The sequence below is a fragment of the Hyperolius riggenbachi genome, chromosome 3, assembly GCF_040937935.1.
Source record: "Hyperolius riggenbachi isolate aHypRig1 chromosome 3, aHypRig1.pri, whole genome shotgun sequence".
In the NCBI taxonomy this organism is placed as follows: domain Eukaryota; kingdom Metazoa; phylum Chordata; class Amphibia; order Anura; family Hyperoliidae; genus Hyperolius; species Hyperolius riggenbachi.
In genome coordinates this window covers 193837284-194125641 of record NC_090648.1, presented here as the reverse complement: position 1 = coordinate 194125641, position 288358 = coordinate 193837284, and the positions used below count along the sequence as shown (strand labels likewise).

General features: G+C 44.9%; 6 protein-coding genes and 2 long non-coding RNA genes across 11 annotated transcripts in view; 5 read left to right on the top strand and 3 right to left on the bottom strand.

Annotated features, from left to right (window-relative positions):
* Positions 1 to 129, top strand: part of PYGO1 (pygopus family PHD finger 1) — an 18470-nt gene extending 18341 nt beyond the window's left edge. The window contains exon 3 of the mRNA XM_068275493.1: positions 1 to 129. This exon is cut by the window's left edge and continues 1745 nt beyond it. The gene's annotated coding sequence lies outside the window, so the exon portion shown is untranslated.
* LOC137563263 (uncharacterized) overlaps positions 1 to 40741 on the bottom strand; it is a 42001-nt gene extending 1260 nt beyond the window's left edge. The window contains exons 1-3 of the long non-coding RNA XR_011030304.1: positions 40612 to 40741; positions 22255 to 22373; positions 5311 to 5524 (exon numbers count right to left, since the gene is read on the bottom strand). This is a non-coding gene — a long non-coding RNA (uncharacterized lncRNA). The remainder of the gene's footprint in view (positions 1 to 5310; positions 5525 to 22254; positions 22374 to 40611) is intronic.
* On the bottom strand, positions 19949 to 20834 carry LOC137563264 (uncharacterized). The gene is made up of 2 exons (XR_011030305.1): positions 20630 to 20834; positions 19949 to 20270 (listed from the first exon to the last, which is right to left on the bottom strand). It is a non-coding gene; the product is annotated as an uncharacterized lncRNA (long non-coding RNA).
* On the top strand, positions 40715 to 95955 carry DNAAF4 (dynein axonemal assembly factor 4). The gene is made up of 9 exons (XM_068275492.1): positions 40715 to 40902; positions 50806 to 50953; positions 52867 to 53000; positions 54647 to 54857; positions 59040 to 59167; positions 62642 to 62751; positions 80044 to 80197; positions 81379 to 81484; positions 95779 to 95955. The coding sequence occupies exons 1-9, from the start codon at positions 40780 to 40782 to the stop codon at positions 95889 to 95891; spliced, it is 1227 nt and encodes a 408-aa protein (XP_068131593.1). The 5' UTR covers positions 40715 to 40779; the 3' UTR covers positions 95892 to 95955.
* Positions 95956 to 121177: 25222 nt separating this feature from the next.
* CCPG1 (cell cycle progression 1) lies at positions 121178 to 181487 on the top strand. The gene is made up of 10 exons (XM_068275488.1): positions 121178 to 121352; positions 140104 to 140168; positions 141356 to 141467; positions 141553 to 141632; positions 149249 to 149507; positions 156215 to 156463; positions 160550 to 160671; positions 164687 to 164812; positions 169309 to 170684; positions 180665 to 181487. The coding sequence occupies exons 2-10, from the start codon at positions 140109 to 140111 to the stop codon at positions 180825 to 180827; spliced, it is 2547 nt and encodes an 848-aa protein (XP_068131589.1). The 5' UTR covers positions 121178 to 121352; positions 140104 to 140108; the 3' UTR covers positions 180828 to 181487.
* Positions 181459 to 231310, bottom strand: PIGB (phosphatidylinositol glycan anchor biosynthesis class B). 2 transcript variants are annotated; one of them, XM_068275489.1, is made up of 13 exons: positions 230687 to 231310; positions 229744 to 229873; positions 226766 to 226898; positions 220561 to 220681; positions 219521 to 219625; positions 216451 to 216581; positions 216225 to 216365; positions 211122 to 211173; positions 208168 to 208379; positions 204985 to 205049; positions 202878 to 203079; positions 185176 to 185356; positions 181459 to 181752 (listed from the first exon to the last, which is right to left on the bottom strand). In XM_068275489.1, exons 1-13 carry the CDS (start codon positions 230792 to 230794, stop codon positions 181633 to 181635), a joined length of 1701 nt encoding a protein of 566 aa, XP_068131590.1. In that variant the 5' UTR covers positions 230795 to 231310; the 3' UTR covers positions 181459 to 181632. The 2 variants fall into 2 exon arrangements, with proteins under 2 accessions (XP_068131590.1, XP_068131591.1); XM_068275490.1 differs by lacking the exon at positions 229744 to 229873 and having other exon boundaries at positions 231032 to 231307.
* Positions 230718 to 238406, top strand: PIGBOS1 (PIGB opposite strand 1). Its single transcript, XM_068275491.1, has 2 exons — positions 230718 to 231260; positions 238162 to 238406. The coding sequence occupies exons 1-2, from the start codon at positions 231143 to 231145 to the stop codon at positions 238338 to 238340; spliced, it is 297 nt and encodes a 98-aa protein (XP_068131592.1). The 5' UTR covers positions 230718 to 231142; the 3' UTR covers positions 238341 to 238406.
* Positions 238407 to 272832: 34426 nt separating this feature from the next.
* Positions 272833 to 288358, top strand: part of RAB27A (RAB27A, member RAS oncogene family) — a 138498-nt gene continuing 122972 nt past the window's right edge. For all 3 annotated transcript variants that reach the window (XM_068275482.1, XM_068275487.1, XM_068275481.1), the window contains exon 1: positions 272833 to 272956. The gene's annotated coding sequence lies outside the window, so the exon portion shown is untranslated. The remainder of the gene's footprint in view (positions 272957 to 288358) is intronic.

Here is a 288358-nt window from a genome sequence, read left to right as displayed (position 1 = left end):
ATCACTAATATTCACAGTAAGTGCCTTTCCAAGATGTACTGTAACAAACTTCACAAACATTACACATATTGATGGATCACATGTGTAATTGAGATGGAACCATATGCAATAAAATCAAATGTCTAGAAACTTGGTTTCCATGATGTATCGTACATAACAAAGATCAACCAAAAAGGTTGCCTTCATAAACCTTGTCTCTTGTTATTCAAACTCAAAGGAAATGTATAGTGTGTTTTTATTTATTTTTAATATTAATTGTGGGCTTGCCATTATCACCAGGATCATCCAGACAGATGCTAGGTACACACCATACAATTTTGTGTTAGATAGATGGTTCGATAGATAATTTCCGACATGTCTGATCTTATTTTCGATTGTTTTTCTGCCATATTTATTTCCTTTTAAACAATACCAGTTGCCTGGCAGCCTTGCTGATCTATTTGGCTTCAGTAGTGTCCAAGTAGCACCAGAAACAAACATGCCGCTAATCTTGTCAGAACTGACAATGTCATAAACGCCTAATCTGCATATGCTTGTTCAGGGGCTATGGCTAAAAGGATTAGAGGCAGGGGCTCAGCAGGGCTGCCAGGAAACTAGTATTGCTTAAAAGGAAATAAATATTGCAGACTCCCATATCCCTCTCGCTTCAGTTGTCCTTTAACTTACCCTAGAAGAATACGTTGCGTGGCAGATAAAAGCAAACGGCTGTTACTTTCTGGATGACCCTCGTTCATAGTAGTAGAACACCCAATGCTTTTACACATACCTTAGCTTTTATAAATTTCTAATTCATTAAAACCTAGCAATAAACTGAGTAAAACTAGATTAAAAATGAAATCACTCCAGGGACAAATGTAACGCCTTGCCAACTCTTAGGAGCACAACCTTGGGGACTAATACAGATGTTGCTATTTTTCAGCGTTTAGATTTAACCACTGAGACTTTTTAACAACTGTGTGTCTGTGAATGTAGACATTTGCTTTTTTGGAGAGGGTAAATTAGCCTGTCTTTTGGGTGAGCATCTTAGTAATTCAGGGAAAACTTGCAAATTAGAAATCTAGAAATTCTCCAATATAATGTTGTAAACAATATTATATGTAACTTTTATAATTTATAAATAGTAAGTTTAAACCTATTCACCATGTTCTCTTGATTTCTGAGGTACTAGACGGGGGTGATCCGCATGATCTGATTTGTTAAAAGTGGCCACTGAAGGTCCAATTTCTAGCAAAATCGTTTGGGCAATCAGAAATTCTGATCAGATTGGTTGTAAATAATCTCTGTTGATGGGCACAATTGATTACGAATGATTATAAAAACAATCGTCCGATTGAATTTTCATCTAACCAAAATTTCAATTTTCTTGTTGGTTGTGATAGATCGGAAGCAAAGATTGATTCGTTGATGGTATAGTGAATGACTTCACATGCGATCAAAATTTGAGCGCTCAAACGATTTTTTGCTAGAAAATGGATTGTTAGTGGCCACCTTAACTGTATGGCCTATAAGCGCATGTAATTCTGGTTTCATGGAAAAATTGGGATGTCTTGTATTGTAAATAAGGCACTAAATATACTGTCAAATGTACCGGTATTTACAATTGTATATTAGAAATAAGTGCAAAAGCTTAAAGTGGATCCGAGGTGAACTTTTACACATTGCATAATTGTGTTTTTCCTATTGTTTATAGGGCATTCCTCAAGCCAAATACTTTTTTGTTTTTGTTTTAATACTCTAATTCCCTATAAACTAAATAAGCCAAACCCACAGGCTCAGAGAGCCTTGGCAGTAGCAAGGGCTCATGGGAGCTCAGTCTGGGCAGGAGGAGGGGGAGGTGCTACTAGCCATTGATTTCAGAAGCAGAGGGGAGGAGGATAGGGGATAAAGGTCCGTACACACGCCGGACTTTAGGCAACGACGGGTCCGTCGTTGCCTCCCGCTGGGTGGGCGTGCCAGCGACAGTCCGGCGTGTGTACGCTCTGTCGTCAGACTGATACGGCTGTTTCTGAGCGATCCGCCCGGCGGATCGCTCAGAAACAGCCGTATCAGTCTGACGACACAGCGTACACACGCCGGACTGTCGCTGGCACGCCCACCCAGCGGGAGGCAACGACGGACCCGTCGTTGCCTAAAGTCCGGCGTGTGTACGGACCTTTAGGCTGATGGCTCAAGATACAGATAAGCCTGCCTCTATGTGATGCTGGATACACACCATGCGCTTCCGCGTTCGATGCGGCCGTCGATACGCGTCGATTCGATTATTTCCGACATGTCCGATTGAAGCTTCGATGGATCGTTAGGTCGATTTGCCATACTTTACATGGCATTCGACCTAAAAATCATCGAAATTCGTTCGGAAATAATCGAATCGACGCGTATCGACGGCCGCGTGCGACGCGGAAACTCATGGTGTGTATCCAGCATAATGTTTACAAACAACATGTCTGCTGTCGTATTACAGGAATAATCATATTCTATTAAAACTGTTTGCAGTTAGCTTTGCTGTGTTAACCATCTAAACTTTGCATAAGATATGTAGACAAGTTACTTGTTATAGTTAGTTTTTCATCTCGGATCCGCTTTAAGGGAGGTATTAGATAAATGCACTTTAATCAGTATCAGAAGTGTACAAAAGTTGAAGAAAACTCACCTAAAAACACTTAAAAATGCTGCAGAGCGCTCCTCGTGCATAGCCCATCACACAAACCCCTATTTCATTCACTCTGGTACCACCACACACCGATATTCTTCAGAGTAGGGGACAGAGATGTCAGGGATGCCAATATAAATTCAGTCATATAATCACTAGAGTAGGCACATGAACTTCAAACAGCAATACGGCTCTGATAATGACAGCAGACTCTTGTTGATTTCTCACCAATCCTGCGTCTGGCCGGACCGCAGCTCAATTTATTTCACAAAGGTCCCATATGCTGCTAGTAACGGCTTCACTTACTTCGCTCTACCCAGCCAAGTCATAGCAGGGAGCCAGTAGCAATAGTCCGTACAGAGGTTTCCGTGCAAACTTTTCCAGTGTCCGTATTGGCTAGCGGAAGCGCTCATCATGCAGTGCAGTATGTGACCCCACCCACCACCACTGTAAATGTATGTACAATGCCATCAACCTAGAAACCTTTTATCTACATGGAGATTTCATTTGCCATGTTTTCACTTTGCTTGTTTCTTTAGATCTTTTTAATTTTTTGTTTTAAAATATCAATTCACAAGATCTTGCTCTGCTGTAGCAAAAAGTTAGGGTCCTTTCACATTTTGCACCTTGTGTTGCAATACCGCTGAAAGGTCACACTGCACGTTAAGTCGTGGGGTACGACAATACAGTTACAATACAAGTGAAAGTGCTTTACTGGCACTGTATAAATGCAAGTTGTCTGGGAAATGCAGAGCATACTGTTTGGTGTAGAATGGCGATTCAGGCATCAAATGAGAGGATAGCACAAGCTACAGAGAGGTATGCATCTTTAAGTACTTTGCAGTACTGGTCGGAGTCTAAAGCGCCATCTACACAATACGATTCTTTGTGCGATTCGATTACGATTCTATTTACGATCTGATTAAATCCAACATGTCCGGTCAGGATTCGATTCAATTCGATTTGCCATTGTTTTGCAATGGTAAATCGAATTGAATCAAATCGAATCCCGATCGGACATGTTGGATTTAATCGGATCGTAAATAGAATCGTAATCTAATCGCACAAAGAATCGTATCGTGTAGATTGGGCTTTAAAGGCATGCCCATGAAAGGTGCTTGGAGTCCCTTTAGGCTACTTACACACTAAGACGTTGCGTTTTAGGGGACGTTATGGTCGCATAACATGCCCCTAACGCAACGCCTGGTGCTCCTGGATGTGGACGTCCGAGTGAGCTGCGTTGTGCAGCTCACTCTTGCATCTGTGATGCGTACTCTTGGACGCATGTGGCATCACGTGGTCCCGCCGGCCATTCACCGCACAAAGCGGAGCTCCAGAAAGTAAAGCCTGCACGTTACACCGTGCAGTGAATGTTAATTAGCCATGTGCCTGGCCGAGGGGGAGGAGGGAAGACCTCCTCCAACACTACTGAGCATGTGCGCAGTGTCTAACGTGGCTTAGCCGCGCATAACGCACAGCATGCAGCACTCTCAACGGACGTGCTGCGTTACAATGTAACGCAACGTGGGTACTGTGAACAGCCCATTGAATTTTCATTACTGTGCGGTGGGCTGCGTTACAGGCTGCACTAACGTGCGCCTGTAACGTCTTAATGTGAAAGCAGCCCAAAGGACACCTGAAGTAAGAGGGATATAGAGGCTTCCATATTTACTGTATATTCCTGCGTATAAGACTACTTTTTAACCATTGAAAATCTTCTGAAAAGTTGGGGGTCGTCTTATACGCCGAGTATCATTGATGCTGGGTGATACCCCCTATCCTGTTACCGTCTCTCAGATCTTGCTGCTGAGGACTGTAGTGAAGCGGCGCAGGTGCACATATGTATGAGTTCTGAGAGGCAGAGAGGGAGGTAAATAGGATACAAGGGTGGGCCAGAGGGGTGAAAGAGGCGTATTTTATGGGCACAGTGCTATCTATTCTTCCATATCGCTCTGATAAACAGGGAGACAGGGAGAGCTGACCAATCCACTTAGGGAGAGGGAGAGTTCACCAATACAACCAGTCAATTGACTATATACTGTTATATACTGGGTACCACATACAGTACAGCACCAGTATATGATTTTTTTTAAAATTTAGTGTACGTTGGAAGAGGGGTAGTCTTATACGGTGAGTATATCACAAACTCTATATTTTAACTGAAAAAGTTGGGGGGTCGTCTTATACACCCAGTCGTCTTATACGCCGGAATATACGGTATTTAATGTTAAACAATACCAGTTGCCTGGTAGTTCTGTAGATCTCTTTGGCTGCAGCAGTATCTGAATCACACATCTGAAACAAGCATGGGGCTAATACAGTCAGACTTCAGTCAGAAACCTCTGATCTGCATGCTTGTTCAGGGTCTATGACTAAACGTATTAGAGGCAGAAAATCGGCAGGACAGCCAGGCAATCTGCTTTGTTTAGAAGGAAATAAAATATGTCAGCCTCCCTATCTCTCTCACTTCAGGTCAGATGCACTTTGACAATCTCATGTTTACAGCCACAAGTTTGTTAGTAAATCAGACTACTTCACTTGTGAGAGTTTTTAAATTGCTTGCTCTTCAAATGGACATCCTGGAAAGTCTATATACACTAATTAGAGGAACAGTTTTCCCCCAACATTTAAAGAAAAAAATTGATACATTTATGCATTACCTGTGGCCATGTCCAGGGCTTGTATACCTGAATGCCAAGTTACAGGAAGCTCTCTCCTCCCTCATAGAGACACGGAAATGGACTCAAAATGTGTAGCTCCCCACTGGTCTCATACCACTTTAAGTCACAGTGACGTCAGCTGTATTGGGCCACTGGAACGCTGTTTGGGTCCATTTACGAATAAGGCATCAGCCGTTGTCGCAGCAACTCTTCTCTACAAAGGAAAAGGGAAAACTAGGTTAGCGGCCGATCGACCATCTGATTGACGTATTCTATCAATGCTGCCCAAGCGCATGACCGACAATGCAACCAATTTGGGGACGATATTGTTTGCATATCAAACATGATGGAAGATGTCAGGTTGCCGTGGTCGATTGGGTGCGCGGTGGTAACTGCGAGTGCTATCGGGCTGAACATGACGAAACCCCTGGCGCTGTACCCCTAATGTATAAATATGTGTGCATTATACATTGTCTGCCCATCTTCCGTATCTGCCACTCTTCCATTAGCCCCATACGCGCCACCGTCGCACAGCACACTGGCATGTATGCGGCTGTGGCAGAGTGGGGGATTCAGAAGTTGGATGGGCACTGCGGCACAGGACAGTAATCTATAAATGCACACACTTATTTATACATTAGGGGTACAGTGGTGATGGGGTGGGCTTAGCAGATTCCGAGAGATTTCATGCTGAAATTGATGCGGTGTATAGGCACACTCTCTCTCTCTCTCTCTCTGATCAGAGAGAGCTTTGTCTCTTGGTCGAATCTGCCCATCATTGTTAGGTCTATAGCGACTTTCAAGGTGCCAATTAATGATAATCTTGCTTGAACAATCTTATCACTTCTGTTACATGACTACTGAAAAGATCCATTCAAAATACATCGCATATTCATGGTTTACCTATCTATTACATAGATTTAAGATTGCACAATCAAGATTGTATCTTTGAATATACAGTACACTTTGGATGGATACTGCAGTATTCCCCCATATTACATAAAAGTATTAAGCAGCCCATACACTCAGCCGATTTTCTGGCCGACCGATCGATCCCGATCGATCAATCGATTGCAAATCGGTTGACCGATCGACGGCCGATTTCGATCGATTTCGATGGATTTCCATCGAACTTGCAGGGTGGAAAATTTAGGTCGATCTGATGAGATTGCTTATCAGTTTGCATTGGCCTTAATGGAAATCTGATGGCAAAAAAATGCCATCAGATCGAATTTCAATAGATTTCAAACTGAAATCTATTGGAATTCTATCCTGGTAAAAAATGTTCTAAAAACGCATCAGATAGATCATCAGATGCATTTCTTATCTATCTGCTGCCAATCTGACGAGTGTATGGGCACCTTTAATCTTGTACAGTCAAAATTGTATCATCAATGGGGTATCTTAAGTTGAAAGCCAACCAATCCCAATATATATTTTCACCTTTTTTTTGTGGAATGCCTACACCGCAAACTGGATAGATGGCACCTATAAACTACAGGTCCTAGCCACCCTCCTTTATAAGTTTATGGGAGCAACACCTGGTATAGTAAACTCTTATAATAAAACTCTGTTATAGTAAACATTTTTTCGGCCCCTACGTGATGCTGACTCTGGCTATAGTAAACAGTGGGCGGCGCATGCGTCACATGTCACTGTGGAACCCATGGTCAGCTGCTCTCTTCAGGCTGGTTGCAGTGAGTTGATGCCTGATAATATTTGTAAACAACAAGAATGGCACCGGTGCAGGATATACAGGTCCTTCTAAAAAAATTAGCATATTGTGATAAAGTTCATTATTTTCTGTAATGTACTGATAAACATATTTTAGATTCATTACACACAACTGAAGTAGTTCAAGCCTTTTATTGTTTTAATATTGATGATTTTGGCATACAGCTCATGAAAACCCAAAATTCCTATCTCAAAAAATTAGCATATTTCATCTGACCAATAAAAGAAAAGTGTTTTTAAAACAAAAAAAGTCAACCTTCAAATAATTATGTTCATTTATGCACTCAATAATTGGTAGGGAATCCTTTTGCAGAAATGACTGCTTCAATACGGCGTGGCATGGAGGCAATCAGCCTGTGGCACTGCTCAGGTGTTATGGAGGCCCAGGATGCTTCGATAGCGGCCTTAAGCTCATCCAGAGTGTTGGGTCTTGCGTCTCTCAACTTTCTCTTCACAATATCCCACAGATTCTCTATGGGGTTCAGGTCAGGAGAGTTGGCAGGCCAATTGAGCACAGTAATACCATGGTCAGTAAACCATTTATCAGTGGTTTTGGCACTTTGAGCAGGTGTCAGGTCGTGCTGAAAAATGAAATCATCATCTCCATAAAGCTTTTCAGCAGATGGAAGCATGAAGTGCTCCAAAATCTCCTGATAGCTAGCTGCATTGACCCTGCCCTTGATAAAACACAGTGGACCAACACCAGCAGCTGACATGGCACCCCAGACCATCACTGACTGTGGGTACTTGACACTGGACTTCAGGCATTTTGGCATTTCCCTCTCCCCAGTCTTCTTCCAGACTCTGGCACCTTGATTTCTGAATGACGTGCAAAAGTTGCTTTCATCCGAAAAAAGTACTTTGGACCACTGAGCAACAGTGCAGTGCTGCTTATCTGTAGCTCAGGACAGGTGCTTCTGCCACTGTTTCTGGTTCAAAAGTGGCTTGACCTGGGGAATGCGTCACCTGTAGCCCATTTCCTGTACACGGTGGCTCTGGATGTGTCTACTCCAGACTCAGTCCACTGCTTCCGCAGGTCCCCCAAGGTCTGGAATCGGTCCTTCTCCACAATATTTCTCAGGGTCCAGGCACCTATTCTCGTTGTGCAGCGTTTTCTGCCACACTTTTTCCTTCCCACAGACTTCCCACTGAGGTGCCTTGATACAGCACTCTGGGAACAGCCTATTTGTTCAGAAATTTCTTTCTGTGTCTTGCCTGAGGGTGTCAATGATGGCCTTCTGGGTAGCAGTCAGGTCGGCAGTCTTACCCATGATTGTGGTTTTGAGTAATGAACCAGGCTGGGAGTTTTTAAAAGCCTCAGGAATCTTTTGCAGGTGTTTAGAGTTAATTAGTTGATTCAGATGATTAGGTTAATAGTTCATTTAGAGAACCTTTTAATGATATGCTAATTTTTTGAAATAGGAATTTTGGGTTTTCATGAACTGTATGCAAAAATCATCAAAATTAAAACAATAAAAGGCTTTAACTACTTCAGTTGTGTGTAATGAATCTAAAATATATGAAAGTCTAATGTTTATCAGTACATTACAGAAAATAATGAACTTTATCACAATATGCTAATTTTTTGAGAAGGACCTGTAGACTACTGTACTAATAAGCAGCCTGAAGAAAATGAGGAATAATGTGAATGTAAAAAATTACCACTATCACTTTGCTATCACCGATAAAAGTATTGTTACAGTCCTCCCATGGGATTGTACGCACTCCCGGGTATCTCTTCCCTTAGGCCTTGTTTCCACTTAGTGCGCTTCTATCCGCTTCTGTCCGCTTTTTATCAGCACATCAATGTTACAGATTGATACATGTTGCTGAAAAGCGGACAGAAGCGCATAGATGGAAACGAGGCCTAAGTAGAGATGATGGTGCTGGTAACGTGCTTTGTGCAGTACAGGCTGCTTTCACTTGTAGTGTGGATCGGAGTGGGCCATCTCACTTCAAAACTGAGAGTGGAGAGGAGAGTGCAAAGTTCCTCTGCAGAGGTATCGGAGCCACTCACAGGAAGCGAGTGGCTGCCTCTGTTTAGTGACGGCTGCAAGTTTTAAGGAGCCCTGGATACTGTACCAGCAATTTGTCTAGCCTTGTATTCCACCAAATATGCAAGTGCTTGTACTGTACCTCCAATGGGAGGGTCCTTTGCTGCGGCAGAAAATGAACACAAGGCATGTTGGGCCATTTCTAGGACAATTTCTGATAAAGTAAACTTCTGATGTAGTAAACCACTTTTCCCAGTCCCTTGGAATTTACTACGGGATTCTACTGTATATTTCAATATACCTCTTTAGCAATACAGAGTTGTTGTTTTTTATCTATACTTTTAATAAATATATCTAAAAAAGTGCCAGGCTGCTGGCTCTGCTAGCTTAATTTCCTGTTGACACAACAGTGCAATTTTGTTGATGAGAGAGCTTCTTAAGCCTGGTACACACTTTCAATTATTATTGGACAATCGGTGACCAATTTTACTATCTCTATGAAGTATGAGGGCCAACAGATATGGAATACCGTGAGCAGATTGTGTAGGTAAACCCTCATACTACACGAAGGTGGTAAGACTGGTCAGTGATTGGCCAATCATAATTGAAAGTGTGTACTAGACTTTAGTCCTAACCCATCAACATTCAGATGAGAAAGTCAAGAAAGAGATGGGAAGGGGAAGTAGCTAGTTTTTCCGTGTGCACAGAACTAATGAGCCTACAAATCTCTCCCTCTTGAGTGTTTAACTCTGTGGTCATGTTATGACTGAGAAGGGAAATAGTATTTAACGCCGCCCGAAAATTCAGCGGCAGCAGGGTGAGCCATCATTCGGCTCACCCTGTGCCCAACTGACCGAGCAATGAACTAATATGAGTTGGAGTGTAAAGAGGTTTTTTACCCTTCCCATACCCTGCCCAGTGAGAAATAGTTTATTACAGACAGGGCAGGTTGCTAGGGCGTACACATGGGTTAGTAAACACAGGAAAGAGGGTGTGGAAAGGGTTAAATGCTCTGTTACACACTGGGCAAGCAGGAATTGTAGCTGCAGTCCTGGCAACAAAAAGATAATCTCTCATAGCAGTGGGAGGAGGTGGGTGAGATGAATGAAATCTGATCAATGTTTGGTATACAACTCCCACTCCAGTGGCAACCAAGAGCTAGAACACCAAGGTATGAGGTAACAAACCTTGTATTTTCAATATTTATTGTGTGAAGAACAGAGATTCAGTGCACAAACCTTTATAATCCTACACATTCACATATGGAATGCTGAACTAGGGCTTTAACTAGGTAGGTATAGTGTGGGTTGGTTCTCAAATGGACATTTATTTTAGCAATTTGACAATATTTCTCTCTGCTGAGATGCTATCAGCGATTGCTGTGGTTTCTCTTTGAACCTTTCCTTCATATTATTGATTTAGCAGCTGAAACCATTTTCCAATGTTTCTCTTTGTTTTTTTAACTACAGTTCACAGCAGCGCCAATATAATACAGAGCACTTCAGAATACTGTATTGTACAAACCTGGCTTCAAGCCATCTCGCCTAGATAAATGCTCCTGGGCTACAAGAAAAATACCTAGGCTTTATCCAAACAGGCAGCACCCCTGTAGCTTCTGTGGCTGCATGGTGCCACTTGCATATGTATACAGCACTTCACTCATGGCTGCCTGTTCCTCTATAATTATTAATTTATTGGATTTATATAGTGCCAACATATTATGCAGCCCTTTATAATAAGTTTACAGGCAATGATAATAGGGTTGATGGCAAACACAATACAGGTACTGTAATAAGTGATAAGATACACAATACCAGATCATACACTGGAATAGTAGTCCCAATAATACAAGTTCATGTTATTCTGTGGGTAAAGTGCACACCTATGATACTCGAGGAGGGAGGGCCCTGCCAAAGCTTACAATCTAAAGGTAGGGGTTGGTGATATGATAGGAGGGGGGCTGCATCGAAATTTCAGCAGAGAGAGTTAGGACATTGGTGGGGTGGGGTAGGGTAGGGTAGGCCTTTTTGAAGAGGTAAGTTTTGAGGGATTGTTTGAAGGAGGGGGCAAACCTGATGGGCAGTGGGACAGTTCTAAAATCGCAATTGCAGGACATGCAGCATTATGGGAGCGTTTGCGCCATTATGCTTACGCATGTGCGGTTCGATGAGATCCGTGCATGCGCTGGACTCTTCACGCCCACTGGTGTGATGACGCGTATAGGCAAAGTGGAAAGCAGCCATGACAACTTCAGGCCGAAGTTGTACAATAACGGATCTGTCAGGCGGAAGAGGAGCCAGGAGAACGCCGGGGGACCTTGCGGCCTACGGTGGGCTGGAGGAAGCTCCAGGTAAGTCACAATTTCATTTTTAATGACTGCTCAGGTCCCTTTAAAGGGACACTTAAGTCAAACAAAAAAAATGAGTTTTACTCACCTATGGCTTCCAATAGCCCCCTGCAGCTGTCCGGTGCCCTCGCTGTCTCCCTCCGATCCTCCTGGCCCCGCCAGCAGCCACTTCCTGTTTCGGTGACAGGAGCTGACAGGCTGGGGACGCGAGTGATTCTTCGCATTCCCAGACACATTAGCACCCTCTATGGTGCTATATGGTATATGATATATGCTATAGCAGCATAGATGGCGCTATTGTGGCCAGGAACGCGAAGAATCACTTGCATCCCCAGCCTGTCAGCTCCTGTCACCGAAACAGGAAGTGGCTGCCGGTGGGGCCAGGAGGATCGGAAGGAGATGGTGAGGGCACCGGACAGCTGCAGCGGGCTATTGGAAGCCCCAGGTGAGTAAAACTCATTTTTTTTGTGTGACTTAAGTGTCCCTTTAAGGGAGGGAATTGTACAATATACAGACACATGTTCTACAGCAAACACCTGCTAGCTGCATGCTGACCAATGTAAATGTTGTTTCTTGAGGAAAAAGCTATGCAGATAAGTGGTTGATGAATTTGCCTTGCAGCTCACTTTCTACCAGGGATACTAGCTCAATAGGAGTTTGCATGCTCTCCTTGTAATTTATAGCTTTCCTCCTAAGATATATTCTCATAGATGTCGGATGCAACTTCACATCCAGAGTGAGGGCTCAAACCCACTAGCAGCTTTTTCTAACGAACGCTGTAATTACGGCGCAGGAGATTTGGGCGCAGCCGGAGGCCACCATAGATCGTAATAGTAATTATGGCTATAGCTTTGCTCAGTGAGTAACTTTGGCGCCGTCAGAGGATGAAGTTGGAGTTGCTTTTAAACCAGGGGGACTGGGGGCGCAGCCGCACTGCGCATGCGTCAACTGGTCCAGATTGGCCGAACTTATGGGGCTTCTACTGGGACAAGGAGAAGGCGGAGGAAGACTGCATGGGAGCGATTGGTGCGGAGGGGGCTGGAAGAAGCCCCCGGTATGTATAAATCTTTTATCATTAATCGTCTTTGGTACATTAAAATGGGAAATTTCCAGACTATACACTACAGGAATACTGACACGTGTAGCCCAATCAGTATCATACGTATTCCTGAGACAGAAGATTCTAAGCTATACTGTGGGTGTAACTTATTTATGGTTCATTATTCACAGTGAAGTGCCATGGAATATGTCATCAGGCTGGATAAATTATTCATAATGCATTTCACATTACAGGAAGCATCCATGAACATACATTAAACTTTAGAGCTGAAAACCTTGACTTTCATTAACTTCAAGATCCACTGCTGATTTAATGGGTATTTTAATGACTCCCAACGTTATTACTGCTTTGTTCCAGCGCCTTCATTTATGTAAATAGGGCACACTTGAGCAGCCTTACCAGTCATTTGCATAGAATTTAACAGCCACCCTTGACACTGAACTCCTTGCCAACAGCAGCTTGTTGCCATGCAACATAATAGGACAAGATATTAAGTGCATTATCTTTAGAGTATGCTGCACTCAGAGGAATACATTGTTTATCTGATACATAAACATCCAGGTAATTGGAAAATAAGTAACATCCAGTTACAGTGTGCATCAATCACAGCAGGGGTAGATAAAGAATCAGAACCAGGCTGAAGTCCCTTACGTTGTTACCTTCTTCCAAAACAGAAAGTAATAGGCGCCATTTATTCCTGCAGGGTGATGCTCTGAGTAAAAACTTTCTCATGAAATATATGTGTTACGATGTTTCGTAACATTATCGCTTCTCATCAGCTGGCTCCCAGCAGGGCTCATGCAAACACATGAGCCTCCCCAAGGTACTATTAAAGGATAACTCAAGTCAAGTGCATAAAAACAACACACTTTAATTTGCTTCAGTATTCCTCAAAATTTCATTACCTCATTGGCGTCAATTCACCAGAGAGGATTTACTAAGAGAAAAAAGGTAGGTAGTTTATCTCATGAGGTATTTTAACACTCTGGAGTCAATTCACCAGTGTGAGAGGACAGAGAGAAAAGTGTTCGATAGCAGGTGATAATGGAGAGATATGCACGAGGAAAGTGTGAGAAAGCAGAGAGTTAGGTAATCGGTATTAATGATTTACATGGGATACTTTTCCTCTCTGTAAGCTTGAAAGTGAAGCATTGTGGGTAGGAGGCGGAGTTTTACCACTACCTGACCAGAGTATTCCCGCCTTTTACTGCCGGATCATATCATAAATCATATCACGAGTGAGTCTGAACTTCTTCACCACCTCTGTCTCAGTAAAATTATCAAGAACTGTTCTCTCACGAAAAATACGAGGGGCGATTAAACAGACCCTCCTCCTGCGCCTTCGTCTCCTCATAATAGAAGCAAGCTCTAAGGCCTAGTGCACACCAGAGCGGTTTGGCTGCGTTTTGCGATCCGCTTGTGGCTGCGGATACGCTTGGGTAATGTATTTCAATGGGCTGGTGCACACCAGAGCGGGAGGCGTTTTGCAGAAACGCATACTCCCGGGCTGCTGCAGATTTTGGATTGCGGAGGCGTTTCTGCCTCAATGTTAAGTATAGGAAAAACGCAAACCGCTCTGAAAAACGGCACTTCAGAGCGGTTTGCCAGGCGGTTTTTGTAACAGTAGCTGTTCAGTAACAGCTTTACTGTAACAATACATGAAATCTACTACACCAAAAACGCTTCACAAAACCGCAAAATGCTAGCTGAAACGCTACAGAAAAATAAGAAAAAGCGTTTCAAAATCTGCTAGCATTTTGCGGATTTGCTAGCGGTTTTTGGTGTGCACCAGGCCTAACAGAGTAAGCTCAAAAGGCTCCATCTTCCACAGCAGCAGCTGCTGTGTGAAAACCACGATATCTCCAGGTTCATTCAGGGGATAAAGAGATGAAAAAATAACGAATGGCCACACCCCCTTTCTTCCCTGGTGAATTGTGATTTGGAGAAAAACTAACTACTAACTATCACTTATTTATCTCATACTTCTCTCACATTTATCTCTTGCATTTCTCTCTGTCGATATTTTCCCCTATACTTCTGGAGAATTGCTATTTGGAGATATCACAGGAGGTAAATTACCTCCCAAGAGATAAATGGGTTGGTAACCTCTGGTGAATTGACGCCATTATCACTAATCAATTGAGATGGCGTCATGCCCTTCAGGTAACCAGTCAGGACAGGAATGTAAAGATTCAGCACAGTAGGTTTTGGCACCAGATCCTGATTAGTAGAGTACCAGTGGCGTAGCAAAGAAGCTATGGGCCCCGGTACAAGTTTTACATGGGGCCCCCAAGCACTCCATACGTAGCAATTGATACGGCGCACCAAAACCTGCCAAGGATAACACTGTGTCAGAGGTGCAAGAAGGGGATGGGAAACAGCTTGTTGATGATTATTATCATTCAAATAATTTATAGAAGTGATCATTACAAGCACAGGACCAATAAAGAGCTAATACTGCAGTTGAGGGAGGGCCCCTCTAGCCCAAGGGCCCCGGTGCGGTCGAGACCTCTGCAACCCCTATTGTTACTCCACTGTACCAATACTTAGTTGATTTGTTTTTTTCTTTTTGTCATTGGTATTTTTGTCAGTGTTTTGACCCATCTCCTCTGTAGAGATGGCTCGAACCTTCGATTTTCGGTTCGCGAACCTCCGCAAAAAGTTTGGTTCGCGCAAATTTTTCGAACCGCAATAGACTACAATGGGGAGGCGAACTTCGAAAACTAGAAACATTTATGCTGGCCACAAAAGTGATGGAAAAGATGTTTCAAGGAGTTTAACATCTGAGTTTTTGCATGGGGAGTGGGATACACGCCAAAAGTCCCGGGGAAAAATCTGGGTTTGATGCACAGCAGCGTTTTAAGGGCAGAATTTACATTGCATGCTAAATTGGAGGCCTAAAGTGCTTTAAAACATCTTGCATGTGTATACATCAATCAGGTATCAGGTATTGTAATTAGTGTACTGGTTCACACTGACAGACCAAACTCACTGTGTAACGCACTGCAAACAGCTGTTTGTGTAGTGACGGCCGTGCTGGACTGGTGCGCACCATGATGAGAGTGCAGGTGATGGCTGCTTTCCAGCCCATATGGTCGTCCTGGCTGAGGTAGCTCAATGACAGAACAGTGGCTGTCCAACTGATCGAATTTGGTCTGTCCACAATGTAGCAACGACCTTATTATCCCCCCCCCCCCCCCCGAGACACTCATATAGCCGTCGGTCATTGCTTCATTGTGATACACAAGCTCCTTCACCGCGGCAAGGTAACGATCATGAAGGGAAATTGACACAGGTACATGCCTTTTGTTTTGCAGCCAGAAAAATTAGGCAGGCATGTACACGCACCAGAAAAATTATTATAGCGGCCACTGCTAGCAGCGGCCTTCAAAATTCAGGAGTCCGCCTGGAGTCCTGGACCCTGTTGGTGATGGTGGAGAAGGCAGTCAAGCGGCCTGCAGGCAGAGATGCTAGGTGGGAGTGACTTGAGCTACGTACACACATGTGACAACGATCGTTCGTTGTCAACGACGAACGAACTTTTAATTGATGAAAGAACGACCTAAGTAAAGTTAGTTTTAAAAGGTGTGTAACGATCTGATCGTTAGAAGGAACGTTACATCACGTAAAAGTAACTATTGCGCCTGCGCATAAAAATGAAAAGTTTCATGGAGAAATAGTGAAATGCGCATGTCAAGCCTAGTACGAGCGATCGTTTCCAACGATGTACTACTTTTGCAAACTATTGTCGTTTCCGCCAAGCTAGATCATTCGTTTTGAACGATCTAGCTCATCCTTCGTTAGACTTAATGGTCGTTGGCTGCTTTTTTTCAAACGATCGTCGTTTGAAAGGATCGGGGAACGATCGTTTCAAACGACTATAGTCGCATGTGTATACGCACCTTTAGTCTTGGTGCAGGCAGTCACACGGCGTACAGGCAGAGATGCTGTGTGTGAGGACTGACTTAGTCTTCTGGCAGGCCTGACTGTGCTTTGCAGACCACGTAGTCAGATGGACCCTTGACCCAACGCTGTGTGCCAGAGATTACACCACTTGCCTTTCAACAACATTGTAATGATCCGCTCAGCTGCCTGCACAGGCAGGCAGCTTTTTGACCACTGTTCAGGTATGCATTCTGCAGGTCTCTGGAAAAGAGACCTTTTGTCAGTTTTGCAGCTTGCTGCTGCTGCTGAGGAATTTGCATACGTTTGTCTTGCAAATTGCCTAGCCACATCCTTTGTAGGCTGGCTCTATATATACTATGTGATTCCACAGTACTTCGCTGGTCATAAGGGTTTGTCCTGTGAAACACTCCTGGAGTGTCAGCCATGCTTATTGTTTGAAGATTAGCTTAGAGTAATTCCTGGGACTGCGTTAGGCATCCTTGCTGGAGCAGTCAGGATTGTATTATTTGTATTGCCTGTTCTGTCTGTCTGTCGTGCTTGGATCACACTAGCCTCTAGCAGTAGCGGCTGTGGATCCTTCTGATCTACTACTCTCTTGCTGTACTTGGATCGCACTTGCTCTGACGGAAAGAGCAATGGATCCTGCTAAGCTCTCTTGCTATACTGGGATCGCACTTGCTCTGGCGGAAAGAGCAGTGGATCGTATCTCTCACTTATTCCTGTTTTCGTGTATCTGTCTTGTCTGATACGAACGCTTGCTGGAGGCTCGGTGAGGTAACCGTTAAGCAAGCGCTCGCGTCCTCTGTTTCATGTTTGTCTGTCGGTGGTTAGTTAGGCGTGCTTGTCTCTGTTGTGCTTAACACGTGGAGACCGCGCAGTAAACGCATTCGCTGTTGCGAATGAGTGCGGTGTTTGCGTTTAGTTAGCGTTTGTTATTTTCCTTATCTTCTCATTGTATGATTGCTGTGCCTGTGCTACTCTCATGCCCTGTCTTGCTTAAGCCTTGTGTCACCTCTGGCAATCGCCTCTCTCGCGATTGCGTTCCTACTTCGTTTCTGCTGTTGTGTGTGCACTGTCGCGGGTTGGCGACTAGATTAGGGCACATACATACATTCTATCCCTGTGCTTATTCTCTTTCACAATCGCTTCTCTTGCGATTGCGTTCTCACTTGGTTTCCTCTGTTGTGTGTCCGCCGTCGCAGGTTGGCGGCTAGATTGGTGGACATACATACATTCCTCATCTGTGCTTATTCGGTCTTGTGTCGCTGTTAGCAATCGCCATCTCTGGCGATTGCCTTCTCACCTGATCTTCATGGTTGTGTGTTCATTGTCGCAGGGTGGCGACTAGATTGGTGGACACACATACCCTCTGTCGCTTTGATCTCTCTCTTTCAGGGCTATCTTGCCCTGCGTTTCTTCCCTTCGTGCAATTGCTGTCTGGCGTCTGTGGCAGGGCAGAGGAGCTGTTCCTCTGCACTCCACAGCTCCACCTGCCGACAGGAATTTCCCTCTACAGGTGCGTTGCACCTTTTGCTGGGTTCCCTCAAATTATACGCTCGTGGAGGATTTCCGCAGTGTCAGCGCATGTCCTGTGCGCTGATCACGGAGAGAATTCCACGATCGTTACAATCATGGTACAGTTTGGGTATCACCTTTTTTGAGAAATAATTGCGGCCTGGTATCTTCCACTGCGGTGTGTAGCTTTGCTTTTGTGTGCTGCTTTTCCTCAGGTGGTCATCCCATTGCAGATTGTGCTTTGTCATCATGTACCTTTGTAAGGAAGTTGTCCCTACACGGGTCTTGGTCTTTCCACGGCTCAATTTTTGGTGGCAGAGAGTACAGATGGCATTGCTCTCATCTGAGGAAGACAGACACAAAATTGTCCACACTGCTGAGCCCTGGGGTGATGGCATTTGGTGGTGGCGGCCGACTGAGTGTTAAGTGGGGTGCCAGAATCAGAACAGGAGGAGGAAGATATGTCACGGTTCTGTGCGGAAGATGAGGAAGATGAGGTGTTCTGTGTTAAATAGCCAACTACGTCCTGACAATCTTGGGGGTTGATGTCACACGCCTTCTGAACACTGTACTTTGGTCCAGGGCCACACGAAATCATGACAGCAAGACCTCAAACAGACCTGCCGGGTGGCCTGCCTCTGCCTGTTTTTCCCATGTTGGGGGGATGAAGTGAAAGGTATGCACTGACTTGACTAATACAATGTGCAGTCACACAGGTGTAGTGAACAGGTATGCAGTGACTGGTATCAATACAATGTGCAGCTGTCAAACACACAGGTACCGTGAACAGGTGCAGCGACTGACTGGTATATAACACTGCGTGTGCTCAGGTAGGTAGGTGCACTGAACAGGTGGGTATGCAGTGACTGATGCCTGACCTCCTCCTTATTAACACCTTTTCTGACCCCTAACCTCCCCTTTTATTAACCCATTACTGAAGCGTATCCCTAGCCTACTACCTTTGACCGTTAGAAGAAACCTCTATTTATGCCTGTAATGCCTATGGCTAACCGATGCTTACTTTCCATCATTTTCACAGTGGTAGGCAAAAGTTTCAGAGGCAGCAGAGCCCAAAGTAACCTGGTCCAAACCGAGCCTAAAGCCAGATTCAGCCATGTTGCTGCAGCAGCATCTGATTGGCTTATCTTTAAGTTGTGTAAATTTGCAGAACAGTCAGCATAGAATATATATCACTATGTACTTATGGAAAAGAGTACGACTTAAGTATGAGTAGCAGTCGGATCCAGTACAATATATAGAGCTATTTTCATCTTGCTTGCACGCCCATTGCTGTCAGCGTTCTGCACATGTGCGGTTCATTCTTTCGAGAACCACGCTTAAGTAGAATGCTCACAGCGGCAAGCGCATGAGTGAGACTGGTACACGGATGAGCTGTGCATGTGCAGCTGCGCATGACTCCTGGCCTAGTTGCGCAGCTAATGGAGCCACCAGTGGGAGAATAGGAGCCCCCAGAGGATGCACTGCAATGTTAAGTGTATACGACGTTCACACTGCGATGTTGGCGTTGTGGTGTAATGTGTTGCATTATGGTAATGCACATGTTAACAGTTACAGGGAAGCATACTTTTGTTTGTATGCTGCACTGTACTTCACTGCATGCAATGTAACGTGTTAAACAGGGAACACAACATAATGTCCCATGCTGAACCTAGACTAAAGGTGATCAGTAATGATACAATCTTGATTGTACAATCTTACCAAATCTGTGTAATGGAACGGTAAACTGAGGGAATTTACTTTGAATAGATATTTTCCATAGTCCCTCATATTACATAGATTGTATTATTAATGGGCATCTTAAGAAAAGACCTTTTTCAGTATGACAGATTACTTATTCCTATAATTTACTGACTTCCAGACTTGCATTCTCATTGGCAAATTTGACCAGATCACATTACAGAACCTGGGTGTAGTGACAATGTTGGTAGTAGAGGACATGTGACGTAACACCAGCAGTAGACTTTGTCTTGTCTTCTTTTGAAAGCTGAGTGCTGTGTACTATAAGCAGGCAGAAATAGTTCCTTTAACAGAATTCCGTACATTATTAGACCCATAATCTGGTAACTAATTATGAACAGATGTTTTATTTTCGCTTTCCTAATATTCACAGTATGAATTCCCATGTATGGATTGGCTGTCCCATCTTCTAAGTCTGGAAATAGCAGTTCATGAGGTAGTAGAAGCCAACGGACTCATTTCTTCTCGCTCACTGTAAGATGTTCTTTGGTTTAGTTGCGCTTTCCCTCTCGCCAATCCATCTGTTGATGTCCATCAGGTTCCACCATATATCTTTCTATTTGCTCTTTTATTCTTGGCAGACAAAACATGTTATGTCTTCACTAGCATACACTCTCACTGCCCTATAAATCTTCTGACTGATCTCCTGGTGACAAGATAACTGCTATTAGTTTTCACTTGGGTAAACAAACATGATTGAATAATATAGTCTAGTGATCCTTTAATAAACATTTCACTTCCCTGAGTTTGTCCGGAGTTAATTTGGTCTGTCTTTGGGCCTGGAACAGACCACTGTCATCTTTCTGTATGCTAGCTTAAAAGGATTTTAACAGTGCAATACAAACTTATAAAATCGAGGCACACCACACTGATCATTGCTAATAATTGTTTAATAGAGATGCTTAAAGGACTTCCGAGGCAAGGGGGCTTAAAGAGAACCAGAAACGAAGCACCCTCATGTATTTTATTACATTTATCAGTGGGAACATGACAGTAAACACTTACCCTGCTTTTAAGGGACCCCATACACTGGTTGATTTTAGCCATCAAAAAAACTATCAATTACGATATCTTAGCGAGCTCCACACCTAAAATAGCCTATCGTTCACTGTGGGTATGCTGCAGAAAGTCAAAATGTTACACCAACATATATACCATACATTGGCCTCAATTCACTAAGGTTAACTCCTGTCTTGAATAACTCTTCTGAGCTGTTTTACAGTTATCACAATTATATCACCATGGTGATAACTGTAAAACAGCTCAGAAGAGTTATTAAAGACAGGAGTTAACCTTAGTGAATTGAGGCCAATAAAAGTTATAAACGTTGCACTGCCTCACAGTCCACTTAAAAGTAGAGTCCCTGGCCGCACAGCCACTGGGGTTTGGTTCCACTTCAGTTTTCACAATCAATAAACTCAAAAAAGAAGAAAAAAATCCTCATCGCATAAACCATCAGTTCCAAGTTAAATCTTCCACCACATATGGCCTGTGCAGTATTTTATATGGTGACACCGTCTCCTTGTGCTCCACCACCCACAGTGACCACTCTCACCTTGGGCTATGGCTGCCTAGTGTAACGATCTGCTAGTGTGTGTGGGCACTAGCAGGCAGACAACAAATCCCTGAAAGGGTAAAGTCTACATACAGTGACAGTAGAAGACAGTAAAACAGATCTATATAGAATGGTCAGGCAAATCGAGTCGGCAACAGATCAGACTGGTAAGGTACAAAATCGGCAGGCAATAACAAAGTGAGTAATCAGGCCGAAGTCGGCAACTGGTCTGATAGGCAGAGGTACAGAATCGACAGGCTAAATCTAAGTGAGTAAACAGGCAGAGGTCGGCAACAGATCAGATTGGCAAGGTACAAAATCGGCAGGCAGAGAGTAGTCAGGAAAACAGGCAGAAGTCAAAACACAGGTAATACAATATATAATAGCTGAGCTAGTATGGAATTCCCGGGGTCCTGCCGGTTCAAGCCACACACGGAACTGACTAAGGTCTGAAGCCTTCACTGCGAAGTGTTAGCTAGAGCAGACAGTGAGCAAGTGTCAGAACAGAGCTTAAATAGCCCGGGTAAGCAGGAGAACACACCCTCCAGTCGCTTAGCCAATCAGGAACCGGAGGTGGGGTCCTGCGTGTCAGCTGCCAGCAGATCAGCTGACACGCTTCCTTAGGGCATAAGAGGAGCGACGTTGCCAGCGTATGCGTCCGCCCTCATTTACAGTCTGAGTATCATGCGGCCGGATCCCTGCAGGAACGTTGCTGACACTATCCCTGCTACTGCGGGCAGCCGCATCGAAAGTTCCAGATGCGCTGCCAGTGGTGGCAGCCGCAACTGAGTTGGTAAGCACAGGATTTCTTACACCTAGACGCCACAGACAGCTTACACAGCATAAAGGTTCCAAATAATCGATATTCCGCTTTCTTGTCCTTTCCACAGGTACTCACAGGCAATTGAAAAAATATGATAAAAATAAAGAATAGAAAATCATTGCATAGGCTGCTTTGTACTATGAAGGGAGACCACTGCCAGATACAGTATAGTATGAGACACCGTGCATAATTGTATGGGGACCACCGCTTAACACATACTGTGACCCCAGCACTTACAGGGACCGTGCTTACCTTATATATTGGCTGCCCCAATCACAGACAGCTTCTCAGCATACAGTATGTGTGCACGATCCTAGGTGATCCTCAGCACTGCCTCTCTTGATCCTCATAGCCCAAGGTGAGAGCGGTCCCTGTGGGTGGTGGAGCACAAGGAGACGGTGTCACCATTTAAATTACTGCATGGGCCATATCTGGTGGAAGATTTAACTGATGGTCTATGTGATGAGGATTTTTTTCTTCTTTTTTGAGGTTATTGGTTGTGAAAACTGAAGTGGAACCAAACCCCAGTGGCTGTGCGGCCAGGGACTCTACTTTTAACTGGACTGTGAGGCAGCGCAACGTTTATAACTTTTAATTGATTTTAGCCATCGATCGATCTATCAAACTCCCCATTCGATTGATTTGTGGCCGATTTTGATCGATTTGATCTCTCTGACAGGATGGAAGATCTAGGTCGATCTGCTGCTGGCAGCAGATCGATGGCCCATAGAGTTGCATTAGATCTAATGGTCCAATAATGCAGTTAGATCGATTTTCAATAGATTTCATTCTGAAATCTATTGGAAATCTGTTCCTAGTGTGTGGCACACATCAGATAGATTCCTGTCAGATTCTACTTGACAGGCATCTGACAGAAATCTATCTGATGGTCGAATCTGCTGTAAATCTACAAGTGTATGGCCACCTTTAGTTTCATTCTTCTCTGCTAAATCTGCCTGTTATCAGCTCTGATAAGAATCCCCAACTGAGCATCTAGTCTAGGTTTGACCTGGAATCATTATAGCTGAGTCAGTCTTCTGTGAGGTCTTTTCAAGCCCGCCCCCTCCTGGCTCAGCTTTCCTGCTTTGCATACTCAGAGCTCTGATGACTGCGAGGAGCTACTCCTGCTGAGAAAGAAGCTCTGAAACAACAGACAAGTGTGGCTGTGTGATCTGTGTGCACTGACTGTGCAGTCATCATTATCTATGCAGTTTCATTCCTATGAGAAACACTTCCTACAGACAGCCACACGGCATACCAGAATAATAAAGTTGAAAGCACACAGATGAAAGGCTGCAGCAGCAGCCCTGCTTGTCTATAGTCTCATAGAGCCTAGACAGCACATCCAGAACAGCTCATAACCCGGAATCAGAATGGGTATGAGCCGGCGTCCATTTTGGACTTTTCCTAGGGCAATAATGGATAAAAAACACTCAAAAAGGCACACTAGAGCGGCAAAATTATCAGGTAGAGCATTTATTCTTTACAAGCTATTGACTGATATGTTTATTTTAAGTGAAACGTTCATCTCTGGTTCTCTTTAAAGGACCACTATCAGGAAAAGTATAACATTTTAAATACATGTAAACACATACAGATAAGAAGTACATTTTTTCCAGAGTAAAATGAGCCATACATTACTTTTCTCCTATATTGCTGTCACTTTCAGTAGGTAGTAGAAACTTGACAGAACAGACAGGTTATGGGCAAGCCCATCTCCTCATGGGGGACTCTCAGGGTTTTCTTTATTTTCAAAAGCACTTAGTGAATGGCAATTGCTCCGTCAAACTGCTAAAACAGTGTGCAGCCATCAGGGAGGCTGGCCAGCATCTTTATATAAATCTTTTTCAAGGGGTGTCTTTATAAAAAGTAAAGGCCATGCTGAGAATCCTCCATGAAGAGATGGACTAGATCAAAACCTGTCGGTTCTGTCAGATTTCTACTACCTACTACAGTGTAAGTGACAGCAAGATGGGAGAAAATAAATGTATGGCTCATTTTAACCACTTGCCGACCGCCCACAGCCCATGGGCGGCGGCAAAGTGGATGCCTTAAGGACCGCAATACGCCTGACGGCGGCGGGTCCTTAAGGCGTGTACGGGGAGCGATCGCGTCATCTATGACGCGCTCTCCCCGCGGCAATAGGCCCCGCCCACCTTGCCAGATACCCCGCTGGCCAATTAGCAGCGCCGGCGGGGTTTAAATTTACGATCTGGCCAATAGAAATGTATAATACACTTTGTTTACATGACAAAGTGTATTATACAGGCTGCCTCCTCCTCCTCTGCACGCAGCTTCGCAAGGATCGTCCGAGGAGGAGGCAGCCCTGTAGTGAGAGCAGCAAACAGGTTTTTTGCACCCACAGACCCCCCCGATCACCCACCCCAGCCCTCAGGACCCCCCCTGACCACCCCAGCACGCCCCTGTGTACACCCAAGCACCCCCTAATAAACCCATCAATCACCCCCTGCCACTATCTGCCGACGCTGATCTGTAGATTAGGTCCCTAACTGCCCCCTAGGGTCCCTTGATCACCCCCCCCTACCCTCAGATCCCCCCAGACCCCCCCCCCCCAGCCCCCCACCCCTGTATACTGTATAAATCTGCCTCACCCACTGACCACCTGTCTATCACCTGTTTGTCACTTTTCTATCACCCCTTGTCACCACCACCCATCAGAGCAGACCCTAAACTGTCCCTTGGGGGCACCTGATCACCCACCCAGACCCCCAGATTGTCCTCAGACCCCCCCCTGATAACCTCCCCAGTGCATTGTTTACATCTATTCTCCCCTGTAATCACTCACTGACCTCCCATCGGTCACCCCCTGTGTCTGCCACCCATCAGATCAGGACCCAATCTGCCCCGTGCGGGCACCTAATCAACCCCCCTCACCCTCAGATCGCCCTCAGACCCCCCCCCCCCCCCCCAATCACCTTCCCAGTGCATTGTATTTGATTGTGCTGTCATTGTATTTCATTGTGCTGTCATTGTATTTGATTGTCCCGTGATTGGCCTGTGATTGGCCCGTGATTGGCCTGTGATTGTCCCGTGATTGGCCTGTGATTGTCCCGTGATTGGCCTGTGATTGTCCCGTGATTGCCCTGTGATTGCCCAGTGATTGGCTGTGATTGGCTTTGATTGTCCCGTGATTTGCTTTGATTGTCCTGTGATTGTCCCGTGATTGTCCTGTGATTGTCCCGTGATTGGCCTGTGATTGTCCCGTGATTGGCCTGTGATTGCTTCTGATTCCCCACTCGCCACCACCCCCTGTCACTATCCTAGTGATCTAAAAACAGTGATCAGTGGAAACTGTCACTTTTTTAGTATCACTAGTGTTAGCAGTTAGGCCAGTTAGCTAGGCCCCTTTGTTAGTGTCAGTTAGTGCTCAGCCCACTGCACCACAGTCACTAATTAGCGTCATCACTGTCGCTAATCAACATTGTTACTATATAGTATCTGTAAGTGATCATTACTGATCGCAGTCAGATCTATTAGGGTCACTAGGATCCACTAAAAAACGCAGTGTTTGCCCGATCAGGTCTGATCGTTCGCCTGCACTTGCGTTCAGCCCACCCCACCGCAGTGACAGAATTTTTTTTTCTGATCACTGCAAAAACCACTGTACACTAGCTGTGCACTGTAAACATCAGTTTTGATTTTTTTTTAATCAAAACTCAGTGATCACAGCTTTCTACCGCTCAAATACTCCCTTTCGCTAAGTAGGTGCTCTTTTTTCTGGGTAGTCTCAGAGGAATACCCCCTAAATTTAGCATTCCACCATGGCAAGAAAGGGGTATTCCGATGATGAGGTTCTCAGGTACATGGCCCATTCGGATGAGGACGATTGGGACGAACCATTCGACGAATCATCTGGGTCAGAGTTTGTACCTGAATTGAGCAGTGGCTCACTGACCGATAGTGATGACGAGGTTGAGGTCCCGGCTAGAGCCAGGCGTACCACACCCCATGTCGTTGGACTGCAGGTGGCGCAGGATCAGCCTCAAGGGCAGCAGAGTGGTGCTCGTGCTGGTCTGAGATTTCATGGTGGGGCAGGCAGAACAGCATCTCCTGGACCTAGAACCAGTACTTCCGTACACCCTGGTGAAGTGGCGAGCACCAGCGTGGAAGTTGAAACTGGTTCGGTGGCACGTGTAGTAACACCCCAGTCGCAGCCATCAAGTACACGGGCCCGTACTACCCCTAGTTTACCAGAGGTGCTGGCAAATCCAAATTGGCAATCCCCTGATACCGCCGCACCCGTACTGCCCCCTTTCACCGCCCAGTCTGGAGTCCAGGTGATGACAGATAATCTAGGATCGCCCCTAGACTTTTTTTATCTGTTCATCACCCAGGATCTCTTAGACCTAGTCGTGGCAGAGACCAACCGTAAAGCCACACAATTTCTAACCGCCAATCCGAATGTCTTCCTTGCCCAGCCATTTCGGTGGAAACCAGTCCAAGTTTCCGAACTTAAAATTTTTTTGGGCCTTCTCTTAAACATGGGACAAATCAAACAAAATGTGTTGCGGTCTTATTGGTCTACAGACCCATCACAACATGTTCCCTTGTACTCTGCTGCCATGTCCAGGACACGATTTGAGAACATCCTGCGCTTCCTGCACTTCAATGATGATGAAACCTGTCATGAAAGTGACCACCCTGCTTTTGACCGGCTCCACAAAATTCGGCCCCTCATAGACCACCTGTCATCAAAATTTGCAGATGCTTATACCCCTGAACAGCAAATCTGTGTAGATGAGTCCCTCATACGTTTTACCGGGCGCCTTGGCATCAAACAGTACATCCCAAGCAAGCGCGCCCGGTATGGGGTGAAACTGTATAAGCTCTGTGAAAGAGCCACAGGCTATACATCTTATTTTAGGGTCTATGAGGGAAAAGACTCCAAATTGGAGCCAGTCGGATGCCCTGACTACCTGGGGAGCAGTGGAAAGGTTGTGTGGGACTTGGCGTCACCCTTGTTCCAGAAGGGGTACCATCTTTATGTGGACAATTACTACTCAAGTGTGGCCCTCTATCAGCACTTAAAGTTAGAAGGAATCCGATGCTGTGGCACCGTGCGGCATAGTCGCCGGAGCTTCCCCCAACGGCTCATTACCACCAAACTTCAACGGGGGCAGAGGGCCGCATTGAGTGCTGACGACCTGCTCGCGGTGAAATGGAAGGACAAGAGGGACGTTTACTTTCTGTCCACCATTCACGCAGACACGACAGTCCAAATTCAACGGCGAACTGAGGTCATTGAAAAACCCCTTGTCGTCCACGAGTATAATACCAACATGGGAGGGGTGGACTTCAATGACCAGAGGTTAGCGCCCTATTTACTTTCCCGCAAAACAAGGCGCTGGTATAAAAAAGTGTCCTTTTATTTAATTCAATTGGCAGTTTACAACAGCTTTGTTCTCTACAGTAAGGCTGGGAGAACTGGGATCGTTTCTACAATTTCAGAGACAGATCACTATGGAACTCCTGTATCCAGGAGGTGCCCGGGCCCAACCCCAAGATGCAACTAGCAGGCTGCATGGAAGGCATGGAAGGCATTACGCCTATCCGATTCCGAGTACCCCAGGTCACCGAATCCGAAGAAAACGTTGTCGTGTCTGCAGCAGGGCTGGAACAAGGCGTGACACCACTGTTTATTGTCCCCTCTGCCCTGACCAGCCTGGACTATGCCTAGGGGAGTGTTTTGAGAGGTACCATGAGCAGGTACACTATTAGAGAGTAGGGAACTACAGAAACAGCGGTAGGCACACAAGTGTCTCTCAGTGCTATTTCACACTGCTGCGATGCGTCACACTTTGCGGTCCCCCCCTACGCCGGAAGTGCTTGACTTAACGCTAGTGCATGCCTACGTTACTGCGTGGCTTCTGTGGCAATTTCGATCGGCCCGGAAGTCATGTTAGTCTATGGCGACGCAGTCCATTACTAGGCCGAATGCTACTCTTGTGGTATTCCCTGAAGGTCTGTTTTGGACGATACGGTGCGGCGGGCTCAACCCACCGGATATGTCAATATGCAGTGTGAAACCAAACATCTGGTTTTGAGAGAGCGTAATACACAGGGCTGCCAGAAACCTCTCCTTTCACTTGGGACAAAATGCGTAATGTACTTCGCCACAACTCTGTGCGATTTGCACTTCGCACATTGTCCCATGGGGGAGGAGAGGTTTGTCCTCGGGAGGTAAGTTAAAAAAAACAAAAAACAGGTAAGCAAAGAAGCTAATGTTTAGTTTGCAATGTTAAGGTTTTTATTAAAAAAGTTCAGTTTTATTAATGTTAATGAAGTAATTGCTTTGCTGCTTGCCTGTTTTTTGTTTTTTTGTGTGTTTTTTTTCCTTTTTCCATCCAATAACCTTCCAGGTGGACCGAGCGAACGACTAACCAGCTGCAGCACTGATGGTGCATCCTGACAGAACATTGCGCGTCTGTCAGCTTACACATAAGTCGGTGCATGCAGCGCTGCAGGACGAGATTTATCCTCCGCAGTCAAAAAGATACGTTTGCCGAGGCATATGGGCCGAGGAGTGGTGTTGGGGATTCATATGCTTTGGCAAACACTTTGTATCAAAAAAGAACTCTGGCAATGATTTGTTCATCCACATCGATCGGTGTGAATGGATAAATCAGGTTTGCCAGGGCATACGAGCTGGTGGGTTTGGATTTTTGGGGCGGCAGCTCCTATGTCCTGGCAGAAGCCTTCCTCTCCTTTTTGTATTGTTTTGTCTTTTTTCTTCTCTCTTTTTTCTATCCAGACCGACCAATCAGCTGCAGCACTGATGGTGCATCCTGACAGAACATTGCGCGTCTGTCAGCTTACACACAAGTCGGTGCATGCAGCGCTGCAGGACGAGATTTCTCCTCCGCAGTCAAAAAGATACGTTTGCCGAGGCATATGGGCCGAGGAGTGGTGTTGGGGATTCATATGCTTTGGCAAACACTTTGTATCAAAAAAGAACTCTGGCAATGATTTGTTCATCCACATCGATCGGTGTGAATGGATAAATCAGGTTTGCCAGGGCATACGAGCTGGTGGGTTTGGATTTTTGGGGCGGCAGCTCCTATGTCCTGGCAGACGCCTTCCTCCTCTTTTTTTTTTTTTTCCAAATTTTTTTGGCAGATATTTTTTCATCCACATTGATTGATTGTTTGACGTTCATTTTTCCTTTCAGCCCACAGTGCATTACCCTTATGCCCAATATAAGGAGTATAGCAGAAACTCCTAATACTGGCCATACATGTAATGATTGCAGAGACCCTAAAATGCCAGGACAGACCCCACGAATGATGCCATTTTGGAAAGAGGACACCCAAAAGTATTCCGTGAGGTGCATGGTGAGTTCATAGAATGTTTTATTTTTTGTCACAAGTTAGCAGAAATTGTGGTTTTGTGTTTTTTGTTTTTTTTTCACAAAATGTCATTTTCCGCTAACTTGTGACAAAAAATAAAATTTTCTATGAACTCACCATGGCCCTCATGAAATACCTTAGCGTGTATTCTTTCCAAAATGGGGTCATTTGTGGGGTTTGTTAACTGTCCTGGCAAGTGGGCGGGGTGCTAAATTTTGAGCACCCCTGTAAAGCCTAAAGGTACTCATTGGACTCTGGGCCCCTTAGCGCAGTTAGGGTGCAAAAAAGTGCCACACATGTGGTATCGCCGTACTCGGGAGAAGTAGTACAATGTGTTTTGGGGTGTATTTTTACACATACCCATGCTGGGTGGGAGAAATACCTCTGTAAATGACAATCTTTTTATTTTTTTACACACAATTGTCCATTTACAGAGTTATTTCTCCCACCCAGCATGGGTATGTGTAAAAATACACCCCAAAACACATTGTACTACTTCTCCCGAGTACGGTGATACCACATGTGTGGCACTTTTTTGCACCCTAACTGTGCTAAAGGGCCCAAAGTCCAATGAGTACCTTTAGGATTTCACAGGTCATTTTGCGGAATTTGATTTCCGGACTACTCCTCACGGTTTAGGGCCCCTAAAATGCCAGGGCAGTATAGGAACCCCACAAATGACCCCATTTTAGAAAGAAGACACCCCAAGGTATTCCGTTAGGAGTATGGTAAGTTCGTAGAAGATTTTATTTTTTGTCAAAAGTTAGTGGAAAATTGATTTTTATTGTTTTTTTCACAAAGTGTCATTTTCCACTAACTTGTGACAAAAAATAAAATCTTCTATGAACTCACCATACTCCTAACGAAATACCTTGGGGTGTCTTCTTTCTAAAATGGGGTCATTTGTGGGGTTCCTATACTGCCCTGGCATTTTAGGGGCCCTAAACCGTGAGGAGTAGTCTGGAAATCAAATTCCGCAAAATGACCTGTGAAATCCTAAAGGTACTCATTGGACTTTGGGACCTTTAGCGCAGTTAGGGTGCAAAAAAGTGCCACACATGTGGTATCGCCGTACTCGGGAGAAGTAGTATAATGTGTTTTGTGGTGTATTTTTACACATACCCATGCTGGGTGGGAGAAATACCTCTGTAAATGACAATCTTTTGATTTTTTTACACACAATTGTCCATTTACAGAGTTATTTCTCCCACCCAGCATGGGTATGTGTAAAAATACACCCCAAAACACATTGTACTACTTCTCCCGAGTACGGCGATACCACATGTGTGGCACTTTTTTGCACCCTAACTGTGCTAAAGGGCCCAAAGTCCAATGAGTACCTTTAGGATTTCACAGGTCATTTTGCGGAATTTGATTTCCGGACTACTCCTCACGATTTAGGGCCCCTAAAATGCCAGGGCAGTATAGGAACCCCACAAATGACCCCATTTTAGAAAGAAGACACCCCAAGGTATTCCGTTAGGAGTATGGTAAGTTCGTAGAAGATTTTATTTTTTGTCAAAAGTTAGCGGAAAATTGATTTTTATTGTTTTTTTCACAAAGTGTCATTTTCCACTAACTTGTGACAAAAAATAAAATCTTCTATGAACTCACCATACTCCTAACGGAATACCTTGGGGTGTCTTCTTTCTAAAATGGGGTCATTTGTGGGGTTCCTATACTGCCCTGGCATTTTAGGGGCCCTAAACCGTGAGGAGTAGTCTGGAAATCAAATTCCGCAAAATGACCTGTGAAATCCTAAAGGTACTCATTGGACTTTGGGCCCTTTAGCGCAGTTAAGGTGCAAAAAAGTGCCACACATGTGGTATCGCCGTACTCGGGAGAAGTAGTATAATGTGTTTTGTGGTGTATTTTTACACATACCCATGCTGGGTGGGAGAAATACCTCTGTAAATGACAATCTTTTGATTTTTTTACACACAATTGTCCATTTACAGAGTTATTTCTCCCACCCAGCATGGGTATGAGTAAAAATACACCCCAAAACACATTGTACTACTTCTCCCGAGTACGGCGATACCACATGTGTGGCACTTTTTTGCACCCTAACTGTGCTAAAGGGCCCAAAGTCCAATGAGTACCTTTAGGATTTCACAGGTCATTTTGCGGAATTTGATTTCCAGACTACTCCTCACGGTTTAGGGCCCCTAAAATGCCAGGGCAGTATAGGAACCCCACAAATGACCCCATTTTAGAAAGAAGACACCCCAAGGTATTCCGTTAGGAGTATGGTAAGTTCATAGAAGATTTTATTTTTTGTCAAAAGTTAGCGGAAAATTGATTTTTATTGTTTTTTTCACAAAGTGTCATTTTCCACTAACTTGTGACAAAAAATAAAATCTTCTATGAACTCACCATACTCCTAACGGAATACCTTGGGGTGTCTTCTTTCTAAAATGGGGTCATTTGTGGGGTTCCTATACTGCCCTGGCATTTTAGGGGCCCTAAACCGTGAGGAGTAGTCTGGAAATCAAATTCCGCAAAATGACCTGTGAAATCCTAAAGGTACTCATTGGACTTTGGGACCTTTAGCGCAGTTAGGGTGCAAAAAAGTGCCACACATGTGGTATCGCCGTACTCGGGAGAAGTAGTATAATGTGTTTTGTGGTGTATTTTTACACATACCCATGCTGGGTGGGAGAAATAACTCTGTAAATGGACAATTGTGTGTAAAAAAAAATGAAAACATTGTCATTTACAGAGATATTTCTCCCACCCAGCATGGGTATGTGTAAAAATACACCCCAAAACACATTATAGTACTTCTACTGAGTATGGCAATACCACATGTGTGGCACTTTTTTGCAGCCTAACTGCGCTAAGGGGTCCAAAGTCCAATGAGCACCTTTAGGCTTTACAGGGGTGCTTACAATTTAGCACCCCCCAAAATGTTAGGACAGTAAACACACCCCACAAATGACCCCATTTTGGAAAGTAGACACTTCAAGGTATTCAGAGAGGGGCATGGTGAGTCCGTGGCAGATTTCATTTTTTTTTTGTCGCAAGTTAGCAGAAATGGAAACTTTTTTTTTTTTTTTTTTTTGTCACAAAGAGTCATTTTCCGCTTACTTGTGACAAAAAATAATATCTTCTATGAACTCACTATGCCTCTCAGTGAATACTTTGGGATGTCTTCTTTCCAAAATGGGGTCATTTGGGGGGTATTTATACTATCCTGGAATTCTAGCCCCTCATGAAACATGACAGGGGGTCAGAAAAGTCATAGATGCTTGAAAATGGGAAAATTCACTTTTTGCACCATAGTTTGTAAACGCTATAACTTTTACCCAAACCAATAAATATACACTGAATGGGTTTTTTTTAATCAAAAACATGTTTGTCCACATTTTTCGCGCTGCATGTATACAGAAATTTTACTTTATTTGAAAAATGTCAGCACAGAAAGTTAAAAAAATCATTTTTTTGCCAAAATTCATGTCTTTTTTGATGAATATAATAAAAAGTAAAAATCGCAGGAGCAATCAAATAGCACCAAAAGAAAGCTTTATTAGTGACAAGAAAAGGAGCCAAAATTCATTTAGGTGGTAGGTTGTATGAGCGAGCAATAAACCGTGAAAGCTGCAGTGGTCTGAATGGAAAAAAAGTGCCTGGTCCTTAAGGTGTAGAAAGACTGTGGTCCTCAAGTGGTTAATGTGGAAGAAACTTACTTCTTATTTGTATGTGTTTACATGAATTTTAAATTTTACAATTTTTTTGCGATATTGGTCCTTTAACCTCCTGGGCATTACGAACGAGCTCAGCTCGTCCAGTAACGCCGCAGGGCACTGTTCAGGCCCTGGTGGGCCAATATTAATAATTATTTATTTTTGAAACACGCAGCTAGCACTTTGCTAGCTGCGTGTTTCTCCGCTCGCCGCTGCGCTGCTACCCGCCGCGTAACAGGCTTCCTCCCAAGACTCTGTGCGCAGCCTGGCCAATCAGTGCCAGGCAGCGCTGAGGGGTGGATCGGGACTTCCTCTGACGTCACAACGTCGATGATGTCATTCCGTTCGCCATCATGGCGACGGGGGAAGCCCTGAAGGAAATCCCGTTCAGAATGGGATTTCCTGATGGGCATGATCGCCGGCGGCGATTGGAAGGGTGGGAGGGAGAAAGCAGAGAGGGGGGGGGAATCTTGGAAGGAGTTAACTTGGTCACATTACTGAAGAGTTGGCAGCCTTCCAGACACAGCCGACAAATCCGACAGGGGAAAGATAAGTTGATTTATTACAGAGATGGTGCAAGTAGAAAGTGCTGCAGTAAGCCAGAGCACAATGGAACAGCCTTAGGAACTTGTAGGATAGGAGAAATACTGCTAAAATTTTTGTTACAGAGTCTCTTTAAGCCCACTCGCCTCGGAAGTCCTTTAAGGTGCCCACACATCAGTTGATGTATGGGCAGATCAACCAAGACACAGATCTCTGAATGAATGAATCTGATCAGAGAGAGACAGAGGTGTAGCTATGGGTGGGCAAGTGGGGAAGCACATGTCCCCAGGCACAGCACTGTGAGGGCGCTCAGCACAGCTGCTGCACCTCTACGCTCATGAGAGGCAGCTTGCTGGCTGTCCGAAGTGCCCCTACTTCTCTCCCTCCCTCTGCAGAAGAATGCAGAAACATTACAGCAGCAGAAAAAATGGGCACATCTGTCTATATAAACAGGAGGAAGGGGAGCAAATCTGGCTCTATAAACAGGAGGAGGGGGCACATTTGTCTAGCTAAAGGGGGGCACATCTGGCTATTTAAAGGGGGCACATCTGGCTATCTAAATGGGGAAAGGGGGGGGGGGGCACATGTGGCTATCTAAACATCTTTTGTCCATCTATCGCCACCCATGACCACATCCACATTCTGATGTGTGTCCACGCCCATTTTGTTCATGAGGGGGAGGGGGCGCAAAAATTGACTGTCCCCGGGAGCTGAAAACCATAGCTACGCCTCTGGAGAGAGATCTGTTGCCTGCCCATACACTGCAGGCCGACTCCCGATTAATCTGCTGCATAACCGCTGTTCCCGCAGTGTATAAATGTGCATGTATGTGTGCATTTATACATTACCTGTCCTGTGTCACGGTGTCTCATCCGTTTTCCGAATCTTCCACTCTTCCATTAGCCCCACACACTGCCAGCGTGCTATGAACACATACATGCACATTTATACAGTGCGGGAACAGTGCCGTGGCGTTCATTGCTTGTCCCAATATTGCTTGCGGCCGCCTGAGATATGTAGAGAGCGCACTTCTCTTGCGCAGACTGGCTGCGACTGAAGTAGAGTGACCAGACCACCCGGATTGCCCGGGACGCGTCCCGGATTCGGGGTCCGCTGTCCCAGGCTTAATGAGGTCCCGGGAAACGTCCCGCTTTCAGCAGCGGGACGTCCCGGCCTCGGGACTCTGGCCACTCTCTCCTCAATGAACTGGCAGCGGCGTCTATAGACGCCGTGCCAGTTCATTGCCTGCAGCCCCGCTCCAGCCTCCTCTTCCGGTGTCTGTTTCCGACACCGGCAGGCGAGCAGGGCTACGGCAAGATGGCTGCCGAAGCCCTGTACTGGAGACCTATTTGTGTCTCTAGTACAGGGCTTCGGGCGCCATCTTGCCGTAGCCCTGCTCTGCCAGGCTGTCAGCGCGGGAGACTGCAGGAGAAGTAAGACGGTCCCAGGAGCAGCGCGCCAGAGGCCGGAGACTTCTGCCAGGTGAGTAAATGCTTTCTTTTCCAGGTGAAATGTTTGCCCGCATAAGGTTTCTTTTCTGGTGAAATGTTTGCCTGCATTGTTTCTTTTCTGGTGAAATGTTTGCCCGCATTGTTTCTTTTCTGGTGAAATGTTTGCCCGCATTGTTTCTTTTCTAGCGAAATGTTTGCCCGCAGTGCGTTTCTTTTCTGGTGAAATGTTTGCCCGCATTGTTTCTTTTCTAGCGAAATGTTTGCCCGCAGTGCGTTTCTTTTCTGGTGAAATGTTTGCCCGCAGTGCGTTTCTTTTCTGGTGAAATGTTTGCCCGCATTGTTTCTTTTCTGGTGAAATGTTTGCCCGCATTGTTTCTTTTCTGGTGAAATGTTTGCCCGCATTGTTTCTTTTCTAGCGAAATGTTTGCCCGCAGTGCGTTTCTTTTCTGGTGCAATGTTTGCCCGCAGTGCGTTTCTTTTCTGGTGAAATGTTTGCCCGCATTGTTTATTTTCTGGTGAAATGTTTGCCCGCATTGTTTCTTTTCTAGCGAAATGTTTGCCCGCAGTGCGTTTCTTTTCTGGTGAAATGTTTGCCCGCATTGCGTTTTTCTTTTCTGGTGAAATGTTTGCCCGCATTGCGTTTATTTTGTACCGACATGTTGCCCGCATTGCGTTTATTTTGTACTGACATGTTTGCCCGCATTGCATTTATTTTATACTGACATGTTGCCCGCATTGCGGTTATTTTGTGCTGACATGTTGCCTATTGCGTTTATTTTCTGGTGTCCGGGGTAACTGTTACTGCATTTATTATTTAATGGTCATAGATGGCTATGTTTGCTGCTTTGTGGTTACAGTATACTATTAGCATCACACAGTTTCTGCACACCCATGATGCAAAGTCTCGTTTGTCCACATCATGGCGTAAACACTGCTTTCTTATACCTCGCTGTTACATCATTACGTTAGCTCCGCCCATACAATGTCATGGCCACGCCCATTTTTTCAGCCCCCCCCCCAGTCTTCGCTGCTGCGCGCTCCTCAGTCCTCCCCACTTTTCGCCGCGGCGCGATGCTCACGCCGCCCCCCCCTCCCCGTCCCAGGTTGGATCCACAAAAATCTGGTCACTCTAACTGAAGGAAATTGCAGGACCCGGTATCGGAGCTGCAGGCAGCCGGAGGACGGCGGCTAAGGAGCAATCCATGCGCATGGGGCTGGAGGAAACCCCAGGTATGTATAACACTTAAGGGCCCGTTTCCACTATAGCGTTGCGGAATCGCCGGCGAATCACCGCAGGCAAATCGCATGCGGGTGCGATTCCGCATGCGTTTTTTTGCCGCGATTTCGCATGCGATTTCGCATAGGTAAGGCTGTATGCGAATTTAACCATGTCACTGCCTGTGTAAATTAACATTAATACCTATGCGAAATCGCGGCAAAAAACGCATGGGGAAAACGCATGCGATTTCCCTATTAAATACATTGCGTGCGATTCGCCTGCATTCCACACGCAGGCGAATTCTGAGGGCCCTACCCTGCAGATTTTTTCTGCACAGAAAAACGTGCGGGGAAACGCACAAGTGGAAACAGTCCCATCCACTTGTACTGACTGTGCGAATCCGCATGCGGGCAACGCATGCGGATTCGCGATAGTGGAAACGGGCCCTTAAAGGCAGAGACTAACCAGCAAGCTCATGGTGACCCAGAACTCATTGGAGTGTGTAAGGGACTACAATGGTCCTAAAAGCCCCCTTACTAAGATGTTAAGAAAAACAAAAGTTTGCTTTCCTAAAACAGAAAGAATTGGCGATAATTCAGGTTGGAGTGAGCTTGAGATGTCTCCCAGAGCAACACTGCTGAATATATGCAAATTAACCATTGTACCCTTAGAAGCTAAACACACCTCCAGAACCGCTGGAATGCAATGATGTGTTAGCTTGTTAATTTGTACAGAGCCATAATAATCCAACATGCATACAGACTGTTTCGGATTGTTTGATCCTCATCAGTGCATGGCATGGATTAATTTGGCTCTATGGAGTAGGGCTTGTGAATCCGAGAGGCACAGACTAACCAGCAAGCTCATGGTGACCCAGAACTCATTGGAGTGTGTAAGGGACTACAATGGTCCTAAAAGCCCCCTTACTAAGATGTTAACCACCTCGGCGTTCTGATTCCCAAGGATTTCTGTGCAAAAAGCGGTACATTTAATTTTCAGCACCTTTTTTCCTGTAACTTACCAAAATGAGCCAAGCAAGAGTTTAGTATACATTCTGAGTATAATAAAAGTGTCAAACACTAATTCTTGTCAAAAATAAAATAAAATTTATGAATAACTAACTGAAATACCTTGCATTTTTCCTCAATGCAGAAATATAAAGAAAATGCAGAAATAAATAAATCAATGCAGAAATAAATAAATGAAGGCAGAAACAAAATTATACAGGCTACAAGTGTACCTTAGAACACTTCTTTAGTGTGGTAGATCTTGAAGCATGGTAATGCGCAAAGTGGCACGTCACAATCTGGGCAGTAAGTGCGGGTCTCCTTCCGCATCTTTTTGCCATCCTTGTCCTTCTTATTGCAGCAAACAACGCACCTTCTTGTAGGGTTTGCTTTCTGTGGGGTCGGTGGCAAGTACTCCACAAAGTGTCTCCCTGAAAGCCGTGCCGGATTCACGACATATGATGCCCTGCGCCCCGGTCTAGATGTTGACTCTGGTGCGGGGTACTTCGTGCAGATTGCTTCCGTCAGCTGCCAGACAAAGTCATGGTGGGGTACAGGCCTTACACAGCTTTTCTTGTAGAGCACATAGCCATTCCACAAGCACTGCTCAAGTAAGTGGCGGAAATTTTTTTTATAATATTTCCGCTGCTGCTTGCGGACAGCCGGATAGAAAGTCATGGCTCCATCAGCCCTGTCCACACCCCCCATAGTGTTGTTATAATCCAGTATGGCTTTGGGTTTATCCACCTCCTGTTTACTCCTGTTGGTGGTGCGGACAGTCTCGGCATTATGAATAGTGCTGAGGACACAGACATCACGTTTGTCCTTCCACCTTAGAGCCATCATTTTGCCTTTCTGCCAGGCAACGACCTCCCCCTTTTTCAGCTTCCTGGCAGAAAAGGCCGGCGGCAGATTCCGACGGTTAGCCCTCAAGGTACCATAGGCATCGGTTTTATGCTGGACCAGGTAATCAAAAAGTTCAGGGGAGCTGTAGAAATTGTCTGTCGTCAGGCAGTACCCCTGATCCAGCAATGGCTCAATTAGGGTTAGGACAGAGGAGGTGGCACACCCAAACTGGCTGAACTGAGGGGCAAATTTGGTGCCTTTGCCCGTGTAAATTACAGAGTTCCAGATGTACCCGGAGTTGGCCTCACAGAGCATATACGACTTCACCCCAAAGCGTGCCCTTTTTGAGGCAATAAATTGCACCCAGCTCAGTCTCCCCTTATATGCCATGAGGCTTTCGTCAACCGTGATGTCGCGATCTGGAACATACACAGCCTTGAAGTTCGCAACAATCATCTGGTATATGTCCCAAATTTTTTTCAGCTTGGGTGCGGGATGGGTGGCCTCATCAAACTCCTCGTTGTTTCCGAAGTGCAAATACTTCATGATGAGGGTATACCGTGGCTCGGACATAACAGATCCAAAGAAGGGCGTACTGAGGATCTTATTAGTGGTCCAGTACCACTTCTGCAGCGGCTTACCAACAACTCCCTGGAGGATGACGAGCCCCAGGAACACCCAGATGTCGTTGCTGGTCACAGGTTCCCACTTCCTGCTCCGCGAGAACCTGGGTAGAGAAGATCCCTGCTGATGTTGCGCTGCATAGCGATTCGTCTCCTCAACAATCTTGCGGATGACGTCATCAGTCAGGAAGAGCTCCAGAAAGGACAGCGGACTCTCGTCGCACGCGATCTTCTGCCCGGGTGCCCCTGTGAAGGGGAACCTGGGTGGCGGAGCTTGAGTGGGGCTCCCCAGCTCACACCAGGTGCGTGCGACCGTCACTGGCTCCTCGGCTTCCTCATCACTGGTCTCCGTCTCCGAAGACAGGTTACCGGGAACATCGCTGTCTGTCGATTCCTCTAGGAGCTCGTCTTCGCTGTCGCTTGCCTCGAGGACATCCAACAACTCCTCGTCACGCACACGCCTCCGGGAGGACGAGGCCATGACCCCAAGCAGGGTACGGGGTCACGAGCAGCGACAAAAAAAAAAAACAAAAAAAACCAGCAAAAGCAAACGCACAGGGATCACAGCGTCTTGAAAAAGACGGAAAGCAATACGCAATCTGACAGTAATATGAACGAAGCTAAGGCTGGAAAAAAGCAGTAATCGCACAGAAATCGCACAGAAATCACAGATGATAGCTGTAAACAGACTAACACTGGACGCTGAGGACTCTGAAAGAGGGAGAGCCAGTAACTGTTCAGGGCTTTTATTGAGAGCTGACAGGTGTTTGTGTTTGTGCAAACAACTTTTTGAATTACTGTAGCATGATTGGATTACATAGAGTTTGTTTCCCTATGTAATCCAATGATGCAGTCGCCGCGACGGACACTAGGGGGCGCAGGAGCCGGCGTCAGAGGAAGTGGCTGGGCTACGCCATCTTCCCTGACTGCCGGATCTCCGTAGGCTTGCGGAGAGGAGGGGAGCAGGGACCGGAGGATCGGGGGAGCCTGGGGAGCGGGGACCGGAGGATCGGAGGAGCCTGGGGAGCCTGGCGCCGGCGATCAGAGCCAGCAGGAGGGAGAGGGAGCCCCGCAGCAGCCGCAGCAGCACAGAGGAGGCGGCGGAGATCACGCTGTGCACGCTGGTGAGTGGGGACAGCGCTGGACGAGCTGAGCTCGTCCTAAACACTAACAGCAACTTTTTCTTGGACGAGCTCAGCTCGTCCAGAACGCTAGGGTGGTTAAGAAAAACAAAAGTTTGCTTTCCTAAAACAGAAAGAATTTGCGATAATTCAGGTTGGAGTGAGCTTGAGATGTCTCCCAGAGCAACACTGCTGAATATATGCAAATTAACCATTGTACCCTTAGAAGCTAAACACACCTCCAGAACCGCTGGAATGCAATGATGTGTTAGCTTGTTAATTTGTACAGAGCCATAATAATCCAACATGCATACAGACTGTTTCGGATTGTTTGATCCTCATCAGTGCATGGCATGGATTAATTTGGCTCTATGGAGTAGGGCTTGTGAATCCGAGAGGCACAGACTAACCAGCAAGCTCATGGTGACCCAAAACTCATTGGAGTGTGTAAGGGACTACAATGGTCCTAAAAGCCCCCTTACTAAGATGTTAAGAAAAACAAAAGTTTGCTTTCCTAAAACAGACAGGCGTCCTGTCTGTCAATATGCCATTAAAGGCAGGATTATGATCAGTCCTGTACATATGTGAAATTCCCCTTTCAATACAGAATCTGAAATACAAATGCATTGTTTAATGTGACCCAACGGATGTATTCATTCCTTTAGTCACATTCACAGCACATTTTAGTGCATCTAAGTTCAGCAATCCCATATAGATGACAACGCTGAATCGAGCACACCACTTGCCTCAACCTCAGTACGTCCGGACTCCGCAGGCGCACGTAGCGAGCTCTAACTTCTTCCGCCAATCAGGACGGCGATTTACAAACCCGGAAGTTGCTAATACAGAATGCCTAGCAGGCAGGAAGTTGTCGGTTGCTCCTGGCAACAAGTGGAGGCGTCCTGTCTGTCAATATGCCAATAACGGTGAAGGATTTCACGTGGCAGCAGAGCGAGAAGGAGCTTTATATATCGGTTCCGCTGAAGGGAGCGAAGGCTGACTGGAGCAATGTGCTATGCGCTGAGGAGTACGTGAAGGTGAGATTGCTGCTCTGTGTACAGCTCTGCCCATAACTCTGCCCCTCAGCAGCCAGGATGTGCCCTGCTACAGTGTAATGAGATGATCTCTGCAGCACCAGATAATAAAAGTGAACATACTGTTGAGGAATGGACAGTTAGTTTTTCCCCTTTTTTAAGTCTTATGTTGCTCACTACCGATTCACAGAAATAAATGAAGCTCCACTTTTATATATTATTCATATAACTATACATAGGTGCTGTGCAAGGTTTTTGGCGCGAATCTAGATGAGGGGACCCATGGCTGCTTCCTGCTCACAGCAATCTGGGCTCGACCAATAGTTTGTAAGAAATAAGGGATCCAGATGGAAAAACTACACACACACACACCACCAACCAAATAGTTTAGTATGGTACCTGAAGGCAACAGATGGGGGTCCTGATGTGCAAATTTAGTTTAAGGGCCCTTTTCCACTAGCAAGCGTGATCGCAAGCGCAGTTGCCCGTGCTTGCGATCGCGCAAGCTGCTTTTTCCATTACCTGCGATTGTGCCGTATTGCCATCAGAAAACCGAGCACAATCGCAATGATTGAAAATTGCGCAGTTTGGCAATTGCGTTGAGGGGTGAAAAAAGTCACGTACTAGTGGGAAATGAGCACCGCAATTTACATGTAAATCGCAGCGCTCTAGTGATTGGCAAAATGGCTGCAATCCGCGTTTTGAAGTGGATCACAGCTAGTGGGAATGGGCCCTTAGAAATGTTGATGGGTGCTGCACAAGCCTTTTTTTTTAATTTTTTTTTTAGTTTAACATGATTACCGATTACATTTCCCTATCAGCCGGCAGTTAGCTTATAGTTCATTTCACATTATGCAAATTGCATTGTGGTGAGATGCTAGCCGAAAAGTCGCATCGTGCAGTAGCGTTGTACAATGAAATTCTACCTCTTTTCCACAGTAAATGGCGTGCACACTGCATCTGTGTGTTATCCCAACAAAACCTGCCGTACTGCAGTCAATATGATAGCCCCATAGGAATATCATTTCATCATGTTGTGATGCGATTATGTTGTTCTTTGTGACACAACGGACACACTGTGAAAGGAGTTTGAAGCAATAAGCAGACTGGGCCGAGACTGGGATATATACCAAGGGACATAGAGGAGGAACAGAGGGACCCAAGGGAAGGGCGAAGGAGCAAACCCCAGGTAAGTATAAAAGCTGCTTATTTAAACATCTATGGCACACTTTAATAATTTCCAAAACTGGCCGTAAGCTCAAAACACTTTTTTGCAGCCTTAGATTCCTTTCATACTGAATCCATTGCATTCCATCGCAACAGACATATCCCAACGCAATGCAATGATGTTTGTATGGTACGTTCCCATAAGGAGCGGTGCAGCAGGTCACATCGGAGTAATGCACAGCATGCTTTGTTTTTACTGGACAACATGCCTGTTTACGGTGGCAGTGAGGCATACTTTCATTGTAATGTATGCTTCACTGCATATCTAACTCGTGGTGCGACTTTGTGACACTGTTGCAATGGTATCGTAACACAATGTGCAGTGTGGAAGAACCCTTAGAAAAGTATCCTGTGTGCTCTGTTAGGAGTACTGTTGCCCCATGAATGTCAGAATCTCTCATCCCTTACCTGCCTATTTTTATTGACAGGACAGAAATATCGGTCATCTCTACGCATTTGAAATAATCCATTGACTGTCAGGAAGCAGTGTCCTTCTCCCATGCAATATTACATCAGATCTTAGCAAGATCTGATCTGATTTCATGCTATGGGGAAAGCTAACAGCTTTGTAATGTGTGATGCAGCACAGAGCTAATGCAACACAGCATTTGTTTTTCTTTGACCCCCAAACTCCCAGCACATCAATCTCCCAAAACAGCCTCTCCGGATTAATGTTTTTTTCTGTTTCAAAATTTTTATTAAAGATTTTCAAGTTATAACAGACTGAGCACTTTTTGTGCGTTAAAAAGAAAATGAAAGACATGCGTACTTCACAGATAGTCTCATATTAGAGCCTGGTGATACTATGCCAGAGGCTTTTCACACCAAGATAATGTAGTTGTATTCTAACAGGCTTCACTATCTTCATGCACAAGTCATTACATATATGTTCAGTAGGTCTAGGCCTAAAAAGTCTTACCGTAAGTATGATTGCCTGTTGACCCTAGAAATGGGTCATTACCAGAGAAAAATGCAACATGAATAGATGCAGGCAAAGAATAGAAGAACAAGAAAAGAAAGAAAGAAGAGATTGAAAAAGGAAAAGAGCTGTAGGAAAGAAGAGAAGAGTAAGAGAGAAAGAAAGAAGATCCCCAAAGGCCGCGCATTATAAATTCCGAGTCACTTCCTTATTGTTGACCAATGAAAGATACCCAAGGGTCCCATATTTTGTGGAACCTAGCATCTCTATCTTCGAGTATGTTTGCCATTTGTTCTTGTACCATAAAAGCCGGGACCCTCCGCTTCACCTCCTCAAAAGATACAAATTGTGCTTTCCAGGTTTTTGCTATTGTTTGATTTGCCGCAATAAAAATATAGTGGACAAGGGAGTTTTGAGATTTGGTGAGAGACAAAAGTTTAAAGTGAAGTAGAGCCGACCAAGGGTCCCTGGCAACTCTCTTGCCTGTTAATGAGTGAATCAGCCTATAAACTCTATTCCAAAATCTGGAGAGCATCGGACATGTCCAGAAGGTATGGAGCATGTCTCCTTTAGAGTCACAACCGCGAAAACATAGTCCTGCATTTGCCCCTGGTAAGTGGGATAGCCTGGCTGGAACCCAGTACCACCTCATTAGAACTTTATAGGCCGATTCAATCAGCGCCAAATTCAGGGAGATTTTGGGTATTACACCCCATGTCTCTTCCCAATCTTCCTGCGATTTGCTGCATTTCAGGTCCAACTCCCATCTGGCTCTATATCCATGATGAAATGACAGAGGCGGGTCATTTAGAAGTGCATACAGTTCAGAGGTAATGCCCCTAGCAAAGGGTTCATTAGAGCAGTAGCGTTCAAATCGTGTTAGAACCACAGGAAATTGTGTATTCGTGGGAATCAAAGAGATCAACCAGTGTCTAATTTGTAGGTAGCGAAATGTTTCTGTTAATGGGATCTGGTACTTTTCCTGTAGTTCAGGATTAATGTTTTTTCAATAAGATAATTGAATATTGTATGAAGGGTTTCGGGACCGTTTCAAGCTGCAATGGGACTCCAGGGCAAAGGTAACATTTGGCTCCCTTCCCCCAAAACAAAGAAAAACAGCGCCAGAGATTTCAGCGCAGACGGTGCCACCATAGGCCATAATAGGAATTACGGCTGAAGCGGCAGTCAGACAGTAATTTGTGTACCGTCAAAAGACGGAGCCCAAATTACTTTAACCACTTAAGTACCAGCGGTCTCTGCCCCCTTAAGGACCAGAGACTGCTGGTAGAATAACGACGGAACCCAGACGAATCGCCGCGCATACCCACCGCAATCGCCATCACCACCGCACGTCGGTATCCTCCTGACATCCACTCTGCCGTCTCTATGATATGACAGTCATGTGAGCCGGTCAGGAGCTGCTTTCATTGGCTCCTGACCATGTCTAGCAATGTAAGCCAATGGGTGCGGCTTACATTGATAGAGACCGCCAGGAGCCAATGAAATCTGCTCCTGACCGTCTGACATGCCTCTGCCGTTATAGAGACAGGCAGGGCCAGTGAGCTGCGACGAGCGGCGTTGGGTTTGAGCGGCGCGATTGGCGGGGAGCGATGGAAACGGTGGATGCGCGCTGTGGCGGTGATTGAAATCTACACCCTGCCAGCCAGGAGCCCACCAAAACAGAGAGTAGATTTCAATCACTGCGTTCCTTAAGTAGTTAAAAACAGCATAATTTGCGAATTACATCTTACCTCCTGAGTCCATGGCGGCCTGGAGGGGGAATAGTAATTAACGCCGCTGGGACTTTTGAAGGAGCAGGGTGAGCCATTTTTCGTCTTCACCCTGCTCCCAAATTTTCCAGCGGCTTAATTGAATTTGATGCCCTACCCCCCTCCCCAAATTTGTGCCCCTATGCTGCAAGGCACCCCCCTCCCCCAGTTCTCTCCAACTGCTCCCCGGGCCCCTGCACGATTTGTGTAAGGAATACAACTCGCCTGTCCCGGCACTGCTCCATCCATGATCTGTCTTCATCTCACTGCCTACCTCATCTCAGTGAGGTAGCAGTCATGTATTACACAAACATGCGAGGGGTTTGAAGAAGATGCAGACAGCAGGGATGAAGACGTGAAGTACGGATGGAGCAGCGCCGAGAAAGGGGAAGTTTAATAATACTAATGCAGGGGCCCGGGGGGAGGGGTCGGCAGTGTAAGGGGCCCAGCAGCACTCGGCGGCTCAGGCACAGTTGCCTGACAGGTAGCGCTGGCTCTGACGGGTTTTAATTGTTGAAAGATTTTTGTTGGATCTATTGTACATTTTTCAAATTGAACATATATTCTGGTAAAAATATTGTATAGAGCAGGCTTTCTCAACCAGGGTTCCTTGAGGACTCTGCAGGGGTTCCTTGGCATTTTACCCCATCGTGGGGGAAGTATAATAGAGCACACCATAATAGGTGGTACTGTAACAAGAAGCACTAAATTGGAGGGTCAGGAGACAGTATAATGAGTGGCAGTGTAATAAGGGGAAGTGAAATTAGCAGCCTAACCTACTTAACCACCCTGGCGTTCTGATTAAATCGCCAGGGTGGCTGCGGGAGGGTTTTTTTTAAATAAAAAAAAAACTATTTCATGCAGCCAACTGAAAGTTGGCTGCATGAAAGCCCACTAGAGGGCGCTCCGGAGGCGATCTTCCGATCGCCTCCGGCGCCCAGAATAAACAAGGAAGGCCGCAATGAGCGGCCTTCCTTGTTTTGCTTATATCGTCGCCATAGCGACGAGCGGAGTGACGTCATCGACGTCAGCCGACGTCCTGACGTCAGCCGCCTCCGATCCAGCCCTTAGCGCTGGCCGGAACTTTTTGTTCCGGCTGCGCAGGGCTCGGGCGGCTGGGGGGACCCTCTTTCGCCGCTGCTCGCGGCGGATCGCCGCAGAGCGGCGGCGATCAGGCAGCACACGCGGCTGGCAAAGTGCCGGCTGCGTGTGCTGCTTTTTATTTGATGTAAATCGGCCCAGCAGGGCCTGAGCGGCAGCCTCCGGCGGTGTTGGACGAGCTGAGCTCGTCCAGACCGCTCAGGTGGTTAAAGACCATGCCTCCTGAAAAATAAATGTAGGGGTTCCTCGAGACCAAAAATTGTTTGCAGGGGTTCCTTGAGATCCAAAAGTTATTTACAGGGTTACTCCAGGGTAAAAAAGGTTGAGAAAGGCTGGTACAGAGTGTACCTGCCATGTATATATACATCCAAACTATTGTGTGTTGTGCACAGCATTTATATTGCAGCGTGGATAACATTAATTTGATGAATAGTAATGTATCCACTGGGCCTTATTCACAAAGCGGTGATAACTCAGTTATCACGCCTAAAAGACTTTAGGCGTGATAACCTTTGCACCGCTTAGTTAGCACCGCTTTGTGCTCTTTATCACTTTGCGCGCGCAATCGCGCAATTCCGCACGCAGCGCCAATAGGGTTTAATGGGCGCATCGCGCGCACTGCACCGTGCGGCGCGTGATTGCAAAACTTTGTGCGAGGGAATTTCGCGCGAGTTTCATCTTATCACGCCTAAACTGAGTTTAGGCGTGATAAAGGGCTTTTCACAGGCGTGCAAACACTTTGCACCGCTTTGTGAATCAGGCCCACTGTCTGCTAAAAAACCCATACAATGTTATGTTATGCTCTGACACTAAGGAAGTGAGATGGCCTCATTTATAGCAATGTGTCCACTCTGCACTTTCTGCTGGTTTTTTTTTTTTTTTTTTTTGCTTATTAATGCGACACACAGTTCTGGTATGGATACAATGTGAACAAAGCCTAGAGGCAGAATGTTTTGAATCGCACTGAGGCCTAATCGCTAGCTATTTGTGGTAGCGCTTTGCAAGCAATTTTGGGAGTGCTTTCCCTGCTCCTATACCATTCATTAGAATGTAAACGCTTCCTGAATGCTGCATGTCCTCCAATTGCAATTTGCCTAATCGCAATCGCCCTACTGGACTCTGCCACATCCATTTACAGTGGCGGAGTGTTAAGGGAAATTGCTAGCGAATGAAAGCGCTCCCTAAACGCTCTAGTGTGTCCCAGGCCTCATACCATTTTGTGGCCAACTCCAAAGATTAAAAGAGAAACCTTTTAATCTAAGCTCTGCTTTAGACTCCTATTTTGTGTATTTCCTGGTCCAATAAAGCACATCCTGTATGTGTTAAGGTGGCCACTAACGGTCCAATTTCTAGTGAAAAATCGTTCGAGCGATCAGAATTTCTGATCGGACGAAAAATCGTTCACTACACCATCAACTAACCAATCTTTGCTTCCTGTCTATCACGACCACCAAGAAAATCCAAATTTTCGTTTGACGAAAATTCATTCGGGCGACATTTTTTTCACTCGTTCATAATCGATTGTGTTCACCAATGGAGATTATTTACAACCAATCCGATCAGAATTTCTGATCGCTCGAACGATTTTTCGCTAGAAATTGGACCGTTAGTGGCCAGCTTTAGAGTCAGAGTATGAATGCCTCAATCATGTACTTTGCCCAGGCATTCTATACCTGAGACAAAAAATTGTAATATTTAAAATACATGAAAACATAAAGAAAAAGTAAATTTTTTTCACAGAGTAAAATATGGTATAAATTACTTTTCTCCATGTTGTTGTCACGGACAGTAGGTAGTAAAAATTTGACAGAAATTACAGGTTTTGAACTTGCCCAACTCCTCATGGGTAATTCACAGGAGTTTCTTAGTGAACGGCAGTTGCTCAGTTTAACTGCCAGAATACTATGCAAACAGATGGGGGTGGGGGTCTGCATCCTTATATAGATTCTTTCCAGGGAGTGCATTTGTAAAGAATAAATGAAATAACGAAAATCCCCCATGAGGAGATGAGCTAGTCCAAAACCTGTCAGATTTCTACTACCTACTGTAAGGGCTGGTTCACACAGCAAGAGCTTTTTGTAAGCACTTGTGATTTTAAAAGCTCTTGCTAATGTAATGCTTTGAGTTTATTCTCACTTGAGCAACATGATTTTATGAAAATCACACACCGCATTGCTTTAGCAAGAGCTTTTCAAATCACTAGCGTTAAAAAATTGCTCTTGCAATGTGAACCATGCCTAAGTGACAGCAACATAGGAGAAAAGTCATTTGTAGCTCATTTTACTCTGGAAGAAACAAACTTCTTATTCGCCAGTAAAAATCGCAACTCAATTGTGTTTTGTGATCCGAGTGTGTCTGGTGTGACTTGTGACACCACAAGTTGGACATCAGTTTCAAGTGTCTAGTCTAAAATGTAAATGAAGAAAAATTGACTTTTGGCTAGTTCAGTGCTCAGTTGCATTACACAATAATTCTGCATGCCAGCTCACTACCCATTTAATTATGTGGGCCTGTCAGTGCAGTTTCTAGGCTAAAATGCACCCAGGGAGAGGGTGTAAAAATTGCCCCAGTATAGGTTAGATTAGGTAGCTGCCCCCCAGAATAGGTTAGATAGGTAGGTGCCCCCCAGGATAGGTTAGATAGGTAGGTGCCCCCCAGGATAGGTTAGATAGGTAGGTGCCCCCCATGGTGGAGGGGGGAGCCGCGGGGAGGGCAGCCCGACCTCTCCCTCCCTTCCTCTCCCCGGCCGCCCTCTGTGCTTCCCCCCTCGGTGTGCAGACAGCAATGGGCAGGGAAGCGCTATGCAAAACTACTCACCTCCCTGGTTCCAATCGCTGCTCTCTCGCCGCCAGTCTCCTCTCTCCATAGACGCTGATACACACGCTGCTTCCTGTTTAACAGGAAGCAGCGTGTGTGTGTATCATACCAGTATTCCTTTAAGATGGATAACCAATAGCCTGGGAATACACTGTTTGAATTACTAAAATGCCTCTTAAATTACTGTGGCCCAAGCTGATTTTTACTAAACCTGGTGACAGTCTGATGTCAGACGTCCCCTGCTTACTAAGCATTTAAGTCCACATTGATGTACCTTACACTTGGAGGGCACATTACCCAACATTAAAACAAAAAACTCTATTCTGTCCTCTGTCGTGGGTGGTACAGTGGCGTAGTGGATAGCAGGCCTTTTAGAACCTGTGTCTGTCTGGGTTTTCTTTAGTCACTCTTTTTCTCCCTCTTCCCAAAAACGTATAGGTAAGGTAATTGACACCCCCCTCCCAATTGGCCTTAGATTATGATGGACATCTGACTCATGGTTTAGCTTTCTTTATTTGACATAACTCATGGTTTAGCTCTCCTTATTTGACATAACTCGTGGTTTAGCTCTCCTTATCTATTTATCTCATGAATTGCCTCTCCTTATTTGTTTATCTCCTGCATTAGCACTCCTTACAGTTAAGGTGAAAAATAAGTAACCATTGTGAATCGACCCCCAATGACTCTATAATTCAGCAGTAGAGTATTGTACCATCTTTAGATTTAGGAAACACGAATTCATAAAACAGGTCCTTCGAGTCCTGCAAGCATTATCTACAACCAAGTTTTGTGCCCTTGTTTGCAGTACTAGCTACCAGCTCCAAAATGCCTCTGGATCAGCATGTGCAAATCCAAATATCTGCTGGAGTGGTGTAAAGCTGTCTGCTATGTGACTCTATATCAGTGGAAATGTGATGAACCACACGTCACCATCTGGCAATTGGCAATCTGACAAATGGATCTCAGTTTGCCAGATTCAGGAGAACTACCTACCAACACACATTGTGCCAACTGTAGTCTGCTGTTGGATGAATAATGTTTGGTGGCTGTCTATAATGGTTTAGGCTAAGCATCTTAATTCCACTGGGAAATTGTGACTCTATGACATGCAATGAGAATGGTGTGCTTCTGACCTGTGGCAACATTTCATGCAGGATACGTTTCTGTTTTAGCATGACAGTGCCTGGTGTACAAGGTGAAATCCATAAATGTTTGAGGGCCCTTTTCCACTTTGTGAGTTTTGATCAGAAAATCAGATCACTTGCGCTTTGAGTAATGCTACAGCACCGTAATTAACATGTAAATCGTGGTGCTGTTTTTTTCACTAGTGTGATTTTTTTTTTTTTCTCCCCCTGAAAAAGTGAGGCAAAATCGTAGTTCTGAAATTAGAAGGAAACACAATTGCGCATGTCATCGTGTTTGCTTGTGGAAAAGGGCCCTGAGTGAGCCTGCTGCTGAAGAACGTGTCTGGCTTGTACAGAGCCGAGAATCTGTACTTGTTGAGTCCTTTACGATAAATTGCAGTGCTAAGTGTAAGCTAGTCTTCATCTCAGTGCTGTGTAATATGTTGGTGCTTTATAAATACAATAAATAATCTTGCAACGCCTGAATGTTACAGTTCTCTGGTGTCTGAATGGGAACACATTCCTTTATGCACATTCCAAAATTTGGCAGCAAGCAGTTCCAAAATAATGAAGATGAAGTAGCAAATTAGCGACCGACTCCACATAAATTTTTTTTTTTTTTTTTTTTTAATTAATTCTTGAACCGGAAGTATGCAGCACTCCTAGTCAGGCTGCAAATGAAATGAAACCAACAGAGGTGTGCAATTCTTGAACAAGTATATATGTGTGTGGTGTTCATATGTTCAAATACCTTAGGCCACATAGTGTACCTACTGTAACATAAACTGTAACTTCACTTAGATACGGTGAATGACACATGTTTTTTCATATAATATGTACGGTATTTATTGCTGGTTTGTATTTTAAATGTGTTTGTGTGGTCTTCAGTTGATGTCCCTTCGATGTACATATATCAAATGCGTTGATCTTCTTGTTCTTTCAAAAACAGGTGAATTTCCCTCCATTCCTGTTTGAGGTATTTCTTTTTGCACCTATCGATGTAGACAAGAGTAGTGCTAAGATTGGCAATGGGGTTATCCTCTTACATCTTCATAAGCAGGAACCATGTCATTGGGATGCCCTTTCTACTGCCAATTGTAAGTATTTTTCATATAAATGCCAAGGTATTTTGCTGATCATTCATCGGTAAAGATATATTTATGCATTTCTAGAAGTCTATTCTCAAACTGAGATTGTGTTGGATTGTCAGGGAGGCAGAAGGTTGTTGGAGACAGTTGATGAGAAAGCTGCCTTTGCTGAATGCTTATTGCCTGGCTGTTGTGCTGATCCTTTGGAGTCAGTATACTTTGAGTCACACCAGCGCTCGGGTGGGCAGAAAATCAGCAGAAATATCAAACATGTATAAATATGTGTTTTTTATTATTATTTAAAAAAAAAAAATCTCAACAAGGCCTCAAGGCACATTGTAGGTTCCTTTCACTACACTTTTTTTTAAATGGTCTATCTACTTAAAAAGTTCTAGCATAGCATTTTATAAGTACTGTTTAAATCCCTGCCCGGTGCTTTGCCAAATAAAGGAAGGGATTTTCTACTGTAGTTCCTCATAAAATTGAGCCGTGATTGGGATCGGCAACATTCTGAAATAATATATTTTTAGAAGACAGGTCATTGTAAAAGCCCAGTCAGAAGAACTTACTAGGAGACCATGCACTGAGGGAAGCATGTGAGATTTTCACTGGAAAGTCATATTAAAGAAGGCATAGGTTTAATCTCTAAATATTCTTAAAGGACCTTCTTGAAGGACTTTTTAATTTGAGATAGTAAATCCTGGTGTAGGGTCATATGCAGCGATATTGTTCAAGCTTTTTCATAAGCTTTGTATTCAAATAATTTTTATTGGGTTTTTTCAATAAAGAAAATTAACAATGGTCGTTTTATGCATTAAATGATCATATACATTTAGATTATGTTTTCCAAAATATTGGACCAAGAGTGCATATACATATGATGTTTGACAGACTTTTATAAGAAATTGAACTTTCACATGTATATATTAATCATGGTAGCGTACTGAATAAAATATGCATATAGTTTGATGTTAACTAGGAGCAGGTCCTCTGGAGTCTGGGGCTTAGGAGTCACCCTACTAAAGCTCCAAAGTCGCATCCTATAATGATTTGAGTTTCATAAGCTTTGGAAAAAGTCTTTAAGATATTAAAGAGATCTGATAGGAAATTGAGGGGCTGGGATCCATTCTCCCAGCCCCACCCTCACCCTCCCTGTAACCACTTGTGTCCACCATATTACTTCAGAGAGTACTGTGGAGTTTTTTCAAGAAAAAAACTGCTTGCAATAGAGCACTGTTGCCAGCCAGTGGATTGTTCCCACTTTGTTCTTTTTGGTGTGTGACTGAGGCTTGGGCATCGACTCAGTCTAGGGAAAGGTTACCCTGAATTACTATATCTGTGGAACATATTTGTATTTGCTTTGGAGTGTCTTCACCATGCTACTGATGAGGACCACAGCGGTGGCAGGAGTGAAGGGGGAAATAATATGTCTGTGGAAGTGACTCTGGTGGAGTAAGACACCCACACTTTTCATTTATTGTGACCGTTTCTGTATACAAATTCTTATCAGTTTTATGAAAGTGCATCCAGTTCGTTTTGGTGGTACAGTTCCTATGTACGGCTGCCTCAGCCAAAAACCATCTAGCATGTGTCTAGGGTCACTTAAAACTCAAAACTAATCAGTATGTGTTCAGAATATGTGTGGAAACTGGAGTACCCAGATAAAACCCTTGTAAATGCAAGGATAACATACAAAAGCCACACATATTGAGTCTAGGCTGGGAAATAAACCTGGGACTTCAGTTCAGTGAGATGAGAGTGCGAGCCACTGCACTATATCCAGTCCAGTTTTTTGGATGACTTGGGAAATTCTTACTGTAGTACTTTAGCTGCTTAGAAAACGTTGGTGATACCTTATAACATCAGGACCATTGTTGTTACATATTGTTTATTTGCAAATGTTTTTTGTTTTTTTGCATAAGTGGAAAAGGAGACAATGCAGAGAATTCGAGAGGATGCTGTTATTAGAACACAGGAGAAAGCTAAAGAAGAAACACAGGCTAAAGCTTTGAAGAAAAGAGAGGAACAGAAGTACGCTCTGGAGGTCATGATGAAGGTAAGTATCATCTAAGTGAGTTAGTAACATAGTTGAGAATAGAGCATGCTACTGGGAAAAAGTCCAAGTAGTCTTGCGTATCTATTGAGCCTGTGTATATAGAGGAGAATAATTTACTATCATGTACAGGACAGAGCTAGTGATAGTGCTTACTGTACAGAGTTTATTGATTCTGCATATTTCAGGTCACCACATATTCAAATAATATATACAGAGTCTGAACATGCTCTAAGTTAGTGCATTCTCATTAAACATGACTTCTCATTAGACATATGATTTTATATTTTGACCAGCATCAACCAGGCTGAACTGAGTTGTGGGTTACAAGGAACATTCCTAATCACAAGGAGGGCTTAGGCATACTATTGTGTTGCTCTATAATTCAGATGGCCGTGTGTTTTATACAAATACATGGTACCTCTATTGCAGAGTTGACCCCATCCAACTATAATAAACAGGACAGCTCCGTGTTGTCAGAACACACTGCTGCATAGTGCGTAAGTGTTCCCACCAGACAATGCAGTCTGTGCACTCTCTGATGTCACTGCACCAAGGGTGTAGCAATAGCCATAGCCAAGGCTGCCTTCAGGGCATCACAGGGAGACTGCTGTATGGGGCCCGAATGAATCTGGCCCGAGTGAATTTGGGGCCCGGTGAACAGTGCCACACACAAGACCCAGCTGTAGTCTTTGTCTCCTTCTGACTGCCCGTTAATGTAAGAGGTGCCAGGAGGCTTAAATTTAAGGCTGATTAAAGTAAACCTGAGACAAATGGAAGAAAAGGATTTTTACCTGGGGCTCTTTCCAAAGCCCTGTAAACCGTCAGCTCCCATGATACCCTTCCGGTCCAATCCGTTGAGCTCCTGTGAAGTTTGCACAATCCATCTGGGTTGCAGGGCACTGCACATGCATTGTTCTGGGCTGCGTGCCTCCATCATGCTCCCATATCTGGGAGCGTTCTGCACAAGCGCAGTTACAGTCTTAATGAATTGAACATATGCAGAACACTCCCAGCCATGGGAGTGTGTGACAAGCAGACACACGGACGTTAGTGTGTTCAGGCCTCCAAAGATTGTGATGTGGGGGAAGAGGGGAGTGAGCGGGGCCCATTTGGTATGCCCAGTATGGGGAAAAAAACTTTCTGATGGCGGCCCTGGCCATAGCAGTCATAGCAACTGCTATGGGTCCCTGGAGAGGAGGGGGCCCAGATGGTACTTGATGTGTTCACTTTGTTTCTTCACCCTCTGACTTTGTCTCAGTGCCCAGTACATTATATGGAAATGGAAATTGCTCAGTCAACATATCCATAGGGTAGGGACAGGTGGCATTGCTCAAAAGCACCCAGATGTGATGGCTACATAACAAAATTTGCTATGGGGCCCCGTATTTTTTTCTGCCCAAGACACAAAGGGTAAAAAAAATTTTTTTTTGTTATTTTCAAATAATTATTACACCCATTTATTTAAAGTCCTAGTGTAGGATTTTTATTCTTCATGCATATTGTGTGGACTTTATCATGATTTGTGATGTAAAGTTCTGTGCAGTGCTCATAAAGAGCTTTTGCATTATCCAGCAAGCAAGCTAATACAATTGAAGGGGTAGCAGCATTACAAGTATTTACTGTTAAAGAACACTTTCTGATGTTAGATTGATGAGGAAGAAAGAAAACGAATAGAGAGGATTAAAGAAGAGGAAAGACTCAAAGCGGATGAAGAGCTGGAGAGGTTCAAAGACCAGCAGAGCATAAAAGAAGAACAGAGGAAAATCCAGAGGGAGCATCAGATACATGAAGAAGAGAAGAGGAGAAATGCCACAAACAACTCGAGAGCCAGTAAAACATCACAACTTCAAACTCAAGGTAAAGTACCGTATTTCGCGCCGTATAAGACGCTCCGGAATATAAGACGCACCCAGGTTTAGAGGGCAAAAACCAGGGAAAAAAATATATACTAATCCTGGTGTGTCCATATTCTAGGAGCGTCTTATAATGGTGTCCCCTTCTGCCCCAGGTGTCCCCTGTGTATCCCCAGGTGTCTTCTTCTGTCGCTGGGTGTCCCCCTTCCCCTTCTGCCCACTGTGTGGCTGCTCTGTCCAGCTTCTGTCCCCAGGTGTCCCCTGTTGTGTTTTCTTCTGTGACTGCCCCCCTCCTGACCCCTGTGTAGCCTCTGTCCAGCCCCCTTGTCTGTATCTCCCTGCGTATTACATGTCCCCCTTCCTCTCCTCCCTGTGTGGTCTCTCTGTCTCCACTCGTGTATTAATGTCCCCCCTTCTGTTACCTGTGTGGCCGCTCTGATAAACCCCGTATTATGTGTCTCGGCTCATATGTATAAAGTCTTTCCTAGCATCCCGCGTGGCCGCTTTGTCCCACCCCCAACACCCCCCAAGCCCCCCCCCCCGGTCGGTGTCTCCCCGTGCCTGTTAAAAGTAGTGCCAGACAGCGTATCTTACTGCATCCACGCTGCCCAGGGATCGCAGATGTTCTCACTTCTCGCTCTAGTGACCGGCGCTTGTGGAGATGACAAGACTTGTCAGAGCGGCCACACAGGTAACAAAGGGGGGACACGGCACACCAGAGTGACAGACATGCGGCTAGGATTATGCAGGGAATCCCCGATGATGCGGCGGGTCGGCTGTTTGTAGCGGCGGACGATCGTAACTCAGGGATTCCCTGCCTTTTCCGTATAAGACGCAGTGACTTTTTCTCCCCATCTTTGGGGGAGAAAAAATGCGTCTTATACAGCGGAAAATACGGTAACTTTCATTGCTGAGAACATCAGTACGCATAATGTCCTAAAAACAAGCTTTCTTGCTCATCCTCAGTAAATCCAACAATCCATGGACAGCCATATAAACTAAGAGAATATAGTATATTTAGGAATGTTCAACCATGAGTGTACTTCCTCAGGACCAACAACACTTCTAATCAGTGGCGTAGCTAAGGGGTTGCAGTGATCTTGACCGCACTGGGGCCCTTGGGCCAGAGGGGCCCCTAAGACCCTCCCTCAAGGGCAGTATTAGCTCTTTATTGGACCTGTGGTGGTAATAATCACTTCTATAGATGCTTTAAAGTATAATAATCATGTACAAGCTGTTTCCTATCCCCTTCTTTCACCTTTGACACTGATTGTTCTTGGAAAGATTTAGCGCACCATATCAATTGTTGTGTATAGTGCTGGAAGGGGGGGGGGGGGGGGGGTAAATTCGCACCAGGGCCCATAGCTCCTTAGCTACGCCACTGCTTTTAATTTTTGATCTGTATGTAAGAATTCCAGAAGTCTTTTTTTTTTCTGGCCAAGTGAGAAATTTGTTTTAGCAGTTGCTCGATGAACACAGACAATATAACTATCAAAACTGATATTATAGCAGTGATTAACAATAACCGGTATACCACATCACCAAAACCACCTGATTTGGTCCTGGTCTAAGATTTCCAGAGGAGCATGTAATACAGTATATGATTATGTAAAAAGGAAATGCATCACTTTAGCCACTGGGACCTGGGAATCTCTTTCAGTAGGATAGAGGAGAATTATAAAGTAGTCTATTTGCTCTGTGGTATACTGCACCTTGTTTCAGTAATTGCTGAAGTACTGTTACTGCTGTAGGGATTTTCTAGTTTGGGGAAAGAAAACTATTTTTGTTGCTGAAAGGTTTCATTTTATCCATTTGGTATGTCTCTCCTGAAGGTAGAAGCTGGAAAATGGAGAGGGCAAGGTGGCAATAATTTTTCTTTCTCTCTGTTGCACATGTTGTTGTAGAAGCCCATTAGAGACAGCGTGCTGTTGCCAATTGTTCTAACAGCTGATCGGGTGATATGATACGTGTCTTATCCTGTACTGTGTATGTACCAAAATCATTGAGTATGTGAGAACTGATTCAGTGATGGTAGGTACACACCATATACATTTTTTTCTGGCAGATTTACTGCCAGATCGACTATTTCCAACAGGTCCGATCTGATTTCCGATCGATTTTCCGTTCACTTCTATGGAAAATCGATCAGAAAATTGATCGGAAATCAGATTGGACCTTTTGGAAATAGTCGATCTGGCAGTAAATCTGCCAGAAAATTGTATCGTGTGTACCAGGCATTACGTGGGAGAGCAAAACTATTGTCTTCACTAGAAAGCTCAGCAGGGGTTCACACAGTTCATCCTGTGATGGGCTTCATTGGTACATCCCCTGCTGGACTCTCCTAAAAATGATATTAGCATTGTTCTCCCCATTTTAAATAGGGAAGTTATGGATCCAAATTGGGTGGAGGGCTTTCTTTCATATTCAGTAGGATGGTTATGAGGGAAGGTGAGAATAAATAGAAATTGTAGAGTTAGTCTCTAAAAAGACAAGAGTCAGGGAGGATATGATGTCAGCATTAGCTTGGCAAAATGGCCACTGCCTAGAATAAGATTTTCTGTTTTTCCTTTATAAAATTCACAGGAATCATTACGTGGATAGCTCAATACATCTGTTATGTAAGTAGAAGTAGTATTTATCTACTTATATATGTTTTTTTTATTAATAGGTTAGCATGGGTGTCGCTTGCTCTTTAAAAGGAAATAAATATGGCCGCCCCCATATCGCTCTAATTTCAGTTGTCCTTTAAGGGGCCAGAGCCTTTGGGTACTAAAGTGGTTAAAGAACTTAAAAACATTAGGAGCAGAATAAAAAAAGTGGGTTAGAAAGAAAACTTAGAAAATATATTATACAGGCTCAGTATATCTCTGACCACAGAATAAATATAGAGAGCACAGGCACATGATCATTCGGACCACTCAGGGTACTCTAATAGCGGAGTGCTGTGACTCATGACAACACTATAAGACTGTTAATACTCGATCCCAGCTTCAGCAGTGGGCTGGAGAGCAGCAACATTGGAAGGTCACATGTGGTGTATGCCTAAGGTTACTATGACACTGTTAATATGACTTTATGCCTGTGGGTCATTAATGGATTAAAATAGATTAATCTCCAGAACACTGTTTCTAACAATGCAGCATGTGTTATATTTTTTTTCCTATTAAAAAAACTAAAGTTCAGATTTCATGCTCTCTCTGAGGTATATGCAGATGACTAATTGTATTATTATATTTTATGTATAACCAATAATAATAATTCATGTTGACCATAAATATCTATTCAGTGACGAGTTGAAGCCAGAGTGCTGCAGTTAAAAGCAGCTGCACTGGTTAGCACAGTCTCTTATATGTTATAGCACTAAACAAATATGTTTGACAAACAATAAAAAGAACTGTTAATTACATTTTGTATTCATTCAGTATTCTGCATTGTTGATTTTCTTGATTTGCTTAAAAATCAACTTAAACCAATAGAAATTTATTCCAATCAGTAGCTGATAGCCCCTTTCCCATGAGAAATCTTTATCCCTCCCACAGTGTGATGTCATGACCATGGTCCTGACATTTTGCTGTCTGTGAACCTCGTTGCATTGTGGGAAATAACAGCTTTTTCCAACTACCAAGCAAGCAATATCTCCCTCTGTGCATAGAACTCTCAGTAAGGAACATTCCGTACAGATCACCTGACAGCACTAATGATGTCACCACCAGTGATAAATGTCATAATGTAAATCAGGGAGAGGAAAGATTTTACAATGGCCAAACACTGACTAATGCTGGGCATAGACGGTTCGTTTTATATTATCAATCGAGCCACTGATAGCTCGATTGATAACATTCAACCTGTTGATACCACGCTCGATCCCCGCGGGCGGACAATGTTAGAAACGAAACGCTGATAAGGAAGTGCCCGCGGGGACAAGCGGGGATCGATCCGCGCGGATGAGCGGTGACGCTCCGGCATCAAGCCGCTGGCTCGATACCGGCTCATAAACGAACCGTCTATGCCCAGCATTAGTCATTTATAAATAATTATTGTGAACAATAAGCAATTTTATTTGTTAGGTTATTTTTACTACAGTTCCTTTTTACTTCTGGGAAATGGCGATTCTGCTAAATATTTCTGATTGGAAGTAAGTCTATACCACAAAGTAATTTAAAAAAAATGTGTTTTATTTAAACAGAAGCTGAGAAACCTAGCAGAGAAAATGTTTTGCCTCCCGCCAGGAAATCGGGCAGTATTAAAATTCAGTTTACTCCACGTGTTTTTCCCACGGCTCTCAGAGAATCTCGCCTGGCAGAGGAGGAAGAAGTAAGTACACTAAATTCTTAAAACTACTGGTAATGTTCTCTGGTAATAATCTTTTAAAGGACAACTGAAGTGAGAAGCCTATGGAGGCTGCCATGTTTATTTCCTTTTAAACAATACCAGTTCCCTGGCAGCCCTGCTGGTCTGTTTGGCTGCAGAAGTGTCTGACCAGATAAAAGCATGCAGCTAATCTGTCAGATTTGACAATAATGTCAGAAACTCCTGATCTGCTGCATGCTTGTTCAGGGGCTGTGGCTGAAAGTATTAGAGGCAGAGGGTCAGCAGGGCTGCTAGGCAACTGGTATTGCTTAACCTCCCTGGCGGTACTTTTTTTAAAATTAAAAGTGTTTTTTTTTTTTATGTTAGCTAGCACTAGGCTAGCTAACTATGTGGCCCAAGTCCCCCGGCACCTCCCTGACAAACCCCTCACCGATCGCCGCCGGCTATATTTACCCCCTCCGCGATCCCGCGAGAGCCGCAGCTTCCCAAGTAGCTTCACTCGTCGCTATGGCGATGATCGGTCATGACGACATGCGCAGTTCCGATCCTCCCCATAACGAAGCCGGGTGCTGATTGGGAGGCTGCGCCATCGCGGGATCTCTGGGGGGTACGTATACCGGAGGGGACCGGAGGGACTTGGGCCACATAGTTACCTAGCCTAGTGCTAGCTTAACAATAGGCAACAGATTTTATTTTAAAAATATCCTCCCGGGGCGATGTGATCCCCTGCGGCGGCTAAAGAAATAAACATGGCAGCCTCCATATACCTCTCTCTTCAGTTGTCCTTTAAATTCTTGCTCTGCATCACCTCTATCATCTTAATTCTCCTTGCCCCACTGCACATGGTGTTGAAATGCAGTCCATGAGGGCCGTATCCATGCCAGTGGTTAGGATGGACTGAGAAATGGAAAAATGTGCTGTACTTGAGGATCCACATCTTTCCTGATTCAGTACCATCAATTCATTTGAGCTGTTCTAAAACTGGGAGGACCTCGGCCCTTGAGGACTGGTGTTCAATATCCCTGATCTACTGGCGGCAAGCAACCAAAGAAACTCAGCCCTGCTACCAACCCTGCTCCTCTTGGGTTAGGTAAAATTCATACTAACTTTTAAACTTGGCATATCCATGTCATTCCTATCGGCAGGAAGGTAACCATGTAATGGGAATTTCACACTGATGCTTTGATGGAGTCTTTCTGTAGCATTTTTTGTCGTTTTATTGACACCCCATGATGATTTCCCCACGTGAAATGATAATACATATTGATCGCCACACTGCTGACACAGAAATGTCAGGGTCCAACTTACAGCAATGACAGTATGACATCTGTTCCCAGTGTTTGCAAATGGTAGTATTGTATTGGTTCCAAACTGTCAGCAATGAAATAGACTGCAGTATACACAACTTGCAGCTGCTTTAGAAGTATTTCATACACATTTTATGAATATATGCTGGGCCAATCAAATGTATTCTGTACTGATTTTGGCCTATTGTCAGCTGCATACAGTTTGCATTAAATTTGCATGCCACTGATATTTGGGGCTAGCAATGCCCCTGGTTGATAGTAGTTTTGTGAATCCTGCTAGCACTAATTTGTCTGCATCCAGGCTTTAGCTTTTGCTCTGCCTGTGTGAGCACCACAATTCCTGAGTCGGCACTTACAGCTCTTTAAACTCTTAATTCTGCAATTCGTTGGCACCAGCAGCCTTGTCATATGTCAGTAGCTGGCTTACTCCTCTGTAACACAGAGGGTTCAATGCCTCATACTGGTATTTGTGACATTTAGGCTGTTTCCATCTGTGTGATTCCTGTCTGTGGCCCTGCACGTAAATTCAGATGTGGATTTTCAGCCCACTGAAATCAATAGGCTGCTTCCAAAATCACATGTGAGAAATTTAATCTGAGCGCCTGCTGCATTTTTTTCCAGACATCTCCTCCAAATCCCCATAGCCATGCATTGGCACAGCTATTGGATTCAGATGCAATTTCACCCATGCCGTAGCTATGGAGCTATGGGCCCCGGTGTGAGTTTTACATTGGGCCCCCCCAAGCACTCTATATGTAACACTTGATACAGCGCAACAAAACCTGCCAAGGTCATCTACTGTATTAGAGATGCAAGAAGGGGACGGGAAACAGTTTAATGATTACTACTATTCAAAGCATGTATATAAGTGATAATTACTGGCACAGGACCAATAAACAGCTAATATTTTGGTTGAAGAAGGGCCCCTCTGGCCCAAGAGCCCCGATGCGGTCGCTACCTCTACAACCCCTATTGCTACGCCACTGGATTTCACCTCAGCACAGGTGCCGCATCCTATTTGGAAAAGGAAGCAGCACCCTATTGGAAACTTGGCCTCAGTATTTATACGGTGCTCCAGTTTACCCTTATCATTGCTATATTGCACTCTGAAATGCGCTGTGTTCCTAGAACAGCTTCTTCCTACTTGTAGAGTGAAATCTGCCCACTTCAACCTTTTGCAGCCAGACACTGCTTTATGTAATGCTTGCGAATAGAGAAACAGTAATGGTGCACATCCGGCTAAAACGTCATTTTATTGCTTCAATTTAAAATCAAATAGCAAAAGAATACACAGACCAGCATCTTGGAGAGAGGTACAGGCAGTAAAGGGTCTACAGCCGTTTCGCGCCTTAACACATGTGGCGCATCATCTGCTTTATGCAATGAATATCTAAGGGGAAGCTCACCATCCACCTTTGGGCAGATCACTTAAAGAGACACTGTAACAATTTTTTCAGCCTTATTTCTTCTATCCTATACGTTCCTATGCCTGTTCTAATGTGCTCTGGCTTACTGCAGTCTTTCCTAGTTACACAGTGGCTGTGTTATCTCAGGTTGGAATGTGCTGGTCTGCTTGTAATAGGATAGAAGTTATACACACCCTCTCCATGCTCCCTCCAAGCTCTGTATGACTCACACACTGAGCTACTCTCAGCCTATCACATGCTGTTAGCAGCCATTTCTTTTGTTTGTAAACACTGCCTAAAACTGGCAATTACAAGCCAGGATTGCAGCAGGGAGTGGCAGAAACAGCACAGAGAGGCACAGAGGAACATAAGGAATAGAATGGTATGCTTTTTGTTGTAAGAATTTTAGAGTACAGATTCTCTTTAAGCTTCATTTGAACTTCAAGCAAAATACAATCCGCCAGTTCTGTAATGCTGTGATAGAAAGTGCACACACACCTGAATTCACATTAATATGCACACTTAGATTATCCAAGGATTGCTATATATTTGCTGGAACTGGTAATCCTTTGATGTCAGTTTTGCTTTCACAAAAATAGCATAAAATATCAGCAGTGATAATGTACCCATTTCTGTCAGCACCAGAATGCTCTTAAAATATGAATTTTTCCAGCCGAGAATGTGAATCTTATGAAAGTTGCAAGGAGGAATAAAGTGTTGGCTTTGAAGAATCAAGTCTTGGTATTTTTCCTATTTTATTGCAGTGGTTGCAGAAGCAAGCAGAAGCCCGCAGAGCTATTAATACAGATAACCTTGAGTTTCAAGACTTGAAAGAAGAGGAAAAGAACCCTGAATGGTTGAAGGACAAAGCAAAGTAAGTTTATTATAAAGCGTTCTAAAGACTTCTTCAAAGAAAATATTCCTGTATGGATTGCCTTGTACACAGTACATTAACATAAATGTCCTCTTTCTGGGAAGTGATTCATAGAAAGTAACAATCTCTGATCAAAGAAGGAAGCATTTTTATGTATTTTATTTTAGACACACGGGCCCATATGCAATTAACCTTTTCCTCCTGAGTTTTCTCCTAGGTGATATTTTTTAAACTTGTCAATACAATCATTTTTAAGCCACCAGAAAGCAAGAAAATACTCAAAATAATTTTGACAGTACCTTTTTACCTACTTTTCCATACTTTTTCATTTGAAAAGTGCCAAAAGGTTAATCGAAATAGAAGATGAAACATCACCAAGGAGAAAACTCAGGAGAAAAAGTTAATTGCATATGGGCCACAGGCCTTTATTCAATTCACTTTTTTTCTTAAGTTTTCACCAAGTAGATAATTTTTCATTGTAATGATTGGTGTCAGCACACAGAGAGAATCTGATTATTGGTGATCTGCAGTATCACCAGCAATACAGATATATACCCGATTATTGATGATCTGCAGAATCACCAATAATACAAGTATGACTAACCTCTGGACACCTGATAAAGACAAGAGGGTGGGGGGAGATAGAGAGCGCTCCAATTAACCTAGATGTGTAATAGTCACGCACATTAAAAGTTACACTTACACTTGTGATGATTGTGCTGCGCTTTGCTTTCAATCCTCCAGTGGGTTACCTCAGCCTAGCCTGATAAAGTGTAAGTGATTTGGTGCAACAGTAGGCTGTGTCCCGCGGGGCGGGAGACGCAGATAACAATGAGCATGGACCACCTGAGGAGCAGGTGGCCCTTGGCTGTGTGTGAACTATCTCCTAGGAAAGGGGATAGAGATAACCTGCGAGCCAGTGATTCCCTGCAATACTGGGAATCAGACTATACTGCAGCCAAAGGACTCCTAAGGGATAGAGCCCCTGACTGGAATGCCGAGAGGCCTCTCTGAGGAACAGGAGGTCTCTGCAGCTACCTGACACTTGGCGGGGTAGTGTCACAGGTAGTACAGACAGACTGAACACTCAAGGTATGAGTGACAGCCAGAAGGGTCGGCCAGGTCAGCAACACACAAGCAGATAAGGTACAGAGACAGAAGGCTGATTCGGTAACCAGGTACAGGCAGGGTTTGGCAACAGGTAGGCAGATATGCATAGGTACCGAATCAGAAAGCAGGAGAGAGGTCGAGAGAGCAATTGGTCATAACAGATAAAGCAGAGGCCTAGTCTAGAGTGTGAGGTCCGTGGTCTCAACACCCAGGAACTGGTCCCAAGTATAACACAGCAATGACACAGTATTCCTAAGCTTGGGTGGGAGGTCCTTGGTCACAACACCCTGGAACTGGTCTAAATTATAACACAGTAATGACACAAGAGTAATCTGGCTAAGTGTGAATTCCCAGGTCCACCTGGTTCTAACACACTGTGGGATCTGACTATGGTCTGAGTGCTCACACGTATGTATTCGCAACGGCAGACAACCTGAGACTGACCAGCGAGATCTATATATAGTGCAGCGCTCCTCAGCGCCACCCAGCGCTACTCAGCCAATGACAGTCTGCGCTGAGATCAGCTGACCAACCTGATCAGCTGATCCCTCTCCTCCTGGCATAAAGGTCCTGCCTCCCAGCGCGCACGCGCGTAGCTCTCCATCTGTGTGCACTAGAAGGCTCAGACAAACCAGGCGCATGCTGTTGTGCGAAAACCGCCGGTCTGAACGCGGAGACAGCCGCCCCGCCGCCAGACTGTGCGGCGGCATATCCGCAATCCTTTACAGTACCCCCCCCCCCCTGAGGAGTGGACTCCGGACACTTCCCACCAGGCTTTCCAGGATGTGAGTCATGAAACTCTTTAGTTCTTCCGCATTGATGCGACAATCTGGCACCCAAGTTCTTTCCTCCACACCATATCCCTTCCAGTGAACCAGATACTGCACGGAATTCTGCACTAACCGAGAGTCCAGAATCTTTTCAATCTCATATTCAGGTTGGTCATCAACCAACACAGAGGGGGGGGGGGGGGGGGGGGGGAGAGGAATCCACGTGCACTGCCGGCTTTAACAGAGACACATGGAATGATCTGACGCCTTGCATGCTGGCTCGGAGATCAATAGCATAAGTGACGTTATTAATTTTTCTGGTCACTGGAAAAGGTCCTATGAATCTAGGACCCAGTTTGGGTGACAGTTGCTTCAAGGCCAAATGCCGAGTGGACACCCACACCAAGTCCCCTGGAGAGAATTTCCACTCTACGGACCGCCTTTTGTCTGCCTGCTTTTTCTGGGTCTGGAAGGCTTTCCCCAAGTTTCTCTTAACCATTCCCCAAATCTCCTTCAAAGCCCTCTGCCAGTCCTCCAGGGCCGGGAATGGTGTAGATGCCACTGGCAATGGGGCAAACGTGGGTGATCTTCCCGACACTATCTGAAATGGGGAAAACCCTGAAGAGGAACTCTTCAGGTTGTTGTGCGCAAATTCTGCAAACGGCAAAAATTTTACCCAATCGGATTGTGCATCTGCAACATAACATCTAAGAAATTGTTCCAGGGACTGGTTAACTCTCTCGGTCTGGCCATTGGTCTGCGGGTGGTAGCCTGATAAGAATGCAAGATCCATGTCCAGCTGATGGCAAAAAGCTCTCCAAAACTTAGATACAAATTGGACTCCCTGATCTGACGCTACATTTTCCGGAATGCCATGCAGCCGGAAAATGTGCTGGATGAAGAGATCGGCCAATTCCTGGGCCGAGGGGAGTCCTTTCAAGGGGACAAAGTGAGCCATCTTACTGAATCTGTCTACTACCACCCAAATGACCGTCTTGCCCTCAGACCTGGGGAGTTCTCCCACAAAATCCATGGACAAGTGAGTCCAAGGTTCACTCGGGACTGGTAAAGGTTGTAAAGTACCAACAGGAGCCTGACGAGAAGGTTTACTCCTAGCACACACTGCACACTCTCTTACAAACTCCTTACAGTCTTTTGCTAATGTAGGCCACCAAGCACATCTGGCCAGCAAATCCTGAGTTCTGGTGGCCCCAGGGTGACCAGCATTTTTTTGAGAATGGAACAGCTGTAACAGTTGTAGATGGAAAGGTAGTGGCACAAACATAACCCCGTCAGGCTTCCCCTCTGGAACATCCTGTTGGTAAGGGCTCAGAGTGACTGTCCAATCTTTTCAGGTCTCAGTGGCTGCCAAAACCATCTTCTGAGGTAGAATGGTCTCAGGGGCTGAGGGCTGTACCGTCTCGGGCTCGAAACACCTGGACAAGGCGTCGGCCTTGACGATTTCACTACCAGGGGTATACGTAATTACAAATCTGAATCTCGAGAAGAACAAAGACCATCTCGCCTGACGGGGGCTAAGTCTCTTGGCACCCTCTATGTCAGTGGTTCCCAACCTTTTTGGAGTCGTGACACATCAAACCAAACGTTCAGATCTCCGTGACACGTAGACTAAATGCATGTAATGAGAGACAGCGTTTCCCCACTAAATGCACAATGCACATAAGAGACCGTTTCACCAGTAAATGCAGGTAATGACAGACAGCCTTTCACCAGTAAATGCAGGTAATGAGAGACAGACTTTCACCAGTAAATGCAGGTAATGAGAGACAGCCTTTCACCAGTAAATGCACGTAATGAGAGACAGCTTTTCACCAGTAAATGCACATAATAAGAGACAGCTTTTCACCAGTAAATGCACATAAGAGACCACTTTTCACCAGTAAATGTACATAATGACAAACAGCCAGTTGTCCCCAGTATATGTAGCCAGGGATATATGTGCCCAGTATATGTAGCCAGGGATATATGTGCCCAGTATATGTAGCCAGGGATATATGTGCCCAGTATATGTAGCCAGGGGTATGTGCCCAGTATATGTAGCCAGGGGGTATATGTGCCCAGTATATGTAGCCAGAGTTATATGTGCCCAGTATATGTAGCCAGGGATATATGTGCCCAGTATATGTAGCCAGGGGTATATGTCCCCAGTATATGTAGGCAGGTGTATATGTCCCCGGTATATGTGCCCAGTATATGTAGGCAGGGGTATATGTGCCCAGTATATGTAGGCACTGGTATATGTGCCCAGTATATGTAGGCAGGGGTATATGTGCCCAGTATATATAGCCAGGGTGTATATGTGCCCAGTATATGTAGTCAGACGTATATGCCCCCAGTATATGTAGGCAGGGGTATATGTCCCCAGTATATGTAGGCAGGGGTATATGTCCCCAGTATATGTAGGCAGGTGTATATGTCCCCAGTATATGTAGGCAGGTGTATATGTCCCCAGTATATGTAGCCAGGGATATATGTGCCCAGTATATGTAGTCAGGAGTATATGTCCCCAGTATATGTAGGCAGGTGTATATGTCCCCGGTATATGTCCCCAGTATATGTAGCCAGAGGTATATGTGCCCAGTATATGTAGCCAGGGATAAATGTGCCCAGTATATGTAGCCAGGTGCCCCCCCCCCTCCCCCCGGGAAGAGAGAGTGAGGGAAGGAGAGCGGCACCTCAGGGTGCTCTCCCTCCCTCGCTCTCTCCTCCGGAACGAAGTGCGGTGGCTGGCAGAGGGGCGGAACTTACCTTCCGTGTCTCCGTCTGGTCTCGTCGCCGGCGCGGGATGATTTGCCACTACTCTGGCCTGATCCAGACCAGAGCAGCGGCTGCAGAACCAGAACTTCCGGCCGGCGCTTGGAACGACACGGAAGGTAAGTCCCGCCCGCTGCCAAGCGCCGCCACACTTAGTATCGGAGGGGAGAGCGAGGGAGGCAGAGCACCCTAAGGTGAGAGATGGGGGGGAGATGGCCCCCTTCTCCGCCGCTGCCCACAGCTCTCCCTCCACTGCGCTGCTCCCCTCCGAGGAAGCCGCAACACATACGCGAGCTGCCGCGACACATGTATGTGTCGCGGCACATGGGTTGGGAACCACTGCTCTATGTACTCCAAATTTTTATGATCTGTATAAACTGTGATAGTGTGTTCTGCACCTTCTAGCCAATGTCGCCATTCCTCAAAGGCTAACTTGATGGCTAAAAGCTCCCGGTTGCCTATATCGTAGTTTTTCTCTGCGGGTGAAAACCTACGAGAGACGTAGGCGCATGGGTGGAGTTTACCCTGTAAACCCGAATGCTGAGACAATACAGCCCCCACCCCCACCTCTGAAGCATCCACCTCCACGATGAAGGGGAAGGTGACATCCACATGTCTTAATATGGGTGCAGAACAGAACAGTTTTTTCAGTGTGGAAAAAGCAGTATGTGCCTCTGCTAACCAGTGGTAAGTATCAGCCCCCTTTCTGGTGAGACTGGTGAGGGGCGAGACCACTGTAGAGTACCCCTTTATAAACCTCCTGTAGTAGTTGGCAAAGCCCCAAAACCTTTGGAGCGCCTTCAGTCCCACAGGCTGAGGCCACTCCAACACAGCAGAAACCTTACCAGGATCCATAGAGAGGCCAGACGTAGAGATAATGTACCCCAGGAAGGCAACAGAGGTCACTTCGAAAAGACATTTCTCAAGTTTAGCGTAAAGCAGATTCTGTCTTAACTTCCCTAGGACAAACTTGACATGCTTTCTGTGTTCCGAGAGATTAGACGAAAAGATCAGAATATTGTCCAGATATACTAGGACAAACTTCCCCAACACCTCCCTGAACACCTCATTAATCAACTCCCGGAAGACGGCCGGGGCGTTACACAACCTGAAGGGCATCACCAGGTACTCGTAGTGCCTGTCGGGTGTGTTGAAGGCAGTCTTCCATTCGTCACCATCCCTGATACGAACTAGGTTGTATGCACCTCTTAAATCTAATTTCGAGAAAATCTTGGCGTTAGTAACCTGAGTGAACAAATTGTCAATCAAGGGCAGAGGATAACGATTTTTCACTGTAATCTTGTTTAAACCTCGGTAATCGATGCAAGGATGAAAGACCCTCCATCTTTTTTCTTTACAAAAAAGAATCCTGCCCCTGCTGGTGAACGAGAGGGGCGGATGAACCCTTTATCCAAATTTTCTTTGATATACACCTGCATTGCCAGTTTCTCAGGCCCAGATAGATAGATTATAGAGGTGACCTCTGGGATGCATACAACCAGATCCTAAATCGATGGGACAGTCGAAGGTACGGTGGGGGGGAAGTTTATCAGCTGATTTGGGACAAAACACGTCTGCAAATTCTGCGTATTGGCTTGGCACACCTTTAACCTGAATCTTGGTGTTACCCACGGTTACTTTCGCTAAACAGTGATGATAACAATGGGTAGACCAGCTCGTTAGCTGACCTGAAACCCAGTCTATCTGAGGTGAGTGAAGCTGTAACCATGGCATGCCAAGAATAACGGTGGAGGTTGCCATACGCAAGACCAGAAACTGTAGACTCTCTTTATGTAGTACCGCAACACTGAACCCCAACTCCGGGATCCGAGACAGGGGATGTCTACTTTGCAGAGTAGAGTCATCTACTGCAGTGACCAAAACCTGCTGGTCCAATGGAAGTATGGGAATCCCCAACTTTTTTACAAACTCGTAATCCATAAAGTTAGCCGATGAGCCAGAGTCTAAGAAAGCTTCAGTGGAAACAGTCTGACCTTCCCATGTGACAGAACAGGGAAGGCGCAAGTGATTATCGTTTAGAGGTAAAGACTGCGTGCCTAGGGTATTACCTCTGACTACACCTAGGCGGCAGCGTTTCCCGACTTCTTGGGACAATTCTGCACCTTATGACCCTCCTCTGCACAGTATAAACAGAGCTGTTCTGTTTTCCTGCGATTCTTTTCCACCCGTGTCAATTTTGACTGCCCAATTTGCATTGGCTCTGGCGGAGGTGACACGGGTGGAGGAGAGGCGTAGGAGACATATCTCACAGTGTTCTTACCCCGGGTCTGTTTCTGATAGCGTAAACGCCGATCAACCCGTACTGCTAAGGCGATTGCCTCATCGATAGACTCAGGGTGTCCCAACATCAAATCTGAGACTGCGTCTGACAACCCTGATAAAAAACAGTCTAACAATGCAAATGTCCCCCACCTAGCTGACACAGACCACTTCCTGAACTCAGCTGCGTAGACTTCTACCGGATCCTTGCCTTGATGCAAAGTTTTGAGCTTCCGCTCAGCAGTGGAGGCAATGTCCGGATCATCATAAATTATGGCCATGGCCTTAAAAAATTCCTCGACTGACGTCAAAGCCTCATGCCCTGCCTGAAGGCTATATGCCTATGTTTGAGAATCCCCTGACAGCAGGGTCTTAATAAATGTAATTCTCTGTGCCTCAGTTCCTGACAAGTTGGGTCTCAACTCAAAATACGACATTACTCGATTTTTAAAATTCTGAAAGTCAGATCTATGACCAGAAAACCTTTCGGGTACAGACATACGTAAGTCTGTAACTGGAGGGGATCGCACTGAATTCACAGCCGTCTGAAGGACCTGTATGGACCCAGACAAGGCAGTGATCTGGGTCTGATGACCGTCCAGCACTCTGATGAAATTCTCCACCGAGGTGGTGAGTGCATCAAGACGACTGTGGAGTGCGTCCATTTTGTTTTTCAGGTCTGCCGTTCTGTAACGATTGGTGTCATAACACAGAGAGAATCTGATTATTGGTGATCTGCAGTATCATCAACAATACAGATATATACCCGATTATTGATGATCTGCAGAATCACCAATAATACAAGTATGACTAACCTCTGGACACCTGATAAAGTGTAAGTGTTTTGGTGCAACAGCAGGCTGTCTCCCGTGGGGCGGGAAGCGCAGATAACAATGAGCATGGACCACCTGAGGAGCAGGTGGCCCTTGGCTGTGTGTGAACTATCTCCTAGGAAAGGGGATAGAGATAACCTGCGAGCCAGTGATTCCCTGCAATACTGGGAATCAGACTATACTGCAGCCAAAGGACTCCTAAGGGATAGAGCCCCTGACTGGACTGCCGAGACTCCTCTCTGAGGAACAGGAGGTCTCTGCAGCTACCTGACACTTGGCGGGGTAGTGTCACAGGTATTACAGACAGACTGAACACTCAAGGTATGAGTGACAGCCAGAAGGGTCGGCCAGGCCAGGTTGGCAACACACAAGCAGATAAGGTACAGAGACAGAAGGCTGATTCGGTAACCAGGTACAGGCAGGGTTTGGCAACAGGTAGGCAGATATGCATAGGTACCGAATCAGAAAGCAGGAGAGAGGTCAAGAGAGCAATTGGTCATAACCGATAACAGATGGGTGTGAGGTCCTTGGTCACAACACCCTGGAACTGGTCTAAAGTATAACACAGCAGTGACACAGTATTCCTAAGCTTGGGTGTGAGGTCCTTGGTCACAACACCCTGGAACTGGTCTAAAGTATAACACAGTATTGACACAAGCGTAATCTGGCTAAGTGTGAATTCCCAGGTCCACCTGGTTCTAACACACTGTGGGATCTGACTATGGTCTGAGTGCTCACACGTATGTATTCGCAACGGCAGACAACCTGAGACTGACCAGCGAGATCTATATATATAGTGCAGCGCTCCTCAGCGCCACCCAGCGCTACTCAGCCAATGACAGTCTGCGCTGAGATCAGCTGACCAACCTGATCAGCTGATCCCTCTCCTCCTGGCATAAAGGTCCTGCCTCCCAGCGCGCACGCGCGTAGCTCTCCATCTGTGTGCACTAGAAGGCTCAGACAAACCAGGCGCATGCTGTTGTGAGGAAACCGCCGGTCTGAACGCGGAGACAGCCGCCCCGCCGCCAGACCGCGCGGCGGCATCTCCGCAATCCTTTACATTCATCTTTTGTTTAAAGTAACTGTTCAGTACTCTGCAATTGAAAAACTACCAAAAAGTAGGTGGAAAAGTACTGTAAACATTTTTAATGCTTGTTGGTGGCTTAAAAGGCTTTTTAGTCATAAGGTGTCAAAATATCACCTTGGAGAAAATTTAGGAGAAAAAGTGAATTGAAAAGAGCCACTGGGCCTGATCCAAAATAATTTTTCTCCTAAGTTTTCTCCAAGGTGATATTTTTACATAATAAATTACATGCCTTTTAAAATAAACCTATAAGGAGATCCCTGAAAGTATGCTGACAAGGGCTTGTTGGCATCTCATGCAGGTGCATTAGCGATCGGGCTCCACAAGCAAAACATTGCTGTGAGGTGCCTTGTGCAGGCGCACTGGTGGATTACTGCTCAGGCTCCGGGCGGAAATAGCTGAGCTTGATATGTTACTGTGCAATCGCGGGCCCTCTGCACCTGCGCAGTACATCGGACCGATCAGACTCTGTTATTTCTGCAAGAGCCAGAGTGGTAAGCAGCTAGTGCGCATGTGCAGGGCGCGTCACAGCATTGTTTTGCTTGTAGACGGTTTGATGGTCTCTGTGCTGGATTGCTCTGGCGGTGGAGGATGCGGTAAGTCTCATTAGGATCCAGAGGCTTCACTCTCCCAAGGTAAGTACCCCCAAGGGGCACGTTCTCCCCCTACAGATTTCCACCAACAAGCAAGAAAATAATTGTGACTATACTTTGTCACCACCTTTTTGGTACTTTTTCAATTGCAGAGTGCAAACGTTATTTTAAACAGAGATTTTTTTAAAGCTGAAAAATGATGTCCTAGGAAAAAACTTAGGAGAAAAGTGAATTGGATCGGACCCACTGTATCTTCTGATTATTTCTCCACATATTTGCCTTTTTTATTTAAGAATGTATTATAATCCCTTTGTTGTAGTAGCAACAGTTCTCACAAATTGAATGGGTTGGGGGGGAGGGGGGGCTGATGTTATTGCTGCTGAAAAAAACAGTCATGTGACAAGCGGTACTGGGGGAGAGGCAAACCTAACAGATACAAGTTTAATGACACAGAAAGAATACTTGACGTGTTACTTTCTGGATTACTCTTGTCTATTATAATCATAATATTTTTTATTATCATACCGTATATACTCGCATACAAGCCGAATTTATGACCCCCCAAAAAGGGGGCCAAAAGTTGGGGGGTCGGCTTGTATGCGAGTCTTGGGTAGTGCTCTCACAGCATTATCAGCCTCATGGATCAGAACATTAGAGGATATTATTCAAAAGGAGGGCAGAAAAGCCTTTTCACCCTTCCATTGCAGAATATACTTGTCCAGTGTTATGGGCAGGGATCTTTTTCCAATCTGTGGTGCTCAATCCTGGTACAGTACTGTATAATTTTGCTATTATATAGTAAAGTATAATTTTGCTATTTTTGACATGCAGCACACAATATTCATTAACAACCATGATGGTAGTTAGTTGAGCTCTATTACCAGCCACCTCATTCATGTTAATTCTCCCCATTCTACAAGGGTTGGTGGTAAATATTACAAATGATTTCCATTATATAATATTGTAGTCCTAACAGCAATATGTCAAGATCACTTCTCAACAGGATCCAAGATGGGTCTCTGCAGTTTAAAAGGTAGTAAAACAGGGTTCACACATAGGGCATATATTAAAATATCCATTAACTAAAAGTCTATAAAATAAATCAAAAGCACTGTATACTGACATATAATTTGTCTGTTGTCATTTTTTACTTTAGATGGGCTTTAACTTCTGAGAGACAAAAATGTCTCAGTTATAAATGGCAAACCATGTGTTCTTTCAGTTCCCAACCAAACAATTTTATAGAGTTCAACTTTAAAGGACAACAGAATTGAGAGGTATATGGAAGCTGCTATATTTATTTCCTTTTAAACAACATGTAAATTGCCTGGCTTTTCTGCTGATCTCCTGCCTCTAATACTATTAGCCATAGACCCTGAACAACCATGCAGATCAGATGTTCCTGACTGAAGTCTGACTGGATTTGCTGCATGCATGTTGTAGGTGTGTAATTCAGACACTTCTGATGCATGAACGATCAGCAAGACAGCCAGGCAACTGGTATTGTTTTGAAGGAAATCAATATAGCATCCTCCATGTCCCACTCAGTTTTTCTTTAAGCAGGATGTACACTAATCAGTGCAAACAAGTCCATCACAATAATTGATGCGCCCAGTTTTTAATGCAGCCAATCATACTGCAAAATCAGCTAATAAAATGGAACTTAATATCAACAGAAATTGGAAATAATCAGGAAAACGATAACTTAATTTTCTTATACAGAATTTGGAAACAATTTTTTTACAATATATTTATTTACAATTTTTATATCCGAAATATTTGAACTCCAGAGAAATTATCTTACAACAGTAGAATGGTCATAGATGGAGGTTTGAATGTTCAAGGTTGAGTCCAAGATTTAGATTGTAGCGGATGACTGTACATCTCCAGCTGAAGGAACTGATGGAAATCCTAGTTATGGAGAGAGAATAATAGTAATAGTTACACCATCTAGTCAAGGTTTAAGCTGCTTACAAAAACTGTAGGCTACCAATGCCAGCAATCATGCCCATTAACCCTGACTTTTTAGCCATCTCACAGTTTGTGGTGGGTCCTGCTTAAGGGCCAGGTCAGGCGGACAACTGCTGACATTTATTCCCAGTGACACAATTAAGGCGTTCATCTCACGTGGTTTGCCATCGAATGCTCAAGCTTCTGGAGTTGGCATGGTTTGCAGTTACATTCTATCCCTCTAGGGCTCTAAGCCCGGCATAACAACAAACAATAAACTCTTTTCTGTGCGGGAGCAGCGTAGACTTTGTGTTCGATGAAACAAGTCGCTGGGAGCCATCCGTCTGAATCTGCCCTTAAAAAATATATATTTTACGGTACTGCACTGCTTTTATGAAACAAAATGTGTTTGTGTATTAAAAATGCCATTGCAAATTCAAAAAACCTGGGGCTTGTGCCTAATTTTTGGATAGTGGGTAGAAATTTGCATATCATAATTTTACAGTTCTGTGGTCATCTGTACATCCAGCACCGTTGGGGTGTAGTACAGCTTTTCACAGCCTGCATAAAGTTGTTTCATGCTTTTTGGTCATGATTAGTATAAGGTATGGAAATCCATGGCCACCATGGAAAAGGATTTGGGGAGTGACCAATAAGTCTAAAGCATAGTTCTCTATGTATGCTCACCATATATTATGGTGGATGACATTGGGGTATGCAGCCAGGATGATCAATGGAAAAAAAATATTATGATAAATAAAAGATATCCCCGGTAATACATTTAAAGTGTACCTGAAGGGAAAAAAAGTGTCCCCAGGGCAGGCCTGGGGACATGCAGTCAACCACCGCAGCCTCGGCTGAATTGTACTAATTTTCGGGACTTGGCTGGCCAGCTCTGGTCAGGTTGCATTCTGGCCGGCCAAAGTCTGAAATGAGCAAGTTTTTTGCATATTGGCCTCATCAGTCAGCCATTTCGGGTATTAGCTGGTCGAATCCCAAGGTGGCCAACTTTGTGATCTGGCTATAACATACGCAAGCCTAGGTACCCACTTTACTCTCAGAAACCAGGAAAGTGATTGACTCGCATACAAGCCCTCACCACAGTATACATAGCCAGATGTGCCTGGTCACAGTAGGTGGTTTCCGTATAAGCTGAAGGGTGAACTTTGCAGCACATTTTGAGTGCTGAAAAATGTGGCTTCAAATTGCATATCTTTTGATGTACACACAACTATAGTAAATATGCATCATAGGCATTTAGGAACCCTGGGAGGTTTGCAATGCATTATATTTGATACTTGCCTCGGGATGGGGGAAACCTCTGGACCCTAAAGAGGCACCCCCTGTCCTCCTATGTCAAACTGCTCCAGCGCTGGTACCCCCAAAGAGTGGCCTCCCTGCTCTGTAGCACCATCCTGCTTGGGCTCCGAGCCCGATCATGTCTGTGCTACTGCGCAAGCAGGCCTGGCTTTCTCCAGAGAAAGCAGAGCAGGTCCGTGCTAGTGCACATGTGCGAGCTGTCAACAAACTTTTTTTTTTTTTTTTCTTCCCCTGCAGGTTCACTTTAAAGTCATCCTTAACTGAAAAAAAAGCAAGAGTTTCACTTACTTGGGGCTTTATCCAGCCCTCTGCAGCCATCCTGTGCCCACGGTGTGATGAACCAATCCTCCATTTCCCCGCAGTGGACCGTCAACTGATAAGTCGGCAGGAACAAAAGTAAGCCGTTGCGGGGGAACAGAGGATCAGTTTGCCATGCCGTGGGCACAAGACGGCTGCAGGGGGCTGGTTGAAGCCCCAGGTAATTTAAACTCTTGCTTTTTTTTCAGTTAAGGATCACTTTAAATTCTAGTTGTAGATATCAGACCTGTAACAATTTTTGGAACTAAAGTCCATTCTTAAAATCTCTAATATTGTATTGTCATTTATCTTAGATTACTTCCCCTTATTTATGATGACATTTACCTTTATCCCATGTGCGGGTTCCATGAAAATACATTTCCATATGCCAGTGCAAACAGCATTTGACTTATTACTTCAGCGATAATATTAAAAGCTTCACATGCTTCAGTACTGCATTCATGCTTGCCTGCATTCTTATCACGTGTGTAGGCGAAATGCGTACCCATCTCTGGCGGCATTGTTAAATGAATATTTTCTGGTGTTTCCTCAAAGCAAAGCATTACAATTAAGGCAAGAAAAATCAAATATCTTTTCCTCATGTTTTACAAAAGACCTGCAGGCATATAGGACAAAATAGATCCTTGTTACAGAAATGTACTTAAACTGAAGCAAGATACAGTGAAGTGCAACACATATTCACTGTGCATTTACGAAGAACAAAAAGCAGGGTCTCGAAACACGACCATTAAACAAAGATGCAGACCATGATCTTCAAAGACTGTTACAACTGAACTCCTAACTGCCTTCCTGGTGACATGAGACACTAGTGGCAAGCATCATTGTCCTGGCAGGCAGAAAATACCAAAATTCATATTAAAAAAAACCTATATAAAAGAGTCTAAGAAAACTTATTTTGGTACTTAATTATTATCCCATCTGGAAAGTTGGGCAGCTTTTTGTTCAACTTCTGTTTGTTCCCCTAGCTAGATCTAACCATTTTAGGACAGCTGAAAGTCCCGGCTTTCCTTTGCTGCAGAGAGCACAGTGGAATTGAGTCTCCTGACCATTAAGACAGAGAGGAGACGAGGGTGCATAGCTGTGCTGCTCCTTCATCTGTAATGAGAGACCCAGGGCACTTGACATAAGTTTTGAAGACACAGATTTATGCTGCGAAGGAAGAAGACCTACCGGGTGTGCTGCTTATCATCATGTCGGGTTTGTCCCGTACTTCTGTAAATGCACTTTCTGCAGCCAAGTTCAGGGAACACTCCTCCTTTAGAACCCCATAACTTGGGAACTGAGCATCATACCAACTTGGGACCGGTGTAACAGAAAGCCGGGACTTTCAGCTTTCTAAAAATGGTTAGATTTTCCCGGGGGAACAAACAGAACCTTAACAAAAAGCTGCCAAACTTTCCAGACGAGATAATATGTAAGTACCTTTACTGTATTTAAAAAGTCATGTCCGTCATTTTTAACACCTTATACATTTGCGATGCATGCAAGTTGAGCCTCACTTTTGATTTCTGTTGTTCAGGGTATGTCCTACATGTGCACACTATTCTACAGGTGCCCATTAATGACCCAGTTTCCCAAACGATCAGTCGATTGTTTGGAAAATTGTGTCATTAATGGACACCTATAGTATAGTGTGCACATGTAGGCCCTTCAGATAACTGCGATAGGCCAGGAACAATCGGTCAGGTCCACAAACGGCTAGGAAAACTTAGCCAATCCAATGGTTGAGAGAGGAATCAATCTGAAAAATGGTACGATTGGACAATCTGTAAATCGACCATTCGTTGTCGACCATACTATTCTGGATGCCTGATTTGATCAATCAGATGGGAAACTGGATCATTAATGGGCAACTTTAGGGCCTCCGCTTCTTAATGTGCATGTAAGCCTGTCTGCATGAGCCGTGTAACTGCTCACTGTAAAGCTCTGGTATTGGACTAGGAAATTAATGAAGGCGGAGCTTAGCATCAGAATGGACAGCGCTTAGTACCAAGATATCTAGGCTCTCACTTTTGCATCCAGGGCCTCCATTGTGCATAGAAAACGAATTATCGTAAATACATATAGGAACTGCAAGATTGGCAGTATTGTTACTTTTTCCACATTTTATGGAAAATTCATTTTTATGCATAATATGGCTTCCATCTTAGATCTGTGTCCTACCCTTGCCTGGAATCATCAGTTTGGCATGTGCAGCACTGCTACCAATATGGTCAGCAGCAAGAACCTCTCACAGTGATGATAATTTCTTGTTTGTGCAAATGCTAGTGGGATGGTGGTAAAGTTATGGAATTTAAAGTGAAATTGAATTTCGTGTGCTGAGAACCAAGGTATGTGGTTTGAAGTAACATGAGAACAATAATCCTAACTATTGTATATGCAGAGAAGAACTGTATTGGATGCTTCTCAACAAAGGTGGGATTCCACCTTAGGGAATTACTATCATGAAATGTAAAATACTTGTGTTCACATACATATGACATGCACATTGGTCCCTAAGTAAAATGCACTATACATGCTTCGTTTTTTTCCCCTGCTGCTGTCACTTATCCTGCTGACAGGTTTTCGATTATTCCGTCTCCTCGTGAGGAATTCTCAGGATGTCCCTTATTTTTAAAAGCTCTCCCTAGTCGGTAGCGGCACAGTAGGGCAGGTCGGCGGGCATATTTGTATATGTCCTTGTCAGGGAGTGCTTATGAGAAGACAGGAACATTTAGGAATCTCCCCCCCCCCCCCTTCCTTTTAGGAGATGGAGTAGGCAAAACCCAGTTGTTAATATACTTAGAGGTGTCATATTAATACTGTAAGTGAGGATAGCAGAATAGGGAATGTTTTTATAGTGTTTTTAACTTGGGACAAATATTCATCTTATATGTATGTGTACATAGGTACAGCTGTGTTCATATAAAATATGGACACATGCTTTATTTTCTTTAAAGACTTCTTCCACTAGGTAGCATTAGGATAGGTAAAGCTAGATTCACACTAGCATTGAACAGCTTTGGGAACAAACACCTTTTCCATGTTACTAGCTCCCTATAAGGAATGTTCACCAAAGAAAAATTGCCGTGGGATATTTCAAAGATGATGCAAGCATGGTGGTGTAGTGGTTAGCACTCTCGCCTTGCAGTGCTGGGTCCCTGGTTCAAATCCCAGCTTGGGCACTATCAGCATGGAGTGTGTATGTTCTCCCCGTGTTTGTGTGGGTTTCCTCCTACATCCCAAAAACATACAGATAAGTTAATTGGCTCCCCCCCAAATTGATCCTAGACTACAATACATACACTATGCAGTACATACATATGACATATGACTATGGTAGTGATTAGATTGTGCGCTCCTCTGAGGGACAGTTAAGTAACAAGACAATATACTCTACAGCGCAAGTGGTGTCCACTGGACCCAATACTGGTCAAACGCCCACATCCAATATTAGTGTGAACAGCACCAACCCATGGCTGTATTTCCACTAGTACCCCCCTGGATCAATTTTCCTGTATGGATAAATAGAACTGTCTTCCTTGCATAGTCCCTGGGATTACTTACAGACATGGGCATTGGCATGCATGGGAACATTGTAAATGCCAAGTCTGTTCCTGTGATTATCTATGCCAGAGTTCCCCAATCCTGTCCTCAGGGCCCACCAACAGTTCATGTTTTGTACGAAAACCACAAACGTTCACAGGTGAGGTAATTAGTGTCTCAGGAGAGCTGAGTAACGACCTCTGTGGATTCCACAAAACATGCACTGTTGGTGGGCCCTGAGGACAGGGTTGGGGAACACTGGTCTATCCTATGCCTGAGTGAGACATATAATTTAAGAAGGCACCAAGCAAATATAATTGGGTAATATTTCTATTGCAATCTGTCCGGATTATTATCATTTTATATATGCCAACATATTACAAAGTGATGTACAATAGCAGTATCTTACAAACATGAGACAAATCCGCTCAAAAGCAGGACATTGGGGAGGAAAAATTAGAGTGCATCATAAGTAAAATACTGTGTTGCACTCTCTCACTCTGAGCTGAATACATGGTGCTTGGATGAGGTCGCCCTCTGGTGGTGCATAGACAAATGGTCAAATGGAGTCATCACTTCTGTTGGAAATCGCAGTGTGCAGAGGAACCCATTACAAGCATGTATCTTTGAATAAGCCTGTTCACTTTCAAAATATATTGATTTCTTGGGCAAGTAATAGAAATGATCAAAGAGTATTTTAATAAATGTAATCACTTTTGTCTTTTTCCCCATAGCAAACTCTTCGCTGCTGGTGATTATCTTGCAGCTGTCGATGCTTTGAATCTGGCATTACGATTAAATGACAAGATACCAGCACTGTATCTTAATCGATCGGCCTGCCATCTTAAATTAAGAAACCTTCATAAAACCATCGAGGACACCTCCAAGGTATACAGGGAAGACACTCAGCATAAGTTTCTCAGTACCAGACATTGTATGTTTGTTCAGGGGGAAGCAGGGATTTTTTTTCTGCAGCCATAGGCACCTTTATAAATAATGGCAATACTCTAAAATTTGGGCACCCGCTATTTGTAGCTGTATTTTGCATTGTGTGCTGCCCGAGTGCCCACATTTCACAGTACTACTATCGGTTAAAATTTCACGGCACCTCTATTTCATGCACGCATTCAGGGTGGAACCAGACTTGAACACAAAGTATTGGCTTAGAGAGAATAGAGAAATAAACTTTTCACAGCCATCCAAAAAGATTTTAAGGATCTCTGCTTGCTTGATTATTTCTGAAAGAGGAACTCCATTGAAAATAATGTAATAAAAAAAAATGCTTCATTTTTACAATAATTATGTATAAATGATTTAGTCAGTGTTTGCCCATTGTAAAATCTTTTAAATCCCTAATTTACATTCTGACATTTATTACATGGTGACATTTTTACTGTGGGCAGGTGATGTAGCTGCTGCAGCCTTTTTTGGCAGTTGGAAACAGCTGTAAACAGCTATTTCCCACAATGCAGCAAGGTTCACAGACAGGAAACTGCCATGAGTACCACGGTCCTCAGAGTTTCTTGTGGGAGGGGTTTCACCACAATATCAGCCATACAGTGCCCCCTGATGGTCTGTTTGTGAAAAGGAATAGATTTCTCATGTAAAAGGGGATATCCGCTACTGATTGGGATAAGGTTAATTTCTTGGTCAGAGTTTCTCTTTAATGATTTAACCAAAACATTTTACAGTTTTATTTTTTTTCATTTCTGGTAAAAGAAATATGCTTCCTATTAATATCTGAGAGAATATCTAATTCCATATAAACAACATAAATTTTTGCTTATTCATAACACTTGTTTTTGATCACCGAACAAATTTAGTGTAATTCAAAGAACAACTCAAGCAAATACAATAAATAGATTTAAACAAAATAAGACTGTGGGATTCCAGGACTATACAGGAATAGGAAGGACTACAGATACAGTTGTTAATTATAACTTCAGGGTTGCTTTAAGAAATATCAGAGTAAATGGTCATAATGTTTATTAATGAATGCAGCCTGTTTGTTTATCAGACAGCATTTCTGTCGTTACAAACTTTTCATTTGTTCTGTGTAAAATGTGCAGGCTCTTGATCTGCTGACTCCACCTGTTCCAGCCAATGCTGCTGCCAGACTGAAGGCTCATGTGAGACGTGGCACTGCCTTCTGCGAGCTAGAACTCTATGTGGAAGGTAAAGACTACTCTTTTTACTCATGAATCCATTAAGCCTTATAGATATTAGATGTAGAACTCAAAGCCAGTTAGACAAAAAAACAAAGTCTAATTGCAATCAGAACGCTAAAGGTGGCCACACACCATACAATTTTTTAAATATCTGTTCAATTTAAGAATTGCAATCAATTTTTCTGACTGATTGTAACATTTCAAAAATATGACCAATGTACCACACACGTATGTTCAATTTTTCCCCCAATTATGATAAAAATGATTGGAAACTCTGACAAAATTGCTTGGGTGTGTATATTAATAAAATGACAATCCAACACACACCATACAATCTTAAGAAAGATTGAAGAGAAATATCTGGCATTCCGGATCGATTAAAATCGAAGAAAACAGGAAATCCGATCGGATTTTTCAGTCGAATGAAAAAAAAGCTTTAGATTTTTTTGGGAGATACGATCGTTTTTATCGAATTACCGTAAAATCGGATCATTTTATTGTATCGTGTGTGGCCACCTTAAGTGAATATAAACTGCGTATAGAAAAAAACTAGGTAGACAGAATACCTTTTTTAAGAGACATGCACAGAACATCAATGCAACTTGGTTCCTGCCCTGTCTGGATTTAGCTGGTGGGCCATTCAGGAATGGCCATGTGACTCCCGAAGTAGGAGAAACAAAAGAGACGAGTTTACTTTTTATAACATTACAACAGAAAACATGAATCTGTTTGGCTGATGTTAGACAATATAGACACTTCTTCTTACAATTGGATATTCATTTATTTGCTTATTCACCAATGATCTGCTAAGTCTAAAGCCCCATCTACACGGTACGATTCTTTGTGCGATTCAATTACGATTCTACTTACGATCCGATCAAATCCGACATGTCTGATCGGGATTCGATTCAATTCGATTTGCCATTGTTTTGCAATGGTAAATCGATTTGGATCGAATCGAATCCTGATCGGTCATGTCGGATTTAAACGGATCGTAAATAGAATCGTAATCGGATCGCACAAAAAAATCGTAGCATGTAGATTGGGCTTTACATTTGCCAGCAGCACTGTGCATAGAATCCTTCAGATACTACTGGTCAGGAGTTAAATGTACATTTCAAACACCAGAATGGGGGGGGGGGTAGATAAATAATGAACTTGGCATGGTGCCAGATGAACTGGTTTGAATATTTCTTGGCCTGTGGGTTTCCTGTAATTCTGATGCACAGCAGTAATTCGAGACGTCGGAGACTGGTGCAATAAACATCCAGTGAGTGGCAATTTTGCAAAGAGAATTGCCTTGTTAAGAGAGGTCAGAGAAGAATGACCATGGTTAAAACCAAGATTCATGTTACAGTACCTCAAATAGCCACTCTTTACAAGTGTGGTGAGCAGAAAAGTATCTCAGGCTCCATACAACCATATTAGGCTTCACTTTTGTCAGCCAAAAACAGGCTGCCGTGGGCAGAGGTTTCTCGGTGCTGGTTTGCTGAAGATTGGAAAATGTAGCTTGGTTAAATTAATTTTGATTTCTGCTAAGCCACAGATAGCATGGTCAACATTTAGTGTGAGCTACATGAACCTATGCAACCAACCTTACTTGTGATAAGGCATGTACTAGAACATACATGTCAAACTCTGGCCTGCGAGCCGAATCTGTCCTGCAGAGCTATCACATTTGGCCTGCAAGTGGTTTCCCCACTTTGCATTATGTTTGGCCCACTCTAGACCACCAGGGAAGCTATATTGGAGGTGATGCCCTAAATTACCAAGGAAGCCTTATGTTTAGGCGCGGGATAGTAGGAGGCGCCCTAGTGGGTACTTATGGCACGACTGTTATGTAGACCTCCAACTTAATTTGAAGGACATTCGGTCAAATTAGTAGATTAGCCGTTAAACGTGGGTATGTACAGCTGGTACGGGGGGTATCAGTGTCTATTAGGTAGTTATATGGTATTAGCAATAGGCGGAACGATCCTACCTTAATAAGCAGTCATTCCATATAGGTTGCAAAAAAACGATCTTTATTGGAGCACTCAGGTAATGACTACGCGTTTCGCGGTACAAAAACCGCTTCATCAGGTCGTGTATCGTGCCTTGGATCAAAAGGGAGAAAAGACATGGCGCTAAATACAGGAAACATGCTCCCATTTTAAAAGAAATGTCATCATAAAAACAATAGCTTAAAAACAATAACTTGAAAACAGTAACTTAACCTCCCCGGCGTTCTATTGAGATCGCCAGGGAGGCTGCGGGAGGGTTTTTTTTCAATAAAAAAAAAACTATTTCATGCAGCCAACTGAAAGTTGGCTGCATGAAAGCCCACTAGAGGGCGCTCCGGAGGCGTTCTTCCGATCACCTCCGGCGCCCAGAACAAACAAGGAAGGCCGCAATGAGCAGCCTTCCTTGTTTGGCTTTCCTCGTCGCCATGGCGACGAGCGGAGTGACGTCATGGACGTCAGCCGACGTCCTGACGTCAGCCGCCTCCGATCCAGCCCTTAGCGCTGGCCGGAACTGATTGGTCCGGCTGCGCAGGGCTCGGGCGGCTGGGGGGACCCTCTTTCGCCGCTGCTCGCGGCGGATCGCCGCAGAGCGGCGGCGATCAGGCAGCACGCACGGCTGGCAAAATGCCGGCTGCGTGTGCTGCTTTTTATTTGGGGAAAATCGGCCCAGCAGGGCCTGAGCGGCAGCCTCCGGCGGTGATGGACGAGCTGAGCTCGTCCAAACCACTCAGGAGGTTAAAAGACAATTAGCAGTTAATACAGTAGGTGTATACATAACACAAATAGAATAACTTTTCACAATATATGAGGTTAAATGGTTCACTCAAATGTATGTAAATATTTCTCTAGTGGTGTCTCTATGTAAACCCATCTCCACCACTCGGGAATAGCCAAAAAAACGGACCTGTTCTGAGTCATAATAGGCTCAATTTATTGCTGGAGGGTTATGCAAAGGGGTACAGCTTAGGACTACTCGCATAGCTCTGCGTAAATAATTAGTGAAGCAGCTTACCTATGTAGATGACAGAGAAGGCAGGTGGGGGAGGCATGTGCGACATGCTTACCTATATGCACAGTTTCCTAGAATCGGGCGCCAGTGTGCGCCGCTGCGACCGCTATCCATTTAACTGTTTTGGATGCGGACACGTACGGTCTAGGGGCGTGGTGTGTGACATCACCCCAATTTGCGTGGGTACGTGACGTGTGTCGTCACCCCGCTGCTATGCGAGGTTACAATATGCTAATGGGGCAGGCGTATATCTATGCGTCTCAGACTGGAGCGCAGCGCGTGACGTGAGCTCGCTAGTTCCGCGAGAAGACGTTTAGCCAACGCGGAAAGTGTGTTCTTGTTAGAGTCTGTGTCCTAGGTGACGAGGGAAGGGAAAGTTGTTAATTCCCACTATTCTCTTATAGGCGGCCATATTATTGGAGCCCATAACGTCTCCCTAACGAGATTATGTAGCAGAAAGGGTACGGTCACTAATAAGTAGTGAATAGTAGTATTGGACAGGCTTAAACCTAATCTCTTGGATAAAACCAATCTCTAGGTTGAAAGTGAACTTTGCATTAATCAACTAAAATTAGCACTTAAATAGACACTTACAATTACCACAGGTACTGAAAACATGATTTAAAGAGAAACTCCGACCAAGAATTGAACTTTATCCCAATCAGTAGCTGATACCCACTTTTACATGAGAAAAATAATGATTTTAACAAACAGACCATCAGGGGGCGCTGTATGACTGATTTTGTGCTGAAACCCCTCCCACAAGAGGCTCTGGTACCGTACGGTACTCTGGGCAAACTGTCACAATGTAACAATGTTCAGACAGGAAATAGCTGTCTGTTAAAGCCAGACCAGCTAGAAACAGCTCCATAATCTGCCCACAGTAACAATGTCACCATGTAATACAAGTCAGAATGTGAATCTGGGAGAGGAAAGATTTTACAATGAGCAAACACTGACTAAATCATGTATACATAATTATTGTAAAAATGAAGCACTTTTTTTATTACATTATTTTCACTGGAGTTCCTCTTTAAAATATCACAGGTTCTGGAGTTATGATACTAACTCCTGCAAAAAAACACAGGTTCTAAAATTATGATACTAACTCCTGCAAAAAAACACACATATATATGCGCTGGAACACATATATATGCGCTGGAACATATATGCGTATGTGGGCAACTAGGTGTGTCTAATATACTTTATCCTATAGGTATGTCTCACATGAAGTCTAGGTGCTGGCTCTGATACTACCAGGGATTGTGTGGGTGCTCCAATATACAGAAGTAAGCAAGGGGGAGGAGGGAGGGAAACGGAAGGTGGTAGTTAGGGTACGGGTGAGGAGAGATGGGAGAGGAGAGATGGGGGAGGGGAGGGGGTGGGGATATAACACTTGTGTAGAAAGCTTATATAGTCTATATTATAATTCATCAGTAAAATCTGAACAATGGTCGTTGTATGGCCGATAGGAAGAGAGTGTTTCATGTAAAAGGGCTGAGAGTATTAAATCGGTGTGTACGCCCTGTTGCAGGCTCACTAGGTATAGTTAAATTTAGTCCCTTCTATGGACTAACCGGGTGTCGGGAAGTAGACCAAGGGATGATAGGAGGGTCCTTCTGGTGCAGATGCTGGTGTGTGACCAGATGGTGCCCTATATAATGATCAGGAATCATTAGGTGGTTAGGGAATCCCCTTCTAGTGGTTATGGTGCTCCAATTGGGAGGTTATCACTAAGTCCTGTAGTAATGATCTAGGGTTTGATAAGATCTAGCAATTCAACTCGTAAGGGATATTAGGACGGGGGAGGGGGAGACCTGTTGCTTTCCCTCTAAAAGTGCTCTTAGGTTGTTGTAATCCCTGCCCGTCCTTCGTGCATTCTCTTGATCTTATTAGTTCTGGATGGGATTTGATTGAATCCAATATGTCTTTAAGTTGTGGTTTCTCTCTATTTGGTTGATCAGATGGGCCAGTGATTCTTCCACTCTGAAGGGAAGGTGATGGAACTCTAGGGGCTGGAAGGTAACTTGGCTCTTTGGTTACTACTCTCATCAGAGGTTGTGTTCAAGACATATATTCAATCCGTCGGGTTGAAGGGTGTTTAATTTATAGATCCAGAACATCTCTCTGCTCCTAAGTTTCTTCAAACGGTTATTCGTGGATTCTGGAATATGCTCTATAGGGCAAATTCTTGTTCCTTCAATCTGTTGGTTATGGATCAATTTAAAGTGTCTTGAAAGTCCGTGTTTAATGTATCCATTCGTAATGTTCCTTCTATGCTGGCCCCATCTCGTCTGGAATTGTTGGGTGGTGCGGCCTACATATTGGAGACCGCAAGGGCATGTGACTACGTATATTACATGACTTGTTGAGCAATCCATGTTGTGTTTGATATTGTATGTCTCTCCTGTTGTAGAGGACCCAAATTCCGTGGTTTTCGCATTGATCAATATACAACAAAGGCACCTTGGTTGCAAGCAGCGTGTGACCTGGCCTGGCTGTCCCTTGGCTGTGTTTTCTGGGTCACCTCGGTTGTTTCCTCGTAGAATGCTTGGTGCTAACTTGTTTTTGAGGGTTCTGGCCCTTCGAAAAACGCACCTTGGTTTGTTGGGCAAATTCGTTTTTAGTAATGGGTCTCCTTGTAATAGGGGCCAATGCTTCCTCAAAATATCATTTATCAATCTGTGTTGGTTGGAGTAACGGGTGATAAAGTTTATGTCTTTCTTCTCTTTAGAAGTACTCCCTTGTTCTTTGGATTCCAACAGTGTGTCTCTCTGGGTATTTCTTGCCTTTGTCCTTGCCTCCTTCGTTAGTTTAGTGGGGAAATTCCTTTCTTTGAACTTCCTCATCAGTATTCCTGATTGGGCATCGAAGGTCTTCAAGTCACTGCAGTTCTTCCTAATTCTAAGGAATTGCCCATATGGTATATTTTGTTTCCATGGTTTATGATGAGAACTTTTGAAGTCTAAGTATGAGTTTGCATCAACAGTTTTGAAGAAATTTCTCGATTCTATTGCATTGTTCTTGTGATAAAGTGTAAGATCTAGGTAATCGATTTCTTCCTTACTGTAGTTGTGTGAATGAGATCCCCCAGTCATTGTCACTTAGATATTCATAGAACTTCTCAATAGATTTACAATCTCCATCCCATATGAGGATTAGATCGTCTATGTACCTTTTATATAGGACGATATTTGATTCGAATGGATTTCCGCGGGCTAGTAGTAGTTCCTCCAGTCGTCCCATCGTCAGATTTGCGTAACTGGGTGCAAAGTTCGCCCCCATTGCCGTTCCTCGTTTCTGAAGATAAATGGTTTCCTGAAATTTGAAGCTATTGTGAGTCAGAATGAATGTGATAGCCTGGATGAGGAAATATTTTTGTTTTCTGGGTAGCTTGTTGTCTTGATTTAAATAGTGCCATACAGCTCTAAGGCCTATTTTATGGTGGATGTTGGAATAGAGTGCACTGACATCTAAAGTTAGCCAGTGATATCCTTCCCGCCACTCGTAGTTCTTCAAGAGGTTGAGTAAATGCGTGGAATCTTTAAGAAATGAAGGGAGATTTCTCACATATGGTTGTAGGTGTAGGTCTATTAGTTCTGAGAGATGTGATGTGATTGAATCTATACCGGCTATTATTGGTCGTCCTGGTGGGTTGGTAATGGATTTGTGTATCTTAGGGAGATGGTAGAAGTGTGCCTGCACCGGATCTGGTATCCATACGTAGTCTCTTTCTGCTTTGGTAATTATTCCTTCATCAAGGGCCCATTTAAGTAGTGTTTTCAGGGCTTCTGAATGGTCTCGAGTTGGATCTTCTTGAAGTATTTCGTAATAATCTTTGTCATCCAGGATTCTCCTAGCTTCTGTGATATAGTCTTCTCTGTCCATGATTACTATTCCCCCACCTTTATCCGCAGATTTGATGACAATTTCTTTGTTGGCCTCTAGGTTTTTGATGGCTTTTTCCTCTATTCGAGTTAGGTTCCGTTTCCCTTCTTTGCTCTCTAGATTCCTGAAATCCTCCATTACCTGCTTATAGAATGCTTCTACGTAAGGACCCTTGTGTGTAGTGGGGTAAAATTTGGACTGGTTCTTCAGGCTAGTATAGACGTATTTCTCTAGAGTCAATTCTTCATGGTCCACATATGTGGTTAACTGATGTTCCCCTGAGTTCGTTATTATGGGACTTGTTATCCTATCTCTAGTGGATCTCTGTTTTTGCAGGGTTTTATTACAGAAATATCTCTTGAGAGTTAATTTGCGTACATAGCTATTTAGATCTACAAATAGTTCATATAGGTTGGAAGGTTTTGAGGGGCAGAATGAGAGTCCTTTCGAGAGGACCCCCTCTTCTGTGGAACTTAATTTGTAACCAGATAGGTTGAAAATGCTTCTTGGTTGGGCTCTTGGGGCATCTCCTATTTTTAGATTGATCTTTTTCTGTTTGCCCTTTTTGCCGCCTCGTCTGCCTCTCTTCCTGGGCTTTGGGCCGGTCTTTTCTGTGCCCTTAATGGCGAGGAGATGGTTAGTGGGGCCAGAAGGCTCAGTGGGTCTGTCATCCTTGGTTTTAGTGGTGACGTCTCTCCCATTACCGTGGGCAACTCTAAAAAAGACAATGAGGAGGTGCCCCCAGTGGAGTATGGTTTTGAACTACTGATAGGTTCCTGCAAGTGGTTTCCCCACTTTGCATTATGTTTGGCCCACTCTAGACCACCAGGGAAGCTATATAGGAGGTGATGCCCTAAATTACCAAGGAAGCCTTATGTTTAGGGGTGCAAAGTGAGACCACTAGACACCAGGGAACTGTTTAGGTGTAGGAGGGAGACCACTAGACTAGGGAACTGTATAGGGGAGGGGGTCACTAGACACCAGGGAACTTTATCAGAATCAGAATCAATTTATTTTCGCCAAGTAAGTTTGCACCTACAAGGAATTTGTTTGGCAGTTGCTTAACAAACACAAACAAAAACAATACAAGGACAGACAGTGTGAATATTACAAGTTAAGGACATTATAAGTATAGTGGCAGTAAGCAATGTGAGAATTGTTCATTTACAGTTCTGTGCTGATTACTATCAAGTCCTAGCAGCTCTAACGTGTTTCAGCATTAAGTATGGCTACCGCTTGAGGAAAAAAGCTGTTCCTGTGTCTGGAGGTTTTGGTAGCGATTGACCGGAATCTTACTCCTGAAGGCATGCACTGGAAGATGGAGTGAGCTGGGTGAGAGGGGTCAGAGGCCATTTTGGTTGCTCTCTTTTTGCTCCTGCTAGCGTAAAGATCCTGCAGGGAAGGTAAGCTACAGCCAAGTATCCTTTCCGCTGATCGGATGATGCGCTGCAGCCTCCCCTTTTCTAATGCTGAGCAGGAGCCGAACCATACAGTCATAGATGATGTTATGGTGGATTTGATGATTGCAGTGTAGAACTGCACCATTAGATTTTGAGGTAGGCCAAACTTTTTCAGCTGCCGTAGATGGTACATTCTCTGTTGCGCTTACTTGACAATAGTGGCAGTGTTGTTGTCCCATTTTAAGTCGTTTGAGATCATGGACCCAAGAAACTTGAATGACTCTACTTGGGTTATTGTGGATCCATTTATGGTTAAGGGGAGGTGCTGGGGGGGAGATCTCCTAAAGTCTATCATCTCCATAGTTTTGAGAGCATTTAGTTCCAAGTTGTTGCTGCTGCACCAGGAGGAAAGCTGTCCCACCACATGCCTGTATGCAGACTCATCCCCGTTTTGTACGAGACCAACTACTGTTGTGTCATCTGCAAACTTCAGAACCTTAACAGATGGATCTGTGGAGATGCAGTCATTGGTGTAAAGTGAGTACAGCAGTGGGGAAAGCACACAGCCCTGGGGTGCACCAGTACTGACTGTCAGAGAGCTTGATGTGTGTTTACCAAGTCTAACACGCTGTCTTCTGTCGGTTAAGAAGTCGGTTATCCATTTGCAGATGGATTCAGGTATGTGTAGTTGGGAGAGCTTGCTGTGTAGCAGAGATGGCATTATGGTATTAAATGCAGAGCTGTAATCTATAAATAAAATCCTGGTGTAGGTTCCTGGGGTGTCTAGATGCTGTAGTACATAATGCATACACATGTTCACGGCATCGTCTGCGGATCTATTAGGCCTGTAGGCAAATTGCAGAGAGTCCAGCAGGGGATCTGTGATGGATTTCAGATAAGTCATTATCAGTTTTTCAAATGCTTTCATGACCAATGATGTCAGGGCAACAGGCCTGTAATCATTTAAGCATGTAGGTTTTTTTTTTTTTTGGAATTGGTACAATAGTTGAGCTTTTAAAGCAGGCGGGAACAATTGAGAGTTCTAGAGATGCTTTGAATATGTCTGTGAATACAGGCGCTAATTGGTCGGCACAGAGATTCAAGCATTTCGCAGAGATAGCGTCTGGCCCCATTGCTTTCCTGGTGTTTTGTCTTTTAAAGAGTCTATTTACATCTGATTGGCATATTGTTAGAGCATGCACATCTGGGGATAGGTCAATAGATTGTGTCTGGCCTCCTGTGTTGTGTAGATGCTGAGGCACCGCAGGGGGTGGAGACGTTGGCTGGCAGGAAGAGTGTTCAGTTTGCCTGTTGCAGAGATGGAAATTGACTTGTTGTGTTTGGCTTTTGTTGGTAGTGTCAAACCTGCAATAAAATGTATTCAGTTCATTTGTAAGCTGCAGGTTATGTAGTGAGGGGGGAGATTTATTCTTCCTGTAGTTTGCAATTTGATGTAGAGATTTCCATATTGTGGATGAGTCGGCGTTGGAAATTTTTTCCTCAAGTTTTTTAGAATAATCTTTTTTTGCGTCAGTAATGGCTCTCTGCAGTTTGTATTTCGCAGCTTTGTAGAGGACTTTATCGCCTGTCCGATATGCCTTTTCTTTATCGAGGCGCAGCTTCCTAAGATGTGATGTAAACCAGGGTTAATCGTTATTGTACCTGGTGCACTTTTTTGTGGGGATACAGGACTCTTCGCAAAAGGTAATATATGATGTCACAGCGTCAGTGTATTCATTTAGGTCACTGGAGGATTCTTTAACCCTCCTGGCGGTTTGCAAAAAAATCGCCAGGGGGCAGCAAATCTTTTTTTTTAAATTTTTTTTTTTTTTTTCATGTAGCGAGACAAAGTCTCGCTACATGATAGCCGCTGCTCAGCGGCATCCCCCCAGCCCCTCCGATCGCCGCCGGCGATCGGAGATCCGGAGATCCCGTTCAAAGAACGGGATCTCCTGGAGGGCTTCCCCCGTCGCCATGGCGACGGGCGGGATGACGTCACCGACGTCATCGACGTCGTGACGTCAGAGGGGACTCCGATCTGCCCCATAGCGCTGCCTGGCACTGATTGGCCAGGCAGCGCACGGGGTCTGGGGGGGGGGCGGCCGCGGCGAGAGGAATTGCGGCGGATCGGCGGGTAGCGGCGGCGATCGGGCACTGCACGCAGCTAGCAAAGTGCTAGCTGCGTGCAGCAAAAAAAAAATTATGCAAATCGGCCCAGCGGGGCCTGAGCGGTGCCTTCCGGCGGCATAGCCCGAACTCAGTTCGGGCTTACCGCCAGGAAGGTTAAATAAATTCCAGTCAGTTAAATCAAAGCAGCTCTGCAGTTTTTCTACAACTTCACTAGTCCATTTCTTAACTGTGGTCACTACAGGTTTGGCAGTTTTTAGTCTTTGGATGTATGTTGGGATAAGCTGTAAAACAGCATGATCAGAGTTCCCCAAAGCTGCCCTGCTGAAAGAGTGATACGAGTCCTTAGTCGTAGTGTAACAGTAATCGAGTGTTTTACCTTCTCTAGTTGCGCTTGTGACGTGTTGCCTGTATTTGGGGAGTTCTTTGGAAAGATTAGCACTGTTGAAATCCCCTAGTATGATAAAAAAAGACTCTGGGTACTCCCTTTCCACTTCGGTGATTTGATCTGCGAGATCTTGGAGCGCAGGCTGCATACATGTTTGTGGAGGGATGTACACAGCAACCAAAATAAATGAAGAGATCTCACGGGGTGAATAGTAGGGTCTGCAGTTTATGAAGAGTGTTTCCAGCCCAGCCGAGCATGTCCTCTTAATAACTGTAACATCCATGCACCACCTATCATTAATATAGAAACAGAGTCCACCACCTTTGGTTTTGCCAGAAGTAAGTGGGTCCCGGTCAGATCTGTAGAGTGTAAATCCATTTATCTGCAGAGCATTGTCTGGAATAAGCTCAGATAGCCAAGTTTCTGTTAAGCAAATAGCCGCAGAGAGATGAAAGTCCTTCTTTGTTCTGATCAGTAGTTGAAGCTCATCTAGTTTGTTGCATATGGACCTGACATTAGAGAGTATGATTTCAGGTAGTGGAGAGCGCAGTCCTCTGCGTCGAAAGCGAGTCTGGATCCCGGAGCGCTTGCCTCTTCTTCTAAGCCTCACTGCCTGGTTCAGCACAGTAGCTTCACTGGTCAGAATCCCCAGAAGATCGAGAGTAGATGAAATATCCAGGGGTAGATTATATTTAGCCAAGTTCTGAATGCTCAGTAGTTGTTCACTGGTGAAGGTTATCCGGGTTGGGTTGCACAAGGCAATGTTGAAAAACAAAAATACATAAAACAAACATAGAAAGACAGAGCAAGCTGCCGAGGCTGCCATCTCCAGGCGCCTCCTCCTCCCAAAGGGGAGGGAGCACCACTAAACACCAGGGAACTCTATAGAGGGAGGACCACTAGACACCAGGGAACTCTATAGGGGAGGGAGACAGTATTAGACACCAGAGAACTGTATAGGGGAGGGTGGAGGGCCACTAGACACCAGGGAACTATGTAGTAGAGTGAAGGGGATATTGGACACCAGGGAACTATATAAGTGAGGGAGGAGGCCACTAGACATTGAAGTTGGCCTGTGACTTGGTCCCAGTGTTTAATTTTAGACCACTTTGTATTTGAGTTTGACACCCTTTGAATAGAATAAGAGATTTGAGGTGTGCTAGTGCAGCTCATAAATCTGCAATAACTGCATAAAGCAGTCATAACAAATTGGATTAGAAATGTTTCCAGCATCTTGTGGCATCCATTGCACAAGGTTCTGAGGCCGTTTAAAGGGAAACAGAGGCCCTACTCTGTGTCAGTATAATGTATGCTCATGGAGTGCATAAGGTCTGAAAGGGTGGTGTGGAATTCAGTTTCTTCGATATTGCGCCATGACGGGGGGCACAGTGAGGATTGCAAACTACAAATCACAGCCTCTTTCAAATAATTCCTTCTTATGCAATAAACAGAGCTTTTATACGGCTACATTGTATGCAAGTCTATCAACATCACACAGAGTAAGCTCAGATCAATGTGAAAACTATTCACATTTGTCTGAATACATATTTCTTCAATAGATTATTTGACCCTGTGGCACAAAAGTAACATTGATTGCCAAACTAACTTATTCTTCGAGTGTTATCTGCTTCTTCCAAATGTTTTAAACTCTCAGAGTTGTCAGGTTGAAGTGGGAAATTCCTATGAACCTGGTTAGAAGTATATGGCAAACCTATTAAAGCTAACAAAGCAAGACCTTTTGTTCACCCACTCAGTTGTATTGTTCTGCATAGTTCATTTTTATCAACCACTGAATTTAGCAATTCCTCTTCATAGACAGTGGGGCAGAAGTAATGGCTGAGCTCTAGAGCATTTGACATTAAGAAGAATAAAACTAGACTATTCAAGGCTTTCTTGAATAAAGCATTTTTTTCTTCTTTGAGTTTGTACAATGAGCCAGCATCAACTTACAAAACAATGAGCTGAACAGAGAAAACCACAAGGAGTTGCTGTAACAATAACAATTCAACAATCAGTAGTTCTTGTGAGCGGTACATCAGCTCCTTGAGCTTGGAACCAATATGAGAGTAATAAAGCGTGATGTTAGATGATTACTAAAGGACAATGAGAAGACAATTATTGATCAGATGATATAAAGGAAAGTAGTACAAAGCAGGTTTACAATAGAATCTAGAGATTTAATGGCAAAAGAGGTGATGTAATGGGGAAGAAAGTTATGGCTGGAGAAAACTTGCTACTCCTATTGGCTACATTGATGACTTGCTTGTGGAGAATGCAGGTGTTTTTGTGAAATGTACAGCCACCTGCATTGCAGAGCAGCATGAGCGTGTGCCCAGGCCTTTGGCTTTCTTTCACATGGGAGGCTAATGGGGTGAATTCACCACCTGTCAGTTGCTCACATGCATCGGCAGGCGACTGCTACTGCTCGGCATGGGCAATGAAGATGTGGCCCCCATATGGAGTCGCATCTGTGCGTTGCCGTGCTGAAATTCTACATGACATGATTTTTATCAAACGATTACGTGGGGGTTATAAACGCTGCTGTCCAGCTGTTGTTTCTGAACAATCCTGATCAAATTCAAATGTATAAAAGAGTCAGTGCATATTTTAGTGAGTACAACAAATACCAAATCAAATTGGCAAAGAATCAACTAAGAAATAAACATATTGTACTGTATATATATTCCCACTGGCCACTTTATTAGGTATACTTGTTAAATGACATGTTAACAAAAATGGATAATCGGCCAATCACAAAGCAGTAACTCAATGCATTTATGCATCTAGTAGTAGTGAAGACAGAGTATCAGACTGGGGAAGAAAGGGGATATAAAGAGGAACTTTCCCATGAAAAATCTTTTCCTTTTTTTTAAATAGATCATCGGGGGGGGGGGCTCTGTGTGGCTGATATTGTGGCGAAACCCCTCCCACCGTGTGATGTCATGACCATGGTCCTGACAGTTTGCTGCCTGTGAATCCTCATTGCATTGTGGGAAATAATGGCTTTATCCACCTGCCAAGCAAGCAGAATCTCCCTCAAACAAACATTCTGCACAGATAACCTGACAGAACTAAAGATGTCACCACCAGTGATTCATTTCAGAATGTAAACCAGGTAGAGGAAAAATTTTATATTGGGCAAACACTGACTAAATAATCTATAAATAAATATGGTATTGTATTGTAAAAAAATAAGCAATTTTATCCATGATGACATTTTCACTACAGTTTTTCTTTAAGTGACTTTGAATGTGGCGTGATTGTTGGTGCCAGAAGGGCTGGTTTGAGTATTTCACAAACTGTAGATCTTTAGGGTTTATAGAGGGCGAAAAAGAGAAAATGTCCAGTGTGCAGCACTTGTCTGGACAAAAAATGCTTTCTTGAAGTTGATTTATACAAAATCCTATCTTTAGTATTTAGAGCTTTGTTACACTTTGGATTTCTGCACAATAAATTTAAATGAATGGTTACTTTGTATTTGTATAGGTCTACATGACTATGAAGCTGCCCTGAAGATAGACCCTGCAAATCTCTCGGTGAAGTCTGATGCGGATAAAATTCGAGGCATAATCCAATGCTCTACCTCCGATGATCAGTGATGAACTATTGTATTTTCTATGCTTCACTTATGTCGGCAGCATTAAAACTCCACTCCAAACAAAACTTCATTTGAATATCAGAGTGGGGGAAAACTGACGGTTCTGTGAGGGTTGCTGCTGTTGTCCAGGTCTGTGTTGTGGATTGGATTTATATAATGTTCTATTCTAATAAGAGCATTAGATGATCACAAGAAAATAAGTTAATGGACAGCAAATGCTACATTTCACAATTGTGGCTGCAGTTGAGCTTGAAAATGGAACTTCAGAACAAATATGAACTCGCATGTGTCTTTGGAAATAGTTATACTCACTTCCTTCATGTCAGGGGTACAGTTAGCAGATACTTTTTTCTTAAGGTGCCCATTAACAATCCAATTTCCCGAATGATCAACTGTCCGATCATTGCGATTGATTGGAAACAACTGTTTGTGCCTACTAATGGATTGCAAAATAAGAAGTTCAGTCAGGCTAAAATAATTGTTCCAAAATTGGGATCAACGGAACGATCAATGGAATAATCGTTGGTTGCTGATTAACAGTATCCGATCCAATTGATTGTACGGTTATTCATTCAGGAGATTGTATCATTAATGGGTACCTTTACATCTGGCACTGTTTTTTTTCCAGCAAACCCATGATAGCAGATGGCAAAGTGCTGACAAAATAAGGCCAGGACATCCTCTTCTAGTCATTGCTTAGGTCACTGTAGTAGTTCTATTAATCAAACTTACTACCTTACCCCATTTTCTAGCACTGCATACGATAAACTATGATCAGAACGGGATGTGGCAATATTAAGCATGCGTCTGTTGGTCAGATGGTCACTGTGGATTTTCTGAGCGATCACCGCTCACCTACATCACGTACAGGATCCAAAAAAGATGCATCAGGTAGGAGTTTCCCTGCAACAGCTTACAGGTGCAACAAGTACACCTGGCGTTAGAGGGATATGGATGCTGCCATATTTATTTTCTTTTAAACAATACCAGTTGCCTGGAAGTTCTGCTGATCTCTTTGGCAGCAGTGTTGTCTGAAACACACGCCTGAAACAATCCTGTGACTAATCTGGTCAGACTACAGTCAGAGCACCTGATCTGCATGCTTGTTGGGAGTCTATGGCTAAAGCCTCGTATGGCAGTGTACGGCAGCCGGTGACCCCCAACGCACCAGTGAACCGCCGGGCGGATCTACTCAACCCCAGCGACGTCTATCCCACTGTTCGCTCCACTCCCCACCCACCGCGTGACGTCACACATTTGCCGCTTATCATCAATCCACCCCTCTGCATAGCAACACAGAGTGTCGTCAGCTGCACAGCTGACTCGCTTGTGTGCAGCCTGGCCCAGCGATATCGCCCAAGGGGATCAGCTCCTGATCCTGACGGCAACATCAGTTGCTAATGTGTACGCACCCTAAGATTATTAGAACCAGAGGCTCAGCAGGACAGCCAGCCAGGCAATCTGCATTGTTTAAAAAGAAATAAATGTCAGCCTCCATATACCTCTCAGGTCTGGTGTGCCCGTGTTGGAAAGATCACGCATTGCTTCCTCCCCAGTCCCATGGTGCTGACAATTTGAAGAAGCAGGAAGGGGCCGAGCTTCTCCCCTACTCCATCCTGCTCTCCACCCACTCTCTACCTCCTTCCAGCCCTCCTCTCTATGATTAGGAGAGGAAGGCTGGAAGGAGGTGGGGTATGGGCAGAGAACAGGAGGAAGCAGGGGAGAAGAGCTGTCCTTTCCTACTTTTTTCACATGCGCTGCAGGGATTGTGAGGCATCAGGGGACAGCACCATCCCATCTAGCGTACCCCCAGATGCTGCACCCAGGGGAAGATTACCCCCCTCCCCCAAAGATACGCCTCTGCTCCTAGAGTAAGATGCCTTAGAAATGACCCTTTTCCCAATATTCTTTTTATTCTTGACAAAAGCACTCCCTGGAAAGGATCTATACAAAGACGATGGCTGGCCTCCCTTATTCCCTTTTACATTATTTTGGCAGTTGGCAAATGCTATTCACTAAGTGCTTTGCAGAATGCAGAAAACCCGAAAATCCCACATGAAGTGAAGGACTAGTCCAAAACCTGTCAGATCTATTAGATTTTTACTACCTACCTAAGTGACGTTGATAAAGGAAAAAAATATATTTAAATAAAATCTTATTCTTATTAATGTACATTTTATATCTTTACAAATACATGGGTTTTAAATTTCACAATTTTCTGCAATAATGGTCCTTTACGTTTGTTTTTTGTACAGTGCTTTAAGCTTTTTTTTGTCAGTCTTCACATTTTGTATTGCAGTTAAGTCCCTTTTTTGTTTAAGTTAATTTTTTTCAGCAAGAAGAACAATATACACAGGCTTGTTGATGTAGTTTTAAAAAAGCAGCAACAAGAATAGAGACCTGTTGTACACTACATTCAGGCAGGGAACACACTTGACTTTCAGTTTTCCGCGCGCGTTTTTCTGCATACTTTTTCTGCACACTAAGTGTGTTTCCATGCAGGAAAACGTGCGCGTTTTTTCACAGCAGCTGATGTAATTGATACAGAAAACTGCCAAAATGTGCAGAATCATGATGCAGAATGCCAGTTTTTTTTCTGCGTGCGAACAACACAGTAAGTGTGAACTAGCAGATTGATTAACATGAGTTCTCAGTTTTTCTGTGCAGAAAACGCGTACGAAAACTGTCAAGTGTGTTCCCTGCCTCAGCTCTAGCCTACCAGTACACCCTTGATTGCTCTCTTCTTACCTCCCTTTTCTCTTTTCTCCAGGCACATAGTCCATATTGGGATCTTTTTGATTCACTGTTTCTAATTTACCTAATGTGCCCTTCAATTGTTCATTGGCTTACCAAGAGGTAAATTTACATGGTGTCATGAGGAGAGAAATGCATTGGATGTCACATGATCACACTAGAGAGGGGGCAGCCCTGTCTAGTACCTCACTGGAGACAGGAAGGGTCTGATAGGATAGCCTGGTGTACATATCCGGGCTATTGTTTCCTTAAATATAACTAGATCTACCGTAAGTTTGAGAGAGGGGACCTCAAACCCCACAGCATGCAGCTATTCCCAGCTAATTGCGTCAAATGCTTCGTCAGTGTCCAGAATAAGAATGGCTTCATTTTTTCAGTTATGGGAAATCCTTTAATCTTCTCCAATATGGTTATCACCTTACATATGTTTGTCACCACCGCTCCCCCAACAAAACCCACTTAGTTGTTGTGTACTAGTGCAGGCATGAAAGGGACTATTCATTCTGCCATTAGTTTAGTAACCCTTTTTTAAATCTTGATTAAGGATGTTGGCCTGTATGCACCTGGGTCCTGTGGATCCCTCCCCTTTTTATATATTAAATACATGTATTGCAAGAAGCCTTTACCCTTTAATATATTATTATAAGCTCTGATTAGTATGGAAGACACTTCTGTTAATAGAATTAGGCTGGGAGGCCGTCTAGGCCAGGTAATTTATTATTAGCTGATGATTTTATAACCACCTGGACTTCAGTTTCAGTGTGTTTAAGCTGATCAGTTCATCCTGTCCCAGTTTATTTTACTTGGCTTCAGAAATCCATTGTCTGATTCGTGTAAGGTCAGTTCCGGGAAGTCGAGTGTACAACTTGCAATAAAATTACTTAAATGTTTTATTAATTTCCTCAGAGCGAGTTAATTCATTCTGTCCTTCCCCAAGAAGACTCTGGATCACCAGAGGATTACATCTTCCCCTGGCCAAATCGGTAACATTTTACCAGCTTTATTCCTGTGTTTATAACGAGATCAGTATATGTTTTGTTTTTTTGTAACCACTTCCAGACCATCACGGTTGAAATCTACATCCTGCTTGTGGCTTCACAGCTCTGACAGGACATAGATTTTAAACATTGCCGCCGTGCTCTGCCATCTATATGACGGCAGAGCTCTGTGAGCCGGTCAGGAACCGATTTCATTGGCTCCTGACCCTTTCATCACTGTAAGCCAATCCCATTGCAAATGGAGGAATCCGAAGATGGATGGACATGACGGCGGCCAGGTAAAGTATAAATGCACGCACGAGGGGGCACATTTATACTAGAGGGGCGGCAACTGAGGCGGCGTCACGAGGACGATTCCCGAGAGATTTCATGCTGAAATTGTAATGATCCGCTCAGCTGTCTGCACAGGCAGACAGCTGTTTGACCATTCCTTAAGTCTGAAGGCTGCAGGTCTCTGGAAAAGAGACCTGTCTTCACTTTGCAAGCTTCAGACTTGCTCTGCTACTGAGGAATTTGCATACATTTGTCATGCAAATTGCCTAGTTGCCTTCTTTGAAGGCTGGCAGTATAAATACCTTGTTCTCCCAGAATCCTTTGCTGGTAATGAAGGTTTGTTCCTGCAAACACTCCCAGAGTGTCAGCCTTGCTGTCGTTTGCTAAGATTATTTTAGAGTAATTCCTTGGGACTGCACTAGGCATTCTCATTAGTGCAGTCAGCTTGTATTATCTGTATTGCCTGTTCTGTCTTGTCTTGTCCTTGCGATTGCACTGTCGCCAGCGGTCGGCGATGGTGAATCGTTTGGTCCAGAACCTGGATCGCACTTGCCCTAGAGTTAGTGGCAGTGGATCTCTCTAGTCTATGTCTTGGAGTTCTACCGTAGGGGCGGTTGTTACTGGTTACTCCTTCTGTCTGTCTTGCCGTGTGGATCGCACTCGCTCTCGCTGAAAGAGCGGCGGATCCAGCTAGGCCTGTTTCTGTACTTGGATCACACTTGCTCTGGTGGAAAAGAGCAGTGGATCCTGCTAGCTCTGTTTCTCTACTTGGTTCACACTTGCTCTGGTGGAAAAGAGCAGTGGATCCTGCTAGCTCTGTTTCTCTACTTGGATCACACTTGCTCTGGTGGAAAAGAGCAGTGGATCCTGCTAGCTCTGTTTCTCTACTTGGATCACACTTGCTCTGGTGGAAAAGAGCAGTGGATCCTGCTAGTCCGCTTGCGGTTGCCTAAGGGAAGGCAGCCGTTTAGCAAGCGTTTCTGTTATTTGTTCGTTTGTGGTCATTCGTTAGTCAGGGTGGCGTGCTTGTCTCTGTTGCACTTATCGTGCGGAGATCGGGCCGTAAACGCGCTTGTCGCTGTTGCGCCTAACGCGCGGTGACCACGTTTAGGTATTGCGTTTGTTATTTTCCTTGTCATTCTCACTGTATGATTTGCTGTGCCTTTCGCTCTGCTCCAGTGTTTAACCTTTACTCTGTTTTATGTCACTGTTGGCAATCGCCACTCTTGCGATTGCGTTCACACTTTGGTTTTCACTGTTGTATGTCGACCGTCGCCGGGCGGCGACTGGATTGGTAGACATACATACATTCTGTCTCTGTGCTCTCTCCCTCGAGAGAAACTATCCTGGTCTGTATTACCCCATTACATACAATCCTTATCTGGCATCTGTGGCTGTGCAGAGGCTCTGTTCCTCTGCACTCCACAGCTCCATCTGCCGGTTGAAATTCCTCTCTACGGGTGCATCCGCACCTTAGCTGGGTTCTCTTATCCAAAACGTTTGTGGAGGATTTCCGTGGTTTCGGCGCGCATGTTGTGCGCTGACCACGGAGATAATTCCACAATCGTTACAGCATGACCAGCCAAACCGAAATTCCCAGTGTAGAGGGAATTTCCGATTTGTACGTTTTTGTTGAATTTGGTTCCTATATCTTTAAGAACTTCAAAAGACTAGACTCTGAAACCAAGGAAGACTTCCTTGCTGAATGTGTAAGATTTTTGCTGAATCCTACCTTTCAACTTATTGACCCGTCCACGTCAGCTGTCCAATTTGCTTATACGCTATTGGAAGGAGATCTGTTTGTGTGGGCTTATGAGATACTGAAAAGCAACTCCTGGGAGGATAATCTTTATCAGTTTCTTACATTGATTTTTTCCCACTGGTTTGAGCTGCCTTGTTTGCCACCCATGCTTGATGAGTGTGTATCTGCTGATCAGTCAGCTGTTCTATCCCTTTCATGCAAAACCATTCAGTGTGATAATAAATACAGTAACCGCTCCCTGGTATCTAGACAGCAGCCACTTGTAGCAGCTGAAACTAAAAAGAGGAAATCTAGGAAAGCTTCCCAGCGGAAAAATCTGTTACCCATGGCAACTACAAATAAAGAAGTTATTTCTGTAAAGTCTGAAATGTGTAAAACACTTGAGTGTGATGAATTCAGAGAGACTTCTCAGTCTTGGGTGTTGTTGCCCCAGGCTAAAGCGTATGTGGAGCCTATGATAGGCAGAATTATTTGGTATATTAAAGGTGTAAGAAAATCTATGCTCGTTTCTGATCCCAAACCCTGTGAGTGTTTCTTTGATACAGAGTTGTTTGAACCTCCATTCACTCCGTGGGAGGTTGGGGCTTTGATGGAAGAGTTTGAGTTTGATTGGAAGGCGTTTTGCGATTTTTACATCGCAAAAAGCGAGGTGATTCTTAATGCTTGTGTTGAGTCGGTGTACGCTTTGATTGGATCTGATGAGTGTGACGAATGTTTTGTGAATCCGCTGATTTGCGTGTGGCAGACGATTTTGGATGAATTGCACACAAACCAACCAATTGACTCCAATAAAGCGACACCGTTGTCTGATGATTGTTCCTGTCTTTCTGGGGGAAAGCAAGTGAGTTTAGACCCTGTGCGATCTAATGCCTGTATCTCAGGCGTTTCTGCAGATTGTGATCAACATAAATGTGTCAGTTTTGTCAAAGATATGTTGGATCCCTTGTCAATTAAAAACAGATCTTTTTCTCTCAGTAATTCTTTAAGACCTTCCATCTATGATCCTGCTATGGGGAAAATTTCTTAACTATGCAGCATCAAAAGTAATATTAATATGTCTAATAAAGTTTCTCCTGTTGTTGTCGCAACTTCTTCTGCAAATGAATCTATGTCTCACTCTGTTCACACCTGTAAAGGCCCGTTGCCTGATGACAGTTGCTCCAGTGTTTCTGTCCTGAACACCTTGCAGTCTGGTCCACAGATTGCGGAAGTTTGCGCTTTGGAAGCGTCAGTTTCTCAACCTAAAGCGATCTTGGATTCGCAAATTTTGCGTTCTGACTCCTCGGATTCGACATTGTTAGCCGAATCTAAGGGTGAGACAGCGCTTTGGTTTTGCGAATCTGATACTGGAGAATCTTTGCCTTATGCAGAGAAGGTCTCTGTGAGCCTGCCCTGTACCATGAATAAAAACATGATGTCCATTTGCACGGACATTTGTGAGTCCCTTTCTTGCTCAGCAGATAGTACTGACTCTCCACCCCGTACTCTGGATGAGTCAATATTGCCTTGCATAAAATCTCCTGCAGTGACCCTGGAGGCTCGTCTAGGTATTGCTACCATTCTCACCTGTTTTTCTGCCATTTTGGAATTGCAGTCTAGTTTGACTGCTATGCAGAATTCTGTGTGCAGTGAGATTAGAGTTAGGGAGTCGGTGTGTGTGTTCCAGAAAATATTCCTGTGCATCCTGTTCATAAAGATAAAATTCAGTCTCAGCGGATTGTAGAACCATCCCTGGGATATTTGCTCTGTCCGCAAAATGTATTTGATGCTTTGCCCTGTAACATGGATAGTTCAGAATCCTTGATTTCTTTGTCAGAAAACTTGGGAAACAATGCTCCTGAGCTTATGTTTGATGTTCTGGAGGTCTCCGAGTTGCTCCCAAAGGGTGCAGAACTTTTAGGAGATGCCTCCTGTCCCGCAGGGCCACCTAAAGTATTGCCCACTTCAGTAGGCATCGCTGCTATATTGACTACTTTTGCAGCTCTTGAGGAGCTTCAGTCATGCGTAGTCAATGAGTGTTGGTTAGATACCAGTACAGTCACAGAAATTTCTAAGTCAGGGTCCAAGTCTTCTTTTGAAAGTCCAGTGCTTGTGACCACTACTCGTTATGATTCTCTGCCCGGTTTTGATCTTGTGGTGACGGACTCTGAGGTTGGCAGTTCCTCGACATGTCCTGAGGTTTCTCTTGTTCTAGTGTACCCCGATGTGCTCTGTGATCCAGAAAGCCCAAGTGTGTCTCGGTTGCCAGCATGCTCAGATGCTTCCTCGGTGGAGACATGTTCTGATATTGCCTGCCTGCATGCCCAGAAGTGGTCCCTGAAAGCCCTGATCTTGATGCTTGTCCTGGTAATCCTGAATTCGGAATTATCATTGGTTCCATAGGGGTTCTTGGTAGTTCTCCATGTGAGCCTGGTGATCGTTCTGCCCTCTTGGGATCTCTACGGAGCTTCAAAGTGTTCTGGGAGATTTTGGAAGAAATATTTACTGGTACCGTGGATGAGATCAACAGTGGCTTCTCTGTGGAAAGGGACACTTCATATAGGTATTGTGGCAGGTTTGGTATTTTTGGGCGGTCCCTGGAAGGTGGTGGGCATGGCTCGGAGGGTGTCAATAGGGTCTTCTCTGGCATTCACAGTTCTGATGGGTGTTACGCTGAGACTTGGAGTTCTGATATGGGCATGTTTCGGTGGCTTCTGCTTCGGACGAGGTCGGTTTCGGGAGTATTGACTCTGGAAGTAAGCCTAGTCGGGCTGTCCCGACCTTCATGAGTCTTCAGTCAGAGTTTTTTGCTAATATCAGTTTTGAGAGACGCCTGGGAGCCGTCCCTAGGGTGGGGGGGAAGGGGGGGTACTGTAATGATCCGCTCAGCTGTCTGCACAGGCAGACAGCTGTTTGACCATTCCTTAAGTCTGAAGGCTGCAGGTCTCTGGAAAAGAGACCTGTCTTCACTTTGCAAGCTTCAGACTTGCTCTGCTACTGAGGAATTTGCATACATTTGTCATGCAAATTGCCTAGTTGCCTCCTTTGAAGGCTGGCAGTATAAATACCTTGTTCTCCCAGAATCCTTTGCTGGTAATGAAGGTTTGTTCCTGCAAACACTCCCAGAGTGTCAGCCTTGCTGTGGTTTGCTAAGATTATCTTAGAGTAATTCCTTGGGACTGCACTAGGCATTCCCATTAGTGCAGTCAGCTTGCATTATCTGTATTGCCTGTTCTGTCTTGTCTTGTCCTTGCGATTGCACTGTCGCCAGCGGTTGGCGATGGTGAATCGTTTGGTCCAGAACCTGGATCGCACTTGCCCTAGCGTTAGTGGCAGTGGATCTCTCTAGTCTATGTCTTGGAGTTTTACCGTAGCAGCGGTTGTTACTGGTTACTCCTTCTGTCTGTCTTGCCGTGTGGATCGCACTCGCTCTGGCGGAAAGAGCGGTGGATCCTGCCAGGCCTGTTTCTGTACTTGGATCACACTTGCTCTGGTGGAAAAGAGCAGTGGATCCTGCTAGCTCTCTTTCTCTACTTGGATCACACTTGCTCTGATGGAAAAGAGCAGTGGATCCTGCTAGCTCTGTTTCTCTACTTGGTTCACACTTGCTCTGGTGGAAAAGAGCAGTGGATCCTGCTAGCTCTGTTTCTCTACTTGGATCACACTTGCTCTGGTGGAAAAGAGCAGTGGATCCTGCTAGCTCTGTTTCTGTACTTGGTTCACACTTGCTCTGGTGGAAAAGAGCAGTGGATCCTGCTAGCTCTGTTTCTCTACTTGGATCACACTTGCTCTGGTGGAAAAGAGCAGTGGATCCTGCTAGCTATGTTTCTCTACTTGGATCACACTTGCTCTGGTGGAAAAGAGCAGTGGATCCTGCTAGCTCTGTTTCTCTACTTGGATCACACTTGCTCTGGTAGAAAAGAGCAGTGGATCCTGCTAGCTCTGTTTCTCTACTTGGTTCACACTTGCTCTGGTGGAAAAGAGCAGTGGATCCTGCTAGCTATGTTTCTCTACTTGGATCACACTTGCTCTGGTGGAAAAGAGCAGTGGGTCCTGCTAGCTCTGTTTCTCTGCTTGGTTCACACTTGCTCTGGTGGAAAAGAGAAGTGGATCCTACTAGCTTTGTTTCTCTGCTTGGTTCACACTTGCTCTGGTGGAAAAGAGCAGTGGATCCTGCTAGCTCTGTTTCTCTACTTGGTTCACACTCGCTCTGGCGGAAAGAGCAGTGGATTCTTCCTGTCCTGTCCCTGAACCCTGATCACACGAGCGGTGGATCTTATCTGACCTATTCCTGTTGTTCATTCGTCTGTCTGTCTAGAGCAAACGTTTGCGGTTGCCTGAGGTAAGGCAGCCGTTTAGCAAGCGTTTCTGTTATTTGTTCATTTGTGGTCATTCGTTAGTCAGGGTGGCGTGCTTGTCTCTGTTGCGCTTATCGTGCGGAGATCGCGCTGTACACGCGCTTGTCGCTGTTGCGCCTAACGCGCGGTGATCGCGTTTAGGTATTGCGTTTGTTATTTTCCTTGTCATTCTCATTGCATGATTTGCTGTGCCTTTCGCTCTGCTCCTGTGTTTAACCTTTACTCTGTCTTGTGTCACTGTTGGCAATCGCCACTCTTGCGATTGCATTCACACTTTGGTTTTCACCGTTGTATGTCGACCATCGCCGGGCGGCGACTAGATTGGTAGACATACATACATTCTGTCTCTGTGCTCTCTCCCTCGAGAGAAACTATCCTGCTCTGTATTGCCCCATTACATACAATCCTTATCTGGCATCTGTGGCTGTGCAGAGGATCTGTTCCTCTGCACTCCACAGCTCCATCTGCCGGTTGGAATTCCTCTCTACGGGTGCATCCGCACCTTAGCTGGGTTCTCTTATCCAAAACGTTTGTGGAAGATTTCCGTGGTGTTGGCGCGCAGGTTGTGCGCTGACCACGGAGATAATTCCACAATCGTTACAGAAATCAATTGGGAATCGGCCTGTGGTGCATGGGCAGCCGACAAATCTCTCTGGTCCAATATGATCAGAGAGAGATCTGTTGGCTGCTCATACACTGCTGTCTCTTGGTTGAATCTGCCTCATCTCTGGATGTATGGGCACCTTTAGGAACAGATGCAACGCCCTACATTCAAGAAAGATAAAGAGGGATCTGATGTGGTGGAAATAGCTGGAAGAACACAATCCTGAGTTAAAGGACAGCTGTAGTGAGAGGTATATGGAGGCTGCCATATTTATCTCCCATTAAATAATACTAGTTGCCTGGCAGACCTGCTGATCTATTTGGCCCAGAAACAAGCATGCAGCTAATCTTGTCAGATCTGACAATGTCAGAAACACCTGATCTACTGCATGCTTGTTCAGGGTCTATGGCTAAAAGTATTAGAGGCAGAGGATCAGCAGGACAGCCAGGCAACTGGTATTGTTTAAAAGAAAAAAAAATATGGCAGCCTCCATATCCCTCTCACTACAGTTTTCCTTTAAAGGACTGCTTGCATGACAATTTGTAGAGTTTGTAATGCATGTAAACTACATATAAAATGCAATCTATGAACTGCACCCATGAAACGGCTACTGTGGTGTGCTAAATCATATACCACCATGGACTTTTATCAAATGTAATGTAGGTTTTTCTGTGTTTCTGTCACTTACAGAAGGTAAGGTCTAATATCCAGGACAAGGCTATGCTATTGAGATCAGCCTTTATGCGAATGACTGTAAAAGCTGGTACCGTCCTTTAAAAGTGCTTCCATTTATTTGCATGAACAGCTGTTGAGCCATGAACATTGCTAGCGCTGTGTTTAATGTGGACCTGAATTCTGGCCCTGTAGGCTGCCTGTCACTTGTATGAGATTCCTGCACTTAGATTGGCCCTGTAGGCTGCCTGTCACTTGTACGAAATTCCTGCACTTAGATTGGCCCTGTAGGCTGCCTGTCACTTGTACGAGATTCCTGCACTTGACAGGCAGCCTACAGGGCCAATCAAAGTGCAGGAATCTCGTACTTTGAAGCTCCGGGCGGGTTCAGTGGATCGCTCATTAAGTGTAATGAAGCGCCCTTTACACTATCTGAGCACAGTGTAATTTCTCTGCGCATGCTATGGCTGCATAGTGTGCGCAGGGCATTACAACACTCTCTGCTCTCATTAAAGGGAAGGTTCGGGGAGGGCTGTAAAAAAATAAAAATCAAAATCCACTTACCTGGGGCTTCCTCCAGCCCGTGGCAGGCAGGAGGTGCCCTCGCCGCCGCTCCGCAGGCTCCCGGTGGCCGACCCGACCTGGCCAGGCCGGCTGCCAGGTCGGGCTCTTCTGCGCTCCAAATGCCGGCACTTCTGCGTCCCACGTGGACGCGCTGACGTCATCGGACGTCCGCCGGGCTGTACTGCGCAGGCGCAGTAGTTCTGCTCCTGCGCAGTACTGCCCGGCGGACGTCCGATGAAGTCAGCGCGTCCGCGTGGGACGCAGAAGTGCCGGCATTTGGAGCGCAGAAGAGCCCGACCTGGCAGCCGGCCTGGCCAGGTCGGGTCGGCCACCGGGAGCCTGCGGAGCGGCGGCGAGGGCACCTCCTGCCTGCCACGGGCTGGAGGAAGCCCCAGGTAAGTGGATTTTGATTTTTATTTTTTTACAGCCCTCCCCGAACCTTCCCTTTAAGCTGCTGTAGCAGCGCAGCTTAGAAAATCAAGTACAATGTCTCTATCTGTGAGGCTTAGTTCACACTGCAAGGCAAAAAAGGCTGTTGTAATGGATTGCAAAAACTGACAGTCGATGGATCGGCTGGGATCTGCTCCAGTAAACGGAACGCAAACATCCTACCTGCACGATTTTGATGGATAATGGATGCGTTTCCCATAGAAAGTCTATAGTACAAACGCATCTGCTTTAGACTCAAACCGGAAATGAAACCGCATCAGAGCGAACACTGTACTGTCCGCTCCAAAAGGCCATTTGGGATCCGGCTCAGTGTGAACCAAGAATTTCCTCTTATACTGTACTTCAGGTTCTAACACGTTTCATTCACACTCTTTCAATGATCCACTTTTGCTGATCTTAAAATATTTAAATTGAATCTACAAAATTAATGATCTGCTGGGACTTTTTTGAACTGTGAGGCTTTTTCCACACTGTGCCTTTGCTGCCTTCCACAGCAACAGACAATGCAATTGCATAGCAATGCAATTCTATTTCTATGATACATTCACATTGGTGCAGCAGATTCCACCAGAATAATGCACAGCATGCTGTGAGCTTACCAGGCAAAGAGCATGTTTACAGTGTCCGTTACACATACTCTCAATGTACTGTATGCATGGAGCTTGCAGCTGTATGGAGCTTGTAAATGAACACCTGGACAGACCTGACTCATACGCCATCAGCCCCCTAATACTTCAAGAAAATCTTGCTGCCCTTGGGGTCCACCCCACCCTCCGCCTCTGGATCACAGACTTCCTAAGTAATAGATCCCAGGCCGTCAAGCTGGACACTCATCTCCCAACCAAGGACCACCAATACAGGGCCCCCCCAAGGATGCGTACTGTCGCCGTTCCTATTCTCCCTATACAATTGCAGGTCCACCGCGGATTCCGTCAAAGTCCTCAAGTTCGCTGACGACACCACCATCGTTGGCCTCATCTCTGGGAATGATGAGCAGGAGTATCGCCACCAGATTGACAGAATTTGCCACTGGTGTAGGGAGAACGGGCTGGTCCTCAACACTACAAAAACGGTTGAGATGATTGTCGATTTTACAAAACGCGCTACCACTCCACCCCCGATCAGCATTGACGGCACGGTAGTTGAGAACGTCCCCTGGGCACGCCTCCTTGGCACGACAATCTCTAAGGACCTGACCTGGAAAGCCAACACTACCTCAACCCAGAAAAAAACCCAGCAGAGGCTATTTTTCCTACGCTAACTAAAGAAGTTCGGTATGGCCCGTGAGCTTCTGACGAGCTTCTACACTGCCACAATTGAATCTGTCCTCTGCTCCTCCATCCTGGTCTGGTATGCTGGCTCCTCCGCCAGTGACAGACACAAACTGCAGAGGGTCATCAGATCAGCAGAGAGAATCATCGGGAAACCACTCCCCTCTCTTGACCAAATTTTCTACTCTAGACTGCGCTCCAGAGCTCAAAAAATCGCTAATGACCCGTCCCACCCAGGTTTCCACTTCTTTAGTAGGCTCCCCTTAGGCCGGAGATTCCGATCCATCTACACCAGGACCACAAGGCACAGGAACAGTTTCTTTCCCTCAGCCGTAAACTATCTTAACTCTTAGAACTCTTATAAACTCTCCTCATCCAACCACGACAAGTCTGGTAGCACCTAGCCTGACTGCACACTTCATATATATGTGTTCAAATGTGTCCAATGCTGTAACTGTATCCTTTATATTGTCTGTCTGCTTACATGTATGTATCGTTTGTCCTGCTCGTTCTCACACTAGCCCTGTACTTGCCAAACCCAAGTCCGGGCACGGCCCAGTCGTGCTTGGCGAAATAAAAGATTCTGATTCTGACATCACACTCCTAACGCGCTATGCGATTTTTCAGCAGCATTGTGTTGCAACACACCGTCTATAGTGTAAAAGTAGCCTTAGGGCTGGGACCCACTAGAGCACTTTTGTGAGCTTTTTTGGATGGCTGAAAAATCGCCAGTGATGTAAAAAAATGCTTTGCCAACTAGAGTGATTGCGATTAGCGCTAATCGCAATCGCAGGACATGCAGCATTTTGTGAGCGTTTGCACTCTACTGTATAGGAGCAGGGAAATCACTTCTAAAATTGCTTACAAAACGCTAGCGATTGCAATAGCGCTTTGATATTTGTAGTGGGTCCCAGCCCTAAGGCCTTGTTCACATTATAGGCGTTGTTTTGTAAAAATTTAAGTGCAGGCGATTTTCAAAATCGCCCTGAAAACGCTTGTGCAATGATTCTCTATGACAGAGTTCATATCCGAGCGGTTTGTTTGCGATCCGCTTAGAAAAGTGGTGCTTGGACCATTTTTGAGGCGATTTGCCTCAATGGAAGGTATAGGAAAAATGCAAAATGCTCACAAAATCACTTTGGCAAGCGATTTGCGTGAGCGTTTTAAAAAAAAAAATAATACATTGTATTTGTTGTTTCCGGAATTTTTTTCCGGATCAAAAGACGGAAGTGCTCTGCAAAAGCACTTACAAAAACGCCCACAAAAATGGAGCGAACGCGCACAAAATCGACGGAAAACGCTTAAAAAAAGCGTAAAAAAAGCCCAACGCAGACTGATACACAAGCTGAACGCAATGTGAACATGGCCTAAAAGATTAAACCTCTCAGGCGATCTGCTGCTGTTGGTGAATCAGTTCCACATGCCTGGAGTAACCAGTATACAGCTCCCATTCATGTGTTCTTTGTAGCATCACAGTAAACAGTAGTAGGCTGTGTATAGTCCCTGGACTTGGGATAATACCACTGGATGAATAAAAAAAAAAAAGCTAAATAGAAGTTAGAGATGCCCCAAAATACAAGAGATTAGTATATTTATAATAGTAATTTACAAAGCACACAATTAGGTCATATACTAAGCATGATCAAGTCAACTAAAATGAAACCAATTAATAAAACTCGGAAATGTTTTATTACAGATTCACGCTTCATGTTTGCACTGCATTTTATACTTCCTTGTATCTATACTTTGACAAATACTGATTTTTTTTTACTGCAAAATGTAAATGTGACGCTCTGAAATGGAGCAGTTCAGGTGAATGACCGCCTATAAAGTGTTGCTTAAGTTGATACAGTCATGTACTCTGCTCCTATCAGAAGCTGTATTTAAGGAGTTATTTCTGTACATTCCACAAGTACCCAGGTGTTCAGAGAACTTCTGATGCACAGGGTAGTGATAACATGGAGCCATCTCATAGGTGGGACGCAGGGCACCATATTCACTGGAGGTTGTTCTGAACAAGATGCTCTCTGGCTTGGTTTGGTACAAGCTGTTGGGAGACATCTTCGGCTTCATTGTGCAGGAAAATACTGGATTCCCAGGATTCAAACAAGTTGTCTTGCCCTGCTCATTATCACAGTCTGAAGCTGGGGTCCGGCCTCCAAATGAAGAAGTGTTATTCATCTGAGAAGAGGAGGGAATGGTTATTGACCAGAAGTTTGTTGCAAATTTTACACTGTAAATTATCTACACCGTGCTTTCTTATCTTTCAGTTCCTAAGCACAAAATATAGTGATGTCGCACATGTAAGCTCGCAGACAGAAAAGCTTAAAGGGAACCTAAACTGAGAACGATATGGATTTTTCCTTTTAAGATAATACCAGTTGCCTGACTCTCCTGCTGATCCTGTGTCTCTCAGGCTAGGTTCACAGTGGGACGTTACAGGCGCACGTTAGTGCAGCCTGTAACGCAGCCCCACCGCACAGTAATGAAAAATCAATGGGCTGTTCACAGTGCCCACGTTGCGTTACATTGTAACGCTCCACGTCAAGAGAAAGTACTGCATGCTGTGCGTTATAGGCGGCTAAGCCGCGTTAGACTGCTTGCACATGCTCAGTCATGTTGGGGAGGAGGGGAGAGCAGCCAGGCACATGGCTAATTAATATTCACTGCACGGTGTGATGTGCAGTGTTTACTTCCTGGAGCGCCGCTCTGTGCGGCGATTGGCCGGGCGGGACCACGTGATGCCGCATGCGTCCAAGAGTACGCATCACGGCATCACGGACGCCAGAGTGAGCTGCACAACGCGGCTCACTCAGACGTCCACATCAGAGAGCACCAGGCGTTGTGTTAGGGGCACGTTATGTGCCCTATAACGTCCCCTAAACGCAACGTCCCACTGTGAACCTAGCCTGATACTTTTAGCTACAGCCCCTGAACAAGCATGTAGATTAGGTGCTCTGACTGAAGTCAGACTGGATTAGCTGCAAGCTTGTTTCAGGTGTATGATTGAGCCACGATTGCAGCCAAGGAGTTCAGCAGGACTGCCAGGCAACTGGTATTGTTTAAAAGGAAGCATCCATATCCCTCTCAGTTTAGGTTCTATTTAAATGATATGTCCAGGCAAATAAAAAAAAAAAAATCCACTTACATGGGGCTTCCTCCAGCCCCTGGCAGCCACCCTCTGCCCTCGCCGCAGCTTCGGTCCCCTCCGCTGCAGATGACGACCTCGCCAGGTCGGGTTCCGGGTCGGCTTCTTCTGCACAGTAGTTCTGCGCCTGCGCAGTACCGTCCTGATGATGTCAGCGCAACCACGTGATCCGCACGGTGGAGCGCAGAAGAAGCCGATTTGACAATAAGGTCAGAAACACCTGATCTGTTGCATGCTTTTTCAAGGTGTATGGCTAAAAGTATTAGAGGCAGAGGATGTGCAGGACAGCCAGGCAACTGGTATTGCTTAAAAGGAAATAAATATGGAAGGATCCATAGTCTTCTCACTTCAGTTGTCCTTTAAGGCTGCTTTCACAGTGAGACGTTAAAGTCGCACGTTATAAAAAGTAATAAAACGCAGACTGACACACAGCAACACAAAGTATGTGTGACATTCACAGTGCTCACGTTGCGTTGTGGGTAACGTGTAGCAATATTTAAAAAGTGCTGCATGCTGTGCGTTATAAGCGTTATTAACTGTTTGCACATGCTCCGTAATGTTTTTTTTAAAAATGCGACGCATGCGCCGTTTTCATTCCATCAGTATGCAACGAAAACGGTGCACCGCGAGACACATAACGTAGTTTAAAACAACGTCCAACTTCAAAACCAACATGCGTTGCGTCAGGGGCACGTTGTGCGACTTTAACTTCGCATCAAACGCAATATCCCACTGGGAAAGAATCCTAACTGCTTCTGATACCACAGTGATAGCCAAGTTTAAACTTTCATAGACCTGTGTAGGGAAGAACTGCCGCTTCAATTCATACTTGTCCATCCAGCCACACAAGCTATGTCTTTCATTCCAAAGTACTTCACAGCAGAATAAACTATAAACCCTAACCCAAACATCAAATAAAAAAATAAAAAAAAAATCATTAAACAAATGGAAGACCAAAGTAAAAAAGACAAAAAAGGAGAGCTATGTACCATCTTGTTTTTTATGCCTTATTCTAGTGATTTCTTAAAGCTGCACAGTAAAAGAAAATTGCTTAAGGCATTCAACTTCAAAGCGGAGAACAATGTAACTTCTATAAGAAGAGGAATTTATGACTTGGCAGACATTGCAAACTTCTATGTTGTATTATATTGTATTACACTACTATGCAACCTGAGCATATCCTAGCCAGGCAAGGCTGGCTGCCAAACATTCAGCTTGCAGCAATTTTGGAGAAATTGTAGAACTGAAAATGGCTGAATGCATGCTTGTGGGATCGGATATTTATAATAACCTAAATCTAAGGCCAGGTTCACAGTGGTCAGTTGCATAACAGATGCATTATAATGCGTTATAATAACTGTGAACTGCAATGGAGAGTGGACATAGACTTTGATACAAAGCCTGCATGCAGAGTGTTAGATTAATGCTATGAATCACAGTGCAGTACTGTGAACGGGCAGTGAGTTGACATGCAGAGTTAGGGCTGGTGCACACCGAGCGGCTTTTTCAGCGTTTCTGCAGCCACTTGCGGCTGCGGATACGCTTGGTCAATGTATCTCAATGGGGTGGTTCACACCAGAGCGGGAGGCGTCTTGCAGAAACGCATACTCCCGGGGTGAGGCATTTTTTGGATTGCGGATGAGTTTCTGCCTCAATGTTAAGTATAGGAAAAACGCAAACCGCTCTGAAAAACGCCTGTTCAGAGCAGTTTTGCCGGCGTTTGTTACAGAAGCTGTTCAGTAACAGCTTTATTGTAACAATATATGAAATCTACTACACCAAAACCGCTACACAAAACCGCAAAACGCTAGCTGAAACGCTACAGAAAAATAAGAAAAAGCGTTTCAAAATCTGCTAGCATTTTGCGGATCTGCTAGCGGGTTTTGGTGTGCACCAGGCCTTATTCTGCAATGCAACTGACCACTGTGAACAGGGCCTAAAGGCTCATACACACATCAGACTATAGTCTTTTGAAAATGAAAGCTCACAGACCAATCTTACCACCCTTCATGTAGTATGAACTCCCCATCAGAAAAAAAATCTTTGCAAGATGCTGCACACACCGATGCTGTACAGACACAAAAGATCAGTATCTGCAAAAGATCTGTTCCTGCCAAAAATCCATTCCTGCAAATTGCAATGATAGTCTATGAGATCTGCAGATCATCATACACACATGATTTAACTGACATTCATCTGCAGATCAGATCCACCAGGATGGATTTTCAGATCTGCAGATGAATGTCAGTTAAATCATGTGTGTATGATGATCTGCAGATCTCATAGACTATCGTTGCAATTTGCAGGAATGGATTTTTGGCAGGAACAGATCTTTTGCAGATACTGATCTTTTGTGTCTGCACAGCATCTGTGTGTGCAGCATCTTGCAATGATTTTTTTCTGATGTGGAGTTCAGCTCCTCAGAAAAGACTGTGTAGCGTATGGCTCTCATACTACATTAAGGGTGGTAAGATTGGTCTGTGATCTTTCATTTTCCAAAGACTATAGTCTGATGTGTGTATGAGCCTTAAGAGGTGCTTCCAAACTCTTAAAGGTGGGTATACACGTCAGATAAAAGTCTTTGGAAAATGAAAGATCACAGACCAATTTTACCCCCTTCCATGTAGTATGAGAGCCATACCTACACAGTCTATTCTATGGAGCTGAACTCCCCATCAGACAGAAATCTTTGCAAGATGCTGCACACACAGATGCTGTACACATGCAACAGATCACTATCTGCAAAAGATTAATCCCTGCAAAAGATCCATTTCTGCAAAATGCATTCATAGTCTATGACATCTGCAGATCTCATACACACCTTGTTTAACAGACAATTCTCTTTAGACCAGATCCACCAGGTTGGATCTTCAGATCGGCAGATAATTGTCTGATCTGCAGATGAATATCCATTAAACAAGGTGTGTATGAGGATCTGCAGATGTCATAGACTATGAATGCACTTTGCAGGAATGGATTTTTTGCAGGGATTGATCTTTTGCAGATACTGATCTTTTGCGTCTGTACAGCATCTTTGTGTGCAGCATCTTGCAAAGATTTCCATCTGATGGGGAGTTCAGCTCCATAGAATAGACTGTGTAGGTATGGCTCTCATACTACATGAAAGGGGGTAAAATTGGTCTGTGATCTTTCATTTTCCAAAGACTTTTATCTGACGTGTGTACGCACCTTAAAGGCTCATACACACATCAGACTATAGTCTTTGGAAAATGAAAGATCACAGACCAATCTTACCACCCTTCATGTAGTATGAGAGCCATACTCTACACAGTCTTTTCTATGGAGCTGAACTCCACATCAGAAAAAAATCTTTGCAAGATGCTGCACACACAGATGCTGTACAGACACAAAAGATCTGTTCCTGCCATAAATCCATTCCTGCAAATTTCAATGATAGTCTATGAGATCTGCAGATCATCATACACACATGATTTAACTGACATTCATCTGCAGATCAAGCAATCATCTGCAGATCTGAAAATCCATCCTGGTGGATCTGATCTGCAGATGAATGTCAGTTAAATCATGTGTGTATCATGATCTGCAGATCTCATAGACTATCATTGCAATTTGCAGGAATGGATTTTTGGCAGGAACAGATCTTTTGCAGATACTGATCTTTTGTGTCTGTACAGCATCTGTGTGTGCAGCATCTTGCAAAGATTTCTGTCTGATGGGGAGTTCAGCTCCATAGAAAAGACTGTGTAGAGTATGGCTCTCATACTACATGAAGGGTGGTAAGATTGGTCTGTGATCTTTCATTTTCAAAAGACTATGGTCTGATGTGTGTATGGGGCCTAAGGCTCATACACACATCAGACTATAGTCTTTGGAAAATAAAAAGATCACAGACCAATTTTACCCCCTTCCATGTAGTATGAGAGCCATACCTACACAGTCTATTCTATGGAGCTGAACTCCTCATCAGACAGAAATCTTTGCAAGATGCTGCACACAAAGATGCTGTAGACATTCAAAAGTTCAGTATCTGCAAAAGATCTGTTCCTGCACAAGATCCGTTCCTGCAAATGCATTCATAGTCTATGATATATGCAGATCATCATACACCCCTTGTTTAACCTCCTGGGCGATAATCCCGAGCTGAGCTTGGGGTATATCGCGCAGGAGGATTTCTCAGGCCCTGGTGGGCCGATTTGCATAATTTTTTTTTTTGTTACACGCAGCTAGCACTTCGCTAGCTGCGTGTAACTTCCGATCGCCGCCGATCCGCCGCTACCCGCCGTGCAGCCCCCCCCCCGGGACCCCTGCGCAGCCTGGCCAATCAGTGCCAGGCAGCGCTGAGGGGTGGATCGGGACTCCCTCTGACATCACAACGTCCATGACGTCAGTGACATCATCCCGCCATGGCGACCGGGGAAGCCCAACAGGAAATCCCATTCTGAACGGGATTACCTGCTTACTCTGATCGCCGAAGGCAATCTGAGTGGGTGGGGGGGATGCCGCTGCGCAGCGGCTATCATGTAGCAAGCCAAGGGCTCGCTACATGATTTAAAAAAATAAATTTAAAAAAAGTGCTGCGCCCCCTCCTGGGCGATGCAATTGTATTGCCCAATGGGTTAACAGACATTCATCTACAGATTAGATCCACCAGGATGGATTTTCAGATCTGCAGATGATTAACTGACATTCATCTGCAGATCAGACAAACAAGGTGTGTATGATGATCTGCAGATCTCATAGACTATGAATGCATTTTGCAGGAACGGATCTTTTGTGTCTGTACAGCATCTGTGTGTGCAGCATCTTGCAAAGATTTTTTTTCTGCGTTGCAGAAAAAATTCCGCATGTCAACTTACTGCCCATACAATTCTATGGGCCTGTTCACAGTAACGGATCGCATTATTCTAACTTACTGCATGCATGCAAGTCTACGTCCAGTCTCAATTGCAGTTCACACACATTTAACACGTGTTGTTATGCAACTGACCACTGTGAATCCAGTCTTAGGGTAGGAACACACTAGGCAGAATCGCATATGCCTTTTCCACTATGTGCTATGGAAAACGCATATGCAATTCGGCCTAGTGTGCTCCTACCTTAAGGCTAGGTTCACAGTGTTCAGCTGCATTGCAGAATAATTCTGCATGTCAACTCACTGCCCATACAGTTCTATGGGCCTGTTCACAGTAATGGGTCGTAACTGATTGCGTTTTTCTAACTCGCTGCATGCAGGCTTTGCATGAGGGTCTATGTCCAGTCTCCATTGCAGTTTACACTAATTTTAATGCGTTATAACGGTTGCATTGTGCAACTGACCATTATGAATCCAGGCTTAGGGTGAATTCACAGTGGTCAATTGCATAAAGCACACGTTAAAATGTGTGTGAACAGCAATGGGAGACTGGACATAGAAATGTATGCAAACCCTGCATGCAGTGAATTAGAATAACGCGACCAGTTACAACACAGTACTATGAACAGACCCATAAAACTGTATGGGCAGTGAGCTGACATGCAGAATTATTCTGCAACGGAGCACTGTGAACTGGGCCTAAAAGATGAGGCAGATACAGTATATAAAAAACATGATTTTTAGTGTTAATAATGTCAAATGTTCCTAAATATATAGCAAATGTGCATATACACTTTTAAAATCCACTTCAATCAGTCCCAGCTCATTACAACGGGCTTAATTACAGTTGCATGCATTCTATTAAAATTAATGTATGTGACCTATTTATACCAGTTCAAAAAAACTTCTCATATCAGTGTGCCACTCTTCATACACTAAACTAGAGGTAGCATAGTACAGTAGTATATAATACAGTAGAGCCCTGGCTATCTGGAACTCAACTAAGGCCTCCTTCACAGTGGGACGTTGCATTTGATGCAACATTAAGGTCGCATAACGTGCCACTAATGCAACGCATTGAAAGACTATAACTTGGACGTTATAGTACATTCTATAGCCCTGCATTTGGTGCGCCGTTTCGTCGCACAGTGATGGAACGAAAACGGCGCATGCGTTACATTTTTAAAAAAAAAAACACATTACTGAGCATGTGCAACACACACACACAACGCAGCAGATTTATTGCTAAACGCACAGCATGCAGCATTTTCTAAACCTTGTTACACGCAACGCAACGTGTGCACTGTGAATGTTGCACAGACTTAATATTGCTGTGCGTTAGTCCACGTTAAAACATTTTCTAACGTGCGACTTTAATGTCGCACTGTGAAAGAGGCCTAAAGCTATACATCAGGTGACTTAGCAGCTGATCGACTACATGATTCGATCATTATAATCTAATCGGATAAAAATCAGTGCCGCCAACTGCATGCCTGACCGACAATGTGACTAATTTTGGTACGAAAATTGGTCTCATTGTCGATCACACATGCTGCAAGATGTTGGGCCGACTTGCTCTATCGGGTGCTCGGTGGCATGCAATCTCGGGATGATCGACGAATCCCCCTACGCTGTCCCCCCCCAATGTTAAATGTCCCCATGTTGCCCAGTGCTAGGTATACATTACCTGTCCACGGCCTCCATTCTCCATACATGCGCACCACCTGGTTTCCTAGTAAGGGCACACATGTGACGTCAGACGTCATACACGTCTGTTACTAGGCAACCATGTGAAGAACAGAGTGCACCCAGAGCCAGCGGGGACAAGCGGAGGCCACGGACAGGTAATGTATACCTTCAGTGGGCACCGAGGGGGACATTAACATTAGGGCGACTGCCTCGGGGCGGCGAGGCGTTCAAATGCGGTGGCACAACGCCAATTCCGGAATGATTTCAGCTTGAAATTGATCAGGAATTGGCCTGCGGTGTATGGGCAGCTGACAGATCTCTCTCTTATCAGATTCGATTAGAGAGAGGTTTGTCTCTTGGTCGAATCTTCCCATACATCGCTAGATGTATCAAGCAGCCTCAACCAACCAGTACAAATACAGCAGTACTCACAGTGGTGAATGCCATCTTCTTAAGCTGAATACCCACCAGAAGATAAATCGGCGAACCTACAACGCAACCTGATGAACGAATGTTCCCTGATACATCTTCTACTGTGGGAACACGCCACGGACGCAAACAATAGTTCAGGCGACCGCAGTACTTTGCTCCGTAGTATTTATTTGATCTTTTCACCATTGAAGTTAGTACTGTTAAGTTTGATTTAATTTGATTTTTAACACCCATGGCTATTAAAGTAATATTCTTCAGGTGAAATACCACAGGGGACCAGGCCCCTAAGACGTTATCCATTACTTCTCCCACTGCCCTCCAAGAGCTATAGTACAATAGCACAAGGCTGAACACTGTGCTCCTCCCACTGTTATTGGGACATTGGGATAACCATGCATTTGAACAACCTTCCCAAGAGCTGGATCTACGTACAACCTACTCAATGATGCCATTGATCAATTATTAATTCAATAGCAAATACGGTATAATAACAATATCAGATATTATTTATTTTATTAGATCTTGAAAATTAATAAGAAGTAATCAATTGTACAAGAATGATATCAGGCAGATTCTACTGTCTCAGGTGAAACAAATATGGCCACTTTAAGTAACGTCCCCATACACTTATCAATTTTGCTGTTCAATTCCCTTCAGATTTGATCGCTCTGCAGGGAATTGTCTGTCCAATCGATTTGAGCAATTCTGACCAAATAAGAAACGGAAAAATATTAAATAATAATAAATAATAACGGATAGAAAGTATAGATCGGAGAGGACAAAAGATCTAGATCAATTGGGGGCAGGAAAGGAGCATCAGTACATAACACTGCACTGCAACAAAAGATATCGACATGCGATATCACGACTGAAGAGCGTGACAGAACCCCTGATCGCTGTTCCTTCCAAATGTTTTATTGCTGGAATCCATTGAAAATTGATTTGCAGTCTGTGGTAAGAATTGATCCCTTCTTGAAGCTTGTAATTTTCACCCACCTTCTATTATTTATTGTGCACTGCTGTAGTATGCTTGTGATTTATAAAATAAAACAAATTTTCTAACAGCACTGGAAAATAAGAAAAGCATTGTTTTGGAGATAAATACGTTAAATACAAAGATTTAAATACAATTAAATCTAGATTTTATGAAGTTCTATATATAAGGCCGAAACAGAGGACAACTGGAAGAGGAACTGGGGAATTAAAAGACATTCCATATTTAAATGTCCTTATTGCAATCTGCCATAGTCACGCATGTTACCTTGTTCCTCTCGCACTGGGCTCAGCGTCCACCAACTTCAAGCTTGGAGGCTTATGTAGTGACATCTCCATGGTAACCCTTCTATCCTCGTGCCACCACCCCCAGCCCGTCCCCTTTGTTGACATGTCGCCTGCTCGGACTGACTGCCTGGCGGGAGTTGTAGTGAACTGCTCGTGCTGCACAACAGGGAGGAGGCGGGTCTGAACTACAGCTACCGGCATTCCATGCGATGTGGCCACGCCCCTCCAGTCAGCTGCCTCTGGTCCGGGTGGTAGCGCAGTTGTTTTTGCACAGACGTCACTTGCTGTGGGACTGGAGGTGACACCGAGCGGTGGTTGGAGGACAGGAGGCTGTTATCCCGGCACATGTAAACATCAGGCCTGGGGTCCCCAGGGCCAACCTGCCTCATCGTGGTAAATAATTGCTGCGGGAGGGGGGCGGGGGAAATAGCCTGTGAGGGGCTACCTGAGAATCAAGCCTGTTCCTGCCCCACCTGTGGCTTCCTGCTGCAGTTGTAGGGGGGGTTCGCTTGTGGTTCCACTATGCTCTTTGTTTCTTGAGGCTGGAAAATGCTTTTTGTAGACGCAACTTTGTCTAATTTGCAAGGACGCTCATCTCAAATATTGTTTCTGTGGATTTTTGGCAACCTCATCAGGTTTTGCAACTAGCTGCAACAATTTATAGCTGCTACTATCACAAAATGCAACCTTACCAATTGCTTAAATTAAAGGGTACCTGACATGGGAAGGAAAAAAAAGTATACATACCTGGGGCTTCCTCCAGGCTGATCGCTGCTTCGTCGTCCTCCTGCGCCACCTGGATCCTCCACAATAGGCCCTGGAAAGTCCTTCAGTCGGTGCAGGCTCGCCCTTTCCGCTCCTGTGGCTGGGAGCGCTCTGTGCCTGTACTGGGCCGTGCATGCACAAAACACCCCAAACTGGAGGACTTTCTGGGGTGAATTGTGGAAGATCCAGACAGCGCAGGAGTGTGGCATGGAAGCAATTACCCTGCAGAGGGCTGGAGGAAGCTCCAGGTATGTATAATTTTTTGGTTCTTTTCTGTTAGCCGGGCGCAACCATTAGGTGGCGATAAAGCTTCGTTAGCCGGGTGCAACTGAGCTAAGTAATGTAGAATGTAATCTCCCTCGCCAGCGATCGCTGGCAGCAGAGTTACATCTTTCCCTACTATCCATGGCGGCCTGGAGGGGGAATAGTATTTAACGCCGCTGGGATTTTGCAGGCCGAGGGAGATTACATTCTACATTACTTAGCTCAGTTGCGCCCGAAACCTCCCCCAGCACTGTTCTACTCTGAAGTTTTATCGCCACCTAGTAGTTGCGCCCGGCTAACGGAATAGTACCAATTTTTTCTCCTGCCCCATCTCAGGTTTTCTTTTAACCACTTAACGACCGCCTAACGCCGATAGGCGGCGGCTGGTCGTAAGTGGGTTTCCATGGAAACCGTTCCATGTCAGTTCACGGAGGGTGTCTCCCTGAACAGCCTGCGAGCCTCCGATCGTGGCTCGCAGGCGAAATGTAAACACGCGGGGAAGAAATCCCCTGTGCTTACATCCTACGGCGCTTAACAGCAGCGCCGTAAAGGAGTTTGGCGATCCCCGTCCTCTGATTGGCCGGGAATCGCCGCAGCTGAAGCCTATTAGAGGCAGTACAGGATGGCTTGCCGTCCTGTACCGCCTATCTCGAGCAGGAGAGCCCACGCAGCACAGATCAGCCAAACATGCTGCGGTCCTTAAGTGGTTAATGAGAACTGAAGAGAAAGGGATATGGAGGCTGCCGTATTTATTACCTTTTACACAAAACCAGTTGCTTGGCACAGTCCTGCTGATCTGTTTGGCTGCAGTAGTGTCTGAAAATTACCAGAAACAAGATAGCATCACTTTATTTGCCAAGTGCGCTTTTTGGCTTACTCTGAATTGGTTGTGGTACATGTGGCAGGACAGTAAAGTGCAATACAGTAAAAAGGAATAGACATGGCATAGTCAGTATGACATAACACAGACGTGGCATTGTCAATATGTCATTCAAGAGCAGAGTGGACAAACTAGTTCTCACAGCATAGAAGTGGAGGAGGGCTACAGGTGAACAGGAGTTGGAGGAGGGATACAGGTGAACTGATGTAATGCTTCCCATAGGACTTCACTAGAGTGAGTTCAGTAGGACAGCCTGGGGGAAGAACGTGCTCTTGTATCTGGTGGTCCTAGATGGTATGACTCTGAAACGTCGACCTGGTGGGAGTAGCTTGAAGAAGCGACTGCCTGGATGGGAGGGGTCATGCAAGATCCTGGTAGCCCCGACCTCATTCTGGTAGTGTGGAGGAGATCCAAGGGTGGCAGGGGTGATCCTATGATCTTTTACTGCAGCACTGGTTATTCTGTGGAGTTTATATTTGTCACTGGCGGACACTCCTGCATACCAGACAATGAGGGAGGAGCAAAGGATGGAATCAACTGTGGCCGTGTAGAAGCTGATGAGCAGTTCCTGTGGTATACCAAACTTTTTCAGCTGGCACAAGAAGAATAGCCTCTGTTGTGCCTTCTTTTGGGTTTTAGTGGTGTTCTGCCCCCATCTTGGCTCGTTGGTTAATGTTGTCCCAAGGAAACCGAACAACCGAAATGCAGATAATCTTGTCAGATCTGAAAAAATGGCAAAAGCGCATAATCTGCTGCATGCTTGTTCAGGGTCTAGGCTAAAAGTATTAGAGGCAAAAGATCATGAAGATAGCCAGGCAACTGGCATTGCATAAAAGGAAATAAATATGGCACCCTCCCTAACCTTGCTACAGTTGCCCTTTAAAGCAACCGAGCACTATTCTTACACCCTCCCCTCCTCCTCCCCCTGGCAATGCCTAGAGCTAGAGGTTCAACTTCCTACATCAGTGGTAATGTATGTTGCATTCCTGGTTTTAGGACATCTGAGAAGCTCTGTTAGGCCTCATTCACACTATGCAGTGCTGAGACATTGCAAAAAGGCACTTGTCTACTTAACAGGACCCAGCAGGAAATCTAATAAGGAAATTCACCTACCTCGATTGGGTGGACAGCACCCTCTCGAACAGCAGCTCTGAGGCATTGAGGTATGGACTCCACAGGACCTCTGAGGGTGCCCTGTGGCATCCGGCACTAAGTAGAAGTAAATCCTTTAATTCCTGTTAGTTGCAGAGTGGGACCTCCTTGAATCAGACTTGTTCTTCCAAAACATACTAAAGATGCTCAGTTGTTGTACTGGGATCTGGGAATTTTGGAAGCCAAGCAAAATCTGATTCATGGTGCAGTTTTGATGCTCACGTGCCTACTATAGGCATTTTGGCAGTGGAAAAGGGTCAGCAAGGAAACTCTGTGTGGACCAATGCTATGCCCCAAACCCAACAAACACCTCTCTCTCATGGCCAGCAGTGAGGCTACTCTTTCATCTAACATTGCTACTCCGTGCACACGGGTCATAAACACCGTTGACTGATGTCGCCAGTTGGGGATTGGTACCCAATCCACTTGGGCGACATTGCTGCGCCAGCCTGTATAGACACATGTCAGCTGTGTAGCTAACAAAGCGTTCTGTTGCTATACGGGCAGGGGGGAGGGGAAGCGGAGGGATGACAGAGCAGCGCACATGTGATATCAAGTGGCGGGTTGGGAAGCGGCATGCACAAAGGACTTGGCCGTCTCTCAGCCAAGTTGATCCACCGGGCAGATCACTTGCGAAACAGCGGTCAGGGGTTACTGTACACATGCCTGACCATTGGCTGAATTGGTCATTATCGGTTACCTCAGCTGACTTTAGTCATGCATGTGTGGAAGGCTTAAAAGGGCAAATATGCATTAAAATGTATACATCCATGATAGCAGGACAAAGCATGAGAAAACGCAACTGACGTGCAGAAAAAAGCAGCAAGTAAGGCACGTTTTTATTTTTTTTTTATTTTATTTTTTTCCCTGCAAATAAAACAAACAACTCATTAGCTGTTAACCACCCCACTAAATAACAATGCATCAATGAGTTTTGGGCATCTATGACCTTGTTGCTGGTTCACTGGCCAGCCTTTCAAGAATCACTTCTGCTAGGTACTCAGGCAAACAAGGCTGCTGTGCACATCCTACACTGACCATAAATAGGGAAATGGGAGGTGTAAACAGATGTGGCCAAATAGAAATGCAGATCAATTTTAAAGGATACCTCAACTGACATGTGACATGATGAGATAGACGTGTATATACAGTGCCTAGCACACAAATAACTATGCTGTGTTAGTGTGTTCCTTTTTTTCTTTCTCTGTCTGAAAGAGTTAAATATCAGGTATGTAAGTGGCTGACTCAGTCCTGACTCAGACAGGAAGTGACTACAGTGTGACCCTCCCTGATAAGAAATTCCAACTATAAAACACTTTCCTAGCAGAAAATGGCTTTTGAGAGCAAGAAAGAGATAAAAAGAGGAATTTCTTATCAGTGAGGGTCATACTGTAGTCACTTCCTGTCTGAGTCAGGACTAAGTCAGCCACTTACATACCTGATATTTAACTCTTTCAGACAGAGAAAGAAAAAAAGGAACACAGCATAGTTATTTGTGTGCTAGGCACTGTACATACACATGTCTATCTCATTATGTCACATTTCAGTTTGGGTATCCTTTAAAGAACACCTGATCCAAAGGTATGTAATTAGTGATCTAGTTTAAACAGATGCAAAACTGAAAAATATACACCTTTATTTCCAAATAAAATATTTTTGCCATACATTGTACTAGGGACACAATTAAAAAGTAATAATTGGGGCAAATAAAGTGTGTGGGTTTTATCCACAGTAGCACGTTTCATTTTAAAACTATAATGGCTGCAAACTGAAAAATTATGTTTTTTTTCTTATTATTCCCATTAAAATTGATTTAGAATAAAATAATTCTTAGCAAAAGTACCATCCAAAGAAAGCCTAATTTGTGGCAAAAAAATATAGATCATTTTGGTGTCATAAGTAGTGATGAAGTTAATTGGCGAATGAATGGGAGGAGCGCGGAACCGTGAAAATTGCTCTGGTCCATAAGGAGAACACCACCTGTAGTGGTTAAATAATGCTTCCGAAGAAGGTCGTATCTGTCCTGCACACGAGTGAGCGCAGTATAGACCCGAGTGTCTTCAGTAGTACTCGGAAGCCTTCACGAGGACTTCCAAAGGCACATTCAAACAGTTGGTTAAATAACTTTCATGGGGGGGGGGGGCAGCGTTGGCTTTAAAGTGACCCTAAAGTCAGGAATAAAAAATGAGTTTAACTCACCTGGGGCTTCCCGCAGCCCCCTGAAGCTGATTGGTGCCCACGCTGACTCCATCAGATGTCCCTGGACCGGCCGGCGGCGACTTCCGGTTTCGCCGTCACCGGCCGAAAGGGTGGGAACGCGAGTGATTCTTCGCGTTCCCAGCCAGAATATATTGCAGCATAAGGAGGCTGCAAAAGCAGCATAGGGGGCGCTATTCTGGCTGGGAACGCGAAGAATCACTCGCGTTCCCAGCCTGTCGGCCGGTGACGGCGAAACCGGAAGTCGCCGCCGGCTGGTCCAGGGACATCTGATGGAGTCAGCGTGGGCACCAATCAGCTTCAGGGGGCTGCGGGAAGCCCCAGGTGAGTTAAACTCATTTTTTATTCCTGACTTTAGGTTCACTTTAAGACAAGGAGAGAGGACCGGAAAGGCTCTAGGGGATCCAGAGCCTACCCTCTTCATAGGTGAGTATCTTACATTTTTTTGAGGTTCGCTTTAAAGAGACTCTGTAACAAATTTTTCAGCATTAGTTCTTCTATCCTATAAGTTCCTTTGCCTGTTCTAATGTGCTCTGGCTTACTGCAGCCTTTCCTAATTGCACTGTCTCTGTAATAAATCTTATCTCCTTTCCTCTGTCGTGTCTGTCGGGCTAAGGCTTGAATGTGTGGAATGTGCCAGGCTGCTTGTGATTGGATAGAAGCGATACACACCCTCTGCAGGCCCCCTGCACACTCTGTATGACTCACACACTCTGTTTATGTGAGCCTATCACAAGCTGGTTAGTTTGTTTGTAAACACTTCCTAAAACTGTTAATTACAAGCCAGGATTGCAGCAGAGAGTGGCAGAAATGGCACAGGAGAAAATAAGGAATAGAATGGTATGCTTTTTAGTGTAAGAATATTAAGTAATTAATATTAATATTAAGTAAGAATAGTACAGATTCTCTTTAAAGGGGTTCTGTGGGGGTTCCTGAGGAGAAAAACTGCCACTTACCTCTGGCTTCTATCAGCCCCCTGCAGTGGTAATGTCCCACGCCGTCCTGCTCCCATCCGCCTATCCCCGTGTCAGGGGCCTGAGCGGAGAAACAGGGTTTGACCACAGTTTGCAGTACACAGACACTGGAACCAGGAATTAAGGTGCAAAAATAATGATTTATTGCAAATGCAATAGAGCACGCATACATGCAAGCGTAATGCAAATATCACACAAACATATGTACAGCACACAATATATACGAATAACCCGGGAAGCAGTGACAAATATATGTAACACCTGACTATCTATCTATCTAAAGTGCACAATAATATATACAGGAAATATATTCACAATCGCAGTACAGACAGGGATCAGGCAGAATATCAGAGTCAAACAGGAGAGCAAAGTCAGCAACAGGTTATCAGAAAGCACAGTACCAGGGATTAGACAAAAGCAAGGTCTCAGACAGCATAAACAGGTTTGGCAACAGGAAGGCATACATAGGAATCAGGGCAAGGCACAGGAACCAGGGTGTCCAGAACTCAGACCTGGGAACATAAAGTTCTGGCGATTAGCAGGGGGAAGAGGCAGTCCTTAAATAGTCCATGTGATAGCAAACAGGATGCAGCTGGTGGTGAGAGTTCACTTGAAACCACCCGGAGGCCAAACAAGGAACTGCAAGTCCTTAAAATAGTATTCACAGGCCCCCTGCTGGTGGATGGTGGAGGTTCAGGACAATTCAAAGTCCCCAGAGCCCTCTGCTGGTGGAATAAAAGAAGTCCAGGACAGTCCTGTTCCATGTTGCCACCAGCAGGCAGAAAGTGGCAATACAAGGTTCCTGACACCCCGCAGCCGCCACCGGGCTATTATTCGTCTGTCACACAGACGAATAATACACGTTCCCGCGCCTCCGCTCGCGTCATCTGAGGCTTACTGCGTAGGCGCAGTACAACGGAGCCTTGTACTGCGCTTGCGCAGTAAGCTTCCGATGACGCAGGCGGAAGCGAGCGGGTGCGCGGCCACTGTAGCGCAGCCGCAGTTGGATCCCATGCCGCGCTAGACCGGGGCCGGCGGCGGAGAACGGCAGATGGGAGGACGCCGCTGTGGGACATTACCGCTGCAGGGGGCTGATAGACGCCCATGGTAAGTGTCTGTTTTCCTCCTCAGAAACCCCTAACAGAACTCCTTTAAAGAGGAACTCCAGTGAAAATAATGTAATACAAAAAGTGCTTCATTTTTACAATAATTATGTATAAATGATTTAGTCAGTGTTTGCTCATTGTAAAATCTTTCCTCTCCCAGATTCACATTCTGATATGTATTACATGGTGACATTGTTACTGTGGGCAAGTTATGTAGCTGTTTCTAGCTGTTCTGTCTGTTACAGACAGCTAATAACAGCTATTTCCTGTCTGTGAACATTGTTACATTGTGGCAGTTTGCCAGCAGTACCGCGGTATTCAGAGGTTCTTGTGGGAGGGGTTTCAGCACAAAATCAGTCACACAGCGCCCCCTGATGGTCTGTTTGTGAAAATCATTGTATTTCTTATGTAAAATGGGGTATCAGCTACTGATTGGGATAAAGTTCAATTCTTGGTTGGAGTTTCTCTTTAAGGTGCTCCGTGCCCTTATCCCCTTGGGCAGTTATCTGCAAACTTGGCTCTCCAGATGTTAAGGAACTACAAGTCCCACAATGCATTGCAGGAGTCTAACAGCCATAGTCATGATTCATAAAGGCAAATGCATTGTGGGACTTGTAGTTCCTTAACAGCTGGAGAGCCAAGTTTGCAGATCACTTCCCTTGGCTAACATCGTTGGGCCTGGCTGCATAGATGCGTGTCAGCTCTGTTACTGATGATGCTCTGTGTTGTTATGTGGGGAAGCAAAGGGACAGCGGAGTGGCGCATGCGTGATGTCACGCGGCGAGCAGGGGCAGCGGCCGTTGCTGAGGATGAGTGCACGGAGCGGGGGGCAGAGAGGACATGTCATTGAGTAGGTAAGTTACCTCTGTTTCTCATCTGCCCCTCCTCTTCAATTCAACTTGTGTACACTTTAAATCACCTTTCCAGAGGTGTCTGTTTGTTCCAGGGTCCCCCATAAAAACTACAGTACCTCCCCCCTTCCGTTTCAGTGACCTTTAGGGCTTGTTCACACTATAAGAGCTTTCCTAAGCACTTTGTGATTTTAAAAGCTCTTGCTAATATTATCCTATGTGAGTGTTCACACTGGAGTGATGTGATTTTGTAAAAATCCCCCATAGCATTGCATAAGCAAGAGCTTTTAAATCTAGGCTGAAAAACTGAGCCATAGATACGTTTACAGACCAAGTGTGAACCTAACCTTACTGCATGTTGTGTGTAATGTATGTATTTAGACTTGTGGGAAAAAAACTCACTCTAGACCAGGCATGGGCAAACTTGTTAAGGAACTACAAGTCCCACAGTGCATTGCAGGAGTCTGACAGCCACAGTCATGACTCATAAAGGCAAATGCATTGTGGGACTTGTAGTTCCGTAACAGCTGGAGGGCCGAGTTTGCCCATGCCTGCTCTAGACTGATGTGGGAAAAAAAAACTTGCCTCTTATAATATTAAAAGCTATTCTGCTGTGGAAGTACAGGTTCCCCTCGCCTTGTTTATTCAATACTGAGTTCCTGCTTTCCTGTGTGGTAAATCAATATCATATCCTCTCGAGTGCACTAGTGATGCAGACGCAGCTCAATATTTCATCAGCTTGGTTTATAAGCAGCTTAATTAGAGAAGCATATGTTAATTCTGTGTGTGGCGCGGCACTGGTAGTTATCTGTATTCTAAGAATAAAATGCTCTGGCTGTTGATGTTTCTGTACTGATCTCAGAATTGCCTCAGACCTTCGGAAACATTTGCCAGGGCAGATTATAATCATTGTGGCCTTTCCTTGTTACATGGTCTTGCATCACTTATAGGCGAGAAAGGGTCAACACCATTTTATGCGTGTAGAAGTTAGCAGCAGCTTGTGAGTGATGACTGGGCATGTTCCTCCACCTGGAAGCTGATTTTTTTGTTGTGTGTGTGTGATTGCACTGTTTTTGCCTCCAGTTACATAATTATAGCTTTTTAACTGTAGTCTGCATTTAGCAACACAAACTTGACTGACTCCTCCCAGCTTAATCTTGTGACTTTCAAGAACAGCTGCGTGTTTGAAGAGGCAGAGTGATAAACCCCTTAGTTTTAGCACCAGTGAAAGTCTGTGGCAATACATTAGATTGCACCTTCTGCTTTTTAAAAATGTAAAATGTCTGCCTTATGGAAACAACTGTACTTGCTTGTGTGCTGTAGGCCTATACCATAGTAGAGAATATATCTAACACAATGCACAATAAATAGAGTATATTGATAAAGTGCCACTCTGGCCCAAAACAGACGCTTTGTACATTTTGTGAATATGTGTGTTTTGTGTGTTTGTTGCTGCAGGCTGTTGATAGAAGTCATTTGCTTGACCTTGTCACCTGTCATGTGGCTGTGTGGAACTCATGCATTCTATGATATTTCTTTAAATTCAACCAGTCTGGCACTTAAAGTGATCCTTAACTGAAAATAAAAGCAAGAGTTTCACTTACCTGGGGATTGGACCAGCTCCCCACAGCCATCCTGTGCCTGCAGCGTGCCAATCCAATCCTCCGTTTCTGCACCGCAGCTTACTTTTGCTTCTGCAAACTGATTAGTCGGCGGTCAACTGCGCCTCTGCGCCCTTGTCATGTGTATCCTCGTAAGCGTTTACGTCATCAAACTCATCCTGCACAAGTCCAGTAAAAGGTTCTTTGTTTACTGCGTTTGATGTGAACGCTTACCAGGATACGCATGGCAAGGTCCGCACAGGCGCAGTGGAGCAGAAGCAAAAGTAAGCCGGGGCGGAGAAACGGAGGATTGGGTCGGCACGCCCAATCCTAGACCAGCTGTGGGGAGCTGTCTAAGCCCCAGGTAAGTGTAACTGTTGCTTTTATTTTCAGTTAAGGATCACTTTAAAGTAGAACTGAACTCTTGCACAGGACAGAAGGAAAATCTAGAGAAATGCACCATGTATGTATTTAGAGAGTTTAGCCTGTTTAGTTCCCCCTCAATTGTGTTTAATCACAAGTTGTAATTTGATCTCTCCCGTGTCACATGACTGCCATGACAGAGATGGCAGATAAGCTCATTTTAAAGCACGGGATGTTAAATGCAGTGGCTTGCAAAAGTATTCGACCCCCTTGAAGTTTTCCACATTTTGTCGTATTACTGCCACAAACATGAATCCATTTTGTCATATTACTGCCAAAAACATGGCCTGACATACCACTGCTATGCAGACGACACTCAACTATATCTTTCCTTCAAGCCTGGTGTGACAGACCCAACTCTAACTATAAACGCCTGCTTACGTGAACTACAGCAATGGATGAATGACAACTGGCTGAAACTAAATGCAGACAAAACTGAAGTCCTTCTGATTGGAGGGCAGAGAATGATAACATAACAACTTAACTTGCAGTCTTCACCACTGGGAATAGGAGGCACGGATCTGCGCAGCTCTGATCATGTGCGTAGCCTGGGAGTTCTAATTGATTGGGATTTAAAGTTCAGAACTCAAATCTCTGCTGTGGTGAAATCATCCTATTTTCACCTGAAGAACATTGCAAAATCAAGCACCTCATACCCCCAGAAGATCTGCCAACCTTAGTCCACGCCTTCATCACATCCCGACTGGACTACTGCAATGCTCTCTACACTGGCCTTCCAAAAAAGGTCTTGTACCGACTACAGCTGATACAGAATACTGCTGCCAGACTGCTAACCAACCAACCCCGTCACTGCCACATAACGCCAGTCCTGCACTCCCTTCACTGGCTACCTATAGAATGGAGGGTCCTATTCAAGATCGGCCTACTGACATTTAAATCCCTGAATAATTTAGGCCCTGGATACATGAAAGATATGTTGCAGCTGCGTAGCAATCCCCGCATTCTCAGATCAACAGGTTCTAATAATCTAGTCATACCCAGAGTCCACTTGGAAACTTTTGGTCCCAGAGCCTTCTGTCATGCTGCCCCTACGTTTTGGAACTCCTTACCTCAACAGATCAGGACAGCTCCATCCCTGGACGTGTTTAAATCGAGACTGAAAACACACCTGTTCAGTTTGGCATTTGCAGAAATATAACTTTTGTTGTGTGAATACTTCATCCTACTAATTACTGAATCTGAGAGAGCCTAAGCGCTTTGAGTCCTATGGGAGAAAAGCGCTATAGAAATGTTATTGTATTGTATTGTATTATTGGAATTCCACTTGAAAGACCAATACAAAGTGGTGTACATGTGAGAAGTGGAACAAAAATCAAACATTTTTTTACAAATAAATAGCTGCAAAGTGGGGTGTGCGTAATTATTCAGCCCCCTCTGGTCTGAGTGCAGGCAGTTGCCCATAGACATTGCCCGATGAGTGCTAATGACTAAATAGAGTGCACCTGTGTGTAATCTAATGTCAGTACAAATACAGCTGCTCTGTGACGGCATCAGAGGTTGTCTAAGAGAATATTTGGAGCAGCAACACCATGAAGTCCAAAGAACACACCAGACAGGTCAGGGATAAAGTTATTGAGAAATTTAAAGCAGGCTAAGGCTATAAAAAGAGTTCCAAAGCCTTGAAGATCCCAGGGAGCACTGTTCAAGCAATCATTCAGAAATGGAAGGAGAATGGCACAACTGTAAACCTACCAAAAAAAGGCCGTCCACCTAAACTCGCAGTCCGAACAAGGAGCGCGCTGATCAGAAATGCAGTCAAGAGGCCCATGGTGACTCTGGACGAGATGCAGAGATCTACAGCTCAGGTGGGTGTATCTGTCCATAGGACAACTATTAGTCGTGCACTGCACAAAGTTGGCCTTTATGGAAGAGTGGCAAGAAGAAAGACATTGTTAACAGAAAAGCATAAGAAGTCCCGTTTGCAGTTTGCCACAAGCCATGTGGGGGACACAGCAAACGTGGAAGAAGGTGCTCTGGTCAGATGAGACCAAAATGGAACTTTTTGGCCAAAATGTAAAACGCCATGTGTGGCGGAAAACTAACACTGCACATCACTCTGAACACACCATCCCCACTGTCAAATATGGTGGTGGCAGCATCATGCTCTGGGGGTGCTTCTCTTCATCAGGGACAGGGAAGCTGGTCAGAGTTGATGGGAAGATGGATGGAGCCAAATACAGGGCAAACTTGGAAGAAAACCTCTTGGAGTCTACAAAAGACTTGAGACTGGGGCGGAGGTTCACCTTCCAGCAGGACAATGACCCTAAACATAAAGCCAGGGCAACAATGGAATGGTTTAAAACAAAACATATCCATGTATTAGAACGGCCCAGTCAAAGTCCAGATCTAAATCCAATCGAGAATCTGTGGCAAGATCTGGAAACTGCTGTTCACAAACTCTGTCCATCTAATCTGACTGAGCTGGAGCTGTTTTGCAAAGAAGAATGGACATGGATTTTAGTCTCTAGATGTGCAAAGCTGGTAGAGACATACCCTAAAAGACTGGCAGCTGTAATTACAGCAAAAGGAGGTTCTACAAAGTATTGACTCAGGGGGCTGAATAATTACGCACACCCCACTTTGCAATTTTTTTATAAATGTTTGCAATCATGTATGATTTTCGTTCCACTTCTCACGTGTACACCACTTTGTATTGGTCTTTCACATGGAATTCCAATAAAATTGATTCATGTTTGTGGCAGTAATATGACAAAATGTGGAAAACTTCAAGGGGGCCAAATACTTTTGCAAACCACTGTATGTCCATACTACTTCAATGAATCAGGAAGTAGAAACACTGCAGATTTGTTTTAAGATTTGTATCAGCAGTAACAAAGACATTGTTTTTGTTTAAAGGTTATTATGCTGTTGCGTATCTTTTAGAACAGAGAGGACGTTCTGAGTTCATGTCTGCTTTAAAGAGAAACTGTAACCCAGCGTTTAACTTAATCCCAATCAGTAGCTGATACCCCCCTTTCCCATGAGAAATCTTTACCTTTTCTCAAACCGATCATCAAGGGGTCTGTATGGCTGATATTGTGGTGAAACCCCTCCCAAGGTGTGATGTCAGCACATAGGTGTCTGTTTGCTGCTCTAAAACAGGGTGGTATTTCCCTATGGGTGCTTAAAGAGGATCTTCATCCTAAAATACAAAAACTTGCAGCACTGCTGTAATGAAAAGTTATATTTACCTGCAGTGTCTTGTCCCACGAAGCCGTCCCGAAGACCCCACATCACACCATTTCTGGCACCTGGCCCCGCCTCCCCTCTCTCCTCAGATCACTGCAGTAAATAGCTTGGCGGTTTTTCTCGGAGGAGAGATGAGAAGCGGGGCCAGGCGCCGGAAGTGTAGTGATGTGGGGGTCTTCGGGGCGGCTTCATGAGGCAAGACTCCGCAGGCAAATATAACTTTTCATTACAGCAGTCCTGCAGGTTTTTGTATTTTAGGATGAAGATCCTCTTTAAGGTTCACACTGCAGGAAAAAACACAGTATTGTCCGTTCCCACTAGGCTGATCACAACATGCAAAATGCTGATTTGTCTGGTGGATTCAGTTCCGCTGCCACTAGCACCTGCCGTTTTGTTTGAAGCAGATCAGAGCCCGACAGAAGCATGGGGCACCCTATTGGTTTGCAAAGAAAAAAAAATGGGAATCCTGCTTCAACAGAGAAAATTTTCATTGTTTCGTGAGGACCAATGAGAATCCGTCCTTTTTCTAGGTAGTATTTCTGTAGGTTTTACCTGCAACGGGAGCAAAGTCTGACTGAGGCCCAGTGCACACCAAAAACGTCTAGCAGATCCGTGAAACGCTAGAGGTTTTTGAAGCAGATGTCAGAGCGATTCTAGTCATGTTTAGAGAGGTTTTCTAAACATGCCTTTTTTGGAGCATTTTTTGTGTAGCAGATTTCATATATTGTTACAGTAAAGCTGTTACTGAACAGCTACTGTAACAAAAACGCCTGAAAAACCGCTCTGATCTAGCGTTTTTCAGAGTGGTTTTCCACTTTCCTATACTTTAACAATGAGGCAGAAACGCCTCAGAAATCAAAAAATGCTGCAGCCCCCGAGTTTGTGTTTGTGGAAAAAACGAACCGCTCTGGTGTGCACCATCCCATACACTTCCATTAGCCAAGTGGGTTTCCCCCTACAAGCGGTTTAAAAAACCCTTCAGAACCGCTCTGGTGTGCACCAGCCCTCAATTGGCTTGATTCAGATAGCCTATTGTAGTGCATTGGTGTGCATTCTCACTTTTCCAAGTGGTACTGAGGAGCAATGAGGAGAGGGTGTGGCACCCACAGTCATGCTTCCTGGTTCTCTCCTTAGCATCATGTTGCCAGATTTGGCAGAGCGGTGCTGGCTGTGTGGGAATTTGGCAGCCAGGAATTAAGATAGCTGCTCTGCCTTTTGGAGCAATTCCCTTCTGGGGAGAGGCTTTAACAGGAAGTGACACATGCAAGGGAGCCTTATAGAATGCAGGACAGCATGGAGTGGCCAAACGGTAAAGAAAAGTGATTTCTGACACTCTTAAACTCAGTTGTGAGATTAAAACTGTGTTTAACGTTAAGCTGTTAGGCCTAGTGCACACCAGAGCGGTTCGGCTGCGGTTTGCGATCCGCTTGCGGGTGCAGATCCGCTTGGGTAATGTATTTCAATGGGCTAGTGCACACCAGAGCGGGAGGCGTTTTGCAGAAACGCATACTCCCGGGCTGCTGCAGATTTTGGATTGCGGAGGCGTTTCTGCCTCAATGTTAAGTATAGGAAAACCGCAAACCGCTCTGAAAAACGGCACTTCAGAGCGGTTTGCCAGGCGTTTTTTGTTACAGTAGCTGTTCAGTAACAGCTTTACTGTAACAATACATGAAATCTACTACACCAAAACCGCTACACAAAACTGCAAAACGCTAGCTGAAACGCTGCAGAAAAATAAGAAAAAGCGTTTCAAAATCTGCTAGCATTTTGCGGATCTGCTAGCGGTTTTTGGTGTGCACCAGGCCTTAATGGGCTGTGCCTGTGATACTATTTTATGTCCTGTTTGCACAGAAATGGTTGTTTCTGAGCAGGCTTCCACCCACAAAGCTAATAGCTTTTGAGTGTTAAAATAGTGTTTAAACAGCTTTCATGACACAACACACTTAACAGACCCAGCAAATCTGGTACACCATTTAGAAAATCATAAATCAAATAAATAACACCAAATTAGTATTTTAGCTAATTTAGAAATTACATACTACTATTAAATATGTCTGTGTCAAGGGGTACTTGAGATAATTTTTACCATAGTAAGTGAGCACAGGCTTTCAAAAAGGGGTACATACCAATAAAATAACCACTATTCTAGCTAAGAAGATAGGCACACGTCTTAATAGATCATAGGAGACTGGAGTGACAATCTTTTGGCCCACATCGCAGAGCAAGGTGTCTGTTAATACAGCATTCGGCCCCTTGAATTTTTGCATGAGAGTGCGAGCTTCTTTGGGCAACAAGAGTTGAGCATGTGTATGAACCTTTACTTTTCAATCTTTTTGTTAAAGGACGTCCTAGGTGAAAATAAGCTGGTGAGAAAAACCCTTGAATCCATCCTCCTTCTCCTAAAAATGACTGTTTTAGATAGCCCACAGTTTTATATTTAAATCTAGTTTTTAAGTTTTTACTGTTGTATTGTCTCGGCTCAATGACACCTTCATTGAAGTATGCCAGAGCTCAAATCTATGAATTATTGACCCTTTTTATCTCTTACCTGCTCTCAGAAGCCACTTACTGACAGGAAAGTATTTTATGGCTGTAATTAATAATCAGTGAGGGTTATGCTATAGTCTAACCCAGTCCGACCCGGTCCCGACTCAGATACAAACTGTCACTTGCCTACCTGATTTTTTAACTCTTTCAGGCAGAGAAATTAAAAAAAAAAAAAAAAAAGGAACACAGCTTAGTTTTGTGTGCTTGGTACTATACATACATTTGTCTATGTCATTATGTCACATGTCACCTTGGTTGTCCTTTAAAGAAAACCTTTGGCAAATTCTGTCACACACTGAATCTTACGAAAATCAACCATTTTGTCAGATACTAAAAAAATCTTTGAGTCAATATACTCTGTAAGGAACTTTCTCTTTCAGAATACATTTCTAGTATCTGGACTTAAGGGATGTCTCTTGACATGTCCCTAAGGTTCATGTTCAGGTTTTGGCAATAAGCATATCACCACACATTTATTTAACAGTTGGGTTCTTGTCTTGTACTGTGGATTTTTGCAATAATACTACCGAACCTCTGGCAGCACTCAGAAAGCGATTCTCTCATACCTGGGTGGCCTTGGTTATGGCAGATTCAAGAGATATCTGAGATGAAAAAGTAACTATAACAAGTAACTTGTCTATATATCTTATCTAAACTTTAGATAGTTTACACAGCAGATCGATCTGCAAACAGCTTCAACAGAATATGATTATTTCTTCCTGTGATACAATGACAGCAGCCATGTTGTTTGTAAACGTTACATACAGGCAAGCTGATCTGCATCTCCATCGCTCAGCCTGTGAAAGCCTAATTCCCCCTCCTCCCCTCTTCCTCTGAAATCTCTGGCTAGTAACACCTCCTCCTCCTGCCCAGACTGAGCTCCCATAAGCCCTTGCTACTGTCTGAAAATGCCATGGCACTCTGAAAAGCTGTGGGAGAGGCTTATTTAGTGTATAGGGAATTAGAGCATTAAAAAAAAAAAAGTATTTTGCTGGAGGAATGCCCTATAAACAATATGAAAGGAACACTGAACAATGCAATGAGTAAAACTTTATCTCGGATCCACTTTAAAGGAGAAAAATAATGCACAACCTAAATTAAAAAATTACTGAACTGCCTGTGACGGGAGAGAGCTGCAAACCAAACAAGTCATATGTAAAAAAGAGGGGTTGTGCTCACAAGTAATTAGAAAAGTACAAAATCTTTGTTGGTCACAACTGCATATATGCACATAAGAACATATCTTATGTAACCCACCCCAACCATTTCACCCTACCAAAAGCAGCTGCGCAGAGCTTGATAGTGCATATCACTTGGTACACTAAGAGGTGGGGTTGAGCGATCCAAGTTTGAGAGACTCAGGAACAGAGCTCTGGTACACAGTTGTGATTCCTATCGCATAAAGTACGAGCGGCTGTTGATAGCTATCGTGGGTACACACAGATTGCCGTGACCAATGAACCGATGATTTGTTCTTATGCGGAGTGGTGAGATGGATCCATGATTTATAACAAGATCTCTTCCCTGGTTTTGTCAAGCTGATTCATCTTTTTGCTACAATATACGGACCACAAAATACTATATCTAGTGACTACCTTCCCAGATCTGGTTGCCATAGTGAAAGTTGAATGTGTTATGTTCGCATGTGCAGTTGTGACCACTAAAGATTTTGTACTTTTCTAATTACCAGTGAGCGCAACCCCTCTTTTTTGATTAAGAGACATTTTACAGGAACACATCAGGTAATAACCCCATCTCAAGTTCAGGTGTTCCTGAGAGTGGAAGTCCACACACAGGTAAAATAACTCATTATTATTTTGCCAGAGAAGAGGAAAAGGTTAATCAACTCTGTTCTGGAGTTAAAATGTTCTCCTAACCCTTTTCTAAGACCTGTATGCTGGGTACTGGGTCTTATGTCAACCACTGCAGTTCAGTGGACTATATCTCATATGGGACCCACTAAAACACTTTCTGCTGCCCTACTGCTCCATAGATATGCCCTCTATAGACCAAAGAGTTCCCCTTTCCACATTGGTCACACTCTCACTGGCAGGAGAGAAAGCTGGCTGTCATTGCAGATCTAAGCATCTGGGCATGGGGAACACATTTGTGCTACTACTCCTTTAAGTGTGAGTGGTTAGGGACAAAGAGGGCCTTCTCTTCCAACAGGAGGTAGATGAGTTGAATGGAATTGTGTCCCATGTAAGCCAAATTGCTAATAAAAGGATCACATCTGCCTGTTAGGTCGGACAATGCCTCATCTGTAGACTACCTAAACAAGTAGGAGTGGACTTGGTCTATGGGGCTTCAGAAGGTGTTGAGTCTCTGAACCCACAGGTGTTTAATGGTGAAGAAATGGAGAAGACCATTTATTCTCTAAGGTCGACTATAAAAATAGAAGCCAACAAGGGCTTGTTGAATAGGTTTCTTGTGGCCGTGCTCGCACCCTGTATGAGCTTCTCCATACAGTGCAAGAGTGAATAAGGTGCCCAGTAGAATGATGCAGCTCATGCTTTTTTTTCCTCATTGTACAACCGCTTTGTTCTGCTGAGCTTGCACAGCCTATGCTTGTGCATGCAAATTAAGGATAGGCTTGTATGTGGATGCGAGCAAGGCCACATGAAGAAGAGGGTCCTGAGCAGCAACAGAGGCTAGTAAGACGATATGGGAAATCTGTGGACCATCCATAGGCTTTACACTACTGTTCTATTTTGGGAGGACTATGCAACTTACTTTGAGTGATGGCAGGAGGACAAATAATTGTAAAAATATGCAAGGGAAGGGAGGAGCATGTAATGAAAGTTCACTGCATTATGCACATGACTCCATTGCCTGCAAATAAAGTACACTTTGAGCCTGATGCATTGTAAAGTCGCAGTGCTCAGACAAGACAAGTGAGCAGACAAGATATGGCCCAATAAAATGTCCATTGTGTACAATAGTTGCAGCTATTTTAGGCCAAAATGATCTACCCTAGCATGTTGCTTCCAAGATAAAATGACAGTATGACTTTATTTTGTAGTAAGTTTGTTGTATTGAAACATAGATGAATAGCATAATTCACTTGATAAATGGTTCTAGAATAACCAGCCAGACTTTAAATTGTCAACCTGGCAGCAGTCCAAGTGTTTGACATCTGGTGCATTGTTTATAGGCACAATGTCAGAAAACTCCAGTGACAGCGAATCCTCCTGTGGATGGACAATTATCAACCATGAGGTAAGTGACTTTGTACACTGTCTTTATAATTTTTCTTTTTGTATATTACTAGTGTCTGAATAAAGAACCGTCTTTACTTTTTTAGCCTCGGCAAGCTAGGAAGTCCAGCAATCAGATACTCCAGTTTAGGCACAGCTTTATACAGTGTATATATATATTCCACTTTAATACAAAAATGTTCAACTCAAGCAACCCTTTTCTTCAAAGACTTCTTCCCTCTTTGCTCCGCCAGACTGTGCTAATGATTGTTTTACCCTTTCCCCCCCAGTTATGGTGTCACTTTGATTTTACTTTACAAATGACTGTGTTTTGTCAGATAAAATCAGCAGTTCATTCGCACTTTGATGAAGAGACCAGAAGCGAAAGCAGAATCGCACAATCCATTAACTTTTGTAAGTTGTTGGTGGCTGAGATGCGATCACCCATGATTTGACAGATGCAAAAGAGTGATAACTGCAGAGAATTCAGACTTCATCACCTTAAGTGCCATTCACATTTTAAATTTGAACTAGAGAACTTCCCTTCCAGGGTTTAACTGACCCTTGTCGCTGCCTCTGGCTGCTGCACCCCACATCGAGTTCCGTCACTCCAATACTGCCATCTCATACGCATACATGTGAATGAGGCCATTGGAAAGCATTGATAGGCGTTTCTATGCGTATATTGTACCCGTACACGTTCCCTCAAAACGGCTAGGAACGCACATAGTCTGAACAGGGCCTAGGGCTTTCCAATGGCCTCGTTCACATGTATGCGTATGAGACGCATACGTTTATCATACCGCATTGCTGCACGCATTTCTGTGCGTCACGCACAGAAACGGACACAGTGAAAGTCTATGGACGCGTATCAAAAACGCGTACTATTGCGTTTTACGTGTTCGTTTCCCTCTGCAGTTCCCATAATTTTTTCCCCCCGGGTCACGTGTGTGCAAAATGCAATAGAAAATGCATTCAAACGCAAGAAAAACCTGACATGAGCTGTCCATTAATATAACTTTCTTGGTGAAGAAGAGAGCAGGGTTTGATCTATACTGATTGGTTCCTCTGGCTTCCAAAGATAACATCTTGCTAGCAAAGAACTCTGTTAATTATGGGAGAATTAGTTGTAAAGATGCACATGGGAGTAGGTTTTATTTGTAGCATTTTGTGTCTTACCACGCACATAAACTAAAATGTTTTTTGTAGGGCTCGGATATAGAGACGTTACATTCAGAAGCTGGAGAAGCTGATCTTCCTTCACAACATTGTGCACCATTTGAGGAAGGTTTGCAGCCACCTTCACCAGTGGACCTTCCAGGTAATTAAGCAATATTGCAAGAGCTATTTAAGGTAAGACTACTGTAAGTCAGTGCTCTAAGGGTCACTTGTTGAATATATTGTAGATACGGGCACCGATGGAGACACTTTACCTCCTATAGAAAATACACTTCCAGTTTCAGAAGACCATCATCTGACTACTCAGGTAGGCATGTGTTCATGTGAACACAGGAAATATGGGATGCTTCTAAAGATTGCTAGAATGACAGAAACTCGGCAATAGTGTCAAGTGACTTGGATGATCAATGATATGCACATGTGAGTTTATACAAATTTGTTATTTATTTTTATGCCAATGTATGCAGCTTGAAAATGGACCAGTCAATTCCCACCCAGGTTTAAATTGATTGGTCCAATTTCAAGCTGCATATATTTGCTTAAAAGTTTACATACATTTGCATAAACTTGGAAGTATTTGCATATCATTGATCATCCCTAGTGACTTGATCGATCAGTGTATTGGTGTTCTGTTCTAAAAATTCCACATGCATAGTTTTATACATTGAAACCTGGGAAACAGAATAAGAATAAGGAATAATAGAGACATTTCCAACAGTTTGCTAATACCATACCAGAGCTTAATATCCTCCTAAAACAGTATTTCATTTATTGCTAACCACTTAGTATGTTCTATTATGTCCACAAGCAATATTGTGGGTTTCTGTAAATGTGTCACTGTTCTGTAGTAATTTGATGCATGTACACTGCAGTCATTCCTTAAATGGAGCCTGTTTACCCAAGCCTTGTGCATGCATTCCTATCTCATACATACCGTATATACTCGCATATAAGCCGACCCCCCAACATTTACCTAAAAAACCAGGGAAAAAAGATTGACCCTCATATAAGCCGGGGGTAGGAAATGCTGGGTTGGTGCAGGCCGCGTGATCCCCCCAGTGTGTCCCAGTATAGCTAGTATAGTGCCCAGTATGGGTAGGTAGTGCCTCAGTATAGCTAGTATAGTGCCCAGTATAGCTAGTGTAGTGCCCCAGTATAGCTAGTATAGTGCCCCAGTATAGCTAGTATAGTGCCCAGTATAGCAAGTATAGTGCCCAGTATAGCAAGTATAGTGCCCAGTTTAGCCAGTAAAGTGCCCAGTATAGCTAGTAAACTGCCCAGTATAGCCAGTAAAGTGTCCAGTATAGCCAGTATAGTGCCCAGTATAGCTAGTATAGTGCCCAGTTTAGCCAGTAAAGTGCCCAGTATAGCCAGTATAGTGCCCAGTATAGCCAGTATAGTGCCCAGTATAGCCAGTATAGTGCCCAGTATAGCCAGTATAATGCCCAGTATAGCTAGTAAACTGCCCAGTATAGCCAGTAAAGTGTCCAGTATAGCAAGTATAGTGCCCAGTTTAGCCAGTATAGTGCCCAGTATAATGCCCAGTATAGCCAGTAAAGTGTCCAGTATAGCAAGTATAGTGCCCAGTTTAGCCAGTATAGTGCCCAGTATAGCCAGTATAATGCCCAGTATAGCTAGTAAAGTGTCCAGTATAGCCAGTAAAGTGTCCAGTATAGCAAGTATAGTGCCCAGTTTAGCCAGTATAGTGCCCAGTTTAGTGATCCCCCGTTACCAGGGGAACCGCTCTCTCCTGCCTCGTCACAGCAGCAGCGCCGGGCGCGCTGCTGTGATACACGGCGAGCAGAGCGAGAGGGGCACCCGCAGTAGAGGAAGCCCCTGAAGAGGTAATAGCAGCGGCGGCCGCGGAGGGAGCGAGCGGGCGGGGGGCGCCGCGGACCACCACCACCACAATAGAGACTCGCATACAAGCCGACCCCCAAACTTTTGACCCCCTTTTTGGGGGTCAAAAATTCGGCTTGTATGCGAGTATATACGGTAGTTTATGCTGTAATACAGAGGTTCTGGAAATGTAGTGAGGCACCTGTTGTTTTAGCTAAATTGTGGTGTCACTTGGTTACATCAGACTTAAGGCTCATACACACATCAGACTATATTCTTTGGAAAATGAAAGATCACAGACCAATCTTACCCCCTTCCATGTAGTATGAGAGCCATACCTTCACAGTCTATTCTATGGAGCTGAACTCCCCATCAGACAGAAATCTTTGCAAGATGCTGCACACACAGATGCTGTACAGACACAAAAGATCAGTATCTGCAAAAGATCTGTTCCTGCCAAAGATCCGTTCCTGCAAAATGCATTCATAATCTATGAGATCTGCAGATCATCATACACACCTTGTTTAACTTACATTCATCTGCAGATCAGACAATCATCTGCAGATCTGAAAATCCATCCTGGTGGATCTGATCTGCAGATGAATGTCTGTTAAACAAGGTGTGTATGAGGATCTGCAGATATTATAGACTATGAATGCATTTTGCAGGAATGGATCTTTTGCAGGAACAGATCTTTTGCAGATACTGATCTTTTGAATGTCTACAGCATCTTTGTGTGGAGCATCTTTCAAAGATTTCTGTCTGATGGGGAGTTCAGCTCCATAGAATAAACTGTGTAGGTATGGCTCTCATACTACATGGAAGAGGGGGTAAAATTGGTCTGTGGTCTTTCATTTTCTAAAGACTATGGTCTGTTGTGTGTATGTGGCCTTAAGGTGCGTACACACATGCGACTATAGTCGTTTGTAACGATCGTTCCCCGATCTTTACCAACGACGATCGTTACAAAAAACGAACCACCGACTATTAAGGCAAACGACGAACGAGCCAAATCGCTACAAAAGAAAGTTCTGTCTCGGCGGATTTTAACCAACGACGATCGTTTGCAAAAGTAGTACATCGTTGGAAACGATCGTTCGTACTAGGCTTGACATGCGCATTTCACTATTTCTCCATGGAACTTCTCATTTTTATGCGCAGGCGCAATAGTTGCTTTCTGTGATGTAACGTTCGTTCTAACGATCAGATCGTTACACACATTTTAAAACTATCTTTACTTAGGTCGTTCTTTCATCAATTAAAAGTTCGTTCGTCGTTCTTAACGAACGATCGTTGTCGCATGTGTGTACGTAGCACTAGGGTGCATGCACACATCAGACCATAGTCTTTGGAAAATGAAAGATCACAGACCTATCTTACCACCCTTCATGTAGTATGAGAGCATTCCTACACAGTCTATTCTATGGAGCTGAACTCCCCATCAGAAAAAATCTTAGCAAGATGCTGCACACAAACATGCTGATCAGACACAAAAGATCAGTATCTGCAAAAGATCTGTTCCTGCCAAAGATCCGTTCCTGCAAATTGCATTCATAGTCTATGAGATCTGCAGATCATCATACACACCTTGTTTAACTGACACTCATCTGCAGATCAGATCCACCAGGATGGATTTTCAGATCTGCAGATGAATGTCAGTTAAACAAGGTGTGTATGAGATCTGCAGATCTCATAGACTATGAATGCAATTTGCAGGAACAGATCTTTGCCAGGAATAGATCTTTTGCAGATACTGATCTTTTGTGTCTGTACAGCATCTGTGTGTGCAGCATCTTGCAAAGATGTTTTTCTGATGGGGAGTTCAGCTCCATAGAACAGAATGTGTGTGTAGAAATGCTCTCATACTACATGAAGGGTGGTAAGATAGGTCTGTGATCTTTCATTTTCCAAAGACTATAGTCTGATGTGTGTATGAGCCTTTAGGCTACATACACACTTGAGATAAGTCTTTGGAAAAGGCAAGATCACAGACCAATTTTACCCCATTCTATGTAATATGCGAGCCATACTTTTGCAGGAACGGATCTTTTTCAGGAACTGATCTTTTGCAGATACTGATCTGTTGCATGTGTGCAGCATCTTTGTGTGCAGCATCTTGCAAAGATTTTTATCTGATGGGGAGTTCAGCTCAATAGAATAGACTGTGTAGAGTATGGCTCTCATACTATATGGAATGGGGTAAAATTGGACTGTGATCTTGCCTTTTCCAAAGACTTTTATCTCAAGTGTGTATGTAGCCTTAGCCACCAAAAGATCCAGAGAAGATAGGAAGCCAGCTGTACTGAAGCTGTAAGGACAAATGGCTGATGCTTAGGGGTTCTCTCCATCATCCTGATTTTTATTCATATTTGCCTTATTCAATTTTAGGTTTAGTTGTCATATACTATACAAGAAAATAGAGTTCCAAAAATGTGATTCAGGTGTGTTTTGGCATTTATTAAAGAAGAACTGAAGATTAACAAAAAACAGCGTTTCACTTCCCTGGGGCTTCTGCCAGCCTCGCGGTGCAGTTTAATTTCTCTGGACTTGTAAGTCCACTGCAACTGTGCCTGTGCGGCCCTGGCCACGCATATCTTTCTTTGCGTTCCCGTCCGTATTAGAGTCCTGCGCCTACAGAGGATCATTGATGACTGGCGCAGGACAGGACGACTAGTGAAACTCTGTTTTTTTTGTTACCGGTAATCTTCAGTTCCACTTAAATTTCTGTATTGGCTTGTTTTGAGAGTGAGTTTTGGCATAGGTGACATATTCACAGCAGAATACTAGTAAAGAGAGCTGAAGACAGATTTGTTGCTGTTGGCAGCTCCTCCAAACTCTCTTCCATTTTTTGGGGCATTGGTCTGATAAATTAGCTTCTCTGTGTGTGAAACACCCTAATTTGGTGTTGTTACCTGACACAATAGTCTCTCATAGAAAAGGGTGTCTCATAAGAAAAAGGATTGGAAGCTGCTATTGAAAGGAGTATGCATGTATTTCAGCAATATTTTCACACACCTCTTCAAGTCTTATGCTGGATACACACCATGCGTTTCCGCGTCGAATGCGTCCGTCGATACGCGTCGATTCGATTATTTCCGAGCATTTCCGAATGCATTTCGATGATTTTTAGGTCGATTGCCATGTAAAGTATGGCAAATCGACCTAACGATCCATCGAAGCTTGAATCGGACATGTCGGAAATAATCGAATCGATGCGTATCGACGGACGCATCGAACGCGGAAATGCATGGTGTGTATCCAGCATTAGATAATGTTTATGCCAAGAGTTATCCCTGTATTTGGGATTGTTACAAGTCTCTGGGATCTCAAGATATACACTTGTAATATGCGCACATATCCATCAGTGTTGTGTGTTTGGCCAGATCTTTTACTGCTATCTAGGAAATACAAGTACAGTATTTGCCTGTTTAGTAGCAGGCAGCTGTAATGGAGTACATCAACATATGCAAAGCTCTAGATTAACTGTTGATTTCCAGTACAATTTACATTTTAAAGATTAAACTAGAATAGCTTGCTGGGTGACCTCTGTGTCTGGCACTACATATTGTTTATACTGGAAGATGCTGCATCAGCAAAATGGTGGCCCGTATTGTCACAGTGGCTGCTTGAAATCCTATTAATGAACCAGTCATCAGCATGAAGCTGCATAGTGGTTTGTGTAACCTGGCAAACTGCTCATGTTTAGAAAGTAAAGGTCAGGATTTACTTGTACGGTTTTTATTTAATAACGTTATCTGTCATATTTGAAACATCTGTTCCTTCCCTTCAGCCATTCGGCACATGTTCACATTTTAAGGTCTGCCATATGTTTCTACTAAATGTTTTTCTTCATTAACTAGGTCAGTCACATTGTGACAGCCTTGTAATATCTAAATATAGCCAAAAGTATGCTTAATGTATGTACACTGTGCCTAAGGAATTTCCCCTGTTGAAGAATACAGTACTTTATTGTGCTTTGTTGGTGGGCTCTGATTGGTTGGTTTTCTGCTAACGGTTAGAGAATGACTCGGTGCAAATGCATTGGTGTGACATGTGCATTTAGTGAAGTTTTCCCTGCAAACTAAAAATAGATGACATTATAACAAATATTGGTACATAAGGTGATGGATAAAATCGCTGGTATTGCCAATATTGGAAACACAATTGTATTTAAAATTTCAGTGCCATTTTGTTTTGAAACTGCTAAACTACTTACATTATAAGGGATTAATATACGCATGCTACTCATACTTTATGGGCTGAATAAAGGAAGCATTGAAGAATTTTCATGAATATTTCAACAAAGTGATGGTGAAGTAAAGGTGAATAATGTAGAAAGTATGTAACTACCAGCAGCATTGCAGAGACTTTTCCTAGAGCAAGGCCTCATATTCTGAGATTCCAAATTGATCTTTGACGTATCTGCTAAAATTGTCCTCTGGACACCATGAGGCAGAGTTTCCCAAACTGCAACCCAATCTTATTTTACCAGCCAGCTAGCAAATCCACAGCCAGCAGCTCCCTCAAAAAAATAAATAATTTGTAGTAAGCAGTTTTGTGGAACAAGTTCAAGGAGACCTGATCTCCCTGACAAGCTGCATTGCTAACCTTGCCTAAGTAGAGCGTGATGGTGCTTGTGGTAACGATGGACATGGGGATGATGGCAGATGAGGCTGGGAGCTGCACCAGCGGAGCAGGTGTGAACTCCACTGCACAGGCACCAGGGGGGATTTTACATTTAGGGGATAGCCAGGCAGGCGGCGGAGGTGGCGTTGCTAGGCTGATTTTGGATGGATTTAAGGAATTTGCCTCTATAAGGAATTGGCCTGTGGTGTATGGGCAGGCAACAGATCTCTTTCTGATCAGATTTGATTAGAGAGAGGTCTGTCTCATGGACAATCTGCCTTTACATGTCTAAATGTATGGGCACCTTAACAATTCTCCTGTACTTAAGATTTACTTTTTTAACCCACCCAACTGGTGCCTAAAGCTGGCCACTAACGGTCCAATTTCTAGCGAAAAATCGTTCGAGCGATCAGAAATTCTGATCGGACGAAAAATCGTTCACTACACCATCAACTAACCAATCATTGCTTCCTATCTATCACGACCACCAAGAAAATCCAAATTTTCGTTGGACGAAAATTCATTCAGGCGACATTTTTTTCACTCGTTCATAATCGATTGTGTCCACCAATGGAGATTATTTACAACCAATCCGATCAGAATTTCTGATCGCTCGAACGATTTTTCGCTAGAAATTGGACCGTTAGTGGCCAGCTTTAACCTCACCCTTAACTACTTATATGCAAGGGTTGAGAGGAGAGAACAGTATTCAGGTATTTCAGATTGTGAATGTTCTATTCTGAATCATGTTCTGTGCAATCTTTGTGACTTTGCCTGGTCCCTGTTTGTTGTGAAAAATCCTTCTAAAATAGTCTGTTAAAAATAAATAAATGAAAGCTTATGGATACAGTAAGGCCTTTTTTACAATTGTCATGGTGTGATTGTTAACAATCACACTGCACTGTGCGTTAAGCCATCAATGGAAAGTATGCCTCACTTTCAGGGCTACTGCACCACGCAAATGCAACTCTTGCGGTGCCGCGACGGGACCTGCTGCAACACAATGTTCTGTGTATCATGTGATGTCCCCATAGTGCTATCACTACTGGTGCGACAAGATGTGGCTGTTTTGTGCAATGCATTGTGATGGACTGCCCCATGTGTAAAAGGGACCTAATAGTTTTTTAATCTCTTAATGATGTCATAATTTTAGCAAGGCTGAAGAGAGGGGCTTGATGCTGAATTTTGAACCAGCTATCTGTTGGGACTTCACTTCACATGATTCCCAGACAATTTGCTGCTAATACCCAGCTGACAATGCTGAATCCATGTGGCTGATGTCAGTTTGCAGTTCATTGTAGCCCCTTACACACCCCAACGAGTTCTGGTTCACCATGAGCTTGAGACTTAACAACTAGAGGTTTCCTTTTGAAGTTAGATTTTGCAGGTCTTTCTTAAGTGGTATGTTTTTATAAACCTAGCATTTTCATAAATGGCTATTTTTGTCCCCATTGGCAGGATTTGCCTTCTGTTAGATCTAGCACTGTATCCAACTATGAAAATACAACGTGTGACAGTGAAGAGGTCATCTCGGGAGATGATGGCCACTGCGAGACTGTTAGTGACGACTCTGACATTGTCACCCTGGATACTCCAAAGCCTGATGTATCCAGGAACCAGGAAGAAGAAGACATTGCAGCAGATGTACTTGAAAATAGTGAACTAAACATGAGCTTTTCTTCAAGTAGCCAGTATACATTCAGTCAGCCGGAAACTGGTAAGAGTCTCTATAGTTATCTTGTCAAATGTGCACAGTAATGTCGTCATCTCTAAACATTACCATGTTCAAACTAATCTTTATATTACTATAACAGGTCTAATGCCCTCTTTCGGTTATAATATGTTATAAATTGTATTATCCCTTTCTACAGTACCTTTAAAAAATAAGCATGCACTTTAAATTAAAAACTTACAGTAGTTTTTGTTTAATTTTACGTAACTTTTTTTGTGGACGTTTTTTAGATGTGAAAAAAATTAGATCTGTTTTTGAATCCTGAATATAACAAATACGATTAATTGCATCTACCAGCCCCCTGCAGCCATCCTGTGCCCTCGCAGTCACTCATGGCATATCCGGTCCCCTGCCGCCAGCTAGTCTTGCTTTTGCCTACTCGGAGTCGTGTCCCCTGGTGCAGGAAGCTATCGTGGACAACACGTACATTTTCACACGTTGCAGGTGCAATGAGAAAAAATGTATGTAAAAATGTATGTGTTAATGTCCACGATAGCTTCCTGCACCAGCAGGAGTGCGTGCAAAGGTACTCGTGCCGGCCCGCCGACTCCCGAGTCGGCGAAAACAAAGCTAGCTGGTGGTGGGGGACCGGAGGAGCCATGAGTGACTGCGATAGCACAGGATGGCTGCAGGGGGCTGGTAGATGCCCCAGGTAAGTGAAACAAATTTTTTTCATTTTTCATGTTAACTGTACTTTTATAATAGTGGTAGATAAAGCCTTAGCATTGTTACCAAGATTTTGTATGTTGGATGAATTGTTGATGAAATGTTGGCTACTTACCAAGGTAGAGGGAAGGCTGGTGTCCTCATCGCCACCTCCGCTGCTCAGCAGAGTGCAGCGCCTGTAGGAGGCCTAGTCACGACTGTGCAGTAGCACAAAGTGCCTCATGCACAGGCTACTGCGCAGCTGCGACCAGGACTTTCACATGCGCAGTGTGGCTGTGCTTGGAGTGGAGCATGGCTACAGGGGAAATGGAAATATGACAAGCCCTTGGAGGGTTATATCGCTGAATCGGTGATGTCAAGGATAATTGAGGGAAGCTTTCGCACTATTCAGTAGCTTCCCTCTACTAAAATTTCTCAAAAAGTCACTTTAGGTTCACTTTAAAGTGTACCAGAGACTAAGCAAGTGAAGGAATCAATACTTACCCGGGACTTCCTCCAGCCCCATAAGCACGTGCGAGTCCCTCGCAACGCTCCTGCGGTCTGCTATTCAGCCGTGATCAGCCCCGGTAACAGGCTCAGTCATGTCAGTCCAGGTCTACTGCACATGCGCAGAAGACCTACACTGGACCTGACTGAGCCAGTTACCAGGGCTGATTATGGCTGAACAGCAGACCACGGGAGGATGGTGAGGGATTCAGACGTGCTTATGGGGCTGGAGGAAGCCCCGGGTAAGTATCGATTTCTTCACTTGCTTAGTCTCTGGTACACTTTAAGAGTATGATTTGATATTGTGACACCTCAATTAATGTTGGGGAAAAAAACTGGTACTGGGAGGTGATTGTACTGCTAAATAACTTGTGACAGACTACAACATTTCAGGGTTCAAACACTGAAGCTTAATCTTGGGAAAGGTAATAAACACATATAGCATAAGAATCAATTATTCATATACAACGAATTGCTCAATCTTTTTGATCAGACTGCATACAGTACAGATCATAGGAAATCATCTTGATGGATTTTGTGGCCAACGGCCCTTTTACACAGAGTAAACTGTAAACGTATGTTTGATATAAGACTTCATGGAGTATTCCCAATGCCAGTATAGGGCATTTGCCACTCAACCCATCAGGATGATTTCAGGGTGTGCTGAGTATAATGGGGAGACTAATTGCACTGAGAATACAGTTGACCTTGAAATATGCTGGGTAGTATTCCACTATACTGTTCACGGTTGGATCTTATATCAGTAATTAAGTATTATGCTAGAAGTGTTTATTACATTATCCAGGATTTAAACTCTGGGATTCGGTGTCTAAAGAATTTTTTTTTGTACAGTTAAACCCCCGTTATCCAGAACTCTGTTAACCAGAAGGCCAGGTGCACACGTTGCAGAAACGCTTGCGGAGCAGGAAACGCTGCGCTTTATGCAGCAATGTTAGTCAATGGGACGCAGAAGTACCAGTGTTGCACTTGCAATTTACAGTAAGCGTTCTGCAGACGCTGGTAATATTGCATAATATGCAGGCTGGCTGCCAAAACACACATAATGAATGTCTATGGTAACGGATATGCATTGCATTTTTTTCATGAAAAAGTAAAGATCTGTGATGTGTTTCTGCTTCCTGTTGTCTTCCTAGTGATTTGCATAAATGTAAAAAAAAAAAAAACTCATACAAAATGCATATGTGTTTTCCATTAGCGAACCGCAAACGCATGTTAAACGCGTAAAAAAATGCAGCAAAAATGTGGTAAAGGCACAATAGCAAATTGCAAATGCACAATCCAAAATCGCTACTTTTTTACGCTATGTCATATGTGAACCCAGCCGAAGTCTCCAGCAACCAGAAAAAAAATTCTGGCCTTGCAGGATGCATACATCTACTTTTACACGTCCTTATTCAATAAGTTTAATTAATATACCTCTGTTACATTACGTTTAGGCCTCTTTAACAGTGGGACGTTGCGTTTGATGCGACGTTAAAGTCGCAGAACGTGCCCTTAACGCAGCGCATGTAGGTTATGCAATTGGACATAATTTTGCACTGGGTTATGTATCTCTTGGTGCACCGTTTTCGTCGCATAGTGATGGAACTGAAAACAGCGTATGCGTTACATTTAAAAAAAAACACATTACTGAGTGTGTGCAACACACTAACGCAGCAAATGTATTGCTAAACGCACAGCATGCAGCACTTTCTAAATATTGCTACACATTACACACAATGCAACGTGTGCACAGTGAATGTCGCACAGACTTTTCATTGCTGTGTGTTAGTCTGCGTTATAATTTTTTATAGCGTTCGACTCTAACGTCCCTCTGTGAAAGAGGCCTAAGTCTGTCCTTTGTCCTAATTTGTCTTTAAAGAGAGCCTGAGGTGGATTTGATAAAGCTGGGGAGGGGGGGCTGGAGGAACGCTGGAAGGACACTGAGGCTGGTCATTGTATTCACTGTGTCCTAATATGATTTATCAAACCCACCTCGAATTCTCTTTAATTACTGTATTTTAACATTAACACAAATTTTATGGTAAGTATACAGTGTGGGGTATAGTACTGTCTTATCGCTAGGCCTATTTTTAACATTGACTCTCAAATAACCTGAAACTGCAGTTACAGTATCTGGCATCAGCAAATCCCCGTTGGTGCCGGATAATGGGTGTTTTACTGTACTTTGTTACAAATCATTTGTAATACTGTATACTGCTTAATATTGTTCTAAGTTATGAAAAGTGTTTTCCACGGGATCAGTTTTACACTCTGCCAAGTCTTGCTGTCTGTATGTCCCAGATCTTGGAGAGCTGTTGCATTGAATGTCATAGGCTCTAGACGTAAGTCATGGTGACATGTTACAGCAGTAGAGTTACTTGCGTGGCACGATCCCAACCCCCTCCTTGCATTGTCCAAAACGGAAAGCCAATGTTCAGCTAGACTTCTTCTTTACCGTTAAAACTCGGCCATCCTTTATGTTTAATTTCAGATACTGTGAAAACAAATGACATTTTGATAAAATCCTTCTTTAACCCCTTCATGCCAAATGGACATTTTATAAAAGTCCTGTTTGTGCACCATTAGTTCTAATAGGACATTTATATACACATCCATTCTGACGCAGGAGCGCTTGTGTGCGCTCGCATTTTAACGATTAAACCTATAGCATGAAGTGGTTAATGAGTATGCAGAGCAGAAATCTGTCAGTTCAATGATCTGCATGTGGTCATTATACAGAAACAAAAAGCAACACTGTGTTCCATGGCAAATGTATCAGATGACTATGTTACAATGTTTATTACATCTTCGGTTTCCTTCCTTTCCTTCTATATTTTGTTCGCTCCTTATTGTGTTTTGTACAAAGGGGGTTCCATGGATCTGTGAGTTAAAAACCTACTATTTAAGGGCATGGCTTTTTGGATAAGCGCATGGTCTTACCTACTGCAGAATTTTCTCACAAAACCCACTAACATAAACCCACAGCAAACAAAAGTATTCCACTTAATTCTGCATGTTCCTCTTGCACCTGCAGAAATAAGTAGGAAGCAATTTCTGACATCCTTCAAAGGTCAGCAACCTTGCTATTAAACTAACCTAGTGGCTTCAGTGGTTTGAGTCAGCAACCTGGGAAAAGGATACAGACTGGGTGTTCTGATTTCACCAGATGCATTCTTGTTCTGGGCCAGGAACATGGAGGGTATAGGTAACAGGAAATGCCATACAACTGGAACTTTACAAAGCAGGTCTGTAATAATGGCCTTCATATTTCTCCTAGTACAGGATAAACCAGTATCATTATATACAGCTTTTGTAAAAATACTGTAATAGACCACTGCAAAAAATGATCAGTTTAAGTTTTAAACCACAGTAATTGTCCACATGATGACACCGCAATTAAGCCCCTGCCCTAAACTGCATAGACGCACGTGGGGGGGGGGGCTTGGGTTTGATCGGGTCTTTAAGATTCTTTTTAGAGCGTATGTGGGGTGGGGGATGTTCCTGGCAAAGAAGAATGACGTGTGCTTGTGTAGGAATTTAGCAGACATTGGCATGGAGTGGTTGTCATATACACAGATGCTGATTTTAAAAATAAATAAATTGCACTGATCTCTTTGTTCCAAAGCTGCAAATGCACCTAATACTTCTTATGCTGGGTACACACGATACGTTTTTCCGCTCAATTCTCCAACCGATCATTTTTTTTTCTGCTCGATTCTCTTATCTTCCTCTCATTTTTCTTATCGTTTTCCATTCACTTCTATGAGAAATTGAGCCAAAAAACGATCGGCAGGAATATCGGAAACTATCTATCGAACTCATCTATCAGGGGTAAAACCGTATGGTGTATTCCCAGCATAACAGCAGCCTTATTAGCTGTACTATAGGCAACCTAGCAGACTGATAACCAGGGCTCTACTGCTGAACGCAACCCAGAAGGCAGGTAACTGACTGTAATAATAATGGCAGTATTTGTATAGCGCCTTTCTCCTGTCGGACTCAAAGCGCTTGCGAGGCAGCCACTAGAGCGCACTCAGTAGGCAGTAGCAGTGTTAAGGAGACTTGCCCAAGAAACTCCTTACTGAAATAGGTGCTGGCTTACTGAACAGGCAGAGCCGAGATTAGAACCCAGGTCTCCTGTGTCAGAGGCAGAGCCCTTAACCATTATACTATCCAGCCACTGCTGTAGGGAGCTGGAGCAGTTTTGCAGAATGTGTTTTAGTTTGGAGTAGTGAGTGGAATGCATGGCATTTGAACTTGAAACTCTAACCTTGTGCTGCCTTTTCACTGATTTGATTTGCATGTTAGTATAGAAGTGCTCAAAAGACTTCTTTCTGTAGTAGCTTACTGTCTATAACCACAATCTGTTTTCATGTTCAGGAATGTTGTTCTTATGTAATAATGAATGGAATCATGTATTTAAATCCAATTTTGTTAATCATGTAAATATCAGTATAGTCATATGTTGCATGAAGGCTGTTTGATAAGTTTTTTTTTCCTTGTATGTGACCATTGTGTATTCCTTTACAGACTGTGTGGCATAAGATTTTTCCTTTCCCTGCTTTGTGTGGGGGAAATAAGGTCAAGTACTGCATAGTTGGCTTTACTTAAAAAAATGCATATCCTATGTTTTAAGTTGGTCATATTGTTACTTACTCCAAGTGTACTGTATGTACTAGTATTTTATATTTCCTATAGATTTTCTTAATTACTTAGGTATTTAAAGTGAACCTGACATGGTTCAGACTGCATTATTTATACTCGCCTGGGGCTTCCTCTAATGCAGGGATGTCAAACCGGTCCTACGAGGGCCGAGATCCTCACACATTTTTGACACAGCTCAAATGAATTGATGGGTCGGAATCAGGAAAGGTGCGGTCCATCAAGTAGAACACATTCCTTTCTTTCTCAGTCCATCCTAAACACTGACATGGATCTGGCCCTCCAAGCCTGGAGTTCGACACATGTGCTCTAACACCATGAGGTGAGTGGGCTACCCCACTGTCCTCCCTGGCCATTTCGTTCTCCCATAGTAGCTGCAACTATTTCTGTCATTCAGGGCCAGTCATCCTCTTCTGCGCATGTGTAGCCCAGCTGCGCTCCCACAGCTGGGAGCATTCTGCGTCTGCGCAGTAGTATGATATACTATAACATAATCTATTTATTCCAACATAACAACCTAATGTGTTACCAGTGAAACAGCTATTTGTCTAGATGGCATGATAATTCTTCACTTTTTTGGGGGGGCCTTTGTTTATTTAAAAGGTGAGTGAAAATGTGGATGGTTTCAAAAGTGCCTTACCTATAATGGTTGCATTTGCTTCCATTTTAGATTTACAGGTATCCTATTGCTCGACACGGAATGTGATTGGAAGCTTATACTTTTGATTATACAAAAATTGCAGTAGTGCCAATATTTTCACATGGATACTCTGCTTTTAAAAGTGGGGTAACCCATTTCTTCATGCAGATGATAGATAAAGAAAGTTTATTATTTTTGTGAAAGTATTTGTGTATCTTTCCCTCTCTCTCTGCAGTATACCCCTCACAACACAGTGCAGATGAATCCAGCAATGATGAAGCAAGTGATGACTCTGGTCCAATCCTTCGGCGTCGCCGCCCCAAAAGATCAACTGTATCTGGCTCTGAGTCTGAGAACAGGTGTGATCCTGATCATCCAGTACTTCCTGAGCTCAAACCACGAGTCAAAACGGGGAACAACCTCAACAAGTGCATTATTCTTGCTCTGGTTATAGCCATAAGTATGGGCTTCGGACACTTTTATGGTAAATATTATTTCTCGAGTTACGGTTTATAGCTATCCTCTGAAGCTGTGTGGAGTAGGCCATTTCCTTCAGTTAGGCCTAATAAAGTGCCCTGAAATAAACTGCAGTTTAAGAGAAGAAATGTGTTGTGTGTGTGTGTATGTATATATATATATATATGTATATATATATATATATATATATATATATATATATATATATATATATATATATATATATATATATATATATATATATATATATATATATATATATATATATACCAGGAAGAAATATAATTAACAACATGGGAAAGAGAGAAGTATACTCAATTTCTCATTATGACTTTCCAGGTGACAGGTCCTCTGAGGCATTCATTTGAAGCAGCTTGCAGCCTCTGCAGATTGAGGGACTGTTCCCATTTACAGTGGTGCACTTAGCAAGTAAACACTAAAGAGTTTAATTCACTAAGACCAGCAGATGTATACTTGAATTATTGTCTGCTGAGATGTAACATTCTCAATGTATATATAATGTATATTTATCCTAACGGCTCCTCAATCTACCCTATTAATAACCAAAAGCCATAGGCATCTGCACCCTTTTCCCATCCACACTCATAGGTACCAGAAGCCTAGTGCTTAGAATTAGTTCAGGTCAGTTTATTTGCACACTACAACACTGCTCTGTCAGTATTGCCTAAGCTTCTGTGCTGTAGTTGGTAGATTGCCTGAAATGAGTGAAGAAGCCATCTTCTAGTGAGATAAAAATGCTACAGTAGACATGGCGTCAGTCTACTGAAGCAGGGCCTGCGTGCTTTTAAAGGGGTAGGCAGGTTTAGGATAGCAGAGTAGTTATAAAGCCAGTGTTGAAGAATTGTTGCAGTATCATGCTGAGTCTTGAGCTACACCATTGGACATTTTTCATGCTTTTGAGGTAATCCAAGTAGGCTCAGAATAGTGTGCAGATAGAGAGCAGGCAAAAATTTGCAGCCAGCCTGCCCACAGACTACGGCTCATGGGTCTCTGACTGACGTATGGCCTATGCTCCCGTCTGCTTTCCAATATAGACGAGTACAGAATACCCAGTGGTGTAGCTAGAGATCATGGGGCCCCATAGCAAAACTTTTGTGGGGCCTTCAGATGTAAGCAATGCCGCCTGCCCATATACTATAGATATGAGTTAATTGGGCAATTTACATTCTCATGCAATCAATGCTGCACATAGTTAATGGGCACTGAGACAAAGTCAGATGGCGGAGAAACACAAGAAAGGTAATGGTACATACATTAAGTACCTCCTGAGCCCCCAATGCTCTAGGGCCCCATAGCAGCTGCTATGGCTATTGCTACACACCTGAGATTACCGCAGAGGCTAAAACACAGGTTTACTATAACAGAGGTTCTATAGTAACAGGGTTTACTTTACCAGATGTTACTGTCATATACTTATAATGGTGCTTGGCCGAGACCTGGATATTTAGTTTACTATACCCCAATGTTTACTATATCAGAGTATAGTGTAACAAGATTATACTGTAGCACCAGCCTACTAAGAAATTGTCTGAAGCTCCTTTCTGTTATCCTGTACAGCACATGTTACACGAAATGTTATCTATGCAAATGAGACAGAGTCAGATTTAGTTGGGTGCCCTGAAAAGTAAATAGAAGGCAAACATTCTTATCTGGATGAGGAAACAATACTGATAAGGTTTTAGTTCTGAAAAGTTCAAAGGGCCCTGAATTCTGTTTTGCTGCAGACTGTAGCAGGTTTTACTGCCATGGCTGCTGTTTAGATGGCTGTTGTTTTAAATTCAGAATATGGAGGCTGCCTTATGTATTTATTTTTAAACATTACCAGTCGCCTGGCAGCCCTGCTGATCTATTGGCTGCAGTAGTGTCTGAATAATGCCAGAAACAAGCATGCAGCTAATCTTGTCAGATCTGAGAATAATGTCAGGAACGCCTGATCTGCTGCATGCTTGTACAGGGTCTATTACTAAATGTATTAGAGGCAGAGGATCAGCAGGATGGCCAGGCAACTGGTATTGCTTAAAAGGAAATAAATATGGCAGCCTCCATATTCTTCTCGCTCCAGTTGTATTTTAAATTTAAAATAAAAATTGAGACTCAGTTTTATGTTATTTATTTACTGCACATACAGTTGATTGTATGTGTGGTAGTTATATTTTACTAAATTATTTGCCAAGAGTACTACACATACAACTATAAGGCTAGTTTCAGTTCAAGGAGCTGGTGTGATTCTTGGTGGTCGTAAATGCCTCCAAGTATCTAAATGAGAGAGACCAGGAGCCCAATGGTGCAGTATCGTTGATACAATATGGTGTTAAAGAAAGCAAGTAATTCTACTCACAAGGATGGGTTGCAAAAATCTGCAACCACCATTTGAGCCTATGGGAAAATTATCATTCCTGCTCAGTATTCCAGGTCCGCTTAGCAAGTTCTGGTTGGTTGCACTCCTTGGATTTCTTACAGACACTGGGGTTTGAAATATGGGACCCCGAAGGGTAGTAATTATTCTAGAACAACACTTGTTGGAGGTGCCCCATTTTATCTAATACTAGTACAGGTAAGCTATGGGTAAATTCAATCTGACCTCCTTGAACGACAAACCACAAAGATAAGTGTAAGATTTTTATTCATGCACTACACTACACGTTTCACTACACGTTTCACGGGTGCTGGCCTGCTTCTTCAGGTCAATACAAAAAAGTCCACGGGCCAGCTCCCGTGAAACGTGTTGTCTTAAGTGCATGAATAAAAATCTTACACCTCCTTTGTCATTCAAGGAGGCATGATTTACTCCTAGCTTACCTCCAACAAGTGTTGTTCTAGAATAGTTTCAGCTGATGTTGCTTTCTGGTAACAATGTCGCTCACAGCAGATCAGTTTCATTAATAGTACGCATGCACTACTACTTTTCTCAGTTGTTGTAGAGGACAAAAATTCAGGTGAAATCTACATAATCGGAACATTAATGGTCATAGCAAGGTTTTTTGTTCAAAACTGAGATGGGTTCGATCTTCTGATTTTATTGCTGTGTTCTTGCTGGGAACAGTTAATTGATTTTTTTTTTTGTCTTTGCCATGAGTGTCAAAAGACCAGAAGCTCTAAGTAGTTTTACCAGTTGTGCCTACCTTGACCTGTCCACAAAACCTGTCCAACCTACATTTCCAATCTTACTCAGTGGTACACACCCAGCCGCTCACTCCCCTCTTCTAATGAACTTCGCCTAACCGCCCCCCGCATCACCCAGTCCCATGCACGCCTCCAGGACTTCTCAAGAGCTGCTCCAACACTATGGAACTCCCTACCTCCACCCATTAGGGCAGCCCCCTCCTTCAACATCTTCAAGAAAGCCCTCAAAACTTACCCTTTCACTTTGGCCTACTACCCCTCACAAGTGCTCTAACCCCACAGCTGAACTCTGGTCCCCTACCTTTCGTGTCCTTACCTCTCCCTCTAGATTGTAAGCCTTTGGGCAGGGTCCTCCTCCTTTGTGTCCTACCTGATCATGCACCTCCATTACTGTGAACCCATGCTATGCATCTGAGTGATCCTAACTTGCCTAATCTCCATGCTCCCCTCCAGTGACTAAGCATTACCTGGTACTCATACTGTGCTGCATGATCTGGTCTTTCTTGTATTCAGGTATTGTCAATTTTGCTGTATGTCACCCCTAAATATTGTCTGTAACCTAAACTAATGTCCATCGCTGCGTAATATATTGGCGCTTTATAAATACAAAAAATAAATAAATGTCCAAGAATTCCCATGTAGTTGAAGTGACACAGCAAATTAGGGAGGGTATTAGAACCGGCAATAAAAGTCTGAAGGAGAATCTGGAACATCATGCAGTCTGCTACAAACTCCTGCATCACTTTTATACACTGACTTTTTTTGAAAAATTGGCAAAAGGAGAGTTGACCAATATTTGGTGTGAAAAAAAAAATGTGTTTTAACCTTTTAAAAGTTGGCAAATATGCTAACATTAATACATTTGGTGTAGTTATACTAGTGCTTATGTGCATTCATTTTTAGACACTATCCATACATTTTAAGCATGAGTAGACTTTTTTTTTTTTAGGTACTGTTCAGATACTGGAACGCCAAAAATATGTAGAAATTATCCATGAAAATGAACTAAATGATATGAAGGATGACCTGGTTCAGTGTCAAAAGGAGCAAGATTCCACAATAGACCAAAAAGTGAGTCCAAATAGTCAAATGGGCAAATTGTAAAGAAAAAAGTGAAAAAATAGTGATGGACTTTGAGTTTCTGTCTAATCTATGCCACTCACAGTGGGTGCAAAAGTGGGAAAAGGTATGGCTTGCATGAATAAGCTGACATGATTATGGCAACTGATAATGACTAGTGTAATGGCATGAACATGTATCCGTGAGTAAACTGAGTGCTGCTGAAATACATGGCCCTCATTCTGCTTGCAACAATCATCAGGTCAGCTCCTACAAACCTATACCTACTTTTAGCTCTATGTGATGCACCGGACCATAAGATGCACCTAGGTTTAACCACCCTGGCGTTGTGATTATTTCCAGATTTAGGGTCTAAAAGCCGTGCAATTGTTTCACAAGCTTTTAGACCTTAAAAACAAGGAAAAAAAACATAACACAAAGAGATCCGCAGAAGCTCCTGCATATAACTCACTCGGGCACGGGATTACCCCTCTGAGCTGCAGATTTCTGTCCCGGGCCTGATTTGGGATTACTGCTGAGGAGGGTAAAGGAATACTATCAATTTCACATATTTTTTTTCAATTGACACAGGAATTGTTTGGGAAGTGCTGCTAAGTACTGGTGTATACATTTTATTAGCAACCTCTTTGTTTACTGTTAGCAAAATACTTTCAAAGTTTACTGACGCCAAAACTGACTGTAGACTGATCCATGAGGAGAGGGGAAATTACCCTCACACTTGATCAGTTAACTATATGTGTAACTCTCTGTGTGACAGAGAGAACAGCTGCAGCTCCTGTGTCCTGTGTTTCTGACTGAGGTGTCTGAAGAGAGCAGAGGAAATGTAACTAATTCTCACAGCATTTCATACTGTTTTTGCTTTCAGAGTTTGATAGGTTTGATATTTGCTTTCTGTAGTCTGATATGCAACTCTGGCTGTGCATTAAAGCGGACACCCCTTCTGCAATTGTATTGTCCCAATATAGCTAAGTCCTACCCTCAATAAATTACAGTTTTTGCCTCTGATATTTAACATGAAAAGTGGGAAAATGTTTACACAGCTACTTAGACATTATTTGCACACTGTCATTTTAGAACACTTGGGTATCGATAGTATTCCTTTAAAGGAAATCCTGGAAAAAAAATATTCTAAACCAGGTGCGTCTTCTTTAAGTTGCAGGGGCGTCTTCTGGAGTGTGCCCCCACCTCAAGTTAATAGAGAACCCCCTTATGCACACACACACACACACACACACGTGTGTGTTATACACATTATACACAAATACCATACGTGTGCACACATCTCACACGCATACATACTGCATGTGTACACACACACACACACGCACACTACATGTGCACACATCATACACAAATAATATACATGTGCATACATCACTCAAAAAAAAAAACATCTGTCTATGTACACACACGCAAGCACACTGCATATACAGACACAGTTTTCACCTCCCAGCAGTCTGTCTCTGCTACTGCTTGTCCTGGGGAGGAAGGGCGAACTGCTGTAAATTCCTCTCTCCTCTGAAGTCCATTCTCAGCACAGAATGAAGGGAAGAGCCAGAAAGGAGTCTTCAGGAGGGTATAATTACATCAGACACAGCCTGTTCTGGAGCCATTTTGAACTCTAAATAGCTTGGTGTCACCCCCTCTTCTGCTGACACCTGGTTTGGTCTGCATGCTGCTCCAAATGTAAAAGTTCACTGACCGAGCCTCAGTATCAAGTAGAGGCACATAGGACTGTTGAATAGCTTAGTGACGCTTCCTCTTCACATACAGAAAGTTGAAGCTCTTATACAGTATATGGAGTGCTCCAGGCTAATCGATGACTTACCCTACATGTAGATCAGTTTGAACATTATTAAAGTTTTTTGCTTTACCACCAGATGCTCCTGATTTGGACATGTTGTGGTTTGACAGATTTGCTTTTCAAAATTTCTGTTACCTGCCAGAATCCCTAATCCAATTGAGGCTCATGTAATCATTGCAGATGGGCAGTAAATATAGGCATAGTCCACAGCACACAATCCGGTTCCAGATGGAGTTTCTTTAGTGCAGAATCTGCAATAACTGCTAAAGCTGTATCACCTCCAGTAGTAGTTACCCAGCTCACCCTTAGCTAAATGTTAACTCATTACACATGGGAACTTTGCAGTCCTGCGTGATATGTACCATTTATCTTGGTGTTCTGCCACTTCATAGAAAGTAATGTAATTTTTGGCAGTCATTGTCCCTAAGTTTTACATTTCAAATGTTTTATCCATAAAGGTAGTCCGCATTTAAAGTGGACCCAAATCAAAATTCAATAATTAACATAACATTTCAATGTGGAATCGTGAATTATTATTTTTTGTAGGTACAACTACTATACAGGCTATCAAAATTGCTGAAAAATTGAATGTGTTTGCATTTTCCTGCAGTTATTATGGGCTTGCGTTTTTAAAGATGGTGGTAGTCTGAATTTGATGTAGCAACCCACTTATGAAAAATGTGTGAGGTGTAGCTAGGTAGTATTGTTGTTTTTTTCTATTTAAAATGCTGTGAGTGCAATATGGTCAAATGTGTTTTTTGCTTGGTTCCTCTTTAAAGAGGAGCTGTTAGGTATAAGGTCTCAGAGAAAATAAACACATATATCAGTAGCTAAAGATTGGCTGTACTTACATTACATATGCATTTCACTGTCCACGTTTGGATTTCACAGAATTTGTATATAGTATATGCAGAGATAGATGCTCCTGACAGCTCATGGCAGGCTCCATGTTTTTCTGTCAAATGTGTCGTCATGTCCTGCCTGCTTCCTGATCACAGATAAGCTTGTACTAAATAACACAGTGTGCAGTGAATATTAATGAGCCATGTGGCTAGGAACAATAGCTGACTCCTGCAGTGTAGTCTGCCCGAGATTTATCAGTGCTACGCGATTACAAGCTGCTGTAAGGTCTCATTAGCAGCCGAGGGGAGAGCCCCAGAATGCTTTGCAGTAATATGCGGCTTGCGTCTTCTTAAGAATAACAGACTTGCTGATAAGCACACATCAAAGGTAACTGAGATTTTTATCTTCACTAATTGCTTTTGGGCTTCCTTCTAAACTGTTTAACACAGGAGAATAGAGGTTTAAATTAGCTTCTGCAGCCTGACAGTTACTCTTTAAAGACATCTGTTCGTCCAGATGTTCTAAAATTTGAAAAGTGCTATACATTTCCAAACAAAACTGATATCAGAATTGATTTGCTCCCAACATTGCAGTACAATTGCAAGTTATTTACATTTAGCTAAGGGACATCATGCACTCATCAATTTATCCAGCTAACTTGAGTACTTTGATGGAATCTGCCAGGAATCTATTGCTTCCAGTATGCTCAGTCGACACAGTTCTGATTGATTTTGGTCAGTTTATCAAACAAAAGGGTTATGTGGAATACTGGAAATTCTGTCAAGTGAGCAGGAAGTAAACTTGGGGTACTGCATCGAGGAGCATAATGCTAGTGATTTAATCAACTCGTGATCAGATTTCTGCTGGGATTTGGTCAAGACTGGACAAGATTGTTGAGTACGGTTTCAATTGATTGAAATCTGTACCACCTCAGTCACTCATCAAAGTTTATTATTCACAAAGTTAAATCATAGCGCTGTGTGGCAGCGACAGTCTGCTGTTTCTGCCCTTTCTCAAGCTTGGTGATTCGAAAGAGAGCAGAACCCCGAAACAGCAGACTGTTAGCTGCCATACAACACTATGTTTAACTTTGTAACTTTGTAAATAATAAACTTTGATGACTGACTGAGGTGGTGTAGACTTCAATCTAGACTGTAGACTGAGTGTTTGGATCCTGGTGGTACCCAGGTGGAAAGTCCTGCACACCTCACCCCTTCAGTGCGTTCTAGCCAACAGTGCAGTTCCACAAACCGTACTATTGAGCACTATCACCCCTTTGCTTACCTTGTCTGTTTGTTAGCAGATTTTTTTATGCTAGCCATAAACTAATAAGTGCAGTTACATTAATTATTTTAAAAGGAAGTGGTTGACCAGCTTACGGAAAATATGGAAGATAGAGAAGACCTGGTACTATCTCTTGAAGGTCTGATGGATAAAATTGCCAAAGAAAACCAGATGCTCAAGCAAAAACATACTGAGATAAAGGTAATGTTAGTGGCATTTTAAGGAAAGTAAATAGATAAATATGGTCCTGGATATTTTGATTATCAATGTAGCATCTGATACAACCTTCATGTTGGTAATGTAGTTCACCTTTACTTTCATTGAATAATTCCTTCTGGGTTCTATACATCTGACTGTTGTATACTTTGGTCTAGGTCATGTTCTTTCTGTTCTAGTTGTATAAGTGAAGGAGTTAGAACACTGGAGATCCCTACCACTGAGATTGTTTCCTTACTTCATTATTTATTTCTGGGAACTGTATCTAGGGGGCGGCACTGAATTATTCACCAAGGAGCGCATGAAGAATTTATCTTGGTTCTTAAAGCAGTGGCTATGATTTTCATGTGTGTTTGACAGAGCACATACTAGAAACAGAACAATCTATTCTGTCTGTGCAAAGGGCAAGATTATCAATGCAAGTGATATGAATTGGATCCTATATCAGGAGAATGTGACATATTTTATGTAGTTTTATTTTAAGTTTTTTCTTTAGAGTTATTTTAGGATATTAATTTAGCAGGGAATTGAATACAATTTTCCTTTGCATTTTGAATTAGAGCGTGGTAAATCAAATGTTTTAATTTAGAACATATTTATTAAATATATAACAAGGGTCCTGGTCTCGATGCCCCCAAAGCGTAGTATGTAAATAGTTTATTCTGCCCATAATTGTGTGGGTTTTCTATGGGTACTCTTGGTTCCTGCTACATTCCCAAAAACAAATAGTTTTATAGGCTCTTACCCAAAGTTGGTTTAACAATTCGATAAGGATATTAGATTTGCAAACAAACCGAAGGTCGGTACAGGTAAATGCAATCACACACCAATGTCTGAGACTTGACCTTTTATGTATCTAGAGTGAACAATGTAAAACACTTTGTGCTTGTCAGGTGGATAAGCTCAAAACCTAACTGGGCACACAATTTTTCATGGCGTTTAAAAATACTGAATCCTTTTTGAGCTCAATAGTGCCTCAATGATACTCTCAGGTCGCTATACAGTGAGGGGTCTTAGCTGATTCCCCCCTCCCCCCCCCCCTGCAGGATATGCACCATAAGGGACTAGGTGTCCTGCAGAGTGTAGATATCCCCACTGCAGAGGTGAGCTCAAATGCGAGGAACACTTATAGGTTCAGCACAGTATACATTGAAGATTGGTGTATCAGGTGCAAGTTTGCTGGCTGTTTACTTTAGTTACTCATTTGAAGGAAAAGAAGTAGAAAGATGTATTTTGTAGTACTGTATAAGTAGGAAAACTTGAGGCTCACGATATATACATCAAAATAAGATCTACCGCATTTTTCGGAATATAAGACGCATCTAGGTTTAGAGGACATAAACCAGGGGAAAAAATATATATATACTAAACCTGGTGCGTCCATGTTCCAGGAGTGTCTTCCAGATGTTCTTTCCCAATAATTGCCCTCCTGTGTCCCCACGTATCGTCCTGTGTCCCCTTCTGTCCACCATGTGTCCCTTTATGTCCCCCTGTTTGTCCCACTGTGTCCACCTTCACCCAATCCTGACTTCCTATGTCCCCTCCTGCTCCCCGTGTCCTTTCCTGCCCCCCCCTCCTTGTCCCCTCCTGGCCCCGTTTCCTTTCCTGGTTCCCCAGTATCCTCTCCTGTTCCCCTGTGTTGCCTCCTGGTCCCCGCAATGCCGCCTCTGCTCCCCTATGTAAAAATAATTAGTGGCAGAGCAGCTCACCTTATCCGGTGATTCCAGCGGCGATCAGCAGACAAGTCATCTTCTCTGCGGTTCCACCTAATGAGGGCTTCTGCTGATCGCATCATCAGCAGAAGCCTTCACTAGGGGAAGCCGCACGGAAAAGGAGAGGTCTGCTCTTGCCGCAAGAATCGCCAGATGAGGTGAGCTGATCTGCCGCTAATTATTTTTACACGGGAGAGGAGGATGCATTCAGAGGCCGGAAGATCACACATAGGGGGACAAGGCAGGGGGACAAGGCAGGGAGACCCCAGTGTCGCAGCGGGTTGGCGTTTGTATCAGCGGGTGATCCTGTGTCGGGGACTCCCTGTCTTTGGAATATAAGATGCTGGTACTTTTTCTCCCCATTTTTAGGGAGAAAAAGTGCGTTTTATATTCTGAAAAAAATACAGTAATTATAAAACATTGCATGGGTAAAAAATATATTTTAATCTTGGGTAGTATTGAAAATGATTCAACCTTCTTTTTAATGGTGTCTATGTAGGAGGAAGTAAGTGAAAACTCAGCAGCAAATACTACGATTAATAATGCAGTATTCTCAAGCTTGCAAATTATGTTAGATAACCATTTACAGTGGAATCTCATAGTAAACTTTTGGCTATAGTAAACTCAGCTCCAAGGTCTCAACCATACGCCAGTATGAATATGCAATGTCTGACCAATCCTGATATAGTACATTTCTTGCTCAATTTATGTAACAGTTGTAGCATGTGACACAGATATCAGTGTCTGCATGCATTTTTCTCAATTTCATGATAACAGTTCAGTTATTTTGGAAAACAGAATATTTGAGCCAATTATTCAGAATATAATTTATATATGTCTCCAACACTCTTTAATTAATTTTTTTTACAATATCAGAGTAAGGCTAGATCCTCACTATACTAGATGAATAACAGCGCGTTTACCTCGTATTACCATTGTGCATCCATTCCACCACTGCCCTCATCGTTCAGGTCCTTCTCCACTCGGCTCCACTGCAAGGAAAAGGGGCTGGTATATAGATTGAAGTCTGGGCAGAAGCAGGCTCCCATTGGATTGTAAAAGATCAATGGGAATCCTCCCTCAAACCAGGGAGGATTCTCGTTGGTCCACTGCTTGTGAACTAATGAGTCCTCACTGGGGAGGGAAGATTTCCATTGGTCTTTTGCAATCCATTGGGAATCTGATGCTTCTGCCCAGGAGACGATCTGTATACTGGCGTTTGTCTTGTTCAGTGGCAAACAGCAGTGGAGGACCCGAGATAAACAAAGACAGGTGAGTAGAGCAGGAACGCTTGGGACAAACAGCCTAGTGTGAACGGACACTGTCCATTCCTATAGGTTTTTACTGACTTTGTGGACATCTGTGGTGTCTGTAAAAATGGCACACGTTGGGATTGTGCATTCCTATACCCAGAACAGATCAAGCGGATCCTATACTCCAAATAGGATGGGTTTACAAGTGTGTTCCTGTGGTCTGTGAAGTGGACAAAGATGTCTATTTTCACAGCAAGTGTGAACTGGCTCTTAGACTTGCTTTGAAAAAAAATTCTAGTTGCAAGTTTATACTCTTTATTTCATTTTAAACATAGCCATTAAAATTATACTTGTCTTTACCAGTAGCTTGTATATCACAGTATGTGTGATTTCTGTGTGCTTGTTTTGTAAGCGATTTTTATTTCAGAAAGTGGACATCTCCTTTAACTGTCTTTAGAATTTTTAATGTACTGTAGCTACAGTCTTTGTTGAAAGCCCAACTTACGAATGCCCAATTTACAAACGACTCGCCAATACGATCGGGCCTGTTCTGTAGGAACAAGTGAAAACTTTTTTTTTTTCCAAAAAGACCTTTATATTTTTTGAGAAATTGATTTTTAAAAAATTCAAAGGCAGAATGTTTTTTAAACTTGGTAAAATTACATTTTGCTGCGGTACACTATACTGTATTTGGAGTTCTGCATACACATTTTAAAGAACAACTGAAGTGAAAGGTATCTGGAGGCTTCCATATTTATTTCCTTTTAAAGAATACCAGTTGCCTGGCAGCCCTGCTAGTCTGTTTGGCCTTCGTAGTGTCTGGTTCACACCAGAAACCAGCATACAGCTAATCTTCTCAGATCTGACAATAATGTCAGAAACCACTAATATGCTGCATGCTTGTTTAGGGTCTATGGATAAAAGTATTAGAGGCAGAGGTTCAACAGGCTGGCAGGTAACTGGTATTGCTTAAAAGGAAATAAATATGGCAGCCTCCATCTCCCTCTCACTTCAGTTGTCCTTTAAAGCAAACCTGTGATCCAGCCCTGGGACCCTCTGGAAGTTTGTGTGAGTTACATGTCATTAACTCAATTTTAAAAATCGTAATTACGTATAACCGTAATTGCGAACGTTCATCCAAATTGTTAGCATGTGAAATTGGCTCACTAGGAGGCACAAAGGGGTCAGGAGGGCAGAAGTGGTACAGAGGGACACAGAGGTATAGGTGGCACAGAGGGGGACACTGAGGGAACGTGGGAACAGAGGTGACCAAGAGGGGGACACTGAAGGCCCGGTGGGGGTGGGAGGAGAGATGCACAGAGGAAGTACAGGGGGCAGAAATTGCACAGTGTTCCAACTTAAGAATGGATTCACGTTAAGAATGAACCTACAGTCCCTATCTCGTTTGTTAATTGGGGACTACCTGTACTATAGTTTCTACAACATGCAGATTATCTTTATATAGTATGCCACAGACAGATATTAAGTTTGTTTCCTTTTTCATTTTATATTGAAGTTGGAGACGAATGACCTTGCAACCAGTTTAAAAACCACAGTGAGACAAAACATAAATCTTGCGCATGAAAATCAACATCTTAGGGATTCTTTGGAGAAAGAAGAGCAAGCTTTATCTTCTCTGAAAGAAGAGCTTAGAAAACTGAGAGAGCAGATTAGAAACTTGGAAGAGAAAGGAAGGTATGAGACGATGCAGTCAGAAAACCAGAAGCTAAAAGAACATTTGAAAGAGGAACGACAAAAGATCCGCAGTTTCCGAACACAGAAAGAAACTCTCTTAACAGAAGCCCAGTATCTGAGGAAAGAACTTGATAATGAAAGGCAAATTACAGACTCTCTGAAGATGGAACTTGAGGAGATAAGCAATAGGAGATCATCATCTGATTCAACACATGATGCTGTCAAGAGCAATCAAGAAATTGAACATTTGAGGAGCCGTCTTTCTGAGTTAGAAAAGAAACTTAACTTTGAGCAACAGAGGTCAGATTTGTGGGAACGACTTTACATTGAAGCTAAGGAGCAAAATGAAAAACTAGATGGTGGAAATTCACAAGCTCATCAAGAATCAGACCAGTCTAATAAAGGAAAAACAAAGACCAATCAAAAAAAGAGAGGAAAAGATACATTTTTTAATTCAGTGAAAGACACATTTGATGCCATGAAGAACTCCACCAAAGAGTTTGTGAGACATCATAAGGAAAAGATCAAACAAGCAAAAGAAGCTGTGAAGGAGAATTTGAAAAAGTTCTCAGATTCAGTGAAAACAACTTTCAGGCACTTTAAGGACTCCACCAGAAACATGTTTGACAAAAATCGCTACAGGAAATATGCTGAAAGAAGAAGGGAGGATACCAAGGAAGCACAAACTGTGCGTCGAGAGTACAGGCCAGATACTGAGAAGAATTATCCCAGTAAAGCAGCATTCACTCATCACAAAGGCTCTCAGGGTGATCATGAGACACAGGAGTTTGAAGATTCATCTACCCACACGCTAAATGACAATGAAAAGATCCATAAACAAAAGGGTTGTTCTGGTGTTTTTGAATGTGCTCATCAAGAATCAATAAGTCTATTCAATAAGGTTCTGGATCCTGTGAGAATAGAAGAATTCCATGACTTGATGCAAGTATATTTACAAGAACAAGTTGATGATTTCCGACATTGGCAGGAACTAGAGCAATTTATTAATAAGTTCTTTCATGAAGGGATTTTCATCCATGATCAAATGCTTTTCACTGATTTTGTGAACGATGTTGAGGACTACCTTGAAGATATGAAGGAATATCAGACTAACACTGGTGGTGTGTTTGAAGACCTTGATGAATTTGTTTATAGACACTTCTTTGGGAATGCCTATTCTACGCCATATGGACCAAGGTTGGTTTGTGTTGATTATTTAAAATGTATCCTGTTAATTCTTTAAAGGTGTTCAGTGTTTACCCTAGAAAATGTTGTTTTTTTTTCATCTGCGTGGCATGAAAAAGTAGCCAGGTGGTGTGGGATGAGACCTTTTCCCTATGCAGTATTCCCCAGTCTAGTGATCTCCGTTAGTCTAGCAGTCCACTCTCCCCTATACAGAGTTCCCTTGCAGTTTCGTAGGTTCCCTTCTCCTATACCAGTGATGGCTAACCTTGACACTCCAGCTGTGGTGGAACTACAAGTCCCATGAGGCATTGCAATACTTGACAGCTCTAAGCATAGCTCGGGGAGGCAGAGGCATGATGGGATTTGTAGTTTTGTCAAAGCTGGAGTGCCAAGGTTAGCCATCAGTGTCTTATACAGTCTTCCCTACCAGTCTAGTGGCCCTCCCTCCCTCCCTAAACAGTGTTCCCTGTTAATCTAGTAGTCCCCTCCCTGCCCTATATAGTTCCCTAGCATCTAGTGGCTTCCCTCCCTCCTCGGTACAATTCCCTTGTGTCTAGTGGCCTCCTCACTACCCTATACCGTTACCTGGAAGTCTACTGCCCCCCACCGAATACAGCAGTTCCCTGGTGTCTAGTGGACACCCCCCCCCCCTCCCCTAAATAGTTATCTGGCATATAGTGGCTTCTTCCCTCCCCTGTAAAGTTCCCTGTGCAGCCGCATGGTGGCTACTGCCCCCTTTCCCTACACAGTTCCCTATGCCAAGTCCCCTCCCCCCTATAAAGTTCCCTGGTGTCTAGCGCCTCTTCTCCCCTTTACAGTTCCTAGGTGTCAAGTGGTCCTTCCAAAGATGCAGAGACTGGCGCGGGAGTGATGGTAGGTAAGTAATTCACAGCACAGTCGATGTGGTATGAACTGAACTTAAGCCGCATCACCCGGGCTGTCTATTTTAGCAGACTCTTGAGTTTGTGATCCTTCTGCCACCATTCACCCTGCATTCTTCCGCTGATGCTCTGCTGCAGCTGCTCACTCTGCAGTCTCTCACCTACGTTAACAGGCTGGACAGAAAACTAGGAGTTTTTCTTCATGTGTAAAATGTTAGGCTGCATTACCAAAATAAGAGCAACATAACACAAAAAAGACTTAAAGGACTACTGTAGAGGGCTAGAAGGAAAAAGAATTGAACTTACCCAGGGCTTTTAATGGTACCCTGCAGACGTCCTGTGCCCGGTTCACTTCTTGGATTTCCGACTTAAGTTTGAAAACCACTGCGCCTGGGCGGCCATATTCTCGCTCCCGCTGACGTCACCAGGAGTGTACTGTGCAGGCGCAGACTGTACTGGGCCTGCACAGTGCACTTCTGGTTACGTTGGAGGAAGGGCATGGCTGTGCAGGTGCAGTGGTTTTCCGACTTTAAAGTTGCAAATTCCGGAAGTGATCCAGAGGCGGGGACTGGAGTATCAGTGACTGGCTGCGTGAGCACAGGATGTCTGCGGGGGACCATTAGAAGCCCCAGGTAAGTTCTCCAAATCTGGCAAACAGTATTGATTTTACTGACAAAGGGGTTGATTCACTAATGGCTGGTAATATTGCAAAGTGCAGATGGCAAAGGCCAGTATTACCTGTACTTACAGGAGAAGACTACCACACATTATGCAAGTAGAGCAACTCACAATTCATGGGTGTATGCTTGAACCCAGTGCTTGTAAGTAATGCAGGTAAGTGTCCTCATAATGTTTATACCCTTTAAACTGGTTTTTTTTCAGGCAAGAAAACAAAAAAACATTTTACAAACTCGGCCCTCCTAGGCACACTTTAAAGAGGAACTGTAACGACAAAACGGCCCCTGGGGGGTACTCACCTCGGGTGGGGGAAGCCTCAGGATCCTAATGAGGCTTCCCACGCCGTCCTGCGTCCCTCGGGGGTCTCGCTGTAGCCCTCCGTGCAGCGGTGACGCAATATTTACCTTCCTGGCTCCTGCGCAGGCGCTCTGATGCCTCTCGGCGCCGAAGTAGGCGGAAATACCCGATCGCCGTCGGGTCTGCTCTACTGCGCAGGCGCAAGTTTCCGGCGCCTGCGCAGTAGAGCGGACCCGACGGAGATCGGGTATTTCCGTCTATTTCCGTGCCGAAAGTCGCCACAGCGCCCCCGCTGGAGCCAGCAAAGGTAAATATTGAACTGACAGTCGGCACAGTCGCCGGCTGTTCGGAGGGCTGCGGCGAGACCCCCGTGGGACAGAGGACGGCGTGGGAAGCCTCATTAGGATCCGGAGGCTTCCCCCACCCGAGGTGAGTACCCCCCAGGGGAGGTTTTTGTTGTTACAGAGTCTCTTTAAATATCCTTCATTGTATAAGGAAATAACATATTCAAGAGGTGTTGCCTATAACACAGTATCTCACAAAAGTTAGTTATTGTAAATAATTTATTACTGTATATCTTTCATAGGACAATGCTGATGATATGGAATTTTGAAGTATTCAATGTACAGCTTGTATAACCGTGTAATTAAAATGACTCAACACAGCCATTAATGTTTAAACTGTTGGTAACAAAAGTGACCCCTAAATGAAGAATGCCTCAATTCTGCCCCAGTGTGCATTTTCCCTCCCCAAGGTCATGCTACCTGTTAGTGTTATAAGGTATGAATGGGCAGCAGGTGTGTTAAATTTAGTGTTATTGCTCTCATACTGGTCACTGGAAGTTTAACATGGTACCTTAAGGCAGAGAACTCACTGAGGAGCTTAAAAAAAATGCTCTACATAAAGATGGCCTAGGCTGTAAGAAGATTACGAATACCCTGAAGCAGAGCTGCAGCACGGTGGCCAAGACCATACAGCATTTTTATTGGACAGATTACTTTCAGAACAGGCCTCACCGTGGTTGACCAAGTAAGCGGAATGTGGTGTTTTGCAAACAACCATATGGGTGCTGGCAGCATTGCTGCAGAGGTTTAAGGGGTGGGGTTCACCTCTTAGTGCCAAGACCATAAGCTGCACACTGCTTCAAATTGGTCTGTCTGGCTGTTGTCCCAAAAGGAAGCCTCTTTTAAAGATAATGCACAAGAAAGCCAGCAAGCAGACTAAGGATATGGATTACTGGGACCATATCCTGTGATCTGATGAGATCAAGATACATTCTGTTAAGATGGTATTAAAGGGAAGGTTCAGGGAGGGTGGAGAAAAAATAAAAATCAATTTCCACTTACCTGGGGCTTCCTCCAGCCCGTGGCAGGCAGGAGGTGCCCTCGCCGCCGCTCCGCAGGCTCCCGGTGGCTGACCCGACCTGGCCAGGCCGGCTGCCAGGTCGGGCTCTTCTGCGCTCCAAGTCCTGGCACTTCTGCGTCCCACGCCGGCGCTCTGACGTCATCGGACGTCCGCCGGGCTGTACTGCGCATGCGCAGAACTACTGGGCTTTCTTCTGGATTTTGGAGGTGTTCTGCCCCCACCTTAGGTCGCTAGTCAGTGTTGTTCCGAGGAACCTAACGCTAGGTACCCTGGACACCATAGACCCGTTGATGTGGACTGGTTGAGGTGTGGGAGGGTGTCTCCTGAAGTCTAGGATCAGTTCCACTGTTTTGTCTGCATTAAGAACGAGGTTGTTGGTCTCACACCATCCACATTCTCTCGATCTCGCTGCGATAGTCATGTTCCCCCTCCCTGCCGATAAGCCCGATGATAGTAGTGTCATCTGCAACGTTGATGACTTTTACGGAGTCAGCGGAAGATGTACAGTTGTTGGTGTACAGTGAGAATAGGAGAGGGAACAGAAAACACCCCTGTGGTGTTCCTATGTTTGTAGTTCTCACACTGGAGAAGCAGTTGCCAAGCTTCACCTGTTGCGTCCTGTTGGAGAGGAAGTCTTTTACCCACGCACAAAGTGGAGAGTCGACTCCGAGATGCACGATTATATAGGAGAGAACAGAGGCGCCTATATAATATTGTATCCACCCTGGGTGGAGGGTTGCGACCCTTTTCTACTATCTACAGAGAGCGACTTCTTATTCCTGAGTGGGGTCAGGATAATCTCCCCACCTGCCTTTACAGTGGTTGCCTATTGGTGACCCATGCTTGTGAGTATAACAACTATTACTCTTTGTCATTCTCTCCTTTGTCAATACATACTACACTATTGGGGCTCTTGGTGTTCCTCTGTTTATCTCGTTTCCGAGATGCACGAGGTTGTCAATCAGGATGTTTGGACAGATCGTATTAAATGCAGGGCTAAAGTCCAGGAACAGGATCCTGACGTAGGAGTCTGGTCTATCGATGTGTTCTGTGATGTGCGCCAGACTGATGTTGACGGCGTCGTCTACGGATCTATTAGCCCTGTATGCAAACTGATGTGGGTCGAGGAGGGAGTTGGTGAAGCCTTTCAGCTGGGCGAGAACCAGACATTCAAAGATCTTCATGACAATGGGGGTGAGGGCCACAGGTCTGAAGTTATTGTGTTCTGTGATTCCCGCCTTTTTTTGGGACCGGTATGATTGTGGACCTTTTAAGACAGGAGGGGACTCTGCCTTCTCTCAGGGACCTATTGAATAGGGAGGTGAGCGTTGGGGCCAGCTGGTCTGCACAGGCTCTCAGGCAGGTAGGTGACACACCGTCCGGGCCAGCTGCCTTCCTGGGGTTGAGTCCGCGGAGGTTACAGAGCACGTCTGCTTCCCGGACCGCTACTGGCACGTCTTGGGCCTTCGGCAGGGATGGCTTTGTTGAGGGTAATGGGTCAATAGGCTGCCTGGGATGGTGTTCGAACCTGCAATAGAACTCGTTGAGTTTCTCAGCCAGAGTAGTGCTGGGGGTCGCATGCTGAGGGGATGGTTTGAAGTTCGTAGCGGCTCTAAGGCCTTTCCACACTTCGCGTGGGTTGTTTGACTGGAGGCAATGCCCCAGCTTGACGGAGTAGGCGCTCTTTGCGGCACGCAGTTCGCGGTTAAGGGCATTCTTTGCCTCCCTGAACTCATCTTGGGAGCCAAGCTTGTGCGCCCCCTCCTTGATCTTCCGGAGGCGGCGCAGCTTGTTATTAAACCATGGCTTGTTATTTGGGAAGACCCTGAAGGACTTTGTTGGGACACACATCTCCTAGCAAAAACTGATGTAGGAGGTGATGTTCTCAGCCCATACTTCTAGGGACTGTGCTTCCAGGGCAGACCAATCGGTGCAGTCAAGGCAGGCCTGTAGCTTCAACTTTGCATCGTCCGTCCACCTTTTGACAGTCTTGACAGCAGGCTTAGTGGTTTCCAGTTGCCTTCTGTAGGTAGGGATCACGTGGATTAGGCTGTGATCAGAGTTCCCCAGTGCGGCTCCTTGAGTGGCCTTATACGCATTCTTGAGGGCCGTGTAACAGTGGTCCAGAGTGTTACGGTTCCTGGTGGGACAGGAGATGTGTTGCTTGTAGCGAGGCATCTCCTGTCGCAGGTTTGCGCTGTTAAAGTCACCCAGGATGACGAAGAAAGCCTCCGGGTAGGCAGTTTCCCACTGCGAGATGCTATCGCTGAGTGTACTCAGGGCATTCTTCGTATTTGCATCAGGGGGAATGTAGACCCCAATAAGGATGAAGGAGGTGAACTCCCTGGGGAATACTGGGGCCTGCAGTTGATGGCTATGAACTCGACATCTGGAGTACAGACTTTCCTGAGGATGGTGGTACTGGAGCACCAGGTGATTTTAACATAGAAGCATATTCCGCCTCCTCTTTTCTTCCCTGAGAGTGTTTGGTCACGGTCTGCGGGAAGGAGGTCGTAGCCTGGCACAGCGATGGAGTTGTCCGGGACCGTCATTCAGCCAGGTCTCCGTGAAACAGAGAACCCGGGGTGCAGCTGCTGATCGAGGGCTTGCTGTCAAGTAGTAGGAGCAGTTCGTCGACCTTGTTGAGGAGTGAGCACACATTTCCTAGCAGGATTGCAGGGATGGGAGAGCGTAGGCCTTTCCTCTTGAATCTCACCCGGGCTCCTGCTCTTCTCCCTCTGTGCTGGGGTTTATATAGCAAGTGTTCGGTGCCACGGACCAGGTGGGTGATGTGAGCGCTGACTGCCTTCCACACAGGAGAGTCTGTGGGGGGTCCCTAGTGAGGAGGGGTTTCCTGGTGAAGGGGTCTTATTTTAAGAGCTCCTCTCTGGACAGGGTGACAGTGGTTGCTATTGCCTGGGGAGGGGGATGTTGGCTGAGCTTGAGGGCAATGGCAGAGGGAGGTCGTACAGCACAGGGATGCGGTTCCGAACAGTGCGGTGGATCAGGCCAGTACAGCAGCACAGATTCAGATCAGCGCTGCACAACATGGTGCAGTGTGCCGCACAGGGATGCGCAATGCATTACAGCAGAACAGCCCACAGAGGGGCTCCGTACAGGAACAAAGCCACGGGTCGACGGCGCAGGGATGCGTAGTACAGCACAGCAGATCAGCGCACAGGGGGACAGTACAGTGAAGCAGATCAATAAGCAGTTCAGCCCAGCACTGCGATGCACCAGTTACATAAGCAGTTTGGCACTACAGTACAGTACAACCAGGGATATACAGGAGTAGCTAGATCTCACCCTGTGTCGTAGCACCCTTCCATCAGCGGTCAGCAGTGGGTGGTGGAGGCAGGATCCTTAGGTGCAGAGATGTGGCTTGAGACTTGTGTTGTGGAAGGTCCAGGATTTGTGTGTGGTGGCCGAGAGACCCAGGGACCATAGGTGAAAGGCCCAGGTGGGAGCGGTGGTAGAGGCCAGCAGTGAGCGGGGCCCAGGGACCATGTGGTGGAAGGCCCAGGAGAAGCAGCGGTACCTGCAGTAAGAAAACCCACGAGGAGAAATGGACCGGAGGGTAGCAGTCCAGCAGGCATGTGGAGGAGGAGGCAGGCTCCCTGCAAGCAGCGTCTATCCAGCGTTTGGGGACTGGAGGAACCACGTGGCCTGGCGGCAGAGCGGGAGGACAGTCTGGCAGCTGAGATGGGAAGTAGACTCCCCGGGAGCGGAGATGGAGGGTTTTCAGTTGAGGCTGCCCTTGCAGAGCTGTTGTGGGGGCAGCGGGTCGCCGGAGCTGGCCGATGGATGCGGCCAGGAGACACGTGGGTGCCAGAGGAAGTTGCAGCCTGAGTCTGAGGTGCCTTGACACGGCGTCGGGTCACTGGTGTGCTGAGCGGAATCCTCCATGGGCGAGAGGCAGAAGCAGATGCAGCTAGTTTCAGGGTGGCTGCATCGCCGGTCAGGAGAGGAGGAGCTGGAGGTCGGGAGCAGAGCGGGGCGGATTGCCGGTAAACTGCTCGGATGGCTGTAGCAGAGCTCCCCAGCTACATTACATCTGAAGACTGCGCTACCTAAGGAACTAAAAGACTACAAGGTACGCTGTAGGACTAAATACTGCACTACCTCTGACTATACAGAGGACTGCAGATAAGACAAATTTGACAAATTAGATGAGTTGCCCTAGCCGATGTGACCTAGGCGTCCACCTACGGCGCCATCTTTGATCAATGTTAAAGTTTATTGAGGGAACCATGAATGCCAACATGTACTTAGACATACTGAAGCAGAACATAATTCCCTCCTTTTAGAATCTTGGCCACAGGGCAGTATTCCAACATAACCCTAAACACACCTCCAAGACGACCAATGCCTCGCTGATGGTAAAGGTGCTGGGCTGGCATGTCTCCAGATCTAAACCCTATTGAGCTTCTGTGGGGCATCTTGAAATGAGAGCACAAGGTTCCACCAGCTTCGTCATAGAGGAGTGGAAAAGGATTGTGAAGCACTAGTGAACTCCATGCCCAAGAGAGTTAAAAGACAACTGAAGCAAAAGGTATATGGAGGCTGCCATATTTCTTTCTTTCTAAGTAATGGCTATCCTGCTGATCCTCTGCCTCTAATATTTTTAGCCATAGACCCTGAACATGCAGCAGATCAGGGGTTTGACATTATTGTCAGATCTGACAAGATTAGCTGCATGCATGTTTCTGGTGTTATGCCGGGCATACATGGCATGGTTTATGCGCCGGATCGAGCCAGCGGCTCGCTGTCGGCGCATCCCTGCCGGCACTTCCCTGTCACTGCTCGATTCCCTGCCATTGTCCGCCGGCGGGAATCGAGTGGGCGCGGGTCGAGCAGCATGATTGGGCCAGCTGAATTTTATCAGCTGGCCGATACACAGTACAGAAACGCACCGTGTATCCCCAGCATTAAACACTACTGCAGCCAAATAGATTAGCAGGGCTACCAGGCAACTAGTATTGTTTAAATGGAAATAAACATGGCAGCCTCCATATTTTTATCACTACAGTTGTCCTTTTATGGCAGTGGTTCCCAACCTTTTCAGGCCCGGGGAACACTGTCTGACCAAATTTTTCTCCGGGGAACGGCGGGGGGGGGGGGGGTAATGCGGCCCCCAGTTGTTTGCGCGACCTAGTCGACAGTGCCGTGCGCTGTATGTTTGTTTAGGCTGAAGTTCCCCCTTCAAACATACTGTACATTATGTATTTATTGTTTTTTTTAAGTGTGCTCAATAGTTGTAGATAATGAAAATCAAAGGAATGTTTAAAATTAATTTAACGCAAAATAGTTATGATTGTTTTAATACCTAAACTCACTGTGGTAGATTGACAATGACAAGTTCACAACCTAGGGCAGGCCTGGGCAAACGTATTCCTGGCCGCCTCCCCCCCTTGCAGAGTCTAGAGCGGGGGTTTAAACTCATCTATTTGCCACTTCCTGTGTTGCATCTCTATGGCAACAGGACGTCACATGACACGCCAGCGTATCACACCCTGGCAGTCAGAATGTACTACGCTGCCATGTTTCGATGGTTTGTCATGTGACGCCCTGTTGCCATGGAGGCATGACACTGCAATCGTCGAGCAGGTGAGTTTTAACCCCTGCTAACCGCCTGCACACCACTTTGCAGGGAGGGGGGGAAGAGGAGCCATACTTTGCCCAAAATGTGTATATTTGCAGCAACTCTATCTATATAATTTAACTCTCAGTATTTTTTTTTTTTTTTTTAACAAAAAAAAATAAAATTTTTTCTACCTATATATTTGCAGCAAAAAACAAGTACACACTCAAAATGTTTTTCTAGCTGAAATTGCTCAGTGCAGCTTATAACTGGTAAAACAAAAAAACAAACCCACTCAATATAGATAAAGGATCCAGCCTCCTAAAAATATTTAGCAAAATTAATTTTGTTGGCTATACAGAATGTGATTAGTTATACCTTATTAAGTTTACACCTGTGATTAGGTTGAATAAAACAGCAACTATTCCTCGAGAATGCCTAGGCTCGGTAATGCAACTAAAAGTAAACACTTAACTTTGGGTGGCAAAGCACCATCAAAAGGCCTCAGGGATAAAGTTGTGGATGGGCACAAGTCAGATGAATGCTTAAAAGCTTTATCAACTCCTTGGAGCGCAGCAAAGAGTATAATTAAGCAACGGAAAGTGTTCCAGGGATTTAAATGTATAGAGTATATATCAGGGGTCTCAAACTCAATTTACCTGGGGGCTGCAGGAGGCAAAGTCAGGACGAGGCTGGGCCGCATAAGGGATTTCACAATCGCGGCGCATCGCCGCCTCTGCCCACCCCTCTCACTCTTCCTTCACAGAGAGGGGCCGGGAGAGGCGGCGATCTGTGTGGCGATTGACGTCAGGAGGGGCAGAGCTGAAGCTGAAAGCTCTACCCCTTCCAGGAAATGCTGGCAGATTGCGCCCCCCCCCCCCCGGCGATTTGGGGGCTCTGCAGCCCTCGTTTAGCGGCGGGGATGCAGCGGATTACTTGGAAGCACTGAAGCGAACTATAAGGAAGCTTTTGCCGACGAGGGCCGCAAATGGCCCGCGGGCTGCGAGTTTGAGAGCCCTGGTATATATGGTCCGCAGATGACTTTCTGTTCAGCTATCCCATAGCAAGAACCTAAAATTGGAGGCAATATAAAAAAAAAAGGCAGACTGCAAAATATTAGTTTGTTGCATTGTATGCATTGTTACTTGTGTGCTTATTGTATATTAAAGAACAAAAAAATTATCTTTTAGGAAACCTGAAAAAATACCTCCTCATAAAGAAAGAAAACAAGAAGCCCATCAAGAACAATATAAAAGGGAAGGTAAATGGAATAAACACGGGCGTACCAATGGAAGACATATGGCAAATTTTGAAATAGAATTAGGTCAGTTACCATTTGATCCAAAATACTGACTAGCATGGGCCACAATGATGTAGGGCCAACATATATCGTGTAACTTGAAGGGTCATCCCTGTCTTGCCTTTTACTGCTGGAGAAATGTGGGGGTACTTACAAAGACTGGCACAAGGGTTGGCCAGGAGCTTACTGGTTAGTGTCATCACTTAATCTACTTCTAGTAAACAGCATTCTACAAACAGGATGGACTGCGTAACCAAAGTAGATTTGAGATCTTCTCTTTAAGAATCGAATTTACAGCTTAAAGATGAAAACTAGCATATAAATATTTCCCTTTCTAGTCTACATTCCATAGTCTTTGTGTCTGTATTTGTAAATGGCCCCCACTGCTGTGTGATCCTGGTGCAAAGTCTGCTCTTCTCTCTTGTGAAATTGGTTTGAGCTTTGCCAATGTTTTAATTGAGAAATGAAGAGAATTATTTTGGTTGCTTGCATGATGCCATGTCATCTATGATCTCTTAATCACAAGTAATTGTCTCCCACATGTTGGCTTGCTATTAGTTGTCTTTCATTTTTCCTATTAAATAGAATGTTCTCTATTACTTTGTAATGTTCTTCCGGCTCTCATCTCCTCTACAAAGTTGAATGAAACTTGTTCTCGCTGTTCGCAAAAAAAAGGACACTGAATAACAAATAAAAAATACTTTTATTTAAAATCATTTGTCAAAGTACAATTTATACATACATAAATTCAGTAGCTGCTTGTTATTTTCTTTTGTTCAAGTAGTGCTGTAAAAAAGCATATAATCTGGAATGCATTGTTCTTTTAAGAACTCCTATCAGTCCAGTATGAAACCTGTTTCATTTCATCCTCCGTTCATACATGTATATGTGGCTTCCAATTCGACCTTCTGGCACGTGTGTATGGAATACCGATGCCTTCCTCACATACCTGTGTGTGTCCAAGAACGAACCAATTTCCTGCTCACGAGAAGAAGTAAAATAAATAAAATGTTGATGGATGGTGTACACTTTAATTAAAATCACAAAACTAAATGAAGCAAAAGATTCTCACCTCATTGCAGAGGTTCTACATTCAGCTACCTGCTCTCTGACATCATAAAGATCAGAACTAAGCAATAAGGAATGGAAAACGGGGTTGACCAGTCACATTAGGGAACAATTCTAACAGTCAAAAGCCGTATCCAGGAAAAGGAAGGTGAAGCTAGCAAACCACTCAACAATTATTGTGATCGTCTGCTAGAAATGATGATTAGCTAATCCCAACATCTACACATCCTGGGTAAAGCCAATGAGAATATTAGGATAATGGTTTTGGCATCAGCATCAAGACAACCCTGGTAATAACAGCATGTACATCACAATTACACACAATCAATATTACACTGTCAGACTAATTTTTTTGCAGTCTGTTACAAATGGAAGCATTTCCCTCAATTTGCAATCCCATGGAAAGAACAGTGGGCCATAAAAAATGGAGGAGAAATTCCACCTTTGAAGTGTGGGCAGATTAGGCACCACATTTATTCCCAACTACTGTTAAGCTACAACAGCTTTGACTTAAAGAGGAGCTGTTAGGTATAGGGTCTCAGAGAAAATAAACACATATATCAGTAGCTAAAGATTGGCTGTACTTACAATACATATGCATTTCACTGTCCACGTTTGGATTTCACAGATTTTGTATATAGTATATGCAGAGATAGATGCTCCTGACAGCTCATGGCAGGCTCCATGTTTGTGAAGCCAAATGTGTCGTCATGTCCTGCCTGCTTCTGATCACAGATAAGCTCGTTCTTGAACAACACGGTGTGCAGTGAATATTAATGAGCCATGTGGCTAGGAACAATAGCTGACTCCTGCAGTGTAGTCTGCCCGAGATTTATCAGTGCTTCGCGCGCTAGACTGATTAGAAGCTTCTGTACCGTCTCATTAGCAGCCGAGGGGAGGGCCCCAGAATGCTTTGCAGTTTAGCTGCGGCTTGCGTCTTTATGGGTCTATAACAGACTTTAAGATAAGCACACATCAAAGGTAACTGAAATGTTTATCTTCACTAATGGCTTTTGAGCTTCCTTCTAAACTGTTTAACACAGGAGAATAGAGGTTTAAATTAGCTTCTGCAGCCTGACAGTTACTCTTTAAGCTACTGGGGCTGTGATTGGGGGTTCTTTGTATATATTGTGTATAGCATTGTATATATTGTATAGCACCTTCTGAGGAAGCCTGTTAGGGTGAAATATGTTCATATTAGGGTGATTCACATTTGTATAGCACTGTGCACTTTCTACCCTCCATTACTGCCCCACTCTGGGATTGGCAGTGCCGGCAGTACTCTGGGTACCCCGCTGGCCACTATTGATGCACAGTTGGCCAGGGGTGATATCCCATATCCTGCACTGCGATATCCAGTGTGTAAGCACCAGCCATCTATGAGATAGCTACACCCCGCTTTCTTTTAACGGGGGGGATCAGCAAAGACCCTCTATATTGGCATTGGTGCGCCCCTGCTACGCTAATAGGGTACACACCGTTTGGGCCCCGCACCGCAGGGTGACCCATTTTTTAGCACCACTTGGTGTTTTTATTTTGGAGTCTATTTAACCTCCTATTTATACCTATAGGGTTTGTCTTTTTAGACATAGTGTCTGATATTTTTACCCTGGTAACCATTCGGCTAGTGTGTGTACTGTTAAGCTACATACAGATGCTAGTCATTGGATCATCCATGGAGACAATTGCTCTTTGATTGATGCAATCTAGTTTCTGTATAGCAGTCACGTCAGTTTGGTGATGCATAATTTTTGTCTGACATTGTACTTCTTGCTTTCTGGTGCTGCTCACTTGTAAATCATTCCTGGCCTCCCTCTATAGCGCATAACAGGTTGTTTGGCTGTAGCCAAGTAGTGTGTCTGTATAGCACTTGTCCTGAAAACGGTCATACTAACCATTTTTAGAGCGACAGAAATTGATCATCTGTGCACCGCTCTACAGTGACTGCTGAAAATTGGAATTCACTTTGCTTTCTGTGTTTGTGATCACGGTCATTAAAGGATACCACAACTGACATGTGGCAGAATGAGATAGACATGGGTATGTACAGTGCCTAGCACACAAATAACTATGCTGTGTTCCTTTTTTTCTTTCTCTGCCTGAAAGAGGTAAATATCAGGTATGTAAGTGGCTGACTCAGTCCTGACTCAGACAGGAAGTGACTACAGTGTGACCTTCACTGATAAGAAATTCCAACTATAAAACACTTTCCTAGCAGAAAATGGCTTCTGAGAGCAAGAAAGAGATAAAAAGGGGGAATTTCTTATCAGTGAGGGTCACACTGTAGTCACTTCCTGTCTGAGTCAGGACTGAGTCAGCCACTTACCTATTTTAGGCAGAGAAAGAAAAAAAGGAACACAGCATAGTTATTGGTGTGCTAGGCACTGTACATACCCATGTCTATCTCATTCTGCCACATGTCAGTTGTGGTATCCTTTAAGGCCTGGTGCACACCAGAGGAGTTTTTCTAAGGGCCCGTTTCCACTAGTGCAGTGCGGAATCGCCGCATATCACCGCTGACAAAATCGCATGCGGATGCGATTCTGCATGCGTTTTTTGCCGCGATTTCGCATGCGATTTCGCATAGGCAGGGTATATGCGATTTTAACCATGTCACTGCCTGTGTCAATTTACATTACTTTCAATGCGAAATCGCGGGAAAAAACGCATGCAAAAAACGCATGCGATTTCCCTATTAAATACATTGCCTGCGATTCGCCTGCATTCCACACGCAGGCGAATTCTGCAGGGTCTACCGTGCAGAAAAATCCTGCACATAAAAACGCAAATGAAAACTGACAAGTGGAAACAGTCCCATCCACTTGTATTGCTTATGCGAATCCGCATGCGTTGTCTGCATGCGAATTCGCGCTAGTGGAAACGGGCCCTGAGCGTTTGGAGTTTTTTAAATCTGCTGCTAATGTTATCCTATGTGTCTGTGCACACTGGAGCAATGAGGTTTTGTAAAAAAAAACCATAGCATTACATTGGGAAGAGCTTTTAGAGGTTTCAAAAGCTCTTCCCAATGTAATGCTATGAGGTTTTTTTTTTACAAAACCTCATTGCTCCAGTGTGCACAGACACATAGGATAACATTAGCAGCAGATTTAAAAACTCAAAACCCTCAAAAAAAACTCCTCTGGTGTGCACCAGGCCTAACTGAGGGAAACTTTCCTCAAGCAAATTACCCTGGCAAATGGTCTAAGACTTCCACACACCACCGCTTACAAAAGACAATCAAAGTAAAGTGCTAAGTTTAAAAGCAGTTATAACTGTAGATTATCACAATATTTGGACGATAATTGATGAACTGTGCAGTAATACCATCCTCACCTTTTCTAGAACGCTGAACAATACCAAATGTGTTGGTAATCTACTTGTGTCATAAAATTCTGCATTAAGCCAGGCCATAGGGCTCACATAGAACAGGTCAGCTTCATCCACATATGTGTCATGGTCTCCAAGGTCTGGGGGACACTCAAGGAAATTCATCACTGTAGGGCAGTGAACATGACTAGAAAGAAGAATGGATGAGAAAGATTTCAGCTTCATAAAGACTAGAATAGAGTACAGTCTTGTCTTCCACAAACATATCAGCCACAAGATTCTGCCCCTCATTTTATGCAGCATGGAGGCTGCCATATTTATTTCCTTTTAAACAATACCAGTTGCCTGGCTGTCCTGTTGATAATCTGCCTCTAATACTTTTAGTCATAGACCCTGAACAAGCATGCAAATCAGATGTTTCTGATTGGATTAGCTCCATGCTTGTTTCAGGTGTGTGATTCAGACACTTCTGCAGCCCACAAAGATCAGCTGGACTGACAGGCACATGGTATTGTTTAAAAGAAAATAAACATGGAAGCCTTCATATACTTATCGCTCCAGGCTAAAGCCTGGTACACACATCCAATTTTGATTGGCCATTTTTACTACCTCCATGTAGTATGAGGGCCAACATACTGTGAATGCCATGTGTAGGTAAGGCTCTGGTTCTATGTATATGGAAGTGGTAAAATTGGATGTGTGTACCAGGCTTTGACATGGATGCATGGCTTATTTTAGGATCCTCTTTTGAAACCACATCATTACTAACCGCAAGAGACGCGCTTGGTATTACTGTATCTAAATCAACATTTTTCAAACCTATCACTAAATTCCACAGTACGTGCAAAACATGCTCTGTTGGTGGGACTTCAGAGTGCATTTGGAAAATGCAAAGTTACACTACAAAGCTATTTTGTAGTTCATTCACTTAAACACACAATTGCATACCTACAGCCAGGTCCATCTACACAATTCTAACATTTTTTTGGCTCTATACACATCCACAATGGATTTGAATTTGGCTGAATAGGAGCAGATAATATTGCCCGAAACACTTCAGAATTCATCCCCATTCCATTTACTGCTGCAGGCGCAGAGCTCAAGCGGAGAGCAACTACTGCGCCTGAGTGGGTGCACACATCACTATTGTGGTACCTGTTTTTTCAGGGGTGCCAGTGGTGGATGGGGAATGTGGAGAAGGATGGTGGAAGCCTCTTTAGGATCCAGAGGCTTCCCCCTCCTAAGGTATGTACTCCACAAGGGCAGTTTTTTTTTTCTTTACGTTTCCTTTAACCACTTCAGCCTACAGGTCATTTAACCTTTAACGCCAAAAGCCATTTTCACCTGCCACTCTCCTCCCATTCTTTTGGCCATAACTTTATCACTTCTTCTCACACGCGAATGATCTTTTTTTCGCCACAAATCAGGCTCTTTGTTGGAGATACTAGTTTATTTTCTATGCATTTTATAGCCAACTAGTTTATTTTCTATGCATTTTATAGCCAAGAAAAATACTCTTTCCAATTCCATCCACTATAGGTTTTAAAATAAGCACTGCTACTAGAAATAAAACCCACCTTTTTTTTGCCTATTAATCCCTGTTATCACAACATTTAAAATTATGCTCCTAGTACAATGTATGTTGGCAATATAATATTTGGAAGTAAAGGTGTATTTTTTCTGTTTTTGGGTTTTGTTTTTTTGTGTCCTGTCAACTGCAAGCCCTTATGCACTGAAATAACAGAAATACACCCGCATGACATACACATTAAAGGAATACTGTAGGGGGGGGGGGGGGGGGGGGGGTCTCGGGAAAATGAGTTGAACTTACCCGTAAATTGTAATGGTCCCCTGCAGACATCCTGTGCCCGCGCAACCGCTCACCGATGCTCCGGCCCCGCCTCCGGTTCGCTTCTGTAATTTCTGACTTTAAAGTCAGAAGACCCCTGCGCCGTGTCCTCGTTCCCGCTGATGTCACCAGGAGTGTATAGCACAATCCCAGTATGGTCTGTGCCTGCGCAGTACGCTCCTGGTGACATCAGGGGAAGCGAGGACACGGCAACGCAGGCGCAGGGGTTTTCTGACTTTAAAGTCAGAAATTACAGAAGTGAACCGGAGGCGGGGCCGGAGCATCGGTGAGCGGCTGCGCGGGCACAGGATGCCTGCGGGGGACCATTAGAAGCCCCGGGTAAGTTCAACTCATTTTCCCCCGACCCCCCTACAGTATCCCTTTAAGGCCTCTTTCACTGTGCGACGTTAAATGTTTTAACGTGGACTAACGCACAGCAATAAAAAGTCTGTGCAACATTCACAATGCACATGTTACGCTGTGTGTAACGTGTAGCAATATTTAGAAAGTGCTGCATGCTGTGCGTTTAGCAATAAATGTGTTGCGTTTTGTGTTGCACATGCTCAGTCATTTTTTTAATGTAACGCATGCTCCGTTTTCATACCATCACTGTGCGACGAAAACGGCGCACCAAACGCAGAGCTAAAGAATGTACTATAACGTCCAAGTTATAGTCTTTCAATGCGTTGCATTAGGGGCACTTTATGTGACCTTAATGCCGCATCAAAACGCAACGTCCCACTGTGAAAGAGGCCTAAAAGAGATAAGTCCCTAAGGCAACTTTTTATGGATTTTTTTACAACACTGGATGCGTATAGTCGTCCAGATAGACTGAAGTGGTTAACCACTTCCCGACCGCCGTATTGACAAATGGCGGCCGGGAAGTGGTCCCGCAAGGACCGCCGTATTGACAATTGGCAGCGGTCCTTGAAGGGGCATGGGCGGCGCGATAGCGTCATTTGTGACGCGATCGGCCGCCGGGGACTAGCTCCGCCCACCTCGCGCAGTAACCCGCCGGCCGTTCAGGAGCGCCGGCGGGTTACTAAACACCGGATCGCCGCATACAAAGTGTATAATACACTTTGTAATGTTTACAAAGTGTATTATACAGGCTGCCTCCTGCCCTGGTGGTCCCAATGTCCGAGGGACCACCAGGGCAGGCTGCAGCCACCCTGTCGCCCCCAAGCACACTGATTTTACCCCCCCCCCGCCCCAGATCGCCCACAGCACCCCTCAGACCCCCCCTGCACACCCCCCAGACCCCTGTTTGCACCCAATCACCCCCCTAATCACCCATCAATCACTCCCTGTCACTATCTGTCAACACTTTTTTATCCCTCCCCTGCCCCCCCCCTGATTACCCCCTCCCCTCAGATTCTCCCCAGACCCCCCCCCCCTGTGTACTGTATGCATCTATCCCCCTGATCACCTGTCAATCACCCATCAATCACCCCCTGTCACTGCCACCCATCAATCAGCCCCTAACCTGCCCCTTGCGGGCAATCTGATCACCCACACCAATAGATCGCCCGCAGATCCGACGTCAGATCACCTCCCAAGCGCAGTGTTTACATCTGTTATCTACCCTAAACACCCACTAATTACCCATCAATCACCCATCAATCACCTCTTATCACCACCTGTCACTGTTTCCCATCAGATCAGACCCTAATCTGCCCCTTGCGGGCACCCAATCACCCGCCTACACGCTCAGATTGCCCTCAGACCCCCCTTATCAAATCGCCAGTGCAATATTTACATCTGTGCTTCCCTGTAATAACCCACTGATCACCTGTCAATCACCCATCAATCACCCCCTGGCACTGCCACCCATCAATCACCCCCTGTCACTGCCACCCATCAATCAGCCCCTAACCTGCCCCTTGCGGGCAATCTGATCACCCACCCACACCAATAGATCGCCCGCATATCCGACATCAGATCACCACCCAAGCGCAGTGTTTACATCTATTCTCTCCTCTAAACACCCACTAATTACCCATCAATCACCCCCTATCACCACCTGTCACTGTTACCCATCAGATCAGACCCTAATCTGCCCCTTGCGGACACCCAATCACCCGCCTACACGCTCAGATTGCCCTCAGACCCCCCCTTATCAATTCGCCAGTGCATTAGTTACATCTGTTCTTCCCTGTAATAACCCACTGATCACCTGTCAATCACCCATCAATCACCCCCTGTCACTGCCACCCATCAATCACCCCCTGGCACTGCCACCCATCAATCACCCCCTGGCACTGCCCCTTGCGGGCAATTGATCACCCACCCACACCAATAGATCGCCCGCAGATCCGACGCCAGATCACCTCCTAAGTGCATTGTTTACATCTGTTCTCTCCTCCAAACACCCACTAATTACAAATCAATCAATCCCTGTCACTGCTATCCATCAGATTAGACCCCTATCTGCCCCTAGGGCACTCAATCACCCGCCCACACCCTCAGAACGCCCTCAGACCCCAGCCCTGATCACCTCGCCAGTGCATTGCTTGCATCTATTCCCCCCTCTAATCACACCTTGAGACACCCATCAATCACCTCCTGTCACCCCCTAGCACACCTACCCATCAGATCAGGCCCTAATTTGCCCCGTGTGGGCTCCTGATCACTCGGCCAAACCCTCAGATCCCCCTCAGACCCCCTTCCGATCAGCTCCCCAGTGCATTGATTGCATCTATTTTCCCCTCTAACCACCCCCTGAGACACCCATCAATCACCTCCTGTCACCCCCCTAGCACTCCTATCCATCAGATCAGGCCCAATACAACCTGTCATCTAAAAGGCCACCCTGCTTATGACCGGTTCCACAAAATTCGCCCCCTCATACACCACCTGTCATCAAAATTTGCAGATGCTTAATACCCCTGAACAGTCATTTTGCGACATTTGGTTTCAAGACTACTCCTCACGGTTTAGGGCCCCTAAAATGCCAGGGCAGTATAGGAACCCCACAAATGACCCCATTCTAGAAAGAAGAGACCCAAAGGTATTCCGTTAGGAGTATGGTGAGTTCATAGAAGATTTTATTTTTTGTCACAAGTTAGCGGAAAATGACACTTTGTGAAAAAAAACAATTAAAATCAATTTCCGCTAACTTGTGACAAAAAATAAAATCTTCTATGAACTCACCATACTCCTAACGGAATACCTTGGGGTGTCGTCTTTCTAAAATGGGGTCATTTGTGGGGTTCCTTTACTGTCCTGGCATTTTAGGGACCCTAAACCGTGAGGAGTAGTCTTGAAACGAAATTTCTCAAAATGACCTGTGAAATCCTAAAGGTACTCATTGGACTTTGGGCCCCTTAGCGCTGTTAGGGTGCAAAAAAGTGCCACACGTGGTATTGCCGTACTCAGGAGAAGTAGTATAATGTGTTTTGGGGTGTATTTTTACACATACCCATGCTGAGTGGGAGAAAGACCTCTGTAAATGGACAATTGTGTGTAAAAAAAAATTAAAAAATTGTCATTTACAGAGATATTTCTCCCACCCAGCATGGGTATGTGTAAAAATACACCCCAAAACACATTATACTACTTCTACTGAGTATGGCAATACCACATGTGTGCCACTTTTTTGCAGCCTAACTGCGCTAAGGGGCCTAAAGTCCAATGAGCACCTTTAGGCTTTACAGGGGTGCTTACAAATTAGCACCCCCCAAAATGCGAAGACAGTAAACACACCCCACAAATGACCCCATTTTGGAAAGTAGACACTTCAAGGTATTCAGAGAGGGGCATGGTGAGTCCGTGGCAGATTTCATTTTTTTTTTGTCGCAAAGTGTCATTTTCCGCTTACTTGTGACAAAAAATAATATCTTCTATGAACTCACTATGCCTCTCAGTGAATACTTTGGGATGTCTTCTTTCCAAAATAGGGTCATTTGGGGGGTATTTATACTATCCTGGAATTCTAGCCCCTCATGAAACATGACAGGGGGTCAGAAAAGTCATAGATGCTTGAAAATGGGAAAAATCGCTTTTTGCACCATAGTTTGTAAACGCTATAAAACTTTTACCCAAACCAATAAATATACACTGAATGGTTTTTTTTTTTTATCAAAAACATGTTTGTCCACATTTTTCGCGCTGCATGTATACAGAAATTTTACTTTATTTGAAAAATGTCAGCACAGAAAGTTAACAAAATCATTTTTTTGCCAAAATTCATGTCTTTTTTGCTGAATATAATAAAAAGTAAAAAACTCGCAGCAGCAATCAAATAGCACCAAAAGAAAAGCAGAGTTAGTACCTGCTAACGATGTTTTCAACAATCCTTCAGGGCAAAGGTGAGACGTAGCTCCTCCCAGGAACAGGAACAGACAGCACTTCCCCTATAAAAAAGTCACATGGTTAGTCCACCCTCAGTGCGTTTAGCCAAGTACCCGACAGGTGAACATTCCACTACCCATAACCGTGCAACTATCAGACACAGACAATTAACACCCGGGTGGGATTGTTGCCCTGAAGGATTGTTGAAAACATCGTTAGCAGGTACTAACTCTGCTTTTTCCCCACAATCCTTCAGGGCAAAGGTGAGACGATAAACAAGTAATACAACCTCAGGGTGGGACCAATGCTTGGAGAACGTTTCTACCAACCGCCTGGTCGTGTGCAGACATTGCATCAATTCGGTAATGACAGATGAACGTAGAAAAGCTTGACCACGTTGCTGCTTTACATATTTGCTCAGGCGAAGCCCCTGCATTATTAGCCCAAGAAGCTGCACTAGCTCTAGAAAAGTGAGCTTTAAATGAAGCAGGAGCCTCACTTCCCATAACTCTGAAAGCTTCTATAATAGCTAACCTAATCCAATTAGCCATAGTAGATTTAGAAGCTATCTGACCTACAGTTTTCCCTGAAATAAAACAGATAAGGAATCGGTCTTCCAGACATCTGCAGCTCTGTTCAAGTATTCCAGAACACATCTAACATCTAATGAGTGAAAAATCCTCTCTTTTCCACAACTTGGATTCACAGAGGGTAGGCAAAATAATATCCTGCGACCTGTGAAACCTAGACATAACTTTTGGACAAAACTTTGGATCCGTCTGTAATACTAACCTATCCTGAAAATAAGGACTTTTCATAGACAAGGCCTGTAGCTCACTAACCCTTCTGGCTGTAGTGATGGCTACTAAAAATACCGTCTTTAATGTAAGAAATTTAAAAGAACTGTCCCCTAGCGGCTCAAACGGACCTTTGGACAGCCCCTCTAATACTAACGATAAATCCCAAGGAGAAACATATGGCTTGTAAACTGGCAGTTTCCTAGATAGAGCCTTCCGAAATCTCAGTATTGGAGAGGAAGACAAGGGGATACCTGATACCTGAAAAAGCAGATAAGGTAGCAATCTGCACCTTAAGCGTACTCACAAATATTTTTATCCCAACCGTCCTGGAGAAACCAGGACTACTGGGACTGACAAGCTATCAAACTTAGAGCCAGATAACCAAAGATGGAAAGTCTTCCAGTATTTCAGATAGATCCTCCTAGTAACTTCCTTACAGCTAGTAACAAATGTAGAGGCTGCCTTCTCAGATACTCCCAACTTTTTGAGTAAGGCTAATTTAAGATCCAGACTAACATTCAATTTTCCTGGATGCGGATGCCACAGGTTCCCTTGTAGCAGTAGATCCGGCCTGCAAGGAAGTCTCCAAGGGTCTTCTGATGCTAACCTGAGAGCTGAAAACCAGCTCCTTCTCGGTCACCAAGGTGCTATCAAAATCATCCAATTTTGACAACCTCTCCATTTGCTGATGACCGCGGAAATCAAATTGAGAGGAGGAAATGCATACAGAAGTGGAAAGTTCTACTCTTGAATGAACGCATTCACCCCCCTGCTTTGATCTCTTGGATTGAGAGAGAAAAAAGTCTGAATCTGGGTATTGTCTTCTGTTGCAAACAGATCGATTGACGGTGTTCCCCATCGTTTTATGATGTCTGCGAAAACACCTCCTTGTTTAGAGACCATTCTGATGACAGAATCCTGCTTCTGTTCAGTTTGTCTGCATGTATATTGAGTGTTCCCTTGAGATGAACAGCTCTCAAGGATGACACATTCTTTTCTGCCCAAGACAAGATGTCCTCCGCTTCCTCCTGCAACAACAGGAATCGCGTGCCTCTGTTTGTTGATAAACGCTACTGCCGTAACGTTGTTCGACTGGATCAGAACATTGGACTGCAACAGTATCGATTGCACCTGAAATAAAGCCAGCCTTACTACTGTTAATTCCTTTCAATTGGATAACCTTTGAGACTGATTTTGTCCATTTCCCCTGAAAGGCTCTGTGAGCTATATGAGCTCCTCAGCCCCAGGCGCTTGCATCCGTAGTTATTACGTTGTCTACAGGCCCCTTCCAAGGCCTGCCCTTCATAAGGTAGGATTCCTCCAACCACCGTTGCAGAGACATACAGTTTGAGGGATTTTGACTTTGAAATCTAATGTTTGTGGACGACCGTCCCAATTTTTATAGGAGGAACCTCTGTATCTCCCTGATATGCGCTAATGCCCAGGGAACTGCCACCATCGTGGATGACATTAACCCAAACACCGACAAAATCGTTCTTAGGGAAACTTTGTCTTCCCCTTGTAATGATTTCACTGCCCAACTTATCTTCAGAATCTTCTTGGGAGGAAGGAAAATCATCTGTTTTACTGAATCCACTAGCATGCCAAGAAACTGAGTTCTCTGACTTGGAATTAGAGAGGACTTCTCCAGGTTGATGATCCAACCTAGGGATCGGAGATGTTCCGATACCAGATTCAAATGGATTTTCAGCTGTTTTGCTGAACTTCCTAGAATAAGCAAGTCGTCTAAATACGGAATGATTAAAATCGATTGTTCCCTTAACGGAATTAATGCTTCTCCCAGAATTTTTGTGAACATTCTTGGGGCAGAAGTGATCCCAAACAGGAGGCAAACAAACTGGAAGTGTTCTACCATCCCATTTATTCTCACTGCAAAACTTAAGAATTTTTGTGATTTTTGGTGAATTGGCATATGCCAATATGCATCTCTTAGATCCAGAGATGCCATAAAGGCCTCTGGAAACAATAACTCCCTTACTGATTCCATCCGAAAAAATTTTATAAACCGACTCAGGTTTGTTAGGTGCAGAATCAGGCACAGGATGAATTCCATTACCTTGTACAGCTCCACGGAATATGTTGGCGCTTTATAAATCAATAATAATAATAATAATAATAATAATAATTCTGTCTTAGCATGTTCTGCAATATGCTCAAAATCTCTGGAACCAGAGTGGGATCTCTTAGGGCCTTTGAGATCACAAATCTTGATGGTGAAGGAAGGGCAAACTATTTGGAAACCAAACATTGTCTGGCGAATAAATGGATTTTTTGACACTTTTGCCCACCTAAGAGAAAGTATCTTAGCCTTCCCCCCACCGCCTGACACGAGTCATTGGGATTCTGACTGGGACTCTAGAGCTTTAGACTTAAAGCCCCCTTTCCTGGACTTGTCAAAAGTCCACCTCCTGCCTTACGAAAAATATTGCTACCACAGTCTTCTGTTTCTTAAGCAAAACTTTATTTTTATTCAATGTTTTTTCCAAAGCTGAATCCAGTTCTGGACCAAACAACAATTCACCTGAAAAAGGGACACCACACAGCCTGTTTTTGGATGAGATATTACCATCCCATATTTTAAGCCACAAGGCTCTAATAGAAACAGCGCAATGGACCTGGCAGTAAACCTAATTGCTTCAGCAGAAGCATCTGATAAATATGCAGCAGTTTAAATGAAAATAGCAATAGAATTAAACAATTGCAAAACAGGTGCACCAGCCAGTATGTTAGCTTTGAACTGATTAATCCACAGCTCCAAAGTTGTGGCTACACATGTAGAGGTAAAAGCCGGCCTAAACATAGCCGCACTAGCCTCCCAAGACCTTTTCAAATAAACATCCACCTTTTAATTAAGTGGATCCTTCAGCTTTGTATAATTGATTATGAATAAACAAAACAGCTACCACATCCTCAATACAGAATTTAAACTTTGAAACAGATTCAGATTCTATTTCTCTAGTGTCTGAAACTATCAACTTCAGTCACAGATACTCCAGATACAACAACCTGAGAAGTGGATGGATTAGTATTCAATAATGAGGACTTAATTGATTCCAATGAAGCATAAATCACCTCTCTAAAGGATTCAATGTATCCTGAACAGAGTGAATCGGCTCCTCCCCTACAACCTTCTGTATGCACAACTGACAGAGTTTTTGCATAGGGCAACATAAAAATTGCACAAAGGGCATGTTTTATCATTAGGAGGATGCCTATGCTTATCTGCAGCAGCAGCAGATTTAGCAGAAGCCTTAGTATTGGCATAAACAACAACACAACAAGGCATGTAACTCTGCTCACACATATAGCACAATCAGCCCAGAAAGAGAAACCATTATCTCACCTTTTGGGCGGCCTGGTTGCTCTCAATCCTCTCAGCGTCTGACATGCTTCCAGCTGACACATCCAGCGCAGGACAAACTCTCTCTGAGCAACAGTGCTACAGGCCCGCGCAGCTTCCCCTTGAAACATACCTGGCCTGCCGCGAATGGATGAGTGGCGGCCCGGAAGCTGCAGAGAGAGTAATGAGCCGGCACTACAAATTGTTACTTTCGGCATACCCGCCGGAACGTACGCATCCGGACACGGCCAAGCGTCCTAATGGCCGCAGTGCGCTCCACGCTGCACATGGCCGCCGGCTACCTCCGTCCTGCTCACTCCGCGGCAAGGCCGCCAAGGGGAACCCACGCCTTCCACTCTTGCTCTCCCTGGAAGCGGGAGAGAAAGGTAGGCAAACCCCAGGAAAGCTCCAGCCTGGGGCGCATGGCCAGACTGCCTCAGTACCACAGTCTCAGCCACCCAGAGAGATCCACCTGCAGCCCAGCACACAGGCTTCACCCAAAGGGGAGATGCCGACCTGCCTGGACGCAGGAACAAACAGCACTGAGGGTGGACTAACCATGTGACTTTTTTATAGGGGAAGTGCTGTCTGTTCCTGTTCCTGGGAGGAGCTACGTCTCACCTTTGCCCTGAAGGATTGTGGGGAAAAGCTTTATTAGTGACAAGAAAAGGAGCCAAAATTCATTTAGGTGGTAGGTTGTATGAGCGAGCAATAAACCGTGAAAGCTGCAGTGGTCTGAATGGAAAAAAAGTGGCCGATCCTTAAGGGGGGTAAAGCCCACGGTCCTCAAGTGGTTAAAGAAGGCTGCATGCCTGTTCAATTAGTAATGCACCATATTGTTCTGCATTGGGTACCATTAAATTACAAACACAAATGAAAATTTGAAGAAGCCATCTAGAATTCATGAATATACAAATTGTCTCTGTTGTCCCTGAAAGCCACACACCTCCAGAACTGTTGGAATAAATTGTAAATACCTGGAGGCAGATTTCTATTTTGCATAGTGTTTTAGTTAAGAGGTTGTTGCTTTTTTGGACCTTTTTTATGCCCTTACACACTCCCAGGAGCGCATGAAATGCTCCCGTTTCCCCTGCCTTCCCCTCCCCCCCCCCATCTAACTAGTCCCATAGGCATACAGTGATTTTTAAAATTACACCATCTACATGGAGAGGAATAGCAATAACATTTCATTCTGACCACATTTTAACCACTTCGCCATATCTGGACGCATATATCCGTCCAGATAGGCAGTGGTGCTGCAGCAGTGTGGTGCGCGCGATCGGGCTCCCGATGCCCCCCCCCCCCCCCCCCCCCGATCAGTGAATGGGAATATAATTCCCATTCACCGATCTAAGTCCCCGGCAGAAATACCGACGCTTTCTCAGAGAGCGTGGTATTTCTGCCCCCAGGAAACTTCTTCTCTTCATTTTAGTTCCTAGATGCGACATTGTTCGCATCCAGGAATTTTTTGAATGTGGCCATCTTGTGGCCAAATAGTAAACTGCACCCACATACTTTTATTAAATAAAAAAATACATTATATTACATCTAAAATTAGCAGTTTCCCTCACAAACTAAAATTACCCAAATACATTTTTGTATTAAAAAAAAATAAAAAAAATTAAAAAAAATAAAAAAAAAACTACATAAATAGTTACCTAAGGGTCTGAACTTTTTAAATATACATGTCAAGAGAGTATCTTATTAAATTTTTTAAAATTATAAGCTTGTAAATAGTGATGGACGCAAATTGAAAAAATGCACCTTTATTTCTAAATAAAATATCGGCGCCATAAATTGTGATAGGGACGTAATTTAAACGGTGTAATAAGCGGGACAAATTTGCACATAAAATGCATAGGTTTTAATTACTGTAGCATGTATTAATTTTAAACTATAATGGCCAAAAACTGAGAAATAATGATTTTTTTCCATTTCTATCTTAATCGTCCTGTTAAAATGCATTTACAGTAAAGTGCCTCTTAGCAAAATGTACTACCCAAAGAAAGCCTAATTAGTGGCGGAAAAAACGAGATATAGATTAATTTTGATAAGTAGCGATAAAGTTATTCGCGAATGAATGGGAGGTGAACATTGCTCGGATGCATAAGATTTTCGAAGCTGTAGGCTGAAGTGGTTAAGAAACTGCTCATTCTCATATTGTATTGAGAAAGAAAATTTTAGGGCCAGTGCCTTGCCATCAACCCCTTAGCTCTAATTTAATAAGTGGATTGTTGTAGATTTCTTTTTTTGGGGGGGGGGGGGGGGGGGGGCGTTTCCATTATATGCGGTGCGATTGGGCGACATAGCCGCATCGCACCACGATTCTCCTGGTCTCAATGCACGGCAATGGAACGGTTTCCATTCCGTGCATTGTGTGTGAAGCGATCCGAGAATCTGCAGCATGGCCGGTGATCTGGCTGGGTCGGCTGCTTCTGTGTATGCGCTGGTGCGCATATGTGCCGCTCACTGTCCCATGGCTGGGAGCGTTCTGTGCAGGATGCACCTGGCCAAGGTAGCATGGATACGAGCGGTGCATGTGCGCATGCACAGAAGAAGCCAACTCGGCCTGGTCGCCGGCCATTATGGAAGGAACAGCTGATGACTGGGTGACTTCGTAGCTGCACCAAAGGACACAGACACTTCTGGGGGCTGGAAGAAGCCCCCGGTGAGTCAAACTTTTTTTTGGGGGGGGGGGGGGCGCCTCATGTATCTTTTAAAAAGTACCAGTTGCCTGGCAGGCTTGCTGATTAAAATCTGGCATCAGTAGTGTCTGAATCACACACCTGAAACAAGCATGTGGCTATCTTGTCAGAAACACCTGATCTTCATGCTTGTTCAGGGTCTATGGCTAAGGGCTCGTTTCCACTGTTGCGACGCGATTTCGCCGGCATCCCGACGCTTGTAAAAACGCTTGCGGATGCGTTTCCACATGCGTTTTTACCCGCAATTTCCCGTGCGATTTTGCATGGCAGGGTGCCATGCGAAATTAACCATGACACTGCCAGGGCAAAATAACATTAAAAAAGGTGCGAAATCGCACGCGAATCGCGGGTAAAAACGCATGTAAAAACCGCATGCGTTTTTCCTATTAAATACATTAGCGGCGATTCGCACGGATTCCCGACGCAGGCGAATTCTGTGGGTCCAGTCGTGCAGATTTGGCCCGCCACCAAATCGCTCCCGCACGCCGCACATATGGAAACAGCCCCGGCCACTTCAATGTACCAAGCGAATCCGCATGTCGGCGCCGCATGCGGATTCGCTATGGTGGAAACGAGCCCTAAAAGTATTAGAGGCAGAGGCTCAGCAGGAAAGCCAGGCTACTAGTATTGTTTAACTACTTCAAGACCAGGTAACGCCCATGGGCGTGACCGCGGCAGCAGCCCCAGGACTGCCTAACGCCAATTGACATCAGGTCCTGGAACACTGTTTTGCCGGTGATCGCTCGCATCGCCTGGCATGCTTTGCGGCCCCCCCTCCGTCATCAGCCCGCCAATTAGCAGCACCGGCAGGCTGCGATGATTCGAAAAAGCCAATGGAAAGTGTATTATACAGGCTGCCTCCTCCTCTGGTAGTCACAGTGTTCTCAGACGACCACCAGAGAGGACGACAGCCCTGATAGTGAGTTCCCCACACTGAAAGGGGTATTCCCTGCACGAGGCCTACAGGATTCTGGCCCAGTCAGATGAGAGTGATTGGGACTTTTCATCAGACTAATCATCCGGCTCAGATTATGAACCTGTAGATAGCAGTGGCTCTCTGACCGATACAGACGATGACGAGGTTGGGGTCCCTGCTAGCGCCAGGTGTACCCGACCCCATGTCAGTGGACCGCAGGTGGTGCAGGATCAACCTCAAGGGCAGCAGAGTGGTGCTAGCGCTGATCCAGTTTTTCATGGTGAGGCATGCACCAGCAGTGCAGCACATCCTGGACTTGAAACCAGTACTGCCGTAGACCCTGGTGAAGTGGCGAGCACCAGCAAGGCAGTTGAAACTGGTTCGGTGGCACCTGCAGTAAGACCCCGGTCGCAGCCACCAGAAACACGGGCCCGCAGAACCCCTACACTCCCAGAGGTGCTGGCAAATCCCGATTGGCAACCCCCTGGTTCTGGCGCACCCATAGTGCCCCCTTTCACCGCCCAGTCTGGAGTCCAGGTGGAGACAGATCATCTAGGATCGGCCCTAGACGCTTTTCATCTGATCTTCGCCGAGGATCTCTACAACTTAGTCGTGGCAGAGACCAACCGTAAGGCCACACAATTTATCACCGCCAATCCGAGCAGCTTCCATGCCCAGCCGTTTTGGTGGAAACCAGTCACAGTTTCCAAATTTAAAATGTTTTTTTGGCCTTCTCCTCAACATGGGTCTCACTAAAAAAAATAAAATTTATTGCAGTCCTATTGGTCTACGCACCCATCACATGCCCATGTACTCTGCTGCCATGTCCAGGGCACGTTTTGAGGACATCCTGCGCTTCCTGCACTTCAATGACAATACAACTCTGACTATGACCGGCTTCACAAAATTCGGCCCTTCAGACCACCTGTCGTCCAAATTTGCAGATGTTTACACCCCTGAACAGAACATCTGCATAGACGAGTCCCTCGTACATTTTACCGGGCACCTTGGCATTAAGCGGTACATCCCAAGCAAATCTTCTATGAACTCACCATACCCCTAACAGACTACCTTGGGGTGTCTTCTTTCCAAAATGGGGTCACTTGTGGGGTTCGTATACCGCCCTGGCATTTTAGGGGCCCTAAACCGTGAGGAGTAGTCTGGAAAGTAAATGAGTAAAATTGAACTGTGAAATCCTAAAGGTACACATTGGACTTTGGGCCCCTTTGCACAGCTAGGCTGCAAAAAAAGGGTCACAGGTGTGGTATCGCTGTACTCGAGAGAAGTAGTATAACGTGTTTTGCAGTGTATTTTTACACATACCCATGCTGGGTGGGAGAAATATCTCTGTAAATGGACAATTTAGTGTAAAAAAAAATAAAAAAAAAAATGAAAAAAAAGTTGTCCTTTACAGAGATATTTCTCCCACCCAGCATGGGTATGTGTACAAATACACCCCAAAACACATTGTACTACTTCTCCTGAGTACGGCGATACCACATGTGTGACTTTTTTTTGCTGCCTAGCTGTGCAAAATTCCTGTCTTTTTTGATGAATATAAAAAAAACTAAAAATCGCAGCAGCAATCAAATAGCACCAAAAGAAAGCTGTCCTAGTGACAAGAAAATATGTAAAATTTGTTTGGGTGGTAAGTTGTATGACCGAGCAATAAATAGTTATATCTGCAGTGGTCTGAATTGTGAAAAATGGCCTGGTCTTTAGGGAGGTTTAGCACTGCAGTCCTCAAGTGGTTAAAATGAAATCACTCTCGCCTCAAATTTCCTTTAATGGTGCGATCATATCACTCAGTGCCTGGCTATTTCTGGCCAGAATATACCATATATACTCATATATGTCGAATTTTTGACCCCAAAAAAGTGGTAAAAAGTGGGTGTCTCGGCATATATGCGAGTCATGATGCTAAAGTGTTCCCCCTCGCTCCGGTACGTGTAAAAACGTGTGTTTTCCCCCCTGCGGTATCCGACTGGAGCGGATTCCTCCCCGAATTCTCCCCCCTGTGATTTGAAGAGCTTTGTGCAGTGGAGCTCTCCGCACTTCCTAGTCCAGTCCTGAGCCCCCGTAATGGTGTAGAGGAGTGCCGAGTGCCAGCGTCACATGTCCGGGGCCCGTAATGCTGTCTGCGGGTAGAGGAGTGCAGAGTGTCAGCATCACGTGTCCGGGGATTCCCTTCTCTGACGCGCTCACTGTGTCTCATATCTATGACGCCATCTTGAGACACAGGGAAGAAGGGAATACCCGGACATGTGATGCTGATATTCAGCTCTCCTCTACCCGCAGACAGCATTACGGGGCCCCGGGCATGTGACGCTGGCACTCGGCACTCCTCTAACCACCAAAACCATTACAGGGGTCACATCAGCCTGGACTGGACTGGCAAGTGAACGCTCCACTGCAGAAAGCTCTGCAAATCACGGGGGTAGGGGGAAACTCCCTCCCCCTTCCATGTGCATCTCACTCTTCCATGTCCAGCACCCCCTTTCCATTACATGGGCATCTCCCTTTTCCATGTGCAGCAACCCCCTTCCCCTTCCATGTGCGTCTCCTTCTTCCATGTGCAGCAACCCCTTCCCCTTCCATGTGCGCCTCCTTCTTCCATGTGCAGCAACCCCCTTCCCCTTCCATGTGCTGCACCCTCTTCCATGTGCAGCAACCCCCTTCCCCTTCCATGTGCTGCACCCTCTTCCATGTGCAGCAACCCCCTTCTCCTTCCATGTGCTGCACCCTCTTCCATGTGCAGCAACCCCCTTCTCCTTCCATGTGCTGCACCCTCTTCCATGTGCAGCAACCCCCTTCCCCTTCCATGTGCGTCTCCTTCTTCCATGTGCAGCAATAACTTTTTCCTGCTTTCTGGGGTAAAAGATGGGGGGGGGGGGGGAGGGGGTGTCGGCTTATATGCGAGTATATACGGTAAGAGGCTACGTTCAGTAGATCTGACAAATCAGACATGCTCAGCATTGCATGTTTCAGGACATATCAGATTAACTTGCATTGCCTAAACAGCGTAGAACAGCTCAAGTGAATCTGATAATTCTGGTATGGCAAGCTCATCAATAAGCTTCTACGAGAAGTGAAACGTTTGAGTATTAACTTTTCCAGCAACTTGGGAACCATATTAGCGTTATGTTTAAAAGGACAGCTGTAACCTCTATAAAAAAAAAACCCACCTAAGAGATGCATCTGAATCCCTTGGTGCCTTCCTGTTCCTTCGCTACATCCCCTTGTGCCACTGCCAGGACCCCCCTTTTAGATCTCCCGCCAGCCGCGTCTGTGTGCCTGAGTGCTTCCAAAGACAAGCAGCTCTGTACTGCACATGCGCAAGTCTGCATGCACAGTGCGGAGATGCTCGTCGTCTTCGGCGTACTTCAGTGGAGACCCAAAGGCCTCAACATTGAACATCGACAAGATGAGTGACAGCTTCTCTGTCAGGTTTCAGGAGCAGGGAACCACTGAATTTCCTTGAAGGTAACTGGGTGACACAGCTACGAGGGATGTACCAAAATCTGAAATATTGCTTGAAGGTCATGAACATCTTTGTTACCTTTATTACTGAAACCTGGTGTGAGACGAGGAGGCTGCCATCTTTGTTCCCCTGAAACAAAACCTAAATGCTCCGACTGCACTGGCTGCTTGCCTGTTGCAAATCTGTGGTTATGAAACCAAAAGGCAACATACCAGATAGGCAGTCACATTTTCATAAGGAAATAGGAATGATCGCTTCCATACTCCTTACAAGTTCACTTTAACTAGTACTACAACGGCTTACCTGTAGTGAGGAATGGAGTGGCATGGCATCAAAACCAAGAGGGAAGAATTCTCCATTCCGCACAGCTGCTGAATGTTGGACATTATGTCAAGTGTTCCTCTTTGATGCACTAAGCCGGTATATAGTGCAGGAAGCATATTTGACAACACTAAAAGGCCAATCGCTGTTTTCTTCCATCGTTTAAAATGGGATAAAGATAATCCTGTTTAAAAAAAACAAACAAACATTTGCTTACATGTTATGACTTACTTATTAAACTTAAACAGTGGATCTTAAAGGCAACTAAACACTTGGAACTAAAAATATATAAAATGAACCTCGGTTCATAATAGAATGGGCTATCAGGGGGAGAGACTGCAGCTGTGCCACATTTTGAGGTTCCCAGCAAAGTTGCGTAATCGCTGCAATGCATGCCGGGACATGTAGTCCGTAGAGTACAGAGATGCTAGGAACATCAAAATGCAGCACAGCTGTGGTCTCTCCTAAGGAAGATGGCAGATCTCATACAGATGAGAGGTCAGAGGGGCACCACCCCGTAGCTTTAGCGGGAATACATAAGGTATCAAAAAGGAATATTTACTACAAGCCACAAAGCCGGTTTAATAACGGGCTGGCATGTGACCCCACACTCGCACCCATTCCAACTGCTGACCAAAGCTCGCCAATGGCTCGTGCCATGTGCCAGGCAAGACCGTACGGACACAGGTGTATGCAGTGACAGAGTATTATATATGATTTTTGAGACATTCCATATGCTGGTGTAACTAGCGATATTACAGTCCTAAAAAAAAAAAAAACTAAAACAAAAACTTTGCTGCTTTACTAATGAGGTTAATGAGTATGCAATCAACTCAGCTGACAAGGTGTGGACTGAAGGTTAAGGTGGTACACTGGTCATCCTCTCTTATATACCCATGGCTCTCAGCAATTAATTAAAAGCTTCAAATCCAAGACTGTGGCCTCTTCCAGCACTCAGCTCCATGGGGTGACTTTGAAAGACCAAGCCACCACCCAAAGGGTGTACAGACAGACATTTATCATAGGCTTCACTGCAGGGACTGGGAACACAGGACATGATAGAGTAGAAAAGGATGATTCGGGACTGGAGAAAGCCTTTGTGAGAAAGATTATCTTCATTCCAGTTTGTTTTATATACTTTTTGTCTGGAGATGGAGGTAAATCACATTTAGTAAACCACAATAATGCTGGGAACACACAATGCAATTTCCCGTCCGACTGACGTGTGATTGGATGGGAAGTTGTACTGAGTACAAGTCCAAATTGCTCCTGATCGATAAATTGATTTTGCAATGTCAAAATCAATCTCTTTCTCAATCAGAACTAGGTCACACGTCGGAAATAATCCTGTTGATTGGACAGGAATTTGCATTGTGTATTCCCAGCAAAAAGCGAGTACTGTTTCTAAACACTAAACTTTCCAGTCCCACCAGAAGGTGGAGTTTCAGACAAATATGAGTTACACGGTTTTTTAAAAAGGGGAAAAAAAAAAAAACCCTTTTAGGACTGCACAGCTCTGGCACCTTAACCAAAGCCTTTTTCCCCATTTTACACTGCGATTGGTTCACAGCGATGATTATTATTATTTATACACTGCTGTCATCTTCCACAGTGCTTTACAGATTATATCTAGTAATGTCACTTTGTCCCATTAACTTATCTGTATGTTTTTGGAATGTGAGAGGAAGCCGAAGTGCCCAGAGGAAACCCACACATACACGGGCAGAACATACAAACGCCATGCAGATAGAAACGGGGACCCAGTACAGCAAGAATATGCCACTATCCTGCTATGCTGCAAGGCTATCCTCTACGCCAGCATGCTGCCTATGTCATCACAGGGTCAGAAACTAATGACCAGCATACAGAGCTCAGCTGGGTACAGCAGCAATGGAAGCACACAGCCATAAGTGACTGAAAACAATGCCCTGGCAGGAATAAGAGGCAGTAAACAGGGCATAGATTTCACGCACCTACTTTTTGTCCGTAAAAGGATAGTAATAATGAAAATCATGATACATTTTCTTACTGCAGCAATAGAAATAAATGGAAAAAAGGTGCATCATTTTGTATCATCATCTTTACTTACCAGAGAACACCATGCAAAGGGGCAGTACCGGATAGATAAAGCGAAATTCTTTATGGCTCAAAAAGCTTTAAAAGAAAGAAAGAAAGAAAAAAACACCACAATTAAATTACCATTCATTGTTACACGGGTCAACACTGGCAAGAGCGATCATCAGTGACAAGCTGAGAGAGACAGACATCCCCTGCATTACTACTATTGGCTGGAGCTATTTGGTGAACACAGGGGTGCCCCATCATTCTCTTTACATGCATGCTGCTGGCTGTGGATTTCTAGAAGATAGGGTACTGGATCTCAAATTGTTGCCGTTTGTAGGGTGTCCATCCATAAATACAAAACTATACACTGCACTTTCACAATGCATCCTAATCCTAGCTCTACTGCACTTGGCATTGTATAGTATGTACGTTTTAGCACAGAGGCTGGCCTCTCAGTCTGTAGTGCAGTGGCCCATTTCTGCTCCTGTGGTGCCAGCTGGATGCCTCGCAGCTGAGGCTCAGAATTTACTTGATGGTGGCAGGGAACCCCAGGGAGATGGACCTGCACACCTGAGGACCACAACTGTAACAAAGCCAGGGCAGGGAAATAATAAAAAAGGCTAAACCCCGTTAGTTAGGGCTCGTTTCCACTATCGCGAATCCGCATGCGTCCAACGCATGCAGATTCGCACATGGTATGCAAGTAAATGGGCCTGTTTCCACTGTTGCGTTGGTGATGTGCGTTTTTTTGAGCGGTGAAAAAACACACAAAAGAGCCAACGAATTCGCCTGAGAGTGGAATGCATGCGAATCGCATGCAATGTATTTAATAGGGAAATCGCATGAGTTTTCCCCATGCGTTTTTTGCCGCGAATTCGCATAGGTACCGATGTAAATTCACACAGGCAGTGACATGGTTAAAATCGCATATACCCTCACCTATGCGAATTCGCGGCAAAAAACGCATGGGGAATCGCATCCACATGCTAATTTATCAGCGGTGGAATCCAGGCGATTCCGCACCGCAATAGTTGAAACGAGTCCTTACGCAGCATCCCCCAAATAATGACTTAGAAAGGTGCATTGTATCCTATAAATCAGAACATAAAAGGATGATGAATATTCCCACTGACAAAATTGAAGAAAATTGCTTGTCATTCACATTCATCTTACAGTTTGTTAGGAAAATGCACATATACAGGTAGTCCCTGGTTAACAAACGAGATAGGGACTGTAGGTTCATTCTTAACCTGAATCTGTTAAGTCAGAATGCTGTGCCATCTCTGTGCCCTTGGCTCCAATGTGCCCCCCCCCCCTTTTGCCTCCAGTGTCCCCCTCTTTCTCCTCCAGTGCCTGTTTCCCCCCCCCCCCCTCGGGGCTTTCCCTGCATCTCTCTTTGTCCCCCTCTGGGCCTCCCCTCTGCCTCCAAGCAGCAGTGCTGGACTCACCTTCCAGCCAGAGTCCAGCACTGTCTGTCTAGCCACTCAGCCTCCTGCAGCATCTAGTGTATAGCACCGCTTCCTGTATGTCATGTGAGGGGGGGGCACTTCATCAAACCTCCCCCCCACCACCACGGAAATTACATTATCGCGATGTGATCAAGCCTTTCATGTTGGCGGGTCGTTTGTAAGTTGGGGACTACCTGTGTACAGGATAGTGCAAGAAAGACTGGTCAAGTTGCCTGCTACAAGTGGAAGTATACAGGCAGATGCTGGCTAGCCCCAGTTAGCCTCTTACTCTAGGTCTACTTTGTGTATCCTCTTCAGCTTAAAGGTAACCTAAACGAAGAAAAAAAAAAAAAAATAAAATCAGTCGACGATCCACCAATCCCAATACTTAGTATCGTTCTTGCCAACTGGCCAGTCGATGGCCACTGCACCTGCATGGCCTTGGCCGCGCGCTTGAGCATGCTCCCACGCACACTTCTGCATGCGCAGAACGCTCCCGGTGGCGGGAACGGGACAGAGGACAAGCAAAGCCAGAGCCGCGCAGGCGCCATGCACATGGCTGAATTGGCAAGAACGAAACTTAGTGGCAGCAGGGCACTGGAGACTCGATCTCTGCACAGAGCAGCTGCAGGGGGGACCTGGTAGAAGCCCCAGGTAAGTGATTTTTTTTTTTATTATTCAATTTAGGTTCCCGTTAATGAATCCTGACCATAAGCTGATAAACTTCCCATATCAAAAATGCATCTGAGTTTGAAACACAAAAAAAAACAAAAAAATTACAACATTTAAATAAACCCTGCTAAATGTGTATTGTTGACAAAAACAGGAACTAGGCCCCACATGAGAAGGTTAAATGGGAATCCTGAAGTGAAAGAAGGAGGGTGCTACTGCTGAATTCCTTTTAAACAAGCTGCTTGCTTCTTCACCGAGTGAACCTGCTCTCCTCCCTTAAGGGCTGGTTCACACGGACGCTTGCAGGGCAGTAAACGACTCAAATAAAAAGACAAGTGCTTGTTACCGTTGCTTACCCTTGTATGCGCACAACCGCCGCACTTCCGTGTCCCCTTGTGGGGGTCAAAACTGCTGATTGCTGGGTAGCACCGCTGAAAGTTGATAAAATGCTTTTCTGCATGGTTGCAGAGGAGCTTTTGAAATGAGACGCCTGCATTCTGCGTCACTGATCAGTGCAAATGACTGCATGCATGTTAGATATGTGTGATTCTGACATCTGAGGAATGCACATAGCCAAGGCAAATGGTCTTTTTAAAACATAGGACTGATAGAGACTATCATATTGCTTTTTAGGGCATCCAACGCATGCGGATTCGCACATGTAATGCAAGTGGATGTGCCTGTTTCCACTGTAGCGTTGTTGAGGTGCGTTTTTTTCAGCGGTGAAAAAACGCACAAAAGAGCCGCAGAATTCGCCTGCGAGTGGAATGCATGCGAATCGCCGCTAATGTATTTAATAGGGAATTCGCATGCTGTTTTGGTATGCGAATTTTCATGCGAATTCACATGAAATCAATTGAAAAGCACACCGGCATTGCCATGGTTAAATTCACAGACATCGTCATCCATGCGAATTTGCACGAAAATTCGCATCCGCATTTTGCCGCAGCGATTTCGCAACGCAATAGTGGAAACGGGCCCTTAGGGAGTTTTCTCATTAAACAAAAACAACAACAACAAAAAACACACCTTGGCTGCATTAGGATTGTATTTAGCATCCAATAAGGCCAACACCACATTCCAGTTACCTGTATATCAGCACAGTCCAGATAACAGCTACTAGAAGAACTCTATATCTCTTCGGGGACACAATGCAGCCATGTATAAAGAATGGTAGGTGGGTGCCGATGATGACTGGAAAGCCCTGCGTGATGTACCAGTGCCATGGATGAGACCCATAGAATGATCCAATATTTTGCAGCACATTAAACTTCAGAAAGTTCCACTGAACAAAAGTCCACTAAAAACAAAAAGCAGAATATGGCTGTGACTGGAGATCCTCAATAACAAAATGAACATGTACCATATATAATACAGAATTAGTGTACAGCATTTACTCGCTTTTTCCATGCTCTTGTCCAAGTTAAATCAGACCAGTCTTACAAAGGAATTACTAGGTCTCACACACACACACAAAAAAAATATTCACTGCTGTTTCACATTGAATATTACAGTAAGAGTTGCAATTTCGCCATTCTCGTTCAGGGAACGAATAAGAGAGTAGGATTGTGGGATGAATGAAGGCAATAAACTGGTTTAGGCCCAGTGCACATCAAAAACCTATAGCAGATCTGCAAACCGCTAGAGGTTTTTGAAGCAGATTTCAGAGAGATTTCTAGGCACGTTTTCAAAAATGCCTAGCGTTTTTTGGAGTGTTTTTGTGTAGCACATTTCAAATATTGTTACAGTAAAAGCTGTTACTGAACAGCTTCTGTAACAAAAACGTCTGGAAAACCGCTCTGATCTAGCGTTTTCAGAGTAGTTTTCCACTTTCCTATACTTTAACACCTCAGAAATCTAAAAAAAAATAAAAAATGCTGCAGCCCCCAAATTTGCATTTGTGGAAAAAACGACCCGCTCTGGTGTGCACCATCCCATTCACTTTCATTAGCCAAGCGGTTTTCCCTCTGCAAGCGTTGTAAAACACGCTCCAGAACCGCTCTGGTGTGCACCAGCCCTTAGAGCTGGTGGTTAGACGGTGCAAATGACCAAATGGGGATGGGGGGGGAAATAAAAAAAAAATTATAAGATAGATAGAGATAGATAGATATATCAAAAAGAAAAAAAAAAAAAAAAGAAACCCCACACCACTAAACAACCAATGATTTCTAGAGCAATTTCAAGGAATACCATTTTGGGCTCTGCATTCCTTGAATGAAAAATCGCTCTGAAAATGCTGCAGACACAGATTACGAGTTTCGCAATTGCCCCTGTGGAATCACCGCCATAGGCTTGTACTGCCCCAGCTCTTGTGGAATCGCTGCAGATTCCTAGAAGGAGCTGCAGGAAGCACTCTGGTGGGCACCAGGCCTTAGGGCCCGTTCAGATCACAAATGCGGATGTCCATGCGTGCGGAACGCGTGCGGACCGCAACGCGTACGAACGCATGGCCATTCGCGTTTGTGTGCGTTGCGTGGCTGATCCCATCACTGAAAAGTGAATGGGACAGCCACGCGTTTTGTCAAAATCTGCGTGCAGCATGCGTTCCCGGACCACACAGGTCCGGAACGCATGCAGTGTGAACATCAGACAGTGCACTCTATGCACTGTCTGATGTAATGCGTGTCGGCCTCCTGCACGCGTTTCCAAAACGCGGCTGGAAACGCGTGCAGTGTGAACGGGCCCTAAGGCTATCAGTGTGTCTCAATACTGCATTTTCTATAAGCAAATTTGGTAGATAATCAGAAGTCAGAGTTTCCAATAGAAGTTATTCAGCTCCATTGCACTACAGCGAATAGTCATAATTCCAAACAAAACTTGGACAGCGCTGGGAGAGCCATGTGCAGCGATCACAGCAGAGATATAGATCACTCACCTCGCCAGGAGCCAGCGGCAGCAGCCCATCTTCCCTGTGTCTGCCCGGGGCCCCGCCACTATGCGGAAATTGCTGTCTGTACATTACGATAGAGCGCCATCTCAGCATAGAAATGCAGCGCCCACTGAAGGACAGGATTAAGACTTCCTGGGGAGGTGAGTGATCTAGGCTGCGCACTCTGCACAGGTGATGGGGTGCACTACCTGATGGCCTATTCTGAAGTGTGTGTGTTTCTACCTGTATTGGATCACATTCTGGCTACCAACACTCAGGAAGGGCTTGTTCACACTGCAGACATTTTTGGCTTTTTTTCGCCCGCGTGCATTTTTGAAAAACACCCCCCGACTTCGTGGACATTGAATGTCTATGAGAAAGTTCATATCAGCGCGGGTCGTGCGCTGTCCGTTCAGTAAAGCAGTGCGTGTACCATTTTTGAGGCAGGCTATTCCGCCTCAATGGAAAAAGTCTAGGAGCAACGCAAAACGCTCACAATATCGCTTTGTGTAGGGATTGTGCTCGTGTTTTTAAGAATACATACATTGTATTTTTCCGGATCCAAGAGTTCACTCCCTGACTTGAGTGAAGGGGGAAATGACACCGCAAAAACAGCCCAACGCTGATGGACACGCGAGCTGAATGCAATGTGAACAAGGCCAAAAAGATGGAGCGGGGGGGAGAAATATTTGTACTGCTTTCAGAAACTAAATCTTGAAATAATCATACCGCTAAGGAGGTTAGGTGAGCAAGTGTGGTATCCCATGATGCATCCCTCCCGAATATGAAAATCATCTCTATGCCCCTGAAAGCCAGGAACACATCTAGAACTGCTGGTGTATAGAAAGCCTAAACAGTATCTTATAAATTTTACAGAGCCAACATGCAGACAGCCCGTTTTGGACTTTCTAGTCCTCATTGGTGCATGGCATGCATTGATATGGCTCTATGGGAAAGGACTTGGACGAGCAGCACAAAGTACCCAGACAGCTCATCATCTATCTGGGTATTCTGTAAAATTTACAAGCTCACTTTACATCAGTGGTTCTGGATGTGCCTGGCTTTTAGGGACACAAATACTGTAGATTTGCATATTTGGGAGTAATGTATATAGAAATACCTGATAAAACAGTCAGAATATAGAACTAACTATCAGCAGTCAATGAAACTTACCTTACCAAAAAATACTCTGTCAATTATCAGTGAGGTCCCAAAAGTAAAGAGTCTACAAAGTAAAAAGATGATGATTGAGAGGCAATGTGCAATTCTATGCCAGCATTAGATGCTACACACAAACAAACCACATGTCAACAATCACAGCCTGTATTATAGCAATCTGGATCAGGATTCTGAACTCAACTGGCATTCCTAAAGCCCAGCCCCAAGCATAAATATACTATCTTAGTAATCAGGGCAAAGGTGGCCATACATCTGAAGACTTGGCAGCTAATTGACCATCAGATTTGATAATCATCAAATCTGATAAAAATCAGTGCCAAGAGCTTGCCGATGGACAATTTCAGGCCAAAATTGGTCACATGCATCGACATGCTAGAAAATATTGGGCAGATATGCGTGATCATGCATGTAGTGGTAACATGGACGAAAGCGATAGAAACCCCTGGCCGCATCCCCCACAAATGTACATGAACCCGCCCCCCACACATTTATACTATACTTGTGGGCCGCTGTATCTGCACTCTACTTCCTGTGTGATGTCACACAGTAGAACCAAAAAACAGAATGTGCCTCAAAAACACAGCACCAGCCCAGTAATTATAAAAGTATACAATCTTTATTGAACAACCATAAAACATAATTAGGGGACAAAAAGGATACTGCCAAAGATTGTGAAAAGATTGAGCAGAAGTAGGGAGAAATAAGGACAACCAGAAATGACTGGCTGAAACAGTGAAAAGTGCGGTTCCTAGCAGGAGAACAGGAAGTTGAAGTCAGTTGACCACCGGTGATCCTAAACGATTCTCCTGGATGGGCTTTATCAAGGATAGCTATGTGACCTTTTCAGGCCCCATTATATACAGAGCGCCAACAAGGAAATGAGAGAGGGGGGCAAGCTAACGTGAAGCAGTGTGCCCCATGTGTTATTTGCCAGCAACCAGGTGGGGTGCGAATGATGAAGAGTGCAAAGACAGCTGCGCACAGGTAAAGCACCTGGGGGGAGGGGCGCAGCGAGGTGACGTCACAAGGCCAAAACCCGAAAGATTTCATGGTGAATATGATCAGGAATCAGCATGCAGTTTATGGCAGCCAACAGATTGGATCAGAAAGAGAGGTCTCTTGGTCGATCAGCTGCCAAAATCACTAGATCTATGGCCACCTTAAAGAGGAGCTTTAAATAAGGACTGATCATCATTCCAATCAGTAGCTGATACCCACTTTACCATGAGAAATATTTTCCTTTTCTCAAACGGATCATCGGGGGGTCTGTATGGCTGATATTGTGGTAAATCCCTTCCCACAGTGTGATGTCATGACCATAGTCCTGACAGTCTGCTGACTGTGAACCTCAGTGCATTGTGGGAAACAACATTTTTTTTTCCAACTGCCAAGCAAGCAGAATCGCCATCTGTGCATTGAACTCTCAGTAACGAACATTCTGTACAAAATCACACGGCTGGACTAAAGAGGTCACCACCAGTGACAAAATACAGAATGTAAATAAAGGAGAGGAAAGATCTTACAATGGCAAACACTGACTAAATAATATGAACATTGTATAAAAAAAAAAAAAAAAAAAAAAAAAAAGCACATTTTATACAGTATTATTTTCACTACAGTTCTTCTAAGCCCTTTCCAAGTGGTGCCCTCTTGTACAGAATAAGGCTTCTGCAAGTACACATAAGTCTTTTAAAAATTCGGTCACATTCCATGGAGCAGCTGAGTAAAAGGAGTTAAAACAATCTCTCTCTGCAAGAAGGGCTGGTGTTGCTATGTGGCGAAGTACTTAGAAACAGAAAACGGATGTTTGTCACTGCCCTGCTATCAACTAGGAAAACATCTGCAAACTAAAGGGAACCTAAACAGAAGGATAAGGATTTTTCCTTTTAAAATCATACCAGTTGCCTGACTCTCCTGCTGATTCTGTGTCTCTAATACTTTTAGGCACAGCCCCTCAACAAGCATGCAGATCAGGTGTTCTGACTAAAGTCAGACTGGATTAACTGCATGCTTGTTTCAGCCACTACGGCAGACAGAGATTAGCAGACTGTGAAGCAACTGGTATCGTTTAAGGCTGCTTACACACAGGGATGTTACAGGCGCACATTAGTGCGCCTGTAACGCTCCCCCAACGCACAGCAATGTAACACAAGTGGGCTGTTCACACAGCCCACGTTGCGTTACATGTAACGCTGCACGTTCTCCCGACAGTGCAGCATGCTACGGCGTTAGAGCGGCTATAGCCGCGTTAGACTGTTTGCACATGCTCAGTGGGGGGCAGAGAGGAGGCAGGGAGAGCCAGCTACAGTAGCCGCGCACATGGCTACTTAATATTTACTGCACTGGCGGCAGCTGATTGGCCGGCGGGACCACGTGATGCGGAGTGTCTCGCTCCGCATCACGTGGTCCCGCCGGCCAATCAGCGCCACTCTGGGAGACCTTATAGGGATAGAGCCGCCTAACGCGGCTCACTCTACCGTCCTATCTTGCAGCACCATACGTTGTGTTAGGTGCACGTTATGCGACCTTAACGTGGCACCTAACGCAACGTCTTGGTGTGCAAGTAGCCTAAAAGGAAACATCCCTATCCCTCTCAGTTAAGGTTCCTTTTAAAATGTAATTAAAATTCAGTGTGAAACCACATGGTATCTAGAACCTAGGTTCTCAACGTGTGGTACGCGTACCCCAGGGGGTACTTCTGATGGTTCCAGGGGGTTCTCGGGCTTTATATACTTAACCAAGAATAACAAATTTAGAGTTGTAGAAAATGATAAATCCTATTTAAACAACACCAAATTAGTGTTTTAGCGAATTAAAAGCAATAGTAAAGGCTTGGAAATAGTTTAGAACCAATTATCATGTACTAGCTTTAAATATATATTTGTCAAGGGATACTTGTGATAATGTTTACTATGCTAAGGGGTACTTGGTGAGTACAGGGTTTTAAAGGGGGTACATACCAATAAAATGTTGAGAAACACTGATCTAGAGGAATGGTCATATCAGCTTCTGCTAATGACAGTAGAGGTCAGCACATTAACCGCTTCACCACTGAGGAGTTTTACCCCTTCAGCATCCGAACAATTTTCACCTTTCAGCGCTCCTTACATTCATTCGCCTATAACTTTATCATTACTTATCACAATGAAATGAACTATAGCTTGTTTTTTTCGCCACCAATTAGGCTTTCTTTAGGCGGGACATTATGCCAAGAATTATTTTATTCTTAATGTGTTTTAATGGGAAAATAGGAAAACATTTTTTTAAAAAAAAAAATCATTTTTCAGTTTTTGGCCATTATAGTTTTTAAATAATGCATGCTACTGTAATTAAAATCCATGCAACTTATTTGCCGATTTGTCCCGGTTATTACATCGTTTAAATTATGTCCCTATCACAATGTTTGGCGCCAATATTTTACTTGCAAATAAAGGTGCATTTTTTTTCAGTTTTGCGTCCATCCCTAATTACAAGCCCATAATTTATAAAGTAACAGTGTTCTACCCCCTTGATATAAATATTTAAAGATTTCAGTCCCTAAGATAACTATTTATGTTTTTTTTAATTGTAATTTATTTATTTTTTTATTACCAAAAAAATAAATAAAAAAAAAACAAAAAAATTGGTAACAATTGGGGAGTGTGGGAGTCAATGAGTTAATTTTATATTAGAAAATAATGTATTTGTATGTGAAAAATGTTTTTGGGTGTAGTATTACTTTTTGGCCACAAGATGGCCACAGTAATTTTTTGTAAATGCGTCCTGCAAGCGTAGGAAGTACGCTTGCAGGAGGTTCAGGGAGGCTGCGAAACTTGATTTTTTTTTTTCACAATGATCGCGCTGCTTCTCATAGAAGCAGCCGATCATTGCTGGGGGGCAGAGATCAACGAACGGGAATGTTTTTTTTCCGATCATTGATCTCCAGACGAGCGGGCAGCGGTGTGCACGATCGCGGGAGGCGCGCACGTGCGAGCGCAGACAGAGGCGGCAGCGGGTGCGTATATCTATGTTCCGGGCGGGGAGCTGGAGTCCAAAGGAGCGTAGATATACTGTACCTGGGCGGCGAAGTGGTTAAAGGTCTACTAACCCTAGCAACAAATCCATGGCCATAGCACCTGAATGAGAGCAGGACTGCTGCGCGCCAACTGGAAGCAGCTGCCACTGGAGTGACCTTGCTTTAACTGGAAGGAGCAGCTTCTGTATTCAAGTCTTTTGAAAAGGAGTGGTATTTTGCTAGGTAACTCCTGAAGTGAGAGTAATATGGAGGCTGCCATATTTATTTCATTTTAAATAATGCAAATTGATGGCTGTCCTGCTGAGCCTCTGCCTCTAAGAGTAGGAACACACTAGGCAGAATCGCATTTGTGTTTTACAATGCACATACGCCATTCTGCCTAGTGTGCTCCTACCCTAATACTTTGAGCCATAGACCAAGGACAAGCATGCAGACCATAGACAAGCATGCAGATCAGGTTCTCTGACCCAATTACCTACATGCTTGTTTCAGGTGTGAAATTCGGACACGGCTGTTGCAGAGAAAGAGGGCCAGTGCACACCAAAAACCTCTAGCAGATCCGCAAAACGCTAGAGGTTTTGGAAGCAGATTTTCGGAGCGATTCTAGGCATGTTTAGAGAGGTTTTCTAAACATGCCTAGCGTTTTCTGGAGCGTTTTTGTGTAGCAGATTTCATATATTATTACAGTAAAGCTGTAACTGAACAGCTTCTGTAACAAGAATGCCTGGAAAACCGCTCTGATCTAGCGTTTTTCAGAGCAGTTTTCCACTTTCCTATACTTTAACATTGAGGCAGAAACGCCTCAGAAATCTAAAAAATGCTGCAGCCCCCGAGTTTGCGTTTGTGGAAAAAACTGACCACTCTGGTGTGCACCAGCCCACTGAAATACATAAAAAAAACGCTCCAGAACTGCTCTGGTGTGCACCAGCCCAGAGATCAGCAGGACTGCCAGGCAATTGGTATTGTTTAAAAGAAAAATAAATATGATAGCTTCCAGATAAGGCTTTATGAAGTTTTACAGATTAGAAGTAGAATATACTGTGAAAGAATGCCACCATGCAACATTAAACTGCAAAACTCACCCGACAGGTAAACACTGCTGTAAAATCAAGTCTAGTTTTTTCTGTTCTTTAAAGAAGTGATAAATAAGCAAAGGAATCCAGAGAATAATAGCCGTTGGTCTGATCAGAAAGGCCAAAGCCACAAAGAACAGATACCTGGTGCTAGAAAACAAGAAGAGTGAGATTTTTAGTACACCAAAGAGGAATACACAGAAGCTGCTCAGCCAGTTTTGTGGCACATTTTTACCTGTTCTTTGTAGTGGAGCCTTCCAGAGGAAAATAATACAAAGCAAAAGTACCCAGTACAGTTTCCATTGTGTTTGTGAGAGTTCTTGTGCAGCAGTACCATGTAAACCAAGAGCACAGCTGACAAAAGTACTGAAACAAAAAAGGAAAGGTGTACAGAATTATAAAACATGATATGCAGTTATTGATGATACTACGGGGTGAATTTACTAAACTGCGGGAAGCAGAATAACAGTCTGGATTCATACTAGTCTGGTTTTCTGTGCGACTTCTGCACAGGAAAACTGAAAACCAATGTTCATTAATGGGCTAGTTGACACTTGAAAGTTTTTTTCACATGCAGAAAAACAACTGAACAACTGACAGCAATGCAGAAGGAAACTCATGCAGAAGACTCATAGGGGGACATTTATCAAGAGTGAGACAAAATATTGGTAGGTGTTTAGAAATCTGTGCAGAACTGTCTCAGACATCCTAAGAAATTACTAAATAGTGCAGTTTCCTGTTAGGAATAGGAGTTACGAAGGTCTCTAAGACAGTGCAGTGTGTGAGAGGAATTGCTGTTGCTGAGGTAACCAATACATCTGCTGTATTGCATCAATGTCCACCACTGGAAGGGTTAAGCACAGAACAGCTTCACAGGACACCTGGCAGCAGGGCACTTCACAAATCATGCCTAGCCTGCACTGCTGCACAAGATGTAGAACTGCTATTAAGCACTTCTTAATCTGTGGCAGTTTAGGGATGGATATGCACTTTTCTTAACAGTAGTGCAGCTCTAGAAATCCACGCTAAACTGCCGCTATTTCCTAGGATTTGAGAAGTTTCTTATCATGCAGAACAGTTCCTCTGCTGGTTAGAACAGTTTAAGAAGAAAAAAAATGCCAGTAATTCTTTGATAAATCTGGCCCACAGACCAGTGTGAATCCAGCTTTACTCTTCAGGCCAGTTTCACACTGTAAACTGACGGCAGCAATGCGACGTGTCGCACCCGCCGCACTCCCAGAAACAGGTCTTCAGGGAGCACCACATTAGTTCCCAGCGTTCCCTGCCTGGTCACGCACTTGCCGTCACTTCCTGCTTAAGGGGGGGGGGGGGGGGGGGGGGGGGGGGAGTATGCGGAAGTGCATGGAAGCACATTGTGAAAAATACGCTTCTGCGCATGCGCACTGCAACGTCAACAATTTTTTTTTTTAAAACTGCGTCGCCAAAATAAAAAAAAAAAGATCTTAATTGCTAGATCATTGCCAAAGTGAAAATTCAAAACAATACAAATGACGTTTGTAAGTAAATTTAAGAGAAAAATTACTAGGCATCATAACTACCTCACTATTAGGTCGACTTAGCTGATTTTTTTTAACTCATAGTAGCGGCCATGATGGTGAAGTATCGTGGTTGCAATACTTCACATCTCGCTGCACATTAAAGGAGTGCCCAATATTTGAAAGGAGCGTGCGCAGCACTACCACGTGTAGCATTCATACCCTTATTTTTTTTTACTTGCGCTGCTGAATTTTAACAAATCGACCTGCAAATCCATATCATCTCCTGCTGTCTACCAGTGATGAACTGTGCTTCACTCAACTATAGGCCAAGCATCTGTCCACATCTCGTGGTGACACCATTATACCATGCCCCTAGGTGCCAAGTCTATACATAAACAGTTACGTATGTGAATAGGTCCAGCCCCATGGGAAGTGTACAATGTACCCACTACAAATGTGCATCTAGAAGAAATGCATGTGGACAGTGTTGCAAGGTCTCTGCCTAGGTTGGACACCATATACTGCTGGTGAGATGTGGGGAAACTGAAATATACAGGATCTTCTCAAAAAATTAGCATATTGTGATTAAGTTCATTATTTTCTGTAATGTACTGATAAACATTAGACTTTCATATATTTTAGATTCAAATACACACAACTGAAGTAGCTCAAGCCTTTTATTGTTTTAACCACCCTGGCGTTCTATTAAGATCGCCAGGGAGGCTGCGGGAGGGTTTTTTTTTTATTAAAAAAAAAAAAAAAAAAAAACACACTATTTCATGCAGCCAACTGAAAGTTGGCTGCATGAAAGCCCACTAGAGGGCGCTCCGGAGGCGATCTTCCGATCGCCTCCGGCGCCCAGAATAAACAAGGCAGGCCGCAATGAGCAGCCTTCCTTGTTTCGCTTACCTCGTCGCCATGGCGACGAGCGGAGTGACGTCATGGACGTCAGCCGACGTCCTGACGTCAGCCGCCTCCGATCCAGCCCTTAGCGCTGGCCGGAACTTTTTGTTCCGGCTACGCTGGGCTCAGGCGGCTGGGGGAACCCTCTTTCGCCGCTGCATGCGGCGGATCGCCGCACTGCAGCGGCGATCAGGCAGCACACGCGGCTGGCAAAGTGCCGGCTGCGTGTGCTGCTTTTTATTTGAGCCAAATCGGCCCAGCAGGGCCTGAGCGGCAGGCTCCGGCGGTACTGGACGAGCTGAGCTCGTCCAGGCCGCTCAGCTGGTTAATATTGATGATTTTGGCATACAGCTCATGAAAACCCCAAATTCCTATCTCAAAACATTAGCATATTTCATCCGACCAATAAAAGAAAAGTGTTTTTAAAACAAAAAAATTAGTCAACTTTCAAATAATTATGTTCAGTTATGCACTCAATACTTGGTCGGGAATCCTTTTGCATAAATGACTGCTTTAAGGCGGCGTGGCATGGAGGCAATCAGCCTGTGGCACTGCTCAGGTGTTATGGAGGCCCAGGATGCTTCGATAGCGGCCTTAAGCTCATCCAGAGTGTTGGGTCTTGCGTCTCTCAACTTTTTCTTCACAATATCCCACAGATTCTCTATGGGGTTCAGGTCGCGGAGAGTTGGCATGTCAATTGAGCACGGTAATACCATGGTCAGTAAACCATTTACCAGTGGTTTTGGCACAGTGAGCAGGTGCCAGGTCGTGCTGAAAAATGAAATCTTCATCTCCATAAAGCTTTTCAGCAGATGGAAGCATGAACCCACTTTTGAACCAGAAACAGCGGCAGAATATGATCACAAGTAATTTAATTTTTTTTTAATTTTTTTTTTAACTTACCACCCATTTTGCTACTTCTGAATTTTCCAGGCATTTCATTAGACCATACAGTCTTACATCTGCTAGGCCGGAAACCACAGCCTGAATCAGTCTTGGAATCCAGATCTACTAAAAAGATTATTACATTTAGAGCTGAACATGGCATCAGGATGTTGAAATGCACGTTTTATAATCTAGTCAATAGCAGGCTCAAACCTGAACTGTTCCTTAACCCTTTAGCAGCCACATATAGCAAAATTATAGGTGCGCTGCAGGGCTGATTTTTTCTGCCATTGGGAAAGTGTGCTGTCCCCAGCCTGGCAAAGCGGCGCAGGTAGCCTTCATCTATACTTGTTCCGAGTGGCTGGATCAGCTTCTCCTCAACTCGCGGTGCCGCAAAGCCAACATCCTCTTCTGAGTGATCCTCTTATGACATGGGATCGTAATCCAGGGGATGGTATCAGCGTTGCTGCACTTCATCGTGGTGCAAGAGTCTCTTCCATCACCGGGTGACGCTTCAATGCAGACACCGTCCCCTGGGTTACGATCACATGTCAGATCATGTGATCGGAACTCAGAAGAGGATGGCTGGAGTGCAGCACTGCAGGTAGATGAAGAGGAGAAGCTGATCCAGCCACCCGCAACAGGTAAATATAAAAAGGTGCCTGCGCCACTCCAATACAAGATAATGCGTGCAGGGCTGTTAGGTCAAGCGAGGTACACATATTACATTTTTTATTAGCCTGGAAAGACCTTTCATGGAAAGTGTATTCAGAAATTTAAAGTCAGTGCAAATGCTCCCTGGCGACATAATTAGGGATCTGTAGTGTCGGAATGAAATGTTTGCCAACAAGTGACCTCTATTGTTCTTTTGTAGTAACCCCCCCCTCCTCCCCCCCCCCCCCCCAGGAAGGGCACCCTTGCTTTTCCTCCCCGTAGAACAGAAATAAAAAAAAATTATTATTATTATTATTACCACAACAACATCTAAACAGGATTCAAAATATAGTAATATGATTCTCAAATTGTGTGTATGTAAAATAGTGGCATAGAATACATACCAAGAAGATAACGTCATCCTTGCCAATCCAGTCCAATATTTTATAAACACTTGCAAACAGTAAAGGATATGTGAAGCCTCTCAGTCCTTCATTCCATTCCCAAGTTAGGTAGCCATAATTACTATTGTTAAAGTTAATATTAATTTGTGATTATACCAGTGTAAAATGAAAAAAAATATTTATATTTGTAGCTCAAACAGTAAAGCGTACCTGAAGATATTCAAAAAAGTAAATACAGAATGGGCCTAATTCAATTTACTTTTTCTCATAGGAGGTCATTTTTAATCTTCTCTTTAAAATAACTTTTCAGCACTCTGTAATTGAAAAAGTACCAAAAAGTAGTTGAAAAAGTACTATCAACTTTATTTTGTGTGCTTTGTTTGCTGGTGGTTTAACCATTTGTGTACCAGCAGTCTCTGGCCACTTAAAGTGTGCCAGAGATGGTACACTGGCACTTATTTATACTTATTGGGGCTTCCTCCAGCCCCATGAGCACTGTGGCTTCCCTCGCCGCCGTCCTCCTCAGCCCCTCCGTTCTGGCACAATGGCTCCCAGTAATCCGGTCATCCGCACAGCTCCAGAGGACAAAAGGGCAATTGTGTGCATGGCCGAGCTGTGTATGCGCAGAAGGTCGCAACTGCCCTGATTACCGGGAGTAATTAGGGCATAATGGAGGGTCCAAGGAGGACAGCGAGGTAGGCCACAGTGCTCATGGGGCTGGAGGAAGCCCCAGGTAAGTATAAGTAAGGCCTAGTGCACACCGAGCGTTTTTTGGAGCGATCCGCCGGCCGCATCCGCCTGTAAAAACGCTTGGCTAATGTATTGCAATGGGATAGTGCACACCGGCGGTTTGAAGTTTTTGCCAAGCCGCAAACGCGCCTCCTGCTGCACGTTTGCGGTTTTCGGAAGCGTTTCGTCCTCAATGTAAAGTATAGGAAAAACGCAAACCACTCTGAAAAACGCTACTTCAGAGCAGTTTGCCAGGCGTTTTTGTTACAGAAGCTGTTCAGTAACAGCTTTTACTGTAACAATATGTGTAATCTGCTACCCAAAAACGCACCCAAAACCGCTAGGTGTGTTTAGAAAACGTCTCTAAACGTCTCTAAACATACCTAGAATCGCTCTGGAATCAGCTCCAAAAACCGCTAGCGTTTTGTGGATCTGCTAGCGGTTTTGGTGTGCACTGGGCCTAAGTGCTAGTTAACCATCTCAGTTCTCTTTAAGGGCCAGAGACTGCTAGTACCAAAAACAGGGCTTACTGACCTCTCACCGCACGGAATCACCGATGTTGCTGTTCACCTGAGGCTAAAGGTGCACTTGCTCTGCTGTTGCTATGACAGCAGAGCTCTGTGAGACAGTCGAACAGATTTCATTGGCTCCTGACCCTGTGATCAATGTGGTCTCTCCCAATGAAGCAGGCACACCATCCAATCTCAGATTATTGGGGTGCTTGGTGAAGTGGTATAGGCAGTACCACGTTTCCAATATATCCTCACGAACTCACCAGCACACCACCACTTAAAGCACTCCTTTATTGTGCATCCACAATTTTCCAACAATTGTTTCGGGGGCCACGCAGGGTCCCCCTTTATCAAGGCATGTGGTTACCACATGCCTTGATAAAGGGGGACCCTGCGTGGCCCCCGAAACAATTGTTGGAAAATTGTGGATGCACAATAAAGGAGTGCTTTAAGTGGTGGTGTGCTGGTGAGTTCGTGAGGATATACTGTGATCAATGTGGGCCAATGAGATTGGCTCATAGTGATGACGGGGTCAGGAGCCAATGAAATCGGCTCCTGACTGGCTTACAGAACTCTACTGTCATACCGAATCCTAACCAAGAGCTCAAATCCTTATCCATTAATAATTACATTGCATATTTTAATAAAAGGACAAAAAGTCATTTTTATGGCTATTTACCTGGTTTGAGTACAGCAGAATGAACCTTGCCTCTCTGGAGAGACCCAGAAAACTATTTTTTCAGTAAGAATAGGTTGTGTCGTTTCTTTCCACAGGCTTAGAATAGTCAGAAGGGAACGTTCCCCTTATAATTGAAAGGTGATTGTAGCTTACTGGTAAAATTGTGTGTAGTAAATTGTGTTTTCACTTGTACCCTCCAGGCCCATCTGTTTGCCCAACTCTAGCTACTCTGGTACATTGATTGCATCCATGAGATAGGATGGTCTGTGGGCTGAAGCAGATTGGAAGGTACTAAGGTCTGACCAGTAGGGGGCATGTGACAGTGCACATAATCTATTCCTGCTACTCGTTGCCTTCAGGATCCCCATTCTGGTCCTTTTTATTTTTTAGTGTCTTATGAGGAATCCTCCACAGAAAACACCTGAGGCAATGCAGAACTAGTAGTTTTGAACTGGGCAATATTGTATACCGCCAGAATCTGGACTTAACCTCCCTGGCGGTAAGCCCGTGCTGAGCACGGGCTATGCCGCACAGGAGGATTTCTCAGGCCCTGCTGGGCTGATTTGCATAATTTTTTTTTTTTGCAACACGCAGCTAGCAGTTTGCTAGCTGCGTGTGCATTCCGATCGCCGCTGCTACCCGCCGATTAGCCGCAGATCGCCGCACCCGCCCCCCCCCCCCCCAGACCCCGTGCGCTGCCTGGCCAATCAGTGCCAGGCAGCGCTGAGGGGTGGATCGGGACTCCCTTTGACGTCACGACGTCGGTGACATCATCCCGCCCCGTCGCCATGGCGACGGGGGGAAGCCCTTCAGGAAATCCCATTCTTTGAACAGGATTTCCTGATCAAAGATCGCCGGAGGCGATCGAAGCGGGCGGGGGGATGCCGCTGTACAGCGGCTATCATGTAGCGAGCCCTAGGCTCGCTACATGATTTAAAAAAAAATTAATAAAATGCTGTGTTGCCCCTGGCAGTTTCTAATAGACTGCCAGGCGGGTTAAAGAGGTGGCCATGCGCTGTTCGGCAGAGGTCTTATTCATATATCAGTTAAAGTGGACCTGGCCTCTTGCACAGGACTGAAGGAAAACATTGAGAACGGTACCCTGCATGTATTTAGAGAGAGTTTAGCCTGTCTATTTACCCCTCATCTGTGTCTAATCACAAGTTGTAATTTGATCTCTCCCCTGTGCCACCTGACTGCCATGGCAGATAAACTAATTTGAAAACACAGGATTTTAACAATATGTCTGCTTCAATGAAAGTAGGAAGTAGAAACCCTGGAGACTTGTGTGAAATTTGTATCAGCTGTAACAAAGAAATGTTTTTCTTTAACCACTTGCCGACCGCCCACTACCTATGGGTGGCGGCAAAGTGGCACGCCCAGGACTGCATAACGCCGATCGGCGGCGGATTCTGGGACACTGTATTACCGGGGATCGCGCGCATCCCCCGGCATTGGGCTCCGCCCACCCGCGACGTCAACCCACCGGCTGTTTAGAAGCGCCGGCAGGTTGTTAACCCCCCGATCTGCCGCAATGCAAGTGTATAATACGCTTATAACCGGTTCCACAAAATTCGCCCCCTCATAGACCACCTGTCATCAAAATTTGCAGATGCTTATACCCCTGAACAGTCATTTTGGGGCATTTGGTTTCAAGACTACTCTCACGGTTTTGGGCCCCTAAAATGCCAGGACAGTAAGGAACCCCACAAGTGACCCCATTTTAGAAAGAAGACACCCCAAGGTATTTCCGTTAGGTGTATGATGAGTTCATAGAAGATTTTTTGTCAAAAGTTAGCGGAAATTGATTTTTATTGTTTTTGTTTTTTTCCACAAAGTGTCATTTTCCACTAACTTGTGACAAAAAATAAAATCTTCTATGAACTCATCTAACGGAATACCTTGGGGTGTCTTCTTTCTAAAATGGGGTCACTTGTGGGGTTCCTATACTGCCCTGGCATTTTAGGGGCCCTAAACCGTGAGGAGTAGTCTTGAAACCAAATGTCTCAAAATGACCTGTGAAATCCTAAAGATACTCATTGGACGTTGGGCCCCTTAGCACACCTAGGCTGCAAAAAAGTGTCACGTGTGGCATCGCCGTTCTCAGGAGAAGTAGTATAATGTGTTTTGGGGTGTATTTTTACACATACCCATGCTGGGTGGGAGAAATATCTCTTTAAATGGACAATTGTGTGGGAAAAAAAAAAAAAAAAAAAAAAAAAAAAAATCTCATTTACAGAGATATTTCTCCCACCCAGCATGGGTATGTGTAAAATTACACCCCAAAACACATTATACTACTTCTCCTGAGTACGGCGATACCACATGTGACACTTTTTTGCAGCCTAGGTGTGGTAAGGTGCCCAACGTCCTATGAGCACCTTTAGGCTTTACAGGGGTGCTTACAATTTAGCACCCTCAAAATGCCAGGACAGTAAACACACCCCACAAATGACCCCATTTTGGAAAGTAGACATCCCAAAGTATTCAGAGAGGGGCATGGTGAGTCCATGGCAGATTTCATTTTTTTTTTTTTGTCACAAGTTAGCAGAAATGGAAACTTTTTATTTTTTTTATCACAAAGTGTCATTTTCCGCTAACTTGTGACAAAAAATAAAATCTTCTATGAACTCACCATGCCTCTTAGTGAATACTTTGGGATGTCTTCTTTCCAAAATGGGGTAATTTGGGGGGTATTTATACTATCCTGGAATTCTAGAACCTCATGAAACCCGACAGGTGCTCAGAAAAGTCAGAGATGCTTCAAAATGGGAAGATTCACTTTTTGCACCATAGGTTGTAAACGCTAGAACTTTTACCCAAAGCAATAAATATACACTTATTGGATTTTTTTTTAATCAAAGACATGTAGCACAATAAATGTGGACAAAAATGTATATAGAAATTTTACTTTATTTGAAAAATGTCAGCGCAGAAAGTTAAAAAAATAAAAATATCATTTTTTGACAAAATTCATGTCTTTCTTGATGAATATAATAAAAACTAATAAATTACAGCAGCAATCAAATAGCACCAAAAGAAAGCTGTATTAGGGACAAGAAAGGATGTAAAATTCATTTAGATAGTAGGTTGTATGACCAAGCAATAAACCGTTAAAGCTGCAGTGGTCTGAATGGAAAAAAGTGTCTGGTCCTTAAAGGGGAACTGAAGAGAGCTATATGGAGGCTGTCATGTTTATTTCCTTTTAATCAATACCAGTTGCCTGGCAGCCCTGCTGGTCTATTTTCTCTGCAGTAGTATCTGAATAACACCAGAACAAGCATGCAGCTAATCTTGTCAGATCTGACTGCACAGCCACTCACCAATGCTCCAGTCCCCACCTCCGGTTCACTTCTGGAATTTCCCCACTAAAGTCGGAAAACCACTGCACCGACACGCCCTCGCTCCCGCTAACGTCACCAGGAGTGTGCAGAGCAGGCCCCGTATGGTCTGCAACCTGCGCTCCTGGTGACATCAGGGGAAGCGAGCACACGGCTGCGCAGTGGTTTTCCTACTTTAAAGTCGGAAATTCCGGCAGCAGGGACCGGAGCATCGGTGAGTGGCTGCGTGGGCACAGGACATCTGCGGGGTACCATTAGAAGCCCCAGGTAAGTTCAACTCTATTTCCCCTACAGTATTCCTTTAAAGTTATGCGGTTGCCTATCTTTTAGAGCAGAGAGGAAGTTCTGAGTTCAGGTCTGCTTTAATACATCAAGTTACCCCAGGAACAGCAAATCGCCTCTTCCTGCATCAGTTGCAAGACAAGCAAAAGTTTACATAAATCTCCTCATTCATAATTAGTAAGCAATATGCATGCGTTGTCAAAGGCCATCTATGGTCAACATGCAAAAACTAACCTGTGTAGAGAAAAGATAATATTCCTCTCTTCAGGAAGGCTCCCTCTGCTCTGTGGCAGTGAAGTTTGTGGCAAGAGTCTCAACCCAGTGATGCCCGTCCATCCCACTGCTGACTAAGAAGTCAACCTATCAATCAAATCTTTCCCATACAACAGAGTGGTGGAAGGGGCGGAACTGGTGGCCAACTTGGATTCAGAGGTCCAGACACTTCCCAGCCTGACAGCAGTGCAGAGGATACCACAGACTTGTAAGAGAATAGAAGACATGCAGTGGGAACTGATAGAAGCCTTGCTACCTGGGAGAGTAAGATCATCTTTTCTTTCACAAGTTAGTTTTAATATCTTTACAAGAGTTCTGATTTATACATAAAACACTCATTATGTCCGTTAAGAAAATGAATATAGTTATAAAAATAGAAAGGATATTTAAAAGTCATATTATGAGCAACTTCAAGTGACTGCCAGTACTCATCAGGGACAAAGCTGGTTTGCACCATGAAGCAGTTAGCAATCCGAAAGGCAAAGGTTAGTAGGACAAAAAGAGTACTTTCTCCAAACAGACCTGTAGGGGGAGAAAAAAAAATGCACGATGGCTAAACTCAAACACAGTGAAATAAATTGTTAGTTCAATAAAAACAGACAAAGGCCCAGTGCACACTGGGCGGATCCGCCGGCCGCATCCGCCTGAAAATCCGCATGGCTAATGTATCTCTACGGGCTGGTGCACACCGGCGGTTTGAGGTTTTTAGCAAGCCGCAAACGTGCCTCTTGCTGCACGTTTGCGGTTTGCTTAAAACCTCAAACCGCTGGTGTGCACCAGCCCATAGAGATACATTAGCCACGCGGAGGCGGATGCGGCCGGCGGATCGCATCAAGATCCGCCCGGTGTGCACTGGGACTAAACTCTGTCATCCGCAGCCAAAACCGCTAGAGTTTTGTGGATCTGCTAGCGGTTTTGGTGTTCCATAGAGTTTATGTGGTTTCATTTACAAAAGTGGGTTTAATTTTTATAGCGTTTTAAAGAACACCTGAAGTGACAGATATATGGAGGCTGCCGTATTTCTCTCTGTCCTCCGAGTGTGGCAACCACATAAAAAAAATGAGGAATGAGCCTAGTTTCCTGCAGCCATGTAACTGCACCATAACAGTAACACATGTGAGGTTACAAATGTTGTCATTTGGCTGATACCAGAAGGCATTCATTATTTGGCATGCTGGAGGCTGAACTAGCCAGCAAAGGGGCCAGTTATCTGTATGAAAGTGGCCTTATAAACATATTCTATACTATAGAGACTACTAGTCTTAGGTAAGCTCAATGGGTGCATTAGACTATGGTAGGGACAAACAACTATGAATATGTTAGGGTCATCAGATTATGCAGCTGCATAAAAGGACACTTATGTCTGGTTCTGGTTCACACCATGCAATTTCCTGTCAGATCAACTGGTCAAATCAATCATTTCCAGCATGTCTAATCTGCTTTCGATCAATAACGGGATGAATTTTTGCAGTACTGATCTGAAAATCAATCCCATTATCAATCAGGAGCAGATCTTACATGCCGGAAATGATCAATTCAACCCATTAAACTGACGGGAAATTGCATTGTGTGTACCGAACATTAGAGACATGAATTATTGTAGCCTCTGGAAAATGCTAGTCCTGTATACATAACAATGCTGATAACATGACACTAACACGCATGTACCTAAGTTTGGGCCTAGTCTGTGATAGACATGTGACTATGGTAGGGATAAAGTAGTCTAGTTTAGGGGACCCAGCAGGAAATGACAGAGAACAGTTCTCCAATCACTGCACCCTCTACAGCATGAAGCCTTGTGATTGGCCGAATAGCGTGGGCATGGTTTGCTACAATCTATCTGAAGCCTAACAGTTCGAGAGGGTGCCGTCCACAATAGTGGAATTTCCCTAGGAGGTTTCCTGTTAGGTCCCCTAAAATAGATGAGTGCTGGTGTGGCATCGGTATGCCCTAGATTAGGGGTCAGGAACCTTTTTGGCTAAGAGAGCTATAAACGCTACATATTTTAAAATGTAATTCTGTGAGAGCCATACAATATGTTGCAAACTGGCACAGTGTGTCCCTGTTGCCATGGTGATGTGTACAGAGTTGATCCCCTGGGCAGCGGAAGTGTCAGACAAGTCTTCAGCTTCTCTTGGGTTTCAGCAACATCAACAATTTCCCCGAGAGAAAGACAGGAGAAATACAGACTAACAGCTTGTACAATTATCTAGCTGACTTGGGGGTTTATTCACTTTGTAGGACAAGATAGGCTGCCTGTCAAGTGACAGACAGCCCATTGGGCCAATGAAAGTGCAGGCATCTCGTTCTACAAAGTCACTGGACCTAACAGGGTCCAGGGTGGGACAAATGGAGCGGCTGTTAGTTTAGGGGGGGGGGGGGGAACATGAGTAAGTTAGTAGTGCATGCTACAACAGTAGCATGCCTACTTTGAAAATGTTACTTGCGCTGTCACACTAAGGGCTAGTGCACACCAAGAGCGGTTCTGAGCGTTTTTATAGACGCTTGCGAGTTGAAAAACCGCTTGGCTAATGTATTGCAATGGGATAATGCACACCAGAGAGGTTCGTTTTTTACGCAAACTCGGGTCCCGCAGCATTTTTGAGGATTTCTGAGGAGTTTCTGCCTCAATGTAAGGTATAGGAAAGTGGAAAATCGCTCTGAAAAGCGCTAGATCAGAGCAATTTTCCAAGCATTTTTGTTACAGAAGTTGTTCAGTTACAGCTTTACTGTAACAAAATGTAAAATATGCTACACCAAAACGTTCCAAAAAATGCTAGGCATGATTACAAAATCGCTCCAAACATGACTAGAATTGCTCTGAAAGACCGCTAACGTTTGCAGATACGCTAACAGGTTTTTGGTGTGCACTGGCCCTAAGCTGTGCTGCTTGAGCAGTGTAGCTTAGTGAATCAACCCCTACTGATTTGTATGTGAGCCAGATGTAGCCATCAAAATGAGCCACATGCTCCCTGCCCTAGATTGTTAGCGTCTCCTTAACGTTATGACGTAACCATGTTGCGTCATCATCATACTAATACCACTTACACTCTACAAAAAACTGCTGATTTCAGAGACATGCGCAGTTGCCCTATAATAACACACTGCCCTGAAGCAGTTGTGACTGGCCAAATAGTGTGGGCATAGTTTACTACTGTACAACCTTTTGGAAACCTAGCAGTTTGTGAGGGTGCTGTCCACCCAATCACATAAGAAGAATTTACGTATGAGGTTTCCTGCTGGGTACCCTAAAGTACACTAGCACCATATAAATACCTCTAATTAATAATAATGAACAGGTGGTAAGACAAATAGAGCATGAAGGATTGCATTGGTTCAGCCCTGCAGGTTCTCTGAGCAGCGTTACCTCCACTGGCACTTGCCCCTCTGGTGTCCTTGCTGTACAGCTTGGATTTCCTCTTCCTGAGCTGGACGGAGCCTGAAGCGCTGGGTCTCCTGAACACGGCCATAGCACGGCTCCTCATTGCCTCCATACTAGTGTTGTCCGGATCATGAACGATTCGGATCTTTGATCCGAATCTATTTAATGAGTCGATCATCCGAATCATCAAAATGAACGATTCGGATCGCAAAAGGGGCGGGGCCAGGAGCGACACGCCCCCTCTCAGCGGGCAGCGGGGTCCTGGAAGCAGAGGTGAGATGGATCGCTCTGTTGGATGGGAGCCAGCCTTGCAGGGAGACAGGTAGATGAGAGAGAGGGGACATGGGTGCCACTGCCAGATATGTGTAGAGCACATACTGGCTGAAACGTGCTTCTCATTATAGGCTGCCTGTTCCGTAGTTGTGCACAGTGATCACATTGGAAGCTTTTGGCTCAGCTCAGCACAGCTCAGTAACTTTGCAGGCACTGTGATTGAAAGGCAAAATGATCCTCCTGCACTCGGCACTAAACAGCTGCACTTATCTTCTGGGAATGCTTTCCTTCACTGTGTGACGTTTGCATGGAAAGTACACAGATGAGCATATAGGTGAAATACATGTAAAGCATATGATTGCAGCATGTGGGTATTGTGTGCAAGCAAACATTTCTGCTCTCTGCTCGTCCCTCCTCCCTTCTCTGTCCACTCCCTGCCCTCTGTCCATCTTCTCCCCTTCTCTCTGTGTGTCCACTCCCTCCCCTTCTACTGTCCACAGCAGGGAAAGACCTGTCCTGCTAGTCATCTCACCCCGAATGCTTCGGTAGTAAAATGATCCGAGATTCGGATCAAAGATCCGGATCTTTTCAATGATCCGATTCGAATCATCCGGATCATTGAAAAGATCCGAACTTCCCATCTCTACTCCATACTGACTGTGGGAAGCTCTGTGTATCCTGGATTCCCCGCCTCTCTGTCATTGCCTCTGCCGACGTCACTAGAGACCGAACTACGCTCAGAGCGCAGTGCCTCGGCGGCCATATTGCCGTAGACCTATATTGATTGCACTTTTACAGACAGCCCCCACCCACTCAAATGTTTCCATCTCTAATGACAAGATGTGCTTTCCAGCTATGCTTTTTATGTTTATGCTCATTTTTCCCTGTCTGATCAAGAAATGGTCGTCAGAAACATGGCCGCCTAGCAATAGAGATACAACAGAGTAAACGTATAATCTAATAAGGGAAAGCGTGTATAATTATATAAGCAGAAAAGTACCATTCCTGGTGTATTGTACTGGAGATTCCAGATCAGCTGGAAGAGGCTTGACTCAAATTAAATCCGAACCATCGGTAGTGGGTAGTCACTAAATCAGGTATTTTGGTGCCTATGAGAAGCCGTACAATTGCGTCACCAGAGGGCGCTGTGGATTTGAAACCAGGATGTCAGCTACCCTGTGGATGCCATGTGACCTCTGTGCTGCTCATATGTGACCTAAAAGAGGGAGGTAAGTGAATGACTGGAGTCTGTAGCCGCGACTTCGAGCCTCACAATGCTAAGCTATCTTATTGGGTAGAGATCTAACGGAAAAGTACCGAGATCTTTAGTCTATAATACTACAACTTCCTGAGAAGTAGAGATGGGAAGTTCAAGTCTTTTCAATGATCCGGATGATTCGAATCGGATCATTGAAAAGATTCGGATCTTTGATCCGAATCTCGGATTATTTTACAACGAAGCATTCCGGGGTGAATGAAATGAACAGCAGGACAGGCCTTTCCCTGTTGTGGACAGGAGAAGGGGAGGGGGGTGGACACACAGAGAAGGGGAGAAGATGGACAGAGGGCAGGGAGTGAACAGAGATGGGAGGAGGGACGAGCAGAGAGCAGAAATGTTTGCACACAATACCCACATGCTGCAATCATGCTTTACATATATTTCACCTATATCTTCATCTGTGTCGCACAGTGAAAGAAAGCATTCCCAGAAGATAAGTGCAGCTGTTTAGTGCCGAGTGCAGGAGGATCATATTGCACTGTAGTGTTGTCCGGATCATGAACGATTCGGATCTTTGATCCGAATCTATTTTGTGAGTCGAATAATCCGAATCATTAAAGGAAAACTTAAGTCAAAGCTAAAAAATGAGATTTACTCACCTGGGGCTTCCCTCAGCCCCCAGCAGCCGATCGGTGCCCTCGCAGCTCCGCTCCGATGTCCCAGGACCCGCCGGCGAGCACTTCCGGTTTGGCCGTCACCGGCCGACAGGCATGGGAACGCGAGTGATTGTTCGCGTTCCCAGCCTGTATATCGCCCCCTATGCTGCTATTGCGGCCTCCTGGCCGCAATAGCAGCATAGGGGGCGATATACAGGCTGGGAACGCGAACAATCACTCGCGTTCCCATGCCTGTCGGCCGGTGACGGCCAAACCGGAAGTGCTCGCCGGCGGGTCCTGGGACATCGGAGCGGAGCTGCGAGGGCACCGATCGGCTGCTGGGGGCTGAGGGAAGCCCCAGGTGAGTAAATCTCATTTTTTAGCTTTGACTTAAGTATCACTTTAAAATGAACGATTCGGATCGCAAAAGGGGCGGGGCCAGGAGCAACACGCCCCCTATCAGCGGGCAGCGGGGTCCTGGAAGCAGGGATCGCTCTGTTGGATGGGAGCCAGCCTTGCAGGGAGACAGGTAGATGAGAGAGAGGGGACATGGGTGCCACTGCCAGAAATGTGTAGAGCACACATACTGGCTATAACGTGCTGCTCATTATAGGCTGTCTGTTCCGTAGTTGTGCACAGTGAACACATGGTAAGCTTTTGGCTCAGCACAGCTCAGTAACTTTGCGGGCACTGTGATTGCTTTGCAATATGATCCTCCTGCATTCGCTCTATACAGCTGCACTTATCTTCTGGGAATGCTTTCTTTCACTGTGCGACGTTTGCATTGAAAGTACACAGATGAGCATATAGGTGAAATACATGTACAGCATATGATTGCAACATGTGGGTATTGTGTGCAAGCAAACATTTCTGCTCTCTGCTCGTCCCTCCTCCCTTCTCTGTCCACTCCCTGCCCTCTGTCCATCTTCTCCCCTTCTCTGTGTGTCCACCCCCCTCCCCTTCTCCTGTCCACAGACCTGTCCTGCTAGTCATTTCACCCCCGAATGCTTCCCTAGTAAAATGATCCGAGATTCGGATCAAAGATCCAGATCTTTTCAATGATCCGATTCGAATCATCCGGATCATTGAAAAGATCCGAACTTCCCATCTCTATTGCACTGCAATCACAGTGCCTGCAATGTTACTGAGCTGTGCTGAGCCAAATGCTTCCAATGTGTTCACTGTGCACAACTACGGAACAGACAGCCTGTAATCAGCAGCACGTTATAGCCAGTATGCAGGGGCCCCAACCGTCCCGATTTTGGGGGGCCGTCCCACTGTCCCGCGCTGCCCCCCCCCTGGTCCTGGCCGCTGGGGAGTGAGTGGGGAAAAAAAAACGATCGAGGCACCAGCCGGTATGCGGCATGGATGGCCGCCACCCGCCGCCATTACACTTCTCCCTCCCTTCCTCCTAATATGCCCCCAGTGTCCCCTTCTCCCCCGCAGAGTAAAATGGGCAGCGGTCGGAGCGGGCAGTAAGTCTTATCACTGCCTCTCCGCTGCGTACGGGGATCTCCTCTGATCTTCCTGCGACGTCACAGGAAGCAGGAAGATCAGAGGAGATCCCCGTACGCAGCGGAGAGGCAGTGATAAGACTTACTGCCCGCTCCGACCGCTGCCCATTTTACTCTGCGGGGGAGAAGGGGACACTGGGGGCATATTAGGAGGGAGGGAGAAGTGTAATGGCGGCGGGCGGCGGCTATCCATGCCGCATACCGGGCTGGTGCCTCTATCTCTCTCTGCCCGCCCACAGCCACCCTCCCCCTCCTCCCCCCACCCACTGGCACCCTCCCCCTCCTCCCCCCCCCCCCCCCCCCCACCCACTGGCACCCTCACTGCGCCTCCCCTTTGGAAGTAATTAATAATTGGGGGGAAAAACTTTTTTGTGGGGTGGGCATGACTAGGGGGGTTGGGGGTGTGGCCAGGGGCGTGGCCTAAATGTCCCGTTTTTCAAAATCAAAATGTTGGGAGGTATGCAGTATGTGTGCTCTACACATATCTGGCAGTGGCACCGATGTCCCCTCTCTCTCATCTACCTGTCTCCCTGCAAGGCTGGCTCCCATCCAACAGAGCGATCCATCTCTGCTCTGCTTCCAGGACCCCGCTGCCCGCTGAGAGGGGGCGTGTCACTCCTAGCCCCGCCCCTTTTGCGATCCGAATCACTCATTTTGATGATTCGACTCACAAAATAGATTCGGATCAAAGATCCGAATCGTTCATGATCCGGACAACACTACTGAGAAGTGTTGAAGTGAGGCACCTTTTCCTGTGAGAACCATCATTTTATATAAGACATTTCCCATCATTTACTCTACTGGTTATGCAAACCATGACCTTGACTACTTGGTTCTTTTGTTGAGGGTATGGCAACCTAATTCCATAACTCCCAACTGCCCTTTTTTTGGGGGGGGGGGGGGGAGGACAGCCCCTGTTTGGAAACTAAATCCCTCTGTCCCTCCTTCTCCCCCATTTGTCCCTCTATCAGAACTCATGTACAGATCTGTGTAAATGTATGTATTTTTCAAAAAAAAAAAAATGAATTTAATTGACTCCAAACTTTATTCCCATCCTTTAAAGGACACATCCAAGCTGCTGTTTAAAAACCAATCTACTTGCCCGGTGTTTCCTCCAGCCCCTTGCAGCCGTCCTGTGCCCTCGCCGCAGCTCCGCTCCCCGCCGGCGCAAGATGCACACTGCAACTGCGTGAGCGGCTCTCAGAGTCGCACTAACATCATCCGGACTGATCTCAAATCTCTCTGATCGAATCTGATTAGACGGATCTGTTGGCTGCCCATACACTGCCGATTGCTGATCGATTTCAGCATGAAATCTCTCGGGAATTGGCCATGTCCTCTGCCTTGCCCCCAGTGTATAAATGTCCCCTCCATGTCTGCATTTATACATTACCTGTCCTGTGTCGCCCACCGTGCAGTGTTTATCCGACTTTGGAATCCCCTACCGGTTATTGTATTGGTTTCAAAATAAATAGTTTGCTGCCAGATGTTGATGACGCTGCGTGACCCTGGCGTCATCAACACCGATCGCCAGGGAACATCACTATCAGAGGTACATGACGAGGGATCGGCACGCCAATGGTGAATATAAGTGCTTCCAGTATAAGTAGCAATGTACAGGTGTCTCCAGTATAGTTGAGCCAGCTATAGATGCTCCAGTCAAGTATATGTGCCCCAGTATATGTCAGTTGCCCCACTACAGGTTAGCCAGCCATAGGTGCCGCAGAATAGGTCAGCCAGCCATAGGTGCCGCAGAATAGGTCAGCCAGCCATAGGTGTCCCAGTATAGGTTAGCTAACCATAGGTGTCCCAGTACAGGTTAGGGAGCTATACATGCCCCCCCAGTACAGGTTCCCCTCCCTGCAGCAGCGTACTTCCCTGTCTCCCTCCGCAACGATAGCAGGTGGCCGGTTCTGGTATTTACCATGCCTTTTGCCCGCATTGATCGCACCACCAGCTCCAATCTTTTCTGTCCACAGTAGCGGGGCGCAGCTTGATGACGTCATCAAGCTGCGCGCCCCGGTTGTACCGTGGACACATAAGAGGAGCTGGTGGTTTGATCGGTACAGGCGACAAGCACGTTGAGTACCAACGCCAGCCACCTGCTATCGCTGCAGAGGGGGGAGGGAATTACGTCGGTGCAGGCAGGATTCTGAACTGGCGCTATCGCTGCAGAGGGAGGGAGGAAGGAGGGGAACCTGTACTGGCACTATTACTGTTAAGGGAGAGGAGGTGGGGGGGAAGAGGGGAAATCGCTGAGGGGGAACACCTATACTAGGGCACCTATTATTATTATTATTATTAATAATAATAATATCGTTAGTATTGATTTATAAAGGGCCAACATATTTCTATAGCTAGCTAACATGTACTGGACCACTTATAGCTAGCTAACCTATTCTGGGTGCGCATAGTTTCTTAGAAAACCTCTTGAGTGGCATTCCCAACACTTTCGGGCAAGATTAGCTGCATGCTTGTGTCTGGTGTTATTTAAACACTAATGCTGCCAGATAGATCAGCAAAACTGCCAGGAAACTGGTATTGTTTAAAAGGAAATAAATATTGCAGCAGCCATATCATTCTCACTTCAGTTGTCCTTTAATGCTAAACAGTTTACTGCTGCTTGTCGCCATCAGGGTCCCTCCTGTTCTCCATTCTGCACAGTTTTGATATTTTCCTAGGCATTCAAATCCTCTTGGCCAGAAGCACACGTAGCTATGCTCAAGCAAATACAAACTGGGCATGCACAAGGCGTACCGTCCATGCCCACTAAATGGAAGTGCTCGTGCCTGAAGGAAAGAAGATGGGTGTTAGTGCTTTCATCTTCATTTCACTCACACATGCCCAGTTTTAACTGTGCTTTATTATGGCCTGGTGCACTTCCAAGATGCCATTAATAAAAAAAAAAAGAGGAAGGATAGGTTATAGGAGGGACACCGAAGGCAATAAGCAGCAGTAAGAGGTTTAGAAACAAGTGCTTTATCCTACAAAATATGTAAAAATGTAATTCAGTTCAGGTTTGCTTTAAAGGTATTGGTTTGATCATTACAAAGACATTTTTAGATGTATTGTTGGGCAATTTCTACTGCTTTTTAAAGGAAAACTTAAGTCTGAAATTAAAAATGATCTTTACTCACCTGGGGCATCCCTCAGCCCCCCGAAGCTGGATGGTGCCCTCGCAGCCCCGCTCCGATCGTCCTGTCCCCGCCGGAGGCTACTTCCGGGTTCGGCGACAGGCTGGGAACGCGGCTGACTTTCCGCGTTCCCAGCCGCTATATCACCCTCCATGCTGCGTGTCGCCGAACCCGGAAGTAGACGCCGGCGGGGACAGGACGATCGGAGCGGGGCTGCGAGGGCACCATCCAGCTTCGGGGGGCTGAGGGATGCCCGGGGTGAGTAAAGATCATTTTTTATTTTAGACTTAAGTATTCCTTTAAGCATGGGGCCGCCCGTCGTGGGCGCACCCGCACAGTCGATGGGACTGGCTCCTGAATTCCATATTCATTTGTCCAGCCCTGATCTATGTGTACACAAGTACTGCACATACATGGTGCAATCTGCTTTCAGACAAATGTAAGCCTTTCTTAAGGCGCGTACACACGCCGTACTTCTTCAAGCGAATGTTTCGTCAGACCCTTCTGCCGACAGTTGCATGTGAGTACAAGCTGTCAGCAGACTGATAAGACTGTTTTTGACTGATCCACTCGGCGTATGCGCCTTTAGTCTGTGTTCTGCATTTAGTTAGACTTTAAAGTGACCCTGTAGTGAGGATGCCATACAGAATTCCTTTTAAAACATGCCAATTGCCTGGCTGACCTACTGATACTTCTGGGTTCAGTAGTGCAGCAAGCGCACACTTGGAACAAGCGTGTGATTAGTGTGCTCAAACTTTAATCAGAGTACCTGATCTGCTTCCCTTTTTCTGGCTCAGTGGTTGAGTGTTCGCAAACTGGAGCGCCGATACAAAATCGCATACTTACCTAAAAAGAAGGAAGTTTATGGATCCTAATGTGGCTTCCCATGGTGTCCTCTGGTTCCCCGTTGCTGCTTGTGGCCCCTTTTTTAATTTACCGACACTGGCTTGTTGGAAATCTTCTCGGGTCATAGCTCATCTTCAGGCATGATTGCGGCCACCCTGCACCTGCGCAAGTATGGCCACTAATGCACAGTAAGCCGAAGATGCTTATGTGCATGCGGTTTCCTGCTTGTGAAGAGGAGTGCAGCCCCGGAGCCGGAGGGTCCTGGCTTTGCTGGAGGACCATGGGAAGCCTTATTAGGATCCAGAGACATCCCTCTACTTAGGTAAGTATGAGTTTCTCAACCTGAAATTAGGCCTTGTTTACACTACAAGAGCTTTTCTGTGATTTCAAAAGCTCTTGCTAATGTTATCCTATGTGTGTGTTCTCACTTGAGAAATGTGATTTTGTAAAAATCCCCCATAGCATTACATTGGCAAGAGCTTTTAAAATCTCTAGCGCTTAAAAAGCGCTTGTAGTGTGAATGAGCCCTCACTGAAGGTAAAGGATCAGAAGGACAGCCAGGTAATGCTCATTTTTGTAAAGGAAGTAAATACTGTATGTCTGCCTCCATATCCCTCTCACTATTAAAACTACCACATAAATGTGTATCTGTGTGATTCTACCACATGATAAATATATGGTAACTAATCAGTCACAGTGTATTCAATTATTACATTTTCTACTTGAAATAATTAAAAGGTATATATTTTTCTTTCCTGCAGGAATTTCTGCCAAGATGAGGCGAAGGCTGCCTTTTAGTCAGCTCCTCCTTGCAGTGCTGGTGGGAGTTGCTGGTGGAGTATACATCTATAGGCCACTCTTTGAGCAGTACTTATATGAACACAAACCGTTACAAACAGACAGCGATGTCACAAAGATTGCTGAAAACGATAATAAATAATACTTTTGTAAACTGCTTAGCCACAGTAGTTATGTAATGTTAATAAAGTAATAACTGGTAAATTCACCAATGTGCATTCTCATCATTTTAAGTGGCACACAAAGATATCCACAGAAATAACATGGTTGTGGAAAAATATGACTTTCTGGTAAAATGATTATGCCACAAAGAGGAGCAAAGGCATGAATCATGCAGGTCTTGTCCCAGGAGAACAGTAGATTTCAGGCTACAAATTCCAGCCTGTTCTTGCAATGAAACTGGCTACTGCGGATCCTCCAGACTGCGAATAGATACTTGTTAGTTTACAAATCTGACCATAAATGATTAGCTTAGGACAGTGATAACTTTTTAAGGTGGCCATACACACAGGGCTGTGGAGTCGGAGCAATTTTTGAGTACCTGGAGTTGGAAGTCGGTGATTTTGTAAGCTGAGGAGTCAGATGATTTTTGTACCCACGCCATAGCTCTGAAAGGGCTGTGGAGTTGAAGCAATTTTGGGTACCTGGAGTTGGAGTCAGTGGTTTCATAAACTAAGGAGTCTGATGATTTTTGTACCTGCTCCACAGCCCTGCATACACATTGATTTTTCCCATTGATATACCTTCCAGGTGGGTGGTTCTGGCTCATCATGAGCAGTCTGGGTATTCCATTTCCTGTCAGATTCGATCGATCTGTTTAAATCTGCTAGAAATCAATACAATGGGTGACACGATCAATCGACTTTCATCCAGATTCGGCCATTTTCTGTGGATGGGAGTTATTGATCAAGAGATGTTACATGTCAAGAGCAGTGGCGTTTTTGTGTAAATAGACCACTTAAGTACCAGTGGTCTCTGCCCCCGTAAGGACCAGAGACCGCTGGTACACTACCGACTGAAAACCGACGAATCGCCATGCAGACCCGCCGCTCGCCGGGATCCTCAGGACATAGACTCTGCCGTCTCTATGACAGCAGAGCCATGTGAGCCGGTCAGGAGCTGTTTTCATTAGCTCCTGATCGTGTCTATCAATGTAAGTCAATGGGAGCGGCTTTCATTGATAGACATGGCCAGGAGCCAATTAAATCAGCTCCTGACCGACCAACATGGCTCTGCCGTCATAGAGAAAGGAAGAGCCTGTGAGCAGCGGCGAGAAACGTTGGGTTTGAGTGGCCCAATCAGCGGGGAGCTACGGAAACGGCGACTGCGCTGTGGACGGTGATTGAAATCTACGTCATGCCAGCCAGGAGTCCACCAAAACAGGATGTAGATTTCAATCACCTTGGTCCGAAAGTAGTTAACATAGCTGTAAAATGGAAATGTATTTATTTTTTGGGATCAAGCAAAGTTTATTAAAAGGAAAGACAACAACAAACAGAGTGAAACATTTGCAGAAGACACATCCTATACAGAAATGCACCAGGTAGACCCAGTTGATATCCATCTTATAGGTAAAATGTTTTGCCCAACCTATTGCAGTGCCAAGCCCAGTGAACTAGATTGAATAGGACAGCTCTGCATTCTGGAGAGAAATGTATGCAGCACTCAGAATACGCTGCTGTGTCTATCAGGCAGTGCTGTCTATGTACTGTCTGCTGTCTCTGCAGATCACACACTGATGCATGTTACTGAAATCCACTCAGCAACATGAAAGTGTGCTTAGGCCCAATAGATAAAATACACTGAAGTGACTGGGGTGGAAGTTTGTGTAAACTGAAGGAATATTACTAACATAGGAAAATGTTTCATGAGTCATGTAATGAAGGTAAAGTAATACAAAATAACAAACCTGAATAAAGTAAATGTAAAGAAGGGTTATAAAATGAGTCTTTTACATTTCTTAGGCCTCTTTTCCATGGACTGTTGAACTGTGTGCTCAGCAAGCAGTTACCAGGCAGATACCAGGCAGAAACAAGCAGTTATCAGGCAGTTTGAGAGGCATTTCACTGCTTTTCAACAGTCCGTGGAAAAGAGGCCTTAGTAAGTGCAGATGTTGGTGGTGCTGTTTGAAAACAATACTATCAGTATGAATTTGTGGGTGCATGTATGAATGTAGTTTTGATTATTTTAGAGTTATAAGTAAGATTACCACAGATGTTGCTCCTGTATGTCATGCTTTCCAGAAGCACTGATCAGGACCCAGAAAAGTGGAAAATTCACACAAATGTTTTTGGAACAATTTAACCACACTTCTCTAAGAGGCTCTGTATTGTCTGTTTCCGATGCATATTAGTCATGCTGTACATAACTTCATTTTATTAATCATCTTGTAAAAAAGACCCTGAAATTTTTATGTTTTCATAGCAAAAAGTTACATACTAGGCCAGGCCCAGATTTACATCCCAGGAGTCTATAGACACAGATGTTCTGGCACCCTAGACTTTGCTGTTTGTGAATCTAAAAACCCCCACCGAGCTGCACCACAAGTGATCTAGCTGGCCCAGTTGTCACTACTTCCTTACTTCCCTTGCCCATCATAGCTACAGGTGTCCCTTAGCATTAGGTAGCCAGAGGTACCCTCAGTATTAAGTAGCTAGTGGTGACCCCTACTAAAGAGAGATCTTGTCAGTGGAATGCAGAGAGCTGGATGAATAACCTCTCATTAACCTCTGCATAGGAAAGGAGGGAGGGAGGCACTAGGGGAGGGCAGTGAGCCACCTTTCCATCATTAAGGCTCCTGTAGGCACGTGCCTATAGTGCAGGCATGGGCAAACTTGGCCCTCCAGCTGTTAAGGAACTACAAATCCCACAATGCATTTGCCTTTATGAGTCATGACTGTGGCTGTCAGACTCCTGCAATGCATTGTGGGACTTGTAGTTCCTCAACAGCTGGAGGGCCAAGTTTGCCCATGCCTGCTATAGTGCCTTTTGGTAAAGCCGGCCCTGTACCAGGCAAGGTAGTGAACCTTTTGTGTCACCTACCTTGTTAGTGTGGATCAAATAAAGCTTATGGCAAACAGAACTGATTCAAAGTGCCAAAACAAAAACATGAGTAGTCAGGAGAAGGCCAAAGGCTGAGGCAGGCGGCACACAAGATGAGGTCATTTATCAAGATAGGCGTAAGATTGTGTGTGGCTGGATAACAGGCCTAGGTCAGGGCAAGCTGAAGAATGAGTATAATCAAAAGACAAGGGGGCTTGGTAATGGGTATAATTTCAAGACTTAGTAAACATAACTGAATTCTGGAGATGGAGAACTGGAACCAACGTCTGCATAGCACACAAAGTTGTAGAAAGATGTAGCATATTGATATGGTCCCTTGAACGTTCTATCTGTATTGTAGATGGTGTTGGACAGAGGAATCCTGACGGAGCACTGGTAGTTTCATAAACAGGCAGACCTTAAAGATAATGTGGTGGGAGAGGGATATGGAGGCTGACATACTTATTTCCCTTTAAAGGGAACCTTAACTGTGAAAAATAGAGTTTCACTTACCTGGGGCTTCTACCAGGCGTACGAGAGGAATCGGCGCAGGAGACTTGGGCGCAGGATACAGCCTGTATGGCTTATTTTGCTCCTGCACAAATTCCCATCTACAGTATATTGAATACTATTCCCCCTCCAGACCGCCATGGATGGTGGGGAATGAAATCATTTGGCTTCCAGCAATTGCTGGAGGCCGAATTATAGTGTTTTATAAGTAACTTCAGCTCCGTCTTCTGACAGCGCTGAAGTTACTCACTGCTGCACCCAAGTCTCCTGCGCTGAAATGAAAGTGTTCGTCTACCAGCCCCCTGCAGCCATCCAGGCGCAGGACGCTGTTACGGAGGGCAATGCCGACTCAGAGTTGGCTAAAACGAAACTAGCTGGCAGTAGGGGAACGGAAGATTGTGGACGACCGGCGTGGGCACAGGACGGCTGCAGGGGGCTGGTAGAAACCCCAGGGAAGTGAAACTCTTTCTATTTCTCACAGTTAAGGTTCCCTTTAAAGAGACTCTGAAGCGAGAATAAATCTCACTTCAACAACAACAACAAATAACATTTGTAAAGCGCTTTTCTCCCGTGGGACTCAAAGCGCATAAGCATGGCTCAGACCATCGTGGTACAGAGGAAGAGCTCATAAATAGCAGGGGCACGTGTGCCCCTGCTAAACCGCCGCTATAGCGCGGCTTAACGGGGGTCCCTTCACCCCCAAAACGACCACTGCGACACTTGGTCGCAGATTTGGTCGTGATTTATTGCTTCCTGGAGGCAGGGCTAACGGCTGCAGCCCTGCCTCCAGTCGCGTCTGTCAGCGGCGCATCGCCGCCTCTCCCCCGCCCCTCTAAGTGAAGGAAGACTGAGAGGGGCGGGGGAGAGGCGGAGATACGCGCTGACAGACGCGCGTGGGGCAGGGCTGCGGCGGCTAGCCCTGCCCCAACCAGGAAGCGCTCCCCGGGTGTATCGAGGGGGATTTGGGGGTGAAGGGACCCCCGTTAAGCCGCGCTATAGCGGCGTTTTAGCAGGTGCACACGTGCCCCTGCTATTTATGAGGTCTGAAGCGAGATTTATTCTCGCTTCAGACTCTCTTTAAGTATGCATATTGCCTGGCTCTCCTGCTGATCCTCTGCCCCTAATATTGAATTAGGGTCTATGGCGTATTAGCCATAGACCCTGAACAAGCATGCAGATCAAGAGCTGACTCAATTCTGCCTATATTAGCCACATGCTTGCGTGAGACACCACTCGCTGATTCCAGCAAGATCAGCAGGTTGCCAGACAACTGATACTGTTTAAAAGGCAATAAATAGGGCAGCCTCCATATGCCTCCCACTTCAGGTTCTCTTTAAAGACCCCTAGTTCAGCTATATAATGGGGAAAACAGTCTTCCTACACCCTCCCCAGTGTCTTTACCTCTTTTGTATTTATAAAACGCCAACATATTCCATGGCACTGTACAAAGTAAGAAACGAACATAGGGTACATAATAATACAGACAATGGTATACACCAATATACAAAATACATAGTTGGTGTCAAAATTATTACAAAAATCCAGAATTGACAATGACAGTGATAAAAGTAACATGATGAATAAAATTTATAATGAATTCCAAGACACAAAAGGGGAGAGAGCCCTGCCCTTGCGAGCTTACAGTCTAAAGGAATAGGGGGGAATTCTTTTCTAGTAATTCTCCTCTTTTCTTATTGGTGACATTCTCTTCTAGAGCCACTAAGTCAGTTGTGGCCCGCAGTGCCTAAGTCTGTCCAATATTCTTGTGTAAAGAGGTGGTCATTCCCCACATCACTGTTTGTCTCTTCCACATGTGCATTATGAAAGTTTTATCCCAGAGTTTACAATACCATTGACAGATGGCAGTGAGTAAGCAGAACATTATTTGCAGATGGCAGTGATCAAACATGAAATCGCAATACCAATAGAACTTCTGTAGGAACTGCATGTTCTGTATACTTTATATAAGCAGTAGAAATTTGGCACACCGTTTGCCATTCTGATCTGCAAACCTGGAAATCTAGTTTGTCTGTAATGTGCGTTAAAATATTTGCAAAAATGCATATGTGCATACACAGTACTCTAAGGGGAAATGTAGCCTGGTGGCTTTTCATCATAGTGGTTCTACAATCATATTTTTAATACAGCTTTGCTTTTGCTTTAAATGTTCATCATTTAAACCACTTTAGTGCTAGTGTACATGTAGTTTTGCATTCCTGTCACTTTGTGACTTTAACCTGAACTCATACTGAAGAAACATTCATGCACCAATACCTTGGCTCCTACTCCCTAATCGCCCCACTACAATCAGGATTTTGGCCAGCCCACTCCTCCAAGACTGCTTTCACCAAGGTCATCAACGACATCGCACTCGCCAAGGCCGAAGGAACATACTCCATCCTCCTTGAACTCTCATCAGCAGCTGACAAAGTTGATAATCCCCTGCTCCTTCAATCCCTGCAATCTGCCAGCATCCAAGCCCTTGCCCTTTAGAGAAGGCTCGAACCTCCCGATTTTTGGTTCGGAACCTCGAACGCGAACTTCCGCAAAAGGTTTGGTTCGCGTGAACTTTCGCGAACCGCAATAGACTTCAATGGGGATGCGAACTTTGAAAACTAGAAACATTTATGCTGCCCACAAAAGTGATGGAAAAGATGTTTCAAGGGGTCTAACATCTGAGTTTTTGCATGTCGGAGTGGGATACACGCCAAAAGTCCCGGGGAAAAATCTGGATTTGACGCGAAGCAGAGTTTTAAGGGCAGAAATCAGATTGCATTCTAAATTGGAGGCCTAAAGTGCTTTAAAACATCTTGCATGTGTATACATCAATCAGGGAGTGTAATTGGAGTACTGCTTCACACTGACAGACCAAACACGCTGTGTAAGGCACCGCTTTTGTGTAGTGACGGCCGTTCTGGACTGGTGCGCACCATGGCGAGAGTGCAGGCCATGCCGGTTTTCAAGCCCATATGGTTGCCGGGCTGAGGTAGCTCAATGACAGAACCCCCCCCGAGACACTCATATAGCCGGCGGTCATTGCTTCATTGTGATACGCAAGCCCCTTCACCGCAGCCAGAAAATTAGGCAGGCATGTACACGCACCAGAAAAAATATAGCAGCGACCTTAAAAATTCAGGAATCCACCTGGAGTCCTGGACCCTGTTGGTGGGGGCGGAGAAGGCAGTCAAGCGGCCTGCAGGCAGAGATGCTGGGTGTGGGGACTGACTTAGGCCCCATTCACACTTGCGGTTTTGCGAAAACCGCACCGGATGTCCGGACCGCACCGGAGCCGGATCGGACCTGAACCGTACGGTTCCTGTCCGGATCCGGTCCGGATCCGGTCCGGTTGCATACGGTTTCCGTGCGGTATGAACACGGTTGCGGTCCGGATCCGGATTCTTAAAGAGATAACAACCTGTATAAATACCTGGGGTTCTGGGAGGTCAGCAGAAGCTCTGGGGTCATTGTTGGAGACAGCTGGACGTGTGGAGACCATCCTTGGATACAGAGACAGCAGTTGGGACCATGGATCCAGTCATTTTTTACGCTTATTACCTGGGAATTCTCTCCTTCCTGTTGTTTACCTACTACTATGTGGGGAGAAGGCGTGCTCCTCGCAGGAGATGGTGGGTGCACCCTCTACTAGCCAGGAGGCAGAGGAAGGGAGAGTTCCAGGCCCTCTACCGGGACCTCAGACGACACCCACAGAAGTTCTACAGCTACACTCGGATGTCTATTCCCCTGTAAGTATATAGGCCTAAATACACCAACCCCCACCATTCCTAAACACCCCACCCTCACCCCCACAACACCTCATCCCTGTATACCTAGCTAAACACACCACCCTGACCCCCACACCCCTGTATACCTAGCTATACACTACACCCCCACCCTCCACAACACTCCCAAACCTCTGTAAACACACCTCCCCCATCCTCCACCCAACACCTTGTCCCACAACATACTTTACAGCTTCTTCCTTTCCATCTCCTGACAGGTTTGATACCCTTTTGGAGATGGTGAAGGATGACCTTAGGAAGAAGGATACCACGTTCAGGAGAGCAGTCACACCACAAGAACAACTACTCATCACACTGAGGTATGTAAAAACAAATTTTTTTATTGCAAAAACAACCACTTTCCAACATGGAAACATTCTTCCAACATGGAAGACAAAAAAATAACATATCTATGGTATAGCCCGGTCAGTTTTAAGGAACACCAACCACCAACTTTGTGCTGGAAGAGTTGCAGGGCATAGCTGCCCAAGTGTCTTTCGGGGACACCAGTCCCTAATATTAAAGTGCTTCAAAAACCTAACCACTGGCACAGGACCCTCTGAGCCATGGATGAAGGACACAGGTCAGTGAAAAGGCTAGGCCTCTCACCGACCAGTGTAGGTGTCCTTCATCCATGGCTCCAAGGGTCTTGTGCAAGTGATTAGGAACAAGAACAAAGTGAGGAGCAAGAGGAACCGATGGCAGAGGAGCAGGACTACAGGTAGTGTCTTTCAGGGACACCAGGCCCTAAATTTTTAGTGCTTCTAAAACCTAACCACTGGCACAGGACCCTCTGAGCCATGGATGAAGGACACAGGTCAGTGAAAAGGCTAGGCCTCTCACCGACCAGTCAAGGTGTCCTTCATCCATGGCTCCAAGGGTCTTGTGCAAGTGATTAGGAACAAGAACAAAGTGAGTAGCAAGAGGAACCGATGGCAGAGGTGCATGACTACAGGTGCAGTGCAACAGGCACAAGGTTGTGACCCAGGTAGTGTCTTTCGGGGACACCAGGCCCTAATAAATTGAAGTGCTTTAAAAACCTAACCACTGGCACATGACCCTCTGAGCCATGGATGAAGGACACAGGTCAGTGAAAAGGCTAGGCCTCTCACCGACCAGTGTAGGTGTCCTTCATCCATGGTTTCAAGGGTCTTGTGCAAGTGATTAGGAACAAGAACAAAGTGAGGAGCAAGAGGAACCGATGGCAGAGGAGCAGGACTACAGGTGCAGTGCAACAGGCACAAGGTTGTGACCCAGGTAGTGTCTTTCGGGGACACCAGGCCCTAATAAATTGAAGTGCTTTAAAAACCTAACCACTGGCACATGACCCTCTGAGCCATGGATGAAGGACACAGGTCAGTGAAAAGGCTAGGCCTCTCACCGACCAGTGTAGGTGTCCTTCATCCATGGTTTCAAGGGTCTTGTGCAAGTGATTAGGAACAAGAACAAAGTGAGGAGCAAGAGGAACCGATGGCAGAGGAGCAGGACTACAGGTGCAGTGCAACAGGCACAAGGTTGTGACCCAGGTAGTGTCTTTCGGGGACACCAGGCCCTAATAAATTGAAGTGCTTCAAAAACCTAACCACTGGCACATGACCCTCTGAGCCATGGATGAAGGACACAGGTCAGTGAAAAGGCTAGGCCTCTCACCGACCAGTGTAGGTGTCCTTCATCCATGGTTTCAAGGGTCTTGTGCAAGTGATTAGGAACAAGAACAAAGTGAGGAGCAAGAGGAACCGATGGCAGAGGAGCAGGACTACAGGTGCAGTGCAACAGGCACAAGGTTGTGACCCAGGTAGTGTCTTTCGGGGACACCAGGCCCTAATAAATTGAAGTGCTTTAAAAACCTAACCACTGGCACATGACCCTCTGAGCCATGGATGAAGGACACAGGTCAGTGAAAAGGCTAGGCCTCTCACCGACCAGTGTAGGTGTCCTTCATCCATGGTTTCAAGGGTCTTGTGCAAGTGATTAGGAACAAGAACAAAGTGAGGAGCAAGAGGAACCGATGGCAGAGGAGCAGGACTACAGGTGCAGTGCAACAGGCACAAGGTTGTGACCCAGGTAGTGTCTTTCGGGGACACCAGGCCCTAATAAATTGAAGTGCTTCAAAAACCTAACCACTGGCACATGACCCTCTGAGCCATGGATGAAGGACACAGGTCAGTGAAAAGGCTAGGCCTCTCACCGACCAGTGTAGGTGTCCTTCATCCATGGTTTCAAGGGTCTTGTGCAAGTGATTAGGAACAAGAACAAAGTGAGGAGCAAGAGGAACCGATGGCAGAGGAGCAGGACTACAGGTAGTGTCTTTCGGGGACACCAGGCCCTAAATTATTAGTGCTTCTAAAACCTAACCACTGGCACAGGACCCTCTGAGCCATGGATGAAGGACACAGGTCAGTGAAAAGGCTAGGCCTCTCACCGACCAGTCAAGGTGTCCTTCATCCATGGTTCAAAGGGTCTTGTGCAAGTGGTTAGGAACAAGAACAAAGTGAGGAGCAAGAGGAACCGATGGCAGAGGTGCATGACTACAGGTGCAGTGCAACAGGCACAAGGTTGTGACCCAGGTAGTGTCTTTCGGGGACACCAGGCCCTAATAAATTGAAGTGCTTCAAAAACCTAACCACTGGCACATGACCCTCTGAGCCATGGATGAAGGACACAGGTCAGTGAAAAGGCTAGGCCTCTCACCGACCAGTGAAGGTGTCCTTCACCCATGGCTCCAAGGGTCTTGTGCAAGTGATTAGGAACAACAAAGTAAGGAACAAGAGGAATCAAAGGCACAGGTGCAGGACTACAGGTGCAGTGCAAGAGGCACAAGGTTGTGACCCAGGTAGTGTCTTTCGGGGACACCAGGCCCTAAAATTGAAGTGCTTTAAAAACCTAACCACTGGCACAGGACCCTCTGAGCCATGGATGAAGGACACAGGTCAGTGAAAAGGCTAGGCCTCTCACCGACCAGTGAAGGTGTCCTTCACCCATGGCTCCAAGGGTCTTGTGCAAGGGATTAGGAACAACAAAGTAAGGAACAAGAGGAATCAAAGGCACAGGTGCAGGACTACAGGTGCAGTGCAACAGGCACAAGGTTGTGACCCAGGTAGTGTCTTTCGGGGACACCAGGCCCTAAAGTTCAAGTCCAGCAAAAACAAAAGTTCCCTGACATGGTCATCTGAACACCTCTGAACCTTGGTTGAAGGAGATGGGGCAGGGAAAAGGTTGGGCTAAAAAGCCCTGTGATGGTATCCTTCCTCCGAGGATCGGAGGTATTCAGAGGAGCATGTCCAGGAACAATTTGACTTTTTTTTTCAAATTGTATCAGCACCACTACTAGAAAAGGTGGGAGTTGCTGCCTGGAAATCTGGACTCTCTTGGGTGCTGGTCGTGGATGAGCTGGACCCTGACAGCGGTGGCCCATATTGACTGCCTCTGTAGCCGGTGTACATCTGTGATGATTGCCAGGTGGGCACCGCTGTTGGTTGTGGGGGTCTAAAAATTGGTGGTTGCAATAATGGCGTGTCCATGTGTTGTTTGATCACCTCCAGCAAAGTGGAATGGCACGCCATCATGTTTTGGGAAGGCACCTTTTCCAAATATGGTATTAGAGACATCACAGTGTGAAAACACGGGTGTGCCTGCAATTTCAGTAGTTCCTTGCTTTGTTGATGCATTTGCTGCATCATGTTCTGCAGCTGGCCCACCGACTGATGATGCTGCGCACGCAGTTGGTCGATTTCTCCTCTGTGCATCTCATGCATCATTTTAAGCTCGTCCCTGTAGTGCCCATGTACAGCGTCGAGCTCACATTGCAGTGAAGTGATGTGGGACTTGTACTGCTCCATGATATGGCCCCTGTCCTCATCTTGCAACTGCCGGGTTATGAGAGTTTGGTGGCTCTGAAGAATCCCGAGAAGTCCGGAGACAGCCCCGGACATCTCGGACTCTGTCTCTCTCCTTGTTGGGGGGAGGGTACCTCGACGCCTCACTGGTGGGGTGGTCCTCACTGGTGGTGTGGCAGCATCTTCCCGTCCTCTGGCCTGTGTCGGGGTTGCCCTGCGCGCTGGTTGTGCTGCAGTCTCTCGGTGCTCCTCACTTTGTTCTTGTTCCCCTGGAGCTTCCATAGCGGTCGATTGTGGAGGTGCAGCTTCTTCCACACTCGGTCCTGCAACCTCAACATCCAAGCTCTCTTCTCCCAAGTCATCATCAAAGGAGAGAGCTGGGATAGCTAAGGACTCCCTCCTTCTACTCCTCTCCTCGGGGAAATAGGTTACATCGGCGACGTCATCATCCACCAAGCTCTCCTCACTGCTGAACCGTGCCTCCTGGATCGGTTCCTCTTGCTCCAAATTGTCTTCAGTCCTGTAGATAAAAACAATATTTATTGGTGTGCCAAACAGCATGTGGCGTCAATTCACAGAGCTAGCAAACACTAGCAAACACTTTATCAACCGTTTCTACCAAACATTTGATAAAGCTTGTGAGAAAAGTTCGCTAGCCATGGGAATTGAGGCCAGTTTATAGCAATACATGGCCGAAGTCATGGTACTTGTCTGCTAAAATGAGCTCTCAGTTCCTGCCCACAGTAGTGGTACTTACAGTCTAGGTTCCAGGCTTGCATTGATGAAAGACAATTGCTTGGCAAATTGGTAGTCTTTTTGTCGCTTTCCCCCGCCACTGCCACTTCGTTCGGCAAGTTTTTTTCTTCCGTAGCCATTTCACGTATGCATCACGTATATTGCGCCACCTTGTCTTGAACCTTTCTCCTGTAACGACATGAAAAATTGATTTCGATTATTTCTCTTGTAGGTACATCGCAACTGGACAAACATATACATCGCTACATGTCACATTTCGTATTGGGAAGAGCACGGTGGCAGGCATAGTCGTGAGGACTTCGAGGATCCTTTGGACGCGACTGAGGGCCAGATACATGCCTGTGCCGGACACCACGAAATGGGAGGAGATCGCCCAGGGCTTCAGGACCGAGTGCAAGTTTCCTAATTGTGTTGGCGCACTGGATGGGAAACACATCCGGATTCAGAAACCCGTGGGGAGTGGCAGCCATTATTTCAACTATAAAAAATACTTCAGCATTGTTCTAATGGCAGTGGCAGATGCGGACTACAAGTTTGTGTACGTGGACGTGGGGTCGTACGGTAGTTCCAATGACTCTGGAATTTTCCAGCGTACGACCCTTTGCCGGCTGATGGAGGAAGGCAGACTGCGTCTCCCCCGTGACAGACCCTGGCCTGGGACAAGGGCACCGGCCTACCCCTATGTGTTTGTGGGGGACGAGGCCTTCGCCCTGTCCGACCATGTAATGCGTCCGTACCCAGACAGGGGACTTGATGCCAGCCAGCTACACTTCAATGCTCGGTTGAGCCGTGCAAGGAGAATGGTGGAGTGCACATTTGGGATCCTGGTGTCAAAGTGGAGGGTGTTCCACACGCCCATGCTGCTGAAACCGGGCAACGCAGTTGTCGTGGTGAAGGCAGCATGCATCCTCCACAACTTTGTGCGGCAGGAGGAAAGAGAGACTCCGGAACCCCCGAATGTGCTTCCACTAATGCCCCTGCGGAGGTATGCAACCAGGCCAAGGGTAGTGTCACTGCGGAACAGGGACCAACTGAGACTTTATTTTACCACACCACCAGGACGAGGGTGAATGTTTGGTTTTTAATATGTTTTGTTGAAATGTGTTTATTTTGGAGTTTCAAGTTTTTAAGTGATTTTAAATGTCTTAATTTTTTACAATAAATTGATGTTTAATAATTGGTCATTGTGTATGTTTTATGTGCACAGGTGGGGTACATCGCAGGTGGGTGGGAGACATCACAGGTGGGTGGGAGACATCACAGGTGGGTGGGATACATCACAGTTGGGTGGGATACATCACAGGTGGGTGGGATACATCACAGGTGGGTGGGATACATCACAGGTGGGTTACAGGTGGGTGGGATACATCACAGGTGGGTGGGATACATCACAGGTGGGGTACAGGTGGGTGGGATACATCACAGGTGGGGTACAGGTGGGTGGGATACATCACAGGTGGGGTACAGGTGGGTGGGATACATCACAGGTGGGTGGGATACATCACAGGTGGGGTACAGGTGGGTGGGATACATCACAGGTGGGGTACAGGTGGGTGGGATACATCACAGGTGGGTGGGATACATCACAGGTGGGGTACAGGTGGGTGGGATACATCACAGGTGGGTGGGATACATCACAGGTGGGTGGGATACATCACAGGTGGGGTACAGGTGGGTGGGGAACAGGTGGGTGGGCCACGGGTGGGTGGGCAACACGTGGGTGACACAAATCCATAGCAAAAGTGGAATACATCACAAGCTAACCACAAGCCCCCCCAAAAACTTCTAGTCAACATACCCTCTGTGCCTTGCTGTCTCTACATCACAGGTGGGTGGGATACATCGCAGGTGGGTGGGATACATCACAGGTGGGGTACAGGTGGGTGGGATACATCACAGGTGGGTGGGATACATCGCAGGTGGGTGGGATACATCACAGGTGGGTACAGGTGGGTGGGATACATCACAGGTGGGTGGGATACATCACAGGTGGGGTACAGGTGGGTGGGATACATCACAGGTGGGTGGGATACATCGCAGGTGGGTGGGATACATCACAGGTGGGGTACAGGTGGGTGGGATACATCACAGGTGGGTGGGATACATCGCAGGTGGGTGGGATACATCACAGGTGGGTACAGGTGGGTGGGATACATCACAGGTGGGTGGGATACATCACAGGTGGGGTACAGGTGGGTGGGATACATCACAGGTGGGTGGGATACATCGCAGGTGGGTGGGATACATCACAGGTGGGGTACAGGTGGGTGGGATACATCACAGGTGGGTGGGATACATCACAGGTGGGTGGGATACATCACAGGTGGGTGGGATACATCACAGGTGGGTGGGATACATCACAGGTGGGGTACAGGTGGGTGGGATACATCACAGGTGGGTGGGATACATCACAGGTGGGTGGGATACATCACAGGTGGGGTACAGGTGGGTGGGGAACAGGTGGGTGGGCCACGGGTGGGTGGGCAACACGTGGGTGACACAAATCCATAGCAAAAGTGGAATACATCACAAGCTAACCACAAGCCCCCCCAAAAACTTCTAGTCAACATACCCTCTGTGCCTTGCTGTCTCTTGCTCAAGTGCTCAAAGTCCTCCACATACAGCTTGGCAATTTTTTTCCACAGGCCTCTGCATTTTTTGATGTTGCTGTGGTCCGCATCCCCCTTGTCCCACAGGGCTGGTACCTGCTGCACCTGTAGGATGAGGTCTTCTGATGTGTAGGGCCTCACCCCCTCGTTATCAGACATATCGTCAGACATGTTGCTGCCAAAGAGCTCCAGCATGAAGTCACTGCTGCTCCACTCTGTGAACGCTGGTGCCATGTGGTCCCCATCCAAAATGGCCACCATACCATAGAGTCAGCATAGGAAGTGTGGTATAACATCCGGTTTTTATAGCCAGTGTGTTGTGCGCTCTCCGGTTCTCATTGGTTTCCATTGGCCGGATGCAACATTCCGGCTCCGGTCCGGATACGTCAGCCGGACCAACCGGACCAAAAAATAGCGCATGTTGGAACGGACGCCGGAGTCCGGATCCGGTCCGGACGAAACGGACGCATGTGAACGGTTGCATAGACTTTCATTGCTATGCCGTGCGTCCGTTTCGTCCGGTCCGCATGCGGTCCGGCTCCGGCACGGCTCCGGCATGGTGATTCCGGATAGCAACCGCTAATGTGAACCGGGCCTTAGTCTTTGGGCGGGCAGAAGCCCTCCGGGATCCATGTCTCATTCATTTTGATAAAGGTGAGGTACTGAACACTTGTGACCTAGGCGAATTCTCTTCTCAGTGACAATGCCTCCAGCTGCGCTGAAGGTCCTTTCTGACAGGATGCTTGAGGCAGGGCAAGACAGAAGTTGGATGGCAAATTGTGACAGCTCTTGCCACAGGCCAAGCCTGCACACCCAGTAGTCCAGGGGTTCATTGCTGCTCACAGTGTCTACATCCACACTTAAGGCCAGGTAGTAGTTCTGCCAAGCCAGCTGTCAGGCGCCGGGCAAGGGGGTGACTTGCAGACATTGGCTTCTTCCGTTCAAAGATTGCCCTCACGGACACTTGGCTGCTGCTGTGGGCAGAGGAGCAGGAACCGCTCAAGGTGAGAGGCGGAGTGGAGGAGGGTGGCTGTGATTGTGAAGGCGCAAGGGAGAAAGCGTCTGAAGATGATGCACCTGAAAGAGGAAGAGGAGAAAGAGGGTGGCTTTGATTTTGTGTGCTGCTTTTCCTCAGGTGGTCTTGCCATTGCAGTTTGTGTTTTTTCGGGTGTTGGCCTTTCCATGGCTCAATTTTTGGTGGCAGAGAGAACAGATGGCATTGCTCTGATCTGAGGCAGTCACACAAAAAAATTTCCACAGGCTGAGCCCAGGGATGTGGGCACTATAGTGGTGTCAGCAGCTGAAGTTGAAGGGCATGTTGGCTGGCTGTCCGTAGGTGGCGATACATGGCGCCGGACACTGCCACCAGCTGTTTCTGATGACGAGCTCCCCCTGCTCTTTCAGGAACTCGTCTCCTCCTACTCCTCTCTGACTCCCCCTCTGAACTGTCCCCCTGTTCATCTCCTCCATTGGGAACCCACGTGGCATCCGTATCATCCTAATCATCATTATCATAATCATCCTCCCCAGCTTCGCTTGCATCAGACACCTCCAAAACTGCACCAACAGCAGGTACTTCATCATCCTCCTGCTCACACCTTACGTCCATAGTGTCGCCTAACTCAGACATATGAGGTGGTGTAACTTGCTTAGTGCCTTCATCTTGTTGTAACAATAATGGCTGTGAATCAGTGAATTCCCCTCCAAAAAACTCCTGCACAGTGTCAATTACAGCGGTTGTGTTGCTTGTAGTAGCGCTGGTGGCTGCGGAAGATGAGGTGTTCTGTGTTAGTCAACCACGTCCTGACAATCTTGGGAGTTGATGGGACGTGCCTTCTTCTGAGCACTGTACTTTGGTCTAGGGCCGCACGAAATCACAGAACAGACCTGCCGGGTGGCCTGTCTCTGGGTCTGCCTCAGCCTCTGCCTGTTGTTTTATCCATATCGGGGGGGATGAAGTGAAAGATATGCACTGACTTGACTAATACAATGTGCAGTCACACAGGTGCAGTGAAAGGTATGCAGTGACTGGTATTACAATACAATGTGCAGCTGTCACACAGGTGCAGTTAACAGGTATGCACGGACTGGTATATTAAACAGCGTGCGGTCACACAGGTACTGTGAACAACTATGCAATGACTAGTATTACAAATGTGTAGCTGTCACACACACACACACACACAGGTACCGTGAACAGGTGCAGCAACTTACTGGTATATAACACTGTGTGCACGCACGTAGGTAGGTGCACTGAACAGGTAGGTATGCAGTGATTGGTATTACAAATGTGCAGCTGTCACACACAGGTACCGTGAACAGGTGCAGTGAGTGACTGGTGGTATATAACACTGCGTGCGCTCACGTAGATAGGTGCACTGAACAGGTAGGTATGCAGTGATTGGTATTACAAATGTGCAGCTGTCACACACAGGTACCGCGAACAGGTGCAGCGAGTGACTGGTATATAATATAACACTGCTGTCACCTAGGTAGGTGCACTACTGAACAGGTATGCAGTGATTGGTATTACAAATGTGCAGCTGTCACACACACAGGTACAGTGAACAGGTGCAGTGATTGGTGGTATATAACACTACGTGTGGTCACCTAGGTAGGTGCACTGAACAGGTAGGTATGCAATGATTGGTATTACAAATGTGCAGCTGTCACACACACAGGTACCGTGAACAGGTGCAGTGACTGGTGGTATATAACACTGCGTGCGCTCACGTAGGTAGGTGCACTGAACAGGTAGGTATGCAGTGATTGGTATTACAAATGTGCAGCTGTCACACACACACAGGTACTGTGAACAGGTGCAGCGAGTGACTAGTATATAATATAACACTGCTTGCGGTCACATAGGTAGGTGCACTACTGAATAGGTATGTAGGGATTGGTATTACAAATGTGCAGCTGTCACACACACAGGTAATCACTGAATGTGCTGGGCCTAGCTGTGGCACACAGGGCTGTGGAGTCGAGGAGACAGAGTCGGGGCAATTTTGGACACCCGGAGTCGGAGTTGGAGTCAGAGTCGTGGTTTCAGAAACTGAGGAGTCGGAGTCGCATGATTTTTGTACAAAATCCACAGCCCTGTTACGTATTAGACTAAGGAGTCGGAGTCGAGGAGTCGGAGTCTGAGCAATTTTGGGTACTCGAAGTCGGAGTTGGAGTTAGAGTCAGAGTCGTGGTTTCAGAAACTGAGAAGTCGGAGTTGGAAGATTTTTGCACCGACTCCACAGCCCTGGTGGCACAGTAGGAATTACCTAGGGGCCAAGGTCCATCAGCTGCGACTGACTGACAGGGCAGTATATGCAACACAAGTGTCTGTGGACTGTGGGACACACACATAAAAAAAAAATAGATCACAAGAACAACATTAGCTCTCAAAAGAGCTGTTCAGGAGTGCTTTTTAGCAACAAGTATCAGCAAGGAGCAAGCTAACAAGCCTAACACAAGAGCCTAACTAAGCTTTCCCTATGTCAGCAGGTTCTCTCCCTTCTCTAATTACTGCACACACGAGTGAGTGAAAAGGCTGACACCGCCTGTGTTTTAAAAGGGGGGGGGGGGGGGGCTCCAGGAGGGAGTGTAACCTGATTGGCTACCCTGTGTCTGCTGACTGTGATGTAGAGGGTCAAAGTTGACCCTAATGATGTAGTATAGGGGGCGGGTCGAACTCGCATATAGTTCGCGGTTCACCACGAACACGAACCATTGATGTTTGCGCGAATAAGTTAGCGTGCGAACCGTTTGGCCCATCTCTATTACCCTTGACTGGTTCTCCTCCTACCTCTCAAATCATTCCTTTAAGACCTCCTTAAATTGTTCCTCCACCCCCACCCCCCATCCCCAGTTGGGTTCCCCCAGGGGCGTAACAATAGACCCTGGAAGGGATGCAGCCGCAGGGGGGGGGCAGAAGCCACAGGGGACCCCATGGGGGGAGAAGTTTCTTTTCCCTGTACAGAGAGACTGACAACTAAGGGCACTGAGAGAAAATACTTACTGCTCTATGCACAATTGTTCTAATGACTGCATCTGCTTAGCCACTGATTAGGAATCATACAAAGTTTTGCACATAAAGATTTATAGACTGTCTCTATTCAGTGTGCAGGAGGCTCTTGTATACAAGCACCCTGCCCCCAGCCTCCCCCCCCCTTCCAGCGCTGTGTACTGTAGTGATGATGGAAGAGTCTGCAGAGCTTATTCTGATCCATCAGAGATGGACAGAGTTAGTGTAACAAGCTGAATCTGGGAGCACACTCATCTGTTGGTTGTATGTATGCGTTTTCTGCCCACCATGTGTGTCTGTATGTGTGAAAACATGCACATTTTATCACAAAAGCTAATGTAATTGATAGAGACCCTGCATGCAGTGCTTCACTGCTGTCTGTGGCTGGGTAGTGTAATGGTTAAGGGCTCTGCCTCTGACACAGGAGACCTGGGTTCAAATCTCGGCTCTGCCTGTTCAGTAAGCCAGCACCTATTCAGTAGGAGACCTTGGGCAAGTCTCCCTAACACTGCTATTGCTGAGTGCATCCTAGTGGCTGCAGCTTTGAGTTTGTTTGTTTTTATCTGCATGGTGAAAACACATTCAAGAGTGCAATAGCCAATTAAAGAGCATTGGTCATCAGTTTCCCAGTGCAGAAAACAAGGGGGGGGGGGGGGGGGTAGGGTTGCCCCATCCAAAGTTTTGCAGGGGAGCCAGTGATTTCTAGTTACGTCCCTGGGTTCCCCCAAGGCTCTGTTCTTAGCCCCTTGCTGTTCTCACTTTACACAACCTCCATAAGCAAACCTATCTCCTCCTTGTGCTTCAACTATTTGCCAGGGCCCTCCCTTCTTGTGTACCATACTTGATCATGCATCCTGCTCACATTTAAATATGAACTTGTGTTAATGGAACTACTACTCCAGTACATAATCTGGCATTGTGTGTCTTACTGCTTATTACCTGCATTGGGCTCTATTCACAAAACTTCTCACAAATGACTTATCACCTAATTAATAAAACTAACCTTTCAGCACATTTGCAAGCAAAATAATCACTCAAAGTAAGTTGTTCCTGATTTAATTTATTTGAATATTACTTTTCTTACCTTTATTATATTATTTTTTTGCTCTTTGGGAGTTTAAACATGTACCATAGATAAGGTGAAAACAGAGGAGTATCTAGAGGGGTGCAGGCATGGCTCGTGCCATGGGTGCCACAGCACCATCTCTGCTCCTGTGTTGCACTGCCATGCCTGTCACTGTGCTGTGCACTGTCATGCCTGCCCCTGTGCTGCGTCCCCATGCCTGCCCTCGTGCGTCCCCATCACTCAGTCCTAAGATCAGATGAATTCTGTCATCTGTTAAAAACAATGGTGCATGAGCCAGCCTGGGGCCCCGGGAACTCTCACTGCCCGGGGCCCCAGAACCAGCATCTAACACCATATGTGAGCGCAGCCAAAACCTTGGAGCTGCCACCTCCAAGGCCTGTCTCCTACTGCTCTAAAACTTACCAAACACACAATTGGAGAAACTCACTCCCAAACAGTTCTCTGCTGCTTTATAAAGCCTGCAGGCTGCTTATAAGCCAATGAGAAATGCACACATAATACACCTAGCTTGCAGTGATAATCAAGCAGAAGCTGAGCAAGTCAGCCAATTAGTTGGAGAGGGCTTCAGTTGCATATAGACAATGGCTATATGACCAGCAGGGGGCACCAGCGTGCAGGATATTCCCTCTCATCTGCCCCCCTCCTAACTAAACTGCATGGGATACTACAATAATTAAAAACAATGGTGCATGAGCCAGCCTGGGGCCCCGGGAACTCTCACTGCCCGGGGCCCCAGAACCAGCATCCAACACCATATGTGAGCGCAGCCAAAACCTTGGAGCTGCCACCTCCAAGGCCTGTCTCCTACTGCTCTAAAACTTACCAAACACACAATTGGAGAAACTCACTCCCAAACAGTTCTCTGCTGCTTTATAAAGCCTGCAGGCTGCTTATAAGCCAATGAGAAATGCACACATAATACACCTAGCTTGCAGTGATAATCAAGCAGAAGCTGAGCAAGTCAGCCAATTAGTTGGAGAGGGCTTCAGTTGCATATAGACAATGGCTATATGACCAGCAGGGGGCACCAGCGTGCAGGATATTCCCTCTCATCTGCCCCCCTCCTAACTAAACTGCATGGGATACTACAATAATTAAAAACAATGGTGCATGAGCCAGCCTGGGGCCCCGGGAACTCTCACTGCCCGGGGCCCCAGAACCAGCATCTAACACCATATGTGAGCGCAGCCAAAACCTTGGAGCTGCCACCTCCAAGGCCTGTCTCCTACTGCTCTAAAACTTACCAAACACACAATTGGAGAAACTCACTCCCAAACAGTTCTCTGCTGCTTTATAAAGCCTGCAGGCTGCTTATAAGCCAATGAGAAATGCACACATAATACACCTAGCTTGCAGTGATAATCAAGCAGAAGCTGAGCAAGTCAGCCAATTAGTTGGAGAGGGCTTCAGTTGCATATAGACAATGGCTATATGACCAGCAGGGGGCACCAGCGTGCAGGATATTCCCTCTCATCTGCCCCCCTCCTAACTAAACTGCATGGGATACTACAATAATTAAAAACAATGGTGCATGAGCCAGCCTGGGGCCCCGGGAACTCTCACTGCCCGGGGCCCCAGAACCAGCATCTAACACCATATGTGAGCGCAGCCAAAACCTTGGAGCTGCCACCTCCAAGGCCTGTCTCCTACTGCTCTAAAACTTACCAAACACACAATTGGAGAAACTCACTCCCAAACAGTTCTCTGCTGCTTTATAAAGCCTGCAGGCTGCTTATAAGCCAATGAGAAATGCACACATAATACACCTAGCTTGCAGTGATAATCAAGCAGAAGCTGAGCAAGTCAGCCAATTAGTTGGAGAGGGCTTCAGTTGCATATAGACAATGGCTATATGACCAGCAGGGGGCACCAGCGTGCAGGATATTCCCTCTCATCTGCCCCCCTCCTAACTAAACTGCATGGGATACTACAATAATTAAAAACAATGGTGCATGAGCCAGCCTGGGGCCCCGGGAACTCTCACTGCCCGGGGCCCCAGAACCAGCATCCAACACCATATGTGACTTGCTCAGCTTCTGCTTGATTATCACTGCAAGCTAGGTGTATTATGTGTGCATTTCTCATTGGCTTATAAGCAGCCTGCAGGCTTTATAAAGCAGCAGAGAACTGTTTGGGAGTGAGTTTCTCCAATTGTGTGTTTGGTAAGTTTTAGAGCAGTAGGAGACAGGCCTTGGAGGTGGCAGCTCCAAGGTTTTGGCTGCGCTCACATATGGTGTTAGATGCTGGTTCTGGGGCCCCGGGCAGTGAGAGTTCCCGGGGCCCCAGGCTGGCTCATGCACCATTGTTTTTAATTATTGTAGTATCCCATGCAGTTTAGTTAGGAGGGGGGCAGATGAGAGGGAATATCCTGCACGCTGGTGCCCCCTGCTGGTCATATAGCCATTGTCTATATGCAACTGAAGCCCTCTCCAACTAATTGGCTGACTTGCTCAGCTTCTGCTTGATTATCACTGCAAGCTAGGTGTATTATGTGTGCATTTCTCATTGGCTTATAAGCAGCCTGCAGGCTTTATAAAGCAGCAGAGAACTGTTTGGGAGTGAGTTTCTCCAATTGTGTGTTTGGTGAATTCTGTCATCTGGGGAACATGGCTACTTAACTTATGTATGTGGGGTGCACTTGGCTTAGTGTTACAAAAGAGGAAATAGAGGGAATAAGAAGAGATTTCCAAGAAAGTAACTTCAGCAATATCGTGAGCCAAAAGACACAGGCAACAATAACACATGTAAGCGAGAATGGATGCTGTTTTTAGAGGTGCTGTAAGGAGGGGGGGGGGGGGGGGGGGGGCGCAATTTCAGTGTTTGCCATGGGCTCTATATCACCCAGATACTCCCCTGGGTGAAAACAAAGGGTGACAGGTGAAAAGGCTTTTTCAATCATCATGTTTACTTGCTTATCATCCCTATTATCAATGTCTGTAACCTTATTTATTGTCCAGCAAATAAGGTATTATTGTCCAGTACTGCGTAATATGTTGGCATTTCATAAATCCAATAAATAATAATGTACACCTAGAGAGTTTGTGAGCAAACTGCAGTTGTCAGAAGTATTGACAACTGCAGTTTGTCAGTTGTTCCAACCACATCCATGGTCACAGGTGCAAAAATAAGACACCTACACATGCAGACTACTTCTACAATCATTTTTGAAAGAATGATTCACTGTCAGGAGCTCAGTGAAATGTCCCCAATACTAATGGCCCATACTCACGGGCTGCAAAAGTGGCCTGTCGCCAGCACACGTGAGCGTGTGCGCGACAGGCCGGCGACAGCTCGTCGCCAGGTCCCTCCGCATACACACGGACCTGGCAACTAATGCGGCGGAAGCTGTCGCTGTTGTTCCTCCCCCCGCCGGAAGTTGATGGTATTCCCTGGGTGTTGCTGTCGCTAGTCCGCATAGTCACGTGGACTAGCGACAGCTGCGGCGGAGATGCGGCGGCAACTGTCGCCGGGCGATTGACCGTGCCAATCGCCTGGCGACAGCAGCGACGAGCGACGGTTCGGGGTGCGCGCCCGTGCAATGGCTCATACTCACGGGCGACCTGTCGCCGCAACACGCACGCGCCGCGTGTTGCGGCGACATTTGTAGCCCGTGAGTATATGGGCCATTAATATTCCATGATCAACTGTTAGTAATATAATTAAGTGAAAAGCAACTGGGAACAACAACTCAGCCACAAAGTGGTAAGCCACTTAAAATACAGAGAGGGGACAGCATATATTGAGGCACACTTTGGGCTTGTTCACACTGCAGGCGTTTGTTATTTTTTTAAGCGCAGGCGATTTTTCAAAATTGCCCTGAAAGCGCTTACATAATGATTCCATATGAGATAGTTCACATATGAGCGCCTCGTTTGCTTTCCACTTTGTAAAGCGGTGCTTGAGCCATTTTTGAGGTGATTGGAAGGTACAGAAAAAACGGAACACGCTCACAAAACTGCTTTGTGGAGCGATTGCGTTCGCGTTTTTAGGAATAAATACTTTGTATTTATTCTTTTCCGGATCAAAGAGTTCACTTCCTGACTTGTGTCAGGGAGTGAATTGCCAAAACGCTCGGGAAAAACGCATCGGGAAACCGCTAACCACAAAAACGAATCGCCTCCCCAAGCGCCTGGAATTGGAAAAAAAAAAACGCCTCGAAAAAAGCCCATTGCGGACGGACACACGAGCGGAACGCAATGTGAACAAGGCCTTTGGGCTCTATTCACAATCATTTTCCGAATGCAGAAATGCACTTGCGGTAAATTCCCAATTGAAATGAGACCATCTTGACATTCACAAAATTTTACGCATGATCAATTACCGCATGCGTAAAATGTACAATTTGCCTTATTTCCCCGCATACGTAAAAAATGTGGTAAAAGTCTGCAAAAGTCGGTAATTCCCGCAAAAAAACAAAATTCACAAAAAGGGGCACATTATTTCTGATTTAACTACTGATTTTTTATCACCTACTAGTACTTGGTGATCTATTTCGCTTTCCATTGACTTAAATGTAGTCTGGAGCCTTGAGCGATCTGTTTGCTGGACTTTAATATTATTTTTTTTTTGACAAAAAATTTTTATGCCACTTTTTTTGCGCATGGTTTCCACAGAGTTACTATGTAATTACGCATGTTTCCCCAATTTTTTTACGCATTGTTCCCGTATGCGGAAAATTTTAGTGAATGTGGAAAAAATGCGGAAATTATCACTGGCGGTAATATAGCGGTCAAAAATCTCTTACCGCATGTGTGATTGTGAATAGAACCCATTGCGTCTCTAGCTTTCTTCAAGATCAATAGCTACAGACTTTCGAACTTTGAACCGGAGGTGAGAATGATATGGAGGCTGCCATATTTATTTCCTTTTCAACAATACCAGTTGCCTGGCAGCCCTGCTCATCTATTTGGCTGCATAGTGGCTGAATTACACGAGCAACAAGCATGGAGCTAATCTTGCCAGTTCTGACAATACTTGTTCAGGGTCTATGGCTGAAAGTATTACAGGCAGAGGATCAGCAGGACAGCCAGGCAACTGATATAGCTTAAAAAGAAATAAATATGGTACCTCCATATCATTCTCACCTTGCGTTCACTTTAACCTTTTCGGGACCACGTGCATTAGATTCTAAGCCGCACTTGTGGCTGTTCATCAAGCCGCGACCCGGAACTGATCGTCAGACAGAACGGAGATGCCGGCCGGAGAAGAGGGTCTCATCGCTGGAGCCTGGAAGGTAAGTGAAGGCTGCTGGCAGAAGGGGGGGCCCAGGCCACCAAGGGGGGACACAAATCCAGGCAGCCACAGACGGGATCCGGCCGCCTGACCCCCCCAAACGCGCGCACCCCCTTCCCGCGCAAAATGCCTGGTCCTTAAGACAGGGTAGGTGGCCGGTCCCGAAAAGGTTAAGATTCAGTTTAAAGTTATTGCTTACAAATACACATATTAGAACAATACAGCAGAGGAAAAATAGTTTAACATAATATTAGCAGGTGTACATAAACACAATACCTAGCAATACGTGTCAGTGGTTGCCTAACAACCTTAGCAACAAGCTATTGACATTATATCATAAGAAAGATAAACCTTACTTATTATCCATAAACAAACACTACAAATACAGTTTTCCTTCAGTAGGATACATTTTTGTTGGTGTGTACAGGAGATGTAAGGCATTGAACAACTTTTATAAATAAATCTTGTTTGTAATGTGTACATTGGATATTTGGCCAGCAATGACTGAAACTGCAATATATTTACAGTATTTGTACAGCAGAGGGCAGCAGTTTTCAGTGAGTAGTTCAGTTATGATACATATACAGCATATATTTAAACTTTTAATCTGATATAAAGAATATATATTCTCCATTAATCCTGATTCTTAAAGAGAACCTGAACTGAAAATAAAAAGTCAAAATAACCATACACAGGCTATACTTGTATGTCTACTCCTCAATCTCTTTCTCCTCTCCTGCGTCCCATTTGTCCACTGTGATCAATGGAATACTCCGTCCTCCATTCTAAATTTTAAAAATGGCCATTACCCCCTAACAGCTTCCTGGTCAGCACAGTGTTAAACTGTAGTTTCACCCATTTGAGCCATAGGGAAACATAAACATTACCTTGCACATTCAGTTGTAACTGACAGCTGCTGATATATAACTGACAGCAACTGGTATATTTCAGTTCTGACAAAATATTGTCAGAACTGGAAGGGATCACTGTAAGAAGAACATGGTGAGCTTCTGAGAGGAACTGACGGTGAGGTTAGTATGTAAGATTCATTCATAAGAAATATATGCATATATAAAATATAATAGCGCTATTATATTTTATATATGCATATATTTCTTATGGCAGACAACCACTAGTAGCTCTATAATATACGCTAAGGTTTATAATCTCCTGATATACATAATGCAACGGATCCACCTACAATACAGCTATTATGGCTCTTGGTGCTTCTAAGTGCCAGGAGCTATGGTATGCCAAATGTTAAACAATATAATGATTTAAATGCATGTGCGACACTGATGTTATAAATGTATGTACCCTACTAGTACTGGTATATTGAGGAGTCTTGTTTTTGCTGGTGTAGGCACTTGTATTGGCCTGAGGAAGCGGGCTTGGACCCGCAAAACGCGTTGCCTGTGCTATAATAAATCTTTTGTTTATTACAAAGATTTGTCATCATTGAGGTAAGCTACCTCACGTTTTTGTCAATTTTAAACTGTTTTTAGATGCTTTTATCTACGATTAGGGCGCCTCTTTACAATTGTCTAGTGCATCTTGTACCCCCATACGTGTCCCGTTTGAGGGGTGGAGACAAACCACGTGTGGTGTACACCACGGTGGACACCTGACCCCCTTTTTTTACCCAAGGAGTGCGACTGCACCCAGGTCCTCGGTGACCTCCCCGAGTGGAGTCGGGTTTCTTGTCTCCACCTGCTTCCTGCGGTCGGTTGCCCCTCTGCAACCTACCTTTGTGAGTAGATTTTCACTTGCTACAATTACCCGACTGTATTGACGTACTGCACCATTGGGCTCCCCGTTTTTGTTCCCTGTGTCCTTTTTCAGAAGGTGTCCTGACATTCACTACCCACTTCTGACAATGTATTGTTTGTTTTTCTGCAGAGGACAGGTCAAAAGTTCACTAGAGTAGTGTGTAAACTGCAAATATTAGAGAACGTTTTATCATATCTATCTACACACTGTGCCTTTTTATTGGTATATTATTATTAATGATCTATTCAGCACCATTATCTTTTGTGGTGCTCTACAGAGTAAAGGTGCGTACACACGCACTACTAAAGAGAACAACGGGTCCGTCAGACTCTCCCGCTAGGCGGTCGTTCTCCCGACAGTAGTGCGTGTGTACAGTCTATCTGCAGACTGATAAGGCTGTTTCTGAACGATTCGCTGAGCAGATCGTTCAAAAACAGCCTTATCAGTCTGCAGATAGACTGTACACACGCACTACTGTTGGGAGAACGACCGCCCAGCGGGAGAGTCTGACGGACCCGTTGTTCTCTTTAGTAGTGCGTGTGTAGTACGCACCTTAAGAAACAAACAATACTGTACAGTGGTAGACAAAAATGATTGTCCTAGTGTCAAATGTATTGTGATAAACGAAATGTACAAAAACTTACAAGGCAAAAAACCTGCCCTTGCAAGCTTACAGTCTAAGGGAATAGGGAGCAAACAAGTGGTGTAAAGGTTTGTACACACACTCTACTTTCAGGAACGACGGGTCCGTCAGACCCTCCCGCTGGGCGGGCGTTCCAGCGACAGAAGAGCGTGTGTACAGGCTGTCAGGCAGACTGATAAGACAGACAGTCACAGACTGTACACACGCACTACTGTCAGGAGAACGACCACCTAGCGGGAGGGTCTGACGGACCCGTCGTTCTCTGTAGTAGTGCGTGTGTACGCGCCTTAACAGTACAAAAGGTTTTCAAGCAGGGGTGTTGTGATTTTTAAAATTATACAGTAGAATCTCGTTATAGTAAACGCTGATATAGACAAAAAACTGAGCACTGATAAATTTATGCACATCGGTGCATCTTTAAATGGTCCTATGGCTATTGTTAATGTAACCATAAACCTCAAAGAAAAGAACAAAAGCCACATCATGCCTATAAAGCCCTATAGGTAGAGAAAATATATCACGACTCAATCATCTCCAATGCAAAAACGTTATTTTATTGAAAAAAAAAATTACGTTTTTGCATTGGAGATGATTGAGTCGTGATATATTTTCTCTACCTATAGGGCTTTATAGGCATGATGTGGCTTTTGTTCTTTTCTTTGAGGTTTATAGTAAACACTGATATCAGTGGCGTAGCAATAATGGGTGCAGAGGTAGCGACCGCATCGGGGCCCTTGGGCTAGAGGGGCCCTGAGGGGCCCATCCTCAACCCCAGTATTGGCTCTCTATTAGTCCTATGCTGGTAATAATCACTTCTATGGGTGCTTTTATTAGTGGAAATCATTAATAAACTGTTCCCCATCCCCTTTTTGCACCTCTGACGCTGTAGTTGTCCTTGGCAAGTTTTGGTGTGCCGCATTAATTGTTATGTATAGTGTGTTTGAGGGGGCCCAATGTAAACCTTACACCGGGCCCATAGCTCCTTAGCTATGCCACTGGCTGATATAGTAAATCTCTGTATATAGTAAACTCAGTCCTCAGGTCCCAGCAAATGCATCTGTATAAATATACAATATATGACCAATTTTGATTAAGTAAACTTCTGATATAGTAAACTACTTTTTCAGGCCCCTTGGAGTTTACTATAAAGGGATTTTACTGTAATCATAAAGAAGCACAGCTTAGCTAGAGGATGAAGGTAGAATGGCCTAGGTTACATCATATGTTTGTCTGAAAAATAAGGGAAAAAAGTGCCCCTGGGGAGTACTTAACTCTGGAGGAGGAAGCTTCTGGATCCTAAGAGGCTCCCCCGTCCTATTTACCAGAGGGGATCCTGCGCTGGGACCCCTGATAATCCACTTAGCAGCTTTCCCCTTGGGCTCTGGCGGAAATAGCTGAGCCCGATTGGGACCCGCTCTAATGCGCAGGCCTCACTACACCTATGCAGTAAAGCGGACCCGATTGAGCTTAGCTATGTATGCTATGTGGTATAGCTTACTGTTATTGTTTACTTCTTTGGGGGGATACCAGCACTGGAACAGAGAGGGATGGGGGAAACCTCTTTAGGATCCAGAGGCTTCCCCTCTCGAGGTAAGTAACTGATGTTTATTTAAATCAAAGTCACAAGCATCACACCACAGAAACCTGCCTTCATATGACCCTGCGCCACGGTGCGGCGACAGGGTCTTATGTATTGCCCCTCCTGGCTAGTGACGTACTCCCTACTGGGCAGGAATGCACCACTTGGATTCCCATAGGTCCGCGCATGCACGTTCCGTAGCACCTCGCTCCCATCGTTCACACTTGCTGCATCGGCCATTGACTTGCATTGCTGCATAATCCGTATGGTAGGCACGGATCATGTGCATTGGGATACTTTCAGCACACCGCGTCGCATTGTGTTAAGTGTGCAAGCCTCTATAGACTTGCTGTAATGGATTGCGGAGACACTGCCGCGCAGTCTGGCAGTGGGGCGGCTGTCTCCGCGTTCAGACCGGCGGTTTCCGCACAGCAGCATGCGTCTGGTTTGTCTGAGCCTAGTAGTGCACACAGATGGAGAGCTACGCGCGTGCACGCTAGGAGGCAGGACCTTTATGCCAATAGAAGAGGGATCAGCTGATCAGGATGATCAGCTGATCCCAGCGCACTGGGTGATTGGCTGAGTGGGGCTGGGCGGCGCTGAGGAGTGCTGCTCTATATATAAGTCTTACCTGTCAGTTGCTGGTTGTCTGCCGTTGCGAATACTAACGTGTGAGCACTCAAACCAGTCAGATCCCACAGTGTGTTAGAACCAGGAGGACCTGGGAATTCACACTTAGCCAGATTACGTTTGTGTTATATGTTAGACCAGTTCCAGGGTGTTGTGACCAAGGACCCCACACCCAAGCTTAGGGATACTGTGCCATTGCTGTGTTATACTTTAGACCAGTTCCAGGGTGTTGTGACCAAGGACCTCACACCCAAGCTTAGGGATACTGTGTCATTGCTGTGTTATACTTTAGACCAGTTCCAGGGTGATGTGACCAAGGACCTCACACCCAAGCTTAGGGATACTGTGTCAATACTGTGTTATACTGTAGACTAGTTCCCGGGTGTCGAGATCAAGGAGCTCACGCCCCAGTCTAGGACGCTGTTATATTTATATGTTATGACTATTTGCTCTGTCGATCTTTCTCTTGCATCTGATTCGGTACCTCTGCATATCTGTCTATCTGTTGCCAGACCCTGCCTGTACCCGGTTACCGAATTAGTCTTCTGTCTCTGTATCTCATCTGCTTGTGTGTTGCCGACCTGGCCTGCCCGACCACCCTAGCTGTCACTCTCCCTGAGGGTTCAGTTTATCAGTATTAGCAGTGACACCATTCCACCAGGTGTCAGCTGCAACCGGGACTCCCGCACCTCAGAGAGTCCGGCCTGTTAGCAGCCAGTGGTCACTTCCTTTGGCTGCAGTACAGTTCACCATCTATTACTGTTATCACTGGTTACCAGGTCATCACTATCATAGAGATAGTTTCTGCACTGCCCAGGGCCACCTGCCCCTCAGGTGGCTCTTGGCCGAGTCACTTATATCTCCCACTCCTCGGGAGATAGCCTACAGTTCATCAAACACATTAACTCATTAGATGTCCAGAGGTTAGTCATACTTGTATTATTGGTGATTCTACAGATCATCCATAATCAAGTATACATCTGTATTGTTGATGATTCTGCAGATCATCAACAATCAGATTCTCTCTGTGTGCTGACACCGATCGTTACACTTGCATGGCCCTTATGGCAGGCAGGCGGTGTGGAAGAGTAATGTGGGGCGATGAAGCGGGCAGGTGTAAAAGGGGCCTTAAAGGTTTTGAGAGAGTAAAAAATGTGACTTGGAAGATAATTTCAGAGGAGCGGGGAGACTTGTGAGAAATCCTGTATATGTGAATGGGAGAGGGTGATTCTAGGAAAGGAAAAAAGGGCATGTGCAGAGCAGAGGTTTTGATTGGGATGGTATTTGGAGACTAGTGGAATGTAAAGGGGAGAAAGACTGTGGAGAGTTTTGTAGGGTACAGTTCAAATTTTAAAATGAATCCTCTCATTATTTAGCAGTTAATAAAGAGCTTGACAGAGAGGAGCAGAATATGAGGAATACAACCTCTTCCCACTATATCAAGAAGTGGGAGTGGTTTTAGCAAGTGACTTGTTGTGGACATGGGCCACAATAGGGGAACCAAATGGAGAGATCTGGGATGCAGCAAAGGGAGTTGTGAAAGACAGGTTGGGGCAGCAGTAGTTTCATGGACTGTCTAACCAAATGGTGGCACCACATGACTCTGAAGTTGAAGATCTTGAAGAAGGTAAGTATGGGTAGGGCTTTAAGGGTTTGGGGTGCACAATCAGGTTTAGTTAGGTAAAATAATTCCATTCAATTATAGATTTGCTGGTCTACTTGGGATCATTGTCCTGCTGCATTAGCTAAAGCAATATCTATTGCATAAAGATATTTACTTTATAATACTTTGGTATACAGAGGAGTGGATTGAATTTGTCAACTCAAAGACTCAAGGTGCAACTGTTTACAACTCATCTCTAAAATGATTGTTGATGTCTTTCCTCCTTGGCTTTGTGATAATACACAAAAGTAAATTGACAAACTCGACAATAGAGGTGTGTTCAGGGACAGAATGCCCACTCCACAATAAAGGTGTGTATGTGTGGGGATAGAATCTTCACTCCACTGTAGAGGTGTGTGCAGGGACACAAAGGCTATCATTCATAAAGCGTTCCCGCATGCGGCAATGCTAAAAACAGCCGACTTTACCGAACACATAGCAAAATGTGTATTCATAAAGGCTGTTTCCGCATGCGAAGCTGACTTTCCTGAGCAGAGCGATAAATGACCGCATTGTGCGGTGATTCTGTGCGGAAATGTAACAAAATGCATATTCATAAAAAGTTACGCAAGCGGTATGTGGACGGGGACTACCGCTCCCCTGGATGTAGCGATAAGCATGCAGAATACATGTAAGTGAATGGGACAGACCTCCCAAGCAGCAGCAGAGAGAACACAGCATGGAGGTACTAGGCCAGCTTCTCCTGTTTCCGCATGCCTACCGCCAGCCTACCGACAGCCTGTTCCAGAAAAACTCCGCACTTGTACCGCAACAGGTAACATTTTTATGAATGACCACGCAGAAGTGTAAAATACCGACAGCGGTGTTTTACCGCACAAACTTTTGTTACCGACAACACTTTCATGAATGATAGCCAATGTCAGAGTACAACAATGTCCAGCAGACTACCATAGTGATGCATATGTAGTGTGGGAGTACCGTGTCATTCAGGGCAGTTGACCACCCATGTACATAGACACAGGAGAAGGCTAACAGCCCTGTCTGTGGGTGGGGAGGGGCCGCCATGCTGGAGGGAGTAGCAGGCAGGAAGGGGGGCAGCAGTGGGGAGGGGGGAACTCACTTACTTGCAATGCCCCCCACTATAGTACAGAGGACGGCATTGCAGGAAGTGACGCGGTAAGTGGTGGAACAAGGAAGTGAGTGAGTTCCCCGCTTGCTGCTGGATTGATTTTAAGAGAAACTAGCTAGAAGGGGAGCGCGGCAGGGGACACCCAGGTGAAGGAGGGGGAACTCTGACCCCCCCCCCACTACTGTGCCCGCTGCCCCCCTTCCTGGCTGCTACCCCCTCCAGCATGGTGGCCCCCTCCCCACCCACGGCTAAGGGCACGGATCCGTTTTTTAATACGTAAACGAACTGGAAACATGCTGCAAAAAAGTGCAGCAAGAATCAGTTTTCCATCTGTTTACGTTCCAGTTTAGAAAACCGGAGGCGGGACCCAGATTGCATTCTGCAACCGCATGTAGTGTGGACCGAGCTATAAGAAAGAGGGACACCAAGGGCCTGAGCCCACTGCTTTTCAGCATCTGTAACATTGATGTGTTTCTGAAAAGCGGACACAACTGCGCACAACTGCGTTAGTGGGCTCAGGCCCTAAGACATGCCCCTGCCACACCTCTAATCACGCCAACCACACACCACCGTCATGCATTCCACTGAAAAAATCATAGCAAAAGATGTAGTTTTATCATTCATATATCACACTGGCCCTTTCTATTGTCTTTCGGTTTGTTTCATATTAACATTTGGAAGTAAGAAATACACATGTATATCATTCTTGAAAAGGGACAAATGAGAGAAAGAGGGACAGCGGGATTTGGTTCCCAAAAAGGGACTGTCCCTCCACCAAAGTACAGTTGGGAGCTATGAGTTGAATTAATCATTAGGCTCATAGAAGTCAATGGACACATTTAGGCTCCCTGCACACTGCATGCGATTCCGATTTTTAATAGTTTTTTAAATGCGATTCCGATTTCCGGTTTTGCCAGATTTTTAATTGTTACTGCATGCTGTGTTTTTCCTGTGTTTTTCTGTTGATAGCATTCAGGGAAAATCGGAAATGGATTTTGAAAATCGGAATCGCAAATTAGATTTGCAGTGTGCAGGGAGCCTCTTAGAGCCTTTTTACACTACCCTGCGATTTGCGATTTGATTCTGATCGCAAATCGCAAGGTACATTAAACGAATGGAAACTGCAGCAGCAATTTCCATTAGTGCGATCCGATTGCGATGCGATTTTAGTCAAAACGCGATCGTTGTTCTGCTGCGTTTTGGATGCGATTGAGCTTTACTATACTGAGTATAGTAGCTCAATCGCAATCGTAATCGCATTTCATAGTGGAAAAGAGCCCTAAAAGATTTCAAAATGCTTTCCAAATGTATGGAAGAAGGCGTTTAGAAATGCCTATCTCAGGCCTAGTGCACACCGAGCGGTTTTTGGAGCGATCCGCCGGCCGCATCCGCCTGTAAAAACGCTTGGCTAATGTATTGAAATGGGATAGTGCACACCGGCGGTTTGAGGTTTTTGCCAAGCCGCAAACGCGCCTCCTGCTGCACGTTTGCGGTTTTCGGAAGCGTTTCGTCCTCAATGTAAAGTATAGGAAAAACGCAAACCGCTCTGAAAAACGCTACTTCAGAGCGGTTTGCCAGGTGTTTTTGTTATAGAAGCTGTTCAGTAACAGCTTTTACTGTAAGGGCCCTTTTCCACCAGCGCGTTTGCGCTGGCTGAATCGCAAAAACGCAAACCGCTAGCGATTTTACAATCGCTACGGTTTGCTTTTTAACATAGGAATCGCGGTAGGTCATTTCCACTACCGCGATTCGTTTTTGTCGGGAACGCGAACGCGTGGCGGAGCGATATTTGCCGCGATTTTGCTATGCAGTGCATAGCATAGCAAAATCACGGCCGCGAACGTCGGGAAATCGCCGCTAATTGCGATTCAGCAATCGCTAGCGTTCAGCGTAAACGCTAGCGACTGCTAGTGGAAAAGGGCCCTAACAATATGTGTAATCTGCTATCCAAAAACGCACCCAAAACCGCTAGGTGTGTTTAGAAAACGTCTCTAAACATACCTAGAATTGCTCTGAAATCAGCTCCAAAAAACGCTAGCGTTTTGTGCATCTGCTAGCGGTTTTGGTGTGCACTGGGCCTCAGTCTATAATGAAAAAAGGCAGTTCATGTATTCGTTTACCTCCGCTAAAAATGCACTGTAGCAAAACGTAACTTTTCATTACTTTTCACACTTCTACAGTTTCCTGCTTACAAAACCGCAGGGACATGACTGCTGTGACGAAGCGCTATTGATAAACGCTGAACGTTTTTTTGCGAGAATAGAAATGCAAGTTGCTTTCCGATTCTTGTAGCTGACTGTCCCCATTGAGCAGTGTCAGGATTTCCCTTGTTTATGGGCGGATCTCTTTTCATCCATGCTCCGCAGTAACAGCCCGCCTCTGTGAGGGGGCGGGGTCTCACGGCAGCTCGGGAAGTGATGTTCGTCAGTGTAATCTCCAGTGTGTAACCAACCTAAAAAGGCAAAAGTAGCGAGTAGGGGAAGCGGAGCGGGATGCGAGCGGCTGCTGCGGGTACAGGTAAGCGGAGGGATGGAGGAGTAGCATACGATAGGGGGCGCTGCACCTGAGTGCGGGGTGGCACAGCAGCACATGGCTGCGCAGAAGTCCCATCAGCTGGAGGAGCAGGTGGGGGAGCGGCAGGAGTGTGTGCTCCTCCTGCGGGAGATCCGTGAGGCAGAGCGAGGATTAGTACTTCTCAAGGAGTTGGACCTCTTATATTATAGCAGTCTGTGACATGAGAAATATGGCTGCACCTGCTGGTCGCTTATATCTGGTGCAACAAGTAGCAATGTAAATTTCTTTCTTTTCTGTACCTGCTATTTTTTTATCATTCGAATTGTATGATGATGATGATGATGATGATGATGAGGAGTGCAGTGCCTCTATACTGTATGAATGAGTTGCAAATTTGATGTATCTTGGAATTGGCCACTCGTTTGTAGTCATTTTGGTTGGTCCAGTTCCAAGCTGCATACAATTTGCATTATATTTAGCTAGCTGAAATTATTTGCATTCATTATTGACCATCTTAAGCCCCATGCACACGCTAAACAGCAGTCTTTTATGCAGCACAACTATCAAACAACTTTTTGTTGTGAAACAAGTTGGAAAAAAACAAAAGTTAACTGTTGTTCAAACAAATGATAAGACGTCAATCCATAAAAGACCGCGTGTGTATGAGGCTTTAGCCTGCAGGGGGCTAGGGGCTTTTGTGTGGTTTTAGGAATGTGGTGAAGTGCCTGAGTACTTATGTGGCTAAGGGCTCGTTTCCACTAGGGCGAATCCGCATGCGGGCACTGCATGCGGATTCGCATAGCTAATGTTAGTGGATGGGGCTGTTTCCACCTGTGCGGCGTGCGGGAGCGATTTGGCAGCGGGCCAAATCTGCACGGCGGGACCCACAGTTTTCGCCTGCGTCGGGAATCCGTGCGAATCGCCGCTAATGTATTTAATAGTAAAAACGCATGCATTTGGTACATGCGTTTTTACCTGCGATTTCGCGTGCGATTTCGCACCCTTCCCAATGTTGTTTTGTCCTGGCAGTGTCATGGTTAATTTCGCATGGCACCCTGCCATGCGAAATCGCACGCGAAATCGCGGGTAAAACGCATGCGGAAACGCACCTGCATGCGTTTTTACAAGCGTCGGAATGCCGGCGAAATCGCGTCGCACTAGTGGAAACGGGCCCGGCTCTTTTCCACAGACAGTTGATAGGCAGTGAAATGCAACTGCGCAGCCGCAGTTCTATTTGTCTAGTTAAGACGAATCATTAGCAGGTCTCCGGCGACGACGAATGGAAGGGACTGCAGGGGGTCGGTAGAACTCCCACGTAAGTGATGCTTTTTGTGTTTAATACCCCACAGAACCCCTTTAAGGCCTCTTGCACACTGCAAGCAATTCAGATTCAGATTCCGCTTTTTAATCTGTTTTTACTTCCGATTCAGATTTGCAGTTTGCTCCTTGCACACTGCAAATCTGAATCGGAGGTAAAAACTGATTAAAAAGCGGAATCTGAATCTGAATTGCTTGCAGTGTGCAAGAGGCCTTAAGGGCACCTAAACTGAGAATATGGAATATTCTTTTAAAAATACCAGTTGCCTGACTCTCCTGCTGATCCTGTGTCTCTTAATACTTTCAGTCACAGCCCCTCAACAAGCATGCAGTTCAGGTGCTCTGACTGAAGTCAGACTTGATTAGCTGCATGCTTGTTTCAGGTCTGTGATTCAGCCACTACTGTAGCCGAAGAGATCAGCAGGATTGCCAGGCAACTGGTATTGTTTAAAGAGGAGCTGTTAGGTATAAGGTCTCAGAGAAAATAAACACATATATCAGTAGCTAAAGATTGGCTGTACTTACATTACATATGCATTTCACTGTCCACGTTTGTACTTCACATAATTTTTATATAGTATTTGCAGAGAATGATGCTCCTGACAGCTCATGGCAGGTTCCATGTTTGTCTCCTATGAAGCCAAATGTGTCGTCATGTCCTGCCTGCTTCCTGATGATTCCACTCTCACAAATGCTGGCAATGAATAACACTACTGTGCAGTGAATATTAATTAGCCATGTGGCCAGGAACAATAGCGGACTCCTGCAGTGTACTCTGCCCAAGATTTTTTTAGAGCTGTGAGCTAGACTGTTACATGCTGTTGAAACTTGAGCCTCACTAGCAGCCAGGGGAGGGCCCCAGAATGCTTTGCAGTATCTGTTATTCGGCTTGCGTCCTCCTTAGGAGCCTGGGAATACGGAGCCTTGCTGTCAGCATACATCTAAAGTAAGAGATATTTTTAACTGCAGTATTGCCTTTTTGGCTTCCTTCTAAACTGTTTAACACAGGAGAATAGAGGTTTAAATTAGCTTTTGCAGCCTGACAGTAAGGCCCCATTCACACTTGCGTTTTGCCTTGCAAACGGACCGATCCTGATCGGATCAGGACCTGATCCTGATCGGAACCGTACGGTTCCGATCAGGATCCGGTCCGTTTGCATCAGGCATGCATCAGGCTGCCATCAGGATCCGTGGGCAAAAAATAGCGAAATTAAATAAAAAAAATGTTGGGGACAGCAGAAGGTACACCTGTAGAATCAGGTTCCTCCGCTGTAGGCCTCACCTCCACCTCCGACATTCTGCCAAAACAGCTCCAGCACGTCTGTCACTGCTGCTCCACTTCAGAAATGCTTGGCCCATGTGTCCCCATCCGAAATGGCCGCTTGGATAGGAAGTGGGGTAGAACGTCAGGTTTTTGTAGGCAGTGTGTTCTGTGCCTTCCGTTTCCCATTGGTTTCTGTGTTCAGGATGGTGCTGTCAGGCTCCGGTCAGGATGCGTGGGCCGGAGATCCGGACCCAAAAAATAGCGCATGTTGGAAAAGAGTCCGGATCCGATCCAGCTCCGGTACGTACGGAACGGACGCGTGTGAACGTCCGCATAGACATTACATTGCTATGCGGAACGTACGTTCCGTTTGTACAGTATGCGTTCCGGATCCGATCCGGAAAATCCTGATAGCGAACGCTAATGTGAACCGGGCCTTACTCTTTAAAAGGAAACAGTCATACCCCACTCAGTTTAGGTTCCCTTTAACTACTTGCGGACCGCTCCACGCCAATTGGAGTGAACGCGGCGGCGGCAGCCCCAGGACCACTCCATGCTGATTGGTGTGAATGGGGCTAGCAGGAGATCGTGCATGCCGATGTGACACAGCTGTCCACTCTGTAGTCCAGGAAGTGATCGGCTGTCCTAGGCTGAAGTTTGACAGCCGATCATGCTAATTGGCTGGTGGAGGTAAGAGGGGGGGGGGGGGATATAAAATAAATAAAAAAAAATTAGTTAAATTTATTAAAAATAAAGTGAATATTTATTAAAAAAAAACCTTGGGAGCGATCAGTTCCCACCAACAGAGAGCTCTGTTGGTGGGGAGAAAAGGGGGGAGGGGGGATCACTTGTGTGCTGAGTTGTGCGGCCCTGCAGCAGGGCCTTAAAGTTGCAGTGGCCCAATTAGTAAAAAATGGCCTGGCCACTAGGGGGGGGGGGAGTTTAACACCGCGGTCCTCAAGTGATAAAAAAGAACTTTAACAAAGGCTTGAACTTCATCCTAATCAGTAGCTGATGCCCCCCCAACAACCACCACCACCACCAGAAATCTATGCTTGCATGGCTGGGCCAAGGATGTGCAGTACATCATGACTGACTGAAAGTTTTACCGTGCCGACCAGTGGAAGATCGAAGCGGCTCAGGACGGAGGAAACCCCCAGGTACATAAAAATGCTTTTATTTTGTAGTCTGTTTCTTTGAGGCTACTTTCCCACCAGGACGTTGCATTTTAAGGGATGTTATGGTGCATAACGTGCCCCTAACGCAACGCCTTGTGGTGTTGGATGTGGACGTCAGAGTGAGTCGCGTTGTGCAGCTCACTCTGGCGTCCGTGATGCGTACTCTTGGACGCATGCGGCATCACGTGGTCCCGCCAGCCAATCGCCGCACAGAGCGGCCGCTCCTGGAAAGTAAACACTGCACGTCACACCGTGGAGGGAATATTAATTAGCCATGTGGCTGGAGGAGGAGGGGAGACCTCCTCCTCCAACACTACTGAGCATGTGCAAACAGTCTAACGCGGCTTAGCTGCTTATAACGTACAGCACGCAGCACTTTAACTTGATGTGCTGCGTTACAATGTAACGCAACGTGGGCACTGTGAACAGCCCATTGACTTTTCATTACTGTGCGGTGGGCTGCGTTACAGGCTGCACTAACGTGCGCCTGTAACGTCTAACTGTGAAAGCAGCCTTAGGCCCCTTGCAAGCTCCATTGCACTGCATTACTCTCTTGCGCTGCAAGGGCCAAAGACTCTAAATGGACTTGCACACTTGCCGTGGTGCACCTGAAGTATCCAAATCGCTGCAGTGTATTACTGCATGATTATGCAGTTATGCAAGTCAATGGGCAGCGCAGTAAGGATGCTCGATGAGAGTGTGATGCGGCATGCATGTGTGGACTGACAGGAATCCCAGTGATGTACTTCCTGCACAGCAGGGACTATGTCACTAGCCGGGGGGTGGGCCTATGCATATGACCCCTTTAGTCATATGAAACCTCATATCTGCACATTGCAAACCTCAAGTGTAAAACCAGCCTCAAGCTTACCTAAACTGACATAACATGAGGCAAATATAGGTACATATAGGCTCAATTCATCAAAGGCTTTTTGTCAATGGACTTCAGTAAATTATTGAACTTCTACTGCACCTGTGAAAATATTGATAAATTAGCAAGAAAAAAAATACCAAATGCGGTAATTTCCTGACTTTTTTTTTTTAATCGTACAGATAGATACAGAGAGATACAGATACAAAGTTCAATAATTTACTGAAGTCCATTGACAAAAACCTGTTCTCTGTGCAGGGACAGCATTCTAATAGTAAGAGGCATTCTGACATCCCATTAGATGTACTTGTTTGTTATACTGCTTCTGCTCGCTCTGAATCTGAACATTAGTCTTTCTTAACATTTTATTTAATTGCCACAACTTAGAAGAACTTCCAGGAGACATAATACATCCCATGCTTAGGCTATTTCCCCACTAGCTCCCCTGCATCTTCAAACAGGAACCTAAGGGGTTAAAAGGCTGCAGGGAAGCCTATTTTGTTCCAATCTCTCTTGGGGGTAGAAAAGCTGGACCCGCCGCAGAAGGCTTCGGATCCGATCACAGGGACATGCAGGAGACAGAGGCTGTTCCTATTGGCTCTCTGCGCCTGTCAATCATGGGGATATCCACAGAATGAAGGCATTCCAAACTAGTTTTCGACAGAGGAGAGCAGCCAGTAAATATCAAGTAGGTTACTGTGTTTTATCACATGCTGTAACCTTGATGAATTGACATTTACTGACATATGTTAAGGTATTTACCTTACAAGTCGGTAATTTACTTCACTGCTCGGTAATTTCAGCTTGCGATGCGGTATAAGCCTTGATGAATTGACATTTTACTAAATGCTCTGCAAACTCCGCTATTTTTGGCATTACCGAATGCGGTAATTCTTGATGAATGGAGGCCACAGTTCCACTCCTGCTAAGTCTGTGGTCCCTTTTTTATTTTATTTTTTACATTGCAAGGGTTAAAAATGTGTGTCTGTGCAAATGAGGCAGTCGAACAGCTGTTAAATGACACACGGCTGTACAGTTCAAAGAGCTGCTATTTATGTTGTTCTGCAGCTGAATGAATTAGATTTTACATTACAATGTCCTGGCTTGTGTTTAGAATTCAGTTTTAGAAATTCAGAACTTTCCTGCAGTTTCTTTTTGGGACTTGATCTCTACAACGACAGCTCTAACCACACGATCATACAAATTTGTCCCTTGGCTACAGTCGCCCAATGCTTACTGTTGCTTTGGGTAGAGAAGTTGGTATGACGCAGCAGTTTACAGTGTGTGGGGTAAGGAAGGGAACAGTGTACTTGGCTGCCACTGACTTGCTGGATTTTTAAGTGATCTCAGGCGACCTAGGAATGAGCAGCCTGTTATGGCAAACTCTGGTTCTCGGGTAAACAGCCAGTTAGTGAACCTGGGAGCCACCCTTGATTTGGGGGAAGGGGGGGGGGGGTCTCCCCCCAGACAGAAGGAATCTGGACAGGCAAGTTACCTATACTCATATGTAGCTCGCCTGTCCAGGCGGTCTGTCATACAGGCCCTCCAGTCGACTTCTGCCTTCCAACATGTCCCGGCTGACGTTATGACACAGATGTGGGCAGCCAAGTAGACCAGCAGAGCTTCCAGGAATTGTTTAGATGGAAATAATTATGGCGGCCTCCATATCCCTCTCTTTACAGTTGTCCTTTCAAGCAAACCTGAGGTGAAAATAGACTTATGAGATAATGAATTTGTATGTGTAGTAAATCTAAGAAATAGAACATTAGTAGCTAAGAAAAGTTGTGTATGTTTTTTTTTTTCTTTAGTACAGGAAGAGTTCAAACTTAAGTTATCCATGCAAAAGAGCTTCTCTGAGCTGTTCGACCCAATGGGTTGAATACAGTCCTGTTTTCTGAGCACTTAAACAGCCAAGAAACAGTGAGAGACAGGTTGCGTTAAGGTTTTACTACAGGAAAGTTCAGAGTCATTATTTCTGCTTTGTTTTACAGCTTAAAATAAAGAGTGTGGTTTTAAAACTGCAACTTTGACCATATGATGCAATATTATAAAAAAAGCTATATAACTGGAAAAAGAGACCAGGCTTTCAATGAAAGTTTATTTCCTGTCTCCATTGCAGTTCACACTCATTATAACACGTTAGTTATGAAACTGACCACTGTGAATCCAGCCTAAAGGTCTTTTGACACTGCATCTGTTGTGTTCCATTGCAACAGACAATATAATTGCAACAAGATGTCGGTATGTTTGAATGGTATGTTCACGTTGGCCCATCAGCAGTGCGACGCGTCGGTTTCCGTGCTGTGCATGTCCAGTGGCAGTGAAGTATACTTCAATGTACTGTATGCTTCACTCCTATCTCAGGAATTTTCTTGCCCCGACATGTCTGTGTAGTAATATTCACTGTAGCCCCGTATCAGTTTCCAGTGGCCTCGATTCCCTCTGCTCCCTCGAATTCGATAAGCTGTGAAAGATTTTTGTGTGGGTAAAAAAAAAAAATGCAACCTCCTTCAGACAGGCAGGTGCAGTGCATTCACTGGCTGTCAGTTGCTCTGGTGTCCCTGTTGACTTACAAGTGCTCAGCATGGGTAATAAGGGGGTGTCTGTTCCATGGAAGCACATCTGAGCCCAGCAGCAGCCACAATCAGATTTCAGACATTATAAATTACATTGCTACTGTAATGTGGTTATATTGTAATGGTACATTCCCATCTGTGCCGTACCAGGGGGGTGCAATGAAATCCCTTGGGAATTCACACCTATAGGGTGATCATTACCAGCATAAGTCCTTTTTTAAAAAGCGAATACGATGGATAAACGCTGGTCCAGGGCCCCTGGTGCTGTCATCACCTCTGCATTGCCTATTGCTACACCACTGACCATGACCCCACGCATTAGTCTGCACGGTTCCAATAAAAGCAAATGCTCATACATGAAACACAAGTACACAAATACAAAGAAGAAAAAATAAAACTGTGCCAAAAGTGGAGCTGTTGCCCAGATTAAGCAATCAAGTATACGTTGCTAGGGCTTGTGCATGCTATGAGCGTTTTGCGTATTTTTTTAAGCGCTGGTGATTTTAGAAATCGCCCTGGTGATTTTAGAAATCGCCCTAAAAGCGCTTGTGCAATGATTACCTATGAGAGTGTTCACATATGAGCGGTTCGATTACCATCCGCTTCCAAAAGCACTGCCTGTACCATTTTTTTTCTGAGCGCTTTGGCTCAATGGAAGGTATAGGGAAATTGCTAAGTGCTTGAAAAAGCGCTTTGTATAGCGATTTCCCGAACGCCTTTAAGAATAAATACATTGTATTTATTCTTTTCTGAGTCAGAGTTCACTTCCTGACTGTTGTCAGGAAGTGAAAAAATGAATTGCTCATCAAAAGTGCTTACACAAAACCACCCAACGCTCAGAAAACACCAGGAATCGCTACAAAATCGTGCACAAACGCTCGTGGATTGTGCTTGCGATTTATAATGTGAACATAGCCTGAAAGGACATTTTAAACTCAACTGAAACAAAATCTTGTCCCCTGAGGTAGGGGAGCTAATTGAGCAGCTGATCTGTTTCTAGTTCCAACTCTAGTTCCAACTTCTGATTAACTTCTCTGGCTCAAAGTGTGTGCTATTCAACAGTGTGCTGTCATGGCTGCAAGTAAAGGTGCACTACAACTGACTGTAGAGATTACCATTCGCTCCCTAGAGCGCAAGTTCTGACCATGACACCATTCCGATGTGTCCCTTGGATACTGCCAAGTGCCAAGCAATGCATACTGTTAAAATGAGGATGGGCTATGGTAAGGAGGGAAAAGGAAAAGTATTATCCACTATGCCACCCATGTTTATCAATTTTTAGTAAGTATAGCTTTTCTTCTAGTGGAGAAAAGACTTTGGTTGCTCTGGGCACATTCTCTACATTTGCATTAGTTTTCTTTTCAACATGATAGATCTGTTCCTGTGAGTCTGTAAGGCCCCGTTCATATCACGGAACGCGGGCGCGTTCCGTTCAGAACACAACGCACAGGAACGCACGTCATGTGCATCTCTGTGCGTTGCGTGGCTGTTCCCATCACTGAAAAATGAATGGGACAGCCACGCGTTTTTACAAAAAAATGCGTACAGCATGCGTTCCCGGACCGCACAGATCCGGAACGCATGTAGTGTGAACATCAGACATTGCACTCTATGCAATGTCTGATGTCGTGCGTGTCGGCCACCTGCACGCATTTCCAAAACGCGGCTGGAAACGCGTGCAGTGTGAACGGGGCCTAAGCTGCATCTCCCCTCCTGCTTCCCTATGTCTTCTGGCATGAGAATTCCTCCCCAGCTACTTTGTCAGTCCACCTACACGGGCAATTCTGGATGGATCAGTGGCAGTAATGAAAGCAAAATAAAACTTCTTTACGAGGAGAAAGTCCAATGGTGCCCATACACGGTGCAATAAAAGCACTAGATTTCCCCGTTTATTCGACCAAAACGATCTAATCAAATTTTTTTCTTTTTTCGATCAAGGAAAATGAACGATTGTTTTGTTTTTCATTAAAAAGCCCATTGTGTGTGTGTTTTTTTTTTTTTTTTTTTATCGATCTATTGGAATAATCAAACAAAATTGTCTAATTGGAAAAAAAAAAAAAATGAAAAAATTGTACCATGTATGGGCACCATAAGGAAAGCCAAATGAGATAAACTATAGTTAGTCTCTGACCTGCTCATTCAAAAGTTACAACAGCTGTAATTGCAGTCAGAGACCCTAAGGGCTTGTTCACATTATAAGCGATTTCGCTTATTTTTAAGCGCAGGCGATTTTAAATAGCTTGTGCAATGTTAGCTTATGTTCTCACATAAGCGATGAGCTTTCTATCCAATCGCAAACGCGGTTCCTGCACCATTCCCAGAGAGCTAAACGCTTGTAAAAGCACTTTGAATAGCGATTTGCTGAGTGCTTTAATGAATAAAAACCATTGTATTTATTCATTTCCAGGTCAAAGAGTTCACTTCCTGATTGTCAGAAAATGAACAAAACATCGCTACACAATATTGCTTACAAAAGCGCTCAGCTATTGCGCTGGTGACTTATAATGTGAACAAGGCCTAACTTTGGTAATTTTTGGACAATCTTTTACAAGATGTAATGAAAACGTGTTTTTGGGCCACAATTGCTGGAGATAATGAAAACCATCACAAGTAATTGGAATTCAGCCTAGCCACGTTGAACTAGGGATGCTCAACCACTTAATGACAACCAAACTTATAAAAACGTCCTGCTAGAGCCTCTTAACGGCTCCAGGACGTTTTTATAAGTCAAACAGTGCTGCTGCCGCTGTGCGCGTGCGCACTCCTGCACATGCGTTCCCGTGCACGTGAGATTAGTGAGAAAAAAAAACCTTAGAAAAAATACACCTTTATTTCCAAATAATATATTGTCACCATACTTTGTACTAGGGACATAATTAAAATCTTGTGATAACCAGGACAAATAGGCAGATAAAATGTGTGGGTTTTATGTACAGTAGCAGTGTTTATATTAAAACTATAGGGGATGAAATTGGAGAATTTTTTTCTTGTTTTTCCTTGTTTTTCCTTGTTTTTCCCTTTAAAATGCATAGAAAATAAAGTAATTACTGAAAACCAATATCAACCCCAAAAAACCCCAAAAGCCTAAGGGCTCGTTTCCACCATAGCGAATCCGCATGCGGCGACGAGATGCGGATTCGCTTGTTACACTGAAGTGGCCGGGGTTGTTTCCACATGTGCGGGAGCGATTTGGCGGCGGGCCAAATCTGCACGACGGGACCCACCGAATTCGCCTGCGTCGGGAATCCGTGCGAATCGCCGCTAATGTATTTAATAGTAAAAACGCATGCGTTTGTTACATGCGTTTTTACCCGCGATTTCGCGTGCGATTTCGCACCTTTTTCAATGTTATTTTGCCCTGGCAGTGTCATGGTTAATTTCGCATGGCACCCTGCCATGCGAAATCGCGGGTAAAAACGCATGCGGAAACGCATCCGCATGCTTTTTTACAAGCGTCGGAATGCCGGCGAAATCGCGTCGCAACAGTGGAAACGAGCCCTGATTGGTGGAGAAAAAAAAAACCAAGATATAGATATTTTCATTGTGATTTAATAGTGATTAAAGCGGATCCGAGATGAAAAACTAACTATAACAAGTAACTTCTATATATATCTTATCTAAAGTTTAGATAGTTTACACAGCAAATCTAGCTGCAAACAGCTTCAATAGAATATGATTATTTCTTCCTGTGATACGACAGCAGCCATGTTTGTAAACATTACAAACAGCCAAGTTTATCTGCATCTTCTGTGAAAAAAAACCTAATCCTCCCTCCTCCTCTGAAATCTCTGGCAAGTAATACCTCCCCCTCCTTCTGCCCAGACTAAGCTCCAATGAGCCCTTGCTACTTTCAAAGCTCTCTGAAAAACTGTGGGCGAGGCTTGTTTCATTTATAAGGAATTAGAGTATTAAAACAAAAACCAAAAAGTATTTGGTTTGAGGAATGCCCTATAAACAATAGGAAAGGAACACAATTATGCAATGAGTAAAAGTTCATCTCGGATCCACTTTAAGCTATTGGCAAATGAAAGGGATGAGCACTGAAAGGTGAAAATGGCTCTTGTCCGTTAGGGTAAAAAATGCTTCGGGGTGAAGTGGTTTATAAGATGCAAGTAATTCTGATGCTGGATTATGCAAATTTTATATGCAACACTTATTCAGTTTAAATGGACCAATCCTACTCCACTTTGGTAAGATTCGATTGACCAATTTTCATACAAAATTTGCATAACCCTGCATCAACTGAGCATGAATTATTTGTGTCTGTTTGATCAGAACGCGGTACAATTCCATTGCTTTGACCATTACAGGTGATTAATGAAAGAGGAATTCAGGATCATTTTCCTGACTGTCCTGTCTATTTGTTTCCCAACCCTCTGAACATGCGATAAAATAAGAAAAGTTAATGTACCGGTATGTTCTTTATTTTAATGTGTATAGTGTGTGACTGTCGGCTGAGCAGTGATCCTGATTGCCAGGCTTTCTCCTAGGCCTGGAACCCACTAGGAACACTTTTCTGAGCGCTTTGTGATATAAAAAGCTCTTGCTAATGTAATGCTATGGGTGTGATCCCTCTTGAACGATGTGATTTTATAAAAATCCCCCATAGCATTATATTAGCAATCACTAGCGCTTAGAAAAGGCTTCTAGTGGGTTTGAGCCCTTACACACTTGGCAATCCAGGCCTACTCTTTTTCCAATATTTGACAAACAAAGGGTGACCGCATTGACCACACCCTCTAACACGTAAATATGGTGTGTGTTGGTAGCCCAAGAGTCACTGCACCTCTCCTTTAAAAACAGGAGGGTAAAGGGATCTCTGCACTATAGTGTGGTGTTTGATATATATATTTTTTCTAATACGAGTACAGATTGTGAACTCAGCTGAGGATAGGAGTGGGCATATGGCTTTATGGTGGGTTCCCCTGCTCGCCTCTGCCGAAGGCGTGGAACGCCGAAACACGTCAGGCGCAGGGCAGCTGCCGACACTACTCCGGGATCCTGATCCCGTTGGCGCTGTGACTCTTTGGATTTCCCTCACTATTGGCCACCAATGTGGAGGCAACCTGAGCGGTGTAACCATCTGAGGGACGCGGTGATGTACACTATTTAGTGTGATGAGCGTTGTTTCTATTTAAACATTGTGCGTTTTTATTCTACCTTTTTTACAAGACGCCAATTAAAAAGTTAATGCACAAGAGAGCGCTTCTTTTTTCTATTTTTCTGTCCCCTGCCATTTAGTATTTAGCAAGCAAAGTTCAAGCTTATGTCCTAAGGCACCTGATATACTTCATATAATTGCCCATTTCCGGAATAATGCTACACAAATCTGTAGTTAAGCTTTGCTGGTGTAGGATCCTCAACACATGGCCATTTGTTATCATTTCCTTTTGAGCTGTAAATTACACATAACATCTGTGCTCTCAATCTTTGCAGGGAACACTGCCAGCAATTCTGAGTTAATTGTCCTGAGTGAATCCATGACTACAGGGTTCACCATCAGCCCTGGTGGGATAATAAATAATGAAAACTTAACCTGCAGATTTCAGAGCCATAGAAAAAGACCTATAACACAGTAAGGCCTTTTTCATAAGAGAGGCTGACTGCACTCTTGGGGCACAGATACTGTATATACTCAAATACAAGTCGACCCCAATATTTGACTCTCTTAAAGAGTCATCAGGCAAATAATAGGAAAGCGGATTTACTTACCTGGGGCTTTCTCCAGCCCCTTGCAGCTGTCTGTCCCATGCTGACAGCTCAGTTTGCAGCCACTGGCCCTGGGTCCCTGCACGGTGCAGAGGACGACCTCGAGGACCTTACCGCGCCTTCGTGAAGCACAGCTGTCAATCAAGCCCACGTTGTCCGTGGTGTACTGCGCAGACACAGTACGGGCAAGATGATGTGGCATGCTAGATCACTTGCCATTACATTGGTGTGAGTTGGGGCCACTTTACATTCTCAGCAGAGGTGGCCCTGAACAGCCACATTGGACCAGAGCAAGCTAAGGTTTGTACAAGGCTTTTATGCCCCCTTCACACTGAGTCCATTGAGTTGCAATAACATTGCAGTGCAACGTAGCAGAAAGGATCCTTACAGAGAGGCACACTGTACGACGAAAGTATGCCTCACTGCTGCAGTGAACACACGCCTTACTTAGTTAATGCATTGCTTGGTGTGCATTACTACGTTGGAACCCGGTGCACCTCACTCTGTGGAGTGCCCCATAGAAATATCATTGCATTGCGATGCAGCACAACTATCTCGGTGTGGAAGGGGCCTTAGAGTGGAATGGTATAAGAATACAACTGTGTCCATATTTTGTATGTTGCCATGTCTACTCCTACCCATAAGGAAGGGAGTATGCTGTTTTGCAGATAGGCCCAAGACTGGTAGATGATATTTTGCTGTATGTCATGCTTTGTATTTACTTCTCTGCCTACACATAAATATTTCTGACCAGCCAATGCTATCCTGCATTTTTCCCTAAAACTGTCTTGAAGTCTTAGCAACAGTCTGTCTTGCATATTACCTCACATACACAGGGACAGAGGCGCTTTATTGTCGCACACAACTTGTAAGTTGCTCCTTGTATTTTTGCCTTAGAAAGCGGGCTGAGACCTGTGAAACGCGTTGCATACCTTGTTGGAGTAAGAATAAATGCTTTTTTTCCCTTTGACTATACACAATTGTTACGTTTTTGTCTGAGGAGCAAAGTCCACCCTTGTCCCTCATTTTATATCTTTTGAATCTGATATTTTATTCTGCTGGCACCTCTGTATCATATTATCGAAGTTTATCTACTTGGTGGATGGGTGTGACCACCCTTCTTTCTATTTCTACGGAAAGCGACTTCTTAGCCTGAGTGGGGACAGTCCTAATCTCCCTGCATGCCATTATAGTGGTTGCCTGATTTTGGCAACCTACACTTGTGAGTATTTATTCACTACACATTATACCTACTTTTTTATCATCGATAATACACGATTGGGGGCTCTCGATTGTCTATTTTTTTTTTTTTTTTTTTTTTAACATAACCACATATGCACAGGTTTACTCCTTTAGTCTGTCAGCTGTGTGATTCAGCTACCTGCATGGACGTACACCAAGAATGAATTGTTGATGGGGCAAACATCAGTTTAGGAAACATTGCTGTGCGTGACGCACTAAGTTCGCAAGGGCCTCTGATGTAATCATTGTTCCTTAATACCTCACTTGTTTAGTTACTTGAAAACAAAAGTTTGCTTTCTTAAAACAGAAAGTATTTACAATAATTCAGGTTGAAGTGACCTCCGAGATGTCTCCCAGTGCATCACTGCTGAATGTATGCAAATTATCCATTGTTGTCCCTGTGGTCTCAACACAGGTAATCATTCAGGTAATATTAAAAAGCTGACACATTGCATTCCAGCGGATCTGGAGGTGTGTTTAGCTCACAGGGACAACAATGGATAATTTGCATATTTCAGCAGTGATGCACTGGAAGCAATATCGGAGGTCACTCCAACCTGAATTATTGCAAATACTTTCTGTTTTAAAGAGGACCTCCAGTGAAAATAATGTAGTAAAAAAAAGTGCTTCATTTTTTACCATAATTATGTATAAATGATTTAGTCAGTGTTTGCTCATTGTAAAATCTTTCCTCTCCCAGATTCACATTCTGACATGTATTACATGGTGACATTTTTACTGTGGGCAGGTTATGTAGCTGCTCCTAGCTGTTTTGGCTGTTAGAGACAGCTGTAAACAGCTAATTCCTGTCTGTGAACATTGTTACATTGTGGCAGTTTGCCCAGAGTACCGCGGTACTCAGAGCTTCTTGTGGGAGGGGTTTCAGCACAAAATCAGTCATACAGCGCCCCCTGATGGTCTGTTTGTGAAAATCATATTTCTCATGTAAAAGGGGGTATCGGCTACTGATTGGGATAAAGTTCAATTCTAGGTTGGAGTTTCTCTTTTAGAAACTAAATTTTGTTTTGTAAGGGCTCTTTCAAACGAGACTAGTTTTGGCGTTTTACAGCCAAGACCGTAGTTTGTGTTTTCCAAGGTAAAATTAAAGTCCATAGACATTTATTTTACCTTTCACACCTAAAGCCGCTTTTTTTTGGGCGTTGCGTTTTGAAGCTCCCCGGAGCTTTTTCAAAGTTGTTTACAGCCGAAGACGGCTTTTCGCGTTTCAATGATAGTCAGTGGAAAAAG

Coding starts and splice junctions, on each gene's coding strand:
- DNAAF4 (XM_068275492.1), top strand. CDS start 40,780: ATGCCAATAACGGTGAAGGATTTCACGTGGCAGCAGAGCGAGAAGGAG. Junction 54,858..59,039: donor ATCACAACTTCAAACTCAAG/GTAAAGTACCGT, acceptor TTATTTAAACAG/AAGCTGAGAAACCTAGCAGA. Junction 62,752..80,043: donor TGGTTGAAGGACAAAGCAAA/GTAAGTTTATTA, acceptor TTTTCCCCATAG/CAAACTCTTCGCTGCTGGTG.
- CCPG1 (XM_068275488.1), top strand. CDS start 140,109: ATGTCAGAAAACTCCAGTGACAGCGAATCCTCCTGTGGATGGACAATT. Junction 156,464..160,549: donor GGGCTTCGGACACTTTTATG/GTAAATATTATT, acceptor TTTTTTTTTTAG/GTACTGTTCAGATACTGGAA. Junction 160,672..164,686: donor ATTCCACAATAGACCAAAAA/GTGAGTCCAAAT, acceptor TTATTTTAAAAG/GAAGTGGTTGACCAGCTTAC.
- PIGB (XM_068275489.1), bottom strand. CDS start 230,794: ATGGCCGCCGAGGCACTGCGCTCTGAGCGTAGTTCGGTCTCTAGTGAC. Junction 219,626..220,560: donor AGGATGACGTTATCTTCTTG/GTATGTATTCTA, acceptor TCTTTTTAGTAG/ATCTGGATTCCAAGACTGAT. Junction 216,582..219,520: donor CAGAAGTAGCAAAATGGGTG/GTAAGTTAAAAA, acceptor TTTTTGTTTCAG/TACTTTTGTCAGCTGTGCTC.
- PIGBOS1 (XM_068275491.1), top strand. CDS start 231,143: ATGAGAAGCCGTACAATTGCGTCACCAGAGGGCGCTGTGGATTTGAAA. Junction 231,261..238,161: donor ATGTGACCTAAAAGAGGGAG/GTAAGTGAATGA, acceptor TCTTTCCTGCAG/GAATTTCTGCCAAGATGAGG.